The sequence below is a fragment of the Mustela putorius genome, unplaced genomic scaffold (assembly GCF_011764305.1).
Source record: "Mustela putorius furo isolate JIRA1106 unplaced genomic scaffold, ASM1176430v1.1 tig00000876_pilon_pilon_pilon, whole genome shotgun sequence".
Classification (NCBI taxonomy): domain Eukaryota; kingdom Metazoa; phylum Chordata; class Mammalia; order Carnivora; family Mustelidae; genus Mustela; species Mustela putorius.
Genome location: NW_025421506.1, coordinates 780,975 through 1,069,332, shown reverse-complemented (window position 1 = coordinate 1,069,332; position 288,358 = coordinate 780,975). Strand labels below are relative to the sequence as shown.

Genomic DNA, 288,358 nt, shown 5'->3' with positions numbered 1-288,358 from the left:
TAATACTACCACATCAAAGCTCAAAGTTCTCTCTCCCCTGTGACACTGAATCAGACTTTTCCTCTTTCAAAAGAATATTTATCAGTACTGGGTCACCAGTCAGTAAACAACTTTATTAAGGAGTTGAAAATTGAATGCCTTATTACTGTCACTCACATTAAGATGTAAAGGCATTTTAATAGAACAACTTCTTAAGTCTGCAGAATGGCGGAGGAGAGAGAAGGATTGCTTTTTGTTTTTGTTTTGTTTTGTTTTTGTTTTGTTTTGTTTTTGTCACATACATGATGGTGGGGTAAGATGAAGATAGCCCGGAGCTTCCTTCTTGGTGCCCCAACAGGGAAATGGTACCCATTTCTATTCCATCACAGGAAGAGAGGAGTCAGGAACTCGTTCTCCCTTCAGAAAGTCTTTGAACTCCAAGAATAAAGCCAAAACAGAAACACTCAATACACTTCTTTCCCATTCTCTTTCCACCTTCTACTCCTACTTCCCCTACCTCCATTCATAGTTAAGTGTTAAAATATTTAAAAGCTCTTGAGTAAATAGCTTGATTACATTTAGTGATGCTGATAATGTAAAATTACCAGGGGCCATCTGACAATGTGTATTTCCTGGAAATATAACCTAATGAAAACATCTTAGCTCTGTGCGCGCGAGCACAGACACACACACACACACACACAGAGATTAAATAAATCTGGCTTCTGCAACTCAGCTTCACTTCATTAGCATCCAGGTTCCATAAAGAGCCAGGCCATTATGGAAAAATAAAAATGGCAAAATACATCTTTAAACTTGATTTGTGTTGTATCTTTTAAATATACTGACTCTGATGCCCTGAATTTCAAAGTTACAATGAATACCAACAGCATGAATTCTCAGATACATAAAGAAAGATATACCAAATTTATTGAATTTACTTCTCATAATCACCTGTCTTTCACTTCTAATTCTTAGAGTATGCTCTAAAAACTTGGTGTCCTATCGTTCATGCCAGTGTTTGAAAACTATTTAAGACCATAATCATGAAAGACAGTTCAGGAAAGATGTATTTTTTCTTTTGATCAGATTGATCAGCAAAGACTTTCGTTAATGGGAGTAACTTATGTAAGCATAACCTCTCATAGAGGTTGAGAAGCCACAAACTCTTAAACACTCCAGGTAGGAACATGAACTGGAAAAACTTTTCTTTTTCCAGTAGTAGCTGTTTTAAAATAATATATTTCACATTATCTCCATCTAATGGATGACGAAACTGGTGTTCAAACAGTGTAAGTAACATGCCTAAGAAACAAAGTTGGTAAAACAAACAAACAAACAAAAAAGAGCTAGAAGGCGATTTGGCAACAAGTATCAAAAGTCTTTAAAACTTAGTTTTTTTTAAGAGCCAGCAATTTTCCTTGGAGTTTATCATAAAGAAATAACTAGAGAAATGTGTAATGATACTAGAACAATAATGTCCACTGTACTATTAATCATAAAAAGCAAAAGTGGAAACCACCTAAAGCTAAATGGCCAGTTTCAGTGTATTGTGCATTGATGCAACAGAATACTATATAGCTGTCTAAAATAATGGTATAACTCTATACTTACTAAAACAAAAAGTCCCATGTTAAGTGGTAAAGGCAAAATATACTACATATAGTATAACTTTTATTTAAAACAGTATAGGTATAAAAAAGGCAAGAAGAATACTCTTCAAATGTTCACAACAAAAATTAATGAAATCTCAATATATGTCTGGATAAAGAACATGGATAAACCTCCAAACTATTATGCTGAGTAAAAGAAGCCAGACACAAAAAAGAGAACACATTATGATGCCATTTACATAAAATGCAAGAGAATGCACACTACTATATAGTGACGTAAAACAGACCAGTGATTACCTGAAGCCAGGAGCAGGAGGGATAGACCACACAGAGGCATGAGGAAATTTAAGGGGAAGGGTGATGATGTAAATGTTCAGTATCTTAATTATGTGGTGTTTTCACAGGTATATATAACTATATAAACTCAACAAATTATTCTTTAAAAGAATGCAACTTACTGTACATATTCTGTACATAATAATGTACATATACCATACATTATTCTTCAATAAAATTAAGTTTTTAAAAAGTTTACAAGAGCTTAAGTCATATATTTTATTTATTTGTTTGTTTCAGTAATTTTTTCCTCAAGTTCTGTATATAGGAATTCCAGGTCACCAGATTAGTTTTAAACTTAATAATAGTAACAATGACAGTAATAATTGCAGTTAACATTTATAATATTCCAGGAACTGTTCTATTAAAATCCCAATGGCGTTTTTGTGGAAAGAGAAAAATCCATCCTAAAATTCATTTTGAATTTCAAAAGACCCCAAATAGCCAAAACAATCTTGAAAAAGAATAACAAAATCAGAGGTTTCACAGTTCCTGATTTCAAAATTTATTACCAAGCTGCAGTAACCAAAACAGAGTGGTATGGTCATAAAGATAGACATGTAGAACAATGGCACAGAATAAACAGCTCAGAAACAACCCCTTGCAGGGGCACCTGGGTGGCTCAGTGGGTTAAGCCGCTGCCTTCGGCTCAGGTCATGATCTCGGGGTCCTGGGATCGAGTCCTGCATCGGGCTCTCTCTGCTCAGTGGGGAGCCTGCTTCTTCCTCTCTCTCTCTCTGCCTCTCTGCCCACTTGTGATTTCTCTCTGTCAAATAAATAAATAAAATCTTAGGGCGCCTGTGTGGCTCAGTGGGTTAAGCCGCTGCCTTCGGCTCAGGTCATGATCTCAGGGTCCTGGGATCGAGTCCCGCATCGGGCTCTCTGCTCGGCAGGGAGCCTGCTTCCTCCTCTCTCTCTCTCTGCCTGCCTCTCTGCCTACTTGTGATCTCTCTCTGTCAAATAAATAAATAAAATCTAAAAAAAAAAAAAAAAAAATTAAATAAATAAATAAATAAATAAATAAATAAAATCTTAAAAAAAAAAAAAAAGAAACAACCCCTTACATACATAGTCAAATGATTTTTGACAAGAGTGCCAAAGACCATTCAGCACTGTTCCAATAAATGGTGTTGAGAAAACCAGGTGGGGTGCCTCAGTGGCTCAGTTGGTGAAGAGTCTATCTCTTGGCCTCTGCTCAGGTCCTGATCTCAGGGTCCTGGGAGTGAGCCCCACCTGGTGCTCTGAGCTCAGCACAGAGTTTGTTTGTCTCTTTCCCTCCCCCTATACCTCTCCCTCCCACTTGTGCTCTCTCTAAAATAAATAAATAAAATCTTAAAAGAAAGAAAACAGATATTCACATGCAAAAGAATGAAGTTGGACCCTCATATACCATACATACATACCATATGGAAAAATTTAGATCAAAGACCTAAATGTAACATCTTAAAAGAAAACATTATTGGAGTTCAAGAATGATTTCTTAGATATGACACCAGAAACACGGGCAACAGAAGAAAAAAATAAATGGGACTACATCAAAATTAAAAACTTCAGGGCATCAAAGGACACAACCAATAAAGTGAAAAGGCAACCCACAAAAAGGGAGAAAGTACTTAGAAATCACATATCTAATAAGAGATTAATATCCAGGATATATAAAGAACTCAGCAATTCAACGACAACAACGAAACCCAAATTAAAATCAACAAAGGACTTGAATAGACATTTCTCTGAAGAAGATGTACAAATGGCCAACAGGCACAAGAAAAGATGCTCAACATAACTAATCATCACAGGTTAAAAGAAATACCCAACAATTACTGTTTACTATTGTTAGGCTCAGAACTTAATATCATAGTTTGTGTGGAATCCCCACAGATAAATTGTGTCCATCTTGAAAATGTAAAATATTCTCAACATTAGTTCAACGGAATGTCTGGCATATTTCAGCAAACAATTTGGGAACCATGGATATAGCTAATCATTAAGAATAGGGAAGAAATGTAAAGTGAGGGTGAATGTAACAACTCATACTAAATTATATCAAGGTTTAGGGCTTGTCTAAAAACTGTGAGGCTTTTAGAAGCTATAGTCACAGTTTTAATGTTGCTACTACAATATGGGATATCTTCTGACTATAATGTTAAATTGTGCTTCCAGTCTTTGGCTTGGCCTTCCAACTCATGAACTGAAGTATTCTATTTTCTTCTTCGAAATTCAGCAAAACTATACCTGGTTCACTATTCTACAAGACAGCTTCAGTAAGGAACTATTGGTTGAGCTAGTATTAAATGTACTCATGATTTTAGTTTATAATTTAAATTTAAATTTAGTTGATAATTTAAATTCAAAAGTCCATGGGGTCTAATTGCAGTTGTAAACAGAAATGATTTGTGTCACTTCTAGGCAAAGTTAGTTAAAAAGAGGAATGCTTTCACCACTCTTTCTTGCTGTGGTGGACAGTTGCAGAGAACTCTGGTGTCTTAAAGGCTAGCAGAGCCACAATATGGAAAAAGACCTCAATGTGAGACAGGAATCCATCAGAATCCTAGAGGAGAAATAGGCAGTAATCTCTTCGATATCAGCCACAGCAACTTCTTTCAAGATATGTCTCCAAAGGCAAAGGAAACAAAAGCGAAAATGAACTTTTGGGACTTCATCAAAATCAAAAGCTTCTGCACAGCCAAGGAAACAGTCAAGAAAACAAAGAGGCAACCCACGGAATGGGAGAAGATATTTGCAAAGGACAGTACAGACAAAAGGTTGATATCCAGGATCTATAAAGAACTCCTCAAACTCAACACATACAAAACAGACAATCATATCAAAAAATGGGCAGAAGATATGGACAGACACTTCTCCAATGAAGACATACAAATGGCTATCAGACACATGAAAAAACGTTCATCATCACTAGCCATCAGGGAGATTCAAATTAAAACCACATTGAGATATCACCTTATACCAGTTAGAATGGCCAAAATTAGCAAGACAGGAAACAACATGTGTTGGAGAGGATGTAGAGAAAGGGGAACCCTCTTACACTGTTGGTGGGAATGCAAGTTGGTGCAGCCTCTTTGGAGAACAGTGTGGAGATTCCTCAAGAAATTAAAAATAGAACTTCCCTATGACCCTGCCATTGCACTCCTGGGTATTTACCCCAAAGATACAGATGTAGTGCAAAGAAGGGCCATCTGTACCCCAATGTTTATAGCAGCAATGGCCACGGTCGCCAAACTGTGGAAAGAACCAAGATGCCCTTCAACGGACAAATGGATAAGGAAGATGTGGTCCATATACACTATGGAGTATTATGCCTCCATCAGAAAGGACGAATACCCAACTTTTGTAGCAACATGGACGGGACTGGAAGAGATTATGCTGAGTGAAATAAGTCAAGCAGAGAGAGTCAATTATCATATGGTTTCATTTATTTGTGGAGCATAACAAATAGCATGGAGGACATGGGGAGTTGGAGAGGAGAAGGAAGTTGGGGGAAATTGGAAGGGGAGTTGAACCATGAGAGACCATGGACTCTGAAAAACAATCTGAGGGTTTTGAAGGGGAGGGGGGTGGGAGGTCGGGGTACCAGGTGGTGGGTATTATAGAGGCCATGGATTGCATGGAGCACTGGGAGTGGTGCAAAAATAATGAATACTGTTATGCTGAAAATTAAAAAAAATAAAAGAATAATTGTGAAGGGGCATCTCAGTGGCACAGTTGGTTAAGCATCTGCCTTCAGGTCATGATTCCAGGGTCCTGGGATTGAGTCCCTATCTTCTCCTTCTGCCATCCCCTTTTTCTGCTTGTTCTCTCTCTCTCTCTCCCTCTCTCTCTCTCTGGTAATAAATAAAACCTAAAAAAAATGAAGAAAAAAAAAAAAAAAAGCCTGGGTCTCTGAATGAGCTCCAGAACAGCACCCTGCTAATAAGGAATATCCACATTATACTGTTCTATTAGCAAGAAATAAAATTCTATTTTGTTAAGTCACTGAAATTTTGAGTTTGGTTTCTTACAGCCATGAATGTAATTCAAACTAAGGCCCACCCCTGACATAAATGAGAATGCTTTTCAAGTTTTTACTAGTCAGTGTTAATGCTTACCAAAGTCCTCTGGCACATCCTTTTTATCACTTTGGGTAAATTCCTTCCGTTCCTAGATTGCTAAGAGATTTTATAAACAATCATAGATGCTTCTTGAGTGTCATTTTTGTCAAGATCTGTGAAGGGTCTACTTGCAGCAGAATACTGCTCAGCAATAAAAAGGAATGCTGCTCCAATATCCACTGGAATAGTATCCACTGTTGACACACACATGGATACATCTCAAAACCATTACATTGGTAAAAAGCAGTCATATACAAAAGTGTGTGTGAGTACTTCTTTCCTTTTTATGGACAAAGAGTATTCCATTCTACAGATCTACTATATGTCATCTATCTATTCATCAGTTAATAGACATTTAAGTTTCCTCTACTTTTTAACTATTATGAATAATGCTGCTATGAATATTCATGTACTTTGATGCATAAGTTGTATATACTGTTTGAATCCATTTCTATTAAGTTCAAGAACAGCCAAAACTAATCTATGGCAGTAGAAGTCAAAAGCGTGGTTACTTAGGGACAGACAACTGCTGTTTACTGAAAAAAGGTGCAAAAACACTTTCAGGGACAATGAAAATGTCAGATATCTTTATCTGGGTGGAGGTCACAAAGGTATAGATGTGTAAAAAATCACTGAACAGCAGCAGGGTGGCACAGTTGGTTGAGTGTCTCACTCTTGGTTTCAGCTCAGGTTGTGATTTCAGGGGTGTGAGGTCGAGCCCTGTGTTGAGCTCTCCGCTAGATGCAGAGTCTGCTGGAGTTCCTCTCTCCCTTTTTCCCGTCCAGCTGTGCGTGCTCTCTCACTCTCTCTCAAATAAAGAAAGAAATCTTTTAAAAAATCATCAAACAATGAGATGCCACTTCACACATAATAGGAAAGCTATAACCAAAATACAAAAAAAAATGTTAGCAAAGATGTAGAGAAATGGAAACCTTTAAACATTGCTGATGGAAATGTAAAATGTTAAAACCACTTTGGAAAATAATTTGGCAAGGCCTCAAAATGTTAAGCAAATCTACCATATGACCCTGCAATCATAGGTATCTAATCAAGAAAAATATATGTCCACATAAGTGTTCATGGCAGCATGATTCATAACTTAAAAGTGGAATCAGCCTAAATTCCCATCAACTAATGAATGGGTAAAGTAAAAACGTAATATACACATAAAATGGAACACTATTTGGCAACAAAAAAGAACAACGTAACAGTACTTTTTTTTTTTTGAAGATTTATTTATTTATTTGAGGGAGAAAGAGAACATACACATGGAAGTGGGGACAGGAGCAGATGGAGAGAACCTTCAAGCAGACTCCCAGAACCCAACTCAGCTCAGAACCGAACTCAGAACTCAGTCCCACAACCATGAGATCATGACCTGGGCCAAAACCAAGAGTCGGATACTTAACTGAATGAGCCACCCAGGCACCCTTGGGTACGTTCTATAACATGTCTGTACCTTAAAAACATTACACTAAATGAAAAAAGCCAGTCACCCAAGATCAAGAGTCACATGTACCATAGCAGTGGTAGTCACAAAAAACTACATATTATGAGATTTCATTTATATAAAAGATCCAGAATAAACAAATACATAAAGATAGAAAATAGATTAGAGGTTGTCAAGGACTGAGAGGGAAGGAGGGAGGAAAAGAACCGGGAGTGGCTGCTAATGGGTACAAGTTTTCTTTTTTGTGGAGATGGAGTTTTTCTAAATTTGATTATGGTAAAAGTTACAAACAGAATAGAAACCACTGAACTGTACACATTAACAGGTGAATCTCATCATATGTTAGTTATATCTCAAGAAAGCTGGGTTGTCATCAAGGAATATATTTAAAATTTGTGTATTTAACCATATGTAAATCAGATACCTATAAAATAATGATCAAAAGACATATTAAGAACTATTGAAAATAAAATAGGAAGGGCTGGATGATAGAACCAAAACTTGTTGGAAGGATAAGGTCTTAAAGATGATCTGGTCTGGCCTCTTCACTGTAGAAATGAGGAAACTGAGGTTCTGAGGAATATGACTTGTTCATTCTCAATGGCAAAACTGGACAGAAAATCAAGGACTTTACTCAATGGTCAGTTGACAGGATATATGCTGAATATTCAAAATCAGGTTTCTGGTTTTTAATATATAGATTACAATATTCAAACATACAGGTCTCAGCTAAGAGTTTACAAAGAAGTATTTGCTGGAAAAGTGTTAACCAGCTATCAGCATGGCCATCTTATTCATTCCATTTATAGAAGTCCCTTAAGAATAATTCTTCAGGGGATGTCTGGGTGGCTCAGTAGGTTAATGGGCTTTCCTTTGGTTCAGGTCATCATCCCAAGGTCCTGGGATTGAGCCCCACCTAGGGCTCCCAGCTCAGCAGGGAACCTGTTTCTCCTTCTCCCTCTGCCACCCCCAACACCTGCTCTCTCTGTCACATTTAAGAAAAAAAAAAAAAAAAGAATAACCCTTTGAGGGAAAAGGATGAAAGAACAAACATTTTACGATGCCACATTAAATCACCTCACTTTCCTATTACTGTTTATTTCTCCAAATGATATTGTTCTTTTTCATTGCACTTCTCTGAAAAAACATTTTTAGTGGCACCGGGGTGGTTCAGTTGATTAAGCCTCCAATTCTTAGTTTCAGCTCAGGTCATGATCTCATGGTCTTGAGATTAAGCCCAGCGATGGGCTTGTGCTCAGTGCAGAGTCTGCTTGAGATTCTTTTCCCCTCCCTGTCTTTCCCCTCTGCTCCTTCCCCCACTCAAGCTCTCTCTCTCACTCTCTCTAAAATAAATAAATAAATAAATAGTCTTTTTTTAAAAAAACCCAAAACAGGGACGCCTGGGTGGCTCAGTTGGTTAAGCAGCTGCCTTCGGCTCAGGTCATGATCCCAGTGTCCTGGGATCGAGTCCCACATCGGGCTCCTTGCTCAGCAGGGAGCCTGCTTCTCCCTCTGCCTCTGCCTGCCTCTCTGTCTGCCTGTGCTCGCTCGCTCTCTCTCCCTCTATCCCTGACAAATAAATAAATAAAATCTTAAAAAAAAAAAAACCAAAACAGATAAAACAGATCCTAAATAAGTCAAATAATACATAGTAATTAATGATTGAATAAGACGATGCAAAGTGGAATAATCCAGACCAGAAATAACCTGATACATTTCAGAATCATCTGCCAAACTAGTTAATTAGCAGCCATGTACTTAACCAGATATCTTCTGGGTCTTTTAAATGAAATAGTCCAAAATACAATATTTCTGTTATCTCCTAGGATGTTCCTAAATGCCTTAGGATTTCACTGTAGTGAATTTAAAGAGAAAACAAGAGCAGGAAGCTTTGGAGTGGATTTCCTGGGATTTAATCCCCACTCCATTGTTAAATAGGTTATTTGCTTGTGCCAGTGTTTCTAAAACTGTAAAATAGAGGCATAGGGTTGTTCTAAGATTTAAATGAGATTATTTTTTCCTCTCCAAGATGATGAGCTGTATGCTTTTTATTAGTCTCTCCTAAGACCTTATTTAAATAACAGTAAGATTTATGTTTGGGGTAAAAATCCAGAACATTGAAGAGAAAGGAAGGAAACCCACCAGCAAACAAGTGATTTTAACAAATTTCTAGGAAAGGGAAAGAGGATGGAGGATTAATAACTGATGAGGAGAGCAGGAGGAACCACTACTTAGAATATATTTTGACCAGAAAAAAATGATCATGAAAGAGAGCATCAACTTTATCTAGAGAAACCCAAAATGTTTAGAACTAGGAAATTCTAGTTAGGAAGGACACAGGAGAAAGAGTGGGGTCTGAAAGCAGGGGTATTACGTAAAGCCAGCATATAGAAAGCACCTACTCTCCTCTCAAAATCCAGAGAGCAAAATATTTATCAGGCAGGTGATTATCTTCTAGGCAAAAAATAATAATAATAATAAATTAAAAAGCTGTTTTCTATGAAGAAATTTATCGGACCACCTAAGAAGAACTAGGGCAGATGAACTGGGCACTGTAGTCCTAGAAGTCCACCCAGGTATACAAAGTTCAAAGTCAATCTTTGTACTGCCTCATTCTTAAAAAAGTAAGTGGATACAAGGATTGCTAGACTTAAGGAAAATCTGTAATGTAAAGGAAATAATCAATAAAACTAGAAGGCAGCCTAAAGAATGGGAGAAGATATTTGCTAATTACTTATCTGGTAAAGGGTTAGTATCTAAAATCTATAAAGAACTTATCAAACTCAACACCCAAAATACATATACTCCAGTTAAGAAATGGGCAGAAGCTCGCTCAGCAGGGAACCTGCTTCTCCCTCTGTCTGCCACTCCCCCTGCTTGTGCTATCTTTCTCTCTCTGACAACTAAATAAGTAAAATCTTGGAAGGAAGGAAGGAAAGCAGGCAGGAAGGAAGGGGAAGATATGAATAGACACTTTTCCAAAGAAGACATGCAGATGGCTAACAGACATGAAAAGATGTTCAGCATCACTCATCATCCAGGAAATACAAATCAAAACCCCAATAAGCTACAACCTCACGCTAGTCAGAATGGCTAAAATTAACAACACCAGGAAACAAGAGGTGTTGGTGAGGATGCAGAGAAAGGGGAACTCTCTTAGACCGTTGGTGGGAATGCAAACTGAGGCAGCCACTCTGGAAAATGCTATAGTGGTCCCTCAAAAAGTTAAAAATAGAACTACCTTACAATCCAGCGGTTGCACTACTAGGTATTTTCCCAAAGGATAAAAAATATAGAGTCAAAGAGTACAAGTACCCCAATGTTTATAGTGGCATTTTTGACAGGAGCCAAATTATAGAAATAGCCAAACTATGGAAAGAGTCCATTGACTAATAAATGGATAAAGAAGATGTGGTATGTGTGTGTGTGTGTGTGTGTGTGTGTGTGTGTGTACATATATATATGTATATATATGGAATGGACTACCACTCAGCCATCAAAAAGAATGAAATCTTGCCATTTGCAGTGACGTGAAGGGAGCTAGAGTATATATCATGCTAAGTGAAATAAGTCAGTCAGAGAAAGACAAATACCATATGATTTCACTCATATGTGAAATTTAGGAAATAAAACAGATGAACATGTGGGAAGAGGAAAAAAAGAGAAGGAGAGAGAGAGAGGGGAAACCATAAGAGACCCTTAATGACAGAGAACTGAGGGTTGATGGAGGGAGTTGGGTGGGGATGAGTTAAATGGGCAATGGGTATTAAGGAAGGCACTTGTGATCATGAGCGCTGGGTGTTATATGTAAGTGAACACTCACTAAATTCTATTCCTGAAATCAGTATTTCACTATATGTTAACTAACTAGAATTTAAATAAAAATTTGGAAGGAGAAAAAAGAATAAGTGTAGATAGAATATGAAGTTTTAAAATATGCCAGACTTAGAAAATTTACCTCAAATACCTCATTTTTAGAAAGCTACTTGAGGATGTACTCCCACGAACATTAGAGCATATAAAATCAGATCTCGGAAAGAATAGATACAAGTCAGGAGATAAATGGGAGATAATCTAGGATGAAAGCTGAAAGGCAGGCTTAGAAAATACTGAATAGATTCAAGCAATGACACTGAAAAGAGGTACCTAACACCCAGTGTCTCAATCTTTACTCCTAATACCACTCTCTAATAAAAAGAAACAGAGCTTTTTGAGAAACGGCTGATCCTAGGTCAAGAGCAAGAACTATATGAGTTTAGAGCAACTCATAGTATCAGAAAGTACAGAAGTATTTTTTTTTTAAGTTGGGATTTGTCAAAGGGACACAGGAGCTAAGAGAAAGAGCTCCCAATAGCCAAAGCTGGAACAATTTGAACAACAAAATAAAGTAATACTGAATTATAACCCATGGTATAAAATGAATATCCATAAGTTTGTACTGATATGGTTGAATAAATTAATGAGAGAGAAGAGATAAATCTCCATTCAGAAGAATTTTGAATAATTTATACAGATACTCTGCTCTCAAGAAAGAGATCATAAATCCCCACTTCTCACATGTAGGTTACACATAGTGGACTTCTTTCCAAAGCATACAGTATGGGATGTTGTGGGAAGAGAGAAAGAATACCTCTATAGTGGAGAAATTGACAAACACTATCTCCACCGGATGATCAAGGTGAATGTGAGCAAGGATGAATCATGCTGGTAGTAGGCATCCTTAATATGGTGTGATGAAAATGACACTTTGTGGTCTTTTTCCCCAACTCCTCTAGGCTCAGTATAATCAGGAAAAAAAAAACATTACAAAAACTCCACTGGAAGAGTATCTGACAAAACACTTGACCAGCACTCTTCAGAACTGTCAATGTTATCAAAAACAAGGAAAGTGGTAGAAACTGTTACAGCCAAGAAAAGCCTAAGGAGACATGACAACTAAACATAAAGTGGCATCCTGGAGGAGCAAAAGACATTCAGTAAAGCTAAAAAATCTGAATAAAATATGGACTCATAGTTAGGAAAAATGTAGCAGTGTTGGTTCATTAATTGTAACAAATGTACCATCCTAATAATGTAAGAGGTTAATAGGAAAACTAAGCGTAGGATGTTTAACACTGTGCTATCTTTTCAATTTTTCTGTGAATGTAAATGTCTAATATTGGGATGCCTAGGTGGCTCAGTTGGTTAAGCAGCTGCCTTCAGCCCAGGTCATGACCCCAGGGTCCTGAAATTGAGCTCCTCATCTACTCCCTGCTCAGCAGGGGGCCTGCTTCTCCCTCTCCCTCTGCCCCTCCCCCTGCTTGTGCACACTTGCCCTCTCTCTCTCTCTGACAACTAAATAAAATCTTTAACTTAATAAATGCCTATTTAAAAAAAAAAAAAAGAGGTATTTAGGAAAAGGGAATATTCAAAAGATTTGATACTGTCCCTAATAAGTTGAAAGAATGTAATAATGAGATAAAGGTGAAAAACTTCCCTAAAAATGGAAAGACAATTAAATTCCCCAACTCTAGGGGCGCCTGGGTGGCTCAGTGGTTTGGGCTGCTGCCTTCGGCTCGGGTCATGATCTCAGGGTCCTGGGATCGAGCCCGGCATCGGGCTCCCTGCTCCGCAGGAAGCCTGCTTCCCTCTCTCTCTCTCTCTCTCTCTCTGCCTGCCTCTCTGCCTACTTGTGATCTCTGTCTGTCAAATAAATAAATAAAATCTTTAAAAAAATAAAAATAAAAAAATAAACTCCCCAACTCTATAAAAAGAGTGGCAATTCCAATATAGTACATATACCCATGCAATGATATACCATACTTACATAGCTATAATAATGTGATTACTGCTTAATGATTTTTTTAAGATTTTTTTTTTAATTTGACAGAGAGAGAGATCACAAGCAGGCAGAGAGACAGGCAGAGATGGGATGGGGTTGGGGGGAGCAGGCTCCCTGCTGAGCTGAGAGCCCGATGCAAGGCTTGATCCCAGGACCCTGGGATCATGACCTGAGCCAAAGGCAGAGGCTTAACCCACTGACCCACTCAGGTGCCCCTGCTTAATGATTTTTAAGTTTTATAGTAAGTTTCTAGACAAAAACAGATATCATAAATCTGATTAATCAACAGAATACAAATGCTATCAGTCTCATAATGGTAAGTAGAGGTATAACTGCCCAAAGCTGAGAGGTGGAATGGGGAAATATGAAATGGAAGGGAAAGTTGTAAGTACAAATGAACCTACTGTGTAATGAGGAGTTAGAAGAAATGGTCTATAGTTGAAAGAAGAAATCAAGGAGTAAGTCCATCATTTCATGTTTTAAAAGATAATGAAGGAATTCAGAACTTGCTACCCAAAAATATGCCACTTTGGCATACTGATTATTTTGACCTGAAGGTATGTGAGAAACCACAGATACAGGAAAGACTCCCTAACTCCCCTTTTCTACTTAGCAGGTCTTGAAATTTCCCACAAGAGAAGTGCCCTCCCTGTCCCAGGAAGAGAAGTTTGTTGTCACCATGAGAGTCGACACCAAAATGGACCTGTACAAACAAACCTACTAAAATGACTCTTATCTCCCACTAGTTTCCCAGATGTATTTCCTAGTCACTGTTCCACAATTTCCTAGCTCCTAGCCTAAGCCCCTATCTTGTCCCTAACCCACAAATTATTGTTTTTTGTTTTAAAAGGTATATAAGGAATCCATCAGAATCCTAGAGGAGAACACAGACAGTAATCTCTTCGATATCAGCCAAAGCAATTTCTTTCAAGATATGTCTCCAAAGGCAAAGGAAACAAAAGCGAAAATGAACTTTTGGGACTTCATCAAAATCAAAAGCTTCTGCACAGCCAAGGAAACAGTCAAGAAAACAAAGAGGCAACCCACGGAATGGGAGAAGATATTTGCAAAGGACAGTACAGACAAAAGGTTGATATCCAGGATCTATAAAGAACTCCTCAAACTCAACACATACAAAACAGACAATCATATCAAAAAATGGGCAGAAGATATGGACAGACACTTCTCCAATGAAGACATACAAATGGCTATCAGACACATGAAAAAACGTTCATCATCACTAGCCATCAGGGAGATTCAAATTAAAACCACATTGAGATATCACCTTACACCAGTTAGAATGGCCAAAATTAGCAAGACAGGAAACAACATGTGTTGGAGAGGATGTAGAGAAAGGGGAACCCTCTTACACTGTTGGTGGGAATGCAAGTTGGTGCAGCCTCTTTGGAGAACAGTGTGGAGATTCCTCAAGAAATTAAAAATAGAACTTCCCTATGACCCTGCCATTGCACTCCTGGGTATTTACCCCAAAGACACAGATGTAGTGCAAAGAAGGGCCATCTGTACCCCAATGTTTATAGCAGCAATGGCCACGGTCGCCAAACTGTGGAAAGAAACAAGATGCCCTTCAACGGACAAATGGATAGGAAAGATGTGGTCCATATACACTATGGAGTATTATGCCTCCATCAGAAAGGACGAATACCCAACTTTTGTAGCAACATGGACGGGACTGGAAGAGATTATGCTGAGTGAAATAAGTCAAGCAGAGAGAGTCAATTATCATATGGTTTCACTTATTTGTGGAGCATAACAAATAGCATGGAGGACATGGGGAGATGGAGAGGAGAAGGGAGTTGAGGGAAATTGGAAGGGGAGGTGAACCATGAGAGACTATGGACTCTGAAAAATAATCTGAGCGTTTTGAAGGCGGGGGGTGGGAGGTCGGGGTATCAGGTGGTGGGTATTATAGAGGCCATGGATTGCATGGAACACTGGGTGTGGTGCAAAAATAATGAATACTGTTATGCTGAAAATAAAAAATAAATTTTTTTTAAAAAAGGTATATAAGCTTTGCAGCCTAACAGCTTCTTCAGGTCTTCATTTTCCTTTAGAAAATTCCTGGGTACACATTAAAAATATTAAACAAAATTTGTATGGTTTTCTCCTGTTAATCTGTCTAATGTCAGTTTAATTCTGAGCCCCAGCCACATTACCTAGGAGGGGAGAAGTTTTTCCTCCCCGACAATAACCAACTGAGAAACTAATAGTGATAGATAAGTTATACGGAGGGAGGGAGGGGGAGATTGGGAACTCAAATAAGTTAAAACTTCATCAGAGTTGGAATATCCTAGATAGATGTCTAAATGGTGGAAAATCTCATATTATTTATGGAGTAGGGAAAAATCAACAGATATACTAAAAACAGAGTTTAGGAGTGAGGAAATTGAAGGGAGTGGGGGTGGAAAAGAATGAAAATTAGGATTGTTGCTTTTCATTATGGGTCTTTCTACACCATGTAATTTTGTTAAATATGTTTATGTACTACCTTAGTAAAAGGATTGGTAATGTTCTGAAAAGCTTTTAATGTAATAATCTTTGTAAAGCATTCAGCACAGTGCCGGGCATTCAGCAAGGAGCTTTCAGCCTGGGCAAATTTTCTTGTATGTATTCTTCATACATACAGTGCAGCACAAAATCTTCAAATCCTACCTACCTCTACGTTGGAGCAATAGAGTATATTCTGTTAACCAACTCTTCCAAATATTCTGCTCAAAGTAAGACCTCTCAGGACCTTTCGCTGGGGCTCAGTAAGAAATGAAAATGCAGGAGAAAAAGTGCTGGTCATACTTTTAAATACTGTCAATGGTACTAAAATACAAAGCTGTTTCCTTTCAACTTCTCTTACTTTTTTTAGTAAAGATTTTATTTATTAGAGAGAGAGAGCACAAGCAGGGTGGAGAGGGGAATGACAGGAGCAGGGGGAAGCAGCAGAGGGAAAGGGAGAATCGATTTCTCACTGGGCAACAGGCCCCATGTGGGGCCCCATCCCAGGACCCCAGGATCATGACCTGAGCCGAAGGCAGACGCTTAACCAGTTGAACAACACGGGTGTCCTCAAGGACAGTTTTAAATGCAAATATAAGAACATGCAACTCATCTGTGGAATCACCAAAATTACTGAGTCCTTATTTTGTAGCTCATTGATGTATATGTACTTTATTCTTACCAGAACAGTGGAAACACTGCAAATGGTTTTTATTTCATTCAATATGCACACATTCTATCAATACTTTACCCTCAGTTTACTGCTTGAATAAGGAAGAACTGATAGAAAAAAAAATTACGGTTGCCCTATCTTTCCCTCTCCTTCTGTACCATCTTTCTCAGGGTAAGTGGTTTTAGGGAATTGTCACTTCCCTATTTTAGGGAAGTGACACAAGTAAGAAAGGATGATAGCATTCCTAGGTTATTTGTGTTTACTATGTCTTCTTTCTGCCAAGGAAGTACTGGTTCAAAAAGAAAGCATGGGCTCTAGAACTGTCAGCCACCCCACCTCACCTCTGACTCAGCGAGACCAAACACTCTTTGTACTCCTTTGAGACTTGCTGACTCATGCATTGTGTGTCCAATGGAATTCACGGGCACCTCAATGCACACAAATGCTATGTGCCAACAGGGCAGCAAGGAACAGCATCAGATACGTGTATTGTGCCTATCCCCTCTGTTCCAGCACACACTCTGCAGTCCTGTTGGATTCAGTTACAAAGCACAAGTCCAAAGATAAAATTATCACGAATTTCAAGACCGCAACAGCAGAGCACTGAACCAAGTGTGGAGGGAGCCCTGCTCGGTAGTCACACACTCATGTAGTTGACTTTGCTAGGTTCACAGTCAAAATTTAATTTGATTTCAACAACACACAAAAATGTGACATCTCACACACTCACGTTTGTAGAGTAAGATTCATACCTGCAACAAGTGGGAGTTTTGTCCAAAATTATATTAATACAAAACTAGAACTTGGGTTGTCTCTTTAAAAAATGACAAATTGGGGGCACCTGGGTGGCTCAGTGGGTTAAGCCTCTGCCTTTGGCTCAGGTCATGATCTCAGGGTCCTGGGATCGAGGCCCACATCGGCTCTCTACTCAGCAGGGAGCCTGCTTCCCCCTCTCTCTCTGCCTGCCTCTCTGCCTACTTGTGATCTCTGTCTGTCAAATAAATAAATAAAATCTTTTTTAAAAAAATGACAAACTGGTCTTAGGAATTAGGTTTGAACTTATTTATAACCTACCCAGATAGGAGAGATTCTGTGATATAAACGGACTTTGTCACGTTTGTAATTATACTTTTAACTCTTAAACAGCTAAATTTCCTTACAATGATCTTACTGTATGTCTATTTTAAAATATTGCATTGTCACTTTGATTACTCCTTTGACTATCTCCCAGACTATAAGATCCCTAGATGAAGCATTCATTATAATTCCAGCAGCTAATACAGGAAATGTTCAATAAATGCTAAATGTTTGAGTGAATAAATGAGGATATATGGTAGAAAGATACTCTTGTTAAAGAATTTTTAAAATGAAATAATAATTTTATTTTGTTTTCTGCATTTTTCCTCTTTTTGATCCCCTGAGTAACCAGGAAAGCTTTCCCTTGCTTCAGCTTCCCTTCCTAGTTTTTGTTAAGTGTGTGCCTGGAATCATTCAGAGAATTCGGTTAGAGGGAAGTTGAGGAGAGCAACGAGAAATTGGAAAGGGGAGGAGGAGAATCCCCGGAGACTGGAAAGCAGGTGGTGGGCTACGGAACCCCAGATAATGAGACAATGTGCCCCTTCCTGCCCTAAGAGGTGATAGGACTCAAGAACAATGACTGCTTGGACCACCTAGGAAAGTTGGACTTGACAGTGGGCTCAAACACCTAAAGAAACCAGAGTACAGGATCAAACAGCATAATGGCCAATCTGTGGGGAAGCTGAAAAAAAGCAAGACTTTAAAAATTCTGGTGAAAACAAAAACCACTACATTCTCCTTCATCTTCCTGCACCAGTGATATGTCCTAAGCTATTGCTGGAGCTTCTATCCTTGGCAAACCCGGATGTAACTCACAGAGCACAAAAGGAATCATTTGGATTTACCATAAATATATCAGCAGTAAACAGTATAAGGGCCTAGGAGGGTCTCACCAAGCATTCAGCTCTTTCTAAAGCCATCTGGAAATGCCACATGAATTAAAGGAATGGAAATCCAACTATTATCTGTGTTTGAGTCTTCTACCAGCTCAAGGACAGGGGCTTAAACTCAAATTAAAGATATAGGAGAAATGTGTGCAACAATAGAAAATTGACTTGTTTGGAGAACACCCCTCCTTGTTATGATAATGATCATTTTGTAGAAGCTATTTTACAAGCCTATAAGTTGTAGATAACTTGATAACAATGTTATCAATCTATAAGTTGTAGATAACATTGATAGCAATGCAAAATAATTCTTGTCTACAGACCTGCCAAATTCTGTCCTCCCTGAAAGAAGTTCAGATGCATTCCCCCTCCTCCTGCACTGTGGGAAGATCAGTGTTGCTTCCATTTGTACCTTAATTCCACCATTCTTTAACTACATATAAATCTGTGCTTTTTTTCTAACTTTTCCTCTCAACCAGTTATACCATCTGCCTGGTTCCTTCATTGCTTGAGTTAAATAATCTATAAAGTGTCCAATTTTATATCTGAGGGAGCCTGAATTTACTTTTTAAAAAATTATCTTTTCACAGAAAGTAGTAAGTGTAAGATTTCTTGTATCTCTGAGTTTATAAAGATTTATATCAGCAACATATGTAAATATGTTGATGTAAAAAATAAGTCCTAGAAAGAGCTAATTGAAAATGACTTAAGGTAATCAACACTAGAGAATAGAATCACAGGTTGTTCTTACTAGTTCTGTTATCCCTTTAGGATATAGTTCAGTCTGTATTCTACTTTAATTTCTTCTCTGAGCTACAACTGATCTTGGAAATAAACTGATATTATAGTTCATACTCATTAAATAATTAAAACGCACCATTCGTCAACATAGTCAAAAAGAATTTTAATCTATTATATAAAGACAGGTCTGTACCAGTAACTGAATTAAATGAAGCATATCCAACACAGAATATTTAAAATTCTATACCTCTCTCCAAACCCTTCCACGTTACTTGGCATCATTGTACTGGCTGAGAAAGAACAGACTAGCAAAGGACAAGGTGAAGAGAACATCTGTTAGAAGACCATTACCTGAGCATCTCTGATCAAGAGATAATGATGGTTTAGGATTAGAATGATTCAAACGTGGAGAACAGTAAATATATTAGAGCTGTGTTCTAGAGGTAAAACTTAAAAGAATATTGCCTATTATCAAACCACTACTAGAGATATGCAGATAATACTATTCCTCCCTCCCTTCCCCACTTTTAAACTTTTAATTGTGGTAAGAGAATAGCAATTTTTTTTTTTTTTGAGAGAGAGAGAGTGAGAGCACAAACAGGGGTGGGGGTATAGTTAGGGGTGGCAGAGGGAGAGAGAGAAAATCTTAAGCAAGCTCCACACCCAGCACAGAGCCCAAAACAGGGCTTGATCTCACAACTCTGAGATCATGACCTAAGCCAAAAATCAAGAGTTGGGTGCTCAACTGACTGACCACCCAGGCACCCCAAGAGAATAGCAATTCTAACCACAGGTATTAGTCAAAACTGATCAAGAAAACAAAATTCAAGGCAGGTAATTCATCAGAAAAACTCAAATACGGAAAACTTTGTTACAAAGGAGTTAAAAATGCTGACAAGCCTGAGGGAATCGTGAGGCAACCCAGAGATGAGCAAAGAAAGCAGGAAGCTTTAACCTTGGGGCTAGAGGGACCAAGACAGGAAGTAATGACCCAATTAAAATCTGGGTGCCTGGCTGGCTAAATTGGAAAAGCATGACTCTTGATCTTGGGGTTCTAAATTCGACCCCCATGTTGGGTGTAGAGATTACTAAAATAAATAAACTTTAAAAACAACACTAAAATCAATTGGAAAGAGATAAGTATTAATTTTCTATTCTGTAACAAATTAACACTTAAACTTAGTGACTTAAAAAAACACATTTATTATCCCACCATCTCTATGGGTGAAGAGTAAAGCACAGATTAGCTGTGTTCTATGCTTGGAGTCATAAGACTGCAATCAAGATGCTGGTCAGGGCTTGTTGCATTTGAGGCTTAACTAGGGAAGGATCTATATGCTACAAAAAAAAAAAAAAAAAAAAAAAAAAAAACCTCAAAAAACAAAAATCCCATTATTGAAACATCTAGCAAAACTGGAATGATGTCTGGAGCACCTGGGTGACTCAGTCGGTTAAGTGTCTGCCTTAAACTAGGATCATGATCCCAGAGTCCTGGGATTGAGCCCTGCAACAATCCTGGTAGAGCAAGGAGCCTGCTTCTTCCTCTTGCTCTGCCTCTCCCCAGCCTCCCACCCTGCTCATGTTCTTGCTCACTTTGCTCTAATAAATGAAAAAAAAAAAAAATCTTAAAAAAAAACTGGAAAGAAGTCTGAGAGTTAAATGGCAATAACAGTATTTCCTGATTTTGATGGTGCTATTCTGATTATGTACATTATAACTGAAGCGCCTGCTAAACAATTTGAAGGTAACATAACTTGAGTTTACATTTCCATATAAATTTTAGAATCAGTTTGATATACACTAAAACCTCCTGCTGAGAATTTGATATTGCTTTGAATCTATACATCAATTTGGGGAGAACTGACATCTTTAAAATATTAAGTATTCCAATTGAGTATTCAGTGCATAACTGAATTTACTCAGATTGTTAGTGCTTTTCAGTGTTTGGTAGTTTTTCGTGTATAAGCCTTGAATATCTTTCACTATACCTATTCCAAAGCTTGATTTTTTTTAATGAGGCTATAAATAGTAGTTTCTCTTTTCATTTTTGTTGTTGGTATATAAAAACACAACTTTCCTAAAAAAAATTTTTAAGATTTATTTGTGATAGAGAAAGCAAGCAAGCATGAGCAGGGAGAGGGGTAGAGGAAGAACCAGATTCCCTGCTAAGCAGGGAGCCTTACTCTGTTGGGGCTTGATCCCAGGACCCTGTGATCATGACCTGAGCCGGAGGAAGACACTTAAGGACTAAGCCACCCAGATGCACCACTTTTTTAAGCACAACTCTTTCTATATTATTCTATATATAGGAACCTTGCCAAGTACACCGAATACTTCTAATAGTTTATAGATTTTAATTTTCTACATACACACTCTTGTCATTTACAAATAAGGAGGTTTTTTTCTTCCTCAACAATGCTTGTTTTTTGTTTTTTCTTGCCATTCCCTATGGCTAGGACCTTCAGAAGAGTATCGAATAGAAAGAGTAATAGCAGACATCCTGATCTTATTCCCAATCTCAAGTCTGATGTCCGCTGCAGGTTTTATGTAGACACTCTTAATTAGAATAAATTATCCTTTATAATTTTACAAAAAATAAATTTTACAAAATGTTTTTTCTGTACCTATTGGTATGACCATACAGCTTTTTTCTTTTGATGTGAATTACATTGATTGGTTAAACTATCCCTGCCTTCCTGACAAAAACCCCACTTTGTCATGTATTCACATTTTCATATTTTTGTATTTAATTTACTAATGTTGTATTTAGGTTAAACTTGTATTTTGAAATTATATTCATGAAAGGGTTGGTCTGTAATTCTTTTAATTTTTTTTTAAGATTTTATTTATTCATTTGACAGAGATCACAAGTAGGCAGAGAGCCAGGCAGAGAGAGAGGAACAGCAGAAGCAGCTCCTTGCTGAGCAGAGAGCCCCATGTGGGACTCGATCCTAGGACCCTGAGATCATGACCTGAGCCAAAGAAAGAGGCTTAACCAACTGAGCCACCCAGGCACCCCTGTAATTCTTTCTTTTAATCTCCAATGTATGTTCAAAGTTATGTCAGCCTGGTAAAGTTAGGAAATGTTCTCTCACTGTCTAATCTCCAGAAGAATTTATGTAGACTTCGTACATTTTAAGAAGAATTCAGTGGGGATGCCATCAAGGCCTGGAATTAGTGGGAAGATTTTAAATAACAGATTTGATTACTTTTTTAGATATTTTCACATACTATAAAATTCACCCTTTTAAAATGTAAAATTGTGTGGCACTTGGTATATTTATTAAATTATACAATCGCCACTAAGTCTAGAACAGTTAAATCATCCCAAAAAGAAACTCTATATCCATTAGCAGTTACTCACCAAATATCTTCCTTCCTACCCCTGCTAACCACCAGTTACTTTCGGTCTCTATGGATTTAACTATTACGGATTATTCCATGTAAGTGGGACCATAAACTATGTGGTCTTTTGCGTTGCTTCTTTCACTCAGAATAAGGTTTTTCAAGATTCATCCACATTGTTGAATGTATCAGAACTTTATTCCTTGTTATGGATGAACAACATTCCATTATATGTTTTACATACATATGTGATACATATGTATATAATACACACACACACACACACACATTTTGTTTATCCATTCATCAGTTGATAGACATTTGGGATGTTTCGATTTGGGGGTTATTATGACTAACATTGTTATGTTCCTGTACAAACATGTGCGTGAACACATATGCTTTCAATTTCTTGGATATGAATGGAATTGCCAAGTCATATGGTAACTATGTTTAACTTTTTAAGGAACTGCCAGACTGTTTGCCAAAGTGGCTGTACCATTTTACAGTCCCATCAGTAACACGAGGGTTCCAATTTCCCTACACCCTTGCCAACAACTGCCATTGTCTGTCTTTTCAATTACAGTCATCCTAGTGGGTATGAAATAGTATCATATTGTGGTTTCACTTGTATTTCCCTAATGACTAATGATGTTGAGCATCATCTCATGTATTTATTGGCAATTTGTATATCTCCTTTGGAAAGATATCTTTATCTACTCAGATATTTTGCCTGTTTTTACATTGTCTTTTTACTGTTGAGCTGAAGACGTGTTTATATATTCCAGATACTAGTTTCTTACATATATGTGACTTGCTCCCATTGCTCCATTCTTTCAGTCTCCCATTCTGAAGGCTGTCTTTTCACTTTCTTGTCTTTTGAAGCACAACTTTTTAAAATTTTGATAAAATCCAATTTATCTATTTTTTATTTGGTTGCTTGTACTTCACATGACATATCTAGATGACTGCCTCACCCAGGGTCACAAAGACTACTTACAACAGTTTTCTTCCAGAGTTTTATGGTTATAGCTCTTACACTTAGGTATTTGATCCATTTTGAGTAAATTTTTGGATAAAGTGTGAGGTAGGGGTTCAAGTTCATTCTTTGGCATGTGGCTATGCAGTTGTCCCAACCCCATTTATTAAAAAGACTATTATTTCTGCTCATCAAACAGATGCGACTACTTTAACAAATATGGAACTATTCAGATTTCTATTCTCTTCCCCTTCATCTTCCCCCTTTTTTTCCCTTAAGTAATCCCTACACCCAACCTGGAGGCTCAAACTCACAACCCTAGATCAAGAGTCACATGCTCTTCTGACTGAGCCAGATAGGTACCCCAGGATTTTTTTCTTCTTATAGCTGCATTTCTTCAGGTATTTGACCACTTCACCTAAAAAAAAAATTTTTTTTTAAGATTTTGTTTATTTGACAGCACAAGCAAGGAGAGCAGAAGACAGAGGGAGAGGGAAAAGCAGGCTCCACAATGAGCAGGGAGTCCCATGCAGGGCTCAATCCCACATCTCCAGATCATGACCTGAGCAGAAGACAGATGATTAACCAAATGAGCCACCTAGGCACCCCACTTCATCTAAAACTTCAAATGCATTAGCATGAAGTTATTCATAATACCTTCTTGAAAGATTTTTAACAAATGCATAAGGTCTCCATTTCATTTGTAGTATTTGTGCCTGCACACTTTCTTCTTCATTTGTCTTACTGGAGATTTGTTTTCTCAAAGAAGCAATTCTTTGTTAATCCTATCATGTTTGCTTTCTATTCCAATAAATTAAGCTCTTTATTTTTTTGTCTTGGTTTTTATAACTTGAGATAAATTCATTTTTAGCCTTATTCTTTTCTAATAAATTAAAATATTAAGTCCCCTCTACCACAGCTTCATCTATTCCTCGCAACATTTGATGTCCTATTTTCATAATAAAATTTTTTCTAACTTCCACTGTGATTTCTTCCTTAACCCAAAGTTACTTTGGAGTATGTTTTGTAGTTTCTAAACATGAGGGTTTTTTAAAAAACTTTTTTTCCTAGCTTATTTTCCTTTTTTTTTTTCTTAAAGTAAGCTTTATGCCCAACATGGAACTTAAACTTACAACCCTGAGATAGTGAATCCCATGCTCTACTGATGGATCCAGGCAACCCCTCCCCTACCATTTATTTATGGTCACAGAATATACTCTGTATGGTTAATAATTTTTTGACACTTTAGATTTGCTTTCTATTAAGCATGTGGCCAACTTTTGAAATATCCAACATGTACATGAGAAAAACATGTATTATGTATTGATTGAGTACAGTAACCTCTATTTTTTTTAAAGATTTTATTTATTTATTTGACAGAGAGATCACAAGGAGGCAGAGAGGCAGGCAGAGAGAGAGAGAGAGAGAGAGGGAGGGAGAGAAGGAAGCAGGCTCCCTGCTGAGCAGAGAGCCCGACGCGGGACTCGATCCCAGGACCCCGAGATCATGACCCGAGCCGAAGGCAGCGGCTTAACCCACTGAGCCACCCAGGCGCCCCAAGTACAGTAGCCTCTACATAGTGGTTAGATCTATTGTATTTTCTATAACTCTACCAACTACGTTTTTTACTGTAATTGTCTATGATTGTGCATTTCTCTATTTCTCCTTGTTTTCTTATAAATTTAGAAGCTACTGACTTCTATAAAATTTAAAATTGCTAAACGTTACTGGTGAATTAGACCTTTTCTCATTATCAACTGTCTCTCTTTACTACTAGTTTTTTTTGCCTCAAACTGATGTTATTAATATAGCCACATTCAGTATCTTTCACTTACTGTTTATGTATCTTTCTACGTCCTTTCACTTTTTACCTTTCTGTATCCTTACATTTTGTCTCTCTTGTATATAACTGCATTGTATCACTATCTGAAAATGTCTTTTATTGGAGGATCTTACCCTATTTACACTTACTGCAATTTCTGATCCATTTGAATTTAAAATGTACCACCTTGCCAATTGTTTTCCCTGTCACTTTTCCCTTTTTTCTGTCCTTTCTTTTAGGTTGAATACCTTTTTTTTCCTGTTGTTCCATTTTACACCATTAGTATATAGTAATACACTTTTACAAATCTTTTAGTGTGGTAACCCCCTAAATATTACAACATACAACTCTGAATATTCAAGTTTAATATAAAGTGACAGCTTAACCTTTCCTTAGGCATAAAGGCCTTAAAACACTTTCCCATTTATCCCCCTCTCAACTTACATGCAATTGCTTTCATGTACTTTAGTCCTCGACTTTTTAAAAAATTTTTGTTTCAAAATCACTATTACCTTAAATCCCGGTATTTATCCTGTTGTTCATTTCTTCTCACATCTCCAAGCTTCTACCTAGTTATCATTTGCCTTCTGCTTAATGACTTCATTCTTGTGTAGTTTTTTGGGAAACAATTATTTTTGTGTGACATTTCTTAATTTTACTTTTCCAACTCTTATTAAGGACATTTTTGCTTTGTTAAGAATTCTAGATTAGCAGTTATTTTATTCCATCACTTTGAAGAGCCCATTCTATTGTCTTCTGATTGCCATTGTTTTTTACTGAGCAGTTAGCTGCCAAATATTTAGTCTTTTGAAACATGCTTTCTTCCTTTCACTGCTCTAGACTTTTTTCTTTTTCTAGTTTTCAATAATAGTAATATTTGCATAAGTATGATTTTCTGAATATATTTTGTTTGAGGTTTGTGGGACTTCCAAAACCTGCAGCTTGATGATTTTCAAAAATTTTAGCTATTTCTTAAGCAGTAACTCCACAAATATTCTTTCTTCTCTTTCTGGGACTACAGTTACATTAATAGCCCATCTCTCTGTTATATTCTTTTCTGGTTCTTTTCCATCCTTTGGATTCTCTATCATTCTGAATTTTTTTCTTCTGACCAAACTCAATTCACTATTCCTACAGTTATAGTTGACCTGATGTTAAACTCATTCACTAAATTCTTAATTTTAGCATTTTTTTTATTTTTAAATTCCTAATTTCCTACTGAATTTTTTTAATTTTTTTAAAGATTTTATTTATTTATTTGACAGAGAGAAATCACAAGTAGATGGAAAGGCAGGCAGAGAGAGAGGAGGAAGCAGGCTCCCTGCTGAGCAGAGAGCCCGATGCGGGACTTGATCCCAGGACCCTGAGATCATGACCTGAGCCGAAGGCAGCGGCTTAACCCACTGAGCCACCCAGGTGCCCCTTCCTACTGAATTTTGTTCAAAAATTTAACAGAATGAGAGAAGCAAATACGTACAGCAAAACATACATAATATTATTCTGTACAATGTATAAAACAGCATGAAAGTAAACAGGGAAATATTTTAATGGGCAACTAAAGCTTACATTGAGCTCGAAATCCGTATGAATGAATCTGGGAGGGAGGGGGATCACTATGAGCTTCAGTATGAAAACATAACATAAGATATATTCCCCCGTGTTTGGGGAATTTCGAATTGATATGACTAAAATTTCAGGACAGACTAGGTAGGTGCAGAGTAACGGAGCAAGATGAAGCCGAAAAATAAGGCAAGAGCCAGATCACAAAAGACCTTACACACTAGATGAAGAGTTTGTACTTCACTTTGTAAGTAGGGGGAAGGAGGAGGTTAATTTAAAGATTAACAAAGAGAGGGCGCCTGGGTGGCTCAGTGGGTTAAGCCTCTGCCTTCGGCTCAGGTTCCTGGAATCAAGGGTCCTGGAATCAAGGCCCTCCTCGGGCTCTCTGCTCGGCGGGAACCCTGCTTCCCCTTCTCTCTCTGCCTACCTCTCTGGCTACTTGTGATCTCTGTCAAATAAATAAATAAAATCTTAAAAAAAAAATTTAACAAAGAGAAAACAATAAATTCATTCTAGAAAGACCATTCAGGCAGAATTATGGGCAAAAGTTTCAGGACAAAATAAGTCACAGATCAATAAGTAAACCTACTGGAATAATCGAGGCCAAAGAAGACCAGAGCCAGAATCACAGCACCAATATAGAAGGATATACCCAGTCTTCAGTGACTGAATATGAAGAGAAAATAAGGTCCAATCCCAGCTTTCAATCACTAGTCACAGAGGTAAAGAACATTTAAAAGATCACAAAAGATAATGCCATCTCACCTAGATCTCTTGTAGTAAAAGAATTATGCAAGTATACAGAAGTAAAATCTGTGTTGTACCTTGAATTCTGATCATCATCCTTCAAACACAATGGCAAAGATTTTTAAAATATTTTTTACATCTATAATTGTAAATATGTATTTCTCGTCCAGATATTTTCCTGTTGTTACTTTAACTCAAAGAAAACACCATGTCTTCTCTTACTTAAGTATTTTTGTAATGGTTTAAAAACTTAAGATACTTTAGGGCACGTGTCTGGCTCAGTCCATAGAGCATACAACTCCTGATCTCATGGGTCAGGAGTCCAAGCCCCACATTGGCTGTAGAAGTTACATTAAAAAAAAAAAAATGGGGTGCCTGGGTGGCTCAGTGAAAACCTCTGCCTTCGGCTCAGGTCATGATCCCAGGGTCCTGGGATGGAGCCCCACATCGGGCTCTCTGCTCAGCAGGGAGCCTGCTTCCCTCTCTCTCTGTCTCTGCCTGCCTCTCTGCCTACTTGTGATCTCTGTCTGTCAAATAAATAAATAAAATCTTTAAAAAAAAAATTAAGACACTCTAAATTTCTAAAGGCAAAAGATTAATAAAAGTAACTTTACCTTTCAAATGTGACTTTTTAACAGCAAAGCGGAAAAGTGGTAAACAGTCTCCATTAAAAAAAAAAATCAGTACTCCCAACAAAACTAAAGGTAGGTCTACATGTAGAACTAATTCAGAAGGGGATAGGGTCACCTGGATGTCTCAGTCAAGTAAGTATCTGCCTTCAGCTCAGGTCATGATACCAGGGCTGGGACTGAGCCCCCATCAGGCTTCCTGCTCAGCAGGGAGCCTGCTCCTCCCTCTCCTTATGCCTGTTGCTCCCCCTGTTTGTGCTGTCATAAATAAATAAAATCTTTTTTAGAAGGGGGGAAGGGGGACATAATACCTAAGATATGAACAAAACTTCTTTATTGATCCAAAAAAAAGTATTTACTGAATTTTATATTCAAGTTTTCAATATGCTATTTGAAATAAACTATCCTTGAAAATAATTAAACCATTCAATATAATCTCTGAAACATATCAGGATGACATTATATGTGCCTTAAGTATACCAAACAACATTGGGGAGGGTATGTGCTTTGGTGAGTGCTGTGAAGTGTGTAAACCTGGAGATTCACAGACCTGTACCCCTGGGGATAAAAATATATGTTTATAAAAAATAAAAAATTTTAAAAAAAAGTATACCAAATATTTACTATCAGTAAAATAAAAACTGAAAGCATTTTTGCATCTGAAAGCCTGACATTCTGATCCACTGGATTTAGATTTTTTCCTAAGTATAATAATATAAAAAAAAATCCTTCTGAGTAACTCAACATATGAGAAGTACAACTACCTATTTATAATTGCTAACTTCCAACAATATGACTCATCAGTAAACACCAACACAATACTTTAGCAATAGTCTTATGTGGAATGACAAACAGAAAACAAAATTCTCGATAACAATGGGTCACCAAATTCTTTCGTCTAACCGTTACAATAAAAAATTTTATTAGAAAAACCTAAATATACAAACATAGTTAAACAGTTTAAAATTAAACCAAAATAAGGTATAAGACTTCCTTTTTCCTTTTTACAAAAAAGTTTCAAACATAAAAGGTTAAATTTAATTCTAAATATTTTCTTGGTTAATTGTTTTCTAATACAATTTTGGTAAATTATTTATTCAGTCGCTTCTTCAGGTTCTCAAGGTGCTCCATTTCAACATCTTGTAATGCCAGTAAAGTTGCTTTAGACAAGGAGGGATTAAATGAAATAGTCATTAGACAGCACAAATCTATTAAATCTCTCTGACACTTCTGCAAACCATCCAGGAACTTTTGGTACTGAAGAGGATCCTTTTTTAACTGTTTCATTTCTGGTACTGAAAACCCTATCAAACTAGTAAGTATTTCATCCACAAAGTCTACATCTAGATATGCAGTGCCATCGGAAATCTTTGCTGTTATACTCCAAATGCCACCAGAACTTGAAAGATTTCCAGTTAAAGTTACAATAAATGCTTTGACCTTCACTATTGTAACTTCCTTTGGTTTGCTGGCCATTAAAACAGACAAATAGATAAAGGGTGGAGAATATAAATCCATGGCAATAGAAAGGTTGGTGCTGTTCTCTGATGATCTTAAAGAACAAGTCTGTAAATGGTGATCATTTTCATTAGAAATGTGTGAACTCCTTTTTGGTAAATAATTTACCAGCTCTCCATTTGATATTGACATTTTATTATTTAAGGAATGTCCATCGGCACTACTGAAGGTTTGTTCTGTTTTATTATCTGTCTCTGAGTCTTTATTTGTAAAGTCATGGGGAAGGGGTACATTATGAACTGAAAAAATACTACTGTCTTGGTCTCCGGCAGATGGACAAGATTTGCCTTCATTAGTCATTTGTTCAGATAAATTGTTCTCATTCCAAATATTGTTTCCATTTTTGCATATCAAAGAAAAATTATCCTTAGCATTAGGTTTATGTGAAAATCTCTCTATACTTTCATCTGGGGTTCTGTTCAAAGTCAATGGCTGCAATTCTTTAGGCTTTATTTGTTCTTTCTGGACAGTTTCTTCTAAAAGCAAAGCCTCCTCCAGTGAAAAGTCATCTAATTCCCCATCACTGAAATACATAGATTGATCTGGTGCTTCCTCCTTTGGTTTTGGAGAAATAATTTGTTGTGGTTCAAAACTTGACTGCTTTGTGGGAATAGTATTTGAGGAACTACCTGTATTGAAACATCTTCTTTCTAAGGAGGTGTCACTATTTGCTATAAGTTCAACATTTTCATCAAGACTTGCCAAGAGTTCTTCATCAGAAGGTCCTAATGCAGAATCTAGAACATCTGTAATTCCAGGGATGCTCTGATTAGAATTATTTGGTATTACTGAAACTATAGGATCAGGTTCCCCAATTAATCTTGCAAGTACTTTCTCTTGGGCATATTCCTCTAAGAGAGCATCTACTTCCCCTCCCAACACCTTTACATTTTCTGGTTTCAGTAAGAGAACACCAAGACGGAAAGAAATGTTTCCATAAATCAAAATTTTTGTACCTGGGGGAAGATCACTATGAAGAGCTGGAATAGACTGATATTCCATTCCCTGCATTTGTACAATTCCATCAGTTAGCTGCAGCATCAACATTCGTGAAGGCTTTGCTTCCCAAGGTTTTGGGGTTACTTGTGTTTCAGCTGTAATTAACTCATTTGTTGTATTCTTTCCTCTCAACTTCTGTATCTGGGAATACGCAGGTTGACTGACATCAACCAATGAATTAATCTGCAGAGCAAAAAATCCATTCAGTTCTCCTTTTGGAACTTCTAAAATGCCATCAGGTAAAAGAGGATGTTCCAAATCTCTCAAATCAGTAAGAAGCCATTGCTCAAACACTTGTTTATTCATTTGTGCCTGACTCAAATTAACATTACCATTTTCTTCTTGGATCCAGTTAATACAAGCTTCCAGCCACATTAGAGGTACTTTAACATGCCATGTAGCTAAAAGCCAGGTTTCAACTCTTAATGCAATATTAGTTACACTCATTTCTTTTAAAATAAAAGAAATAATATGCATGTATTACCTGAAAACAAAAAAAAAATTATAATAGTTCAGTACATTTAAATATAGTTTCTACAATTTTCTACAATCCACAGGCATAACCACACCCATTAGATTTTTCTCTCTTTAGCATCTTAAAATTCTTTGACTTTCTACATGGCCAAAATTCAAATACCACAAGTCATCAGATACAATGAGAAAAGCAAAAGGTTTGAGACAGATATATTCAGGTTTGAAAGCGAACTGTCAAATTACAAGCTCTGTGACCTAATATAAATTTCTTAACCTCTCTAACCCAGTTTTTTCAACTGTAAAGTGTCAATACCACTAATATACATTCAAGGGTTATTTTCAAGATTATATGATTAACATTCGTGAAGCTTAATGTCAAACCTATGAAAGACAGTTGGTATATGACAGCTATTGTTTAATTAATAATCAGATTAAGTCACTTAAAAGTTAGTCCAAAAAAAGTAGTCAATAAGATTCTCTTCATATCATAATTCATATTCTATTAAAACTTTTACAACTGTGTTTGTCTGTCTAGCACTTAAATATGTGGCCCTGGGCACCTGGGTGGCTCAGTGGGTTAAGCCTCTGCCTTCAGCTCAGGTCATGACCTCAGGGCTCTCTGCTTGGCAGGGTGCCTGCTTCCTCCTCACTCTGCCTACCTCTCTGCCTACTTGTGATCTCTCTCTGTCAAATAAATAAAATCTTTAATAAATAAATAAATACATGGCCTATGATAAAAATATACAAATAACAATAGAATCTGAGCTGATGTACAGTATCTTTTTTGTTTGGCTAAATAAATCTCAACAGTCCTATACCTCTGATTCCCTCCATATAAAAGTGGTCTCAAAACACTAAATACTAATTAACCCTGTGTTCATAAGTTTATTTTTTCCTCCCACAGATGAAAATATCTAAAGTTAAAATACATAAAAGTTTTAATATGACCACAAGAAAACTTACCATTTGGAACAGGAACATAGATTTGATGACAGGATTTGGAACTGGTTGTTCAGTGGAGTCACTGTTACCTCTACTGTTCAGAAATGGCCCTGGGACAAGAAGCGGTAAGGGTTACAAGGCAAAGCTGCAGAAAGACTCACTGGTCTACTTGCATGAGTGTTAAGAGTTTGGTGGTATGGTTTTGGGAGTTCCTATTATCAATCAGGGTAGAGTGGAGGTAAAATAATAAAAACTTGAGGTTTGGAGTGAGCTAAACAGAAGCAAGGGACCATGAGAAATTTATACAGTCCCTCTTAAGTGTGTTTCCTTGTCTATATGCTTAACCTCATAGGATTACTGGTCAAAGTTTAAAAATATAGGAGAGAGGATGGCCCACAAGACACTAGCACAGGCACATATCTTGGGCAGCTGGGTCAGGTGACCCAAGGGGGTGATCCAGCTAGCCTCAGCAACCCCACCACCATGGCCAGTCAGTCACAGGGTTTACAGCAGCTTCTGTAGACTAAGAAGTGGGTACCCAGAAAGTGTCCAAGGTCCACATGCAAAAAGAAATGGAAGCTGAAGCAGGCCATAGCAGCTCAAGCAGAAATAGAATAGTACAATCTACAAAGTGAAAAAAGTGTCCAAGCTTGATGAAACTGCAGCCCTGAGATCCCATGGCAGGGGCAGTACTGAAATGGAGGAGACTCGAGAGATAATGACCATCCTTCAGACCTAATTCCAGTAAACAGGGATTAAGTCCTAGATAACCTCTTGGACTTTGAGACATCAACCAGAAATCCATAAAAAGTACCACATAAATGGACACGGGAAGAAGAAAGAAGTGCCTGTTCCAAGGCTTAGAATTTTAGATGCCTTCATGGAATATGAAATTTTAGTAAAGCTTGAATTATATCCTTGTGAAAAGGCAGTAAATTATTTCTGTATTATACAGTAGGTCCTTTCACTTTTTGGAGAATAACAAATCTACCTTCTTTGTCTGAACTTAAAACTTATCCTAGGGGTACCTGGGTGGCTCAGTGGGTTAAGCCTGTCAGGTCATTGTCTCAGGGTCCTAGGATCGAGCCCCACATTGGGCTCTTAGCTCAGCAGGGAGCCTGCTTCCCCTTCTCTCTCTGCCTGCCTCTCTGCCTACCTGTGATCTCTCACTCTTGTCAAATAAACAAATAAAATCTTTAAAAAAAAAAAAACTTATCCTCATGTACATGCAGTCTATAGCTAATAATACTGTACTTCTTACTTGAAAACTGCTACAAGAGCAAATCTTAAAAGTTCTTATCACAAGAAAAAAAATTCTGTGACTATATATGGTGATGAATGTTAACTAGACTTCTTGTGGTCATCATTCCACAATGTATACAAATATCAAATCACTATGTTGAACCACTGAAACTATTAGAATGCTATATATCAATTATACCTCAATTTTTTAATAACACCAAAAAAAAAGAACCTACCTAAAGATTTCATTTTTTTACCTTGTATTTCTTAGAAATTTAATGGGTTCCCCATCTTTTAACTCTACAACATATATATCAAGAGTGACTTTTTATTTATTAGATGTAAAATAAATGTTCTGAAAAAAGAGGGATTAAATGGGTTTTATTCCCCCTAAAGCTTTCTTGAGGTTCTGTGGCTTTATCTATGAGAAAGTAGTAAATAAATATTTGTAAACTGTGTTAAGCAGCAGACAGCCTTAAAATAGTCTTTTCTGGCTGTGGGTTAGAACAATAAGGGCATCTGGGTGGCTCAGTCAGTTGAGGACCTGACTCTTGATTTTGGCTCAGGTGGTGATCTTGTGGTCACGGGACTGAGCCCGCCTTGGGCTCCATAATGTGTGTGTAGCGCCTGCTTGGGATTCTCTCTCTCCCTCTCCCCTTGCACACATGCATGCGCGCTCTCTCTCTCTCTCTCTCTCTAAAATGCATACATACATACATACATACTAGTATAATTGTTTGGGCTGCTTTAAGTTCCTCTTAATAAAAATTACTAGATGACAGAATTCAAGAACTGGTTACATGTTATTACATGTTATTACTGGGTATACTGATAATCATTTAAAAGTTAAGACTATCATGCACAAAAATAAAACAAAACAAACAAAACAAAACAGGAGGGCCAGTATATAATCTAGTGGAGTTCAGAGTATAACTGCCAAACTGTCTCACACTTAATAAACTTTGTGACCCTAAACAAGTGATCACAATATTAATTTAACAAATGGTTACAATTTAAAGAAGTTATAGTTGTGAGTTTTACATGAATAACATTTTAAAGGAGGGGCTAAGAAGGTCATTATAATTACAGAACTCCTGAATTTTCAGAGTGAAAAAAATAAGAATACAGATATATGGTTTTTTGATTATATACAAAAAACAATATAAAATTTCAAAGGTAGGAAAGGTCCCTGGCCCATTGTGATGAAAACTGGACCCATAAAGATTGATCAAAAGACTCTTTAAGACATTTAAGACTATGGCACCCCTATTGCATCTCAGAGAGACTGCTTCTAGAGAAGGCAAAAAAAAATCTCTGGACTGAGGGATACCAGAGTACAGCTGAAATGGAGATAACATACTGAAAATAGGGGGAACATATAAATTCTTAATTCCTAAATGCTGAACAAATACTATTCTCTTCCCCTATAAAGCACCCAGAAATACCAACAACTAGGCCTATACTCTCCCAGAAAGAAGACTAGAAAATCTTTCTCTGAGAAATCTTACTACCTTAACAGAAAAGACCTAAAGATATTATTAACCCAAGAGTTTCTCCAATTAAACTGCCCATTTGAGACTGCAGACAGAGACTCAGAGTTTCAACCAGCTTTCTAGTTCTATTTCCCCTCTCTTTACTATAACAAGATACATGAGAAAAGCTTCTAACAATAAGGCACAGCAAGCAAACAAACAAAAAAAAAATGCAATGAAGCAACTATGGAGAAAGACAAGAACTTCAAAAAAGCTATCATTATTATCGTAAAAAGATAATATCTGTGTAGTAAGAAAAGGATTCTATAACAAGAAATATTTATAGGATAAAAAACAACTCTTAGAAATTTAAAAATGATAGTAAAAAACGAAAGACAGCAAAGGAAACAAAAGAGTGAAAAAGCAACCTAGAATATGGGAGAAACATTTGCAAACCATTATCTGATAAGGGATTAATATTCAGAATATATGAACTCAACTCAATAATAAAAGAAATTTTAATGGGCAAAAAACACATGTTTTTCTAAAGATAAACCAATGGCAAATAAGCATATGAAAAGATGCCCACCACTGGGGTGCCTGGGTGGGGTGCCTGGGTGGCTCAGCAGGTTAAAGCCTCTGCGTTCACCTCAGGTCATGATCCCAGAGTCCTGGGATTGAGCCCTACATGGGGCTCTCTGCATGGCAGGGAGCCTGCTTCCGCCCCACCCCACTGCCTGCCTCTCTGCTTACTTGTGATCTCTGTTAAATAAACAAATAAAATCTTTAAAAAAAAGAAAAAGAAAAAAAGAAAAGATGCCCACCATCATCATCATGACAAATGCAAATCAAAACTGCAATGAGGGGGGCGTCTGGGTGGCTCAGTGGGTTAAGCCGCTTGCTGCCTTCAGGTCAGGTCATGATCTCAGGGTCCTGGGATCAAGTCACACATCGGGCTCTCTGCTAAGGAGGGAGCCTGCTTCCCTCTCTCTCTCTCTCTCTCTGCCTGCCTCTCCGTCTACTTGTGATTTCTCTCTGTCAAATAAATAAATTAAATATTTAAAAAACAAAACAAAACTGCAATGAGGGGGCACCTGGGTGTCTCAGGGGGTTAAGCCTCTGCCTTCGGCTCAGGTCATGATCTCAGGGTCCTTGGATTGAGCCCCGCATCAGGCTCTCTGCTCAGCAGGAAGCCTGCTTCCCCCCTCTCTCTGCCGGCCTCTCTGCCTACTTGTGATCTCTCTCCCTCTCTGTCAAAGAAATAAGTAAAACCTTTAAAAACAAAAACAAAAACAAAAAAGACCTATAATGAGATACCACTTCAGACCCCTTACAATGGGCAAAACCAAAACCAAAGAAAATAACAAGTATTGGTGAGGTGTCGAGAAATTGGAACACCTACCCACTGTTGGTGGGATTATAAAATGATGCAGCAGCTACGGAAAACAGTACGGAGGTACCTCAAAAAAATGAAAAATAGAACTACTATATGATCCAGCAAACCAAGTTCTAGGTATATACCCCAAAGAATTGAAAATGGAATCTCCAAGAGGTATTTACAAACCCATATTCATTGTGGCATTATTTACAATTGACAAGATAGAGAAGCAACCTAGTTGTTCAACAACAGATGAAAAGATAAAGAAAATGTGGTACATAAGTAGGAAGGAATATTAATTGGCCTAATAAAGGGGGGGATCACATGATATGCTATAACATGCATGAACTTTAAGTACATTATGCTCAGTGAAACAAGCTAATCACAAAAGACAAACACTGCGAGTCTGCATCTCCATCTCCGCAGTGCCTGTACTTCTTGAACTATGATGGTTTCTGGGGTGGGGATAGTACACATGCTTTGTTTCTTTGCAGGGCTAGCGTCCTCCTCCTAGCAGCAGCAGGAGCTGCGGTGGCCATGCTGCTGGCACTGCAGCTGTGGGTAGTGCTCCTGGTGCTTCTTGGGTCCTGGTACTCCCATCAGTCTCTCAGTCTCTTGGTGTTGGCTGGGTCCCGTGGGCACACCACTGAGATCCTGAGGCTACTTGAGAACCTGTCCATTGCTTACTCTCCTAGACATTATCATTGCTGATACTGATGAAATGAGTGCCCATAAAATAAATTCTTTTGAACTAAATCGAGCTGACAGAGACCCCAGTACTACATTCACTGCATTCCCAGAAGCCAGAAGGTTCAGCAGTCCTTGCTCTCCACAGTGCTTGCCACCCTGTACTCCATGTGGCTCTCCTTTCCGCTGACTCACAGAATGAAGCTGGATTTGGTGTTGTGTAATGAACCAGGAACATGTGCTCCTAACTGCATATCTGCCCTTCTCTTTGGGATAGTAGGAATAAAGAAAGTAATCACTATCTATGTTGAAAGCATGAAAAGTAGAACATTTATCCCTATCCAGAAAGATTCTGTTTTACGTCTCCGATTACTTCATTTTTCAGTGGCTGGCTCTTAAAGAGAAGCATCCCAAGTTGGTGTACCTCAGGCAAATTGGTTGATGAATTTCAACTTATTCTCTAGAATTTTGCAGTCAACCATATTTAGTAGAAAAAACTACATGTTTATTCCAAAGGCTTCTGCAGATCCTCAGAATTATTGGTGGTGAAGAGTAAAAAAATGTGTAAATAATCCAGTAAGGAAAATAAAGGTGCTCTTGTAAAACAAACATTAAAGGGTACCTGGGTGGCTCAGTTGGTTAAGAGTCAGACTCAGAGGGGCGCCTGGGTGGCTCAGTGGGTTAAGCCTCTGCCTTCGGCTCAAGTCATGAACCCAGGGTCCTGGGATCGAGCCCCGCATCAGGCTCTCTGCTCAGCAGGGAGCCTGCTTCCCTTCCTCTCTCTTTGCCTGCCTCTCTGCCTACTTGTGATCTCTGTCTATCAAATAAATAAATAAAAATCTTTAAAAAAAAAAAAAGTCAGACTCAGAAATCAAAGATGACTGAAACAAATGAAGAGGGGAAAAAAAAAAAAAGAAGAGACCTGCTGTGTTGAAGACTCTTAAGGTTTCAGTTCTCCCCAGCTGATATATAGATTTAATGCAATTCCATTCAAAATCCCAGCAATCTGTTTCTCATAAAAAATGACAAGATGATTAAAAATAATTTATAAGGAAAAAATTATAAAGTAACAATAAAATTTATAAGGAAAGGCAAAGGAACTGGAATAGTCACAGTAATTTCGAAAGCAAAATACAAAGTTAAAGGACTCACACTATCTGACTTCAAGACTTGGTATAGGGCGCCTGGGTAGCTCAATGGGTTGGGCCGCTGCCTTCGGCTCAGGTCATGATCTCAGGGTCCTGGGATCGAGTCCCGCATCGGGCTCTCAGCTCAGCGGGGAGCCTGCTTCCTCCTCTCTCTCTGCCTGCCTCTCTGCCTACTTGTGATCTCTCTCTGTCAAATAAATAAATAAAATCTTTAAAAAAAAAAAAAAAGACTTGGTATAAAATTTCACAATCAAGAGCACCTGAGTGGCTCAGTGGGTTAAGCCTCTTTGGCTCAGGTTATGATCTCAGGGTCCTGGGATAGGGCTCTCTGCTCAGCCGGGAGCCTGCTTCTCCCATCACTCTACCTGCCTCTCTACCTACTTGTGATCTCTCCCTCTGTCAAATAAATAAAATATTTTTTAAAAATAAAATAAAATAAAAATAAAATTTCACAATCAGGAGAATGAGGTATTGGCAAAAGGATTAACATATAAGGGGTGCCTGGGTAGCTCAGTGGGTTAAAGCCTCTGCCTTCAGCTCGGATCATGGTCTTAGGGTCCTGGGATCGAGCTCCACATTGGGCTCTCTGCTCAGCAGGGAAACTGCTCCCCCCCCCCCACCGCCTGTCTCTCTGCCTACTTGTGATCTCTGTCAAATAAATCATATCTTTAAAAAAACAAAATAAACGGATTATCATGTAAATCAATGGAAAGAGAAGACAGCTTAGAAATAGACCCACACATAATATAACCAACTGACTTTCTACAAAGTTGCAGATTCAACTTATACAAAGTTGCAATTCAATGGAAACAGGACAGTCTTGAACAAATGGTGCTGAAACAACTGGACATTCTTTTGCAAAACATGAACCTGAACCAATACCTCATACCTTTTATAAAAATTAACTCTAAATGAATCATAGACCTAAATGTGAAAACTGCAACTATATTAAAGCTGTAAGAAAAGTTAAGAGAAAAATCTTTGTAACCTTGGTTTCTTAAAAGTTTTCCTAGGAACAACATCAAAACTATAATCAAGGGGCGCCTGGGTGGCTCAGTGGGTTGAGCCTCTGCTTCAGCTCAGGTCATGATCCCAGGGTCCTGGCATCAAGCCCCGCATCGGGTTCTCTGCTCTGCGGGGAGCCTGCTTCCTCCTCTCTCTCTCTCTGCCTTACTCTCTGCCTACTTGTGATGTCTCTCTCTCTCTCTCTCTGTCAAATAAATAAATAAATACATAAATAAAATCTTTAAAAAAAACTATAATCAAAAAAACTATCAAAAAGAAAGAAATAAACTGGACTTAAACAAATTTTTTAATTCTGCACTGTTAAAGACACTATAAAGAATATAAAGACGCGCATGCACGCACACAGACATACCACAGACTGAGAGAAATTGATAAAAGACTTCTATCCAGAATACACAAAGAATCTATACTTAAAATTCAATAAGAAAACAAACTTATTATAACATGAATAAAACATCTGAATAGGCACTTCACCAAATAAGATATGCAGATGGCAAATAAATACATTAAAAGATGCTCAATATTATCAGACCTTAAGGAAATGCATAATTAAAATCACAGTGTGGCACTACACATCTATTAGCATAGCTAAAATAAAAAATAGCTGAGAACACCAAATATCAGAATTTTCATACATTGCTGGTAGGAATACAAAATGGCACAGCCACTTTGGAAAACAGATACACAGTTTCTTAGAAAGAAAAACATAAACTTAACAACCCAACAATTGCATTACCAAGCAATTACTCCAGAGAAATGAAAACCTACACTAATTAAAAACCTTTTCTATGAATGCTTATAGTAGCTTTACTCATAATCGCCAAAAACAAGCCAGATGTCCTTCAACTGGTGAATGGATAAATAAATTATGGTACTTCATTATAATGGAACAGCATTTAGTAATAAAAATGAATGAACTACTAACAGAAACAAAAACCTGGGTGAATGCTACTAGAATATAACTCTCCCAAAATTCATATGTTGAAATCCTAATGCCCAATGTGATGGTGTTAGGAGTAGGACTTTTGGGATATGCTTAGATGATGAGGTGGGAACTCTGATGAAAGAGATTATGGCTTTTATAAGAAACCCCACCACCATCATCACCACCAACTCAGAGCTACCTTGGGAGATTACAGTGAAAAGATGGCCATCCACGAACACAGAAATAGGTCCTCCTCACCAAACACTGAAACTGCTGACATCCTGATCTTGGACTTACCAGCCTCTATGAAGTAAATTTCTGTTGTTTCTAAGCCACCCAAGGTATTTTGTTACGGCAGCTTGAACTAGACTAAGACAAATGTCAATTGTAGTATTTGAAGTGAAAGAGGCCAGACAAGACAAAGACTGCAAAATTCCATTTACATGACATTCTAGAAAAAGCAAAATTAGCAATGAAAACCAGTTCAATGGTTGCCAATATAAGAGGGACTGACTACAGGAGCATAAGGAAATTGGGGAGGAGGGGATGATGAAACTCTTCTATATCATGATGGTGGTGGTAATAGTGACACAGCTGTGTTTGCTAAAACACAAAGAGCTATACACCAAGAAAACCATGAATGTTACTGTATATAAATTATATCTCAATAAAAAAACTGAAGGTTAACATCAAAAGAACAGATATGTCATAATTTCCAAACTAGCTAAGGAAAACAAATAAAGAAAACAACCCAAAAGAAGGCACAAAGCAACGGCCAACTACTATAAATAGAAACAATAAAATGGTAGAAACATGTCTAAATAGATCAGCAATCATAATGAATATAGATTAACTCACCTGTTAAGAGATAGATACTCTCAAAATGAATAAACCAAACCCAGCTGTATGGTTAAAAGATAGACCTAAAACAAAAATAACATCAAATATGAAATTAATTAAAAGCATGTTAAAACTTCCAAGCAAGATTCCAAGAAACCATAGTTTAGTGACATTTTATCCTCAAGACTAAAAGATCTGTACAGTTGACTCCTAAACACAGGTTTGAACTGCACAGGCCCACTTTTATGCAGATTTTTTTTCAATAATTATAGTACTGTAAATGTACTTCTCTTATGATTTTCTTAGTATTTTTACCGTCTTCCTTTATTGTAAGAATACAATATATATGGGAGCCTGGGTGGCTCTGTCAGTTAAGTGTCTGCCTTTGGCTAAGGTCAAGATCTCAGGGTCCTGGGATCTGGCCCCATGACAGGCTCCCTACTCAGTGAGGTGCCTGCTTCTCCCGCTCCCTCTTCTCCACCTCACCTACACCTCTCCTCATGCTCTCTCTCTCCATCTCAGATAAAGAAAATGTAAAAAAAAAAAAAAAAAAAATACAGTATGTAGTACATGTAACACAAAATATGTGCTAATTGCCTACTTATGTTATCAGCAAAGCTTCTGATCAATAGTAAGCTATTATTAGTTACATGAGTCAAAAGTTATAAGGGGGGCGCCTGGGTGGCTCAGTGGGTTAAGCCGCTGCCTTCGGCTCAGGTCATGATCTCAGGGTCCTGGGATCGAGTCCCGCATCGGGCTCTCTGCTCGGCGGGGAGCCTGCTTCCTCCTCTCTCTCTCTCTGCCTGCCTCTCTGCCTACTTGTGATCTCTCTCTGTCAAATGAATAAATAAAATCTTTAAAAAAAAAAAAAGTTATAAGGGGATTTTCAACAACGTGGGGTCAGCATCCCTAACCCCAGCTCTGTTCAAGGGTCAATTGTACTTACATAACCTAAGATTACAAAGTGCTGTTTTACTGCATCTGTTGTCATTTTTTTAATCTCAAAAATTAAGCCAGATCCATGGCTCCTAGGTGTGTTCATTCAGTAAGTTACCTATATTCTTTACTAAAATGTAAATCCATTAGCAGATGGACCTAGTATAATTTGCAAAGGTGTGGTAGGAATATAATGACAGTCATTAAGTAAACGGAAATTAGGACAAAGCGTACTTTCAGTTGAATTATAAACTGTTTAAGTAAATTATCAAGTGTAAATGCCACAATTACAATTAAGTTGTTGCAGAATGTTCTGTACTATAAATCACTCTGGATACAGTATATATACCTAAAATTATGACATGCAGCCACATAAATACAAATGTTACTTTCTAGCTGTATCTGTTAAATACTAGGAGACAACACCATGGATACTTCTAGGAGGAGAAAGGAACAAATGAGAAAGGAAGAAAGATCAACTGTGAATTGAAAAGGTCAAGGCTAGACAGAAAATGAAATAAACGAGGATGAGTTTCAGAGATACCCATCCTATATCCCAGCAGGTACAGCTGTATAAACAGAGATGGAGATAAGGGTTTGCTGAAAATAAAAACAAAACTTTTTATCTGTAAGATTTTTAGCTTTTTTCAAAATACTTGTACATCTGTAAATTACACCTAAACCTCAAAATAGTAACATGAAAGAATAAGTATTGTCATCTATTTAAGATAATAAAACTAAGGTTTGAAGATTAAAACATAAAGATCATATGTAGTAACAGACCCAGGACTGGAACGTAAGTTCTTCTAATATCCATTCCTAGGCCTTCGGCTAGATCCTGCAGACTTCTCTGAAAAGAGGAAGTATAGCCAGTCCCTCATTTGCATACAAAACCCACTTACATACAAAAGGCAATCATAAAAAGTCATTCTACAAGAGCACTACACTGCTATTATAATGAACAGACTTTTCTCAGATCTCATTTAAATAAGCTCATCTAGTGCATTCTAAATTATTTCATTTGCAATGTCAAGTGAAAGAAAAACTTAACATCACCCACTGCATCTATCTGTAACAGCTTCAAAACAACAGTGCCACGTTAATTACTACTTTTCCTCTGCTATAACTCTGCAAAAATACCACATAAAACAATTTCAAATTTTTTAAAAATTACAAACAAATATTTTAAAACATTTATCCTTTTTTTTTTCCTTTACTTCAAACATGCACTTCCTTATTATTGCTGTTAACATGACAAGTAACAACTCCTTTCCAATGACAGTTGGGACAAATTCTGAGAAACACTGCTCAGTGAAGCACAACTAAATTGTTTCTATTAATGTTTGGCAGTCCTAATTAGTAATTCTCTCCAAGTGCTATCTTCTAGGATTTAAATCTCCACTTCTCAAGCTAACTGAGATAGTATAATTTTATGATGTTACCATAAGTAGGCAAAGGAAAAAACTCTGACTAAAACCCCAAAAGATAACCAAGACATATTTAAAACACAAGTAAATGTGATAAAAGATACTTAACATTGGGCCAAGCACTCAAATATAGCTAATTTCAAATATTTTACCAAAACAGTCAAGAACTTTGGGGGAGGGGCATCTGGGTGGCTCAGGTCATGATCCCAGGGTCCTGGGATTGAGCCCTGCATAAGGCTCTCTGCTCAGCAGGGAGCCTGCTTCCTTCTCTATCTGCCTGCCTCTCTGACTACCTGTGATCTCTGTCAAATAAATAAATAAAATCTTAAAAAAAAAAAAGAACTTTGGGGGAAAAAAATGACTACTAAATGAACATTGTTACACAAAATTCTTCATTTAAAAGCAAATTAAGTGTAGGGTTATACTGATCAGAGTATACTGCAGAGTATACCCCCCACAACTGCATGTTATAACAAATAGAATAAAAAGATGATTCTATATATATAAAATGGGTTTTCTTCTGCAGGTTAGAAAGAAAATTTTATTTTAAAATTTAACCAAATGGAGGGACACCTGGGTGGTGTCAGTGCTAACAGTCGGTTAAGCATCTGCCTTCAGTTCTGGTCATAATCCCAGGGTCCTGAGATCTAGTCCCACATCAGGCTCCTTGCTCAACAGGGAACCTGCTTCGCCCTCTGCCTGCCATTCCCCATGCTTGTGCACTCTCTCTTTCTCTCTCTGACAAATAAATAAATAAAATATTTTTTAAAAATAAATAAACATTTGATTAAATGGAAAAGGTATTATCACATGAGATCTGTATTTATTATGAAGTTCAAGACTGGGTTTCAATAACCAAGTCCCTTAATAATTTAATAAACTGTATTACCTGCATCTACTCCTGAGAATTCTTAAGGTTTTCCTTCCTCTCTTTCTGGAGAAATTGAGCAATCACAGTCACTGCAGGCAGAAATAACTTACAGGGGAGGTGTGAGCTGGAGAGCACTATTTCCCAACTGCTCATACAAAATGAACAGCCCGATTCTCATGAACATCACTGCCCAAGAAAAGAAAAAAAATATAGAAATGTTTTTTAAATTGAACATTAAGAAATGTTCGTACCATCACTTCTTTTACTCTCCAAAATGAATCTTAAGAAAACAAGGAGGACAAAGATCTATGCACCCAAAGTGTTTATCACTGCTTGTATGTATAGTATGGAAAAAAAAGAGAAACAAACTAAATGTTCAACAACGGTGGCGGGGGTAGATTACACTACATTGGATCCATGAAATGAAAGGTTATGGTCTTTAAAAAAAATTCCTAAAACCCTATTTAATAACATGAAAATATGTTCACATTTTACTTTGTTAGGAAAAAGGCCAGATACAAAATTACACACATCTTAATCCCCATTAATTTCATAATCATGAAAAAAATGTTTTCTAAAAAACTGATTTTATACACACAAAAATTAACAAGATAATCTACACTTAAATTTCTTGACTGCAGGAACCGACCAGGAAAGAATTAAGTAGGAAAATCCTATCATTCACCACAAAGACACACAGACATGGTGGATTTGTAAGTTAGTTTTCAATAAGCCTTACCTATTCCATTTCTAAAAAACTGAACAAATGGTAAAAGTACCATCCTTTTGGACATTGTATGTGGCATTCAACAAACAGCTGAGATTTAAAAGCATTAACAAATATTGAAATCATAATCATTCCATGTTCACACTAGCTTTATCTAAAAGTGTGTCGTAACTCATTGAGAATAACTTCAAAATTCTGAGACAGAATTCTCTGAAAATTAGAGGGGAAAGTTATATTTAATGACTGAAATTAGAACAAAGTTATCAGTAGGGCTGTTTATGGATCCCCCATAACCTATTATAAGGAAAAAACAGAAAAAGGTTTAGGAGCTTGAATCCCACCTCTGCTATGTAACTTCAGACACATTCTTTAACTTCTCAATCTTAATTTTCTTATCCATAAAACAAAGATAACCATAACTTACTCACAGAACTATAATAAGCATTAAACTGCCAGTACAAGGTAGGACACATAGTTTGGAACTCAGGAAATAGTAGTTATATTTTGAAACATCCAGCTGGCTAGTGTGCAATCTCAATTACGTTAGCTTATCTAAAGTTAAGTAAATACTAGCTCTAAATTCACTGAGAGTTCAAAATGACCATAAAATTAATTATACAAGACAGGAGCCACTAAATGTATTCATCAGGTTGGCAAGTCCTTGAATAAGCAAAAGTGCAATTTGATAGTTTAGCTGAAAACAACAGATGAAAAATATGTTGAAAAGATAGACTTTCCTGTTATTTAAAGAGTAACCCTAAAAAAGTAAATTAAAGGAAGAAACACATGGAAAAAGGAAAAAGAAAAATAAAAAACCACCCTATCAGCCCTGGCATCTAAAAAAAGGTCATAACTGCTTTCACCAGTTAAGGTCCAGTCAGAAGAATGCAAAACTGGAAGGAGGAAGTTCTTAGATAGGGCTGTTTACTTTGTATTCCTTCTCTACCCTTTAACAAGGTAGAAAGCGATGGCTATACCAGAAGTACTAGCTTGAAAGAAAGCAGTAGCAGTACAATATCCCATATGTGCCTGTTAGTGTTAGTAAAATGTCTCATGTTTTAAACAGCAATTAAATGTTCCAAATCCGGACTTGCATATTAAATCTCTATAATCCAAGTATTCCCTCTTACCTACAGGCATCAATTCTTGGTTGAATATTTAATAAAGACCTCAACCATGTAACACAGAACCAAAACATAAACTAAGCTTTACCTCCTAACAAGACTCTTGATGAGATACACTCTTCATGGAGGGGGACATTCGCCAAAAATTACATTATCACTTAAAGGCACCTACAAACTCCACAATCCCAGGTGCTATGCTCTACGAGTATTTAACTCTCCTAGGCAGTAAATGTTCACGCTTCCTGAAGTCTTCAGTTCCCTCGAACAAGAGTTTCTTCCTAATTAGGCAAGTAAAATATAATGGATGAACGCAATCATACAATAAACGATGCTGGTTACATCCATTTTCTGAATTATTCAAGTTGCAATAGGATGAATCAGCACAAATTCATCACTACAAGATATATTATGTGTGTGTGTTGTGCTAATGGTGGACTTCGCTTTCTATGTAAATTGTAACATCTTTATGCTTCAAACACGTTTCTAGGGGTGTGAGCGCAGGCTAGAGGGTCGAAGAGGAAGGACCTGGATACGGGCTACTACCAGGCCAGGCGCTTTCCCAGGGTCGTCACCGATTCGAAGCGACCTTAAGGGCCTTAACAAAAGAAATCATCAAAGCTTGGCACAAGGGCCTCTGAAGGAACCGAACGCAAAGCAAGTACAAACTTGATCGCGCTACAGCAGTAAGGTATTTGAGGACGAGGTTTGGGGTCTGTTTTCAGCACTGCCGAATACCGACTCACTCGGTCGGAGCTTCAGACAGCTGAATGAACAGAACGCGGACGTCTACAACTTGTGCGATTTGCATTCATTTGAGGAGACTGAATGCAACACTTTCGGAAAATTTTTCACAGATAAAATGCAGCGACAACACTACAAGGCACTCTTCTCCTAGGCCCCATTAACAAAAATGGGGGTGAGGAGGGGGGAGAAGAAGAAAAAGAGACCAAAAAAAAAAGAGTAGTCTCCTCAGAACGCCGGTGAAGACGCTTGGGATCTCCAGGAAGCGCCGGCTGAGGGTCGGAAACAAGGGGTACAGTTCTCTAGGCTCCGAGACGGACCCGCCACAGGCCAGCGGACCGGCCCGCGTTTCCCGGGATCCTGCCCGAGCCGACGGAGGATGGCGGGCTGCAAATTGCCAGCTGCGCCCCGAACGCGGGCCGCGCCTGATGGGCGCCGCCACCCGTTACAAACAGCGGGTTTCCCCGCCGGGCTGCACTCACCGACGCGCAGCTCGCCCCGTAGGCCCGGCGGGAAGCGAGGTGGGGCGAGAGGGAGACGCGAGTTGTGGACTGAGGAAACGGGGTATTCCTTTGGACCTAGCACCAACCTGGGCGTCCCGCCTTCCCTCGCGCAACAGCGGTTCCTGGGCCACGCGACTGTAAGAACGGGAACCGCCCCGCTGCGCGCCCTAATCCTTTTTTTTTTTTTTTTTTTTGCCTCTTCCCGCCCGATTTCCCGCGCGCTGACGCCCCTCCTCCAAACCTAACCTAAAAGACTCTCTCGGCCCTGAAAACGCCCCTTCCCCGCCCCCTCCCCGTGCGCGTGAACGGGGTAGCCTTCAGTTCTCGCGAGAGGTTTTTCCCCTCCCTCCCCTCTGCCGCTAGTGAGTGCGCGAACGAGAAAGGAGGAAGGCGCTTCAGGCGAAAGAGCTGCAGACGCCATTATCCTCTGTTTCTCTGCTGCTGCAACCTCGACGTCTTACCTACGTCCCGCTTTCTTGCGGCCTATAGGTAATTGGGGTTTTCGGCGCTAGGATACTATAGATTCAGGCATGGGTTTGGCCTCCCTAAAGGCTGCCTTGACTTCTATCAAGCCCGGCTTTTCTCAGGCCCTTAGCGGCCTCACAATCTGAAGGGAGGCGCCGGCGCGAGGCGTGGCGTCGCCTCCTTCGGCGCTTTGATTGACGCGGCCTTGGGCCAATCGCTTTGCCCTCGCGCCACCGCTAAACCCCGGGCAACCAATTGGGCTCGGCGGCGGGGTAGGAGAGTGCGGGGAGGCGGGGGAAGGCGGCGGGGGCCTGCGCTCGTTCTCTGTCTAGCTGTGACCGGCTGAGGCGGCGCGGCGGCACGGAGACGGCGGATTCGCGGGGTGAGGAGTGGGGCTGGATGAACGGCGCGTGGGGGCGAGGGTCAGAGACGAAGTTTGCCGCTTGAGGGAGGCGTTTGGGGGCTGCTTGGTGGTTGGCGGATTCTCAGGGAACGTTGCCCGGTTTCCCCTCCCCCCACCTCCGCCATTTCCCTGAGCGTATATCCGCAGTCCGCGTTGTGGTGCTAGAGGCTTCGGGTAATTGCGAGGTGTGGGACTGTAGGATGATCAGTAGTTCTGTAGTCTTCAGAACTAGACGTCTGGTGTACGAAGGAGAAGCGGCCGGCGGGCGGGACCCGAGGGCAGCGGAGAACGCCGCCGCTCTCTTTGTTTGGGTCCCGCTGCACTTGGGGCCTCCCGGCCCGGGAGCGGAGGTAGAGCGGAGCAGATGGAATGGTCGAGGCTGCCTCCGTTGCTTTGTCTCTCCCGCGGTGGGGGGAGGGTGCGGGGGATGAGATCTCGGGACCGCGTGGTGGGTGGGGGAGGGGGGGTCCGCGCTCGGCTCCGCCTAGTAGCACGTAGTCGCCATTACGCGGGCCGCCATTTCCTGTCGGGTCCGGGTGAGGAGCGGCGCGGCGCTTCTGCTCTCTCCTTCGGCTTTTCCGCTCTTGTTATTCGGCTGTTGCTGATCCCTGGTACCGTGGCGGGGGGGGGGGGAGGCATGTGTGCGTTCCGCTGCTCTCCCATATTTAGCGATTTGAGGAATGGTGACCAAAGGACCTGAACGGGGAACCGCGGCAACGTTTTCCTTAAAAGCCGAGCCCGCTGTCTTCAAGTTATTTACCTGAATCGTTTAGCTGAGTGATGGGCGGTGAGGTAGCGTTTCAGTTAGTCGTTAAAAGGTTTATCGACAGACGTTACGGAAGAACGGGGGCCATAAAGGTAGCTCTGGGCTGTGTAGCTCTCCCGTCATCTGCCTACCAAAGGCCACTTGTCTGCTCTTTCTGCTAGACCTGTAAGGGCTGGTGAAAGGCTGTTTGCAGTCCCATTACTCCGGCGTTAAAGGTATAATTGTTAGGTTATAGACTTCTAGCTTAAAATATTCTTTTGGTGGCAGTATTAGCATTCTAGGGCTTCATTAGCTCTGTTGGAATAATCGGGTATGTTTGGCAGTTGGGGTCTGCTCCTGTATGAGGTTTTACGATTTAATCTTAAGTACATTGACCTTATTGTTGGATATAGCTTGAATTTGCCTTCATGTTTGTGAACTTTCTAGAGATTTCAGAGAATGGCATTTCAAGTCCAACGGCAGGAAGCCCACACGCAATTTAGAAATCAGTATAATTTTATACATCTATAAATGTGTACCTTTAAGGACAAAATTGAAGGCTTTGGGGCATATGTATGTTTTACAGACCTTTGGTCTGTATTGTATTGTAGAAAACAATTAATTATCATGGTGGGCACTCCGTCCAGTGGCTAAAAACTGCATGGTTTTCTTTTTGCAAAAAATCAGATAGGTCCTTTCGTTTTTTGTTTTTCCTAAAGCAGTCGTTTGAGAGTGTAAGACCCAGTTTTAGAGATGTTTAGTTTGTATTTACATCACTGTTAAATTACTATTCAGTAATAAGCAACCAAAAAACAAAAACTCAATTTATGTTGGTTTTTATAGGCTACTGCAACACTAGGGTGTCAGTTGGTCCCGCCCAGAACTTCAGTTCTGCTCTGCAAGGATATATAATACCTGGTACGTTCTAGAAGCAGAGTCATTTTCCTTGACTTTTCTTTTCTTTTTTCTTTTTCTTTTTTTTTTTTTTATTAGCAAGACACAAAGCTTACTTTCCAGTAAACCAAATGTACTAGTCTCTTTATCTTTCAACAGATTGGTGTGTCTATTTAATACAAGAAAATGGAAACTGAACAGCCAGAGGAAACCTTCCCCAACACCGAAACCAATGGTGAATTTGGTGAGAAGACATTTTAATTTTAACAATTTCTGGATTTTCTGTTTTGTTACTTTCGTTGTTTGGAACTGTTTAGTCTGACATCCTTGTCAGCTTTCTCTACTTTCATTTATGAACTAGAGATAACTAATTTGCATTGGTGACTCTAAACTTAAGATATCTTGACAGTAAATATATTGTTTCTTTGCATTTTAATAAGTTCAATCCTTGCAAGCATCTTGTCACATTGTTTTGTGTTTAGAAAGTATTATTAGAAGGGAACATGCTCTAATTGACTTAGCAACAAATCTCCAAACAACAGTTAACTTCCTCTGACCTAAGGGTTGAAACTAAAATGTAATTTAATTAAAGGTGTTTTTTCTTGTTAATGGGTGCTTGCTCAGAAATCTGAACTGTTAATTTCTAGGTAAACGCCCTGCAGAAGATATGGAAGAGGAACAAGCTTTTAAAAGATCTAGAAACACTGATGAGATGGTTGAATTGCGCATTTTGCTTCAGAGCAAGGTATAAATTTTATTCTTGAAAATTTTAAAGGGGTTCTTAACTAAGGTAGAAATTAAAGTGAGTTCTGATTTGGCCCTCTGGGAAGCATTCTAAGTCTTACAGATTGAAGAGTTTAAAAAGGTTTGTGTGGCTCTTTCAAAACAGATTTGTAGGCCAGGTTGTTTTGATCAAATGAAAGTACTTAATACAGTGAGTCATTGCAGGTCAAAGTAGCAGAGAGGGTGTAGGTAATGTTTAAAGCATTGATGGATAAAAGTTTATACCTTGATTGCATTGTGGGGAAAACATCTAGTTGGCTGCTTACTTGATGGATCCCATCACATGTCACCTTGTAAAGATAACTGATAGGTTTTAAGTTGTTTCTCAGAAGGAAACTATAAATTTAATCAGTGCTTAACTTTCATGCTCCATGCACTTCTTCCCATGCTGAATATCCCAGAGTTATCTTAAATGTTTAATCCCCAAAGCACAAATTCCCTGGTTTTTCGGTTTTTTTTTTTTTTTGACCTGATGGTTTTTTGAGTTTATCATTTCTGATCTTTAGCTTTATGACCCAAAAAAGAGAGGTTAGGGGTTTTTGTTTTTGTTTTGCGTAGGAAGACATTTAACGTAGGGAAAGGGGAAGGTAAGCTTATTGTCTTTTTCTGTCCTCCAGAATGCTGGGGCAGTGATTGGAAAAGGAGGCAAGAATATTAAGGCTCTCCGTACAGACGTAAGTATTAACGAGTTTAAACTACTACTGGAGCAGCTTCAGTTTATGTGTGTGTAGAAATTTAAAGATTTTGTGTCATAGAAATCATTTAATAGCCTAGATACGAGCCATTTGTAATATTCGATTACATAGATGATTTCAAGGTTTGCCATTCTGATTTAACAAAGCCCAGATTGAGTTTGGGGAGGGAAGGGTCTATATTAAACCTCTTCACTTTCTGATAACTTTCCACCAAATTGTTCACTTCAAGATAACATTTTAATTAGAAAATAACAGTGTAAAAACCCTTAATAGCACCATTTACTGTGTGTGAGTCAATTACAGTATATCAAAAACATTGCAGGTGGCTGATTAAACTCAAATTTTTATTTTCTTTTTTTAATCCGTCCATCTGTTTAACAGCTTGCACATGGAACACAGATTAATGTTGAGGTTGCATGATTTAAATATGGGTAAAGAATAGAGTAGACATGGGAAACCATTTGTCAATGCCAATGATTTGTTTGAGTCTTCATATTTTATAGTGGGTTGACTCTTGTGATTAGACACACTAAATGTTGGTATCACCAGAAGTGAGCATATTTCTAGGACTTGGCTACACCCAAATTCCTAAATTTTTTTTTCTCATAGTGTACACTCTTTTAATGTTTCCTTGCTGAAGTTGAGGCAAATAATAACTTTGTGTTGAATACTTATTTGATAGTATTTCATTTCTCTCTTGGTCGCAGATCTTTGTATGTTCCTCTTGTAAACTGAACTTGAAATTTTGTTTAAAATTTTACTTGCCTTGCTAGGATCTAGGAATGCGTTTTAAACCTCCAGGAAACCAAACTGGTCTTTTTTAAGAGTTAGGGTTTTTGGTGGTGTGGGAATTTTTGTTTTGTCTTTTATAAACCTCTCTCCTCTTAATCCAGATGTTTTATATAATTATCTGGGTTATTAATTTCCCCATTTCCTCAAGAATTTCAGTAAACTGAGTCATGACAGGTTTTGTGTCTACCCTCATGAGCCAGCCTGCTACTGAAACATCGTTTGTTTAAAAAAAAAAAATAGCTAGTACCATCATTTTAAGGTCCTTAAATGTTAAGCCACAGTCAGATATAGAGAAGTCCATTATTGTGTTAGTCTTCAGAACAACTTAAGCTTGTTTCATTAATTGAGAGTATGAGTATAGTTTGTATTAAATTAAAATTTATTGCTTTTCCCCCTTTTCCCTCTCCTTGTTTTTTTGGCCATATATCTCCGTTGCCCATGTACTGGATCGACTTACCCCTGCGTTGCCCACCATGACGTTGGCCCATCCGCCCCTGAACGCCCATGTGAAAACCCTGGTTGGCTATGCCCAAAAATGTGCTCGTTGCCAAACGGGTACCATACTTGACAACTTCTGATTGAATGCCCATGCCCAATGCCAACATCCACGAACGCCAATGACCAATGCAGTACAATGCCAGTGTTTCAGTCCCAGACAGCAGTGGCCCCGAGCGGTATGTCCCAACAGTTTATGCCTCACTGCCTGATTAGAAAGAGAGAAATGTATTTTATTACCTGCCTTTTATATAATTAAATAGTATCCCCTTTAGACGGTGTATTGTTTTTCAAGTTTCTGTCTTATTTTCCCCATTAAGTCTTTTTGTCACTGAACTTTTACCGTGAGTTGCCCACCCAAACGATCCACTAATTTTATTTCGATGGAAGGAGCACAGCTTCAAGTGTTGCATATTTGCTGCATTGTAAATCAGATTGTTACCAAAATAGTCTCTCGCTCTGTCTTTGTGGCCCACCTTGCTTCCCAACATTGCCTGTTCATAATTTTTTCTGATGAAATGCTAACTCTGGTTCACTTTCTTTCACTTCTCATTTGTGTTGTCTTTGTTTTGTCTCGCATTTGTATTTGTTTTCTTGCAGAGCCCATTAGTGATCTAATTTCTAACTGGTATCCATAACCTTACTCCAGATATAATGTTCACCACTTGCATATTCCCCCACTTTTGCCTAAGAGAAGGTGTGCCAGTTTTACCAATGTAACAGCGAGGGTATCCTTAATTAACTTAGTGGTGGCGGGGAACATAAATATTCAACTCTGCTTCAGTTCTGGTCAATTTATTGCCCACTTAATCTGAGCCCTTCCAAGAGCCCATTCTCTCTGTCTCTCTGCAAGTCTCCTAATACTGTTACCATGTCTGTATTGGGCATAAAACAAAATGCATGTGAAAAATCTATAAATAGGCTACTTTAAATGGGGAGATTAAATAATTGTATGTTACTTCTCTGTAAAAGTTTGTATGACTAATGATGAACACAAAACTCATTTTTCTTTTCCACCTTTTTTGTACTATCTGGTATTTGTGATGTTTGACAGCATATTGAGTATCAGTGCTGATATTGAAACAATTGGAGAAATTCTGAAGAAAATCATCCCTACCTTGGAAGAGGTAGGCTCTCTTTTTGTTCTTAATGTATTTGGCAATTGAGGGGGATGGTTGGAAGTGTTTTATTGGGCTTAATATGGGTGGAGAGACAGTGACTGTAACAGTTTGTAGCAGCAACATCTTGCACTACATAATGTGCATGGTTACAATTCCATCATTTGTTTTAAAACATATTTTTTTTAAAAAGTTTTTTAATGTAGCCTGGCCACTCCAGAGTAAATCTGAACTATCTCTGTGGTCATGCACATGGGTTTAGCAGGTATTTTATGGGCTGTGGTTACAGGGGAGGGTTTGGGGTTTTTTTTGTTTTTCTGTTTTGGGGGGGTGTGGGGTTTTTTTTATTATTAGAATATTGGTTGTGGGGCTGTGTTGGAGAGGACTATGATCTAGTTCAAGGATTGTTTTAATTCTGTGTAATCCTGTATTTACTGGGTATATAGGAAAAGGTTACGTGTTGATTCTTAAGAGTAGATAAGTAGTTTTCCATTTTATGGTATAGATATAGATAAATATGTTGTAGTAGCTTTACCAATATATGCGACAATAGCCTGATCACACTAGACACTTAACCTATTACTCTTATTTTTCTACTTTCAGGGCCTGCAGTTGCCATCACCCACTGCAACCAGCCAGCTCCCGCTCGAATCTGATGCTGTGGAATGCTTAAATGTATGTCATAGTGCCATTGAACCCCACTGAAGTATGGAGCCTGGCCCATAGGATCAATTTTATTTTTAACATAGTGTACTTTTCCCGTCTCTATAGAAAAAGGCTTAAAAACATGATAAGTGAATGGTCTTACAACTCACTGTTGACCCTGCTCCATGCTGCAGTGGGAATTAACTACATTTGCAAAGTGCTTTGCAGTCATTTTTATTATGGTGTTATTTGAATGTTATTAATAATTTTGTGGTAACAGCGACATGCTAAATGGCTGCAGTGTGGGTATGGTGTTGCAGGACCTGAAAATAAAATAGTTTTTTAAGGTGGTGCAGAATGTCCTTTTTGGGCCTGGCTATTGAGGATAATAAGCACATAACTGGTAAAGTTATTGAAATATAAATTCAGGTTGCTCACTGCAACAGTATTTGTCATGCTTATAGCAGATAAGTGTATTATTGGGGATTCCTTGATACGGAACTAAAATTTTATAATTCTCCCTCTGCAGTACCAACACTATAAAGGAAGTGACTTTGACTGCGAGTTGAGACTGCTGATTCATCAGAGTCTGGCAGGAGGAATTATTGGGGTCAAAGGTGCTAAAATCAAAGAACTTCGAGAGGTAAAGGCAGTTTTTTGTTTTGTTTTGTTTGCCATATTACTAGACAGTAGTGTTTCCTATAGAGCTGGGTCAGTGGTGTTCTCATTCCCCCTTTTTGAGTTCTTTCCCTAAAATCTTAATCACTTATATTTATCTAGTTCACTTTTAAAATATAACAGAAAGGCCTGGGCATGTTAGGACAAGTTCGATCTTGTCCTAACCTACCATGGTAAAGTCCTGGAGTTCCTAATAGGGTTTTTATGTTGGGAGTGGGGGCAGGTTTCTGAATGTGAACCAGGAAACTTTGTTTTTTCCCCTCTGATTAATGCTTCTCTTTTTCATAACTTACCACAGAACACACAGACAACAATCAAGCTTTTCCAGGAATGCTGTCCTCATTCCACTGACAGAGTCGTGCTTATTGGAGGAAAACCTGATAGGGTTGTAGAGTGCATCAAGATCATCCTTGATCTTATATCAGAGGTACCTTTGGAATATTATACTTATTATTTTAATTCCATGAAACAGACAAATATTTTATTTTAACTTAGTTTCACGATGTTGAGACGTGGTTTTTATTTGTCCTTAGCTAGTTGTTTAGTTATCACTGTAATTTAAAAATTCTTTGGGAGAGTGGTCATTTGATCATTGGTGAGGATTTTTAATAGCCTTTGATCCTTCAAATGAAGTTTTGTGTAGTTTTGTAGTTTTTCTAGAAGTACCACATTGCACAGCTTCCCAACCGATATGCTTCAGTATGAGTTATATGCTTAAATAAGTTAGTGATAGCTCCAGTCCTTGAGATGGGGAAAAGTTCTTTATAGACCCCATTGTGAAATGTGTGAACGGCGTTTCTAGTCTCTTGAGATGGATCAGTAAAAGCAGGCTGCTAAAACTTTGTTTGGGACTCAGCAAAAATAATGAATTTTTTAAAATTTCTTTTCTTCCTACTATTAACCTTTGCCTGCATTCCTTTTCCTGACATAAGTACCTCCCAGGAGAAATACAGGACTTGAAATGTTTGGCTTGTTATCATTTGATATGAAACAAGGCTCTTTTCCTTCAGTCTGTAACATTGTTATATTTTTTTTTTAGTCTCCCATCAAAGGACGTGCGCAGCCTTATGATCCCAATTTTTACGATGAAACCTACGATTATGGTGGTTTTACAATGATGTTTGATGACCGCCGTGGGCGCCCTGTGGGATTTCCCATGCGGGGAAGAGGTGGTTTTGACAGAATGCCTCCTGGCCGGGGTGGGCGTCCTATGCCTCCATCTAGAAGAGATTATGACGATATGAGCCCTCGTCGGGGACCTCCACCACCTCCTCCTGGACGAGGTGGCCGGGGTGGTAGCAGAGCTCGGAATCTTCCTCTTCCTCCACCACCACCACCTAGAGGAGGGTAAGTTTGTTCCATTGACACACATTGCTGATCTGTAAGAGGCTTCACTTTATGGGTAGTTAGAGTAGGTTTTTATTAGGTGTGTGTGACGTGTAAGCAAACTGAGATTACAACAAGTACTATGCTTGCAGAGATCTAATGGCCTATGACAGAAGAGGAAGACCCGGAGACCGCTACGACGGCATGGTAAGAACATTTCATTTATCAGTGTATACATGAAAGCTTCTAGGAGTCTAATGTCACATAGCTGACATTTTGTTGAAGATGATTATTAATTGGAATGTTTGCTTTACAAATGAATTTCATAGACAGCTACTTAAGTCATTTCAGTTGTTAGCTGGAATATTAAGACTTCATTTAGCCCTTTTTTTGTTTGTTTTTGGAGAGTATTTGATTTCTGCCAATATTTTAATGATGGAAAGTAGAAATCAGACAGAAAAATTGGTAGCTCAGTGGCCAAAACAGTGCGGGTTATGTTGATAGTTCTATCTTTGACACAGGTTGGTTTCAGTGCGGATGAAACTTGGGACTCTGCAATAGATACATGGAGCCCATCAGAATGGCAGATGGCTTATGAACCACAGGTTGAGTATCACAGGTGTTTTTGTATTCATATCAGTAACAAATGCTTCCCTACTTGCCAGTAAGTGTTGACTTCCCTTCATGTAATGTTCTTGCTTCTGTGCTATGTACCTGAAGGGTTTTCTTCCCCTAAGGATTGTCTTCCAGAACGTACTAGGGAGAATGTGGGAGGACTTTAGTTTCTTAAACTAAGACTTTAGGAATATTAAAAGACCTAGAGAATAGTTTTGAAGGCAAAGTAATTTTTTATTTTTTCTTTGTTTTTAGGGTGGCTCTGGATATGGTAAGTTTTTTCCTTTGTAAAATGAAAACATTATTTCATGCTTTCTAAATGAACTTAATGCTCATTATTTAAATCAGATTATTCCTATGCAGGGGGTCGTGGCTCATATGGTGATCTTGGTGGACCTATTATTACTACACAAGTAACTATTCCCAAAGATGTAAGTATTCTTTAAATTTTTACATTCTTGCAATGTTACAAGGAATGTTTAATGAATCATTTTCTTTAAATTCCCTGACACTTAACTAAAAGGTCTTAAAATTTTATGTTAGGATTAAAATTGTGTTTTACAGACTTCAGTGAGGTGTCTTTCTCTGGTTTGACTCTTGTACTATTTTTGAAGCAGAGGGTTCTGAGCCCCTGATTTGCTTATGAAAGGAAACGTGGATGTGCAGCATAAATTATTGAATTATTTTAATTCAATCCTTGATGGGTTGGAGGTCTTTAATCCTAGAATGGACTGTGTATTGTTAATACTTGATATTCACTGAAAATACCAGTAATACGGTTATTTTTAAAGTATATCATAAACACTTGTTTTTAAAAATCTTTCAGTTGGCTGGATCTATTATTGGCAAAGGTGGTCAGCGGATTAAACAAATCCGTCATGAGTCAGGAGCTTCGATCAAAATTGATGAACCTCTAGAAGGGTCTGAAGATCGGATCATTACCATTACAGGAACACAGGACCAGATACAGAATGCACAGTATTTGCTGCAGAACAGGTCAGTTTGAGTTTAGCTTTATGTTAGCATACCCATACTAAAACTTTAAAAAGCTTTTCTTCTCAATTGATTTTTCTTTTAGAAGCCATGGTGTCTCAACCTTTTGGGGACCTAACTTCTAAACATCCTAATAGCTTTGCTTTAATTTTCTTCTGCTTTCTTACTAAAAATGAAGACATTCAATACTAATCTTGCTGGAAGAAGCCTTAACCAAGCAAACTTCTCATTTCTCTGGTGAAAACTGCTGCCAAAACCACTTGTTATAAATTATACAGAGCCTGTAGAAAATATAGAAGATTCAGTGGATGTTGGTCTAGTTCTGTGTGGAAGACTAGTGATTTTGTTGTTTTTAGATAACTAAATCGACAACAAATCACAGTCTGCCATATGGCACAGGCCATGCCTCTACAGGACAAATGATTGGTGCTGTAAAATGCAGCATTTCACACCTTACTGGCATTTCTTTGTCTTTTCTACCAAGTATTAACAACTTTTAATTTCATTTTCCTAATTCTGCTCTACTAATGTCTGATTTACTATTAATCATTTTTCTGGAATTTTACATTGCTCTAATTTTTTAATTGCTAATGTTTTAATTCTTATTTCTAATTGTAATGGACATGTTTATCATTTGAATTTAGCATTGAAATTGTCTTAATGTTGATTAAAATGTTACGAACAAAAATTCTAATTCGTACTTTTTTTTCTTTTCTTTTATAGTGTGAAGCAGTATGCAGATGTTGAAGGATTCTAATGCAAGATATTTTTTCTTTTTTATAGTGTGAAGCAGTATTCTGGAAAGTTTTTCTAAGACTAGTGAAGAACTGAAGGAGTCCTGCATCTTTTTTTTTTTATCTGCTTCTGTTTAAAAAGCCAACATTCCTCTGCTTCATAGGTGTTCTGCATTTGAGGTGTAGTGAAATCTTTGCTGTTCACCAGATGTAATGTTTTAGTTCCTTAAAAACAGGGTGGGGGGGGGAAGGGCGTGCAAAAACTAACATTGAAATTTTGAAACAGCAGCAGAGTGAGTGAATTTTAATTTTTGTTCATTGTTGGTGGTTTAAAAGAAAAAATTCCCCCCATGTAATTATTGTGAACACTTTGCTTTGTGGTCACTGTAACATTTTGGGGGGTGGGACAGGGAGGAAAAGTAACAATAGTCCATTTGTCCCTGGCATCTATTCAGAGCAGTGTGCAGAATGTAATGCTCTTTTGTAAGAAACGTTTTATGATTTTTAAAATAAATTTAGTGAACCTATTTTTGGTGGTCTTTTTTTTTTTTTTTTTTTTAAGACGGTCATTTTTCAAATGGCTGGATCCTCAACCCACCCCAAACTAAACACTAAGTTTGATTTTCAGCTCCTCTGTTGGATATAAATAAATGTATCTCTTGGAAATAGGCATAATATCTTGGCTAATTCCATTCTGGTGATTTCTTGATTTGAAAGTCCATTGCTTGGGAAGAAATTCCGTCATACACATTTATGCTTATAATAAGCTGGGGATTTTTTGTTTGTTTGTTTGCAAATGCTTGCCCCTACTCTGCAGCAGTTTTCTATGTTAGTAATTATAAAGGAGAACCAAGGTGGGGAGCAATACTATAAATTGAGTAATGGTATAAGTATATGCCAGAAGCCTAATGGCAGCAAGTTTTATTAATCAGAATAATACTTGGTTATGGAAGTGACTGATGCTAAATAAATTCTTATTATTTTTTATTAGATGATTTCTCACCTATAGACAAACTGTCAGCCTGCTAGTGTCTATTAGTTAAACTTTGTAATATATATATATATTCTTGTTTTTTTCCATTGTATGCAAATTGAAGGAAAAAGATGTACCATTTCTCTGTTGTATGTTGGATTATGTAGGAAATGTTTGTGAACAATTCAAAAAACGATGAAAAAAAGTTCCTGTGGATGTTTTGTGTAGTATTTTGGCATTTGTATTGATAGTTAAAAGTTCACTTCCAAATAAATAAAACTCCCATAATGCTAGATTTGATGTGTGCCCAATGTGAACAAGAGTTAACTACCTGTAAAATTCGTTTAAACGTTCCTCTTAGAAGGAAATAGAGTAATCTTAAATTACTCCTCTCCCCTCCCCCCCTGTGTGAACTGTGTTTCTAGAATTTATAAGTCTGGTAAGGGTGGTAAATATAAAATCCCAATCACTAAGCTCTTTATTTGTTAAAGGGGGAGTCTAGAATGATGAGAGCTGGAGTCATTATCCAAATCTTTAATAACATAATTACCTAAGAGAAATTGTGGGTTTCTTAGGTTTTTATCTTTAGGATAGTCCTAGTTTGATGTTTGAAAAAGTAATGACTGATAAATAAAACAACTGCAGAGTAGGTTCCTGGCTCATAAGTTCCTAAAATTTCTACCTATTAATCTCCAGCTGTCTAGTAAGCATGAGAACAGCTCAGTTGTATGGAAAACACTTAATGCAATTCTCCTTTTTTAAGTTTAGAAAAAAGACTTGGATGTAGTAGAAGATGAAGTAGGTGGTTTTTTGGGAGTATACGTAAGTAACACATGCAGGGAAACCTGATTTAAAGGCAGGATTTTGGTGAAACTCCCCTTTTAGTTTGGGGAGAAAGTTCTTCAAAATGAAAAATTGCCACAATAGGATTTAAAACTTTGAATGATACCTGTGGTATAGTTTCCCAGAGGGGGAAATAGTGGTGTGGTATAGTTTCCCAGAAGGAGGAATTAGGCTGTGTTGCATAGATTTATTAGCTGGAAGGGTTTTTATTTTTGCCTTGAATGTAACCTACTAGAAATTAGACTCGAGAATATCTGGCACTGAAAAATTGGGTGTACCACTTGTGAAGGGAGAGGCCTTTTGTGTTGCCACTATTGGTGAATGGTGTTAGACTATGAGCTGGAAATTTTCAGTAAAACGTACTCAAAATTCACTATATGGAACATTGAACCAATTTTATAAGAAGCAACTGATACATGTCCTCATCTATGGAAGCCTCAAATTTAAACAAATGTGCAGTTCTAAAAGGTTTTAAGCTTCACTTTGAAATGCCAACAGATGTGCTAAAAACCAGGTTGCACCAGGTTTTTTTTTAGGAATGAAAATTTTAAAACCTGAGCTATTCAAAATTTTTTAATTTGGCTTTAAAATGAGACTACAGGGGGGGCGCCTGGGTGGCTCAGTGGGTTAAAGCCTCTGCCTTCGGCTCAGGTCACGATCCCAGGGTCCTGGGATCGAGCCCCGCGTCGGGCTCTCTGCTCCGCGGGGAGCCTGCTTCCTCCTCTCTCTCACTCTCTTCTGCCTACTTGTGATCTCTGTCTGTCAAATAAATAAAATCTTTAAAAAATAAAATGAGACTACAGGGGTCCCTGAGTGGCCTCAGTTGGTTAAGCGTCCGAGCTATTTTGGCTCAGCTCATGATCTCAGGGTCTGGAGTTTGAGTTCCATGTCAGGCTCTGCTCAGCACAGAAGCTGCTTAAGATTCTCCCTCCTCGCCCACTTATGCTCACTCACTTCTACTCTAAAAAGAATCTACAAAATATTTTTATTGAACAATGCAGTAGTTTACCCCTAGATCTAATCCCTGATTCTAATGGAATGCATGGAGATTGAAGAGGTTAGTTTTTCTCAAAAATCCTTTTAATGGCTTATTTATAATGTCTTCTGTTAGTACTCAGAATGGAATTACTGGAAGGTAATTTGTTTAAGATTGCTGCTGGCTAAAGAGATATTTTACTTTTACTCTTGGCCAGTGAAAATGTTTTTGTTTGCAAAGTTGGGTTGGCTTGTGTTTTTTTCAAGTGTTTAATGCCATCAGTTTTTTGGAAAGGGATTCAGTCTTGATTGCAGCTAAATGTAAACTAAAATATACACTATGCATCTCCCGTTTATTACCAAGGGTTGCTCATTGCTGACAAGTTCCAGGTGAAATGGACTCGGTTTATGGAGCACTGAACGTAATGGAGAACTTAGCACTGTTTTCTCAAAACTATCCTAGGACCACATTTAAAATCAGTGGTGCTGGTTAAACACGAAAATATCAACCATACCTGTTTGAACCACAATCTCTAGGAGGTACCAAGAATCTGCATATTGTACAAACTTGAGTTAATGGTGGTGTCTAAGATTTTATTTGAGAGGGGGCACATGAGCAGTGGGAGGAACAGTTGTAGAGGGACAAACAGACTCGGTTAAGCAAGGAGCCCCATCACAGGGCTTGGTCTCCTTTCATGACCCAAGCCGAAATCAAGGGGTGGGTGCTCTACCGACTGAGTTACCCAGGTACCCCAAATTCAATAGTCTAAACACTAATTCAGTACAGCAATATGTAGTAAAAAACAGGTATGGGGATGCCTTGGTGGCTCAGCAAGTTGAGAGTCTGCTGCCTTTGGCTCAGGTCATGACCATGGGGTCCTGGGATTGAGCCTGGTGTTGGGCTCCCTGCTGAGCGGGAAGTCTGCTTCTCACTCTCCCCTGACCCTCACCCCCTACTCATGTGCTCACTTGCTCTCTCAAATAAATAACCCTAAAACAAGTATGTTACCATACCTTTTCGTTAATTCATCCATACTTCGTTCCCCTGGTGTACAGGTGCAGTGGTAGGCCCTAAGGATGCAGGGTTAGGAATCTCATTTGGAGAGACAATCCAGTAACAATGAGAAAAGAAGCCAGTGTTGGGAGATGTGTTTAGGAAAGAAGAAACCAATGTGGGTGTACCTACAGGTACACACATTCACAAGCACGTTTAAAACATTGTAGAGTAAAACTCAGAAAATCTTCATTTTGACCCAAAAGTCTGTCCCCTGCTCCTCTTAGCAGATGAAAAAAATAAAGACAGCTTGTGTACACAGGTAGCCATCATTTGCCCCAACCAGGGGAGAAATCTGACCTGAGGGGAAAAAGTAATACCTAGAAAATAAAGAACTTTACATTCGTCTATATTTAAAATGGGGAGTTACTCTGAGTCGAGAACATTGGAAAATCTAAAAGGCAAATAATCTATAGGCTTGGGTTCCTGTTTGCCAACTGAGCAGCAGAGCACTGGCAACAGGGTTGTGGTTAATGGAAACACCAGCTATCCTGTGACCTCAAACTTTCCTAGCCTTCCTAGCCACCTCATTTTCTGCCCAGAATGTGTCCCCCACTCAATACCTCTACACCCATTCCACCCACTCCCCCAAACTTAGACATGTAATGCCCAGCCCTGTAATTGTGAGAGATGTAGCAGAACTTCAAACCTTAGAATCCTTTCAGAAGTATTTTACCCTTTGATCATCCTATCCCCCTTGCCCCTTTTATCCCTGAATTCCTACTATCTTTAAGGATAGGCTTCATGGAAGGGAAGGGTCAATTCACCTAAAACAGTCTGGGGGCATAGGGGGGCACATATGACTGCTGCTTGTTTGAGTAAATGGGAAGAAGTCATTTTGACACCAAGAAATTAGGAACAGAGTAGAATAGAAGGTACCAGCTAGGTCCCTCAGAGACCTCCCTAGGGTTCAACCTGAGGCTGGACAAGTAGAGGATGATAAGTGAGAGCAGGAACTCCAAGTAAGTTAAAAGCAGAGAAGGCTTAAGCCTCACTTCGATTTGGAACCCTGCAAAGCATACCTATGACCACATGGGCTAGTAAAGCACAGCAGAAATTGAGGCATATCATGTTTTGAAATAGAAAGACCCTGAGATTTTATGCACACACATCCCACAGGATTTCCTTGATCCTATATGGCATAAGAGGGACACCAATTGAGTGCTAATGAGCTCGCCATGGCAAAGGGGAAGGTTACTGCTCGCTCCACGGTTGTAGGGTAGATAGCCCAGCAATGTAGTAACCTTGCTGGTCTCAGAAAGGTGGAAGTGAAAGGCCTTTTTGAAAAAACAGCCCTAATAAGGGGTCTGACCTTTTCTTTCTTTTTTTTTTTTTTTTTTTAAAGAGACGAGAGAGAGTGAGAGCATGAGAGGGGAGAAGGTCAGAGGGAGAAGCAGACACCCCACAGAGCTGGGAGCCTAACGCGGGACTCGATCCCAAGACTCCAGCACCATGACCTGAGCCAAAGGCAATGGTTTAACCAACTGAGCAACCCAGGTGCCCAAGGGGGCTGAATAATTAATTCCCTTAAATTAGACCATTTAAAAATGGAAAAGACCAACTTGGTTTTACTTGGCAAGTGTATGTGTTTTTTTCTACCACCACTGGATTGGGAACTTAAGGAGAAAGAGAAAGATATATGGGTATCTGAGAGCTCTAGAATTCCCCATAAAGGCAAGAAAGTTGAGGCAAATACAACCATATCATAAGTTCTAGGTGGAGGCGGCCCCAGTTGGCTTGGGGTCTTCATTTGGTAGATCAGGTAGCTTTTTTAATCTAGATCGTTTATTCGTATCTGTGTTTCAGATTGGCATCAATTCTTTGTACAGTTCAGACTCCAGAACTCTGTGCTATCAGGCTAACACTAATCTCCAGTTGTGACCAAATCATGGCTTCACTCACTGCCTGCCTATCCTGCTTCCTTGGCTTCCTTTCACTTGAGACCATTCCTCTAGTGAATCACTTGCACAAGAATCCCTGGCTGTGACTCTGCTTTTAGGGACACGATCTAAGACAATTGAGCTGCAGCTAGAACAGAGATTTACATCACCCAGACATTCTTGACTTAGATTTTGATGAAGTAACAAGACATAGAGTTATCTCCTTCTGAGGAAGGGGTGAGAGTTTTTCATTTTATGGATATAAAATTTTATAGCTGCATTCTGTTAGGCAGTATTTTTTTTTAAGATTTTATTTATTTATTTGACAGAGAGAGAGAGAGAGAGAGAGATCAGAAGTAGGCAGAGAGGCAGGCAGAGAGAGAGGGGGAACCAGGCTCCCCGCCGAGCAGAGAGCCCGATGTGGGGCTCGATCCCAGGACCCTGAGATCATGACCTGAGCCAAAGGCAGAGGCTTTAACCCACTGAGCCACCCAGGTGCCCCTAGGCAGTATTTTTTAAAGTATATGTTATGTCGGGGCACCTGGGTGGCTCAGTGATTAAGTGTCTGCCTTCAGCTCAGGTCCTGATGCTGGGGTCCTGGGATCGAGCCCCACGTCCAGCTCCCTGCTCAGTGGGAAGCCTGCTTCTCCCTCTCCCACTCCACCTGCTTCTGTTCCCTCTCTTGCTATGTGTCTGTCAAATAAATAAAATCTTTAAAAAAATAAAGTATATGTATGTGAACAAAATAGCCAGGGGGTGGGTTATAATTGTCTCTTTTGTTAAACAACACAGCTTTACTTTGCCCTTTCTAATAGTACCTTTTGTTAAACAACACAGCTTTACTTTGCCCTTTCTAATAGTACCTTGGCTTCTGCAATTTTTCTTTCTCAGCTGTATGTAGACTTGCTAAGATAGAAATCCTAGTCCTGGGAGAGTCCTCCTCACACCAAGAGAGTAGGCATTTACCCCAGGCTTGCCTTACCTACAACTTTGTCCCAGGAATTTGAATCTTTTTTTTTTTTTTTAAAGATTTATTTATTTATTTGACAGAGATCGCAAGTAGGCAGAGAGGCAGGCAGAGAGAGAGGAGGAAGCAGGCTCCCTGCTGAGCAGAGAGCCCAATGCGGGGCTCCATCCCAGCACCCTGGGATCATAACCTGAGCTGAAGGCAGAGACTTTAACCCACTGAGCCACCCAGGCGCCCCAGGAATTTGAATCTTGAGCAGAATGATTGCAGGCAAGTTACAATGATCACAGTTAAGTTTTTGTTTTTTGTTATTATTGTTTTTAGCAGCACTAGTAGAAGAAAACTTTGGGCAGTTTCTAGAACTGCCCAATTGCTGTTTAGTAGAAGTCTTGTTCCGAGCCTTTCCTTCTATCCAGAGAGCTTTCTCATAACTTTTCAAAAAGTTCTTTCTGCTTAAACTAATTAGCCAGTCCCTTGCTGTTCTCCGCAGTCCTTTAATCCGAGCCCTCTCTGGGCCAATCGGCATTTCTGATTTCAGGGCGGACGACAGTCTGGGTGGCAGCTGCTCGCTCCACGTCAGCTGCCATTGCTGCCAACCAGTGTCACTTGGACCTTCACAGTTAGGCCATCTGGGGCATAAATCATTTTCTGGGGGACTGCCAGGCCCTATCTCAAGGCTGCCACTGAGCATCAAAGGCAACCAGCAACATGCCTCAAGTTTCTGGCTTTTGCCTCCACTTTGACTTGAATAAAATGCCACACCTCACAGAGAAGAGGACTGACTTCTGGAGCAGCTACCAAAGGGGCTGGATGATGCCATTTGGAAGGAAAGAGGAGTCAGTTCTGGATGGGAAAACTTTGACCGAAGGGAAATAAAAAAGCAGGGGGAGAGACATGCCGCTGGGTGAGCAGTCCCCTCCCGCCAACTAGCCCGGCCTGCCCTGGATGCCTGGGCAGGCTGTTGGTTTGGCCAAGGCCACCACGCTGTCTAAAAATGCTTGGTGTTTTTAAGAGATACAGAAAGAATTATTAGATTACAATAAGACTTGGCAGTAATGTTCTTGAAATGAACCACAGGCTGTCAGCTTTTGCTAAGATGATTGACAACATAGACAATCTTGGGCAGAAATTGCCAGCTGTTCCAGACAACTACAAGGTGACTTTTGTGCACAGAGAATGTGTCAAGGCCAGTACCCTGTTGTCCTCTTAAACCTGATTGGCCTAAAAGCAAGAAGGTGTGCTACATGCAAGATGACAGGAGCTTGGTTAGTCAAGGCAACAGGAGCGTTGACGTTTGGGAATGTGAATATCGTCTACCCTAAACTTGGGAGTCATGCAAAAATTCCAGATTCAAGGGGCGCCTGGGTGGCTCAGTGGGTTAAGCCACTGCCTTCGGCTCAGGTCATGATCTCAGGGTCCTGAGATCGAGTCCCACATTGGGCTCTCTGCTCAGCAGGGAGCCTGCTTCTCTCTCTCTCTCTCTCTCTGCCTGCCTCTCCATCTACTTGTGATTTCTCTCTGTCAAATAAATAAATAAAATCTTTAAAAAAAAAAAAAAAAAATTCCAGATTCAAGCGCCTGGAAGCTCAGCCCAGACACCTCCCATGTGCATTACTGGGCCAATGAAACTGGGCACAGAGCAGATTTCACCTTTATTTCTTTTTTTTAATAAAGATTTATTGTTTATTTGTTTGACAGAGATCACAAGTAGGCAGAGAAAGAGGAAGAAGCAGGCTCCCTGCTGAGCAGAGAGCCCGATGTGGGGCTCAATCCCAGGACCCTCAGATCATGACCTGAGCTGAAGGCAGAGGCTTTAACCCACTGAGCCACCCAGGCGCCCCTTCACCTTTATTTCTGACGTTATGGAAGCAGTGATGGTTTGCCCCATGCCCTCCAACTTCCTATCCAAGCCAATGGATGTTTCCTAGGTTGGTGTGATTTTTGCTGGTGCTTGGAAGAATGCTGGCTCTGCAGGGATCACATTCATGATCATTGGTGATGACCTCCTGGGGTTTGCTCTCAGAGAGTACCCCCTCAATCCCGGAATACAAAGTATAAGCCCCAAACTACTCCTCGAACAACACACCTCCGTATTTCAGCATCTATGACATGGGCTCGATCCCAAAATGGATTAAGAACAAGGCAGTACGGCCACTGGAGAAGCTCAACTCTATCAAAGCACAAATAATTTATGATTTATGATAATTCTCAAGGGTTCGACGTATATCCAGTGGATCCCAGAATAGAAGCAAGACGAATATCCCATTCTTTTTTTTTTTTTTTTTTTTTAATTTATTGACAGAGAGAAATCACAAGTAGATGGAGAGGCAGGCAGAGAGAGAGAGAGAGGGAAGCAGGCTCCCTGCTGAGCAGAGAGCCCGATGCGGGACTCGATCCCGGGACCCCGAGATCATGACCTGAGCCGAAGGCAGCGGCTTAACCCACTGAGCCACCCAGGCGCCCCGAATATCCCATTCTTCAATGGCAGTGCCAAAGCAGATGATGCTTTAGGAAAAAAGATTACTTGCTAAAGCTCTTGAACTCAATATGATCTCCTTGAAAGGGAGTAGGTCTGTGGGAGTCATCTGGCTTCTCTGTGTAATGCTGATGGGATAGAAGATGTTTGGAATCTAGCAGCATCTATGAAAAACTCTTTGGAGATGCATCAGCTATGAATGCACCTCAACCAATATGTATTCTGCCCCTGAACAATGTACAAAACTTAAATAACTTGGGAATGGCTACAGAACAACAAACACGGTATTCTTGAATGAACACTTAATTATAGATTCTTCTTTTTTCAAAGAACAACAGCAAAACATTCACAACTCTGCAAAGGTGGTGAGACTTTAATAGACACCTTAATTCCTTTATTTTTTTGAGATTTTTAATTAAGTGGGGTTTTTTGTGTGTTTTGTTTGTTTGTTTGTTTGGTCGGTTGGTTGGTTTTTTAAAAAAGAAGAGAACTGGGCAGAGAGGGTTCGAAAGGGAGGGAGAAAAAAAAATCTTAAACAGGCTCCACACCCAGCACAGAGCTATCACAGGGCTTGATCCCATGACCCTGAGATCACAACCTGAGCAGAAATCAGGAGTCAGACACAACCCACTGAGCCACCAAGGCACCCCTAAATTTTTATATTTTTAATCTCTACACCCAACATGGGGCTCAAGTTCACAACCCCGATATCAAGTCACATGTTCTTTTGACTGAGCCAACCAGGCATCCGAACAGATACCTTAATTCTGACTTGAACTGGAAATATTTTTTAAAAGTCTTCCTTTTGCTTTCCTAACAAATTCTAGCTTATGGCGTCTTTCCTTTTTTTTTTTTTTAAAATGTCTTTTTTGCTACTTTTTCTAGCTAGATCTCAGTATTCAAACTTGTCTGTGAACTTAATTATGCAAATTGTAGCTAATTGCTTCTGGAGATACACAAACACACAGCATGGAGGGCAAATGGGGTCCTCTGAATGCTGAATCTTGATCCTTTCCAAAATGACAGCATTAGGTTCTCCTGGGTCCTACATCTGCTAATTCAAGTCCACACTGCCTGTGTGGTGTTTAGGGGTTCCAGGCTCAAGGGTATGCTGGGGGATCTTTCTTTTTCTTTTTTGGCAAGATTTTATTTGACACAGAGCGAGATCACAAGTAGGCAGAGAGGCAGGCAGAGAGAGAGGGAAGCAGACTCTCCACTAAGCAAAGAGCCCCATTTGGGGCTCGATCCCAGGACACTGAGACCATGACCCGAGCTGAAGGCAGAGGCTCAATCCTCTGAGCCATCCAGGTGCCCCAGATCCTGTTATTTTCATAAAGAGATAAAAGTGACATACTACGTGTTTATATAGCAATGTCTGTTTTAAATACCAGTTTATGTCTTTATGCCTTTATATTTCTAGTAATGCAGTTCTCAGAATCCTTGACTTTGTGCATTATAACATTAGCAACAGCTGTGTTCCCCATCCCACCTTCCCGCCCCTCTTTTAAGCTGTTTCACAAAAAAGATATAGTTCTAATTCACTTTTGCTTTCTTTCCAACAGGTAGAAAAGAGAAGGCTGTATGTTTGGTTCTTTCTTTCTTTTTTTTTTTTGGTAAGCTGTTGAACTAAAATTCTCTGTCAAATTTCCTTATCCTTTGTTCATTTGACGGTTCTCTTTATAGTGTTTGACCAATTGATGCTATGAGCTCTGGAAGATCTTTGCTGAAGATTCTTTTCTCCTGTTGTTTATCCACTGTCGGTGTGTTATGTTGGATATGTGAAGGACATTAAAAACCTAAAATATCTAAAAAGAGAGAGAGAGAGAGACAGAAACAGACAGAAAGAGAAGAGAATTTCCTCTCAAACTGCTCTAAGGCAGCTTCTCTGTATAGTTTGTCCAGTGTAACTCCTACCCTGTGACTAGCTATGTCTCTTCAAGGCTTGCTAGGAAGCAGTGGCTAGCACAGTATCACATCCCCTTGTATTACTTTCCATCTGAACCTTCTTTTTCCCTTTCCTTCACTGTCCATGTCCTCAGAAGGCACCTCACAGATAAAACATCAGCACTTAACCCCCGCCTCAAATAAATCCCTGCCCCTCTTCAAGGTAAATATTCCTCTTTATCTGTTTACTTTTTGTACTTTTTTTAAAAAAGATTTTGTTTATTTGACAGAGCACAAGTAGGCAGAGGGAGAGGGAGAAACAGATTCCCCACTGAGCAGGAAGCCCATGCGGGACTTGATCTCAAGACTCTGGGATCATGACCTGAGCCAATGGCAGATGCTTAACCAACTGAGCCACCTGGGCACCCCTGTACTTTTTTTTAAGATCTTATTTTTAAAGTAATCTCTACACCCAGCATGGGGCTTGAACTCACAACCCTGAGATCATGAGTCATGTGCTCTACTGACAGACAGGCAGGCACCCCCGTACTTTTTTTTTTCAAGCAGGTTTTTCCATTTACTATTGTTGTGTCCCCCTCCCTCACTTTTTGCACTACAGTCTAGCTGGGTGATCTATTGCCAGCTGGCACCAATTCTCCAAATCAAAGTATGCAAGGGAAATACACTTGTATGATCCTCTTTAATAGAAGATACACGGGGCATTCTGTCCAGTTCTGCCTCCCAGAAGTAAAATAAAATAAACAGAAGGCCTGCCCCTCTTCTACATATTTGAATTTCAGTTCTGGAAATTTCTTCAGCCTGTCTGTACAAGAACCCCTTGCTTGATAATTTCTAGGATTCATTCCACAAACAGCTCAGCCTCAGCTTCTAGCAACCACGAGCGAAAGAAGGTAGTTACCACATCAGTATTTTTGCATTATATCCTGAAGTGGTGAGTTCAAGGTTGTTCAAAGAGATCCCATTTGGAAAGCAATGCATGCACCAAGTCTGCATTGTGGTGAAAAGAATCTGTCAGGCAGGCACTGAGGAGTTTCAACATCACCTCTTCAATGACATTTACTTAAATGCATGACCTACAAAGGAACATTAATGGGACTCAGAGAACCTCTCAAGGACTGTGTAGTTTGTTCCACAACTCTGTTGTGTTTTTTAGATAGCAAGGAAAACAAATAGATTACTGGTTTATTATAAAAGGATATAACTCAGGAACAACCAGATAGAGAGAGGATAGGGTAAGTTACCTGGGAAGGGGCATGCTCCGATGCTGAGCATGTCATTCTCCCCAAATCTCTAAGTGTTCATCAAACTGGAAACTCTGCTCTGGTTTTTATGATATTTAGTTCTTTCTCCCAAGTAGGAAATATTAATTTCACTAAAGGTAAACTATTGTTCAAAAATTCCAATTGATTTTGAATGTAGTAATAATGTTAATGAAATATAATGGAGATAATATATTTATTCTGTTATAACTAAGTATTTTAAAACAGAAATTATTTTAAGACTGGGAGTTTTCACCAGAAAGAAAGAGTCCATTCTATCCTTAAGCCAAACCCTGTAGATGGAACATTTTACACACAGTAAGATGAGAGGAGGAAGAGAAAGAGCTTCCAAAGGTACTAATAAAACCAGGATAATATAATACCCCAAAAGCCAAGAGTGAATTTCAAGGAAGTTGTCAATTTTAAATGCTATAAATGGATAAATCAAGGAGAAAAGGAACAGAGGAAAATTGCTAATTGTTAAGCCTTCTTGGGGCTTTAGTCCCTTGATCACTTGAGGAGAGTTGGGGGATGAAAATAACTGAGAGGTCCTATCTTCAAAAATCCATTTTACTTCTCTGCTTTCCTCCTTCCGCATATATGAAAAATGACAGCCGTCTCTCTAGCAATGTTTACTGTCCAACCATTGCTCTTGCCAACTTTAAGAATACCTCTTAACCCACTCTTTCTTTAAGTTTCTGCCATAGCCCATCATGACAGAAAACAGCAGATGTAGCAGTGATCGTTGCCAATGCTTGACATTTAATTTAGCTATTCAGAATGATGGGTTTCTTGATGACTGGAATAATCTAAGTTGGATACTGTGTAGGAGGGGGAAAAGTGATAGGGACACAACATCATTTATTATGCCCCTTCCCTTTGTTAACCCTGAAAATACAAGTTTAGGGACTATATAGAGGTCATCTTGATCTCTTCAAAAGCCTATGTCTGCAGGGCAGAGCTTCCGGCAAAGATTTTCAAAAGAAAAAAAACTCATCAGGCATGTTCCTTTGGCTCTTTGCCCCTTTTAATTTCATCCTTCTTTCTGTGAACACAATGCCCATAAGGGTAGAGCCATCCTACAATCATATCGACCAAAAAAACAAAAAACAAAAAGGTATCTCTAGGTATCCCTAGTGATACAGAAAGCAAGGAGCCTAGTTTCTTGCTGGCATTTTCACACAGGCACACCGACTATGGACTTATTATATGAGAAAAACAATCCCCTTTGTATTTAGTCACTATAATGTAGTTTTCTGTTGCTTGAAGTATAATACTACCCATTCGACTGTCTGCCTTCCTCACTAGATCACAAGGTGTCAGGGACCATGTCTGTATTTGCCACCTGTGCAAGATAGGTAGCTTTCATAGCAAGTTACAGAAAACCCAACTCAAAATTGCTTTAAATTATAAGGAAGTTTATTAACTCACATAATGAGATCCAAAAGTGGGACAGACTTAAGAGCTGACATAATCCCATTATTCTAGCTCCATTTCTCTGCTATTCTTTTGGCTTCCCCCATGTGTTGACCTTGTACACAGGTTGCCGTCAAAAGGATGGTAACAATTTCACACCTCATATCCATGCTCAATCATGTCTAGAGAGAACATGAATCTCTTCTGGAAGTTCTTCTGAAAAGCATCTCTTTCTGGAAGTATCCTACAAACCTATCTTTGCGATTCACTGAGGTGAATGGGGAACATAAATGATCCTAACCCTGTCCCTTGCAAGAGGGTGATATTACCTTAAGAAAGTCCAGACCACTCCTGGAGCTCAAGATGCTGAGCTATACCACCTGTGGATAAGAGGGATTCCTGAACAACATCAGGATTCTGTCGGGAAGGAAGGAGGGAAAGGATATTGAGTAGGTAAAGAACTCCCTTTTTGTATTCCTAACATCTTGACCACATATTAAAAAAATAAGCCCACCTATGATGCAAAATTTATGCTTATCTCAACAATAAGTTGAGAGAAGGAAGCTTTTCTTATTTATCCTACTACTAGTGTCTGACTCAATATCCTGCACACACTAGGATCTAAGTTGTTGGTTTTCCTTCTCTGTCAGTAAGTCTCCGTGAGAGAAAAATGGCCTAAATTATATAACCTCCTGAATTCTTTTGTAGATTGCCAGATTTTCTTGCTAATCAATTTTTTTAAGAAGCTTTTATTTATTTGAGAGATGAGAGCGAGAGAGAAAGCAAGCATGAGTGGGGTTGGCGGTCACGGAGCAAAAGGGCAGACCGAGAGGAAGAAGCAGACTTCCTGTTGAGCAGGTAGCCCCATAGGGGGATCAGGATTCCAGGACATGGAGATCATGACTTGACCCAAAGGCGGATGCTTAATCAGCTATCACCCAGGCACCCCTTTTACTAATGACTTTGACTCCCAAAGCTTAGAGATGCTGGGGTAGACAGAAAAATCCCAAGTCAACAATCCCAATTGTAATCCCAAATTACAATAGCAGTAATGTATTAATGTACTAGTGACTTCTTCTGGGAAAGCAAATTATAATGAAATTCCTTTTTTTTTTCTTTAAAGATTTTATTTATTTATTTGACAGAGAGAGATCACAAGTAAGCAGAGAGAGGGGAAGGTAAGCAGGCTTCCTGCTGAGCAGAGAGCCTGATGTAGGACTTGATCCCAGGACCCTGAGATCATGACCTGAGCCGAAAGCAGTGGCTCAACCCACTGAGCCACCCAGGCGCCCCTATAATGAAATTCTTTTTTTTTTTAAGGTTTTATTTATTTATTTGACAGAGAGAAATCACAAGTAGATGGAGAGGCAGGCAGAGAGAGAGAGGGAAGCAGGCTCCCCGCTGAGCAGAGAGCCCAATGTGGGGCTTGATCCCAGGACCCTGAGATCGTGACCTGAGCCAAAGACAGCGGCTTAACCCACTGAGCCACCCAGGCGCCCCTATAATGAAATTCTTAAAAATTTCTTTTTCTTACCAAAATGAAGAGACTGTAGAGATGAAGATGATGTTCTGCTTCTCTGGGGGCACAGTTGTCAAACTTAAAAAAAATTCCAAATCCTCCAAAAATTCTCTTAATTCCAAGATTCTTTACTGTCAATAATGAGGGATGACTACTGTTACTTTTAATAGTGGGTTTTTAGAAAGGCACGAACATTTCCTATTATCCATGGAGATTTAAGTCTCTGACAGAGAGCAAGTACATTGCTTCTATACTAAAATTTCAGTAGGCAAATTTGTATCATCAGTAATTGACTAGGGTACCTCTCTCCTCATCCCATTAAAAAATACTTTTTTTTGAAGTTTGGGGAGTTTGAAGTTTGGGGAGTTTGAAGTTTGGGTATACAGAGATTACTTAAAAACAACAAAAATAGTTTGGGGCTGTAAGGTGATGCTTATTTCCTCTAGGGCCACTAATTTAGTCACTACTTACCAGAATGGCTGGCATGGGTGAGTTTGGTTCACAGAAAGTGCCCCAGACTTGAGGACTGATAAACAAGGGTTTGAATCCCAACCCAGACCACTGCTGTGACCAGGGCTAACCGCTGAAACCATACAGGTTGTCTTGCAAAACCGGGAGTACAACCGCCGGCTGTTGCCACAGCCGGGCCTATATGAGATTCAGCACGAAAAGCACAATTCCAGGCACACAATGTTAATTTAACAATTCAATACATTTGTTTCTTCATCCGAACGTCTCAGTTAATCTTAAACGTCCATACGCCCTCCGAATAGGTCAGTAATTTAGCACAAGAGACCTGCCTGGGAGATGGGGTTGTGGAGGACCGTCCAACCCGTGCCACAGCCTGGGGGCCAATGAGCTCCCCATCACCGGAACGGGCGCTTTCGGGCTCGTCGCGGCCCAGGAACCCGGAAGCGGGCGTCGCCGAGGCCAAATTGCCCACATTTTGCCCCCTAGGGGAAGGGGAGGGGCGGGAACCAAGGGAGGGCAGCGCCGCACACCGCTTGGAGTCGTCGCGATTCCGGCCACCGCGGCGCGCCACAGAACCACGTGCCCGAAGGGGGGCGTGGGTGGAAACGTGCACAAAATGGTGGAGCTCCACGCCTGGGCCGGAGGGAGCGCAATTGCCGGCAGGCTCTCGTCGGACTCTCCGGCCAGTTTCCGTACTTTCGGAACCGGAAATGGGTGCTAATCGCGCTCCCGGGCAGGAGTGGGCGGGGCTGCTCTCCCGGAAGTGCCTCAGGTCTTGGCCAGGCGGAAGATCCCGCGGCTTCGGTCGCTCCCTAGGAGTGCCCGGTGGAGGGAGGGAACCCGGAAGTTGGCCGCGCTGTGGGGTTTCAGTGCGGTCCCGGGAGGGCGGTGATCCCAAGGTGGCTAGGGAGGGAGAGCTGCAGGACCCGTACTGTTGCGCCTCTCAGAGAGGGAAGCTGGTTTGGCCAGCCCGCTAGTGAAAGCGCGGTTCTCCAGCCCTAAAGGGAAGGGTGAGATGGACGGGCCCCTAACTCCCAGAGAGTCCGCAAAATTCATTGCAGAGAATAGTCGGGATGTGTTCATCGACGGCGGAGGCGTGCGGAGGGTGGCCGAACTCTTGTTCGCCAAGGTCTCGGGCCCCGAGCTGGACCTGGGGAGCTGGAAGGCACTTCACGAGCTGAATCCCAGGGCCGCCGACGAGGCCGCAGTCAACTGGGTGTTCGTGACAGACACGCTCAACTTCTCTTTCTGGTCGGAGCACGAAGAGCACAAATGTCTGGTGGGCTATAGGGGGAAAACGTACAGCGGGTACTGGTCCCTGTGCGCCGCGGTCAACAGAGCCCTCGATGAAGGTTGGTGCCCTTCTCCAGGTCAGACCCCACAAACTGAGGTTTCGGTTTACCGGGAGGGTCCCGAGGAAGGAGTCGGGAAATGGCATATGTTAATAAGGCGAACTTGAAGTTCTTCATTGCTTCAAGTAGCAGCTCTTACGTGCTTACAATACAAATGTGAGAAGAGGCAGGAGTTAAGTCCTTAGTGAGAAATGATCCTAATACTTGTCATCATGGCAGCTAAGCATACAAGATTTCTAAAGAATGCCACTTTGATGACATCTGAAGAACAAAGGGACAAATACAACGCATTTTATGCAGTCAAAATATATTTGATGTAATATAACAATTGCTAGAAACGGATGAGTAAGTACAGACGAGTCAATAGAAAATGAAGGGTATGCTTCTGATCTTGGAATTCTTCATCCCCTTTTAGTGCATTCCTGTAACACTCATTTGCTTTCTCATGTTGTAAAAGTAAGGATCTGATGAATATAAAAGTATGATATTGTTCTTTTTTCCCTAAGGGATACCTATAACCAGTGCCTCCTACTATGCCACAGTGACCCTAGAACAGGTTCAGCATATATTCCGTTCTGACACGGACGTTCCGATGCCTTTGATCGAAGAGAGGCATCGGATTCTTAATGAAACCGGGAAAATTCTGCTTGAGAAGTTTGAAGGCTCTTTTCTTAATTGTGTTCGAAAAAGTGAAAAAAGTGCACAGAAGTTAATGCACCTGGTAGTTGAAAGCTTTCCTTCTTACAGAGATGTGACTCAGTTTGAGGTGAGCTGATTCTGTTGGGGATTTAGAATTAATGGTCCTCTCGTAGTTGACTTTTTTACTTCCGGAATTCCTTTTGAGAATAAAAACTTAAGGTTTGAAGTTCCTTCCTTGTGGACAAGGAACAGTAACAAGATTGTTAAGTAGGGTTTCAAAGACGTTACTTTTCTTAGTTTTCTTTTTAATGTGTTTCCTTTATTCTTTCTTCTTTGTCCTTTTAAAATGTTTCAGACCTACAAAACACTGAACCTTCAGTATGATGCAACTCAGGGACATTGAGGTCCTTGAACAACTTCAAAATATTTACTTCATTGAATGAAAATCAGAATGTGTTTCTAAATTCTCTAATAAGTATTTTTTGAGGCTCTAACGTGTATATATGTATTTTTCACACATGGAATACTTGAACAATGTTATTTTCTTTTTCTTTAAACAGATGTACTTATAAAGTGGTAAACATTTGGTATACCTTCCCACTGTATAACTGGGTTCTGTTTTTATAAAATTCTTTGAGAATTCGTTATCATTGTGTATTTTAACTGTGACAAAAAATTGAAAGCACCTTCAGAGGAATCACAATATAAATCTATTGAATAGGTGCTTAAATCATATTGAAATTTTTTTTTAAAGATTTTATTTATTTATTTGACAGAGAGAGATCACAAGTAGACAGTGAGGCAGGCAGAGAGAGAGAGGAAAGCAGGTTCCCTGCTGAGCAGAGAGCCCAATGCGGGACTCGATCCCAGGACCCTGAGATTATGACCTGAGCAGAAGGCAGCGGCTTAACCCACTGAGCCACCCAGGTGCCCCCATATTGAAATTTTTAACCTGCGCTTTTGAAATCACAATGCAACAACTAACAGAAATTACCAGTAATATTGTTTAAATCGCTTTTTATTATTTACAAGGTGTTTGCAAGTACATTCTCATTAGATCCACGGAAGAGCTCTGTGGGGCCTAAGGACAAGGATTATTATTGTCCTGTTTGCAGACCAGGATCCAAAGTCTAGAGAGAAAGGTTAACTGGTTTATCATACGTCATTTAGTCAGGAAATAAATAGCTAGCTTTTGAACTCTGTAAAGTGAGAGAGGCCCGATTTTGTATGTTATGGTTATATTTTTAAAAATTTTTAAAATATTAGCAATAAGTGCAGTAAAAAGATGACTAAAACAAAACAAAACTATTGATTACAACGAAAAAGAACTGAAGGGGGTGAGAACTGTCTTGAGGGAACCTGGGCTAGAACCTACCAGATGGAGAGAACAGCTTGTGGAAAGGTCCTGGAGTGGGAATGTGTCTGTCATGTCCACATGGCTCCCCTTCCCATAGTCTCCATCCCTGTGAGATGGAGCAGTCAAATTCTTCATCGCCTACTTGGACTCCTGACTCTGGAATGCCAATTACTTTAACAAGTTGCTCTCTTATATCAATGCCAGGATAAGGGTTGTTTGTAAATACCTCGATGAGGGTGTGTAGTTATGAGAAAGTATAGCTGGAATAGCACCATCTGTCTTCTCCACTTTCAATCTCCTCTTCAGAGTGAACTTGATCTTGGCTTGATTCTAAGTCCTCATCCGGTTCTGTGTTTTTTCTGGCACTGGTGCCTAGCTCTTCAATTCTGAAACCAAGTCTGGATTCTAGACTCATCGGTGTTGACTTCTAAAGCAAGTCTTTGTTGGATAGCGTAACCTTGGGAAGGATTTTGGTAAAATGACTTGATGGGGATTTTCAGTTGATCTGTGAATTTGGTGTGTCTGTGTCTCTTGATTCATCACTATGGTCTTTTTTGGAAAGGTCTCTTAGGCCATGTTGGAACAGAGTTCTGAAATCTAAGGATCAGAAGATTCTTTTCTTTTATCTTTTAAAAGTTTTATTCATTTGAGAGCGAGAGCGAGCATGAGCATGGGGGAGAGGCAGAGGGAGAAACAGATTCCCCGCTGAGCAGGGAGCCTAATGTGGGGCTCTGTCCAGGACCTGGAGATCATGACTTGAACCAAAGGCAGATGCTTAACCATCTGAGCCACCTAGGGACCCCTGTTAAGATTCTTTTAATTGTGGGGCACCTGGGTGGCTCAGTGGGTTACAGCCTCTGCCTTCAGCTCAGGTCATGATCCCAGGGTCCTGAGATTGAGTCCCACATTGGGCTCTCTGCTCAGCAGGGAGCCTGCTCCCCGCCCCTTGCCCCCCCCCAACCTCTCTAGCCTATTTGTGATCTCTGTCTGTCAAATAAATAAATAAAATCTTAAAAAAAAATTCTTTTAATTGCAAGTGACAGACACAAAACTAGAAAAACCTTAAGCAAAATGAAGAATTTGGGGGATAGGAACATCTAGGATCAAGGACTCAGTGCCATCAGGATTCAGTGTCTCCTTGTCTCCTCTTTGCTTCTGTTGGCTCTGTATTTCTCATGACTGCAGACTAGCTTTCTCCCTGAAGTAGAAGGTGTTGATGAATTTTGCATCTTATTGCTTCAACCACTGTGGGGGTTTGGGGAGAGAGGTAGACGTCCTCTCAGGTACCATTATAAAATTCCTGGCTGATTCTGATCATCTGGATGGGGCAAAGGCATTCCTAGAAAAGAGGCCCTAGGCCGGTGCCAAATTTCATTTTGTTCTGATTAACTGTTTTGCTAATACAGAGGTTACTTTGAGATTTATCTTTGTTTTATTTTGTTTTTAAGATTTTATTTATTAGAGAGTGTGTGAGATGAGGTGGGGTGGGGTAGGGGCTGGAGAGCACGAAGAGGGGGAGTGGCTGAGGGAGAAGCCAACTCCCCATTGAGCAGGGAGCCTGATATGGGGCTCCATCCCAGGAATCGGGACCTGAGCCCACTGAGCCACCCAGATGCCTCTATCTTTGTCTTTAAAGTATGTCATTACGGCCTTTTTAAAGGAAATTCTGGATTATGTTCCTTGGTTCATCATTCAGGCCATCAGTGTATTAGTGTATGAAAAACTCAGATTGTCATTCATGAGGCTAAGAATCCATGTATTCCAGAATCAGCATTGGTTATAGCAGAAGAAGGACTGAGAGTAAATTTAGGATGACTTCAGGATGGAATAAATTCATGACGCTGTGTGGTTTGTTTGCTTAGAAGTAGTCCAGAGTTTTTGTTTTTGTGGAAGAAAGAATGAACTTCTTCTTTTGTAGATGATAATACCAATTTAGTAAGTAATTTGCTGAGTTTCTGTTTTATTATAGCACAGTGCTTTTGATTTGCTTTGTTGAAAAATTCAATTTTTTAAAAAGATTTTATTTATTTGACAGAGAGAGAGATCATAAGTAGGCAGAGAGGCAGGCAGAGAAAGGAGGGGCAGGCTCCCTGCTGAGCAGAGAGCTCGATGCCGGGCTCGATCCCAGGACCCAGAGATCATGACCTGAGCCGAAGGCAGAGGCTTTAACCCACTGAGCCACTCAGGTGCCCCTCAATTTTTTTTTTAAGATTTTATTTATTTGAGAGAGAGAGAGAACGCAAGCAGGAGGAGCAGCAGAGGGAGAGAGAGAAGCAGGCTTCCACTGAGCAGGGAACCCGATGTGGGAAAAAGAAAGTCTTTTTTTTTTTTTTTAAAGATTTTCTTTATTTATTTGACAGAGAGAGATCACAAGTAGTCAGAGAGGCAGGCAGAGAGAGAGGGGGAAGCAGACTCACCACTGAGCAGAGAGCCCGATGTGGGGCTCGATCCCAGGACCCAGAGATCATGACCTGAGCCGAAGGCAGAGGCTTTAACCCACTGAGCCACTCAGGTGCCCCTCAATTTTTTTTTTAAGATTTTATTTATTTGAGAGAGAGAGAGAACGCAAGCAGGAGGAGCAGCAGAGGGAGAGAGAGAAGCAGGCTTCCACTGAGCAGGGAACCCGATGTGGGAAAAAGAAAATCTTTTTTTTTTTTTTTTTAAAGATTTTCTTTATTTATTTGACAGAGAGAGATCACAAGTAGTCAGAGAGGCAGGCAGAGAGACAGGGGGAAGCAGACTCACCACTGAGCAGAGAGCCCGATGTGGGGCTCGATCCCAGGACTCTGGGATCATGACCTGAGCCGAAGGCAGAGGCTTTAACCCACTGAGCCACCCAGGCACCCCTAAATAAAGAAAATCTTAAAAAAAAAAAAAAGGAAAATCCCCAAAATGTAACAAAAATCATACTTATGGATTTTGACACTTTGTTAAAGGAATATTATATTTTTTCACTTATTTTTTCAAAAGATTATCATTGGTGTTAGACAAAAGTGAGATAGTTCCCATGATTCCTAAACATCCTAACATAGCACTGACCACAGAGTGGTTGCTTTGTTAGTCAATTTACAGTTATCTTTGCATACTCCTTTAAAATATATGTAAATAAGGAAGGGTGGCCTGGCTAGTTTATTCTGTACAGCAAGTGACTCATAATCTTGGGGTTGTAAATTCAAGCCCCATGTTGGGTGTAGAGATTGCTTAAAAATAAAATATTTTTAAATGAAATAAAATATACATAAATTACTTTGGGCAATTAACTCCAAATCAAGAGGAATTCTGAGCCTTTTAGGACTGCTTTTGAAGTTGAGAAGGTGTTAAAATCAAGTGTATGTTTTTTGTTTTTGTTTTTGTTTTTGTTTTAAGATTTCTTTACTTAAATCTTTAAGATTTAAGAAAAAGCATGAAGCAGGATAGGGGCAGACAGGCAACAAGCAGACTCCCCTCTGTACAGGGAGCCCCACCTAGGGATTGATTCCAGGACCCCAAGATCATGACCTGAGTCAAAACCAAGAGTCAGATGCTTAACTGACTGAGCCACCCAGGTGCCCCATTAAAAAGTAATAACTCGGGGCGCCTGGGTGGCTCAGTGGGTTAAGCCGCTGCCTTCGGCTCAGGTCATGATCTCAGGGTCCTGGGATCGAGTCCCGCATCGGGCTCTCTGCTCAGCAGGGAGCCTGCTTCCCCCCCCCCTCTCTCTCTGCCTGCCTCTATGCCTACTTGTGATCTCTCTCTGTCAAATAAATAAACAAAATCTTTAAAAAAAAAAAAAAGTAATAACTCTCTCACAGCACAATTTTTTTTCATAGTACCATTTTTAATGACTTCACAGTATTCCACTATATGGATGTACAGTCCCATAATTATTTGCCCAACTATTTTATTGCAGTAATTATGTTTGATATAGTTTTATTTTTTAAATTGAATTTTATGTCATGTTTTCGGTTTTATGTGATAATAAGCAGTACTGCACAATCGTTCAATACTTGTAATTATTTTCTTAGAATGGAATCATAGTAGTGAAATTGCTGAGTCAGAGCATGGCCTGGATTCTCAGGCTTATAATACAGAAAAGTGCTAACGGTTCTCCAGAAAGGGAACAAAGATAGTCAGCAGCAGCAAAGGAGAGTGCTCTTTTTCCAGCCCCTTCATGACATGGTGATGGTATTGGTTGCTGTATTTTTTAATATTTAACAAGTTGCATAAAATAGTCATAATTGCTTTTTAACATATATCTATTTACTGAGATTATCACCTGTTTTTAAATATTCTAAACAAATTGATAAACTTAGAAAATTTTAATTCAGACAGACTTTAAATCAGTGATTTCCCAACCTGGTGTACTCCAGAATCAGTCAGAAAGCTTTAAAATTCAGATATATTTCTTTTTTTTTTTTTTTTAAGATTTTATTTATTTATTTGTCAGAGACAGAGGGAGAGAGAGCGAGTGAGCACAGGCAGACAGAGAGGCAGGCAGAGGCAGAGGGAGAAGCAGGCTCCCTGCCAAGCAAGGATCCCGACGCGGGACTCGATCCCAGGACCCCGGGATCATGACCTGAGCCGAAGGCAGCTGCTTAACCAACTGAGCCACCCAGGCGTCCCAAAATTCAGATGTATTTCTAAAGCAACTCTGATTTGGAGCATGTAGTAGCAATGCAAAAGTCCTAATGAAGAAATCAGCTTCCCTCAGGCTATTGTCTTTACTCTGACATACTGATAAATGTGCATGTATGGTCTTTTTTGCTACTTTTTTTTTTTTTTTTAAGATTTTTATTAATTTATTTGCTAGAGAGAGAGCACACATGAGAGAGAGAGTGAGCTAGAGTACAAGCAGGGGGAGCAGCAGGCAGAGGGAGAAGCAGGCCCCTCACTGAGTAAGGAGCCCTTGCGAAACTCAATCCTAGGACCCTGGGATCATGACCTGAGCGGAAAGTAGCCATTTAACTGACGGAGCCACCCTGGCAGCCCCTTTTTTGATATTTTAATCAACATTTTATGTTACTTTTAAGCCTTTGTAATTTTTTAAAGATTTTATTTATTTGACAGAGAGAGAGGCAGTGTGAGAGAGAACTCAAGCAGAGGGAGAGGGAGAAGCAGGCCTCCCACTGAGCAGGGAGCCTGACGCTGGGTTCCATCCCAGGACCCTGGGATCATAACCCGAGCCAAAGGCAGACACTAACGACTGAGCCATGCAGGTGCCCCAAGCATTTGTAATTCTTGACCTTTCTTAATTTGTTCATGATAAATGTGTTGAAGATAATCAACTCATGGTCATGGATTTTTTTTCATTGCTAATAATTATTTTATAAAGGTACTCTATTGGGGCACCTTGGTGGCTCAATCATTAAGCGTCTGCCTTTGGCTCAGGTCCTGGGATCAAGGCCCTCATTGGGCTCCCTGCACGACAGGGAGCCTGCTTCTCTTTCTCCCACTCCCCTTGCTTGTGTTCCCTCTCTTGCTGTCTGTCTGATGGCTCTCTCTCTCTCTCTGTCAAATAAATAAATAAATAAAAATCTTTGAAGGTACTCCTTTGAAAATATTTTATTCACCAAGCAATATTATGGGACATGTAGGGAATTGTTATTTTGGAATTTGCTGGTATTTTCAGTGATATCAGTTAATATTTTAGAGATGAAGAATTTGATTACTAAAATCATTTGATTACTAAAACCATGTCAACTTGTGAAGAAAATGTTTTATAGATGACTTGAATTTATTTTTAGAGTCCTCACTTAAATCTTATTTTTTGTTTTGTGTTTTTCAAGGGTATTATCTAATCTTTGAGATATACTCATTGGCTACCATGGAAACGGTGGTCATGATGTGACAATTTATGTTTTGTTAGATGCTAGCACTGATTTTGTTACATAAGTCTGGTTCCTGTATTTTTCCAGTTTGATCTTTGGATCTTATTAAAAACAGGAGATAATACCTTCTATGTATTACATTAACATGATAGAATAATACAATTTTATTTTTTATATTAAGTTTTATATCTTGCCTTTAATACATTAGACTTGAATATAAACCTAGTTTATATTGAATATAAACCTAGTTACCAGGTTTATACCAGGAAACTACCATGTAGTTTCCAGTCCAACAATTGCCAGGTTAGCATATTTTATTAGGTTTGGAACTATGGACTATTCCCAGATGATGTAGGGTTACTTTTTTTTATGGTTTTATTTATGTGAGAGGGAGAGAAAGAGAAAGCGAGCCTGCAGGAGTGGGGGGAGGGGCAGAGGGACTAGCAGACTCCCTGCTGAATATAAAGCCTGAGATCATGACCTGAGGCAAAGTCAGACACTTAAGTTGACTGAGTCACCCAGGAGCCCCTAGGGATACTTAATGGTGATTTGTTCCTGCCAACCCCCACTCTAATTTATAGACATTACATCATGTCAGAAAATGAGCGTGTGTGTTTACTCTTGAAAACAAGATACTGAATTTCTTAAAGGTGATCTTAGGCAATTTACTTAGTAAAAGTAGTTCTGGATTGATTGCAATAGGTACATCTTAAGGTTAGGCAATATTAGGTTGTTTCTCATTAGGACAGAGTATCATTGGAGTTTTTTTAGTAAATAAAGGAATCTATGTTATCATCTTAAGGAATTTTCACATGGAACCTTTCCTTGAAGGATTTAATTTCATTTTTTATTTAATTACTTATGTCATTTACTTATTAAAACATTCTCCAAGGTGGTCAGGATAAATTTGAGGAGCCAGTAATAATGATGATTCTCTTTTAGCATGGTTGCAGACAAGCAGCTATAAACAATGATTTGAGATTATTACCTTTAGAATTAGGATTAGATTGTAACTATCCTATCTTTCCAGAGTTTATGCTGATCTGCATTCATAGTTTTGTAGAGAATTTTTGAGTTAAATTATACCCACTATCCTATAATGCCTGGTTAAATTTGCTGCTTTGTTGTATAAATATAATTAAAGTGTATTTTGTTATGTGGGTTTACATATTGATTTTGACCGTTTCCAAAAAGGTAAAGTTGATAAATTCTGGCTATTGATCAGTTATGTCTTCATCTCTGGAATATGTTTATCATATTATCTGAATGGCAGCAGTTAAAAATTGAATATTGTGATTCTCTTCAGAAATGAATTTAAGAATTTTTGTTTTCTTCTTTATATTCTTCTGTATTTTATACAATTAACATGAATTATGTTGCAGTCAGAAAAATTTAAGAAGCTTTCTAAAGAAATACTGAGTCATTAAAAAGAATATGCAGGTGGGTTATAATGACACAGGAATATATATATGAGGTAATGTCATTAAAAAAGAACATTCAATAATAACCACAATTACCACAGTTGTATTTGATGTGCCTTAAAAAATACAGGAAGTAAATTTGGAGTGAAAAAGATAATTTAATATTTATTAGACTCCCTTTTTTTTTCCTGTAAAAGGTCCATAAATTCTTACCAACACTAAAATTATCGCACCCTTGAGAAATGTTTTCAATGTGTGCCCTTTTTTAATAGCGTACATAAAAGCTAGCAGATACCCAGGTGACATTTATGTTCTCTTCACTCATCAGGGGAAAAGAATTTCTTTTTACAAGCGGGCCCAAATCCTTGTGGCGGATACGTGGAGTGTATTAGAGGGGAAAGGAGACGGCTGCTTTAAAGACATCTCCAGTATCACCATGTTTGCCGACTATAGATTACCTCAGGTTCTTGTTCACCTGGGAGCCCTGAAGTACTCCAAGGAACTACTGGAAAAGCTACTCAAAGGTTTGCCAGCTTAATTAAGACATTCTTTGTAATACTATGAATTGTGGTTGAGTCTCTGTCTGGTTTCTTTCACATGAGTTGTCCTTTCCTAAAAAAAAAAAAAAAAAGTACTGTTTATTGTTAAAAGCACATGTAAAGAAAAATGCAGGGGCAATTGAAATAAGAGAAAATTGCTTTTTGTTGTTGTTTACACTGTAGAATATAGGAAATTACACTATTTGGTCATTATAGTTTCAGAACCTCATAATAAAATGAAACCGAAGTCTCTGTTACCTGAAGGTGTGTGATGGACGCTAGGTCCTTCTGGTGTAGTGTTAGAAGAGTATTAATTAAGCAGTGAAGAGCACACTACCCTATGAAGTAAAAGGTGGCCTGAGATATGGGTAACATGCAGTGCGTTTCAAGTCAGGAGGCTCTAAGGTCTGCTACTGGGTTACCTTGCAGGAGTCACTTTCTTTTCTTTTTTTTTTAGGGGTTTGTTTATTTGACAGACAGAGATCACAAGTAGGCAGAGAGGCAGGCAGAGAGAGAGGAGGAAGCAGGGTCCTTGCCGAGCAGAGAGCCCAATGCCGGGCTGGATCCCAAGACCTTGGGACCATGACCAGAGCCGAAGGCAGAGGCTTTAACCCACTGAGCCACCCAGGCACCCAAGTCACTTGATTTTCTAGGCTCATTTATTTACCATTATTGGATTCAGTTATTGATTCTCAAGAGCAGGAGCCTTGGTTAATAGATGAGCATAGAAAATTCTGTTTGTGTGAAAATTAGCTTTTTTTTAAAAGTTTTAATTTAAATTCTAATGAGTTAATTTAGAGTGTAATATTGGTGTCAGGAGTAGGATTTAATATTTAGCTTTTTCTTTTTTAAACATGTCTGTATGAGAAAAATAATTGCATAATTTTCATGTTAATTTCTCTCTTGGGTGCAGTATTTTCAGCCTTTTTTTTTTTTTTTACTTTTAGAAACAAGTAGTTTTTTTTTCTTTTAGGATTTTATTTATCTATTTGAGGAAGAGAGAGCGAGAGAGTGAGTGTGCACACGAGCAGGGTAAGGGGCAGAGGAAGAGGGAGAAGCAGACTCCCTGCTGAGCCAGGAACCCGATGTGGGGCTCAATCCCAGAACCCTCAGATCAAAAACATATGCTTAACTAATTGAGCCACCCAGGTGCCCCAAAGCAAGTAGTTTTTATGACTGAATAACTTTCTGTTGTGAAATAGGTTTCAATCACCCAAAATAAGAATAACACAGAATATGAAGATACCATTAGCTGTGGTTGCTTCTAACTCGTTTTTATGCTGCCTTGGGCAATTCTTTTGTCCCTCTGTTTCTTCAGTTGAAAAATAACAAGCTGTCTTATGTTGTAATGCTCATGTGGTGGGTCATTAATTGTTGGATACCTTAAATATTTAAGCATTCCGGGCTTCTTTCCCATGTAGCCACGTGCAACTGATCTTTTTTTGGCCCGTGTATACACTGCTTGTTCCTACCCGTAAACATTCCCTTTCCTGGTTTCCCTCACCCCAAATTTTTTTTTTTCCAGTTCAAATCCTACACATCCACAAGGCCTTAGCTCAGATGCTACCTCCCCCACATAGCTTTTCGCAGCTTTTCATGATTTGTGCATCTTCTCCTTCTGAATGTTTGTAGCACGCAGTTGTTTCTGCTACTGTGAGGAAAACCCTGCTGAGAAGGGATCATGCACCATAGCGTACAAAGTGGTTTGCATTTTCTTATTTTTTTTTTTAAGATTTTATTTATTTGGCACAGAGAGAGAGAGAGATCACAAGTAGGCAGAGAAGCATGCAGAGAGAGGAGGAAGGAAGGCAGGCTGAGCAGAGAGCCTTGATGTGGGACTCGATTCCAGGACCCTGAGATCATGACCTGATCTGAAAGCAGAGGCTTAATCAACTGAGCCACCCAGGTGCCCCTGGTCTGCATTTTCTTCTGCCATCTATTGCAACTGCAGAGGCCCTTGTCCAGCTGTCCAGCTGTAGCTGTTGTGACTGCCTCTGTTATGTCCAGAGTGTGAACTGATTGCTTTGCTTCTTAGTTTATTTAAGCAAAGTTGGACTTTTTTCAAAAAGTGCTTCACTAGCAAACTAGAGGAGAAACAAAAACTGTAAACGTAAAGTAGTACACACAAGTCTAGCACACTAGGTTTTGAAAACTATCTTAAGTGGGATCTAGAACCAGGTAGCTTGACTAGATGAGATAGAACCTTCCTTAACTGGCCTTCAGTGATACATCTTTCAAATTTGATGATGAGCTGCACTTAGTGTATTTTTCCCTCTCTTCTCTTCTGAATTATCTCCAGGCCAGCCCTTGGAAGACTACCCAGATTTCTGTCCATTTTATCTTTTTTTTTTGGAGGGGGGGAGTAAATACAGTTCTTTCACTTTATTTTAGTATGAAGTCAGATGTTTTTTCTGTTTTATCTTTAACCCATCTCTTCACCAAAGGCGTATTTTTAGCCAATTATATATACTGCCCATCCAGTTTGGCTAAATTTAGATTCTTCACTGGGATTCTAGGACGGACACCAACCATGGTATTGAAGGCCCACCCTAATCCAGTATTACCTTATTTTAACTTGATTGTATCTGCAAAGATCCTAGTTATAAGTAAGGCCACAGTGCACCTGTACCAGGAGTTAGGACTTGAATGTGACTTCTTGGAGGACACAGTATAGTACTACAGTTACTTATTGGATGGAGGGAATGTAAGTAATGCTATTTAAGATCCCTGCATCTGGCTGTGGCGTTCACTTACTCTGTCTCCTTGATCCTATAGGCAGCAGAGTTGATGAGCCCAGTTCTAGTCTCAGTGGCAAAGCGTAGCCAGTGCCCATCTTGCAGGATCAGCTCACTCTGGAGGTGGGCACCGAAGACATCAGGGCCTGTGGAGCTCACAGCTACATACTCAGGGAGGGCTTGTCTGGAGGATCCTGAACCCAAAGAGCAATCAGGGTCTTCCTTGCTCAGGTGAACAACTTTGATTTCCTAGGTTCTCCTTGGTGCACTTAGGATGTACCTAAGACGATGTTCAGTTTTTTCAAATGCGAAAAGAAGGTATTCCTTCTTTGGCCCCCTTGGTGTCCTCCAAGTTTTGCAATGTTTCTCCCCCCCCACCCCCCGGCATCAGATCCAGTTTTTATTTTTTTTATTTTATTTTTTTATTTTTATTTATTAATTTTTTAAAAGATTTTATTTATTTATTTGTCAGAGAGAAAGCGAGCGAGATCGAGCACAGGCAGACAGAGTGGAAGGCAGAGTCAGAGGGAGAAGCAGGCTCCCTGCGGAGCAAGGAGCCCGATGTGGGACTCGATCCCAGGACGCTGGGATCATGACCTAAGCTGAAGGCAGCTGCTTAACCAACTGAGCCACCCAGGCATCCCCAGATCCAGTTTTTAAATCCTTTGTTTTCAAGAATTTGATAATCTTGCTGTCATATTTTTAAGTTTCTGGTGAGCCCATGTGCACTTAGCAACTGTTTATTGGGGAGCTGTATGTGCAAGGTACTCTGCTCTTTGTGGGAATATGGACGCAACCCTCTCCTTGTGGAATGTGTGATTTTAAATTAATGCCTGAGTTTAGAAGTGGTTTAAATGACCCCAAATCAGGTCTGTGTAGATTTTATGTCATTAATGTACTTCTTGCTCTGTTTTTTTCCCCGCTTGCAGGAGAAATGCTCTCATATGGAGATAGGCAAGAGGTAGAAATCAGAGGCTGCTCGCTTTGGTGTGTTGAGCTGATCCGGGATTGTCTTCTGGAGCTGATTGAAAAAAAGGGTGAAAAAACTAGCAGAGAGATCAATTCTGTTCTTCTGGATTATTACTTGTGGGACTATGCCCGTGACCACAGGGCAGATATGAAGGGAATTCCCTTTCATCACACACGCTGCATCTATTATTGACCCAAAGTACAAACAGATCCAAAGAAAACTTGGCATTTTTGTATCACATAATCATTTCTACAGTTTTGCCTTGATATTAAGAGAAGGTAGTAGGCGTGAGAGCAACAAGAAATGTGATTACCCAGTCTCACTTAAAAAATGTTTCCTGACCTGTTACTCTGCATGCCCAACTTTTGTCTGCTTGTTGAGTTTTGATCACATTTTCCCTTTCTGTGGGCACATGACAGGAATAATGAAGGAACTGTAATGCTTTCTTTAAATCTCACATCTCTTAAAATTAATCATGCCTTATAATGTGATTAGTCATCAGTGATAATATTTTATCCACTCAATTGGAATCTTTTCTTAAGGTGTACCAGTTTCTTATATACCTTAATCCTTTGATATGCGGGGTAGGGTCTTTGCTATATGAATGCTGCGGCTTTTGTACAAATCAATCTTGATGCTTATTTTAAGCTTCTCATTGGTATGGACAATGGTTTTTGTACATAGTGATTTTCAGTTTAGGAAAGCTATCTAATATTCTTTTTTTTTCTTCAGTGTAACTATATTGAAATTGAATAAAGGTTTTAAAATTTTTTCTTAAACCTGGATTGGATTTTTTCATTAAAATAGAATTTACCACATTTAATTTTAAAAGGCTTACAGTGAGGGGTGCCTGGGTGGCTCAGTCAGTTAAGCATCCTAACTCTTGATCTCAGCTTAGGTCTGATCTCAGTGTTGTGAGTTTAAGCCCTGCTGTTGGGCCCCACACTGAGCATAGAGCCTACTTTAAAAAAAACAAGGTTTAACAAAATTTCATTATTTGCTTTATGTTGTCAAAATTTCGTTACCTACCAAGCACTCATTTCCCACCGTCGCCCCCACCTTCCTTCTAACATAATCTTGATTTTTGTTAGCTACCAACCTTGTCAGCTCACTGTGACTGTGTGAATGGGAAAGGCATCATTTCCCTAAGCACTTTACTGCCATCTGCTGAAAATTTATCATACTAACCTTACAAATGACAATGACTAATAGTGAACACATCTACCCACTCCTCTGCTCCCCCCCGGCACCCATGCGTACTGCGCAGCTAGCACCACCACCACCTAAGTAGCTTTGTCTTTATCCCTCCCGTATATGACTCAGGGAAGGTGATCCCATCTTCATCTCAAAAGGCAGACTGACTCAATATGAAAGGTTTATTGATGATAATTCTATCCTTCTGCCTGTGATTACTTTAGTAAGGGGTACGTATATAATCTCCTGGCCAATGACATTGGAGAGGAAGTCTGCGGGGGAAGCTTCTGGGAAAAGGTTTCTTCATTTTGGGGGCTCTGTACTATTCCTGAATAAACTTTGCTTTGCTGCCCACCACTCTTCACGTGGTCTACCTCTTCATTCTTTGTAGCCACGTGACCAAGAACTTCTGGCACTAAGAAAAAAGAAATCATGCAACATTTGTTCTTATTTCTTTGTGACTCAATTTCCTTTAATAAAGCTTTTGCTCTGTAACGAGTTCAAAAACTTTTTGGCTTTTTTTTTTTTTTTTCCATACTTCCTAAGTTCTTCAGCAGCTCCCTGATGATTTGTCTCTCTATAAACCCAAGTAAGGTGGCCATGGGACCAAGTCAGTTCCCTCCAACGGAAGCAAACAGGTTGGGCTAATGACTTGTGTGTGTGTGTATGAGGTCGCTCAGTAAGAGGACGGTTTCGGGGAGAGTTTAAAGATGCAGCTCTCTCTATATTGGATGCCGTCAGAAGACAGGGGCAGTTGGACCTTTGGCTATGAAGAGGGTGGTTTAGAGTAAGGATGAAGTGGAAGCCCTTCAGCAGTTGCCACCCAGTTTAGCCAAGATAGAAGGATGTTTGATACTGTGTGTGCGGCACAATGGCCTTGTTTTTGTCTGTGCCTGGACAACAAGCAGCCTTACTTCAACTCACTTTATCGTGGTCTTGATATTGGTGTTCTGTGAGACTCTCTTCAGCCGAAGCCTACCACGCAGTGCTGTGTGTGTGTGTGTGTGTGTGTGTGTGTGTGTGTAGGGGTGTGTGTGTCTGTGTGGACAGCTTTCCCACAGGTTGCGTTTGTTCCTTTCACAACCTCTAACTTCCCCCTGCCTAGCACTAAAGAAAGGAATAGATATCATTTGATATAATTAGGAACTCATTTATTGAGGTCCTTCACCGCCCTCCCTCCCCTGAAGCTCAATGGGTCATGGTTTAATAATCTGGTTGAGGAGGTAAAGGTTGAATGAACCCCTGCAGCCTTGAGGCAACTTCACCTTCTTTTTCCTTGTGAGTCTGTGACCTGTCTCTCTCAGTGTACTTAGATAACTGTTTCCTTTTTTTTTTTTTAATTTGGTTTTTGACTCTTAGCTGTTCAGTGGATATCACTGTCAAGACAAAACCTGCTCAAGTAAGGAGGTTATCTTGTTCAGCATATTGTACCATGAAAAACACCCCAGATCCAAAGAATGGAGTCTCTTGGTAGGGCGGTGTTGCCTTAGCCTTTTCTAGGGAGGAGTAGACACATGACAGGTGGTGGGGTTTTATAGGTGGGGTGTTTTGCAGTTGGAAGGCTCACTGCATTGAACAGGATTTGCAAGTGCTTATCTCCCTGTCTAGCTGATTTCAGGGAGACAGAGGGTTCTAATCCCAGCTAATCATTAACAACACAAAGAATGAGGGATTGGACAGGCAGGGCTGTGTTAGCAGGTTTAGGCAAAAAGGGAAAGATCTGTGTTTGGCCTTGTGAACAAGGGAGACATGAGAAAGAGTCAAAAGCTGTCTAACTCAAAAATATTGACTATAAAATAAAAAACTAATAAACGCATGGGGGGACTAAAGCATTTGCAAGATTCCTTTCACACATAAAATTCACTGACTCGGGCTGCCTGAGTGGCTCAGTGGGTTAAGCCTCTGCCTTCAGCTCAGGTCATGATCTCAGGGTCCTGGGATAGAACCCAGCGTCGGGCTCTCTGCTCAGCAAGGAGCCTGCTTCCTCCTCCCTCTCTCTGCCTGCCTCTCTTGTCTACTTATAATCTCTGTCTGTCAAATAAATAAATCTTAAAAAAAAATTCACTGACTCAAGCCATTGGAAGTCTGAAGAAACACATTATTGTGGCATTCATCTAAGCTTCTCTTTTTCCTATAAACCACATTCCTTCTTTTCCTTTTCCTTTCCGCTTTGATTTATCCCAATGGGTTTAGTATATTTTAGTTTCAAGTGAAAGAAACCAAACTGAAACTAGCTTAGTGAAAATAGAAATATAATGATTAAAAAACAAAACAAAACAAAGACAAAACCCAGGTAAGTCCAGGGAAAGAGCTGGTCTTCACCACACCCAATTATGGGCCAGGGTTTAAAATGCACAAAGACCACATCTTGTATTTCTTTTTCCTCTGTTTTAAACTGAAGACTATAACATCAATTCTTTTTTTTTTTTTTTAAGATTTTATTTGTTTATTTGACAGAGAGAGAGAGATTTTATTTATTTATTTATTTATTAGGCAGAGAGAGAGGAGGAAGCAGTGTCCCTGCTGAGCAGAGAGCCCAATGCGGGGCTTGATCCCAGCACCCTGGGATCACAACCTGAGCCGAAGGCAGAGGCTTTACCCCTCTGAGCCACCCAGGGGCCCCTATAACATCAGTTCTTAATTGAGTATCCAGTTTGCTAGCTTGCCCACCAGATTTTGGACTTGCCAGCTTCCAGCCAATTCCTTAAAATAAATCTCACTTTTTCTCTCTTTAGATGAATTGATGGATGGATAAATGATACAGATTATATATCTATGCCTATCTTTATCTCTGTATATTCTATTGGTACTGTTTCTCTGGAGAATCCTAATACAGGTATGAATAAGTAATGTGCCAAAATAACTTTTGTCTAACTCAGGGATATTAAATATAAAATAAAAAATTAATAAATGCATGGTGGGACTAAATCATTTGCAAGAGTTCTTTCATGTATAAAATTCACTGACTCAAGCCATTGGAAGTCTGAAGAAACACATTATTGTGGCATTCCTCTGTTTCTGTTTTTCCTATAAACTACATACTTTCTTATCCTTTTCCTTTCCGATTTGATTTATCCCACTGGGTTTAGTATATTTTAGTTTCAAGTGAAAGAAACTAGACTGAAACTAGCTTAGTGAAAAAGGAAATATAATGATTAAAGAAAAAAAAAAAAACCAGGTAAGTCCAGGGAAAGAGCTGGCCTTCGCCACGCCCAGTTATGGTCCAGGAATTAAAATGCACAAAGACCACATCTTGTATTTCTTTTTGCTCTGTTGTAAGAGATCACTCTAATAGCTAGTGATTCTGGACCACAGAGTGCAAATCTTCGCCAATAGCACAAGCAAAAATCCGGGGCTTGGCTGAGGAGCCTGGCTTGAGTCCAGGTTCCTGAGGCCTGGGGCAAAGGCCAGTTGATTGGCTGGCCTACCGGGTGGAACCGTGCAGTTCCTGAAGAAATAAGAGAGGAGGTCTGCTTATAGGAAGGAAGACGAAGGGTGGGCAGCTCAAAACCTTGCTTTCTAAACTGTTGTTTGTTCAGAATTCTTTGGCAGATGAGGATCATTTCAAGTTGGGAACTGCTGAGGAAGAGCTAGGAAAAGGGTAGGGCTGCATTCTGAATGGATCCAAGGAAAGAACTAGTCCAATTTCCTCTCTGGAGGTGGGAAACTCCCTTCCTTCGCTATTCTGATTTTAATATTCTCAGGACAGACTGAGGATTGGTTGGCAGATGAATTAGTTAGTATTCTTTGGTTATGGGGAAATGAAATTCAATTGTTAAGGCTCAATAACCTCGACAAAGCCTTAGTTAAAATGAAAAGAAACAATAGCTCCCAATGGTGTTTAATAAGAAGTCTAGAAATACCTTGAGGAGTGGTGAAAATGGTCTTTGGACAGCAAGTACAAAATATGAAAACCTATGAGTTCATAATCACCCTGCCCCCACTTCAGAAAAGAAACCCAGTTGGTTGACTTGAGATCAACTATTCATTGTTCTCAAGATCAATTAATGAAAGGTAAAGGAAAAAAATCAAATATGTATCCTGTCATTCCTAACTGCCTTACTATTTTCAGGATAACCTGATAGAAGGAAAGCTCTTCTTCATAAAATAATTCCAGCTAATAAATGCAGAAAAGAATATTAGAATTATAACATTACCATTTTGGAAGCCCTAATAAAATACTACATCCAGAAAATGATCATCAATGTCTGTTAAATCCATTAGGTAAAATGTTAATGGGAAACTTTTTTTAAAGAGATGGATCACGCTGGAGGCATCTAAACTCGTAATTTTTTTTTTTAAGATTTTATTTATTTATTTATTAGAGAGAGAGAGGGAGAGAGAGAGAGAGAGCACGAGCACAGGCAGACAGAGGCAGAGGGAGAGGCAGGCTCCCTGCTAAGCAAGGAGCCCGATGTGGGACTCGATCCCAGGACGCTGGGATCATGACGTGAGCCGAAGGCAGCTGCTTAACCAACTGAGCCACCCAGGCGTCCCTAAACTTGTAATTTTAACAACACTAAAAGTGGGATATGCAGACACTATGTTCCTCCTGGTGTGTTGCAATAGGAAGTACACAGTCCTGTGTATGAATTATTCTTGCCAGAAAAATTGAACCTGAATCTAATCAGGAATCTAGATCTAAATACTAGTTTTTATGAAATGTAGGAAATACAGGAACAAGGTAAAATGAAGTGAAAACACAAAGATGCAATTGTGGCATTCATCTTTGTGGACCATGTTTGGATCCTATTTGAGCAGATAAACTCTTTGAGAGTGAGCAAGGGAGAGCGGAGAGCGATGCATTATGTAGAAAACCACAAGAATATTTGTTCTAAAGGACAAATAAGAACTGTTTCTTAAATAGATCCTTTTGTTTGTTTGTTTGTTTGTTTTTTAAAGGCGGGAATTGGCAAAGATGTGTAGCAAAGGGAACCCTTGTTCACTGTTTGTCAGAATGTAAATGGGCGCAGCCACTCTGGAAACAGTATGGCAGTCCGACAAAAAATTAAAAATAAGATTACTAAATGAGGCAACAATGACACTTGGAGTATATATCCAAAAAACTTGAAAGAGGGATCTTGAAAAAATATGTACACACTCTTGTTCATAGCAACATTACTCACAATAGGCAAAAGTTGGGAACAACCTAAGTGTCCAGTGGGAGATGGATAGACAAACAAAATGTGGCCTATCCATACACTAGACTATTACTCAGCCTTAAAAAGGAAGCATGTTCTGACACTTGCTACAACATGGATGAATCTTGAGAACCTTGAGTTGTTGTTTAATGGGAATAGAGTTCTGGAGATTGGTTGCACAACAACATGAATGTACTCAGCACTACTGAACCATACACTTAAATGGTAATGGTAATGTGTATTTTTTAAAAGATTTTATTTATTTATTTGACAGAGAGGTAGAGAGAGAGAGAGATCACAAGTAGGCAGAGAGGCAGGCAGAGAGAGAAAGGGAGAAGCACGCTTGCCACTGAGCAGAGAGCCAGACATGGGGCTCAATCCCAGGACCCTGAGATCAGGACCTGAGCTGAAAGCAGAGGCTTAACCCACGGAGCCACCCAGGCACCCTGTAATGTATATTTTACCACAATTATGAAAAAGGCAGAAGGTAATTGTTACTGATTCTGAGAGAATCAAGGGCCATATCAACCAAATGCTACATGTGGACCATGTTTGGATCCTGATTTGCGCAGATAAACACTTTGAGAGTGAGCAAGGGAGAGTGAGGCATTATGCAGAAAACCACAGCTCGGCTCAGTTTGGGGGGAGGCAGGCTTGACTTTGTCATCTGACACACATTGACTGCAGTCTTGACTTTGCCACTTACCAACAATGTAGCATTGAGCAAATTACTTGTTTTCTGTTTTTAATTTTTTAAGTTCTGTAATTACTTGCTGAATCTGGGCAATGAACTTAATATTTACTATTATTAAACACTGACTATGCTCAACAATGTGGACATAAACATAAGTTAAAAAAGCATGGTCTCTTCTGATGCTGGAGAATTGGTCAATGTAAGAGAATAAAGAACCCCTCAAATAAGCCTATGAATATGTGGGAATTTGTCCTATTTCATTGATTCTAAGACAATTTTTTTCACATTTCACTTCAACTTGTATGAACTGCATGAACTTATATGAAATATATTTTCTTATTCAAGATAATCTAAACTTGAGGTTTCTATTACTTATAATATAAAGCACACTAATGGTAAACTTTTCTTTCTTTCTTTTTTTTTTAAAGATTTTATTTATTTATTTGACACAGAGAGAGATATCACAAGTAGGCAGAGAGGCAGGCAGAGAGAGGGGGAAACAGGCTCCCTGCTGAGCAGAGAGCCTGATACAGGGCTCCATCCCAAGACTCTGGGATCATGACCTGAGCCAAAGGCAGAGGGTTTAACCCACTGAGCCACCCAGGTGCCCCTAATGGTAAACTTTTCAACCAAGTTTTTTTTTTTTTTTTAAAGATTTCATTTATTTATTTATTTAACAGAGAGAAATCACAAGTAGATGGAGAGGCAGACAGAGAGAGACAGAGGGAAGCAGGCTCCCCGCTGAGCAGAGAGCCCGATGCGGGACTCGATCCCAGCACCCTGAGATCATGACCCGAGCTGAAGGCAGTGGCTTAAACCACTGAGCCACCCAGGCGCCCCTCAACCAAGTTTTTTCTTAAGTAACCCAGAGTTGGTTTCTGTGCCATGGAACCAAGACCATTGATTCAACCATAAAAATGACCTTTAACCCAGTATTGCTGATGGTTATCATTTTGGTGAATTTTGTTGAGTATTTTTAATATCTTGTGTTTTTCTGTGAATTTCTCCCCTGAACAAAATTGAAAAACTTGTTGTTGTTCTAACTACCTAACAATTTTTGAATAATTATTCCTACTTTCAAACCTCACAACAACCCTATGAAGTAGGGATGAGTTTTATTCCAGTTCTTCAGGTGAAAAAACTTGATGTTATTTTGTATCCTTATTTGTAAACATTTTCCTATACAAAAATTTTTTTTTTTTAAGATTTTATTTATTTGACAGAGATCACAAGTAGGCAGAGAGGCAAGTAGAGAGAGAGAAGAAGGGAAGCAGGCTCCCTGCTGAGCGGAGAGCCCAATATGGGGCTCGAACCTAGGACCCTAAGATCATGACCTGAGCCAAAGGCAGAGGCTTTAATCCACTGAGCCACCCAGGCACCCCCCAACTTTTTGTAAACATGAGTTTCAGTGAGTTGATAATATTATTTTATAAATGTACCATTAATTTATCAATCCCTTCCATTGAACTTTTATGTCATTTCCAAGTTTTTGCTATTATAAATAGTATAATAAATAAATAGTATAATAAACATTCTTGCACATGATTCTTATTTTTTTTAAAAGATTTTATTTATTTGAGAGAGAGAATGAGTGACAGAGGGGAGGGGTGGGAGGAGAGGGAAAAGCAGACTCCCTGCTGAGCAGGGAGCATCATGTGAGCTCAATTCCAGGACCCTGAGATTATTACGACCTGAGACAAAGTCAGTTGCTTAACCAACTGAGCCACCTAGGCACCCCCAGCATGTGATTCTTTATCCATGTATCTATTTATCCACAAAATAAATCAAGATATTCACAGACACATTGAAAACTATGGGGGTTTGAAGCCCAGGTGCTGAGTCTAGTTCCCTGAAGGGGGTTGTTGGGGCCACTCTCCTCCCCTTATGTGCCCACTGCCTCTGTAAGGGTTGGAGGCAAAACAAATACTGAATCTTAATTGGGCTTTTAACTTTTATCATAGAAGTGAAAATTCTCTTTGGATTTCTTCCAGTTAGGAAAAAGTAATGTAGGTCTTTCAACCAAGAGGCAGAGTGTGAACTTTGAAAAGCAGGCGATACTTGTAATTCAGTTAATAACTAAGGAGTTTCCCCCCCATCTTCATTTCTAAGTTTCATGAGAGAAGAGATGCTTTTTGAAAGTTACTTAAAAAAAAAAAAAGAGGGGTGCCTGGCTGGATCCGAGGGTTAAGCCTCTGCCTTGGCTCTGGTCATGAGCTCAGGGTCCTGGAATCCAGCCCCTCATTGGGCATTCTGCTCAGCAGGGAGTGGGAATCCCCCTCCTCTCTCCCTGCTGCTCTGCCTACTTGTGATCTCTCTCTGTCAAATAAATAAATAAAATCTTTTTTTTTTTTTAAGGAAAAAAAAATCTCTTGGAAGAAAATGCTTGGATGGTACTATTAAAAATGGAAGGCATTAAGGCATTTCAAACTAAATTGGAAAAGTTAAACACAGAATTACCATATAATCTGGCAATCCCATTCCTAAATCTGTAGCAAAAGAACTGAAAGCAGATACTAAACAAATACTCGTACATGAAAATTCCTAACAGCATCATTCACATTAGTCAAAAAGTGGAAACGGCCTCCATGTCCATCAAATGATGAATTCATAAATAACACATGGTATGCCCACACAAGGGGATATTATTCAGCATAAAAAGGAATGCAATTACTGATATATGCTACAACATGGATGGACGAAGAAAAACCCTGTTTAGCAAAAGAAGCCAGACACAAAAGGTCACAAACAGTATGACTGGGTGAATCCAAAATGCCCCAAATAGGTAAATGGATACAGAGAAAGCAGACTGGTGGTTGCCAGGGTCTGTGGAAGAGGGCAAGGGGAGTGACTGCTCACCGACAAGGGAATTTCCTTTCGGGGTGGGCAAAATATTTTGGAAGCAGAGGTGATGGTTGCATAACTTTGTGGATGCCTAATATACACCTTAAAACGGTTTGATGTATGTTATACGAACTTTACTTCAATATAAAGAAATGGAATTGGCAGCTAAATACTGAAACAACGTGAGTCTTTCTCACATTCATTTTGCACACCGGTTAGTTACTCTGGTTCAGCCTTCTGAGAGGTCCGGGAGAGCTGGCTCCGTAGCCACGCCGGGAGCGGGCCTCCGTCCATGGGGCGGGGCTCGTGGGGCGGGGCTTGCCGGGACGGGCCTGGTCGGGGGCGGGGTCTGGGGCGCGGCAGAGCGCCCGGCCAGGAGGGGGCGCGTCCCGGACTGGCTTCGCCGGTTGCCCGGAGAACCCGCGACAACAAAAGGCCGGAGCGGCGGTGGGGGCGGCGGCGGCCTGGAGGAGCGAAGCTGGGTAGTCCTGCGCTGTGCTCGCCGCCGGAGACCGGGGCTTTCTCGAGCTGGTCAGTGAATGGAGGGCCGGCCTGGCGGGGCCGGGTGCGGTGTGGCGCCCGCGCTCCGGCTCGCTGTTGAGGGGAGGGGGCGCCTCCTAGGGGTGAGGGGTTCGGGGGCCGCTGCGAGATGGCTCGCGGGTGGAGGGCGGTTGGGGCGCCTGCAAAGCCGAGGACGGCGCCGGAGGGGGCTGGGGTCGGTGCTGGGAACTCCGCCGAACGGCCGGGGGGAAGTGGGGTCCCCCTGGAGGTAGAAGGGCCGGGGAATTAGGGACGCGCGGGAACGCCAGACGGAACCCCACTAAGTCAGATCCTGTTTCTGGCGCTGGTGCTTGCAGCTGCGGGAGCCGAAGGGGATGGGAAGGCCCATCCTCGTGGGCGTTTCGTTTTGTCGCCCGGCGGATGTTGAAACTTGGGTGCAACTCGAGCGCTGTAGGAGTCTCAAAGCCTCCTCCCTCAGAGGCAGGTTTCGTTGAGAAAGAACAGTGCCCAAGTTCTTTATTTGAAACACCTTTTAAATAACACCCTCGCTCCCTCCAAGTTTGCAGATCTTTGTTTTTCTACTTTACTTTCTCTATTCTCTTAGTTATTATGCATTTGGGACCTTTTCTGAGATACTTGGGATTCATTGTTCATTTGCTGGGATGTTTCTTACGGAAATATTAGCAAACCAAAATATTTAGACAACCACTACTTCTGAAAAACCACGGGCACTGGATGGCAACAGTATTTGGAGACACTTCTTTTTAGTCAGTGACATGGCGTCAGTGATCAAAGATTCTCTTGCCTTTCTCTGATTTCAAAACTCCATGGAGTATGCCTAAATATCACTAGCCAATCAGATTTCACCTTTCATTACATCTATTAGTGACATGATACATATGGTTCTGATGACTGCAATTGATCAGAATCTAAACTTTAAGTGCTGATTTAAGTACTGAATTTTTTAATACTTAAATTCTTGGATATTAATCTTTGGCAAGCCATAGATTTAGGGCCCTTATTTATTAAAATAAAGAGATAGAATTTCTTTTGTGCTTGTAGCAAAACTTTCCCATTGTAAAAACCTAGACAGTGAAAATATCCCAATTACACTGCACCTTTTATTAGCAGTTTTTTTGGAAATACTTAGGTTTGGCTTAACACAGACCATGACTTCTGTTTTAATGTGATGGTATAAATTTTAAAAAAGTCTATATAATAAAAACTTCAAATGTAGATATTTAGAGACATTTGGAAGAAACATCTCATACAGCATCCTTATGGTTTATTTGGAAAGTTTTCCAGTACCAAGTAATCATGGAGTCCTTTAGGATCCAAGAAAAGATATATTGTACATATGAGTATTTTTTCACAACTGATTTTAACTAGAATGGTTAAAAACTGCCAAGGTAGGTACATCTTTTTATTGTGGCCATTAAATATAGCATGTTGACTCTCTTTTGGGGTTTTGCAGCCCAAGGGAGCTGATATTTTTTTACTCTCAGTGGGCTTTTAGTAGAGTGATGTATTTGTTATTGTGATCCTTTTCAGACTATCCACTCACAGAATTATAATGCACAGTACTGCTGCAGAGTTTTTTAAAGGCTAGTGAATATTAAATATGTCTTTATTAACATTTCCATAGCAAGTAGAGCTGAAGATGTCATTTTAGTCTATTAATAGTCTACTAGGTTAATAGTCTGCTACTAGTTAATAGTCTACTACTAGTAGTCTACTAGGTTACTTAATGAGAGTTGTTGGGTCAAATGATAAGTATGTTTTAACTTTCTGAGGAACTGCCAGACTCTTTTCCAAAGTTGAGTGCATCATTTTATGTTTCCCTCTGGAGTATGTGAAGGTTCCTTCCATATTCTGTATGTTCTCACTGACACTTGTTTTTGTCATTTAAAAAAAAATTATTTTTGGCGGTGCCTGGGTGGCTCAGAGGGTTAAAGCCTCTGCCTTCAGCTCAGGTCATGGTTCCAGGATCCTGGGATCAAATCCCACATCAGGCTCTCTGCTCAACAGGAGCCTGCTTCTTCCTCTCCCTCTGCCTGCCATTTCCTCTGTTTGTGCTCTCTCTCTGTCAAATAAATAAATAAAATCCTTTTAAAAATTAATTATTTGGGGCCCCTGGGTGGCTCAGTGGGTTAAGCCGCTGCCTTCAGCTCAGGTCATGATCTCAGGGACCTGGGATCAAGCCCCGCATCGGGCTCTCTGCTCAGCGGGGAGCCTGCTTCCCTCTCTCTCTCTGTTTGCCTCTCTGTCTACTTGTGATCTCTCTCTGTCAAATAAATAAATAAAATATTTTTTAAAAATTTATTTATTTATTTATTTGAAAGAGTGTGGGAGAGGGAGAGCACAAGCATGAGGGAGGAACAGAGGGAGAGGGAGAAGCAGGCTCCCTGCTGAGCAGGGAGGCCTATGAGGGGCTGGATCCTGGGACTCCAGGATTGTGACCTAAACTGAACGCAGATGCCCAAGCAGTTGAGCCACCCAGGTGCCCCTCACCAACATGTATTTTGATCTGTTCAAAAATTTTTTGATACATTAATATCCATTTTTTAAAATATTGAAGTGCATTAGACATAACACCGTTCTGTTAGTTTCTGGTGTACAGACAAGTGTATGTGGTATACTATGCTCACCACAATGCAGCTATCATCTGTCACCATTCAGTGCTATTACAATACCATTGACTCTATGCTATAATTTTTATCCCTTGACTCATTCATTTCATAACTGGAAGGCTGTACTCCCACTCTCCTTCACCCATCTTGCCCATTTCTCCAACCTGCTACCGTCTGGCCACCATCAGATCTCTGTATTTATGTGTCTGATTCTGCTTTTTATTAGTTTGTTTTGTTTTGTAGATTCCACATATAAGGGAAGTTATATGGGGCACACCTGGCTGGCTCAGTCCATTGAGTATATAATCCTTAGTCTCATATGTGAGATTTGAGCCCCACATTGGGTGCAGAGATTACTTAAAAATAAATACATAAATAAATATTAAACAGAAAGGAAAAAATTATATGGTATTTGTCTCTCTCTGTCTGACTTGTTTCACTTAGCATAATACCCTCTAGGTCCATCCATGTTTTGCAAATGGCAAGATTTCATTCATTTTTATGGCTGAGTAATATTCCATTGCATATATATATATACACCACATCTTCTTTATCCATTCACTTATTGATGGATGCTTGGGTTGCCTCCATATCTAGGCTCTTGTAAATAATGATAGTAAACATAGTGGTACATACATCTTTTTGAATTAGTGTTTTTGTATTCGTTGGTAAAATACCCAGTAGTACAATTAGAGAATCATAGGTTAGTTCTGTTTTTAATGTTTTGAGGAAGCTCCATACCGTTTTCCAGAGTGGCTGCACTAGTTCACATTCCCACCGATCATGGTTGAGGGTTCCTTTTTTTCCATTCTTGCAAACACTTGTTATTTCTTGTCTTTTTTTTTTTTATAATTTTTAAAAATTTTTTATAAACATATAATGTATTATTAGCCCCAGGGGTACAGGTCTGTGAATCGCCAGGTTTACACACTTCACAGCACTCACCATAGCACATACCCTCCCCAGTGTCCATAACCCTACCCCCCTTCTCCCAACCCCCCTCCCCCCAGCAACCCTCAGTTTGTTTTGTGAGATTAAGAGTCTCTTATGGTTTGTCTTCCTCCTGATCCCATCTTGTGTCATTTATTCTTTTCCTACCCCCCAAATCCCCCAAATTGCAACTCCATTTCCTCATATCAGGGAGAGCATATGATAGTTGTCTTTCTCTGATTGACTTATGTCACTAAGCATGATACCCTCTAGTTCCATCCACATCGTCACAAATGGCAAGATTTCCTTTCTTTTGATGGCTGCATAGTATTCCATTCTGTATATATACCACATCTTCTTTATCCATCCATCTGTTGATGGACATCTAGGTTCTTTCCATAGTTTGGCTATTGTGGACATTGCTGCTATAAACATTTGGGTGCATGTGCCCCTTCAGATCACTATGTTTGTATCTTTAGGGTAAATACCCATTGGTGCAATTGCTGGGTCATAGGGTAGCTCTATTTTCAACTTTTTGAGGAACCTCCATGCTGTTTTCCAGAGGCTGCACCAGCTTGCATTCCCACCAACATTGTAGGAGGGTTCCCCTTTCTCCACATCCTTGCCAACATCTGTCATTTCCTGACTTGTTAATTTTAGCCATTCTGACTGGTGTGTGGTTTTGATTTGTATTTCCCTGATGCCGAGTGATGTGGAGCACTTTTTCATGTGTCTGTTGGCCATCTGGATGTCTTCTTTGCTATTTCTTGTCTTTTTGATTCTAGCCATTCTGACAGGTGTGAAGTGATACCTCATTGTAGGTTTGATTCTATTTCCCTGCTGGCTGATGATGTTGAGTATCTTTGACTGTGCTTATTAGCCATTTTTCATATCTTTGAGGAACAAAACTTTTAAATTTGATTAAATCCATTTCATCTGTTCATCTTTGTAAAGCTTATTGCTTTTGCTTTTGGTGTTTTACTTGAGAAACCATTGCCAAACCCAAGGTTATCAAGAGTTACCCCTATATTTTCTTCTAAGAATATTATGAGTTTTAGCTCTTATGGTTAGGCGAACGATTTTGAATCAACTTTTGTATATGATGTGAAGCAGGAGTCCAATTTCATTCTTATGCATGTGGATATCCAGTTGTGTTAACCATTTGTTGAAGAGTCTGTTCTTTCCCCATTGAATTGTCTTGGCACTCTTGTCAAGAATCATTTGCCCATAAATATATGAGGATTTATTGGGACACCTGGGTGGTTTATTTGGTTAAGCATCTGCTTTCGGCTCAGGTCACAGTCCTGCATCGGGCTTCTTGCTTGACAGGGAGTCTGCTTCTCCCTCTGCCTGCCACTCCCCCTGCTTGTAATCTCTCCTTTTCTCTCTCTCTCTGACAAATAAATAAAATCTTTCAAAAAAGTATGAGGATTTATTTCTGGATTCTCAGTTCTTTTCCATTGATCTTTAAGTTTGTCTTATACCAGTACCACACTGTCTTGATTTCTGTTGTTTAGTTTTGGAACTGGGGAAGTGTGTCCTCTGACTTTGTTCTTTTTCAATATTATTTTAGCTCTTCTGTGTCCCTTGAATTTCCACACAAATTTTAGGATCAGTCAATAAATAAAATCTTTAAAAAAAAGAATTTTAAGATCAGCTTGTCAATTTCTGCGAAGAATTCAGCTGGGATTTTGATAGGGGTTGCATTGAATCTGTAAATAAATTTGGGGAATATCATGATCTTTTTTTATGATTTTTTAAAAAAAGATTTTATTTATTTGACAGAGATCACAAGTAGGCAGAAAGACAGGCAGAGAGAGAGGGAAACAGACTCCCCGCTGAGCAGAGAGCCCGATGGAGGGCTCTATCCACAGGGCCCTGACATCATGATCTGAGCCAAAGGCAGAGGCTTAACCCACTGAGCCACCCAGGTGCCCCATGGAATATTGTGATCTTAACAGTGTTAAGTCTTTCAACCCATAAACATGAGGTGTTTCTCCATGTATTTAGATCTTTACTTTCTTTAACAATATTTTATAGTCTTCAGAGTATGTTTTATATGTCTTTTATTTAATTTCTTTCTAAGTATTTTATCCTTTCTGATGCTACTATAATGGAATTGTTTTCTTAATTTATTTTACAGGTTCATTGTAAGTATTGACACCAATTTAATTTTTTTAAAGATTTTATTTATTTGTGACAGAGAGAGATAGTGAGAGGGAATACAAACACTGGGGAGCCGAAGAGGGAGAAGCAGACTCCCGGCTGAGCAGGGAGCCCATGTGGGACTCAGTCCCAGGACACTGGGGTCATGATCTGAACTGAAGGCAGATGCTCAACGATTGAGCCACCCAGGCGCCCTGACACCAATTTAATTTTTTTTTTAACCAATTTAATTTTTAATGTATTAATTCTACCAGCGATTTTCAGAAACGAGTGCAACATAAGTAGGAGTGGAAAAGCCATTTTTCGGTTAGTTTTGATTATTTTTGAAAAGAAATTATTTAAAGTTATATTATAGAAACTCTTAAAACTATTTTCCTGGATTTATTTCTAATATTTGTGGCAAAGAGATATAGCTGTAAAATCTAATAAAGGGTTTGCTTTCAACGCAAGTGTACAGTTACTCAGTAATTTCCTTGCCTTAATTTTTTTTTTTAAAGATTTTATTTATTTATTTGTCAGAGAGAGAGAGCAAGAGCAAGCACAGGCAGAGTGGCAGGCAGAGTCAGAGGGAGAAGCAGGCTCCCTGCGGAGCAAGGAGCCCGATGTGGGACTCGATCCCAGGACGCTGGGATCATGACCTGAGCCGAAGGCAGCTGCTTAACCAACTGAGCCACCCAGGCGTCCCGTTGCCTTAATTTTTTTAAGTCCCTGGTTATTCAATATTTAGATTAGTGAACTGGGAAACATATTACTGCTACAGAAAGAATGGCATGATGGAATCCCATGCTTCATCATTTACCAACTCATGGACCTTACCCTTTAGACTGTTTTGCAGCAAATCCAGACATTTCATTATCATTTCATCTGTGAATTATAGGTATATTTTTGTTAAGACATGTTTACTTGTTTTAATTACCTCATATTGGAATAAAACGTGCTTTAATTGACTTTGTTTTGGAAGATGGTTAGTTTATTAGGATAGAGAAGTCCATAATTGAATTTTGTTTTTATTTTGATACACAGGAGTCCAGATCTTACATAAAATGGATAATTCTCACAGTAGATACTGAATATTAAGTAGAAAGTTATTTAGTAAAATCTAAGCTGCTATGGAAGAAATACCAGTAAAAGTTGCTGTAAGAATCCGACCTCTGCTGTGCAAAGAAGTTCTTCATAATCATCAAGCTTGTGTGAGAGTTATTCCAAACACCCAGCAAATTATCATTGGGAGAGATAGAGTCTTTACTTTTGATTTTGTTTTTGGCAAAAATTCCACTCAAGATGAAGTTTATAATACATGTATAAAGCCACTAGTATTGTCTCTCATTGAGGGCTATAATGCAACTGTTTTTGCCTACGGACAAACTGGATCTGGGAAGACCTACACCATTGGAGGAGGCCATGTTGGTAAGATTCTCATATTCTTTGACTTTTGTTTGAGATGCTGGAACAAACCTAAAATATGACTATTTGAAACATAGAAGGTGCTCAGCATATTAATTGAATGAAATAATATATAATCCTATATTATATCCTGTATATATCCTGTATAATCTTTGAATCAAGTATAAGATCATCATCTTTGAAAGATGTATTTTTAAATGTTGAAGTTTCATTCAACAATTTAATTTGTGATTATATTTGATTAAGGAAACAAGTTTAATACAGTGTTTGTTGTTCAGCCCTTTGCCATTTTCCCCCCAGTTTTATTGAGATACAGTTGACGTGCGACTTTGTATTAGTCCAAGGTGTACATATAATGATTTGGTATACGTAGATATTACAAAATGATTACCACAGTAGGTTTAGTTAATACCAGTCACATCACAGTTACAAATCTTTTCTTGTGATAAGAACTTCTAAAAAAGATTTATTTATTATTTATTTGGGGGAGAGAGAGCACAAGCAGGGTGAAGGGCAGAGGGAGAAATAGGGTTCCCACCAAGCAGGGAGCTTGATGCAAGGGCCTGATCCCTGGACCCTACAATCATGTCCGCGGATGCTTAACCGGCTGAGCCACCCAGGTGCCCAAGAACTTTTAAGATCTAATCTTTTAACAGCTTTCAAGTACACAATACAGTATTAGTAACTACAGTCACCATGCTGTACATTACATCCTCAGAGCGTACTTATAACTGTTTTTATGTTTTGACTACCTTCACCCATTTCCCCCACTCCCTGCCTCTGACAGCCCTTTGTAAAGTAGAAATAAATGAGTTAACATGACCAGATTTTGATCTTTTAACATAGTCCACGTGTAAATATCAAGAGTCCTGCAACCAGAACTTCCAAGAATTTATTCAATAAGAAGAATTTATTATGTGGTTTAAGGGTCTTTCTTCCCCATTTTTTTTTTTAAGATTTTATTTATTTATTTGACAGAGATCACAAGTAGGCAGAGAGGCAGGCAGAGAGAGAGGGAGGAAAGCAGGCTCCCCGCCGAGCAGAGAACCCGATATGGGGCTCGATCCCAGGACCCTAAGATCATGACTTGAGCCGAAGGCAGAGGCTTAACCCACTGAGCCACCCAGGCGCCCTTTTTTCCCCATTTTTAAGTCAAATTTTTATTTTGCTTTTTCCGCTTTATCGAGGTACAATTGGTAAATAAAATGGTACAATATTTAAAGTGTACATCGTCATGATTTGATGAATGTATATGTTGTCAAAGGATTCCTCCAATCTAGTTAACACATCCATCACCTCACGTGTAAATACAGATTTCTATTTATTTTTAAAGATTTTATTTATTTGAGAGAGAGAAGCACAGGTCGGGTGAGGGGCAGAGGGAGAAGCAGACTCCCTGCTGAGCAGGGAGCCCAACGTGGAGCTCCATCCCAGAACCCTGGGATCGTGACCTGAGCTGAAGGCAGACGCACCACCGAATGAGCCACCCCGGCACCCCTGGATTTCTATTTTAAATACTAAATATTTTAGGCTATAGTTTCTCCTGCTTAGGATTTCCTGTAGAGCTGGAAGGAAACTTGAGAATCATTTTTCTTTGTTTATAACTGTGGAGCTCCGGCTATGGCGTGATCAGTGAAGGACTTATTCAGTTAGAGGGCTAGTGACAGCTGGGATTGAAAGCTGGGTCCTCTGTTGAGGTTGCTTACTGTATTGGTATTTTTCTACTAAAGACAAACTTCTGAGTATTATACATATATATGTATTATTATCTAACATTATGGCTAGTATTCTGTATATGTGTAATGACTCTCAATGTATTTTCTACTTTCATGCTCTTCAAATATGGAATATGTGATTTTCAGAAACATTTCTCATTGCATGTAGGGATTGGATGGGAGAGTTGGAGGCTGGCTGTGTGGTTTGAGGAGGCCCTGATTGCAAAGACTAAATGGAAGGTCCATAAGTACCCAATATCCCCCATGCCCCTCACGACCATTTTTTAGAATCAGCGTTATGAAGGATTTGGGATATTAAAGATACTAGATTATTTTAGGGTCTCAAAATAAAAATTCAATTTTTCTACTAGAAGTTGTGTGTTTTTTTTTTAGGATCATAGCTTCTTTTTTTTTAATTAATTAATTTTTTTTAAAAGATTTTATTTATTTATTTGACAGAGAAAGATCACAAGCAGGCAGAGAGAGAGGAAGGGAAGCAGGCCCCCTGCTGAGCAGAGAGCCCCATGCGGGACTCCATCCCAGGACCCCGAGATCATGACCCGAGCCGAAGGCAGTGGCTTAACCCACTGAGCCACCCAGGCGCCCCCATAGCTTCTTTTTTTAATGGAAAAATGTTTTATGATCCTTAAGACTCAGTATGTTCTTTTACTAGTGAGAGTTATAAAATGCTTAGAGCTTGGTTACTTAATTATAGCTATATTGCTTTTATTAAGAAACCATACATACAATTTTAATACCTTAAGGGAAAAAGTTATTGTTTACCTATTATCCTAGAATATTTTAACTGCTCTAAAATACTTTATACTTGAGAACACCATGAGAAGCAATTTTTTACTTTTTTCCTCTAGCTTTTTATTCTTTTTTAAAAAATCATTTTATGGGGCGCCTGGGTGGTTCAGTGGTTTGGGCTGCTGCCTTCGGCTCGGGTCATGATCTCAGGGTCCTGGGATTGAGCCCCGCGTCGGGCTCCCTGCTCCGCGGGAGGCCTGCTTCCCTCCCTCTCTCTCTCTCTCTGCCTGCCTCTCTGCCTACTTGTGATCTCTGTCTGTCAAATAAATAAATAAATAAATAATCATTTTATATTTTTTCATCATGATAACTTTGCTCTTTAATCCCCATCCCCTATTTCCCCATTACCGCATTCACCTTCCATCCATTAACCATCCATTTATTCTCCTTAGTTAAGAGCCTGTTTCATTTGTCTCTTTCTTTCTTTTTCTTTTTTTCCTTTGCTTGTTTGTTTTGTTCCTTAAATTCTGCATATGAGTGAAATCATATGGTATCTGCCATTCTATGACTGACTTATCCTGCTCAGCATTATATTCTGTAGCTCTGTCCGTGTCTTTGCAAATGGAAAGATTTCATTCTTTTTTATGGCTGAGTAATTCTGTCGTGTGTGTGTGTGTGTGTGTGTGCGCGCGCGCGCTACATCTTCTTTATCCATTTATCTATTGATGGACACTTCGGTTGCTCTCATAGTTTGGGTAAATATCCAGTAGTGCAATTACTAGATCAGAGGGTAGTTCTCTTTTTAAAGTTTTGAAGAACCTCCATATTCTTCCTTCGTGCCTACACCGTATGCATTCCCACCAATAGTGCAAGAAGGTTCCTTTTTCTCCATATCTTTGCCAATACCTGCTGTTTTTTGTGTTGTTGATGTTAGCCATTCTGACAGGTGTGAGGTGGTATCTCATTGTAGTCTTGATTTGGTTTTCCATGATGAAGACGTTGAGCATCTTTTCTTGGGTCTGTTGGCCACCTGAATATCTCCTTTGGAGAAATGTCTGTTCATGTCTTCTGCCCATTTTTGGATTGGATTATTTGTCTTTGGGTGTTGAGTTGTATCAGTTCTTTATATATTTTGGATACTAACCCTTTATTGGTGTTATTTGCAAATAGTTTTTCCTATTCAGTAGGCTGCCTTTTAGTTTTGTTGATTATTTCCTCAGCTGTGCAGAAGCTTTTTATTACTTTGGCTTTTGTTTCCTTAGCCTCAGGAGACATATCTAAAAAATGTTGCTACAGCTGATGTCAGAGAGATTATTGCCTGTGCTCTTTTCAAGGGTTTTTATGATTTCAGGTCTCACATTTAGGTCTTCAATCCATTTTTAATTTATTTTTGTGTATTGTAGAAGAGGGTGTTCCGGTTTCATTCTTTTGCATGCAGCTGTCTGATTTTCCCAACGCCATTTGTTGAAGAGATTGTCTTTTTCACATTGTGTAATCATTCTTCCTTTGTCTAAGATTAATTGACCATATAATTATGGGTTTATTTCTGGGTTTTCTGTTCTGTTCTATTTGTGTGTCTGTGTCTGTGTCTGTTTTTATGCCAGTGCCATACTGTTTTGATTACTGCAGTTTTTTTACATTTAAATTCAATTAATTAACATATGATGTATTATTTGTTTCTGGGGTACAGGTCTGTGATTCATCAGTCTTATACCCAGTGCTCATTACAACACGTACCCTCCCCAATGTCCATCACCCCATCATCCCAGCCCTCCACCCCCACCCCTCCAGCAACCCTCAGTTTGTTTCCTATAATTAAGAGTCCTATGGTTTGTCTCCCTCTCTGGTTTCATCTTGTTTTGTTTTTTCCTCTCTTCCTGTATGATCCTCTGCCCCGTTTCTTAAATGGCAAGATTTCATTTTTTGAAGGCTGCAATATATATATATATATATTGCATGATATATATATATATATAATGTCTTCTTGATCCATCCATCTGTTGGTGGACATCTGGGGTTTTCCCAAAGTTTGTCTCTTGTGGACATTGCTGCTATAAATATTGGGGTGCAGGTGAGCCTTCAGATCACTATATTTGTATCTTTGGGGTAAATTCCCAGTAGTGCAATTGCTGGGTCGTAGGTTAGCTCAATTTTCAACTTTGGAGGAACCGCCATACTGTTTTCCAGAGTGGCTGCACCAGCTTGCATTCCCACCAACAGTGTAGGAGGGTTCCCCTTTCTCCACATCCTAGCCAGCATCTGTCCTTTCCTGACTTGTTAATTTTAGCCATTAGTGTAAGGGGATATCATCTCATTGTGGCTTTGATTTGTATTTCCCTGATGCTGACTGATGTTGAGCATCTTTTCATGGGTCTGTTGGCCACCTGGATACCTTCTTTGGAGAAATGTCTGTTCATGTTCTTCTGCCTATTTTTTTTTTTAAAGATTTTATTTATTTATTTGACAGAGATCACAAGCAGGCAGAGAGGCAGGCAGAGAGCCCGATGCGGGGCTCGATCCCAGGACTCTGAGATCATGACCTGAGCCGAAGGCAGCGGCTTAACCCACTGAGCCACCCAGGCACCCCGCTTCTGCCTATTTTTTGATTGGGTTATTTGTTCTTTGGGTATTGCGTTTGGGAAGTTCTTTTCTTTTTTATAAGGTTTTATTTATTTGAGAGAGAGAGAGAGAATAAGAGAAAGCATGAGAGGAGAGAGGTCAGAGTCTGGAGAAGCAGACTCCCTGCTGAGCGAAGATCCAGATATGGAACTCAATCCCAGGACTCCAGGATCATGACCTGAGCCGAAGGCAGTCGCTTAACCAACTGAGCCACCCAGGCGCCCTGTTAAGTTCTTTATAGATTTTGGATACTAGCCCTTTATCTGATATGTCATTTGCAAATATCTTTTCCCATTCTGTCAGTTGTTTTTTGGTTTTGTTGACTGTTTTCCTTTGCTGTGCAAAAACTTTTTATCTTTCTTCCCCCTCTCCCCAAAAGCTTTTGATCTTGATGAAGTTCCAATAGATCATTTTTGCCTTTGTTTCCCTTGCCTTTGGAAACATGTCTAGTAAGAAGCTGCTCTGACTAAGGTCAAAGAGGTTGATGCCTGTGTTCTCCTCTAGGATTTTGATCGATTCCTCTCTCACATTCAGGTCTTTCATCCATTTTGAGTCATTTTTCTGTATGGTGTAAGGAAGTGATCCAGTTTTGTTCTTCTGCATGTGATTATCCAGTTTTCCCAACAGTGTTTGTTGTTGAAGACACTGTTTTTTTTGTTTGTTTGTTTTTTAAGATTTTATTTATTCATTTGACAGAGATCACAAGTAGACAGAGAGGCAGACAGGGAGGTGGGGGGAAACAGTCTTCCTGCTGAGCAGAGAGCCTGATGTGGGTCTCGATCCCAGGAACCTGAGATCATGACCTGAGTGGAAGGCAGAGACTTAACCCACTGGGCCACCCAGGCTTCCCGAAGAGACTGTCTTTTTTCCATCAGATATTCTTTCCTGCTTTGTCGAAGATTAGTTGACCATAAAGTTGAGGGTCCATTTCTGGGTTCTTTATTCTGTTCCATTGATCTATGTGTGTGTTTTTGTGCCAGTACCACACTGTCTTGATGGTGACAGCTTCGTAATAGAGCTTGAAGTCCGAAACTGTGATGCTACCAGCTTTGGTTTTCTTTTGCAACATTTCTGTGGCTATTCAGGGTCTTTTCTGGTTCCATATAAATTTTAGGATTATTTGTTCTAGTTCTGTGAAAAAAGTTGATGGTATTTTGATCAGGGATTGTATTAAATGTGTAGGTTGCTTTAGGTAGCATAGACATTTTCACAATATTTGTTCTTCCAATCCATAAGCCTGGAACTTTTTCCATTTCTTTGTGTCTTCCTCAATTTCTTTCATGAGTCTCTATAGTTTTCTGAGTACAGATTCTTTGCCTCTTTGGTTAGGTTTATTCCTAGGTATCTTACGGTTTTGGGTGCAACTGTAAATGGAACTGACTCCTTAATTTCTCTTCTGTCTTGTTATTGGTGTATAGAAATGCAGCTGATTTCGGTGCATTGATTTTATATCCTGACATGTCACTGAATTTCTTTATGAGTTCTGGCAGTTTGGGGTGGAGTCTTTTCGGTTTTCCATGTAAAACGTCATATCATTTGCAAAGAGTGGGAGTTTGACTTCTTTGCTGATTCAGATGCCTTTAATTCTTTTTGTTGTCTCACTCCTGAGGCTAAGACTTTTAGTACTATGTTGGACAGTATTGGTGGTAGTGGACAGCTCTGCTGTCTTCCTTACCTAAGAGGAAAAGCTCTCAGTTTTTCCCCAGATTGCTGAAATTTTTTAATATAACTTGAATATAACTGGAATTGTGATACCCTAGAGTTTTGTTTTTCTTTCTCAAGACTGCTTTGGCTCTTCAGGGTCTTTTGTGGTTCCATACAAATTTTAGAATTGTTTTTTCTAGTTCCGTGAAAAATGCTGGTGGTATTTTGATAGTATTGCATTGAATGTGTAGATTGCTTTTGGTAATGTGGGTATTTTAACAGTATTTCTTCTTTCAGTCCATAAGCATGGAGTGTCTTTCCATTTCTTTGTGTCATCTTCAGTTTCTTTCATCAGTGTTTTATAATTTTCAGAGTATAGGTCTTTCCCCTCTTTGGTTAAGTTTATTCTTAGATATTTTATTGGTTTTGGTGGGATTTTAAATGGGATTTTTAAATGGGATTATTTAATTTTCTTCCTGCTGCTTCATAATTAGTGCATAGGAATGCAACAGATTTCTGAACATTGATTTTGTATCCTGAGGCTTTACTGAATTCATTTATCTGTTTTAGTAATTTTTTTGTACAATCTTTAGGGTTTTCTATATATGGTATCATGTTGTCTGCAAATAGTGAGAGTTTTACTTTTTCCTTATCAGTTTGGATGCCCTTTTTTTCTTTATGTTGTCTAATTGCTGAGGCTAGGACTTGTAGTACTATGTTGAAAAAAGTAGTGAGAATGGACATCCTTGTTTTATTCCTGACCCTAGGGGGAAAACTCTCAGTTTTTCACTGTTGACTATGATGTTGGCTGTGGGCTTTTCATAGATGGCCTTTATTATGTTGACATATATTCCTTCTGGACCTACTTTGCAGAAGGTTTTTTTTTTTTTTTTTTTAATCATGAATGGATGTTACACTTTGTCAAATGCTTTTTCTGCATTTATTGAATGAGCCTGTGGTTTTATCCTTACTGTTATTTATTTATTTATTTATTTAAAAGATTTTATTTATTTATTTGACAGAAATCACAAGTAGGCAGAGAGGCAGGCAGAGAGAAAGGAAGGGAAGCAGGCCCCTTGCGGAGCAGAGACCCCGAAGCGGGGCTCGATCCCAGGATCCTGAGATCATGACCTGAGCCGAAGGCAGTGGCTTAACCCACTGAGCCACCCAGGTGCCCCTGTTATTTTTTTTTTTTAAAGATTTTATTTGCTTATTTGTCAGAGAGAAAGAGAGCACGCAAGCACAAGCAAGGAGAGAGGCAGGCAGAGGGAGAAGCAGGATCCCAGGATCCTAGAATTATGAGCTGAGCCGAAGGCAGTTGCTTAACCAACAGAGCCACTCAGGTGTCCCTATCCTTTCTGTTATTGATATGATGTATGACATTGATAGTTTTGCAAATATTAAAGAACACTGGGATTGTGGGATAAATCCCACTTGATGGTGGTATGATTTTTTAAATTTTATCATTGGATTCAATTGACTAGTCTTTTGTTGAGGATTTTTTGCATCTATATTCATGAGAGATATTGGCCTTTAGTTCTCTTTTTGGGGGGTGTCTTTATCTGGTTTTGCTATCAGGGTGATACTGGCTTTAAAGCTTGAATTTGGAAGTTTTCTTTCCTCTTGTATTTTGGTTTTTTTGAATGGTTTGGGAAGAGTGGGTATTAACTTTTTTCCGAAGATTTCTTTATTCATTTTAGAGAGAGAATGAGAGCGAGAGAGAGAGGGAGACAAGCAGACTCTGTTGGGTAGAGAGCCTGATACCCTAAGATCATGACCTGAGCTGAAATTAAGAGCCAGATGCTTAACCAACTGAGCCACCCAGGTGCCCTGAGAAGAATGGGTATTAACTCTTGAAATGTTTGGTCGAATTCTTCTGTGAAGCCGTTTAGTCCTGCATTTTTGTTTTTTGTGAGTTTTTGGCTTACTGATTCAATTTCATTGCTAGTGATTGGTCTGTTCAAATTTTCTATTGCTTCCTGTTTTGGTTTTGGTAGGTTATATGTTTCTAGGAATTTATCCATTCCTTCTAAGTTGTCCAGTTTGTTGTCATACAGGTTTTCATAGTATTCTGTTATGTTTGTTTGTCTATCTGTGGTGTTGTTTCTTATTTCTCCCTTTCCATTAGAAATTTTATATGGGTCTCTCTCTAGATGTTTTTCTAGGCATTTTAGAAATACACATGTAGTTTTTTTTCTTGTTTTATTTGTTTAATGAATTATTATACCTCTGATTCTATAACTTTATTTTTGCATTTGACAATATAAAATATTCCATTACTTCCTGTATAGGTCATAGAATTTCATCTCATTTTTTGGACTATATAATATTCCATAGTTTGAATGGATCATAGTTCCTCCATTCCAGTATTAATAGACATTTATTTAGGTTATTTATGATTTATACTATCATAAAAAGTTGCAGTATATATCTTTGTATATTTAACTTTGCACCATGTGTTAGTATTTGTATAAAACAGATAAAAGAAGTGGATTTTTTTAGTTAAAGTGAATGCACATTTAAAGGGAAATAGATACTGACAAATCAGCTTCCAAATTCCTGTAATTCCTACCACCAATATATGAAAGCCATTTGCTTGTATCCTTGTCACTTATTGGATATTATAAATCCAAAATATTTTTTTGGTCATCTGATAGGTGAAAAATTATACTTTGTTGTTTGAAGTTACATTTCTTGGTATATTGGTGAAATCGTTAAGCATTTTTTAATTTCCCAGGCTTTTAAGGACTCCCAGTTCTTGATCAATCATCTGCTGTTTGATTTTTTAATAATTCTGGTTTTTTTTCTCCAATAAATAATTTGTCAAGCATTTGTAGTGTGTCTGGGGTACCATGCTAGGCACTGTGGCAGAATAATAATCTCTTATTTTTCAATATGGTGCTTATTTACTAATATTCATTTTCCTACTTCTCAGAACCTTGGATTTACTGACTTGTACCAGGCATACATTCTCTAGAAACACTTGTGTGTTCTATAAATAACATAATAGCTAAATAATGGCTGTTGAGATATGAAACTTTACAAGTTCTCTCTCTTGAAACAGTCTGTCTCAGGAATGTAAGTATAACATTGAAAAGTGTGATATTTAGCTTACTGAAATACATATTGAAACTTTATTATATTATTTGAAAATCAGCATTCTGGTAAGTTTTTTTAAATTACTGTGCTTTGTTATCTGTTGACATAGGGAATGAATGAGCTATTTCAAATCAGCCTGACATTCTGGCTAATCTACAAAACATGTTTTGCACTGTAATTTATACATAATGCTGTTGGCTAGTTCTTGGAAACTCTCAAAAAGGGATCTTTAGGGTTGCCTGGGGGGCTCAGTGGGTGAAGTGACCAACTCTTGATTTCTGCTCAGATCATGATCTCAGGGTCCTGGGATCCTCTTGGATCCACACTCAGGTGGGAGTCTCTCCCCACTTGCACATACACACGGATTCTCTTTAAAACAATTTTTGGGGGGTATGATTCCATTTTATTTATTCTTTTTTATGACATGTTAGTCACCATACAGTACATCATTAGTTTTTGATGTAGTGTTCTATGATTCAGTGTTTGTGTATGACACACACTGTCTCTAAAATAAGTAAAATAAATCTTTTAAAAAAGGAAAGAATCTTCAATCTTCATTTTTTCCTTTGTATTAGAAAAACCTGTAGCTTCCTTTACTTGCCACATGATGGCAGTCTTGCATCTTAAATTAGGTGAAAGGCAGTCCAAGTTAATAGAGAGGTTCAGATTTTCAGGATGCTGCCCAAGATCTAAACATTGGTAATTTTCAACCTGGAAGCTGTTTTTAAGGTTCATTTGAAAGCCAGCTTTTTGTATCTTGGAATGTATTTCCCATGGAACGATGCTACAAATGGTGGGTAGGTTTCTAAATTGGCTTAACATATTTAACCTTAAGTCTCAATTTATTTTTCTGTTTATTTAAAATTTTTAAAACTGCTTAAAAAATTGTGGAAACTTTTACACATGAATTTTGAAGTTATGGTTTTAAAAATTTATAATATAGTTATATAAAAATATGTTGTAAATGTAGGGTTTTAGCCTTTTTTTTTTTTTAAAGATTTTATTTATTTATTTTACAGAGAGAAATCACAAGTAGATGGAGAGGCAGGCAGAGAGAGAGAGAGAGAGGGAAGCAGACTCCCTGCTGAGCAGAGAGCCCGATGTGGGACTCGATCCCAGGACCCTGAGATCATGACCTCAGCCGAAGGCAGCGGCTTAACCCACTGAGCCACCCAGGCGCCCTAGTCTTTCTTATATTTTAATTTTCACATGTCCTTTCTTTAAATTTTTAGCTTCAGTTGTGGAAGGACAAAAGGGTATCATTCCTCGAGCTATCCAAGAAATATTTCAAAACATCTCTGAGAACCCTAGCATTGATTTTAGTATTAAAGTGTCTTATATCGAAGTATATAAGGAAGACCTAAGAGATCTTCTAGAATTGGAAACATCAATGAAGGATCTTCATATTCGAGAAGACGAAAAAGGAAACACAGGTAAAGTAGCCTACTTAACTGATAGCCTTCATTAGCAAATAGATGTGATTGAATTGAGTTTCGGGATGTATTCCAAAGAATCTTTAAAACAGACATCGAAGCAAAATGCATTTGTTTTTACTTTAAAATTGGGTAACTTTTTGATTACCAATATCTATTAAATCACCCAGGTGAAACATAGTTCACTAAGTTAATAAGATGTAATTCAAGGTACTTATTTTCTATAATTGCCCCTGCTCTGAGTTGATCTCCAGCAAGACTTTGAAATAGGCTAAATTAGTTTTCGTGCTTTTTTTTTTTTTTTTTCCTCCCAGAGTTTTCCCCAGAGTGGGGATGGCTTCTTCCTTTGGTGTTTGTCCAAGTTGTTCCAAAATTCTCCTTTCTTCCTCTTTGATTTTGTCCCACCACCTCTGTCGCCTCCTCCCTCTTTCTCTCTCTCTTTTTAAAATTTGCACTGTTTACATGTTTTCTTCTCCATATTGACACTGTCCATCGTTGTGCTTCTTCTGGTCTGAATTTCTATGCTAACAACCTGTTAATTTCATTAAATATCCATTTGTCTGGAAATAGGAGAAGGTTAGTTGGGTCCAAATATAAGTATTTTAAAGAATAACACTTTCTGCTTTTCTGATTTAAAGGGTAATATGTTCAGCATAGAACACTTTGAAAACATAGGAAAGTTTAAGGAAGAAAGTTGAAGATCATCTTTAATCCCAGAACCCAGAAAGAACAACTTCTGTTTTTGGTGTGTTTCCTTCTAGATTTCTTTTTCTGTGCACATATAAATTTTTTAAAAATATACTTAGAGGGCGCCTGGGTGGCTCAGTGGGTTAAGCCGCTGCCTTCGGCTCAGGTCATGATCTCAGAGTCCTGGGATCGAGTCCCGCATCGGGCTCTCTGCTCAGCGGAGAGCCTGCTTCCCTCTCTCTCTCTGCCTGCCTCTCCATCTACTTGTGATTTCTCTCTGTCAAATAAATAAATAAAATCTTAAAAAAAAATATATATATACTTAGAACCTGATGTGTAACATTGTTCCTTATTTTTTCACTTAATATTTATATTGTGGGCATTTTCACACACCGTTTCAAACTTATGACTCTTCGTGGTCATGTGGTAATTTTGTCTTTGGAACGTATTATGCTTTTTAAAATTATTGTTTCATTCTTGGACATTTAAGCTGTTTCTAGATTTTCACTATTATTAATAATACTGACTTGGCTGTGTTTCTGTCTTAGAAAAGATACTTAGGTAGAACCCTTCTTGGAGATAAAGGATCCCACCTGAGGAGTCACTGACTCCTTGAGGAAATTTCCTAGCAGTTAGGAAAGTAAGATCATTCAGAGTGCCTGCAGGGGGCAGTGATCTCTTAATTAATTAATTAATCTCTTAATTGGCCTTGTCTTGGCAGCCCTGGCATTCCTCGATGTTTGGAGAGAATGGTTTTTGTTTTATTATTTTTAGAAAGAAAGCAGACATAGTAGTTTATGGTCTTAGTAGATAATTCAGTATAGTTTCTCTTTTCTGGACAGACTTCAGACCAACATTTTGAGCTTCTGTATCATATAAAATAGAATTATTGAGTGTTTTTATCTTCTCTTAAGAAGATAACAGATATGACACATGTTTATTGTAGAAGAGTCAAATAATGCAGAAGTATACACTATCCCTCCTGATAAGCTTAATAGCTAATAGCAGTTCTGCAAAAGTTTGGGGAAGATGCAACAAATTGTCTTAAGACCAAAGGGCATCTGTCTTATGTAATGTTCCATTCACTACCAAAGTGTATTTGTTTGACATATTTATTTACTTCCTGTGTGTGAAGCAATGTTTCGTATCCAGCCTGGGATGCTGCACCATCAGTATCATCGTGGAAGCTTTTTAAGAAATACTGTCTTTCGGGCCCCACTTTTCAGAAATTCTCATGAATTTGTTTGGAATGGGGCCTGAGCCTTGCTACTTTCTCTTTTATAAAACTTCCAGGTGATTTGCAGCTGGGTTTGAGGACCAGAGATAGTGCTAAGCTGTAGCCTAACGGGAAAAATTTATGAAAGTTACTTTTTGCTTTACAGTTACATTGTCATATTTTATAATTGCTGATCTTTTAGCATTCCCCATTTGTAGTATAGGTACTAGAACTTTAAATGTTCTCAGTTGTTAAGGTATCATGTTAGAAATAATGAAAGCAAAATGATCATTTTTTTTTAAGATTTTATTTATTTATTTGACATATATATAGAGAGAGATCACAAGTAGGCAGAGAGAGAGGGGGAAGCAGGCTCCCTGCCGAGCAGAGAGCCCGATGTGGGGCTCGATCCCAGGACCCTGAGATCATGACCCGAGCCGAAGGCAGAGGCTTAACCCACTGAGCCACTCAGGCGCCCCCAAAATGATCATTTTTCAAGAAGACAGTGACATGACAGGGTCTGTATAAAGAGGAAACGAGACACTGATTCAAGCACAGAATCAGGAGCTTTACTGCTCTGATTCAAATCCCAAATCTGCCTGCTGCTTTTTGAAATATGTTTGAACATAAACAAATAATGTGGGCAGTAAGCTTTGGCTTATTTGCAGCTCTTATTCCGCTGTTCTTGAAATAGAAACTTTTTTTTTTAATTGCCATCACATTTGTTTACGTTGTACTCTGCTATTAAATAGGGCATACCTATTTTTAAGATGAATAACCAATTTTGTTTACACTGAAGTTGTCATTTATCATTGGTCATGACCACACAATACCAAAAACCATAAGCCTAAGGATGACTTGAATATTAACAAAACTCAAAAGACATGAATTTCTCTTCATTAATCTACTACTGATTAATTCTTTTGAGTTTTCTGTTTGATCTATTTTTTTTTTTAGTAAGTCCATTAGACTCTACAAGTCAAAATACTGGAATAAAGAGTTTTTCTTTAGTCAGCCATCTTAAAGAATTGAGTGTGACTCCAAAGAAACCAGATTGTTTAAAATATATGTATATATTACTTCTTTTAGAATGTAAGCATCAAAGTGAGTGCTATTAAAATCATTCCTTTGGGAGATTATCTAAAATTACTTAATGAAGTTGCTGATGTCACTATTGTTTGAAGTGCTATTGATTTTTTTATTTTTAAGAGCTTTTCTTAGCCTGGGCAGTTCAGGCAATATTAACTGTTATAATTGGGTTTTGATTAAAATTTGGTTTAAAAACTTGCTGTTGCTGTTTTAAGTGATTGTTGGGGCCAAAGAATGCCAGGTGGAGAGCGCAGATGAGGTGATGAGTCTCCTGGAGATGGGGAATGCAGCCAGGCGTACAGGGACCACGCAAATGAACGAGCACTCCAGTAGATCACATGCGATTTTTACAATCAGCATCTGTCAAGTGGAGAAAAACATAGAGGCAGGTGAAGACGGATCGTGGTACTCCCATCGGCAGATTGTCTCAAAGTTCCACTTTGTGGACTTGGCTGGCTCTGAAAGAGTAACCAAAACAGGGAATACTGGCGAACGGTTCAAAGAATCCATTCAGATCAACAGCGGGTTGCTGGCTTTAGGCAATGTCATCAGCGCTCTCGGGGACCCCCGCAGGAAGAGTTCACATATTCCATATAGGGACGCGAAAATTACCCGGCTTCTGAAAGATTCCCTGGGAGGCAGCGCCAAGACTGTCATGATCACTTGTGTCAGCCCATCCTCCTCAGATTTTGATGAGTCCTTAAATTCCCTCAAATATGCCAACCGAGCCCGCAACATTAGAAACAAGCCCACCTTAAACTTCAGCCCCGAGTCAGACCGAATGGACGAAATGGAGTTTGAAATCAAGTTGCTTCGAGAAGCTTTGCAAAGCCAACAGGCTAGCATCAGCCAAACCAGCCAGATCCATCCAGAGGAGACTCCCGAGAGAAACAGGATCCATTCTCTGGAGGAGCAGGTGGCCCAGCTGCAAGGCGAATGTCTGAGTTACCAGAACTGCGTGGAGGAGGCCGTTACCTTCCTGGTGGACCTAAAGGAGGCCGTCCGACTGAACCCAAAGCAGCTGCACAAACTGCAGGAGTGGCTGAACATGACTCAGGAGGTCAAGAAGGCGGTGTTCACCTCCTTCAGAGGGAGCCACGGCCTCGGCAGCCTGGGAGAAGGGCCTCAGCACGTTACGGTCCTCCAGCTGAAGCGAGAGCTGAAGAAATGCCAGGTACGTGGATGCCTTTTGTTGGTGGCTTGTTGGACGACTCCTTTTACTGGGGCAAGGGTCATTTTGGAACCTCAGAAGTTTTTCGAAAGGATTATGTGTGAAATCTCATTTGCCTTTGCTCAGTTACTTCCCTTTTCCTACCGCTTTGTCCTCTTACTTCACACCTTCTCAGCTCCTTCTCATTTCTCTTTTAATATCTTCACTTGGTATATTTATGAAGCAGAATCTTGTGGACCTGCTCATTGATTTAGAGGATGAAGAGAAACACAATTTCAGAAAACAAAGTGAAGTTGTACGTTAGTGAGTCTTTATTCCTCTTTGGGTCAGTGGTTCTAGAAGGAAAAAAATACTTCATCCCTTGAGTGTGGAAGGCTGGGTTTTTTGAACAAGCAAAGAAATCATCTTATTTGACAGTATTTAAGGGAGGTAGGTATACGTATTCATATTATATAAACGTACGTTGAGTTCAGAGTTACGCTTCTCACCTTCCATTCAGACACAGTATGGGAAGATTTTAAGTCACTGGGGAAATCATGGGAAACAAGATACATCCAGTCGTCCTTATATGGGGGTCTGGTACACAAATGGATATTCTGCCAGTTTTTGAAAATAGGAAAATGTATAGTTAAAAACATAGTTTTCTGGTTAGAAATCTTTCCTCAAGACCTTTTTATATGTATTAGAAAGAAACCTCTTTTATAGCAGCTCTTGAACTTTTTGGTCACAAGATTTTTTTTTTTTCTTTTTAAAGATTTTATTTATTTGACAGAGAAAGAGAGCACAAACATGGGGAGCAGGAGAGGGAGAAGCAGGCTCCCGTTGAGCAGGGAGCCTGATGCGGAACTCGATCCCAGGGCCTGGGATCCTGACCTGAGCTGAAAACAGGGCATCTGAGCCACCCAGGAGCCCTGTTCACAAGATTTCTTTACAATTTTAAAATGAGGTCCTCTAGGGGCGCCTGGGTGGCTCAGTGGGTTAAAGCCTCTGCCTTTGGCTCAGGTCATGATCCCAGCGTCCTGGGATGGAGCTTCGCATAGGGCTCTATGCTCTGCGGGTAGCCTGCTTCCCCCCACCCCTCTGCCTACTTGTGATCTCTTGCTGTCAAATAAATAAATAAAATCTTTAAAAAAAAATAAGATAAAGTAAAATGAGGTCCTCTAAAGAGCTTTTGTTTATGAGGACTGTATCTATTAATATTTACCACATTAGAATTAAAACACAAAAATGTAAACAATTAACTTGCTCAAAACTAACAATAATAGCCTGATTATATGTTAAATAAATAACCTTTTTTCATGAAGGATAACTATTTTCCAAAACAAAAGAAGTTAGTAAGAGTGGAATTGTTTCACACTTTACATGTCTGGCTTAATAGAAGGCAGGCAGATTTTCATATCTGCTTCAGCTTTCGGTTCACTGCAATATGTTGTTTTAGTTGAAGTACATGAAGAAAAACCAGCCTCATATAGATTTGTAGTTGGAAGCGAGGACTCTTTTAATGGCTTTTTCAGATAATTTATGGATATTTTGACTTTGCTATTACATCGAAACTCAACCAGTAGAGATTTCCTAATGGTTACTGGCCATGTGGAATTTGAAACTGTCTTTGTTACATTAATATTTATACCTTAAAATTCACTGTATCTTGTACTTTGGATCTTTTATCACATGATTCTAAATTGTCACTTATTGGTCATGTGGAAAATATTTGTTTACTAAATTATGCAGATCTTCCAAATGTTGATGCCTATCATTAGACAGTATCAAGTAATTACATTCACTAATCTTACCTACTGATCTTACCAGCAGGGTCTTTAAGTATTGGAACTTGTCAGACTTGCAGCGGAAATGTATTCCAAAATTCTAATTTTTGCATGAAACTTCAATTTTATCATTTGCAGCAAATATTGTTATTTCCCTTGAAATGATGGTTTTCTTTCTTTTTTAAAAAGGATTATTTATTTATTTATTTGACAGAGAGACACACAGTGAGAGAGGGAACACAAGCAGGGCAAGTGGGAGAGGGAGAAGCAGGCTTCCCACTAAGCAGGGAGCCTGATGCAGGGCTCAAACCCAGGACCCTGGGATCATGACTTGAGCCAAAGGCAGACACTTAAGGACTGAGCCACCCAGGTGTCCCAAATGATGGTTTTCCTTTTTTTTTTTTTTAATAGATTTTATTTATTTATTTGACAGAGATCACAAGTAGGCAGAGAAGCAGGCAGAGAGAGAGGAGGAAGCAGGCTCCCTGCTGAGCAGAGAGCCCAATGTGGGGCTCGATCCCAGGACCCTGGGATCATGACCTGAGCCGAAGGCAGAGGCTTTAACCCACTGAGCCACCCAGGTGACCCCATCAAGATATTCTTAAGTGAGGCTGGCATTTGTTTGTATTGTGAGTGCATGACAGCGAGGAAGACAGTGACTCCTGGTTACAGTCTAGTGACATGTCCCCTATTCACGCTAGGAGTCAGCAGTTTTACCCACCCTTATGTACCTTCAGTGCAAATGTCAGCATGGTAAAGGGAAAATATTGCCTTAATATTATTAGGAAAATAGTTTTGATCTCTTGGATGCCCTGAAAGCACCTAAAGGACACGCCAAAAGGGTCTTTGCTGAATATCCTATGAGGACTGCTGGTTCTATCTCAGAGCTTCTGATATTTAAATATAAGCATTTAAAGTAATACCTCTAAAATTATGGATTTTTTTTTTTTAAAGTAGTGACTCTGCCCTTCCTTCCTTGTAGATAGGGTAGGCCTGGCCCTTCCTCCTTGCTATAAGACACTGGCAGAACGGGAAGTATGGTTGATGGGAAGCTTGAACTTTGGGTCACCGTAGGAGTTAGCAGTAGGAAGTGTTTTTCCTTCCTGCTACTAAGGTGCCTGAAAGTGGAAACCCATAAAACCCCTTGGTTGAGGTTGGGGTGGGTACTAACTTTTTCTCTCCATCTGTTAGAAATCCTGAATTACACTTGCTCGAGATGATGCGTTCAAGATTAAGACTTTCCAAAGATATTAACAGTCTTGGTGAAAAAGGGGATCAGGAACAAATGATTTTCGGGAATGCTAGCTAGATTAGAGAGAACCCAAGACTTCTCAGGACCTTGAGAGTGCTAGTGGATGCTATTAATCTTCAAGTGAGAGACAGAATGTTCAGTATTTCCCAATTTTATTTTTTTGTTTTTATTATTTTTAAGATTTTATTTATTTATTTATTTTTAATATTTTATTTGTTTATTTGACAGAGAGGGAGATCACAAGGTGGCAGAGAGGCAGGCAGAGAGAGAGGGGGAAGCAGGCTCCCTACTGAGCAGAGGGCCCAGGACCCTGAGATCACGACCTGAGCTGAAGGCAGAGGCATAACCCACTGAGCCACCCAGGCACCCCAGTTACAGCTTATTTTATGAAAGAAGTCACATAGGTCCTATACACATGTGGAGTCATAAGGACTAACAGGGTCATGTGTCCTTTCCTTGTTTGGTCATTTGAGGTTCCTAAGCAGAGCAAAGAAGGGCCTTACGCTAAGTGCTACCATGAGGCTCTGGCAAAATCAAGGCAGGCCTCAGGCTGTGGGTTCTCACTGCGGGGGTCCATCTACCCTGATGCCATTGCTTGAGAAGTCACATACATAGCTTGTTTCTGTGAATGAAATCTTATGTAAAGTGAATACTCATTTTTACAAATCAGCTACTTGTTGTTGTCTTTTCCTATAGCTTAGAAGAAAGGGCATGGGCTTTGGATCCAGATAGGCCCTGGACTAGAAGATCAGGCGTTTAGTTTATCTACTGTGTCATCTTGGGGGAGAGGCCTTAATCTCTTAATTTCTTCATGAAAAAGGAACCCTGTCTATTCAGTGAGATATTTTTATAATGTCAAGTCATTATCTAGCATAGAATAGATTCTTGACAAATGTTACGTTTCTTTCTGTTTATTTAATTTAAAAATTGTTTTAAACTATTATTTGCATATCCCAGGTTTATTTGAAAACAGGCATAATTCACTCGAAATTAAGAAAACCCTTTGTTTAACCATATTTTTAGACCTCTTCAAAATATCTCTTCATAGGGAAAGTGCATAAAATTAGCAATATGGGGTGCCTGGGTGGCTCAGTGGGTTAAAGCCTCTGCCTTCGGCTCAGGTCGTGATCCCAGGGTCCTGGGATCGAGCCCCGCATTGGGCTCTCTGCTCAGCAGGGGGCCTGCTTCCTCCTCTCTCTCTCTCTGCCTTCCTCTCTGCCTACTTGTGATCTCTCTGTCAAATAAATAAATGAAATCTTTAAAAAAAAAAGAAAAGAAAAGAAAACACTACTGGCCAAATGTGGATTTTCTTTTTTTTTTTTAAAGATTTTATTTATTTATTTGACAGAGAGATCACAAGTAGGCAGAGAGGCAGGCAGAGAGAGAGAGGAGGAAGCAGGCTCCCTGCTGAGCAGATAGCCCAATGTGGGACTCGATCCCAGGACCCTGAGATCATGACCTGAGCCGAAGGCAGCAGCTTAAGCCACTGAGCCACCCAGGCGCCCTGGATTTTCTTTAAAAAAATAAAAATAAAAATAAAAATCAGGAACTAAAACCAGGAAAAATTTTCTATCATTACAGTAATTAATTCTTAGGTTATAGTCATGCTAGGTCCTCGACACTGTTTCTTTCTCCTAACGAGGAGAGAAAAATGTTGAAAGTGAATAGGATAAAAAAAATTTCAAGAAACGTCAAATCGTTAATAAATCCCCAGTTGTTGTTGTTTTTTAAATATTATTTATTTATTTATTTGACAGACACAGATCACAAGCAGGCAGAGAGGCAGGCAGAGAGAGAGGGGGAAGCAGGCTCCCTGCTGAGCAGAGAGCCTGATGCGGGGCTCAATCCCAGAACCCCAGGATCATGACTCCAGCCGAAGGCAGAGGCCTTAACCCACTGAGCCACCCAGGCCCCCCATATCCCCAGTTTCTGAATATTTTCCATGGTGAATCTCTTGTGCTCTCTTTCCCTCCTCCCAGTGTGCGCTGGCTGCTGATGAAGTTGTGTTTCATCAGAGAGAACTGGAGGTGAAGGAACTAAAGAACCAAGTGCAAATGATGGTCCAGGAAAACAAAGGCCACGTGGTATCTTTGAAAGAAGCACAGAAAGTGAATAGATTACAGGTAGAGTTTCTTAACCTATCTAAAGCAGTAGATTTAGTTGAACTAGTACTTCACTAAACAGGAGCATTTTATTTATTTATTAAAAAAATTTTTTTTAATTTATTTATTTTCAGTGTAACAATTCATTGTTTTTTGTTTTTGTTTTTGTTTATTTTGACAAAACCTTTATTTATTTTTAAGTGAATAATAAGACACAAAACATTTTTTGTAGCCACTATATATGAGATACAATATTCAAAGATGATGCAAAGAACACAGAAAAGTAAAATAAATAATCTATTAAATGGTATTTTCTTTTTTTTAAATTTCTTTTCAGCATAACAGAATTCATTGTTTTTGCACCACACCCAGTGCTCCATGCAATCCGTGCCCTCCTCCATACTCACCTCCTGGCTCCTCCAACCTCCCACCCCCCTCCCCTTCAAAACCCTCAGATTGTTTTTCAGAGTCCAAAGTCTCTCATGATTCACCTCCCCTTCCAATTTACTCCAACCCCCTTCTCTCTAACTCCCCATGTCCTCCATGCTTTTTGTTATGCTTCACAAATAAGTGAAACCATATGATAATTGACTCTCTCTGCTTGACTTATTTCACTCAGTATAATCTCTTCCAGTCCCGTCCATGTTGCTACAAAAGTTGGGTATTCGTCCTTTCTGATGGAGACATAATACTCCATAGTGTATATGGACCACATCTTCCTTATCCGTTCGTCCGTTGAAGGGCATCTTGGTTCTTTCCACAGTTTGGCGACTGCGGCCATTGCTGTTATAAACATTGGGGTACAGATGGCCCTTCTTTTCACTACATCTGTATCTTTGGGGTAAATACCCAGTAGTGCAATTGCAGGGTCATAGGGAAGCTCTGTTTTTAATTTCTTAAGGAATCTCCACACTGTTCTCCAAAGTGGCTGCACCAACTTGCATTCCCACCAACAGTGTAAGAGTGTTCCCCTTTCTCCACATCCTCTCCAATGCACGTTGTTTCCTGTCTTGCTAATTTTGGCCATTCTGACTGGTGTAAGGTGTGGTATCTCAACATGGTTTTAATTTGAATCTCCCTGATGGCTAGTGAACATTTTTTCATGTGTCTGATAACCATTTGTATGTCTTCATTGGAGAAGTGTCTTTTCATATCTTCTGCCCATTTTTTTATATGATTATCTGTTTTGTGTGTGTTGAGTTTTAGAAGTTCTTTATAGATCCTGGATATCAACCTTTTGTCTGTACTGTCATTTGCAAATATCTTCTCCCATCCCGTGGGTTGCCTCTTTGTTTTGTTGACTGTTTCCTTTGCTGTGCAGAAGCTTTTGATCTTGATGAAGTCCCAAAAGTACATTTTCACTTTTGTTTCCTTTGCCTTTGGAGGCATATCTTGAAAGAAGTTGCTGTGGCTGATATCGAAGAGATTACTGCCAATGTTCTCTAAGATTCTGATGGATTCCCGTCTCACATTGAGGTCTTTTATCCATTTCGAGTTTATCTTTGTGTATGGTGTAAGAGAATGGTCGAGTTTCATTCTTCGACATATAGCTGTCCAATTTTCCCAGCACCATTTATTGAAGAGACTGTCTTTTTCCCACTGTTTATATTTTTTCCTGCTTTGTCGAAGATTATTTGACCATAGAGTTGAGGGCCCATATCTGGGCTCTCTACTCTGTAACAGGAGCATTTTAAATGATAATTGGGAGTGTTTACAAAAATAGGTTTCAGTTGCAGTTTCAGGCAACTAAAAGTGTTATGAGTTTTCGCCGTAAATCGGTGTAAGGGGAAAACATTTTTATTGTTACCCTGATTTATCCTTCACAAATAGGAAGATGATATCCAGGAACTTAATTTGCACACTGTATGATAGTTGCACTTTCTCTGTGTCTTTCTATTCTCTTGTTTGCCAACGTAACAGGCAATGTGATGGTGATAAGAGCTGGAAGGTAGACACAAACTTTAAAATTTATTAGATCATCCCTTCCTGCTCCCATTAGTGATTTGCTCTTTAACTTTGGTTAAATCTGTCAACTTTTCTGTCTTAGCCTCCTATTTAGGAAACAAAACAAATAAGCATAGGGGAAAAAAGAGTGAGAGAGGCAAACCAAGAAACAGACTGTTAATTATAGAGAACAAACTGATGGTTACCAGCGAGGAGGTGGGGGGGGAACGGAGGAAACAGGTGATGGGGATTAAGGTATGCACCTGTTGTGATGAGCTCCGGCTATTGTATGCAGGTGTTGAGTCACTCTGTTGTACACCTGAAACTAATATTACCCTGTATGTTAACTAACCGGAATTTAAATAAAAACTTAAAAACATAAATTAAAAAAAAATAGTAAACTGTCAGCCCCTCAGAAGTCCTTAGTTCGTCCTGCTCAGAGAGTCACGTTCCTTACTTCAGAGTAATGCTTTCTTTGCTTTGCTTTGTGGTTTTACTATGTATCCCTAAACACTACAGTTTGGAATTTTTATAAATTTAATCATTCAGTATGTATATTCTTTAGTATCTAGTTGCTTTTATTGAATATCTTTTTGTTCTGATTCATCCACAAAGTAACTATAGCTTGTTACAGTTTATAGCTATACAGGATTTCATTGTATAAATATATTGCAATTTATATTTCTATTCTACTATTTTTAAAATATTTTATTTTATTTTTTCAGTGTTCAAGATTCATTGTTTATGCACCACACCCAGTGCTCCCATGCAATATGTACCCTCCTTAATATCCACCACCAATCTCACCCATCCCCCACCCCCTCCTCTCCAAAACTCTCAGTTTGTTTCGCAGAGTCTACAGTCTCTCACAATCTCCCCTAGGATTTCCCCCAACTCACTTCTCCCCATCTCCCCATGTCCTTTGTGTTATTCCTTGTGCTCTACAAGTAAGTGAAACCATATGATAATTGACTCTGCTTGACTCTGTTCTACTATTGATGGACTTTTTTGGTGATGGACATTTTCTCCTTTTTTTTCTTAAAGATTTTATTTATTTATTTGAGAGAGAGTGCATGCATGAGTGGGGGCAGGGGGCTGAGGGAGCAGAGAGAGAATCTTTTTTTTTTTTTTTTTTTGCCTCATAATGGAGAGAGAGGATCTTAGTCAGATTCCGCACTGAGTGCAGAGCCTCACGCAGGGCTGGATCTCATGACCTTGAGATCGTGACCTGAGTCAAAAATCAAGAGTTGGATCATATGATCTCCCTGATATGAGGAAGTTGTGATGCAACATGGGGGCTTAAGTGGGTACGAGAAGAATAAATGAAACAAGATGGGATTGGGAGGGAGACAAACCATAAGTGACTCTTAATCTCACAAAACAAACTGAGGGTTGCTGGGGGGAGGGGGTTTGGGAGAAGGGGGTGGGATTATGGACATTGGGGAGGGTATGTGCTTTGGTGAGTGCTGTGAAGTGTGTAAACCTGGTGATTCACAGACCTGTACCCCTGGGGATAAAAATATATGTTTATAAAAAAAATAAAAAATTAAAATCATAAAAAAAAAAATCAAGAGTTGGATGCTTAACCAACTGAGCCATCCAGGTGCCCCTTCACATCTAAATTTTTACTAATTCTTGGGGTCTTTTTGTTATAGTTCTGACAGTTTTTGCATTCTACATATTGAAGATATGTTATTAAGTACATAGAAATGCATGATTGTTACATCATCCTGGTGAATTCAACTTTTTAATATTCTTTTAAAGATTTTATTTATTTATTTGACAGAGAGAGAGATCACAAGTAGGCAAAGAGGCAGATGGGGGGGCGGAGCAGGCTCCCTGCTGAGCAGGGAGCCCTATGCAGGGTTGGATCCCAGGACCCTCGGATCATGATCTGGGCCAAAGGCAGAGGCTTTAAACCACAGAGCCACCCAGTCCCCCTTTTTAATATTTTTTACCTTTTCCAGTGGTTTTTGCCTTAAAATCCTACTTGGGTATTCACATAGCCCTACTAGCTTTCTTTTGATTAATATTACATAATGTGTCTTTCTCCATCTTATTTTTCATCTTTGTGTGTCTATTTTAGTGGTGTTTCTTAGTAAGCAGCAAGTTATATAATTTTATAATCCTCTCTGATGAATTATAATATTTTAATTGGATTACTTAGTTCACTTATGAATTTAATGACTCATATTTTGGTTGTAATTCCATCATTGTCCCTTTACTTATCCTGCTCTATGTTCTTTTTTTCTCTTTTCTTATCTTCTTTTGGATTCATTGTACGTTTTTAATTTTTCTGTTTTTACTTCATGAGCTCAGGTTTTACACTTGTATTCTTTATGGTTTTGGTGGTTTTCCTGGAGTGTATACCATACGTTCTTGATTGAATGAAGTCTAATATAATTGGTATTTTACCCTTTCCTGGAAAATACAAACACTCCAATATATGCCATTGGCATATACTTTAATTATCTGAATGCGTGAATTTTTTATAAGGTCGACTTTTTATAGCTTAGCATTAGCACTGTGAAACTTTTAGGTTATCCCCCCCGCATTTGAACATTGTAGTACATGTGAAGTATTAAGATGAATGGCAATTTCTTATTTACATAACTTTGTACTGATAAAACAAAAATTGATGTTAAAGCTTGCTGGGCTGGTTATACCTGAAAAAAAGTTTCTTTAGAGGACACATAGAGAGCTAAGCCATACATGCGTGTGCATGTGCACGCGCGCACACACACACACACACACACACACATTCCTGATACACAATTTGTTCAGCTTTTGATTTCCAAGTTCTTTTTTCTCCCAGGACTATCAGTTACCTATCTTTTATCTCTTTGTGCTTGGGCTTTCTTTGGCACTGAGGGAAGGCTTTCAAAAGTTCACCCTACCTGTCACCAGCTCGTCTCCTTTGCTGCCACCTCAGCCATTTGCAATTCTTTGTCCACTTGCAACTTTCTTCTCTCTTGTTACCACTTGGATTTCCCTCAGAAAGGCCAACCGTTTATAAAGACCAACAAATCAGAGTGCTTCAGGATGACAAACCAACCAATCACAGTGTGTGGGGCATTTTCTTTGAGTAGTTATCTCTTCAGGCTCTCTGTCTCTTGTTGCTTCCTTTTCAAAAGTTTTTAGCCTTCAGAACGGCCCTGGATGCTGATGAGCATCGCGTCAGAAGACTCACCAGTGGAGAAATGAGAGTTTTTGGTACTGTTAAGGTAGTTGTGGTTTGGGGCAATGTACAATTTATTTTTAACCATTACACACATACAGAGGTTCTCTGTTTTTAAAATGTGCATCTCTTTTCTACAAAGAATGAAAAAATAATAGAACAACAACTTCTTGTGGATCAACTGAGCGAAGAACTATCAAAACTTAACCTGTCAATGACCTCTTCAGCTACGGAACCTTGTGGAGATGGACCAGACACCAGGACAGCCACGAAGAGGCCATGCACTGTACCCTTTGATTCTCGTCTGGGACATTACATTTATATTCCAGCCAGACCAGGTTCCAGGAAGGTAATGTCGAGACATTGATCTCTTTCTGATTTTGAGATTTAAAAAATATTCTTTATGATATCACAGTGTATTTGCATGATCTCAGCAGGGTTTTTTTTCTGTTTGATTTCATGGACTTTTATGCATATTCTTTCTTTTTTCATCAGGCTTCTTTTAAATAATAAATTAATAAATAGGAGAATCTATAGTTATATTTGGAAGAAATAGTTGAAGATGATGTCTTTATTCACCAAGGAGAAAAAGCTATCCTTTGCCATCATATTTTCTGACACGCTTTAGTCTGATAGCTTCATGAATTTTTTTTTTCTTTAGCCACACCAAGGTTGTGGGAAGATTGGAGGGTATTTATTTTGATTTATTTGGCCTGTTTTATTATTTTTAAAGTGACATTTATCTGTTATTTGGACTTGCCAAGCTAACATAATCAAGTCTCTGAGGATTAGTATGAAGTTTCATTTTAATTTTTGTTTATAAATATTTGCATGGGTGGTAAATACATGCACACAGATTTTTCTTGAAAAGCAAGGAATCTCAGGACGCCTGGGTGGCTCAGTTGGTTAAACACCCTGCCTTCAGTTCAGGTCATGATCTCAGGGTCCTGGGATTGAGTCCCGCAGTGCTCAGTGAAGAATCTGCCTCTCCCTCTGCCTGCTGTTCCCGCTGCTTGTGCTCTTTTTCTCTGACAAATAAATAAATAAAATCTTAAACAAGAAAAAAGGAAAACAAATCTCTAGGGCAATAGAAATCTCTAATGGAAAAAGATTAAGTAGCAGATTCATGAATTTTGGTTTCTATTGATTAGTTTTATGAAGGGAAATGACTTGTTTGGGTCTCTGAGGGTTACAGTTAAAGGGATGAGTAGTAGGAGAGGTGTCAGAGGCTGTGCCCTCAGGCAGGCTGGGGTGTGAGCAGCTCTGTGCATAGGCCTGCAGTACATATGTCTAAACCTGTGTGAGCCCCAGGGTCCTTTTCTGTCAGACTGGGGGAGATTTAAGGAGGGTGTAGAGGATTTACATGAGATAGTGAATTGGAAACTGGCACACTGCGTCTCTGGCACATGCACTCAGGTTGCATCCCTTGTGTCCCAGGCTCGGGCCTCAGAGCAAGCAGGACAGATGCTCCTCTTACCTGAGAATACTCACCTATTCTGAGTGATTGGGTTTTAACATTTAAATCACTATTATTATTTTTTAAGATTTTATTTATTTGACAGAGAGAGACACAGCAAGAGAGGGAACACAGCAGAGGGAGTGGGTGAGGGAGAAGCAGGCTTCCCACAGAGTAGGGAGCCTGATGTGGGACTTGACCCTAGTACCCTGCGATCGTGACCTGAGGCAAAAGACGCTTAACCAACTGAGCCACCCAGGCGCCCGAAGTCACTGTTATTATTAATCTCAGCTTTACTTTGTAGAGTTATTGACATGTTCTTTATGGCTAAATACATGATAAATTTTCGTGGAACATGACAAAGGGCACATTCTTTGCAGGATACAAATTTGATAACTTAATTCAACTTTAAAATTATATATCTTCTGGGGCACCTGGGTGGCTCAGTGGGTTAAGCCTCTGCCTTCGGCTCAGGTCATGATCTCAGGGTCCTGGGATCGAGCCCCACATAGGGCTCTCTGCTCAGCGGGGAGCCTGCTTCCCCTTCTCTCTCTGCCTGCTGCTCTGCTTACTTCTGATCTCTGTCAAATAAATAAGATCTTTAAAAAAATTATATATCTTCTGTAATTAATTAACTATTGGCAAGTAATGGGAAAGAATTTTCCGTTTCTTCTATTCTTTTGTTTTTTAAAAATAACATTTGGGTGTTCTTCCCCCTGATTACAAAAGTCATACATACTTAAGCTTTCTCAGTCTTTTTCTTTTTTTTTTTTTTTTTATAAACATATATTTTTATCCCCAGGGGTACAGGTCTGTGAATCACCAGGTTTACACACTTCACAGCACTCACCAAATCACATACCCTCCCCAATGTCCATAATCCCACCCCCTTCTCCCAAACCCCCTCCCGCCCGGCAACCCTCAGTTTGTTTTGTGAGATTAAGAGTCACTTATGGTTTGTCTCCCTCCCAATCCCATCTTGTTTCATTTATTCTTCTACCCACTTAAGCCTCCATGTTGCATCACCACTTCCTCATATCAGGGAGATCATATGATAGTTGTCTTTCTCTGCTTGACTTATTTCGCTAAGCATGATACGCTCTAGTTCCATCCATGTTGTTGCAAATGGCAAGATTTCATTTCTTTTGATGGCTGCATAGTATTCCATTGTGTATATATACCACATCTTCTTGATCCATTCATCTGTTGATGGACATCTAGGTTCTTTCCATAGTTTGGCTATTGTGGACATTGCTGCTATAAACATTCGGGTGCATGTGTCCCTTTGGATCACTACATTTGTATCTTTAGGGTAAATACCCAATAGTGCAATTGCTGGGTCATAGGGCAGTTCTATTTTCAACATTTTGAGGAACCTCCATGCTGTTTTCCAGAGTGGCTGCACCAGCTTGCATTCCCACCAACAGTGTAGGAGGGTTCCCCTTTCTCCGCATCCTCGCCAGCATCTGTCATTTCCTGACTTGTTGATTTTAGCCATTCTGACTGGTGTGAGGTGATATCTCATTGTGGTTTTGATTTGTATTTCCCTGATGCCGAGTGATATGGAGCACTTTTTCATGTGTCTGTTCGCCATCTGGATGTCTTCTTTGCAGAAATGTCTGTTCATGTCTTCTGCCCATTTCTTGATTGGATTATTTGTTCTTTGGGTATTGAGTTTGCTAAGTTCTTTATAGATTCTGGACACTAGTCCTTTATCTGATATGTCGTTTGCAAATATCTTCTCCCATTCTGTCAGTTGTCTTTTGATTTTGTTAACTGTTTCCTTTGCTGTGCAAAAGCTTTTGATCTTGATGAAATCCCAGTAGTTCATTTTTTCCCTTGCTTCCCTTGCCTTTTGCGTTGTTCCTAGGAAGATGTTGCTGCGGCAGAGGTCGAAGAGGTTGCTGCCCGTGTTCTCCTCAAGGATTTTGATGGATTCCTTTCGTACATTGAGGTCCTTCATCCATTTTGAGTCTATTTTTGTGTGTGGTGTAAGGAAATGGTCCAATTTCATTTTTCTGCATGTGGCTGTCCAATTTTCCCAGCACCATTTATTGAAAAGGCTGTCTTTTTTCCATTGGACATTCTTTCCTGCTTTGTCGAAGATTAGTTGACCATAGATTTGAGGGTCTATTTCTGGGCTCTCTATTCTGTTCCATTGATCTATGTGTCTGTTTTTGTGCCAGTACCATGCTGTCTTGATGATGACAGCTTTGTAATAGAGCTTGAAGTCCGGAATTGTGATGCCACCAAAGTTGGCTTTCTTTTTCAATATCCCTTTGGCTATTCGAGGTCTTTTCTGGTTCCATATAAATTTTAGAATTATTTGTTCCATTTCTTTGAAAAAGATGGATGGTACTTTGATAGGAATTGCATTAAATGTGTAGATTGCTTTAGGTAGCATAGACATTTTCACAATATTTATTCTTCCAATCCAGGAGCATGGAACATTTTTCCATTTCTTTGTGTCTTCCTCAATTTCTTTCATGAGTACTTTATAGTTTTCTGAGTATAGATTCTGTGTCTCTTTGGTTAGGTTTATTCCTAGGTATCTTATGGTTTTGGATGCAATTGTAAATGGGATTGACTCCTTAATATCTCTTTCTTCTGTCTTGCTGTTGGTGTAGAGAAATGCAACTGATTTCTGTGCATTGATTTTATATCCTGACACTTTACTGAATTCCTGTATAAGTTCTAGCAGTTTTGGAGTGGAGTCTTTTGGGTTTTCCACATATAGTATCATATCATCTGCGAAGAGTGATAATTTGACTTCTTCTTTGCCGATTTGGATGCCTTTAATTTCCTTTTGTTGTCTGATTGCTGAGGCTAGGACCTCTAGTACTATGTTGAATAGCAGTGGTGATAATGGACATCCCTGCCGTGTTTCCTGACCTTAGCGGAAAAGCTTTCAGTTTTTCTCCATTGAGAATGATATTTGCGGTGGGTTTTTCATAGATGGCTTTGATGATATTGAGGTATGTGCCCTCTATCCCTACACTTTGAAGAGTTTTGATCAGGAAGGGATGTTGTACTTTGTCAAATGCTTTTTCAGCATCTATTGAGAGTATCATATGGTTCTTGTTCTTTCTTTTATTGATGTGTTGTATCACATTGACTGATTTGCGGATGTTGAACCAACCTTGCAGCCCTGGAATAAATCCCACCTGGTCGTGGTGAATAATCTTTTTAATGTACTGTTGAATCCTATTGGCTAGTATTTTGTTGAGTATTTTCGCATCTGTGTTCATCAAGGATATCGGTCTATAGCTCTCTTTTTTTGGTGGGATCCTTGTCTGGTTTTGGGATCAAGGTGATGCTGGCCTCATAAAATGAGTTTGGAAGTTTTCCTTCCATTTCTATTTTTTGGAACAGTTTCAGGAGAATAGGAATTAGTTCTTCTTTAAATGTTTGGTAGAATTCCCCCGGGAAGCCGTCTGGCCCTGGGCTTTTGTTTGTTTGGAGATTTTTAATGACTGTTTCTATCTCCTTACTGGTTATGGGTCTGTTCAGGCTTTCTATTTCTTCCTGGTTCAGTTGTGGTAGTTTATATGTTTCTAGGAATGCATCCATTTCTTCCAGATTGTCAAATTTATTGCCGTAGAGTTGCTCATAGTATGTTCTTATAATAGTTTGTATTTCTTTGGTGTTAGTTGTGATCTCTCCTCTTTCATTCATGATTTTATTTATTTGGGTCCTTTCTCTTCTCTTTTTGATAAGTCGGGCCAGGGGTTTATCAATCTTATTAATTCTTTCAAAGAACCAGCTCCTAGTTTCGTTGATTTGTTCTATTGTTTTTTTGGTTTCTATTTCATTGATTTCTGCTCTGATCTTTATGATTTCTCTTCTCCTGCTGGGCTTAGGGTTTCTTTCTTGTTCTTTCTCCAGCTCCTTTAGGTGTAGGGTTAGGTTGTGTACCTGAGACCTTTCTTGTTTCTTGAGAAAGGCTTGTACCGCTATATATTTTCCTCTCGGGACTGCCTTTGTTGTGTCCCACAGATTTTGAACCGTTGTATTTTCATTATCATTTGTTTCCATGATTTTTTTCAATTCTTCTTTAATTTCCCGGTTGACCCATTCATTCTTTAGAAGGATACTGTTTAGTCTCCATGTATTTGGGTTCTTTCCAAACTTCCTTTTGTGGTTGAGTTCTAGCTTTAGAGCATTGTGGTCTGAAAATATGCAGGGAATGATCCCAATCTTTTGATACCGGTTGAGTCCTGATTTAGGACCGAGGATGTGATCTATTCTGGAGAATGTTCCATGTGCACTAGAGAAGAATGTGTATTCTGTTGCTTTGGGATGAAATATTCTGAATATATCTGTGATGTCCATCTGGTCCAGTGTGTCGTTTAAGGCCTTTATTTCCTTGCTGATCTTTTGCTTGGATGACCTGTCCATTTCAGTGAGGGGAGTGTTAAAGTCCCCTACTATCATTGTATTATTGTTGATGTGTTTCTTTGATTTTGTTATTAATTGGTTTATATAGTTGGCTGCTCCCACATTGGGGGCATAGATATTTAAAATTGTTAAATCTTCTTGTTGGACAGACCCTTTGAGTATGATATAGTGTCCTTCCTCATCTCTTATTATAGTCTTTGGCTTAAAATCTAATTGATCTGATATAAGGATTGCCACTCCTGCTTTCTTCTGATGTCCATTAGCATGGTAAATTCTTTTCCACCCCCTCACTTTAAATCTGGAGGTGTCTTCGGGCTTAAAATGTGTTTTTGGAGGCAACATATAGATGGGTTTTGTTTTTTTATCCATTCTGATACCCTGTGTCTTTTGACAGGGGCATTTAGCCCATTCACATTCAGGGTAACTATTGAGAGATATGAATTTAGTGCCATTGTATTGCCTGTAAGGTGACTGTTACTGTATATGGTCTCTGTTCCTTTCTGATCTACCCACTTGTAGGCTCTCTCTTTGCTTAGAGGACCCCTTTCAATATTTCCTGTAGAGCTGGTTTGGTATTTGCAAAATTCTTTCAGTTGTTGTTTGTCCTGGAAGCTTTTAATCTCTCCTTCTATTTTCAATGATAGCCTAGCTGGATATAGTATTCTTGGCTGCATGTTTTTTCTCGTTTAGTGCTCTGAAAATATCATGCCAGCTCTTTCTGGCCTGCCAGGTCTCTGTGGATAAGTCAGCTGCCAATCTAATATTTTTACCATTGTATGTTACAGACTTCTTTTCCCGGGCTGCTTTCAGGATTTTCTCTTTGTCATTGAGACTTGTAAATTTTACTATTAGGTGACGGGGTGTGGGTCCTATTCTTATTGATTTTGAGGGGCATTCTCTGAACCTCCTGAATTTTGATGCTCGTTCCCTTTGCCATATTGGGGAAATTCTCCCCAATAATTCTCTCCAGTATACCTTCTGCTCCCCTCTCACTTTCTTCTTCTTCTGGAATCCCAATTATTCTAATGTTGTTTCGTCTTATGGTGTCACTTATCTCTCGAATTCTCCCCTCGTGGTCCAGTAGCTGTTTGTCCCTCTTTTGCTCAGCTTCTTTATTCTCTGTCATTTGGTCTTCTATATCACTAATTCTTTCTTCTGCCTCATTTATCCTAGCAGTTAGAGCCTCCATTTTTGATTGCACCTCATTAATAGCTTTTTTGATTTCACCTTGGTTAGATTTTAGTTCTTTTATTTCTCCAGAAAGGGCTTTTATATCTCTCGAGAGGGTTTCTCTAATATCTTCCATGCCTTTTTCGAGCCCGGCTAGAACCTTGAGAATTGTCATTCTGAACTCTAGATCTGACATATTACCGATGTCTGTATTGATTAGGTCCCTAGCCTTCGGTACTGCCTCTTGTTCTTTTTTTTGTGTTTGAATTTTTACGTCTTGTCATTTTGTCCAGATAAGAGTAAATGAAGGGGCAAGTAAAATACTAAAAGGGTGGCAACAACCCCAGGAAAATATGCTTTAAACCAAATTAGAGGAGATCCAAAATCGTGAGTGGGGAGAAAGGGGATAAAAAGAGGTTCAAAAAGGAAGAAAGAAAAAAAAAAAGAAAAAAAAAAGAAAGAAAAAAAAAAAAAAAAAAAAAAAAAAAAAAAAAAAAAAAATTTTTTAAAAAAGAAAACACCACCTAAGAAAAATGTAAAAAAGAAAAAAAATATATATATTAGATAAACTAGTATAAAATCGTTAAAAAAAGAAAAAGGTAACAGTTAAAAAAAAAATTTTACCCGAAGGCGAGAAAAAAAAAAAAAGAAAAAGAAAAAATTAAATTAACTGCAAGACTAAAAAAAATCACAGGAAAAAAGCCATGAGTTCCGTGCTTGGCTTTCTCCTCCTCTGGAATTCTGCTGCTCTCCTTGGTATTGAAACCGCACTCCTTGGTAGGTGAACTTGGTCTTGGCTGGATTTCTTGTTGATCTTCTGGGGGAGGGGCCTGTTTTAGTGATTCTCAAGTGTCTTTGCCCCAGGCGGAATTACACCGCCCTTACCCGGGCCGGGGTGAGTAATCCACTCGGGTTTGCTTTCAGGAGCTTTTGTTCCCTGAGCGCTTTCCGTAGAGTTCCAGAGGACGGGAATACAAATGGCGGCCTCCTGGTCTCCGGCCCGGAGGAGCCGAGAGCCCAGGGCCCCACTCCTCAGTGCGCCCTCAGAGAACAGCGCCCAGTTACTCCCGTCTGCCTGACCTCCGGCCGCGCTCCGAGCTCACCGAGCCTGCGACCGGTTCAAGGTAACACGGAGCTGTGAGCTTACTGTCGGCTCTGTCTCTGTAGCCGGCTTTCCCGTTCCAATACCCGCAAGCTCTGCGACACTCAGACACCCCCGATCCTTCTGTGACCCTGCGGGACCTGAGGCCACGCTGACCCCGCGTGGGCTTCGCCCCGGTTTAGCCTCTGGAGCGATGTCCCTCAGCGGAACAGACTTTTAAAAGTCCTGATTTTGTGCGCGGTTGCTCCGCCGCTTGCCGGGAGCCGGCCCCTCCCCCCCGGGGTCTATCTTCCCGTCGCTTTGGATTCACTTCCCTGCCGGTCCTACCTTTCAGAAAGTGGTTGTTTTTCTGTTTCCAGAATTGCTGTTCTTCTTCTCTTCGATCTGCCGATGGATTTTCAGGTGTTTGCAATCTTTAGATAAGGTATCTAGCTGATCTCCGGCTAGCTGAAGCAGTCTCAGCTTGCTACTTCTCCGCCATCTTGACTCCAAGTCTCTTTTTCTTTTTTTACGACATTCATACATACACATGTACACGCGCATATAGTCTTTGAGGAGATAGACCTCTGTGGGCTTTTGAAAAAGGTTAGGCCCTTAGGGGTTCTTACCTCCAGCTGTTTGAATAGACTTGAAACAGACATGACTGGAGTAACGAGTTCCATGGTTATAGTTTCAGAAGAGCAAAATCCTTAGTTTTGTTTTGTTTTTCTAAAATTTTCTTTCCACCCCGAAAGAGCCCTGTTAGCCACTAAAAGGTGGGGAAAGGAAGAAAATACAAAAGTTATAGGATCAGCAGCTTGGGGGATGGGGGTGGTTCTCTTTCTCCTGGCGTGTGTCCAGGAATCCAGGCCACCTCTCTTCTTTGGGCTGGTTGCTGCAGCAGAGAGAGAAGGCAGGGTTGCATGGGAAGACACATTGTATGGCCAGCCCTGTCCTGCTTACTATTCCATTGTTCTAAGAGTGAGGCGAGGGTTTCGTACTGATTACCAGAACTAACTGAATTACAGTGAAGAGGACATCTGAAATGCCACTTTATTTTCTCCCTGGAGTTTTGCTTCCTTGGTAGAAGTCTAGCTAATATTTTCTAGCTCTGCTAATTTCTTTTAGAGTTCATTAGCTCTGATATTTTCTTGAAGTGCAAGTAGTCCTCATATGAGGAAATATTTCTTTTGTTCTGTTCTTCATTGGAAATGTATTTTTTTTTTAAGATTTTATTTATTTATTTGACAGAGATCACAAGTAGGGAGAGAGACAGGCAGAAAGAGAGAGAGGGAAGCGGCTCCCCGGTAAGCAGAGAGCCCCATGCGGGGCTCAATCCCAGGACCCTGAGATGGTGCATGACCTAAGCCGAGGGCAGAGGCTTAACCTACTGAGCCACCCAGATGCCCCAGAAATGTATTTTTTTAAAGGAAATATTTCTTCTATGCTTGTTTACTCATATTGGAGGGAAAGAGCAAAAAGCTCTTATTTAATTTTAAAAGTATTATTTGTTATATTTATGGATATACTTTCATTACTGGCTTTTCTCAACATATCATGAACATTTGACAGTCATTAAGTATTCTCTTATGACATCATGATTTTTAGTAGCTGAATAATAGTTATCCTAGGGGCATACAGTTGTGTACCTTTTCCTATCATTACACATTTGTTTTCAATTATTTCCTAATCTGAAAATGGAATTATAGGATATATCTACTTATGCAGAATTCCTAATGAAATCTGTTTGCAGATTTACCAGTTTACAGGTAAATAAAAGAAAAAGTTTCCAAATTATTTATCAAATTAACAGGAAAAAAGAGAAAAAACACCTCTGTCTCAGTAGTACCAAAAACTTATCTATTGAATCTTGACTTAAGCTTAAAGAAAAAAATACAACAGGTTTCTACTTTCTTTTTCTTTTTTTATTTTATTTATTTATTTATTTGACAGAGAGAGATCATAAGTAGGCAGAGAGGCAGGCAGAGAGAGAGGGAGAAGCAAGCTCTCTTGCCGAGCAGAGAGCCCAATGTGGGGCTCAATCCCAGGACCCTGAGATCATGACCTGGGCCAAAGGCAGAGGATTAACCCACTGAGCCACCCAGGCGCCCCAGGTTTCTACTTTCTTAACATGATAAATATGATACACTTGAAACCAAGAGCCAGTATTATACATATGCAGGGCACTTTGGAAAGAAAAAATTAGAGGTGGTCCCAATCAGTGCTTAGGTATAATATAATATCACAAATGCTGATGAAAACCTGGCTTGTTTCACTGATCGTAATACATACATTTTTTTCACAGTTTATCATCTTTGATGGCAGGGTATGTTTTATAATTGATGGCATGTCATGGTTTGACGGCGTTTTTTCCTTTCTCGATAGAATAAAAATAATGGTGTGTCTTACAATTGATAGCATTTCAGATTTGATAAAATATGATATAAACCAGAAATAAAAGCATTGGATATTGGGGGAGCCAGGTGGTGGGTACTATGGAGGGCACTCATTGCCTGGAGCACTGGGTGTGGTGCAGAAACAGTGAATTCTGTTACGCTGAAAAGAAAAAAGAAAAAAGCAATGGGTAAACTAATACACTTTTTAAAAAAAAAAGATTTTATTTATTTGTCAGAGAAAGAGATCACAAGCAGGAGGAACGGTGGGTAGCGGGAGAAGCAGGCTCCCCACTGAGCAGGGAGACCAATGAGGGACCCGATCCCAGGATCCTGGGATCATGACCTGAGCTGAAGGCAGAGGCTTAACCAACTGAGCCACTCAGGCATCCCTAATATCACTTTTGGTACTTCACTTAATTGTATGCTAAGAAAACCAACCAAAGTACTCTTTTTAAAAGATTGTATTTATTTGACAGAGAGAGAGTAAGCACAGGCAGGGGGAGGGGTGGACAAAGGGAAAGGGAGAAGCAGGCTCCTTGTAGAGGAAGGAACCTGATGTGGAACTCGATCCCAGGACCCTGGGATCATGACCTGAGCCAAAGACAGACACTTAACCCACTGAGCCACCCAGGCACCCCAACCAAAGTATTCTTGACGTATATATTTTAAAAATCTTCTGCAATCTCCAACTTCACAAAAGTGGAAATATCTGTAAAATCTTGCTTTTTCCTGAATGAATTACATTCTTTTTTTTTTTTTTTTTAAGATTTTATTTATTTATTTGTCAGAGAGAGAGCGAGCGAGAGCAAGCACAGGCAGACAGAGTGGAAGGCAGAGTCAGAGGGAGAAGCAGGCTCCCTGCGGAGCAAGGAGCCCAATGTGGGACTCGATCCCAGGACGCTGGGATCATGACCTGAGCCGAAGGCAGCTGCTTAACCAACTGAGCCACCCAGGCGTCCCAATGAATTACATTCTTGTGTCACAAAGTTCCTGTGCATAACCCCACACTACATGTTAACAGTTTCACTAAGATTTTACCTCACAGGAAGGCTTGTGATATTTCATTTTTGTTTTGCTTTCCTTTTTAATTCGTTGCATACATAGTTGCTCAGGGTGAAGAATGAACACAGCAGAACACAGAGAAGATGTGTCTGCCTAGCTTAGACTAGGTTCCTTTGCTGTGCAGCTCGTTCCAGCAGGATACACCAGCGTCACAGTAGCAAAGTGACAAATTATATGTCATAAACCTTTGTGGAATTGTTGATTGAAATTTTGTACAAAATTTGTACAGTGTATGGTGAATGACTTGAGCAATGTTGTAGCGTATCTGATGAATCCAAATCGAATGCATCACTAGTAGGAGATTATCTTTCTGTATGATGATGTGAAACATCAAGTTCAGGTCTGGGTACAACATTTTAAGTCAAATTAGATTATTTTCAGAGAACCAGGTAGTTTAAGGACCTTGGTGAACATCTGAAGTAACTCTGGACTTACTCTGATTCAGAGGGGACATGATGCCTGTTTTCAAATATTTGAAGGCTTTGGGCGCTGGGGTGGCTTAGTCAGTTAAGCATATGCCTTTGGCTCAGGTCATGATCTCAGGGAGCTGGGATCGAGCCCTGTGTCAGCCTCTAAGCTCAGCGGGGAGTCTGTTCTCTCTCTCCCTGCTCATGCTCTCTCTCCCCTCAAATAAATAAATAAAAATTTAAAAAAAATTGAAGGCTTATCGTTATTGTTATATTTGTCTCTACAAGTAGGACTACAGAGAAGTCTATGGGAATGTAAAGAAAGCTTAATCAGTGAAAACTGCCAGAGATGATTTTTGAGGCCCCAGGGCTTGTGAGGGCCCCTGCAACCAATGTTTCAGCAGAAGTTACGTTATAGATGAGAGTCAGATATGGGGTGAATAGTTGAACTCTCAGTAAGCTTTAAAGTTCTCTCTAGCCTTGTGGCTGTATAATTCTAGGAAAAAATGATTAGAATAAAATATTGGCTTCTAGTTGTAGACACCTCAGTTATCTAAGTTATTAGCTTATTTGAGTACTTACGTAGTGATCAGTACTATTTGGGGTTATGGTTGAAAGTGCTCAAGTGGGGAGCTATGGAATACAGAAGCAATTCAGGGGAAGCAGGACCCAGTACTTAGGTGGGATGGGCCCAGGTTATAAAACCCTTTATGGGGGTGCCTGGTGGCTCAGTGGATTAAGGCCTTTGCCTTCAGTTGGGGTCATGGTCTCGGGGTCCTGGGATCGAGCCCCACATTGGGCTCTCTGCTCAGCAGGGAGCCTGCCTCCTCCTCTCTCTGCCTGCCTCTCTGCCTACTTGTGATCTCTTGTCTGTCAAATAAATAAGTAAAGACTTTAAAAAAAATCATTTAAAACCCTTTATGAGCCTGCAAGAGGCAAAGAATACCTTGTCTTGGGTGGGATGACTGTTAAGGAATTAATTTGCTAAATATCATTAATTATTGTGGGATTTATTTGGTCTTCATTATAAAGCTGGATCATTTGGTTTTCTTTGTAGACAGAAATTTTAAAAGCAAGTTAGAATTCTAGAGAACAAAATTTGATTCTGAATAAAAGATTTTATTTGCTCCTGAAATTAATTCCTATTCCTGTGACAAAGAGAAACCCCTATGCCTGTTTGTTGTGGGGGCAAAATGAACCTGTGCTTGTTAAATAAATACTTCTGAGTTGGTTCTTCTGTAAGTAATTCCCCTCCCTACTCCCTCACACGCCAGGATGGGAAATCCACCTAGAAACTTTATTCTGCATCCGTCATGGTACCAGTATGACAGATGGTCTTATTAGGTGGCCAACAGCAGAGCTACAAAAGTCAGATAGCAAGGAATCTTTAGCATTAGGAAGGCTTTTCTGGGAGGGATTATGTAAGAGACTTAAATCACTTGAATCTGTGTTATACATATTCTACTCTAAGTTAAAATTTTAATAGCTTATAATTATTTCTGGTAATAAATCGAATGTTTCCTCTAATATTTCATTTGGCTTTTTTGAGAAAAACTCTGAGGTCTGGTTACAAAGAGGTGGTGAAAAAGGAAATATCTGGTGACTTAAACTAGAATAAACAAATAAAGGCAGTTTCTAATTTTTGTTGTTTTTTCCAAGGTCATTTAAAAAAATTTTATTTACGGGGCGCCTGGGTGGCTCAGTGGTTAAGCCGCTGCCTTCGGCTCAGGTCATGATCTCGGGGTCCTGGGATCGAGTCCCGCATCGGGCTCTCTGCTCGGCAGGGAGCCTGCTTCCTCTCTCTCTCTCTGTCTGCCTCTCTGCCTACTTGTGATTTCTCTCTGTCAAATAAATAAAATCTTAAAAAAAAATTTTATTTATTATTTTTGGGGGGGCAAGTATGTGAGCAAGCATGGGGTGGGGACAGAGGGAGAGAAAGAATCTCCAGCAGACTCCCTGCTGAGCGTAGAGCCTGATGTAGGGCTTGATCCCACAACCCTGAGATCATGACCTGAGCCAATATCCAGAGTCAGATGCTGGGGCACCTGGGTGGCTCAGTGGGTTAAAGCCTCTGCCTTCAGCTCAGGTCATGATCCCAGGATCCTGGGATGGAGCCCCGAGTCGGGCTCTCTGCTCAGCAGGGAGCCTGCTTCCTCCTTTCTCTCTCTGCCAGTTTCTCTGCCTGCTTGTGATCTCTGTCTGTCGAATAAATAAATAAAATCTTAAAAAAGGAAAAAAAAAAAAAGAATCAGATGCTTAACTGACCACACCACTCAGGCGCCCCTCCAAGGTCGTTTTTTGAGAGTTTAAGGTGCATTGCTAGTAGAAGCATGTTATAATATAGAAAGTTCCCAGGCTGGGCCATGAAAATCTATTTATCCATGATACATGTTAACTGTGTCACTTAGAGCATTAAGTTGGCTATCCCTCACCACCACATGTAAAGTATGAGTAAATCCATTTGGATTTCCTGCAGCGTAGTACACAACGTGTCATTGCCTCTTATCACACTGTATATGGCTTTTACATGGTTGGGGAGTGCCTGTGCTGTGTTTAAGAGCTGTGATGTTTTCAGTCCTGCCTCTCTTTGGTTTCATTTTTGAATTGATAGGGAGCTTTCTAGAAGGAAGAGCTGTGTAGATTCTAAAAGATGTATGTGTCCATGGGGCACAACGGTACTGTGAAATTTATTTTGACTTTTGTATATTTCCAGTAATTGGCCATTTTAAGCACAAGTATCTAAAAACCTCTTCAAAAACATCTTGAGTGATAAGAGAAAAATAAACATTTTTTAAAAATCCCTTTTTTTATTGGCTGGGGTACTTGTAAGGTCTACACAAGCGCTTCTGTGTACTCTCTGGATCGAGTAGTTGCCGGATTTCGAACACGGAGTCAGATGCTACTGGGTCACTTAGAAGAACAAGATGAAGTCCTCCACTGCCAATTTTCTGACAACAGTGATGATGAAGAATCCGAAGGCCAAGAGAAATCTGAAATTAGGTATGTTAAAAAAAGTCGATTAATTTAATAAACGTATGATGCAATCAATATAGGTGTAGGTCTTTTTTTCATTAACATGTAACTTTACCATTTAATATAAGAGTAGGTAGTTTTTGCTAAATGTGTTGTCTCCTAATGTGTTATGAAACCAGTGTTTGAACACAAGTTATCCGTCTTAAAATTGAAAAATAATTTTGCATGTAGGGCTTTTGTAGTTGTTGGATTTTAATTTTCAGAGAGAGTATTTTTGGATTTCTTGATTTTGCTGCCACGGTGGCAACAAACATAATACGTTTCCCACTGAATTCAGCTTGGGGGAGATAGCCTTTTGTTTTGAGGAATACTAGTAAAATTCTGTTTATATAATTAATAATTTTTAAATATTACTGTCAGTTTTGGGGAAACCAGTTTGAGGGCAGATGAGAAGACACTAACAAACAAGTTACCTTTGATCCTGATCTTTTTTTTTTAGATGTAGAAGTCACTCATGGATTCAAAAGCCAGACTCTGTTTGTTCTCTTGTTGAATCGAATGACATTCAGGATCAAACACAGAAGTCAAGTTTGGGGAATGAAGGTACACAGACTTTCTCAAGTTATTTAGATTTAATGTTTACAACACTTCTCTTTTTCTTTAGTCATTAATATAAGAAGTATCTAGGAGTTCTGAAAGATGGGAACTTGGTAAGTGTGCTTTCCTGGTTGGTGGAACTTCCTTTATGTTCTCTGTTCTATCTCTAATTTTTCACTCTGTACTGCTTAATAAAAAAATTTTCCCAAAAATCAATTCTGACTAGAGTTATAGACTAAATGTCTCAGAATGGGGAACTTATATCCAAACTTGAGTTGATATTTGCATTGTACTCTGGACTACTTTAAAATACAGTTTAAGTAATTTACTAGGGTGCCTGGGTGGCTTAGTGGGTTAAGTGTCTGCCTTTGGCTCAGGTCATGATCCCAGGGTCCTGGGATCAGCCCACATTGGGCTCCCTGCTTGGTGGGGAGCCTGCATCTCCCTCTGCCCCACCTCCTGCTTGTTCTCTCTCTCTCAAATAAAATCTTAAAAAAGAGAGAAAGTAATGTACTAGTTGTCTACTGCTTCAGTGGTGCACCTGCCTATTGGTAGTGATGCATGCAACATTAGAGCCAAATTAGTCTGCTGAGTGCTCAGAATGTTCCAGTATACAACTGATGAGCATCAAAACGTTTGTGTTGCCAAAACTTATGGTGATTTTTAACTAATTTCTCTTGGCCTATGAGTGGTCAAAACACGAAAAGAAAGAGCATAGGGAATATCAATTATATAATAGATAAGTCCTACACTATGAAAATAGAGTCTCTTAACTTCGAGAGCTTATGTATGTAATATTAACAAAAATGATTATATCACAAACATTTAAAAATGTATATGTAGATAGTGCTACAAATGTTTAAATAGTGCCTACTCAAGTAGTCATCCTTGACCAGTTCGGTACTGGTTTACAATCAGGTAAGAAATTTATTCCAGGATTTAAATTAGTGCACTAGCTTCTTAACTGAGGAAGTCTTTCTGTGGGGAAAAAAAAGAAAGAAAGAAAGAAGGAAGGAAGGAAGGAAGGAAGGAAGGAAGGAAGGAAGGAAGGAAGGAAGAAAAGAAAAGAAGTTAGCTGATTTAAAACAGTAGTGACATAGCTGACTTACATTCCAGTAGCCACAGTGCTGGACTGTGCTTTGAGTAGTCTGGTGTAGACCGCATTCTCCGATTACAATAAAAGTAGAAGTTAATGGGAAAAAATTTCAACCCTCTACCCACCCTGGAGATCTTATACCTTTTTTTTTTTTTTTAAGATTTTATTTATTTATGTGAGAGAGAATGAGAGAGAGCGAGAACATGAGAGGAGAGAAGGTCAGAGGGAGAAGCAGACTCCCCGCTGAGCAGGGAGCCCGATGTAGAACTCGATCCTGTGACTCCAGGATCATGACCTGAGCCGAAGGCAGTCGCTTAACTGAGCCATCCAGGTGCCCCGATCTTACACCTTTTTAAAAATTAACTCAGATTAAAGAAACTTGTAAATCACGTTTCTAAGGGCAATGAAATATTATGTATTAGAACCCACAGGATATGACTGAAGCTCACCATAAGCTAGAATATTAAAGTCCCAATTACATGTGTTTTTTTTTTCCTTTCTTTCCCTTGCTGTTTGTCTCTTCCTATGCTACCTCTAGACTGTTTCTCTGTCTCTCTTATTTAATTCCACTGCTATTGAATAGTTTATGAGCTTGTAGTTTTCTCAGTTTTGCTTCTTTTTCTTTAAAGATTTAAAGATTGAATGTCTTCAGGAGAGTCAAGATATGAATTTGCAAAAGTTAAGGAATTCAGAACTCATACTTACTGAAGCTAAACAAAAAATGAGAGAACTTACAATTAACATCAAGATGAAGGAAGATCTAATTAAAGAATTAATAAAAACAGGTAATACTGTCCTGTGAACAAGCTTATATGAGAAAGAAAATCTTCTAAAATTGCTTCTGATGTTATTTTAGTTTTTTACCCTGAGCTCTGTCCACTGTAGCTTGGAACTTGGCATAACAAGGTATGTTTCATAGCCAATAGGTGGACATTAGTTCTCAGAAGAACATTGTTCCACTGGGATTTCAGCTATGAATGGTTCTACCACTGGGAACTCTGTGTTATGCTGAAACTCTAGGGGTACTTAATGTTTTTTTTGCCACTTTTTAAGAAACATTATACTAGGTATCTAGGAATATGTCAGCTATTTTTCTAACTCACTTTAATATTAAATTACTAGTCCTTATTCTTTTGGATAGTTTGTTTTCAACATTGTTGATTAACATTTCAAATGTAGATCATTTTAATTTCTCTGAAGATGTAAGGATTTATCCTTGAGAGCTATTCCCTTAGTGAGCTGAGCTTTTAGCTCTTCCCCTTAGTTTCAGCTTCTGCCTGCTTGGGTGTATGTACCGCATCCTCTCCTCACCCTTTAGCTACATCATTAGGCTGGTCTTGAAAATCATGTCTCAGTCTTTTGGGGTTTTTGCCCCTAATAGACTCAAAGGGTGAGCTTTGACTACTTTGAAATTCAGTAAGGAAGTGAAAGGATAATAAATAATAAACCACAGCATTTCTTTTTTCAGCTTCAGTGAAACATGGGTCACATTTAAGGGAACTGAAGGAAATGTTACCTTTTTTTCCTTTAAGCCCGAGGCTATAATCATGCTCCCATTACATGAATGATGGTGGCTCCCAGCTCCTCTGCCAGCAAGGGGCAATCTGCCTTCCCACTTCCTTCCTCTTTCTGGCAAGCTTTTTTTCTGGCTGGCTGCCTCTTTTCTCACCCTCCTCTCCCTAACCACTGTCCCAACGCATTTCCCTTCCTCAGTCCTGGTGACGAATGTGCTCTGTGTGCATCATTCTAGCTCCTGGTGTCCCAGATGTTTAACTGAGCTTGACCACGCCGCTCCTTCACAGGCAGGATCAATGCCAGTAAATCTCTCTCAGGAGCGATGAGGAACTGATTTAGGAGTGTAAATAGCTTCTCCACCAGGGTACAGCCTGTGGAAGTTAAGGCTACGTGCCCTTCTGGAACAAATGATTTTCTTTTTGATAGGTGAGGCCGCTGTGGGATCTCTCCCTAAACAAGCACACTTTTGTAGCCCCGGGGTACTCATCCTTGTTGCCTTAAGGTAGAGGATACTTGAACTTGCACAGAGGGGCTCCTCTTCTTACTCATTCGAACCAAGGGCACTTTGGAGCTTTCCTTAGAGATGGTGACTCACAAAAGGGTCACCGTGTCTTCCCCCAAAGAGCAGTGATCTCAGCCAACAATAAGTGATGACCACCTGTATTTCATCATTTCTCATCATTTCTTTTACATTTTCATATCTTTGAAATCAGGATGCACCTTACTCTGCGTGGCATCCGGGCATTTTGTCATGTACCTGGTGTAAATGGCACTCTCCTTTTCTTCTTAGTGACTCACAAAGTACTGGTGTGTTGAACAATATAAGGGGTCTTAAATTCATTCACATATAGTAGCCATGTGTATTTTAAAGTTAGATGTAACCAGAGAGTTCTAGAGCCAGAAGACAACTCACAGTACATTGAGTTCCGTCATTGCTTTTTATTAAAAAATGGAGATTTTTCAGTACAGCATTAGAACACACTTCCCCTGGGGATAAGTCATCCCACAAGCTTTGGACTCTTCCATTGCCACGAGTTTGCTAGTTTAGTTCAGGGCTAAGTTGGCTGTTCAGAACAAATCAAAACCAAGTTCTTAGGGTCAGTAGCTGAGTTTAGGATGAAAAGAGATGCAGAAATATTTGTATTTCTGTTTTTCTCTATGCTCCAAATACTAGAAAATGATCGAAAAAATTCATCTTTGACAAGTTCAACCGAATGGAAAAAGAGGGGATGAATGAAAGATTTGTAAGAGACAAAATCGGTGTATTCTAGGGCTTTTTTGGATGGTGATTACAATAAACCAATTGTAAAAGACATTTTGAGACAATTGGGCAGGTGTGAATAGGGTCAGGTAGGGATTAATGTTGTGAGGTGTAACAGAATTTTTGGCTATGTCCATATTTGGAATAGATGTTTATTGCAGTGTTGTAGGTCGCCATGACAGGACATCTGATTGCTTTATAGTTCTTCAGCAAATTAAGGGAAGACAGGCATAGATGAAGCCAACTATGGCAAAATCTTGTGAACTCTCGAATCTCAGTGATGGGGGTTCATCAGATTATTTTTTTACTTTTGCTATGTTGGGAATTTTTCATAGTAGAGAAGACAAGATTACAGGTACCGAGAAGCCAAAGTGTAGTAAGCAAAAAGCCAAAGAATCACCCCAAGTATTTTTCTTACCTGGAGTCTGATGCCAGCAAAGCTAATACCCCAAATTCAGAAAATCAGAAACATTCAAAGATGAGCCTGTGAGAGGCTGGACTGGCACTAGGTGCGAACAGTCAGTAAGCAGCTGATTATTAAGAGCCCAGGTGGCAAGTTGTATTTGATGGGGGTGAGCGAGGACAGCTGGGCTCATGCTGCTGGGTCTTAAAGAGCGACACGCCCAACCAGATTTTGCAGAATAGAGCATTTTTGAGGTTTTGATATTTTACTTCGTTTATTTTTTTAAACGTAATTTATAATTGTTACTATTATTACTGTGGTGAAGGTAACGATGCCAAGTCGGTAAGCAAACAGTATTCTCTGAAAGTAACCAAACTTGAGCACGAAGCAGAACGGGCGAAGGTGGAATTAACTGAAACAGAGAAGCAGCTGCAAGAGCTAGAAAACAAAGATCTTTCTGATGTTGCTTTGAAGGTAAAATTACAGAAGGAGTTCCGTAAAAAGATGGATGCCGCAAAGCTAAGAGTCCAGGTAATTTTCAAAATGTAATTGTGTGCAAACTTACTTAAGGCTTACTGCTTTTGTAGCTGGTTAGGAAAGAAGTAGGATTCGGTTTTCACCAGCAAGAGAAATGCGATGGCAGCTCTTCTTTCCTGGTATGCTGGCAAGTTTGCCTCCTTTCAATCTGGGACCTATATTCTTCATTTGAGAAGTATATTAAAGTTTTTATCAAAAACCAATGGTGAGAAAAAGATAATCACAGAACTGTGTTCTTTTCTGAGGGATAAAAGATTGATGATTTAGTCATACATAGAGAACATCTGGTAGGCATAGGGCATTTTGTGCACACACTCAGCAAATGCTATTATTTCAGACCGTTTTCTGAAGCTGTCACTGATTGCTTTAGGAAAGGTTCGTAACTGACATCTCATTCTTGATTTCCTAGCACTGGATTTAGCTATGACCTCAGAAATAGCTACCATTAACAATGTCATTATCTATGAGAAACTATACACAAAAATCTCCCTGTAATGGAGTGTTTTTGTGTATAATGAAGCCATTTTCAAATGGTTTGGGGGATGATCAGAGTGCTTTGTCAGTCCGATTCTAATGAATTTGCTAGAATGCTATCTCCATTTTTTTCATTCATGACCTATTACTTTCCTGTTGTTTCCACTGTGGGGAGAGTGGAATTGTAGTTCACCTGTTCAGAACATGATCAGTTTATTTTTGGAACTGTGCCACAATTATTTTCTCTCAGCAAGGTCAGTGTCCACTGCACATGAGCAGACCAAACACCAAGTTCCACCTCAAACATCTGGCCCTTCCCCCCCAATTTTTTTTTTTTTTTTTTTTTACCTAAGTAGCCTGTCAACACAGAGCTAGCATAGTAGGACTTAATATATGAACTGCTTAGAGAAGGACATGGTAGTGGTATATGTCACCTGTCCTACTTTCTTTCATAATACTTATTTCAGGAATACATGTTTTCGTTTAGCACTTCACCTCAGAGAGTCTTGGGATCAGTTCTTTTTCACTTTTCAGTCCTTAAAATTGGGACTACAGTGTCTAACAAAGTGCTCATATTAACAGAACATTAGTAGAACAAAAAAATTAAGCTCTTTCCTTTGTGTTTATTATGAAATTTTACTTATAATTTCATAGTTTTCAAACTTTAGTTCTGATTGTAATTTTTATTTTCAGTATTAATCAAAATGATTATTTTTCTAAGGAGGTTGTTGATCATATATACACACCTGTGGTTTAAGCCTTATTTGTGGATTTAGCAAAGATTTTTTCCCCAAGTTTTTATTTAAATTCAAGTTAGTTAACATATAGAATTGTATTGCTTTCAGGAGTAGAATTTAGTCATTCATCACTTATAGCACCCAGGGGTCACATGACGAGTGCCCTCCTTAATACCCAACACGCATTTAGCCCTTCCCCTCCACCCCCCCACCTCTCCATCAACCCTTAGTTTGTTCTCTCTAGTTAAGAGTCTCTTACGGTTTGCCTCTCTCTCTCCTTATCTTATTTTTCCTTCCCTTCCCGTATGATCATCTGTTTTGTTTCTTAAATTCAACATATGAGTGAAACCATATGGTATTTTTCTTTTTCTAACTGATTTATTTCGCTTAGCATAATACCCTCTAGTTTCATCCACATTGTTGCAAATGGGAAGATTGCATTTTTTTTGATGGCTGAGTCATATTTTGTTTTATATACATATATCTCTCACATCTTCATTATCCATTCATCAGTTGATGGACAGTTAGGCTCTTTCCATAGTTTGGCTCTGGTTGATAATGCTGCTATAAACATCAGGGTGCATGTGCCCCTTGAATCTGTATTTTTGTAGCCTTTAGGTAAATACCTAGTAGTGCAGTTGCTGGGTTGTAGGGTAGTTCTAATTTTAACTTTGAGGAACCTCCATACTGTTTTCAAGAGTGACTATACAAGCTTGCATTCCCACCAACAGTAAGAGGGTTCCCCTTTCTCTGTACCCCAGCCACATCTGTTTCCTGTGTGAATTTTAGCCATTCTGACAGGTGTGAGGTGGTACCTCATCGTGGTTTTGATTTGTATTTCCTTGATGCCAAGTGATGTTGAGTGGTTTTATTTATTTATTTATTTTGGATAGCTAATTTTTTAAAAATAAACATATAATGTATTTTTAGCCCCAGGGGTACAGGTCTGTGAATTGCCAGGTTTACACACTTCACAGCATTGAGTGTCTTTTCATGTGTCTATTAGCCATCTGGATGTCTTTCTTGGGAAAATGTTTGTTCATGTCTTCTACCCATTTCTTAATCGAATTATTTATTTTGGGGGTATTGAGTTTGGTAAGTTCTGTATAGATTTGTTTTGTTGAAAGGATGCTAACTAAGTTCTGTTAGAAAGGATACTAACCCTTTATCAGATATGTCATTTGCAAATATCTTCTCCCATTCTGTTGGCTGTCTTTTGGTTTTGTCGACTGTTGCCTTTGCTGTGCAGAAGTTTTTATCTTGATGAAGTCCCAGTAGTTCATTTTTGCTTTCGTTTCTCTTGCCTCTGGTGATGTATCTAGGAAGAAGTTGCTATGGCTGAGGTCAAAGAGGTTGCTACTTGTGTTCTCCTCTAGGATTATGTTGGTTCCCTGTCTCACATTTAGGTTTTTCATCTATTTTGAATTTATTTTTTTGTATGGCATAAGAAAGTGGTCCAGTTTCATTCCTCTACATGTTGTTGTCTAGTTTTCCCAACACCATTTGTTGAAGGGACTCTCTTTTTGTCAATGAGTATTCTTTCCTGCTTTGTCAAAGATTAATTGGCCATACAGTTGTGGGTCCATCTCTGGGCTCTCTATTCTGTTCCATTGGTCTCTGTGTCTGTTTTTGTGCCAGTACCATACTGTCTTGATGATGACAGCTTTGTAACAGAGCTTGAAGTCCGGAAATCATGATGCCTCCTGCTTTGCTTTTCTTTTTCCACATTGCTTTGGCTATTTAGGGTCTTTTCTGGTTTCATACAAATTTTAGGACTGTTTGTTCTAGCTGTGTGAAAAATGCTTGTGGTCTTTTGATAGGCATTGTATTGAATGTTTAGATTGCTTTGGGTAATACAGACATTTGAGCAATATTTGCTTTTCTCATCCATGAGCATGGAATGTTTTTCCACTTGTTCGTCTCTTCTTCAATTTCATAAGTGTTGTATAGGTTTCTGAAGGAAAACTTTCCTTTCTTTTACCTCTTTGGTTAGGTTTATTCCTAGGTATCTAATGTTTTTTGGTGGAATTGTAAATTGAATCAATTCCTTGATTTCTCTTTCTGCTTCATTATTGGTGCATAGAAATGCAACAAATTTCTATATGTTGATTTTATATCCTGCAGCTTTGCTGAATTCACGTTTCGGATCTAGCAATTTTTTGGTAGAGTCTTCTGAGTTTTCTACATAGAGTATCATGTCATCTGGAAGAGTGAAAGTTTGACTTCTTCCTTGCCAATTTGAATGCCCTTTATTTCTTTTTGTTGTTTGCTGAGGCTAGGACTTCAAGTTTGTTTGATCTACTTTTTTTTTTTTAATTTCTGTATCATTTATTTCTTCTCTTATCTTTATTATTTCCCTTCTTCTGCTGGTTTTAGGCTTTATTTGCTCTTCTCTTCCCAGATCCTTTAGGTAAGTTTAGGTTGTATATTTGAGAATTTTCTTGCTTTGAGGAAGACCTGAATTAGCAAAAGTTTTTATATGTTCTATATTTAACACAGCTACAATGATTAACTAAAAGATTAAAAAAAGCTTACTATTAGGGTTTGAGAATTATCATGGTTTTTTGTTTACTATGTTTCTTGTTGCATATCCTTTTCTGCTAAGGGGATTGATAAGGAAAGAAGACACAGAACATAATTAAGCTCAAAAGAAACATTCCACACAGCATGGGACTGACACAGGATTCCCGTATAGTTTTAGAAATGGCTGTGCCTTTGACCTATTCATGCACACCCAGCGGGGAAGTGGATGGTGGCAGGGCTGGGGAGGAGGATGGTAGTTACCCGTTAAGCGTCTACATACCAGATGTTTCATATGTATTATTTAATCATTATTTAACCCTTTAGAGAGTATTTTTACTGTGTTTTACAAAGGAGAAAACTGAGGTTTAGAAAGGTAAAGTAACTCATTCAGAGTCACATAATTGAAGTGACTAATACTTTTCAGTACTCTAACATCTCATGCCATTTTACAATATTGAAATACTAGTGTTTTTATTGGTACAATAAAGTTTTTTTTAAGTTTTGAAAACTTAAATTCTTTTATTTAAAAAATCTAAAATCTGTATTCTTTATGTCTACATATATGCAGAGAGTATATAGTGTGTTAATGCTTTAAAGCTGCTTACTATCAAAAGTAAGTTACAAAGCCAGTGTCCAAATCTAGGGATGGGAAACTACAGAGTCCTGTGGCCTTCAGGCTAGTGGTGCTCAAAGTCACCTGCAGATCATTCGTTATCCATCTATGATGAGAGAAAGGCACATAGGGGCACAGCTCCCTGTATCAAAAAGGTCTCAATGCAGACAATGTCAGGTGAACCCAACAGTATGCAAGCTGAGAACAATCTGTGACCAGTACTGGTGCTGCTCTAAGCGACAAAGCCTCTGTGAATGCCTAGTTAAATGAAAACAAAAGCTGTTTTTGCCAACAATTTATTGCGAAGATAAGGGAAATAACTGTAGTCTGCATAATTTACAAATGATTTCACCCTTTTTATGTCATATGAGAGGTACTTAGTGCAATGTTAAAGCACATAGTACAGGTTTAAAATATATGTTTGTTTGATGAGGATTAAATTGGAACACTGATATTTTCTATTAGTAGTATAAACTCTGCAAACATTCACACATATTTTATGCTACTCATCAATAATTTTAGCAAGATGAGGAGAAGCTTTAAGAGAGTTAAAATGGTAATTGTAACGGTTAGTCACTGTAAGGCAAATGGTATCAGTTCTGATTATCTTAACTCAGGGATTAATTATTCAGGTATAGCTGGATAAAAAAGAGGAGCCCAGTGGACTACTTTTGCAATCACATGGAACAAATTTCTGTGAAAAGATCTCTAAGATGAATAGAGAAAAAGTGAGGTGAAAAAATAGTCTATTTAGAATATATATGAAGTTATTTGCATGCATATTAATTATTTCTGGAAGGATAATTAAGAAATTGGTAATTTGGTGTTGGGAAACAGAACAGTAGATTTGAGGTCTGAGATAAGTCTTTTAAAATAGAAGTACGGTTTTATATTTTAATTTTTATCATTTTTAAAAAAACAATAAAAAAGCAAAGATACCAGTTTTGTTCTGTTTGGCTGATAAGTATCAGGGAGGCTCATCATTCATGAAATCTGGTGAAGATTACGATGGTGACCCAATTGTCAAAGTAGACCTGTAGGAAACAATTAAGAGCCTGTCAGAAATAATGAAAATCTAGGCAAAATGCTTACCTTTGTCATAGAATGAAAAGTTTAAGTTTACTGGAGGTTTGATGCAATTTTTCATTTTGAAATATTCCATATGATCCGCAGGTCTTACAGAAGAAGCAACAAAACAGTAAGAAATTGGCATCACTGTCGATCCAAAATGAGAAACGTGCTACTGAACTAGAGCAGAATGTAGATCACATGAAATATCAAAAGGTACAGCTGCAAAAAAGACTTCGAGAAGAAAATGAAAAAAGGAAGCAACTGGATGCAGATATCAAGCGGGATCAACAAAAAATCAAAGTAATACTGTCATACTTTCCTGCTAAGCCTAATAGGAAATGTTAAATGGCTCAGGGCTGACGAAGCCAAGGTCTCCATTTACTTGGCTTCTGAGGGATCTCACCTTGGCCTGACCTCAGCTGCTGTCCTCATTCACTTAAAACTTTGTTCATCTACATAGTAAAACCTATTTATTGAATTCTGAGTACTGTCTTGAAGGCTTTGACTTCATAAAAGAAGGTACAGTGATGACCGTTTCTCTAACAAGGACCTTTACTTGAGACTGTCAAAAACATATAAAGCTGACTTTCGAAAAAAATATCTAACATTTGGTAGGATTTCCCATTTCCAAAGTGTTTCGACATGGACTGTCCATGTGACAGCGTGGGGAAAAGCACGAGGTAAAAATGGTACCATTTCATTCCTAATGAGCAGAAGAATGATCAGACCTCTCTGTCCAGCAGTTCTGTAGACTGGATTAGTCTGGGGAGGAACTAAGGTTATCTGCCTGAGCTCTGGGGCCAGACTACCATGGGTTCAGATCCTAGCCTTCTCAGGTCATTTACTGAGAAAATCGCTTACCCTCTCTGAGTCTGTTTATTGTCCTCGAAAATGGCCTTAATCATGCCTACCTCACAGGGCTCTTTTGAAAAGAGGACGACGATAATGGTCATGACAACAGCAATAAGAAACGCTTACCTGGCAGTAGCTTCCAGGCTCTTTTCTGTTGAAATGTTAAGCTGAACATTGGGACATAATTGATTTCAAGATTTTTAACTTTGGAATATAATCTATTCTTAGACCTTAAAAAAAACACACACACACACACAATTTAGTGATGCAACAAAAGGTTAAATAACATTTAAGCCTAGTTACTGATTCTTTTTTTTAACAGCTGTATTGAGATATCCTTCCTATGCCATACAGTTCACTCACGTAAAATATACAGTTCAGTGGGTTTGGGCATATTACATTACTTTTGTAAATTTTGGTAAAATAAATACAAAATTTTCCATTTTAATCAAGTGTAAATGTACAGTTCCATGACATTGGTTACATTTACAGTGTTGGACAACTGAGACCACTAGCTATCTTCAAAACTTTTTCATCACTCAAAACAGACACTCAGAACAAAACGTTAAGCAGTAATTTCCCATTTCCCCCTTCCCCTCCAGCCTCTGGTAACTTCTAATCTAATTCTGTCTCTCCGAATTTTCCTATTCTAGCTATTTCAAAAAGTGGAATCTTAAAATATTTATCCTGTGCCTGGCTTCTTTCACTTCGTATAATATTTCAGTGTTCATCCGTGTTGTAGCATGTATCAGAATTTCATTATTTTTTGTGGCCAAGTAATACTCCGTTGTGTGTCTAGACCACATTTGGTCCATCCATTCATCTGTTGGTAGACACACAGGTTGCTTCCAACTTTTAGTTACTATAAGTAATATTGTGGTAAAAATTGGCTACAGGTTAACTATTCAAGTCCTAGGAGTGGAATCTCTGGGACATATAATTCTATGTTTCATTTTTTCAGGAATCACCAACTGTTTTTTGGTAGAGAACAGAGCCATTTTACATTCCGACCAACAATGTATGAGGGTTTTAATTTCTCTATATTTTTGCCAACACACATTATTTTCTTTCCATTACAGTCGTCCAAGCATGTGTGAAGTGGTATCTCATTGTGGTTCTGATTTGCATTTCCCTAATGACTAATGATGTTGAACATCATTATAGGCCATTTGAATATCTTCTATGGAGAAATGTCTTTCAAGTTCTTTGTCTGCTTTTCAAATGGATTATCTTTTTAATTAACTCATAGGTGTTCTTTATGTACTCCAGACATTAAACTCTCATATACATTACTTCCATATATTTTTCCCATTTCTGTAGGTTGTCTTTAAACTTTTTTTTTTTTTAGGGGGTTTATGGGCAGAAAGAGAGGGAGAAAGAATCTTTTTTTTTTTTTTTAATGATTTATTTGCTTTAGAAAGAGTGAGCATTTGAGTGGGGGGGTGCAGAAGGAGAGGGAGAGAGGAAATCTTCAGCACAGTCTCGGATCAGTATAGCGCCTGACGTGGGGCTCAATCTCACAACCCTGATACCATGACCTGAGCCGAAATCAAGAGTTAGATACTTAACCGACTGAGCCACCCAGGTGCCCCAAGAGAATCTTAAGCAGGCTCCGCTCCCAGTATGGAACCTGACAGAGAGCTCGATCTCACAACCGTGAAATCATGATCTGAGCCAAAATCAAGAGTCAGATGCTTAATCAACTCAGTCACCCAGGTGTCCCTTTAAAGTTTCTTGATAATATTCTTTGATGGAGCAAGATTGTTATGATTTATCTATTTTTTCTTTGGTTGTCTGTGCTTTTGGTGCCTTTCAAAGATTCACTGCCAAATGTGAATTCACAAAGATTTACCCCTTTGTTTTCTTCTAAGAGTTTTATGGTTCTAGCTCATGTTTAGGTTGTTGATTGATGTTGAGGTCAAACTTCATTCTTTCGCATGTGGAAATCTAGTTGTGCCAGTGCCATCTGTTAAAGAGATTATTCTTTCCCTGTAGAATGGACTTGGTACCCTTGTTAAAGATCAGTTGGCTGTAGCCTTATGGATTTATGTCTAAACTCAGTTCTGTTCCATTTGTCTGTGTGTCTGTCCTTATGCTAGCACCACACTGTTTTGATTATTGGCTTTGCAGTTAGTTTTGAAATGGACATAAGTCCTTAAACTTTGTTGTTGTTCTTTTTCAAGATGGTTTTGATCATTTGAGACCCCTTGCAATTTCGTATGAATTAAAGAATCAGCCTTTCCATTTATGCAAAGAAGGCCATTGGAATTTTGATATGTATTGCACTGAATCCCAGAGTTCTTAGGGTGTATTGACATCATGACAATATTAGGTCTTCCTACTCATGAGCATGGGCTGTCTTTTATTTAGGTCTTCTTTAATCTCTTTCAGCAATCTTTTATAATTTTCAGTGCACAGACTTTTACCTCCTTGCTTAAATTTATTTCCAGATATTTTATTCTTTTAGATGTTATTATAAATATAATTATTATCTTAATTTTCTTGAGCTACTCATTCTTAATAATGTAATAGTTATTATACCAGTAGTTAACATTTATCTTCAGTCAGTACTATTCTAAGCACTTATGTGTTTTGTATCTCATTTAATTCTTTTTTTCCTCCAGTATTTTCAAATTTTTTTCCTCCTAGATTCTTTCTTAACATCTTAGATTTTTCTCATTTTAAAATTATCCTCGTTAGGGGCACCCGAGTGGCTCAGTGGGTTAAGCCTCTGACTTTTGCTCAGGCCATGATCCCAGGGTCCTGAGATCCAGCCCCACATCAGGCTCTCTGCTCAGGAGGGAGCCTGTTTCTGCCTCTCTCTCTCTCTGCCTGCCTCTCTGCCTCTCTTTCTCTCTCCGTCAAACAAATAAATAAAAATTTTAAAAAAATAAATAAAATTATTCTCTTTAAACCTAATACTTTTCTCTTTCTTATCCCCTTAATGACCAAACTTGTTGATTAGAAAGTTGACTGGACCTGTTTCTAGCTCTTGTGCTTCCATTCATTTTCTCATCCTCTGCAGTCTGGCATCTGGCTCCTGGCTCTACCATCCACTCCAAAGCTCTGGAGAAATTCACTAGTGCTCTCTCTGTCACTGAAGTCCTTATAAAACCTCAGCTGTATCCAGCATAGTTCACCACTCCATCTTGAAATATTTCCCCCTTGTCCTTCCCCTTGGTTTTTCTCTGTCTTTGCTAATTCACCCTACACTATCAGCCCTTCACATAAAAGAATTCCTCAGAGTTCTAGCTTTATGCCTCTTCTGTACTCTGTCTTAGGTACTTCATCTTTTTCCATCGCTACAGTTCAACTCTGACAACTTCCAAATTTAATCCTTAATCCCGGATTTGCCTTTGACCTCTGGATTCCTGTGTCTGGCCACTGACCTCTTCATGAGGTTGTTTTATAGATGAATTCATGACCTTCCTTACATCTCTCCCCACAATTCCCCCTCCCTGTTCCATCAGGGAAGAATACGAAGTTTTCCATGTGCTTTTCCAGACATTTCGATCCATTCAGATAGGTGAACTAACAGTCATCCTTGCCTCGGTCTTCTTCCTTATAACCCATGAACCACTAAGGCCTGTAGATGCTGTTTCTGAATATCTTGGGTCTGTTCGTTTCTCATAATTACTGCCAACAACCTAGTTTCTGTGTTATGGTCGTTCCTCCATTGTGAAGATTAGGCCTGCCTGTCAGTCACGTGATCTTTGGTCTCAGCTTCTCCTCTCTCCTAGACCATAGTTTAAACCAACAAAACACAGCAGTCTCTAAATCTCAAAATAAGAGGTGTTTTTTTTTTCTTTTCCCTAAGCAGTGTATAGTGCATAGTGTGCTGAAATGCAAATCTGCCTGTAACTTAAACTTTTTACATTTTTATCTAGGGCAGTTTCGCTTCTTTTGGCCATATCTCTCATTCCAGGGAAACGACCCTATTTAAAGGTAGAATGAGTATCCAGGAAAAGGAACGGTCTGCCCCAAAGATCTATTGAAGTTTCCACTACTTCACGCAAAAATAGAAAACCTGCTCACAGTCCTCTGTCGGGAGCTAACTTTGCTCAGAGACCTCTGTTTATAGCTATTTGACTAAATAGCTTCCAGAGAATACTAGGATTTCTGCACAGGTTCTCGTTAGAGCAGCAGTTCTTACCGGAAATCTGTGGAGGAACAATAAAGAAAAGGCATGGGAACCCCTGAAACTGTGGACCATCGTGTGATCTTGAGCTTTTTACTTCTCTAAGTACCAGTTTCCCCTTCTACACCATGGAGTTTTCGATAGTCTCTGTCTCGTAAGATGACTGTGAGGATTAAGTGGCATAATTAAGTAGCTGTGAGAAGCCTAGCATCATAACCAGTGCACAGCTACTTTAGTATTACAACAGGGATTAGATTATAAGATAAAGGCAGTAATATCCAGAGCAACATGTAGCAGAGAGGGTAGGACCTACTGCAGTTACTTTTAAAGCGTTGATGGAGGGAGACGCATAGCAGACAGTTTGCTCCCAGTGCCCATAAGGTGTCTTTATTTCTACATCTTGGAGTTGTTGTGACTGTGACTGGGGCTAAGTTATAACTACGGACCAGAGCCTGGGCTAGAAAACTAGTGGGTCAATATAATGGGGTCAAATTCACTTGTAATACAGTGCAGATGAACAGACCAAGTAGAAATGTGTTATTTAGTCAATAGAAGCCCTCTGTTCTTTATAATACCTGCACCCCTCTTGTTCTGCCCAGCCCTTATCATGATAATTGCTGGAAATACAGGAACTAACCACATGTCAACCTGTTCAGACTTTGTTCTGGTAATTTGGCCATTTTCTTTAAATTCCCAGCTCTCTTGAATGAGAATATGCAGTTTCTTAGTCTCTCCCATCGTCCACCCTGTGCTTCTCTCCCTGAAGAGAGTGCAGTTTATGTGGTGGTTGGGTATATAGCTTTCACTGCATCGCATGGCGTGGAAGGGAATTTCAACCAACTGAATTTCAGTTGGTCCCTGGGAGTGACTGTGACCGCTGTCCCTTGTCTGCCTTTCTTTGCCCTGATGATGAAGCCCAGAGCTGGTGTAACATGTAGTCTGGTCTTGCTTTCAATTTAGAGCTCCTAGGCACTTTGGCTTCATTTCATCTCCTAATGGCATTGTAAGTCCCCGTGGAGGCAGCTGGGTCTTCTGTCTAGCTTCCTAGCCCAGTCCTCATCTTCAGTGTTGGGGTCAGGGCCCCATGACAACTGACTCCCATTGGCTGTCAGGTTCCATGTCACTTGAGGCCATGGAATCTATCATCAGTCTGTCTTTGCTGACTCTACTTCCCACTCCGTCAGCGAGCCTGGGCAGGCCCACGTGGGTGTGGGACCTCTGCGCTGCGGTCTGCCTTCTCTCCCTCTGCCCTCAGTGATACCTTATTCTCCCCCTTTCGGGGCCAAAACGCACGAGGCCAGGGACACACATCTTTATTACCACCTCTTTTCTCCTTTCTGCCCTTCCCAAGGCTGGAAAATGAAAGAGTTTCCTTCTACTTTCTTTATATCAGTACTTCTGAAATTATCTGTGGAGAAGGTGCAGTTTTCCTGTTGTTGTTAGTTCGTCACAGCCCAGTACTTTTGTAAAACATGAACTGGTCATAAAATGAAATAAAAAATTAAAATACAAATAAAAGTCTATCTTTTCATTATTATAGCTATTAATATTCAACATACATAAAATTACTCTGTACCATTGTTTTAAAGGTTTCTAAACACTTTCAGTTTCTATACTTACCCATCAGGGACCAGTAGGAGACGGTAATGTGGACCAACCCACTTTGGTTCCTGGCCTCCTTCCTTATTCCTGCTAAGCGTTAGTGGTGGGTAGTAGCATCTTCTCTAAACCCCAGGAGAGCATCCAGGGCCTATTAAGATGTGGATGAAAATGGAAGAAATTTTGAAAATACTCTTCATAGGACCATGATCTATCTTGGAAGGCTGTTCACATGCTGCAAAATCCTGTTTCTGAATGCCATAAATGGAATACTTTTCATATTTCTACTGTCATAAATTCTAATATCCCTATGGCAGATAGGTACCTTGGATAGCCCAACTAAAGGACATGAGTTCAGAAAGGCAGAATAGAAAAGCACCTTTGGGGGCGCCTGGGTGGCTCAGTGGGTTAAGCCGCTGCCTTCGGCTCAGGTCATGATCTCAGAGTCCTGGGATCGAGTCCCGCATCGGGCTGTCTGCTCAGCGGAGAGCCTGCTTCCCTCTCTCTCTCTCTGCCTGCCTCTCCATCTACTTGTGATTTCTCTCTGTCAAATAAATAAATAAAATCTAGAAGAAAAAAAAAAGAAAAGCACCTTTGTAATTTTCAGACTCTTATCCCTGTTACACTGATTTGTGACATTGGTAAACCATGGGGAAAAAAACCCTAGTTTTGTTAATATCTCCTGGTTTTTGCTTTGGTGAGGGGCTGACATTGTTTTCTTCTCAAATAGCTCCAGCTTTCATCTACTCATTCTCTTTCTTTTTACAAAAATATTTAATAAAGTATTAGATAAATATTCAATGATAGCCAGGTAGTAAAAGCAATAAGATGTTTTCAATTTCTGTTCTCTGCAGGAACTAAAGTTAAAATCGGAACAGGAAGAAGCTCTGAAACTGAGAGCTGAGGAGCTTGATGCATTTAAGATGAAAAAGAGAAAAGGTTCGTTTGGAAGAACAGACCAGCTCCAGGTTTGTCTGTCCTATTCAGTGTTTCCTGCTTTCTGTTTGCTCCGATGATGGTCTAAATGGAGGTATAAAATGGTGGACTCTGAATAAAATCTGCAAACACTAGACCTTGCCACTTGAATACAAATTTTCTGGTATTTCTCTGAAATGTGTCTCTCATTAAAAAATTACTCTCTCATCCAGAAATGTGCTGTGTTCTTATTTCAGTAGAAATGGATTTATTTGAATGTTGTAGAATGTAAACATGAAATCCATGTTCACTAGATTGTTTCCAAGGGACTAAACCAGTCTTGATATTCAAATAAAGCCTGGCTTATTCCCACGGAAACAATATATGTCTAAGGATCAGAGCCCTCCCTCCGATTCCTATGTAACTAAATTACATATGTACCACATATGATGAATTAAAAAGTTTTTGTTTTAGTGCCACATTTAAAAAATGAAATCCAGGGGCACCTGGGTGGCTCAGTCAGTTAAACATCTGACTCTTCATTTCCACTCAAGTCATGATTTCAGGGTCAAGAGATTGAGCCCCATGTTGGGCTCTGTGCTGAGTATGGGAGCCTGCTTGGGATTCATTCTCTCTCCCTCCCCCTCTGCCCCTCCTCAGCTCTCTCTCTCTCTCTCTCTCTTTAAAAAAGAAAGAAAGAAAGAAAACCGTAAACTAATCTCAAAGTTCAAAGAAACAACATCTTTGTTTTATGTAAATTCAAAATGGCAATTCTAAAAATGTTACTGAAAAAAATAATGCACTGAAAACTGTAATTATGCTTAAATGCTAATATGTCACCTTAATGCTGAAAAATTTGTTTTTTTAAATTTTATGTATCTTAATAATAAGATTTAGTACCTGAATGTATTTCCAATTTATTTGTTCATTTTTAAAAGATTTTATGTATTTATGAGAGGAGAGAGGAGAGTGAGCACCAGAGGAGGGAGAACTGAGGGAGAGGGAGAAGCAGGCTTCCCACTGAGCAGAGAGCCCAACGTGGGACTTGATCCCAGGACCCCCGGATCATGACCCGAGCCACAGGCAGATGAGACACTTAACCGACTGAGCCACCCAGGCACCCCTCCAGTTATTTATTTTACTGGTGTGTGTTAGACACTGGTTAAAGTGCTATCACCCTGACATTCCATGCTGCTTGGTAATAGTATGTCTGGGCAGACAGGGTATGCTGGGAGTAGGAGAGATAGGAATGCAAAGAATAGTGAGACCTGTTTTTCAAAATGTTAAGGATCTAAATTTTAAATGAATACGATAACCAGAAGATTCCCACAGCTTGCACTCTGTAGATTAAATATATTAATAAAACAAAAATGAAACTTCATGTTTTTTTAATATTGTAAAACAAAAATGCACTTTCTAGGATTGGACTGTAAACAAGAACAAGATTATAAGGTAATCCATACGAGTATCCAAAGAGCTTAGAGTAGGACATTGATTTGTAATGAAGCTCCTTTATAAGAAAGCATTTAAAATTGGGACTGTGTGATAGGAACCTTTGCTATAAAAAGAGAAAAACAAATCAAGAAATTTTCAGAAAACTTACTAAGATACAGTGAATTATACAAATCATAACCTTTATTCAAATGCAGAAAAATCTATTCATTTATTATTGTTTCCCTAAAAAACTTGTATTACGTGGACTCCTACCTATTTTTCAAAGCACTATTAAAATATTACTTACTCTGTGAGGCCAGCACTGACATTTCTTCCATTTCCCAGGCAGAGCCAATCTCTGCCTCCATTTTTGCTGACACGGTACCTAGGAGTTAGGTGTATATAGAATTTATTATCAATAATCAGAGTTTTTCAGGTCTCCCTCCTGTTGGAATGGACCTTACAAAAGACCTGTTATTCATCTTTCAAACTCCACATACAGTCAAGGAGTGTTTATAGAGCATTTTATCTAATTGGTAGACTTCATAGGGTCTCATATACAGAGTTTCTAAGGTAGAACCAGATATAACAAAACTAAAGTATTTCTGTAGCTGCTCTGGGATAGCCTTCCTGTTTCTTATGGTTGTTTCTTATGAATGAGCTACTATTTTAGGCTTCAGTTATATTTGGATGTGATAGCGCTTGTAAAACCTGCTAGGTAGGTCTGGATGGAGGTCTACATAGCTCTGGATCTTCTTTGCTTTGGCCATCTTGCTCTCTTTTTCTTATGCGTATTCACTATCTCATTTTTTTTCAACCCTTTTTTTTAAAATAAAGATTTTTATTTATTTGGGAGGAAGAGTGAGCCAGTGAGGGGAGGAGCAGAGGGAGAAGCAGAAGCAGACTCATGATCTAAGCTGAAGGCAGACACTCAACCAACTGTATCTCATTGTTTTAATATAGATTTCTAGGCACCATTTTTAAGCTGGAGAAGAACTGGAAAATAGTGCTGTATTGATTTGTTTTCCCATTATTTGTTGTTTAGCTTGGTGTTGCTATGTCTGCAGTACAGATGGGCACTTGGTAGAGTTCATCTTGGGTAGGCATATTCCATTCATATTTCTGTTCTCTTTGTTTCTGGGTGTCCTCGATTCAAGAGAATACTAAGATGCTTGTTTCAGGAATCTTTTCAGCTCTGTTTATTTTATAACTACTTGATGTTGACAGGCTACCGTGCAGAGTGCATTCCCGTGCTCCACCATATGTGTCTTCCACGGGGTGGGTTCATTTATTCACTTCGTTGACTGATGGAATCAGGCATTCATTCAATCAGTCATTTGACATTTTCCTGAAGCCAGTCATGGGCTGGAAGTATACCAGGCATGGGGGATAGAGAGGCAGAAAAGACAGTCTCTGCAGTCCATCGAGGAACTCAAGAAGAGGAGAGAGACTGTAGAGCAGCTGGCAGCCTAAGTGCTACGAGGAAGGTGCGCTCCTCTGTGACCGAGAAGATCCCAGGATGTTCTCACAACTGACCCTTCATATCTATGGGGAAAACTGTCAGCCCTTTCTTTGTCAGCCTAGACAACCCCAGACTTGAACATATTTGGGGAAGACACCTTAATTCCTTATAAGACACAGCAAGATGTTAACTGGAGCCATTCTTGATGGGTTTAGACAGGAACAGTTTTACTATCCTCGCTGGGAGTTTTTAAGTGTTCACTTAAGGTGTTTCAGGTAGTTTAGAAATGTTCATTTAGGGTGTTTTAGGCAATCAGAAGTTCTGTTATTACCCTATACATCTTATGGCAGAAGAAAAACAAGTGATGTAACTTTTCTTTGGAATTTTAATGTAGAAAATGGATGAGCGAAAGAAATGGCTAGATGAAGAAGTAGAGAAAGTCCTGAACCAACGTCAAGAACTGGAGCAGCTGGAAGAAGACTTAAAGAAGCGAGAGGCCATCGTTTGTAAGAAGGAGGCCCTGTTACAGGAGAAGAGCCACCTAGAAAATAAGAAACTGAGATCAAGTCAGGTATTCTCTCTGTTATGCTCTTTGACTGTGGTTGTAAGCCAGTGAAGGAGGATTTTTTTCCTAGGAAGTAAGGCAGACCACTGTGAAATTCGAAACTGCAAGAAAATCTGTTCTGGTTTTCAGTGTATTTTGCATGTTAGTGCTTATTTAATGACCACTAAAATCTATCGCAATTTTAACATCAAATGTTCCATGTTCTGCCAAGTATGATTAACTTTTTTTGGCATTGAAAAATTATGGTAAAATATACATAGCATAAAATTTGCCATTTTTAAGTGTATGATTCAACGGCATTAATCACATGTACAAGGTTATACTACCATCACCCTATTTCCAAAACATTTTATTACCTCAAATAGAAAGTCTGTAACCATGAAGCCACAACTCTTCATTTCCCCTGGCAACCTCTATTTAAGAAATAAATTGTACCGTTTGATGCTGTAGAGAGAACACTGGTAATTTGGAAAAATAGTCTTAAAAATGATCTAAACTACCCAAAGTTAGGGGTTTGCAGGGTTCCTTTAGAAGAAAGACTTTATGTAATGAAGATATGTTCATTTTTCAGATTATAATGACGTGGGGGCCTTTACAAGAACTTTTGCTGGAGAACTCGGGTTTTATAAGCCCAAAAAAGGGATTTTTATGAAGGAGTTTGCCTCAATTTCAAGTTCTGCAAAAGGAATGATTGTGGTGGGAGTAGGAGAACCAGGCAATAGCTTTTTTGGATGTAGCTGTAGATATTTTCAACAGTAGCACCAATGGCTTCTGAAAATGAAGCTGTCTTGCCCCAGACTTGAAAAGGACTTTTTACCCAGCAGGCCGAGGACACAGAGTAATGGAACAGAGAGAATCAGTGACCTCCCTCTATTAGATCTGCCTTTCAGCCAGTGTCTAGACCAGTCGGATCTGAGATGGTGGTGGCGTGTTCTCAACCTCCCCTCCTCAGGATGTCAGGTAGACAAGCATGGAGACCTGCACTTACCTCTTCCCCGTCCTCCATTCCTCAGTCCTGTTCAATAGCTAGTAGCACCAGGCTGTGGGACACAGGGGTAGGGACAGCCCCTCCAACCAGCTTAGTTGCTGGTGCTGTATCCAGGTAGCTTGCTCACGCTGGCTGTCAGGGTCAAGTTTTAAGAGCTAGCCCTCAAAACATGTCAACAATAGCAAAGGAGATGAGCAAATCAAAATATCCACGTGAGTAAATAGAAGAAAATAAACTGGGACTTTTATGATATGTTATGTATCACAAAAGAAATAAAAATGAAAAAATAAAAAGGAATAAGGAGGAAAATATTTTTTCTGAAATAAGTTTACTTCATGATCCAAGGGAATAAAACGGGAAGTTTTCCCCTTTCAACCACAATGTAAAATTTAAGAGCAAGAACATACTGAGATAGGTAGAGACATACAAATAAATGAAACCCCCAGCAGAGCAAAGTGAAATGGATTCTTTGAAGATTGTTTTAATGAAACAGAAGAAAAATTGGAAACTGTTACATTGCTGGGTTCTTTTCTGAACAAAATGTAAATAGATTACATCTTTTTTCAGTGTTTAAGAAATACAAGATTCAATCCTATGCATTTCGGACAAGGAGTGTGATACTAAAAAATATTTTCATACCATATACAATTTCAACTCAAAATAAGTTAAAGACCTAAATGTAAAATAAAACTATAAAACTCTTAGAAGAAAACCAAGGTGTAAATCTTTGTGACCTTGGGTTAAGCAGTGGTTTCTTTGATATTACACCTGAAACACAAGCAATAAATAAATATTAGATAAATTGGTCTTAGTCATAATTAAAAACATTTGTTATGCAAAGGCCACCATCAAGAAAGTGGGTGTTGAAAAGACAACCCACAGAATGGGTGAAAATATTTGCATATCATGTACCTGATAAAGGTCTTGTATCTAGAATATATAAAGAAGTATTAAAAATAAAAAGACAACTGAGTTTAAAAATGGACTAAGGATCTAATAGACATTTCTCGAAAAAGAGATTCAAATGGCCAATAAACATGAAAGGATGCTCAACATCACTAGCCATCAGGGAAATGCAAATCAAAACGTAGATGTGCTCCTACTTTACACTTAGAGGACAGCTGTGGGGACGCCTGGGTGGCTCAGTGGGTTAAAGCCTCTGCCTTTGGCTCAGGTCATGATCTCAGGGTCCTGGGATCGAGTCCCGCATCGGGCTTTCTGCTCAGCGGGGAGCCTGCTTCCCCCATGTCTCTCTCTCTGCCTGCCTCTCTGCCTACTTGTGATCTCTCTCTGTCAAATGAATAAATAAAAATCTTTAAAAAATTTTTAAAAATTAAAAAAAAATAGGACGGCTGTGGTCAGAAAACTAGATGAGAAGTGTTGGTGATGATATGAAGGAATTGGACTTTTCCTATGCTATCTGTGGGATTGGTGCAGTTGCCTGGGATGACCATTTGCAGTTCCTCAAAAGGTTAAACATAGAGTTACTGCACCACCCAGTGGTGCCACTCCTAGTATCCATCCAAGAGAAGTGAAAACACGTGTCCACACAATAACCTGTGCATGAAAGTGCATTACAGCATTACTCATAATAGACCCCAATGGAAAAAACTCAAATGTCCATCAGCTGATGAATGGATAAACAGAAAGTGATATATCCGTACCATTGGATATTACTCAGCAAGAGAAAGGAGTGAAGTTCTGATCCATGCTACCACATGGATGAACCCCAAAATGTTGTGTTAAGGGAAAGGGGCCAGCCACAAAAGAACACGGATTTATGACTCCATTTATATCAATGTGCAGATGAGGCAATTCCATAGAGACAGAAAGTAGAGTAGTGGTTATTTAGGGCTGGGCTGTGGGTTGGGAAGAAAGGAATGACTGCAAATGGGCATGGGGTTTCATTTTTGGGGAGGGTGAAAACGTTCTAAAATTGATTGTGGTGATGGTTGTGCAATGCTGAATATACTAAAAACCATTGAATTATACACTTTAAATAGGTGAGTTAGGGGCTCCTGGCTGGCTCCATTGGTGGAGTATATGACTCTTGATCTTGGTCTTGTGAGTTTGAGCCCCACATTGGGTATAGAGATTGCTTAAAAAATAAAATCTTGATCAATAAAATAAGTAGTTGAACTCTATGATATGTGAATTATCTCTCAATAAAGCTATTATGCAAAAACTATATATCCATAAAGGGAAAAAAAAGATAAGACAACAGAAGACAAAAGATTACCAAGAAATATAAAATGGAAAGCAACAAATAAGTAGTTTTTTGAAAAAAAAAATTATCAAAGGGATTATCAAAGATAATAAAAAAAAAAAAGAGGCTGCAATCCAAGCGCCTTGAGAGGGACATCAGTAAGAGCCATAGCTATAGCATTAGTCTTTTTTTTTTTTTAAGATAATAACATCTTTATAAAATAGAATTCACATAGATAAAATTTAAAAAGACTCAGAGATGCACCTGGTGGCTCAGTTCATTAAGCTTCTGACTCTGATTTCTGCTCAGGTCGTGATCTCAGTCGTGAGATTGAGCCCCATGTGGGGCCTGGAATTCACTCTCCCTCTCCCACTCCCTCTGCCCCCCACCTTCACCACCTCCACTCATGCACATGTTCTCTTCATCTAAATAAATGAATAAGTAAAATCTTAAAAAAAAAAAAAGACTCAGAAATGAAGGTACCGAGATTTTCAGAAGGCAGGAGTGAGGCATAAGGATAAAAACAGAGAATCATGAGGAAGTCATTCTTTCCCACTCTGAATCTAGACAGTTTATCTTCTGAATGTTGAACCAGGTACAATAGAGGTTTGGGTAAATCAGAATACTCAGCAGGGAACGAATGAAAGGCCAGTCTACATATGAATCCTGAGACAGCCATTTCTTAACCCTGCTTGGATCCCAGAATGCTGGCACCCAGATTTATACCTCCCAAGCGGGACATTGGTGGATTTTCTGAAACAGTCCATGAAAAGAAGGCCTACAAACACCAAACACCCTAGGACACCCCCAGCTAAGTGGCCAGACCCCAGATATACACTATGGTAACAAAGCATACCCACCACACAGGATATCAGCATTTTCATACCTGACTCTTACATGGGGCAACCATTTCAGGAATGTTACTAACATGGAAGACAGAGACTGAGAATAAAAAAAAAAAGCTCAGAGACATTAGAGATAGGCGAAGGAGCTGAAAAAGCTTCCAACAAATCCTTAATATTCGTCAAGGTGGTGAAAGGTGATGCTCTATCTATTAAATGGGAACTGCTGGAAAAAAAAATGGGAACTGCTGGAAATTTTACATACAGAAAATGGGGGAAAAATTTAGTTGGCAGATAAATCTGGAAAGTCCAACATCCAAGAAATAGGAATTTTGGAAAGATATAACAGAGAAAATGGGAGAGGGGATTATCAAAGATAATATAAAAATTTTTCCCAACTCCGAGGACATGAGACTCTAGATTGAAATAGGTTATCGAGGGCCTGACAAAATGAGTGCCAAAGGTCTATCATTGTGAAGTGTTGAGTACACTAAGGAAAAGATCCCAAAAGCTACCAAATGGAAGAGATGAGTCACTTGCAAATCTCAACAATCAGAATGGCACTGGATTTCTTTACCTTCTTCAGTAGAAACTAAGGGACTTACAGCCGTCTTCAAACTGCAGAATGAAAGTGATTTCCAATCAAGGCTTCTCTCTTGAGCCTAATTCTGAATCAAGTATGAAGGCAGAATAAGGACATTTTTAGGTGAAAAAATGATTTCCGACTTAGTCTTTCTGGAAAATACTAGAGGATGTGCTCCACAAACGTGAGGGCATCAGTTGTGAAGAAAGAAGACTCAGGGTCCTGAAAGTGTGATCCAACATGGAAATTCCCAGGGTAACACCGAAAGGAGGTCCTGGAACAACCAGTTTGGACCAGGAGGATGGAGACTTCAGACTAAATGCTTCCAGAAAAGTGTGAAACAGACAGACTCCCTGATTTAAGTTTGGTCAAGTGAAAAAAAACAGTATTGGAGGAAATGTATTTTCTTTTAGGGGAAGAATCAGTAAATGGTACCAAAAGTTGTATCCTATGGAAAAGGGTCATTTTATACTAGATAGTTCAGATGTGAGTAATATTCACAAAGCCATGTAAACTGAGTATTGATTTATTTTTAAAGATTCTACTCATTTATTTGAGAGAGTCAGTGAGCGAGATAGAGCACAAGTTGGGGGAGGGGTAGAGGGAGAGAGAGAGAGAAGCAGTCTCCCTGCTGAGCGGGGAGCCCGATGCGGGGCTCCATCCCAGGACCCTGGGATCATGACCTGAGCCAAAGGCAGATACTTAATCTATTGAACCAACCGGGTGTCCCAACAGAGTATTGATTTAACGTAAAATTGCAATATACCTTATTTTGGGAGACTAGAGGAGTGGGAAGTAGAGGAAGCATAATGGTGCCAAGACTTTGTCTTCCATAATAGTCAGTCAATAGACAATATCTGAAATGGGTCATGTTATTTAGGAACATGGACATTAACACCAGGAGAAACGACTAGAAAGGTTGAAGATGATTGCTTCTGGGGAGTGGGACTCAGGTAAAAGGGTGAGGTAAGGGGCTGCTTTAAAAAAAATAATAGTAAACTTGTGGTATCGGATGGGGAGACAAACCATGAGAGACTGTGGACTCTGAGAGACAAACTGAGGGTTTGGGAGGGGAGAGAGTGGAAGCTGGGTGAGCCTGGTGGTGGGTATTAAGGGGGGCACGTATTGCATGGAGCACTGGGTATGGTGCATAAACAATGAATTTTGGAACACTGAAAAAAATTAAATTAAAAAAATTTATAATTTTTAATTATATGTACATATAATTACTTAGATGCAAAGCTATTTTTAAAATCCTCTTAGGTTAGACCATAATGAGAATCTCCATTACTGTAACTGACCATATTTTCTGACCAGAATGAAATAAGAATAGAAACAAAATACATATTTAAGCAGCGACAAACCAAATCTCAACCTTTAGGGGAATTATAATATAGTTATAAGCCATAAAACCATGTAACAGACCAAGGAAGGAAAGTTTAATTTAGGAGATAATAAAAAAGAAAAATACTACCTCTCAAAACCAATATTCTGTAGTCTGGTGCAGCCAAGCAATGCCTGACAATAAATTCAACATTTAAATCTCCTTTTTTTTTTGGGTTGGGGGGGGGGCAAGAGAATATGAATGGAGTGCAGGAGGAAGGAGAGAGGCAGAGAGAATTTCAAGCAGACTTCACACCCACGCAGAACCTAACATGGGACTTGATCTTACTACCTTGAGATCATGACCTGAGCTGAAATCAAGAGTCACACACTTAACTGATTATGCCATCCAGGTGCCCCTTGAATCTCTCTATTTTTTTAAGGTGTGTTTATTTTTATTTTTATTTTTGTTTTTTTTTTGTTTTGTTTTGTTTTTTTTTTTTTGGTCAGAGAGAGAGCTCACACAAGCAGTAGGAGCTGCAGGCAGAGGGAGAAGCAGGCTCCCCTCTGAGCAGAGAGCCTGATGTGGGACTCGATACTAGAACCCTGGGACCGTAACCTGAGCTGAAGGCAGATGCTGAACCAACTGTGCCACCCAGGCATTCCGAATCTCCATTTTTAAAAAAAAAGACATTCAACTTAAGATTTTAGAAAATGAACCCTGCCCCTCAACAAAAACCCCACGGAAAAACAACACTGTGGGAGCTAAAAATATACTCAGTTAATAATTTTCTCTATTTTTCTAGTTTGTATGCCACCTGAATTTCAAATAACTGTTTGGGGGGTGTTTGGTGATTGTGTCTTTTAGGTCTTAAGCACAGATAGTTTGAAAATATCAACTCGCCTGAACTTGTTGGACCAAGAGTTGTCTGAAAAGAATGTAGAGCTTCAACACAGCACAGCTGAGGAGAAAATAAAGATTTCAGAACGAGTTCAAGCCCTCCAGAAAGAAAAGGATCAGCTACAGAGACGAAGGAACAGTGTGGATGAGAAACTTAAAAATGGTAGTGTGTTATCACCTGAAGTAAGTCAGTATGCTTTAGAACTGGAAGTGCTCTATGATGGGTCACTTGAATGATTTCCTTTGTCTCTGTTAACTTAAACATAAAAATGAGAAATCTGATAAACTTTGTTTCCTTGAGACTTTGTCAGATGTAACCAGTTTACGGGGTTCCTATTCCATGCCATAAACCATGCTTGACTAGAGACTGTGATACCCTCACAAACAGGTCCATGACGTGGCTCCTTTCCGGCATTGCCAGGGACTGGGACACTAATGCTTCCCTTCGAGTAGGGCCTTTCTCAGCTGGGGTTTGTCATCGACATCACAGAATATAGAAGATGATTCGAAGGGAATCTTTTCCTCAGTTCTTTCAAAGAGAGCACCTACCATCTCTCTATGCTTCTTTCTCGAACAATCCTCAGTAACCCGTCTCGTACTATGGATGGCTAGGGCACTAATGGTTAATTCTTCCAGAAAGTCCCAACCTTTGAGAGCATGTTCCAGCCAGTAGATGCATGGAATTCAAATCCCAGTAAAAATAGCTTTGATAATTTATCAGTTACAGTTAGATTATTGAACACTACATCTGAAATAAATGATGTACTATAAGTTGGCTAATTGAATTTAGATTTTAAAAAAAGAAAAAATATAAAAACAACATAAAAATCTAAAACCTCTGAGTGTGAATCTTCGTTTATGAGGAGCATATGGCTCCTCTCACCTTTCTTTTTTTAAACTATGTAAAAATATATTTATGGTTGTGAAATTCCCCCAGACTGCCTATTTTCAAAATTTTACATCAATTGGCAGTCCCGTTCCTTACTTTATCAGGCCAAGTATGAATTTTTGAGCCTGAATTTTCTCTGCAAATGTTTATTGTTGATGTCCTGTCATGATCAAAGCAAGAAAAAATTGCTAAGAGAAAGTGAGTAGTTGGGAACCCCATACCTTGCTGAATCTTGTATAGTGTTAGAATGGAGCAAGCCAAAGAGACTGTTAAGGGGGCTGGTTAAGAAGGAACAGGAGCAGGGCACCTGGGTGGCTCAGTGGGTTAGCCCTCTGCCTTTGGCTTGGGTCCTGATCTCAGGGTCCTGGGATCGAACCCCACATGGGGCTCTCTGCTCAGGGGGAGCCTGCTTCCCGCTCTCTCTCTGCCTACTTGTGATCTCTCTTTCTGTCAAATAAATAAAATCTTCAAAAAAAAGAAGGAACAGGAGCAAGGGTTTCATAAAAAGATTGTTGTTCACTGCATGGATGAAAGGAATTGAAGACTGGATCGGGGGTAAGGTGGCATCATAAACCTCATTGCCCTGTTTCATAGTCTGAGTTTGTGCATAGGATCACAGAAGCAGACTGTCCTCCTGAGGGTGTTAAATTAGAGCCTGGCCTTGTAGATTTGAGGGTTGTAAGATCCTTAAATAGCGCAAAGTAGGAATATTTAAGGATTTCTTGCCTGCCCAGGACTGTTACTGGGCCCTATGAAAGAAACCAAAGAAACTATAAAATGCATTATGCTTCCTTTGAGAAATTCATACTCTATCTGGGGAAAGTGACAGATACAAGAAAACTCTATACCCTGAAGAACATTTAAAAAAGCAAGTGATAACAATATACTAAAACTATACTTGTTACATTATTTATACAAAACGATGCAGTGGTCATTTACAGGGGAAGATTCATTGAGGCAGCTTTGGTGGGTTGGACTCTCGACCTGTATTATGAAAACCATGATACTGGTGGATATAAGAAAGAAGGACTTTGTAGCTAGAACACCATTAAGTAAGGCATGGAGAAGGGAATGAGCAAATGATGTTTGCAGAAGGGTTGAGGGCCCGTTGTCTTCAAGAAACATTGACTTTTCTGTTTCACATGGAATTCTGTGACTACAAATCTTGATGTAGAGTTTGTGGTGAAAACCATGAGTAATATCTGTTTAGCATCTCATCTGGGATTGGTTTGAGGGAATGATGAGCCCCCTGCCACCGTGGGGTTCCAGTAGCCATGTGAGCTTCTGAGCAGCCTCCTTCCACAGGGCTGGTTCTTCTGAGCACCACTCTGAGGTGGGCTCTGCTCTCACCACTGTTTCCTTAAAGCCAAGATTACTCTTACTGGATAGATCTGCCAGTGACAGATGATCGGCCACGTGAGATTCTGATGCAGCACAAGACATCAGTAACATCTGGGTAGAACAGTCTGCTGCTTCTAACTCTTTTAACTAGTTTAGGATTATATTTTCTTTCCACAATAAATTAAATTATTTTCATAATCGTACTGCTTAATGAGAAGGGACGGATTTTAAATCACTATACTAGTACAGGATTACCCAACAATTTAATAAAAACAAATACTTTTTTGGGAAAACTCCATAAAGAAATTAAAAAAAAAAAAAAGTGGCTCCATTTTTCTAATGCACAGCATTAGAAAGTGGTTCTAATTGCTCAGTAAGTGGGATATAGGAAGAAAACATAAGAACTATTATATCTATGTTTATTTCATCTAATACACTTTCAATATCATGTTTTAACATTAGAACATGCATATAATTTATGGAGAAATATGCAAATATGCAGGGCTTTCTTAAAAGGTTTTGCTCTGTTTGCTTGCTTGTTTGTTTGTTTTACTGATGGGGGTGTGTGACCTAAACTGTTGGGAAACCTGAGTTAGGTCCTTGTTGCTCACAGTGTGAGGTCTCTATCAACAGCAGGAGCCTCAGTGTGGGAGGGGGGCTGGGGGGTGAGCCCCTCTAGAACTGCTGAATGAGAAATCTGCATTTTAACAAGATCCCTGGTGCCTGTGTGTAAAGCAGTGCTCTCTCATAAAGCATAGTCAACCCCATAATCTGTTGTTTGTCATGGGGCAAATTTTTTATCCTGGGCCAGTTTCTCATTGCCATTCATAGTACTTCCCTAACTTAGGTCCAAAACTATAGAAACTAAATTTCTGCTAAGTTGTTCTCAGACATATATAAAGGCAAACTCTTTCCACATTTGTTTTTGGCAAAATATCATAGTATGCATTATTCAGAAGTCAAATATGTTCTTTGGATAACCCACTTTTATTTTCTGGTTCCTCTTACCCATTCACTGATGTAACTTTCAGGGCTTAAGTTTGTTTTTCTTAAAAAGTTGAATATTATTTTCTTCCAGATGGAGTGATGATCAAATCATCAAATTCTTGATGATTAGTGATTTCCCAGAGAAGCAAAATAGCCGTTAAATATATTTTTTCAAAAAGGCTCTTTCAGAAGATTTTTATAAAGTGGCTTTTATTTTATTTTATTTTTTTAAGATTTTACTTATTTATCTGACAGAGAGAGATCACAAGTAGGCAGAGAGGCAGGCAGAGAGAGGGGGGAAGCCGACTCCCCGCCAAGCAGAGAGCCCGATGCGGGACTCAATCCTAGGACCCTGAGATCACAACCTGAGCCAAAGGCAGAGCCTTAACCCACTGAGCCACCCAGGCACCCCAGAAAGTAGCTTTTAAAAATAAGTATTATTCAACCTCCCACTGGAATAGGTTATTACATACCTTTCCCCTGAATTCCAAAATAGGAGTTCTGGAAGTCACATTAACTATTCTTTAGATAGATTGGAAATTTAACCTCCTTTTCCTTTGAAGTGCTGGAGGAAGGAGTGGAGAGAAATATTTGGGTCATCTAATCAGACATATGAAAATATTTTTTTCTCCTTTTCCCTCATAAACCCATTCAGCAGATAACTTAATTGAGTTTAAACTGTGTGATATATACTGTACTAGGCAGTAAGGACATGAGTATGGACAAGATGGTCAAGGAACCTAAAGTCGTGATAGCCTCCACCACACATATAGGTAATACAGAAATATCTACCCAAGTCTCACTTGGTCTGAAATAATTTCTTACCAGAAATTTGAATACCCTCAAATAAGATGTTTGGATAGTTCAAAGAACTGCTGGTCTTTCTGACAGGGATTCATCACGGTTTTTTTGGTTGTTTTTGTTTGTTTGTTTGGTTGGTTGTTTTTGGTCCCCTACAAAGGAAATCTTCTCTAGCTTATGAAAAAAGTGTTCCATCATCCACATTTTTAATGCCTTTGTTTGCCCTTTAATGGCATCTCATAGGAATTTCATGAAATGTTTCATGTCCTTAGATCCTCCCTACTTTTTTTTAATGTCATACTCTTTTTTCCCTAGAGACCCTCTTTGATGACTCATTCTTAATAATTTATTCTAAGTCTATTTCTTCTTTCCCTCCCGGCAGTCTATCGTTTCGATAGATCCCTGAGGGGACACCGGGAGTCTCCAGATCTAACACATACTGTGCACTTGTGGAGCTGTGGAGGGGAGATACATGGCTCTAGTCCTGGTCCTGGGGGCTGAGGCTTTGTTCCAGTGTGTTCCTTGGTTATCCGCATTTGCTGTGTGACCAGGATCTTTCATACATGAGGTTTAGTACGAGGATTCAGTGACTGTATGTTTTATATATGTGTGTGTACACAATAAACATTTTCTTCAGATTTAGTAGACAAATGGTAAGTCCGTTAGACTCAGATAGCAGAGTGAGATCTTAGTGTATGACATGAAGTCCAAGTTAATTATTTCCTTTACACTGAGCAATTTCTATTTTATCTAGGAAGAACATGTTCTTTTCCAACTTGAAGAAGGGATTGAAGCTTTGGAAGCTGCAATTGAATACAAGAATGAAAGTATTCAGAGTCGCCAGAACTCACTCAGAGCCTCACTCCAAAACCTCTCTCATAGTGAAGCAAATGTCTTGGAAAAACTCATTTGCCTGAGTCCTGTAGAGATGAGAGCTATTCTTTTCAGATATTTCAATAAGGTTTGTTTCGGAAGGACAGAGGATTTTCTTGTATGGGGGCAAGGTGGATGGTTACACGTCAGGTTCCAGAAATTGAAAGGCATAAAGCTTTGGTGGTGTAACTACAGATTTAAGCGTGATTTCTCCTGGCACTACTGAATGTGGTCGTCTGAAAGCTGTGTGCTTATCCAAGTATGCGTGCCTCACTTTGGGAGGTTCTTAACGTGGGATGGGCCTTTTGAAAGAAGGGCTTTTTCAAATAGGCTTAAAAACCCAAGAATTCAAGTTGTATTCCTCAATCACTATTTCTTGGATATTTTCAAGATTTGGTTGTTACTACTCAGCATTCATGAAAAATCAAGGGCCCTCCAAAATCAGGCTTCCTTTCTTTTATTGCTATAGGGTCGGGTTACGTGTACTTTATCATCATACCTATGAACTGAAATGAAAATGAAGTGGTGCATCAGTGGCAAAGATAATAATAGATTTTCACATTAACTTGAATAATGTCTTCTCTCAAGGCATATATTATGAAGTGTTAAGCAAATAATAGCTCTTTTCTCTGAAAGGTATCTTCCGTTTAAGGGAGTATCAGACCATTAATGAAAAATAAAACATTGGAGTTTGAAAATAAAGTTCCAGTTCTGTTAGACAAGTGAAATAAAGATGAAGAAATGAATGGAAATGATAGGCACAGCCCTCCTCTTGGGTAATGACTGTCAGTAGTGAGCTACTATTACTGATAAGAGCGCATCCCATCACATGTGTGGAGGGCAGAAAAAATGGTGCGGTGCTGTTGGAAGCTTTGATAGAATTCTTTTCTGGTGCTCTTATAGAGAAAAGGTTCTTAATCCAAACCACGCAGGCCAAGGTCAGTGGATTTTCTGACCCTGGGTACCCTTTGTAGAAATTAGTATTTTTCTAGAGAGAAGGTCATTACATTAGCAAGTGACACATACATTGAAGTATATTCACTCCATAGCCATGCAGAGAAGAACCCATTGCACTAAATGCACAATCTGAGACTGAACTCCATATAGTTTTTAAAAGTCTGTTACTTATTTATAACATGCATTTTGGAGTTAACACTGGGCAGTATCTAGATGTTACAAGAGTCTCTAAGTTCCCATTCTCTCCCCCCCCCATTCTCTTCTTAAGACCAAAGAAATGGATTTAGATGATTGTCACTGTAAATTGCAATGACCATGACTGAGAGATGATGGAGGGGTGATAGTTAGAGCCACATGATATTAAAAGTAAAGTTGTTACCAGTTCAGAATCCCAGCAAACTCAATGGGCTCTTAGGTTATTTTGTTGAGTATGTTACAGAGCATTTGCTTAGTTACACCACAGTGGCTAAGGAAGTTGTTCATGTAGCCTAAGAGAAGTAGGCTATTACAAGGCTATGGAAGACACACTTAGAAGGTCAAAAAATGTCTTTGCTAGGTGGTCCATTTGCGAGAAACCGAACGGAAGCTCCAGTTACAGAATGAAGAAATGAAAATGAAGGTTCTGGAACGGGATAATATGGTTCGTGAACTGGAGTCTGCCCTTGAGCATTTGAAACTACAGTGTGACCGGAGACTGACCCTTCAGCAGAAGGAGCATGAGCAAAAGATGCAGCTGCTGTTACAGCATTTCCAAGGTACTGCCCCTTCTGGTCCGCTGCTATGGAAGACACACTTAGAAGGTCAAAAAATGTCTTTGCTAGGTGGTCCATTTGCGAGAAACCGAACGGAAGGCTGTGTGTCGGAGGGGCTCGGAGGGGAAGCCAGGAACAGAAGCTTGTCACATAATAAATAGTTCCTACTTATATTTGGTTTTGAGCTTCACATGTCTGGGTTCCTGCACATGGGGAGAGGGGACTGGGATGTAGGGCTCTTGGTGCTTGAAAAGCCCTCCCTCTGTCTGTCCCAGGGCCACACATAAGAACTCCCACCCATCTGTTGTTGGTCTTTTTTTTATGTACAACTGCGGCAATCCTGGCTTCCGGTGTACAGTTGAAAAGTGTCGGTGTACAGTTGAAAAGTGTCGCTCTCTCAAGGAGGGAGTACTTTGATATTTAAATTACTTTCCCTTTACATAATTAACGTGATAGGCACCCCGTCAGATTTCTAGTTATGTTTCTTGTTATAATTTTCAGTTGATTGTAAATTTTATGCATAAAGGTTATATCTTAGGTCAAAATTAGCCTACCACCATTGGACACGTATTGTTATCAGTGCACAGTAGTTCAGCCGTCAACTCTGGTGTGGAAAGAGCTGTCACAGCAGTTGGTCCTCATGTTACCTGGGCATTTGGCCAGTACACAAAGAGTTGCTATGGCAACAAAATCACTGCCTGGCAGCACTGGTAATGCTTCAGTCCAGGCTGCTTAGCTGCTTAGCCTTGATTCTTGTGAATCTATAGCTGGAAATGGGTTAGAAAGGATCTGGAGAAACAATCTGAGTAAGCAGAAAATTGGAAAATATATAAATTTGAGTATTGAGGCAATTTGCCCCTAAGTTAATTCAATAACCAGTCGATTAACAACCAGGTGCCTGATGACAGGATCCTACATGTTGCTTCATTCAAACATGCTCTCCTTTCCTTATTTTTAGTTCTATCTTAACGTCTCTATAAAGTGATATTTTCATAGACTTTTTAATGTATTTTTCAAGTGATTGGCATTGCACCACAAAAGCTCATGCTATAGCCAAATGAGGACATTTTAAAAATCATTCATTTCTATACCTGGGATTAGTTTTTCTAACAAAGTTGTAGCTAAAAATGATAATTTATGAACTTTCTAATTTCAACTGACTATGTTGTATAAAATTCAGTTGACATAGATGATATTCTTTTTTTTTTAAGATTTTATTTATTTATTTGACAGAGAGACACATCACAAGTAGGCAGAGAGAGAGGGGGAAGCAGGCTCCCTGCTGATCAGAGAGCCGGAAGCGGGGCTCAGTCCCAGGACCCTGAGATCATGACCTGAGCTGAAGGTAGAGGCTTAACCACTGAGCAACCCAGGCACCCTGAAATAGATTATATTCTTTATAGGGATTCTGAGTTTTGGTGTTATTAAAGTATTTATTTATTTTTTAAAGATTTATTTATTTTAGAGAGAAGAGACAGAGTTGGTGGGGAGGGGCAGAATAAGAGGGAGAAAACTCAGGGAAACACACCACTGAGCGCAGAGCCCAACACAGGGCTTGATCCCACAACCCTAGCCAAAATCATGACCTAGCCAAAATCAAGAGCCTGATGCTTAACTGATTGAGCCACTCATGCACCCCTTAAAGTTTTATTTTTAAATACAAGATAATGGGGGGCACCTAGGTGGCTCAGTGGGTTAAGCCTCTGCCTTTAGCTCAAGTCATGATCTTAGGGTCCTGGGATCGAGCCCCACATTGGGCTCTCTGCTCAGCAGGGATCCTGCTTCTCCTCTCTCTCTGCCTGCCTCTCTGTCTACTTGTGATCTCTCTCTGTGTCAAGTAAATAAATAAAATATTTTAAAAAAACAGATAATGGGTTAATTTAGAATATCCAATATACTTAGATCAAATTTTTCAAAACAGCCAGTTACAAAAAAAAAAAAACATTTAAAACCAGTAGGATCATGTTATATGCAATTAATGAATCATTAAGCTACATAAAAACTAATGATGTACTATAGATTGGCTAACTGAATTTAAATAAACAAAAAATAAAAAATTAAAAAGAAAAAACCCAGTAGGATCATCTTATAAATATACCACTAGGAAAGAATAGGTCCAAGAGTATGTATTTGCAGAAGGTCAATAAACTAGGTTTTACCGGTTCTAAAACATACCCAATAGGGACAGTTTTATAGATTCATAAATATTAAGTAGAAGCTTTAAGTTATATTGTAGCATAAGCTACAACTTATTTCTGTTTCCCCTCTTTTTTGTATGGGTGTTTTCTTTTGTAATTTAATCTCTCTAGCCTCTTTTGGCAGGTTTTTGGTTTTGGGGTTTTTTTTTGTTTATAGATTTCTTAGGCTTATAAACCTAGGCCTCTGATTTTCCATATATCCACAGTTCCTGATATGAACTTTATTTTTTTATTTTTTAACTTTTAAGATTTTATTTATTTGACAGAGAAAGAGTGTGTGAGCACAAAGAGGGGGAGCTGCAGAGGGAGAGGGAGAAGCAGGCTCCCCCTGAGCAGGAAGCCTGATTTGGGACTTGATTTCCGGGACCCTTGGATCATGACCTGAGCTGAAGGCAGATGCGTAATCGATTGAGCCACCCAGGCGCCCCCTGATATGAACTTTAAATAAAATATTGATGCAACTGATAGAGTTCCAGATGTGAATTTTTTATAGGGAACACCTTATTTCTGCTGTTTCAAGGATAAATCTAGTTAATGTTACTCAAAAAGTGCTTATGAATCATGAAGATGCGGTAGTTGGTAGGGGGTTGGACGGAGACGGTGACTAAGGGCAGAAGAATCCAAACTGTATCTGAAAGCAAATCCATTCAGGTAACAAATACATGTAACATAATTCTGACCCTTTAAATACAGTCTGGAGACTGTGTTAGAATATAATTTTTAGTCATTTAGTTTAAACTGATTTTAAATATAAATCTCTGTTTCATAGAGCAAGATGGTGAAGGCCTCATGGAAATGTTAAAAACATATGAAGATAAAATCCAACAGCTGGAAAAAGATCTTTATTTCTATAAGAAAACCAGCAGAGATCTTAAGAAGAAACTTAAGGAACTGGTAGGGGAAGCAGTTCGGCGGCAGCTAGCAGCATCTGAACGTAAGACTTTTCATGTCACTTGTCATGCTAACGGTATGTGATGTATCTAATATTCAGTGAAGTTGTGCCTGCCTTAACAGTTTAGCCTTTCCCAATTGATTTGGTTATTTAGAATTAGATATTGAACTTGTATTTGTCTCTGTAAACAAAAATAGTTTTCTAGTCCTAATCACCAGGGAAATGCAAATCAAAACCACAATGTGATATCACCTTCCACCTGTCAAAATGGCTGAAACCAACAACACAGGAAAAAACAAGTGTTGGCGAGGATGTGGAGAAAAAGGAGCACTCGTGCACTGTCGGTGGGAGTGCAAACTGGTGTAGCCACTCTGGAAAACAGTATGGAGGATCCTCAGATTAAAAACAGAATTACTGTTGGGGCGCCTGGGTGGCTCAGTGGGTTGAGCCTCTGCCTTCGGCTCAGGTCATGATCCCAGGGTCCTGGGATCGAGCCCCCCGTCGGGCTCTCTGCTCGGTGGGGAGCCTGCTTCCTCCTCTCTCTCTCTACCTGCCTCTCTGCCTGTTTGTGATCTCTGTCAAATAAATAAATAAAATCTTAAAAAAAAACAACAACAACAGAATTACTGTATGGTTCAGTAATTCCACTAGTGGGGGTTTACCCAAAGAATATGAAAACACTAATTTGAAAAGATATGAGCATCCCTATGTTTATTGTAGCATTATTTATAATAACCAAATTATGGAACAACTCAAATGTCTGATAGATGAATGGGTAAAGAAAATGTGGTGTATACACACAATGGAATATTAATTCAGCCATAAAGAGAATGAAACCTTGCCATTTGCAAGGACAGGGATGGATCTAGAGGGTATAATGCTAAGTGAAGTGAGTCAGAGAGAGACAAATACCATATGATCTCACTCCTAAGTGGAATATAAGAAACAAAACAAATTTGGTTTGATTTGGTTGTTTAGAATTAGAGATTGAACTTGTGTTTTTCTCTATAAACCAAAAAAAAAAATACTTGTCTGCCTGACCCTCACCCTAAAACATGACATAACTAAACGAGAAAGTGCCATGATTAAAATACACCCTTTTGAAGTCTCCCAATTAGAGAAGAATCAATATTTCTAGAATAACATATTTTACATTTTTTCAAAGATTTTACTTATTTATTTGAGAGAGAGAGAGGGAGAAAGAGACTACAAGCAGGGAGGAGGGGTGGAGAGATGAGCAGCAGGCTCTCTGCTGAGCAGGGAGCACAAAGCAGGGCTTCATCCCAGGACCCTGCGATCGTAACCTGACCGGAAGGCAGACGCATAACAAACTGAGACACCCAGGAGTCCTAATATATTTTACATTTTATAAAAGAATGAGCCTGCCTTTAGAGAAGTTATTCTACTAAGTCAAGTATGCATAGTTGACTTGACAACATTTTAGGAACACAGACCTGTTCTGTATCTGTAAAGAAGACCACTTAAAGATGGGTACAACAAGACTGTAAAGAGACCAGTGGAAACTATATCTACGCATAAGGAAAAGATACATGCTGAATATATAATGTAAGAAGAATTAACATAGCTTTAAAGTTTAAAACAGTAATATCTTAGAAAAGTAGTTCTTTTTTTTTTTTTTTGAAGATTTTATTTATTTATTTTTTTGATAGGGAGAGACACAGCAAGAGAGGGAACACAGCAGGGGGAGTGGGAGAGGGAGAAGCAGGCTTCCAGCAGAGCAGGGAGCCCGATGCGGAGCTTGATCCCAGGACCTTGGGATCATGACCTGAGCTGAAGGCAGAAGCTTGATGACTGAGCCACCCAGGCGGCCCTAGAAAAGTAGTTCTAATGCTACCTTATGGTTATGATATTTGTAATTTATAGTTATTTTCACAAGTAGTTAGGTGGGTCAGTGTCAGCTAATGCCATTTTCAAAAAAAAGAATCGAAACCTAGGTCAAGTAACTTAAAAACACAACAGTAATTAGAACATGGTCTCAGGTCCTTCATCTTATGATTCCTGGTTTAACATTCTACAATAAAAGTTGTCTTAGGACAGAGATGTGACACAGACAGACAGATCCTGCCAGAGAGACTACGTTTTCTGATTTTCAATGTAGTAATGCAGAGGTGCTAATGTAACTAGAATATTTACTTGAAATACTGCCTGCATTATATAGCTGCACCTTTTACTTGAAACACGCCATAGGGGCACCTGGGTGGCTCAGTGGTTGGGCCGCTGCCTTCGGCTCAGGTCATGATCTCAGGGTCCTGGGATCGAGTCCCACATCAGGCTCTCTGCTCAGCAGGGAGCCTGCTTCCTCCTCTCTCTCTGCCTGCCTCTCTGCCTGCTTGTGATCTCTCTCTGTCAAATAAATAAATAAAATCTTTAAAAAAAAAAAAAAGAAACGCCATAAAAAATTAAAAAGTAAACAAACGTTAAGTAGCAAACAGAACAATCAGCATAAGACCATTTTAGCTTTGGGACACCTGGTTAAGCCTCTGCCTTCGACTCAGGTCATGGTGTCAGGGTCTTGGGATTGAGCCCCGCATTGGGTTCTCTGTGCAGCGGGGAATCTGCTCGCCTCTCTCTCTCTGCCTGCCTCTCTGCCTACTTGTGATCTCTCTCTCTCTGTCAAATAAATAAAAATCTTTATTAAAAAAAGAGACTGTTCTAGCTTTAAAAAATCCACTTTCAAACTTGAGACATCTAACATTAGATACCTAGTTTGTTTTTTTTTTAAGTTTTTGGGTTTTTTTTTTTAAGATTTTATTTATTTATTTGACAGGCAGAGATCACAAGTAGGCAGAGAGGCAGGCAGGGGAGGGGGGAAGCAGGCTCCCTGCTGAGTGGAGAACCCAATGCAGGGCTCCATCCCAGGACCCTGAGATCATGACCTAAGCCGAAGGCAGAGGCTTTAACCCACTGAGCCACCCAGGCACCCAATACCTAGTGTTTAAATGGTCCATGTTTATATTGCGAGTCAACAAGACATCTTTTAAAATGCTAGTGTGGTGTGGGGATATAGAGGTTTCACCCTCGTTCTGCACCTTCATCCTGCTCTTTAATGACACAAATGCAGAAAATTGAACAAGTTAAGTAATCTTGGAGTTATCATAAAGCTCTGAATCTGTCTGACTAACTTACTTGGGAATCTAGTTTTTTTTTTTTTTTTTTGGTCTTGTTTGTTTTTAAGTAAACTTTACCACCAACATGGGACTCGAACTCACAACCCTGAGATCAAGAGTTTCATGCTCTACCGACTAAACCAGCCAGGGACCCCAGGAAATCTAGTCTCGATACTAATGTTGAAGAAACTACTTCAGCTAGCTTGCTATTCCACCTAGATACATCTATAAAAAGTAAGAAAAGTAATAGTCATCGTAGGAAAATTTGAAAATATAGAAAAAGAGCTGGAAAAAAATCATAATTCTACCCACAACTATTAACATTTAGCATAATTCTTTTCAGTATTGTCCCCATGCTTTAAAAAAATTAGTCAGAATCATATTAGAGATAAAGCTTGTACTATATCTATATACAAAATGCTATTCTAATATAATATTAAACAAAATTTGTTTGAATTATAAATATAGCAGTTTATATATATCAAATTCTGAGTTCCCTAAAAATTATTAGGCACTTCACAATCAGTGATCTTAATACTTAACTGTCTTGGTATTCAGTTCATTAGTTTGTTTATTTGTTTGCTTTCTGAATTTTTTCTATTAACATATAATGTATTATTTGCCCCAGGGGTACAGGTCTGTGACTCATTAGGCTTACACATTTCACAGCACTCACCAAAGCGCATACCCTCCCCGATGTCTATCACCCTATCCCTACCCCGCCACCACCCAGCAACCCTCAGTTTGTTTCGTGAGTCATTGTTTTTTGATAGTAGTCTTTTCAGTGTCTGCATACAACACTTACATTTATCTTGTAAATGGCATTTTTAGCATTTTCAAGTGCAGAAAAATTAATCTTGGTCTAAAATATCTTGGTTACCTCTTAGTCATGCCTCTGTTACAGTGCATCTGTTTTCTAACAAATATATTAGGGTATGAGGATAAAATCTGTAAGAATATGATCAGTTTATATGGACATGCAGTTGATGTACTTATTTAAGTATTTAAAACTCTATCCTTGTATCAGTTTAAATCACTATAAAACTCTGTGTGAGGATACTGGAGTCAGAAGAGTTGGGCTGGAACCTAACTTGTTTTCCTCACTCTGTGACCTCAGGTGAACTAATCTTTTTCTGGTTTGTTCCCTACTGGTAAAATTCTGGAAGAGGGAAACTTTCCACTGTGAAATATCCAAGTTGGGCAAGAAGTGAGCTTCTCCAGCAAGCCCATCTCTGCTCTTTCACATATGCTTTTTCAAAAATAAGATGCCTGGCTCCCTTTCCCAGACATCGGGACCTGAGCATCATTTTTTTTTTAAAGCTTCCAGTGACTGACATGTGGCAAAGTTTGGGAGCCACTGTCTACCGTTATCTTGGTGAATATCTGCTAGTTCCATGTGCGAATCTGTGTCATTTGTTAGTTCAGCTGGTTTGTTTGTGATATTATTTTATTTTTATTTTTATTTTTTTAATTTTTTATTTTTTATAAACATATTATTTTAAAAGTTAGAAAAACAACTATGTTTTCAACCAGGGGTAAAAAACTGAAATGCCTTCAGGATGCAGGGAGCCAAAGGGAGCAGCAGGGAAGGTAGCAGCTGTCTCAACAGGCAGGGCCAGCTCTGCTCCAGCTTCTGTGGCCAGGCAGAAATCAGTAGTTCTCATTTTTTTCTAGAAAAGACGGAATCTCTATTTTCATATGAAAGTTCCCAATTAAAAAATTGGGTGTCCCAAAAAAACTGGGATCCCGTGTTATTTCATAGGCAAGTAAAATGTGTCTATGGGCCAGATTTGGCTAGGGACTGCCAGTGTGCAACTTCTGTTTTTAAACTTGGTATTCGTAGGATTAGAAGTGTACTAATCATGTGTCAATATATGTTAACATTGGCATTCTTTATTGTATTAGGTCTCGGGCCTAGATGGGCTTTTCTCAAGTACATTTTTGTCTTTGATATTAGATAATTCTAGGATTTGAAGACTTCAAGCTTTGATCTTTCCACTCAGTCCTTCACTCATTCCAGGAGGGTAACCCACTGAGCGGGTGTGCTGTCCTCTCCACTTTTTTTTTTTTTTTTTTTTTTTTTTTTAAAGATTTTATTTATTTATTTGACAGAGAGAGATTACAAGTAGGCAGAGAGGCAGGCAGAGAGAGAGAGGAGGAAGCAGGCTCCCTGCTGAGCAGAGAGCCCGATGCGGGACTCGATCCCAGGACCCTGAGATCATGACCTGAGCTGAAGGCAGCGGCTTAACCCACTGAGCCACCCAGGCGCCCCTGTCCTCTCCACTTTAATGGTGGATCCCCAGAATATTTTTAAGGAGCTCAGCCCTGCTATCATGCTGGGAGTTCTAACCAAGACTAGACTTTCACATACACGATGCCACATCCCAAAAGCTCCCCCAGACATACAGCCAGTATTCTCCGGTGCTGCTTCACTTAGCCAAGGTGTGGACTGTGGTTCACCAGTGGCAAGGCAGTGGAGGACAGGTGTAGGAGACCAGAGAGGCCCAAAGCATTCTTGTGTTTCCAGGGAAAAACAGAATCACTAGATGACTATTTTCCCAACTTTGTTCTATGAATTAAAAGTTATCAGTTATTCACATATAGAATGCCTGCAGGTGAAACTTCTGTTTGTCTAAGTCACCTAACAAAGAAAAAAAGCTGAAAGATATCTTTATATTGAGTGATAATAATATAATTATGTTAGGATATCGTGATCAAAATACTTGTTTTTGAAGAAATCTCTAATTTTTTTGCTTTTTGTATTATTTTAAGATCATGATGCTGGGGATAGAGTTCTGAACCCTGATGAAGCAGGCATGGTTCCAGAAGAATTAAAGTGGGCATCCAGAACTGAAAATATGAGATTAAGTGGAAGAGAAAGAGAACTGGACAATTCAACAAGCAGTTTAAGAACACAACCAAATCCTCTGAAACTCTGGGAAGAGGGCCCAGAATTGCCTTTGATCTGTAGCTCTTTAGCACCCACTAGTGGACATTTGTTAAACAATGAGGATAAAATAGAAGGAGATGAAAATCATTTCACAAAATCTCATAGCCGACCATCACCCCAAATCCAGCTGGTGGGTAATGTGGGACAGCTTCATGGTGTCACATCTGTAAAACTGTGTCGTAAAGAGTTACGTCAGATTTCTGCCTTGGAACTATCATTACGACGTTCCACTCTTGGAGCTGGGGTTGGATCTATGACTGCTGATTCCATTGAAGTAGCTAGGAAACCGAGTGACTTAAAAACTTAGGCCTTTAGTAACAGAACTTTTAACTTTCAAGAGGAGGTATTAGATTCCTTTGTCTAACCTGTTAGAAATTAAAGCTCTTCCTTCAGGATATAGGAAGAAGGGGAGGAAGGAATCATCTTGTATACTATAGATGTATGTATCTTCTATGGTATGTTTGGGAAGTTTTAATTATTTGCAGACAATTAGCAATAATTGTAATTAGCAAACGAACATGTTCTCTAATACTGTCAAGTAATGGAAAATTTAAATTTTTTACATATTTAAATATTTATTTATTTGAATTTAATTAACTATTCAAATTTAATTTAAATAATTAAATATTTAAATTTATTTCCACTTAAAAATTTGCTTAAAATCCAAGCTTATATAAAGAAGAAAAAGACTGGAATAGTAATATTGCTGTATAATATAAAAGTATGTTATAATACATGAATTACACTTTATAAGTTTATAATATTGTTATTCTCAAATGTATTTGTTATTTTGAAGAGTTACAGTTAAATATTGCTTGTATGAGAGAGGGAGTTACATACAGCCTATCTTTTGGCACAGCTGAAAAATCTGTGCCAAAATACAGTCTGTGGGTTTAAGGCAACTTGACTAGGTTGATGGGTTGAAGTTAATTTATGATCCTCCGAGTTCACAGAGCTTGAGTGATCAATCTTGACTTTCTAAAGACAGTTCTCTGCTCTTTTTCTGGAATTGTCTTTAGAATGTCATATTGCTATTTTGCTTATATTATGAAATCTAAGTTTTATCTTGCTCCTACCCTGTATACTCAACATGTCTGTCCCTAGGCTATAAGATTGGGGGAAAAGGATTCAGTCCTATGCCACAGGGAAACAGACAGAATAACGGTAAAGCATTTTAGCATTTCCAGGAAAAGTTATTTGGTCACACGAGTGTGCCTGTAAAGCTTGAAGTCTCACCAGAGGCTCTTCAGCTAAGAAGCTGATGGGCCTCATCAGAGACTTTCCTCTACAGCCTGCTTACTCGGGTCTTGCACACAGGCAGGCCAGACTGCACTGGGGCTGTAAATATGTAAATGAAATTTTTCATCAAGATTTTTTCAGTCTAAATCTTATTATATAATATAAACTTCAGTTTGGAATTAAGAATGAAAATACTGATTTTCCCAACAAATACTTTGTACCTTTTCATCATACTTTTTAATCACAGAAAACATTATAATGACCAGAGGTATTTTGTTGTTATTTTTGTTACTTTTCGAAATTTCCATTTGTAAAATAAAGTTGTTTCTTAAACTAACTACTGTTTGGGTGGGACAGTGGTCAAGCTGCCCTGACTTATGGATGTCTACTCAGTTCTTGCTGACTCCAGTGTTTCTAAGGTGATGCTGCTACTGATATTTTTTTGGTCCTTTTCCTTTGTTGTTATGACCCTGCCCATCTTACCAAAGACCCCAACTGTCACTCTGTGCTCACATACTTATGGTTTCCTTTTCTGATTTCTAGTGCCTAGGGAGTAGGGCTCCTTGTTCTCATTGCTAAAAACCAGTTCCTAGAGAAGAAAACCCAAACAAAACAAACTTCTAAATCGGCGAATAGTTCTGTATCTCTTAAGCATGGTACTGAAATTCATTTAAATTGTGGGTGAGATAGACTGCCATGCACTTAGCTGGGAATTGAACCACATTACACAGCATTGGCCCAGTGAGAAACTGCTTTCAACAGGGAATTACGAACTAATTTGGAAAATACCTTTTTAGCAGAGACTATTTCAAGTCAGATTCTGGTTTTAAGCTAGTCTCTTCTTTTTGCCTCAGTTTATATGATATATACTTAATATATATCATATGCAATGTGTGTATATACTATCTATAGATATGACAAAGGTCAGTACCTTAACCAAGTATAATGATATATCTATTAATGAAGGTCCTAAGTGTAAATTCCTTATAAGATTAAGTAATAATTTAGAATAAGAATATATTCTAACCCTGGAATCTTAGTTTGCCTCAGAAATTGGCCCATACTTGTTTTACCTGTGGAAATAGAAACATACTTTCTAAAAGCCAAAGCGCTCGCACTCACAAAGCAAGAAAATTTATATCAAATCAACAGTGATTAGATTTAATAATGCAAATGTGAATGGACTCCTAAATAAGAAAGGTACAATTTTTTTCTTCCTTTTGGTTACACATATATCCATATACAATGATAGATTTCATGTACATACAGTAACACATACATATAAATACAAATAATGTCCTGAATAACAAATACATTCTGGAAGTGAACCTCTCATCTTTCTAGTTTAGTGCCCTCACAAAGGAAAGAAAAATTAAGGCACCCTGCCCAAGTCAAGTAAAAAATTTTTTTTTACTTATACTAGTAATAAATTTTACTCTGCTTCACATGCTTTCCTTAGTCTAATCATTTTGTCATCATGTTTGCCTTTTTGTATGCAAATGATATATGTCTGTGGTTTTCTTTTTTTTGTGGTTCATTATGGGTTTTTTTCCCCCCACTTACAAAAGAGCATTTGGAAGGAAACATATTTGCCTCTGTGAAGTACTAGTTCCTTCCCTAAATTCAGAGTGTTGAAGATAACAGGGTGGGAAAATTATATAAATATGGGAACTATGGGTGGGAAGAGTATCAGTGAAGGTGATTTGGGGCTTTAATGTTTGTTTTCTTCTCCTAATAGGTATTTTTTTAGGTCAACAGCATGGTGAGTGCTCATTTAAGAACTGATGTCTTAAATGGAAGAGGTTAATAAAGGTCTTACACTAAGTCTAAGGGAGTCAGATGCTGAGTGGGAGTTTGAGTCTATAGTTACCATAAATTCTCATGCATCAAATGCAAGAATGGCGTGTTTGGGTCTCAGTTATTTCCTTAGGGACATATCTGTGACTGTTTAAAACACTGGAGTATCTTTCAGTATCTGAAAGTTCATTATCCACTTGTTCACCATTCTTCTCTCAACTTCGCTGGAATATTAAAGAGTATTAATTATGTATATTTTACATCTAAATTTATAACAGGCCTCAGGCTGCCTTCATTGGTACTAACACATTCATCTACGTTTATATTTTCGACAGATGGAAATGAAGGTAGAAAGGAGATCCTTCCACAATAACCATCTCAAGTGCATTGATTTTGTGATATTTCTGAGCTTGTATGGCAATAGTGTTTGCAGAGTAGTAGGAACATCTTCCCAAGGGGGAGGAATATTTTGTTACTCTCATTGTTTACCTTGATGCTGACAATAAAAAGCAGACTTTTGATAAGTTTTGGTGTTTTAAGTCTTCCACAAACAATGCATCCCTTTACCTCCTGCAGCAGGAGTGACTGCTTCCATTCCTTGCTCTTAAATTGTGGGGAATGCACAGCACCAAATACGACAAGAATGGTGTTTGATTTTTATAACTATTCCAACAATACCCCAACATGGAGGTAATTAGAATGAGAAAAATTATGAAAAGAAAGCTCAGAAAAACTTGACTTTTGATATTTTCCATACTTATTTGTCCCTTTAAATATTTTTTCCCTAGGAATTTCCACAGTGAATCAAGAGGATAGCCAGTATGTGAAATGCTAGTGGTACAATATGATTAAACCTAAATGTATTGACTTAAGTCTTAGGTTCTACAGGTAAATTATTACACACACTTCTACTAAATTATCTCTACATTACTTCAAAAGAAAAATACAACAATCTCATAGACTTACAATGAGCAAGATCCTTAGATGACCAAGGAACAGATCATTCACACAGAAGAGTAGAAAACTAAATATTTTTTAAAAATTCATACTTAAGGTTGCTGGAAATTTAAAGTTCCAATTTTTAGTTAATACTTGTGTAATTAAAGTAACACCAAAGAAATATATTTTAAAAACAACTATACTGTATTGTGTTTTCAAGTTTACTACAGTATATACAAAAAGAGGTATAATTTTTGAAGTCCAAATTGGTAAGACAGGTCTTTTAAAAGAACACTTCTTGGACCCTACCCACTCCTCCCCAATTACCAACAACAAATTACATGACAATTATGGCTTACTTACCCCCTCATTCCCCACAAAGTTCCAGGATTCAAATAGCTCTGATAAGAACAGGAGATAAAAAAGGGTTATTTTAAAGCATTCTATAAACCGGCCAAGAATTTTCAAAAATACTTTGAGGGAATATGTTTTATTTCTCTGGCAACAACACTAAAACTTAACTTCAATCTTTGGCTATCTCTAAACCCGGAAGAACACTCCTAGTTACTCCTGAATTTGCCATTTGAAAATACACATCCCAGTTTTAATACCGGTCCTTTTTCTAGGATTGCTAAATTCACAATTCTATGAAAAGAAGCCACCCTAGATAGAATTAGAATGGAAATTGAGGAGCTATTCAATAGAGACTTACAAGAAACAGTAGTTTTGGATAGATTCCAACAACCAAGACATAAACCAAAGAAAATAAAACAAGAGATTTTACCATTGAAGAGCCATGAATAGTATGCCCAAACAAACACTGTAGGCAAAATTGCCAGGATTTATCTTTATATAATACATAACCATTTTGCTTAATTTTTCTCTCTGCTAAAATACCCACCCCCAAGTTTTCTACTGAAAAACCCCTGGATGAAAGACTTCCATACATGATTACAAACCAGCAGCAACTGGCCTGCCTGAGAGACTGAACTGATGCTATTCATTTTTGTGTGTGGCCTGCAGTGCCGTTTCACTGTCCACCGTAAAAAGGAGTGAGGAGTTAATCTGAATTTGGCAGATTCATGTAATAATGCTTAAGTATTAAAATGGTCAAAGTTTTGTTTTTACTTTCTAGCATGATTTCTCTTTTTTCCCTAGATGGGAAGAACAGGAACAGGGCAACATATTTGTGTAACGAGAGGCCAATCTCCTTTTGAAATGCCCCTCACCTAGGGTGTGGGCAGCATCTGAATTGTTACAGGTGAAGCCTGGAATGGAACTAAGCCGATCTGTTTCACTGGACATTTTCCCAGCGGGCACCAGGTGTCACCAGTTGTAACACATGATCACAACATGACCAGAATGAGCCAGGGTATAATCTTAATGGGAGTACATTAAATAATGCTATTTTTCAAAACAACAGCCTTTCCTTTCAAAAAGAAAAAAAAGCAATTTATGAATCATTCCCTTGCACTTTATATGATTTTTTTTTTAATTTAGGGGAAGGGGGAGAGACAGAGAGAATTTTTTTTTTAAGATTTTATTTATTTATTTGACAGAGATCACAAGTAGGCAGAGAGGCAGGCAGAGGGAGAGGAGGAAGCAGGCTCTCCTCGGAGCAGAGCATCTGATGTGGGGCTTGATCTCAGGACCCTGGGATCATGACCCAAGCCGAAGGCAGAGGCTTAACCCACTGAGCCACCCAGGCACCCCAGAAGAGAGAGAGTCTTAAGCATGCTCCATGTCCAGCCCAGAGCCCCACATGGGTCTCCATCTTACACCCTGAGATCATGACCTGAGCAGAGATCAAGAGTCAGATGCTTAACTGACTGAGCCACCCAGGCGCTCCCCTCCAATTTTCTTTTAAAATTGGTTCTATGCTGGGCACGGCAGGGCTTAAATTCACAACCCTGAGATCAAGACCTGAACTGAGATCCAGAGTTGGACGCTGGGATGCCTGAGTGGCACAGTCTGTTAAGGGTCTGCTTTTGGCTCAGGTCATGATCCCAGGGTCCTGGGCTTCTTGCTCAGTGGGTGCCTGCTTCTCCCTTTGCCCCTCCCCCTGCTTGTACTTGCTTATGCTCACGCTGGCTCTCTCTCTCTCTCTCATTCTCTCAAATAAATCTTAAAAAAAAAAAAAAAAAGAGTTGGATGCTTAACCAACTCAGCCACCCGGGTGTCCCCACTTCCTTACGTTTTAAATAAAAATCTTATCTTTCAAATGCAACTAAAAGTAATTATTTAATAAATTAATTGGGAGGGAAATTGCTAATTTTTCTATAAGGCAAATAGTCTGTTACTTTACCAAATGAATGCATCATATATGTTTATGATGGAATTTTAAGTAGATTTTCCATAGAGTCGGCTGTCAAAATGGGATAATATTTTAGCACAAATGTGGTTGCTTATTTTATACATATATCCTAAAACATTTTTAAACAAATTCTGAGTTTTAGTTATATTTGTTAGCAACAGTGGGAATAACAGTACTCTCTGGAGAAGTTTCATGTGAAATTTAAGAAAATAAAGACTTGGCTGAGTGTTTTATAAGCATAAGAAGTGCTTCATGACTATTTGAGTTGTGAATTAAAGAGTATGTTTTACTGGGTTTTTAACCACCAGTTTTTGCCTATTTGTTCCTTATTTCTTTAGCAACAATTACATTTGTGAGTTATTGATGAATTCTGGTAGAAAATAACTTCTTAAGGCTGAGAGGAATGGTTTCCATGTGCTAGTCACAAAGATGTTTTAAACTTAATTTTTCTCTCTCAAGGAAGCTGTAAAATAGTTAATTTGGGGGACATGTATAAACATGTGATCAAAGTAACAGCAAAGCCTTTCATTCTTCAGCATTTGATACTCTTAGCAACTATATACAAGAAGTGTATTAGAATGAAATCTGACATTACCATGGTGGTCTTTCCTTTATAAGCATTTTGAGGGAAGCTCATTCCCCTCACTTTACAAGCATCTTGTCAATGTTACAGAATATTTTGTCTCTGTTTAGATCAGAGCACCCATGACCTGCCCAGCCAAATAACCAAAGAACAGGCCAAGACTTAAAGAGTAATGGAACCTCCAATCAGAAGTATTCTAGTGGATTGTGACAAATATATCAGAAAGGAAGAATACTAATGGATACTCTTCCCGGACGAGTTACCTTCGGGGGTACTGAGGTATTCTCAGTAAGGTTTTTTGTTTTTTGTTTTTGTTTGTTTGTTTGTTTTACAAAGTTTACTATCTCCCAGTAAAGAGAAGGGAAACTAGACATAAGGACCAGCTTGTGTGAGTTTACTTGGCAAGGCCACAGCAAACCAAAACACCCTTTGTAGTCAGGGCCAGTGGGTTGGGACTTAGCTCTTGTGAGGGGAAGAATATATGCCTCTTCCAAAGGGTGAGCTGGCAACTTAAATTACTTGCATTCTGAGAACATAACAAAAAGGGCATCTATACACAATGGATTGAAAATTTCGATATTTATTTTATAAATAAAGCTTTCTTTCTGCTTTATGTTGTCTATTAACCGTTTATTACTGAGGATGGAGCCGAGAACTAAATGCCCTGTCACCGGGATGTCTGGGTGGCTCAGTCGATTAAGCATCTGCCTTTGGCTCAGATCATGATCTCCAGGTCCTTCTCTAAGCCCCAACTCGTCAGGCTCCCAGCTCAGCAGGGAGTCTGCTTCTCCCTCTCCCTCTGCCTGTGCTCTCTATCTCGGTCTCAAATAAGTATATAAAGTCTTTAAAAAAAATAAAGAAAAGCCCTGTCATCTAAGGAACTACATTTCAATGGTAAGCATTATGGGGAAAATAAAGCAGATTAAAGGAGTAGGGAATCAAGGAGGCTTTTTTAGATGGAAATGGTCCTGAGTCAGGCATACCATAAAGCTGTAAAAACTAAGTTGTGACTCACTGTCTTAACAATATTGTCTTCCAATCCATGAACATCGGCTGACTTTCCATTTCTTTAGGTCTTATTTAATTTCTTTCAACTATGTTTCATAGTTTTCAGTGCATAAGTCCTATGTTTCTTTGGTTAAATTTGATTCTTAATATTTTATTCCTTTTGATGCTATCATATGTGGACTTTTTTCTTTTTTTAAATTTAATTTTTTCAGTGTTCCAAGATTCATTGTTTATTCCGGACTCGTTCTCTTAATTTCATTTTCGGATTGTTCGTTGCCAGTGGATAGAAATACAACTGATTTTTGTATATTGATAATAATTTGGCTTTGATTGATAGTAAATTGGGTTAGAAATATGCCATACCGCGAACCAAGAAATGCAGACAATGTTTACTCATACAAACTGACTAAATGAGTAGAAATTCCAACTCATTGTTGCTGTTGTTGATACACTTTTGGCTGGTTATTTTAAGATTATCCCTTTAAGAATTATTTATCTAGAGTACAGGTGGTAAGATCATACAGCACAGCTGGGTCATTTGGCATTTGGGGTTTCAGTCTTGGGTCTTTCACATGTACTGTACTTTTCCTATTTAAGTAAAATATAAACGGCTTAATCCTCATCACCTGATCACTCTGATCATGAGGATACTTTTTACTTTCTATATATTCCTCAATGCATACATATATTTTTAAGTATTTTATTTTTTGAGACAGAGAGCACACACAAGCATGGGTAGGGGCAGAGAGAGGGAGAAACAGGACCCCTGCTGAGCAGGGAGCAGGCTGAGGAGCTCAATCCCAGGATACTGAGTTCATGACCTGAGCTGGAGGCAGACACTTAACAATTGAGCTACCTCCCTCAATGCATATATTTTAAAGATTAACGATAATGCAGAGAGAGCTAATTTATCTAACAAATTTTTAACAAATTTCTGGGTGCTAGGTCTTGTGCCAAGTGCTAAAGGCTAAAAGAAACAAAGGTGAATAAATCACAGACCCATCCATCCAGGAGTATATGGTCTGTTGAGGACAAACAGACAATAACATTTTGCCCATTCTAATATATACAGTGAGCCTGGCACAGCAGTGACATACCAGTGAGTAAAACCAGCGAGGTTCTTGCTTTAATGGGGCTCAAGATATAAAGGAGAATATAATGGCTCTAGGAAAAATACAGAGGGTGCTATGGGAGTAGGGAGGAAGGGCTTTTAACTTTTAGGATTAAGGGAAGGCTTCCCCAGGAAGGTGCCCCTTGTGTCTTAATGGACAGATTGGCTTTTTGAAGGTATAGGAATGGGGGGAAATAACATTTTAGATCAGGAAACTCCTCTGCAAAGATTAAGAAATGGGATCTGGGGCGCCTGGGTGGCTCAGTGGCCTCTGCCTTCAGCTCGGGTCATGATCCCAGGGTCCTAAGATTGAGTCCCGCATCAGGCTCTCTGCTCAGCGGGATGTCTGCTTCCCCCACCCCTCTCTCTGCCTGCCTCTCTGCCGACTTGTGATCTCTGTCTGTCAAATAAATAAATAAATCTTAAAAAAAAATAAAAGAAGTGAGAGACAACATCATATACTCTGGGAACTGCATAGCAGTACACTGGAGACCCCAAATAAGTATCTATTGGGTGACTGAATTAGTGCTGGCTATAGGGGATGGCTAGGAATGAGGATAGGAAGAGAGTTTATGGGGCACCTGGGCGGCTCAGTCGTTAAGTGTCTGCCTTCAGCTCTGGTCATGCATGATTCCAAGGTTCTGGGATCCACTCTACATCAGGCTCCTTGCTCGGCAGAAAGCCTGCTTTTCCTGCTTGTGCTTCTCTCTCTTGCTATCTCTCTCTGTCAAATAAATAAATAAAATCTTAAAAAAAAAAAAAAGAAAAGAAAAAGAAGGAAGAGAGCTCATATCAGAAAGGGGCTACACTAAAGTGTCCAAAGGCTATGGAAAGCCTGCTACATTTATTCTGTCCAAATTATATGGCAGTTGGACTAGTCTACTTTTGCTGCTCCAGATCCTTTAGGCATAGACAAAATGGCGTACAAAATACCATACAAACGAAGCACCATAACATCTGAGGAAAAAAATGTTCTGGTCTCATGTAAGAGGATATTTTTTAAAATAATCATTTTTTAGGGGCACCTGAGTGGCTCAGTCATTAAGCATCTGCTCCAGCTTGGGTCCTAATCCTGGGATCCAACCCTGTACTGGGCTCCCTGCTCGGTGGGAGGCCTGCTTCTACTTTTCTCACTCCCTCTGCTTGTGTTCCCTCTCTGGATGTCTCTCTCTCTGTGTCAAATAAATAAAATCTTTGAAAAAATAATCATTTTTTAAAGTATAAAATAGTTTTTCACAAGATAATTCCATATACATGAAGGTAATTTTTCAAATTCAAGTTAGTGACATTAGACTTCATATAGGTAGTATACTGTAAATAACACCACTGTAAGGGCAAGGGAAGGAGGTAGCTGAGTCAAAATACTAGGAAAGCAGCATGAACATTTCTATTTGCAGAGGACAGTGTGATGGTAGAATGAAAAAGTTTAGCTTTTGGTGATTCAATTTATTCAGTATTCATGGGAAAAAAAAGTTATTTTTAAAGTACTATCAAGAATTAGGTTCTGATTACAATCCTATTATTACTGTTGGGATGATTAATGGTCAGTTTATTAAACTGGCTGAGTCAAAGACAATAATACAACCTTCCTCTCCTTTGACTTACCATCCAGTTTAAAAAATAAATGTATTTTTAATTTTTTCCCCAAGTGTCAATACATATGGTTCAAAAGTCAAATGACTACAAACAGAAGTCCCTGCTCCAACTGTCACTCTGATGCCTGCTTCCCCCGCAAAAAAGTTGTCTTGCTACTTTATTCCACATTTCTAAAGATCTTATTTCTACGGCCACATCTTAGTTTTTCAGTTTTAGACACCTTGTGCCATTTACTAATTGCCTAATACGTTTCTATCATATTGTTGGGTGTTTATCATATATATTGTAATGCCTATTATATGTTGCCACATTGCTCTGTGTGGTGTCGGGAGTGGTTAATTATGCTGCGTTAACAAACTACCACCAAACCCTCAGTGGCCTACAACAATAAAGGTTGGCTTCTCACTGATGCTGCCCAGCCAATGGCAGGTCATTTGGAGTTTGGGGCCATGCGTCTTCACTCAGGACTTAGATGGCCAGAGGCAGCCTCTGAACAGTGCCTGTCTTGTGGCAGAGGCAGAGACATGGCTCCTGAAGCTTCGGGCTGGCAGTGACATATTCACTTGTACCCCTACTTCAGTGGTCACTGCAATTCATGGTGGGGCAGGGAAGTATAATTCTCCTCCAGGGAGAATTATATTGAATATTTTTTTAAAAGATTTTATTTATTTATTTGACAGACAGAGATCACAAGTAGGCAGAGGCAGAGACAGAGAGAAGGAAGCAGGATCCCTGCCAAGCAGAGAGAGTTATATTGAATATTTTTTTTAAAAGATTTTATTTATTTATTCGACAGACAGAGATCACAAGTAGGCAGAGGCAGAGACAGAGAGAGGGAAGCAGGGTCCCCGCCAAGCAGAGAGCCCAATGTGGGGCTCAATCCCAGGACCCTGGGATCATGACCTGAGCCGAAGGCAGAGGCTTAACCCACTGAGCCACCCAGGCGCCCCAACATCAAAAATTCTTAAACCACTACACAGTCCACCACAAATCTTTGGTTTCCCCTGGAGTTTATATTCCCCTCTTCCTGGGGTTGCTTACGGTTCTCCATCCTTGTCACCATTTCATCTCTCTATGTTCCATCTGAACTTTGAGATTTTGTTCATAAGGCTTGAACACATTAGGTAATGGATCGGTTCCGTGTTTTTGTTTTTGTGCTTTTTGGTGACATCCCCTCTAAAGCCCTCCATCCTCCCGTGTTGAAATGGACTGGTTGCTCCCCAGGCTGCCACACAGGTGTCAACCTGGACCTTCTCTTCACCTTCATCTTAGGAATTCTCTGTTTTCTCCTTTTGTCAGAGCTCTTGTTTTATCAGGTCCTCTGTGTTTCTGTGTCTTGGTTTATACCCTGACTTTGGTGAGGTACCTCCCTTCAGTAGCCACCTGAGCATATGTGAGTTAGAATTTCTGAGTTAGAACATTTTTTCTAAAGATTTTATTTATTTATTTGACAGAGAGCTCACAAGTACGCAAAGAGGCAGGCAGAGAAAGGGGGAAATGGGTTCCCTGCTGAGCAGAGCCCGAGGCAGAGCTCATTTCCAAGACCCTGAGATCATGACCTGAGCCGAAGGCAGAGGCTTAAACCACTGAGCCACCCAGGTGCCCCGAGTTAGAACTTTTGAGATTTTTTTTTTTCATTTTGACATCCTTTTCTGTTCCCTGCATTAGCTCTATTTCCTCTATTTCTTCTTTTTTCCCTCCCTCCTCCCTCCTCCCTCCCACCTCCCTCTCTCTCCTCTCTCTTTCTTTTCTTAGTTCATTTGAGGCACTTTCCTGCGAGGTTTCTTCAAATAGCTAGAACCTGAATTGGGGAATAAATCAGGAAGGATATGTCTTGTGATTCAACATGCAAAACTTCATTGAATTCTGCTTTTCTGTGGAATGAGTCACCCCTATCCTCAGCCCTGCCTGGTGTCCAGGGGAGCTCTGACTCAACCTCTTCGGAAAGTAAACATCCCATCTTCTACTGAGGTAGGGCAGCATGGAAGGGGTAGGGATTCAGGGGAAGGAAGTATCCCACTATTCTTTATACAACTTCATAATGAATTCCAGTTTCTAGTCCTATTTCACCTCTGCTTTCAGAGTTATAGCAGCTCTAGTTTCAGAGCCTGCCCATATAGAGTCTGTGTTGTGAATGGATCCACTCTGGCTGGCTCTACCCCTCCCAAAGGCATAACTTTCTGGGTTTTGGTAAGTCACTTGTCACTCATTCATCTGCTTTCCATGTTCCTAAGGTTTGCTGACATCCTTCTTTAGCAGGGATATTTTCCTCTTTGCTTCACGTTATGGTTTTATACCTTTTTTATTGCTTCACTATCATTTCATTTTATTTTATTATTTTAAAAATTTTATTTATTTATTTGACATGGAGAGAGACAGCAAGAGAGGGACTACAAGCAGGAGGAGTGGGAGAGGGAGAAGCAGGCTTCAGAGGGAACTCTGAGCAGGGAGCCCGAAGTGGGGCTTGATCCCAGGACCCCAGGATCACGACCCAAGCCAAAGGCAGATGTCTAACGACTGAGCCACCCAGGTGCCCCAATTATTACTGTTTTCTTAAATGGGCTCCACGCTGGGTGTGCTGGCCATGAAGCTCAATAGGGGCCCAAACTCATAAACATAAGATCAAGATCTGAGACAAAACTGAGTTAGATGCTCAACCGACTGAACCACCCAGGTGCCCCTCTCACTTTATTTTTTTATTTTTAAAGATTTTATTTTTAAGTAATCTCTATATCCAATGTGGGGCTCCAACTTACAACCCTGAAATCCAGAGTTGCACGTTGTACTGACTGAGCCAGCTGTCCTTTTAATGGGTATTTGGAGTAAGTGGAGAAAAAGGTGTGTTTGATGCACCACATTTAACCAGAAATCTCCCTATTAATAGGTCTTAACATGGATAGATGTAATGAACATATTTTCTAAGTAGAAAAGGCTAAAATATTGTTATAGGCAATTCTATAAGAATTATGGTACAGTAATAGAATAGCTATAACTTTTATCATGGGCTTATATGTGCTAAGTAGTCTTTTAAATGCTCATCTTTATTGTATATATTACATATCTCATCCTCACAATAACCCCTTAGACGGGTGTTATGTTCAACCCCCAGCAATCTGACTCCAGAGTCCCTATGTATACAACGTGGTAGATGATTTTCTAAATTATAAGCAATCTTTTCATTTTCAATTTGTCAGGTCTCTAGTCAATCCCTATTTATGGTTGACTTAAGTTATACTTAAGGTTTTTCACACAGATTTTGAACATTACAGCCCATTATTTGACATAGCATAGCGAGCATCACATTGGATGGATCTCCTTGAGGATACATGTTGGAGGTAGAACAGAGTAGTTTATGATAAATTTTAAAGCACAGTCATTTAAATTGGGAAGCCTGGCATGTGTTTGTTTTATAATACAGACAGATGGGCATTTCCTCTTAAAGAAAGCAGTTACCATCTGTAATCGGAGAGGTCAAAGAGAAGCAATTACAAATCCCACATTAGTAACACAATACTTAAAAGCGCCTGTTTAAATGAAACATGATCTCAGTAAGAGTTTAACACAGAGAGGCACTGATGGCCTTGAAACACTAATTCAGAGAATTCAACCCCTCAGTCTTTGAAGACTTTAGTACCAGGCTCATTACCACGGTCTCCAAGGCTACTTGCCACTCCAACATTATTAACAGTCCTTTGGTAATTCTCTGTGAGACGGAGACATATATATCATATCTTTCAAACACTCTCAATTCCCTGACCAGTCCTCTTCAAATGATCTTATACCCGCAGCTATCTCAACACTCCACTCTCGTGATCATTCCCTACACTTTGACATCACTACCAACTATAGTCCCACTTTTCATTTTGCTTTCAAGCCTCCTACTCTCCAACCTACCTCTTATCTTTCCAAGTAACTCTTTATAGTAACAAAACTCCAACTCTTCTTCAACCTGCTCAGAATCACCAATCTATTTGCCCTACCATCTTTGCCCTATTCCCCACCCCTCTCACAGCCTTACCTCTTACCTCCTCTGAAATTATGGTGCCTCCTTTGTTTCTACCCTCAGCCACTTTGCCCCTTGCTCCCCATTCTATTCAGTCCTGGTTAATCCCAAACCACCTACTCAGTGTTTGCACATAAACAACGGAATATGGCTAGGGGAAAATGCACAAACATATTGACTGGTCTGACTGTAAGTTCATGACCGCTCCCTTAGGCAGGCCCTTCCTAGTGCCTGGAAACCCTGCTATGCTTCCCTAGTCAGTCTCTCTCCCACAGTCAGAATGTTTTTTCACCTCTCCTCCCTTCTCCCTCTCCCAAGGCCCCCATCAGTCACTGATTACATTAAATAGAGTAAGGCTAATATAGACCCCAAAACGTTAAAGCTCCAACCTAACAGAGAAATTTAGGATCTTGCTCACATAATAATTGACGGTAGGGGTTCCAGATCAGCGGGCAACTCTCCATCTGGACACCTTCTTTTTTGTGGCTCTATCAACACCAGGGCCTTGTAGTCATCTTGATAATCCACCTGGCAAGAAGGAAAAGTGCATGGAGACACACTGGCCTGGCCGTGGCAGACATCATTTGTGCTCACATTCCACTAGCAGTAACTTAATACTTGACCATACTAACTGGAAGAAAAGCTGAGAAAAATAGTCCGTGTGCCCAAGAGGAAGGGAAGAAGAGATTGTGATGGACAACTAGCAGTCTGCCAAAATGATCTTGCTTCTTAGTTCACTGAGAAAATAGAAGCAACTAGAAAAGAATTTCTATCAAATCCACAAGCCTACTTCCATATGTCCCATATACATGGGGGTAGGGGAGTAGGGGGGGATTATATTTCTAGGTTGTCCCCATCACAAAGGAGTAGTTGCCAAGTTTTCAATTAAAACATGGTCGTGTAATCATACCACCCTATTACAAAATTCAAACACACTCTTTTTCTTTGCGCTCCTTAACCTTTGTGATATTAGATAGTGACGATAAACACTCTTTCCTGCTCCTGCTTTTGTGAAACTCCAATTTACCTTGCTTTGGTGATTTTGCATTACCCTGGTTCTCCTCTTACTTCCTCTTCCCTCTTTCTTTCCTGGTTTCCCTCATCTAGATTAGATCCCTTCTTTATTTGTTGGCTTCTCTTATCTAGGTCAGAGTTTCTCAAACTATGATGTAATACAAATCACTTAGAGTTCTTGTTAAATTGAGGGTGCTGATTTAGCATGTTTCAGGGTTGAGGGGCCTGAAATTCTACCATTCTAACACCCTGGCAAGGCTGCTGGGTCATTGGCCACACTTCTAAGTAGCAAAGTTCTAAAGAAGATGTTCTCCAAGGTTCTGACCTTTGTTTTCTTCTTTTCTCTCACAGTAATACCACCATTAGGCTGTTAACTTACTAATCTATTTTCCAGCTCAACCATCTTTCCTATATTTCAAATTTTTTATTTCTAACTTCTTAATATCCACCTCTAGCTGGATGTCTCAATGATCTTTCAAATTCTTAGTGTCCAAATCTAAACTGAACTCCCCAAAAGCAGTTCCTACTTCTGTCTCTTCTATAATTACCTACACACTCAGAACCTCCACTATCTTCAGTTCTTTGCTTCCACCTTCATATATATTCTCATGTTATCCCTTCTTCTTGTAAAACCAATCTATTGCCAAATTTTGTAGATTTCGCTTCCACATCATCTTCCTGCCCTACCTTTAGCTTAGACTCATCAATACCTCTCATCTGGCCTATTGCAGGTCTGTCTGGAGTTTTTCTCACCTCTGATTTCCGTATCCATTCACAGAGAGGCCCAAAACTTTTAAACCAGGAAAACTCAAAGTACTGTGTTAAATACAAATTCTCCCTCTTGGCATAGGAACCCATTCCCTTTTGTCTCCGCTACTTCTCGACACGCCCTGGAATTTAACCATTTACTTTTTCCTGACCATGACTTTCATTGATTGATCTTCATAAATGTTCTCATGCTACCCCTTCTTGCTATAAAAACGTCCCCATCTCCTTCAGGGTCCATTTCAAATGGCTCCTCCTCCGTGCCGCCTTTCTTTCCAGATCCCCCAGATAGATATGAGCAGTTTTTTGATCTTCAGTACTTTGTGTTTTTCAAACGGCACCGAGCACGGTTTGTCTTTTATTAGAACGGTTTTATCTTTATTCCTTACTCTCCGAAGACAAGGTTAACGTCTTTACCGTCCGTACCCCTGCCGGCGTTACCTATGGGAGCTTATGTCTATGAGTTAAATCGAAGTGTTTTAGGGAGATGCTGTGATCAGTGGTAAGCAGTACAGAATGTGAAGTGAGTACAGCTGGGTTCTGGTTCTGACATTTATTAGCGGTGAGGCTTTGGGTGAGTTACTTGGCTCGTGAAATGAGAATCCTACTCCCTGACGGAGCACCTAGGGAGATAACCGTGATGGACCGTGTAACTCTACGGAGAACGGAGCAACGCTGATTATTTATCTTACGAAGAGCTGATGCAGTCTTGACTTTCAGGACTATCCCTACTTCACTAACTGGAGGTCGAACCCAGGCCACCAGACCCCACGGCCCTCTTCCACTCCACAGTCCCCAGACTGCTCTCGGCGACGCAGGTGAGACCGCCGAACTGAGGGGGGGATGGCCGGGCGCCCTATTCTCTCGGGAGGCCTCCCTCCTTCCACACGCCCAGGGAAAGCCCTTCTCTTCCCGGTAACCCGAAGGACCGCAGCGCCGCCGCCTACGCGAGCCGTTTGGACCCTGCCCGGCCCCCGTAGCTCCCCTTCTCCAGCAGGTGGTTCTGGTCCTCTCCCCCAACTCCGGGTGCTCACGTCATCCGCAAACCTCTACCCACGCGCCAGCGCCGCAACCAACCGAGAAAATAAACAAACCTCCGCGCGCGGCGGCGGGCGCGCCTGGCCCCGCCCCCGCTCCGCCCCGCGGCTCTCACGCCGCCCCCTCCGCCGGGACTTCCCTCCCGCCCTCGCCTCGCAGCCGCGCTCTCCCCGCCCCTCACCGCAGCCTGCAGCCGCGCTCCCCGCCGCGGGCCGCCCAGCCCTTCCAGCCCTCCCAGCCCGGCGCCCGCTCGCGGGGCCCGTTAGTGCCCGGCGCCCGCTCGCGGGGCCGCCGCGCGACCCCTGCCCGGCGCGAGCCCGCCCCCGCCCCTTGACCCAGCCTAGTCCCAACGCCCAGTGCGGCCGCCCCGGGAGCCGCGGGAGCGGCGGCGGCGGGGGGAGGAGGGAGAGGAGGGCCGAGCCGGCGGCCGGGGAGGCCCGGTGAGTACGCGGAGGGCGGGCCCGCCTCGCGGGGGGCCCGCTCCGGCGCCCCTGAGGCGGAGGCTGCACCTCGGCCGCGCCGCTCCGTGCGCCTCGGGCTCGGCGGTTGAGGACTCGGCCTGAGGCGACGGGCCCCGCTGGCCGGAGCCGCTGGGCAGAGGGCGCGGGAGGGCCGCTCCTCGGGAAGGGCCGCGGCCCCGCCGCTCGGCGCAGGGCTCGGGGCGGAGGAGAGGGACCCGCGCCTCCCCAGGCCCCGGCGCCCGGGCCGTGGCTGAGCCTCCCGAGACTCCGCGGGGCCCGGGCCCGTGGGGGGGCTACGGTGGTGGCGGGGCCGCCGAGTGACAGGTGCCGTCGCCCCCTCCCCGCCGCGGGCAGCGCGCTCCTTCGCCCGGAGCCGGAGCCGGGCGCTCAGAAATTTCTGGAGCCACGACCTGACTCGCTGTTTTCTCCCTTTCAGGTTTGGAAGCCGCTTCTCTGCCCGAGTTAGGGTTCGCCCAGCCCTATTTCTTTCTCCGTATACTTTGTGCGAGTAAGTTTTGGAGCATCGGTTGACAGCCTATGGGTGAAATTTGGCTTTCATTCATGAATGAGGTATGGTGGATTACTTTTTGAATAAAGTGCTCCTCCTCCTCCCCGCTAGCTGTTGAAAAGTAAATGAGAGGGGTTTTGAATGTTGTTACTTGCCGTTATTCTTGGGAACAGCAGTCTTTGAGAATTTTTGTCAGATCTCTAGCATGTAGGGGGCTTAGTAGATACGGAACAGTAATGACAAAAATGGCTTATTACATTGTCTTTTCTCTCCAGCTTCTTTTAGATTTTTCATTCTTACCTTAGATTTTACGGTTGAGTGGGTGCTACGGCTTTCACCAGAGGCACTAATGAAAGCTCACTTTTTTTTTTTTTTTAAACGGAAAAGCCCATGAATTTTTTTCTACATCGTTCAGTATTATTTATTTCTTTATGTAGTAACTGTGCTTGTGATTGTAGCCTGAATCATCAGCTTAATTCATTTGACCTGGAGCCATGAGAATATTAGAGAAACTTCATGGGAAATTGAAAAATTAAAAATGCTCAGTCTATGGAACTTTAGATTTTGTTTCTCGACAGGTTTGTGACTATACTTGGTGTTAGTCAAATCCTCATTAATGGGAGATATTCTTAATTGTCATAAAGGGTTACAACAGACTTATCTGTACAATACCAATCTAGTAGCTTCACCCTGTGGACTAAGAGCAAAAACCTGGAATTGACCAAAAGAACATTGGGGCAAATGAAAATACACGTATTTTATCTGTGGGAGAATCCTTTAGATCCTCACTCAATACCTGCTTGTACTTTTTGATTTTTCAGCCTCCAGAAATTAAGTGCAGAAGGATTAGGGCAGCAGTACTTAACTGTGAAGAAAAAAATGTAATTTAGGACATAAGTGTGTTGGGAGTGTGGTTTTGGTCTGCACTTGGCAGTTGTTGGTTGTGAACTTTATAAAAAGCCAAAGTGAAAGATATTGTTTAGTTGTGTTATTTGAGGAACACGAAACATGAAATAATATATTTGTTAAAGTTTCACCAGGTACTAAATAACTGATACTCAGTGCCATTTCATTTTATGCTCAATCTGTCTTTTTAAATCTAAGTTACATTTCTAGGAGGCCACACTAATTATATCTACATCATATTAATTTATTGTTTGATTAGGCCAAACTGGTTGATGGTTAATGGAAGATGACTATCATTTTACTAAAGGAATATATCTGGTTGCTCTAGACTGAGGTATGGCTACTGCTGCCATTTTTCTTGACCCTAGAGAGGTCATAGTCTGGCAGGATGAGGTCATAGTGGCAGTGGTCCTCAGAATCTTGGTGGGGGAGTCCAAGAATACCAGCCATTTAGAAATCCTGCCCTTCACCATTTAGGCCATTTGTTTTTAGAGTTCACCTGATGTATCCTAATTTTTTTTAAATCAACACTTTAAAACCAGTTATGTTTCTTAAGCAAATATGTCTCCTAAACAAAATTATCTGTGGTGATCACTTAGTAGCATGGCACTTCTAATGAAACAAACGTGAACTGCTAATAACCATTGTTAACTCGCATTTACATTATGGGAATTGAGGATTATCTGTAGTGTACTTTTACATTTTCTTTTGCTGTACATTCCATATTAAAGTATGTATGTCAATGCATAGATAGCTGTGTACTTGAGGAATACAAGTATATTTTTAAACTTCAGTAAATTTATCTTTTGGGTGCTTAGTCCTGTGGTTTTGTTAGGGATTGACTTTCAGAATGTTGAATTCCTGATTGTAGGTGGCTAGGCACAAGAACAAACATAATTTTAATGGAATCCACTTAATAATAAATATAAAAGTACAGACATATTACAGAGAAGGGAATGATTAAGTTGAGGGGCAGGTCAGAGAAAGCTTCATAGAGATGCTAGCCCCTGAGCAGAATTTTGAAGAGTGAATAGAAGTTTTATGTCGAAAAGAAGGAGGGCATTTTAGCCAGAGGCAACAGAAAAAAAGATATGAACAAGTAAAACTAAATGCATGGTCAGGAAATTTTACGTAGTTTATTTTGCTATAGTACAACATCTAAGGAAGGACAGTTACTGTAGGAAGCCCTAAGATGTGCTATAATATTTGATAAGTCAAATAATTGGATTTTTTTAGTATTGAGTATATATTAAAATGGAGATTCACTATAATTTGATATTACTGTGATCTCAGAGATTTTAGAGATTTGATTATAGAGAAATTAATAGTTTTTACTTATGGTAGTCATTAATAAATTATAGAATATTGTACTTCAGTGTTATGAGCTGCCTGCATATTTATATTTGTGAACTTCTTTTTAATTCTTGTGCATTTTGACCTGAAACAATTGTCTTTACATTTAAAACTTTTTTTTTTTTAGAAAGAGTGAGAGAGGGAGAGAGAAAACGCAAGTGGGGGTTGAAGGAAAGGGGGAGAGAGAATCTCCAGGAGACTCCCCACGGAATGTGGAGCCTGACATGGGGCTTCATTCCACAATCCTGAGATCATGACCTTAGCTGAAACCAAGAGTTGGACGCTTAACCAACTGAGCCACCATGTGCCCCTAAAACAGTTGTTTTAAAATTATCTTTGGGAATTTTCTTCTGTCCTTCTCTAAGTACTTCTAAGTTATTTTTATTTTGTTATGAAGTAAAATTGGTATATAACATTAGTTTTAGGTGTACAGCATAATAATTTTATATTTATATATACTACAAAGTGATCATCATCGTAAGTCTAGTTATCTGCTATCTGTTACAATACAATTGACCCCCTTTACCCTTTTCACCTATCTCCCAACCCCTTTCCCTTCTGATAACCACCAGTCTGTTCTCTGTATCTGTGAGTTTTATTTGTTCTTTTGTTTTGCTTTTTAGATTTCACATATATGGTGGAATCTTTCTCTCTGTGAATTATTTCATTTTGCATTATGCCCTCAAGGTCCATTCCTTTTTGTCACAAATGGCAAGATTTCCTTATGTGGCTGAGTAGTAGTCTATTATGTATATATACCGCATTTTCTTTATCTATTCAGACATCAGTGGATACTTAGATTGTTTCCTTGTTTTGGCTGTTATAAACAATACTGCAGTGAAGATAGGGGTGCTTATATTTTTTCAAATTAGTGTTTTTGTTTTCTTTGGGTAAATACCTACTAGTGGAATTGCTGGATCATATAGTAGTTCTGTTTTTAATTTTTTGAGGACTCTCCATACTGTTTTTTCATAGTGGCCTGCCAACAGTATGAAAGGGTTCCCTTTTCTCCACAACCACTCCAACACTTGTTATTTCTTCTCTTATTTGATAATGGGCATTCTGATAGGTGTGTGATGACATCTCATTATGGTTTTGACTTTACTTTCCCTGATGATTAGTGATGTTGAGCATTTTTTTCATATGCCTTTTGGCCATCTGTATGTCTTTGGATAAGCATCATTCAGATCTTATGCCCATTTCTAATTGAATTTTTTGGTCACTGAGTTGTGTGAGTTCTTTATATATTTTGGATAGTAGCTCCTTATCAGATATGTGATTTGCAAATATCTTCTGTTCAGTAGGGTGTCTTTTTGTCTTGATGATTTTTTTTTTCTGTACAAAAGTGTTTTAATTTGATGTAGTCTTGTTTATTTTTGCTTTTGTTGCCATTGCCTTTGGCATCAGATCCAAAAATATTAGCAAGAGTGACGTCAAGTAGCTTACTGCCTGTTTCCTTTTCTTTTTCTTTTTTTCTTTCTTTTTTTTTTTTTTTTTAAAGATTTTACTTCTTTGTCAGAGAGAAAGAGGGAGAACGCACACAAGCAAAGGAGTGGCAGGCTCCCTGCTGAGCAGGGAGCCCAATGTGGGACTCTATCCCAGGACCCTGGGAGCATGACCTGAGCCAAAGGCAGTCACTTAAATGATTGAGCCACCCAGTTGTCCCAGCCTGTTTTCCCATAGGAGTTTTATGGTTTCTGGTCTCACATTTAGGTGTTTAATCCATTTTGAGTTAATTTTTGTATATAATATAATGTGGTACAGTTTCATTGTTTTGCATAAAACCATGGTTTTCCCAGCACCATTTATTGAAGAGAGTGTCCTTTTCTCATTGTGTATTTTTTCTTCCTCTGTTGTAAATTAAATAACCTTGTTTGGGATCAGTTTTCTGGGCTCTATTCTGTTCTATTGGTTTATGTGTCTATCTTTATAGCAGTACCATTCAGTTTCGATTACTATGGCTTTGTAATATAGCTTGAAATTAGAAGCGTGTTATCTCCAGCTTTGTTCTTTGCCTTTAACTTATGTTTAAAAAGGGACTCAAAGGGAAGAGGAGAAGCTTAAAGAGTAATCATTATATTTCTGGACTAAAAACCTGATTTGTATAGAATCTTAGTAATATGTAAAGGCCTATTTAATTTATAGCACTAGCCACCACATTCATACACTGACCAATGTTGGTAGCTTACAAGATGTCTGCTATGTAGTTTTTGTATATCTTAATTATGTCTATATCACGTAAGGGTATATAAACATCTGAGTATTTGAGTATTTGTATTTTAAAGACCACATGAGACAGAAAGAAAAGGAAAATGGTAAGGAGGATGAGAAGTGCTCTATATAAACCTACTCATGCTAATATCTCTTAGCTATGACGGTAGGTGGAGATGCAGAAGTTTAGGACAAGACTGAAGGAGTAGTATTCTGAAGGTATATTAACCCTAGCCATTCCCTGAAATAGTGTCTTTAAAAATAAAAAAGCCTGGTGTTTTCATGGTCTGCCTTTGTATCCCCTTTTCTCTCCAGCGTTTACCAAAAAAGTTTCAAATAAATCCCTGGATTGTATAAGATAACCATCTTTTTGCAAATTCTGAACAATTTATTAATGAAGGTAATGTTCTCTTAAAGGCATGCACCAAGCAGTCTTTCATAATTGTTCTCTGTCTTTTGTGCATCATTAACAGGAAAGACCAGAGCATCAAGGACAGAGAAGTCAATATTGCATTGAGTACATTATGTTTATCTTTTTGAATTTAGGTATAGATAGCCATTTGCCCTTTCCAAAATGACTTTTTTTCTTATAGAAGAAATATGGTTATTATAGAATATTTGGGGAAAGAGTGAAAACTACTGAAAAGGAAATAAGCATAATGCACAGTCCTGTGCATTTCCTTCTTTTTGGTATGTATGAAAGCTATATACATACTTACAAATTTGGGATTTTTTAATATTTTTATTTCCTCCTTTCAGTTAAAATTTACCCCCCCCCACCTCGCCACACTTCTGAAGTACTGGTTAGTGTGCCTTTTACTTGCTGCATCAATTTCTTTCTTGGCTGTTAAGGTGGATGATGTGTTAGCTATTATATATATATATTTTTTAAGATTTTTATTTATTTGAGAGAGAGCATGTGGCCACATGTGTGCATGTGAATGGGGGGAAGACAGAAGGAGACAATCTTTCAAGCAGACCCAGTGCTGAGCATGGAGCCAGTCCAGGACCCATGACACCTGAGCCAAAACCAAGAGTCGTACACTTAACCCACTGAATCACCCAGGCACCCCCCTACCCCCTGCCTTTTAAAGTATAGTATGTAGCATAGATGATGAAGCTCTTCCAGTTGTCCCATTTCCTTACTCCCTCAGTTGTTATGTGTAGTGCAAGGGGTGGCCACTATTCTGTTCTGTTATGTAGCCCTGCCCCAGACCAAACAAGGGATCATTATAGGTGAACATTTCCTTCTTTCTGTCTACCATTTCTTGAGTTAAAGTATTTTGACACTCAGGTTGCTGAGGTGTATCATAGGTAGCTGCCTCCTCAGAAAAATGTTTTTTGTTTTTTACTGTTTCTCATTTAATACTCTTTGTTCTCATGCTTTCTTTTCAGTTTATCATTCTTTTATTACTTCTTTTCATTCATTCAGGAATTGTTTATTGTCTGTCTGCTGTGTGTCTACTGTTTAAAACATAGTCCCTTCTGTGATTTTGGGGTTTCAGGTAGATTGGTGTTTCCCTCTGCCATTTGTTAGGTATAATCTTCTCTTTTCAGTGGTTGACTGCTTGATCCCTACTTCTCAGGGCCTAAACACTTTTTCCCTTCATTTCATAGGTTAAAATCTTAACTTTGAGAATGGCTAGATGTTGATTTAAGTTTCCAATCACTTTTTGCACTCAAGTCAGACATGCTTAGCCAAATTTTTAAATAGCTTGTGCCAGTTCTCCTGTGCCTCATAGGACCTCAAGTCACGCTTTGGTTAGTAATTGTATTAAGAACACCAGCAGCCATCTACATTTGAGTGCTTCTGCTGTTCTGGCAACTGTTCTAAGCACATCACATAGATTATTTAATCTTTACAGCATCACAGTGAAATATGCATTCTTGTCCCCATTTCACAGATGAGGAAACTGAGAGATCAGATGGGTTGCTCGGGAGCTCTCAATAAGCAGCAGGTTGACCAGGTTTGACTAGGGATTCTTGTTCCAGGTTGCCATCATAGGCTAGTGCTTTCCTGCCGTTTGATTTCTGCATTACAACCATGAAAGACCAGAGCATCTCACTGCCCCCAAACTGGGAAGGGATCCTCAGTGTCTATGTGGAATGGGCTGGAAAAAACGTGTTACGTTTGCTTTATAGGATATGATTAGGATAAGTAAAACAAAATATAAAGTATTAGGAAAGATACTAAATGCTGAGTTTGTGTAAAACTTTAGAATCTTTTCAGGGTTACGCATGAGAAAATTGTTGCTTGCTTCCATGAACAGAAGTTTTTAAATAACAGATTTGTGGGTGCCTGGGTAGCTCAGTGGGTTAAAGCCTCTGCCTTTGGCTTGGGTCATGATCCCAAGGTCCTGGAATTGAGCCCCACATTGGGCTCTCTGCTCAGCGGGGAGCCTGCTTCCCTTCCTCTCTCTCTGTCTGCCTCTCTGCCTGCTTGTGATCTCTGTCAAATAAATAAAATCTTAAATAGAATAAATAAATAACAGTTTTGTCCCTGAAATAAGAACATACAATTCCTGATCCAGACTTTCCCACTGAAATTTTATTTGGATGAGTAGGTAATAAAAATAAATCATTTTTAATAAGTATTCAATCATTTATAACAGTTGAAATTATTTTTAAAGAATCCAAAAGTTTTTCTCATAGAAAATGTAGTAAAGAATTTCTTAAATTTTTTTGTAGTAAGAATTTCTTGTGATAAAATGAAAGGAGTTCAGATTCAATTGGACTTTCTAACTTCAAGTGTTTAAAATAACCGAGCTCTTATTTTCAGAAAGCATATGCATTGTTTGAGCAGTCACCTTGCAGCTACACTTTATGCCATTAAAAAGGCGTACCACTGACAAGTGAGAGGAAGTATCTGCGCCTTGTGAATGGAGAGCTTTCAGGCCATTGCTTGGAACCTTGCTTACTAGGAGATGTTGTACTTTCCCACTCCTGACAGCAGCTGCTGTTCCCTGTACTGCATGTGTTGCATTTGGGGTAGCTAGAGCACAAACTTTCCCAACGGTTTCCTGGGCCTGCCTACCCTGACAGGCATAAGTGCATCCTGTGCTGGTCTGATGAAACAGATTTCCAGGGCCTCACGTACTTCCCTCTTCACAGCTGACGGGTAACCACAGCGCAGCATGTGCAGGCACTGCCCCCTTCGGGGCACCTGATGAGGCTGCTTGCATCTGGTGGTGGCCTGCCCAGCATCTCTGAATGCTCCAGAGTTTTCTTAGGTGCCCAAAGGTCTAAGGGAAACTTTATTGGAGGATACATTGGTAAGGAAGCTGTGCCACAGAAAGAAAATTCTGTGAGCTTTGTGGAGATGTGTTTGACATATGCAAACGTTTAACACAAGTAGAGCAGTCTAAATGTGACATTCATGGTTTTGATATCAGTCCTAGAATGGAAAAGAAATTTGTGTAAGATATCAGTCATGATAAAGCTAGTTATACTGTAACAACATCCCCAAAATTTCTGCATCTTAAAGCAGCAAAGTTGCTGTCTTGCTTAAGCTGTGTATCCATTTCAGGTGAATAAGAGACTTTATTCATTATAATTTCAGACCCAACAGACCTGACCAGTGGAGACTCCCATCTCAACCTATATTTCAACAATCACAGAAGCAGGAACCGTATTCTGACTTTTAAAGGTTTTGAAGCTTATATTTCACTGGCCAAAGTAACTCACATGGTCATGTCTCCATTCAGTAGGAGAGTGGTGCATAATTCTCCTTCAGGGAGGGTCAGTGAATATTTGTGAATGTCTAACCCATGCAGGTTATAGTCCCAATAGTTAAAATTAAATGTACTAATAGTTGTTGAGCAACTGTGTAGGATCATTGTATTTAAAGGACTCAAAGCAGCTAAAACTTAAAGGAATTTTTCACGTGGCATGTTGAAGTAGAGTTAATACTTTACATAATTTTTTTTAAGTGAATTTTCTTTTTTAAGATTATTTATTTATTTGACAGAAGGAGAGATGACAAGTGGGCAGAGAGGAGAGAGAGTGGAAGCAGGCTCCCTGCTGAGCAGAGAGCCTGATGTGGGGCTCGATCCCAGGACCCTGAGATCATGACCTGAGCTGAAGGCAGAGGCTTAACCCACTGAGCCACCCAGGCGCCCCTCCATAATGCTTTTGAGTCTTGAACTTTTTTATTTTTTCATGTCTTCTCCCTTGTAGGAACTTATAAACTCTTAATTCTCATGCTTGCAGCAAAGATTTAAGCCTAAAAATATGTCATAATTTGTCAGTATGAAGTCATTTCTATATGTTATGGTATTTATCTTGTTTTGTGTATTTTTGAACATAGGCGCAATAGGTCTTAACAGGATATTTATAATAAAAATACTTTAATAACTACTAGGTGGTATCTTCAAATATCAGCTCTTATTTTCTTTAATTTTAACAGGAAACTCAAGGATTTCCAAATAATTTTCTGGATTTTTTTTCAGTTAAAATGGAAGATTCCTTTTCTTCTTTGTTCCCTCCTAAAAACAAACAAACTGTAGTATGTGGTTAGCTTTCAGAATGGACCCCAATGATTCTCATTTCTAGCATTTTTACTTTTGCATAGTCCCATATCACATTGAATGGTGTAATCTGTGTAAACGAGGATATTTTAGAAGTGACAGTAGTTAGTTTGGATAGGGGTGCTGTGGCTTGAGATAGATATGTTAAAACTATAGAGAAAAGGAAATGATTAACACAAAAATCAGGGTAATAGTTATCTCTGGCCAGGGCAGTTGGGACGCTGTTGGTGAGAGGCACAGGGTGGGTTAAATTTTTCTTTTATTTTTTTAAATTTAATTTTATTTTTTCAGTGTTCCAAGATTCATTGTTTATGCACCACACCCAGTGCTCCATACAATATGTGCCCTCCTTAATAACCACCACCAGGCCCTCCCAACATCCCCCCCTCCAAAATGGTTAAAATTTTCTTAATTTTAGTGCTGGGATCTTGGAGTGTTCATTTATTTACAAACAATTTTTATTCGGTTGTGTACTCAATACATTTCAAAATAAAATGAACCAATTTCTGAGTTTCACAATCTGTTTCTTTTTGAATGGAAAGAGCACAGAGTCTTCTAGTAGTTATAGGGCCTCTTACTTTGAACTTGGAGAGCAGAGTTCAACAAACCTAGGTTTAGGTCATGACTCTGCCTCTAACTTGCAGAATGACCTTAAGCAAGTCACTTATCCAGTCCAAGCACCAGTTGCCTCCTCTGTAAAACTAAATTAATGATTTGGGTGAGATATTACTGTAGGACCTTTAATACCCTGAGTCTAAAAGGTCTCTCAGGGTACACTGAAACTAATGAAGCAGAAGATAATGTGGAACGTGATTTTGATAAGTATCCTTTGGTTGAGGAAATAGAGGTTCTCTGTTCTGCTGTCAGTTCTGTGACTTAGTAGTAGTTTCCAGAATCAAACTTAAGGCAATATTTTGTGTATGATAAGAGTGTTCTTCCTTTTCTATTCCTTTTTCCCCCTCTTGAAAGTTAGAGATGAACATGGAGTTGGACTAAGGGCCTCTGTGTGCAGTGAAAAATATTCCTACCGCTCCATATTGATTTAGGGTGTTCTCTGTAAATATGTATATATTATTAGCAGTATATTTAAAAGAAGAAAATAATGAGTTTTAAAAAACCATATTTGGAAAAATGAATACATTTTATTGTGGTAGTCTTGCAATAGTCTGTGAAATCTCAGTCTCCTTTTTTCTATTTTATATTATACAATTTTATATTGTTTACTCAATAAAGAATGTTATTGCCAGTAGGTGGGTATGAATCCAAATATGACTAAATCCAGTGTCAGGGGAAGTGTGTGTGTGTGTGTGTGTGTGTGTGTGCGTGTGTGTGTTTAACACTGTTCTAGAATCTAGAACATATTTTACTGATTATGTTTACTCATCTGGCCCTTCTTTTCCCTCCCCACAGGAATTATTCTTGATAGAAATATCTTAAAATAGAAATCTTTACAATGGCCTCAGCAGTACTTAGTTCTGTTCCCACTACTGCTTCTCGTTTTGCCCTATTGCAAGTAGATAGTGGCAGTGGTTCTGATTCTGAGCCTGGAAAAGGCAAAGGTCGGAATACTGGAAAGTCTCAAGCAAGCAAATCAACTACAAATGAGAAAAAGAGAGAAAAAAGAAGAAAAAAGAAGGAACAGCAACAGAGTGAAGCAAATGAGGTAAAAATTATAACTTTATGTCTACTTTCCCGCTGTAAGCAGAAGTCCAAACCAAGGAGTCTGCAAGGACCAGGCTGTCTGTGAGACTGTGTGGTCTTCCTGGGCTCTTCCTACTCCTTGTGGCTGTCAGTCCTTGGCATTCCTTGGCTCATGGCTGTGTCACTTCAGTCTTTACCTTTGCTTTTACTTGGCGTTGTTTGTGTATCTCTGTCTTCACCTCTTCTTATAGGGACAACTGTTGTATTGGATTAGGCCCACTCTCATTCAGTGTAACCCCTCATGAGGTACCTTGATGACATCTGTGAGATCTCATTTTCCAAATAATGTCACATTCACAGAAACCCTGCTTTTTTCAGGCCTAAGATAAATCTTTTGGGGGATTACAATGCAATCCATAATAACCTCTCACCGTTCGAACTACTGCATCTCAGATGATGATGGTGATGATGATGACACTTTGTTGGGAGTGGTGCTGGTCCAGTTTTAGCTCATTATGTTACTTTGTGAACTAGGCCCTGTATTTTTAAGGACTACCAAAGTACTTTCTCTCACTATTTAAACTGTAAAATTTGTAAGCCATTAAACTTGAATCTTTTTTAATCCATGATATTGCCTTTTTTTTAAGTAGAGTTGATATATGTTGTATATATATATATATATATATATATATATATCTTAAATTTATAATGTTAATTATAAGAAAGGCATATTTTAAGCACTCTGCCTTTATTGAGTCCTTTATTCCTCACAACAATCCTTTAAGGTAATTGGTGCATTAAATTATATTATCATTATCCCATTAAAATTTTTTTTCTTTTATTTGAGGGTAGTTGACACAATGCTATGTTAATTTCAAGTGTGTAATATAGTGATTCAACAAATTTATCCATTATACTATGCTTACCACAAATCTTACAATGCCATATTAGTTTCAGGTGTACTGCATAGTCAAAAGCACACTTGTTATACTGTTTTCTACTCCTATAAACTTCTTAAGTAAATCAGAATCATTAAAATGATGGTATAATAGAATACAATCCATTTTCAAACCCACCAATGTTATCTAAATACGATGAAATTAATATTCTACAAAGATTAAGAACACAGTGATTCTGAGAACATAATGAATGGAATAGTATTTGGAATATAAAAATTTTTTTAACTTACCAAAAAAATCATTAGTATTCCAGAATTGGTAGACTGACTTTAATATGCTTTTTGTTTGTTTCGTAGCTCAGGAATCTTGCTTTTAAGAAAATTCCCCAGAAATCCTCCCATGCCATTTGTAATGCTCAACATGAGCTTTCATTACCAAACCCAGTGCAGAAGGATTCACGAGAAGAAAATTGGCAAGAGTGGAGGCAAAGAGATGAGCAGGTACAGTTAAGTAAATCGAATTATTTTGCTTTGTATTTCAGTGAATTTATGAATTTTTAAAATGTTAGTGCATCTGAGTCCATGACACCACTGTTCTGAGGAGCATTTTATATTGGATTAATTCACACATCTTTGTACTTTTAATAAGAGGTTCTGTTTTTCATCCACTAAGAAAAAATTGATACATTTATTATTTTGTTACCTTTGGTAATTCAAAGCGGTTATTTTGTGAGTTTTCACTTCATCTGCCTTTTTACAAATGGGGGAGAGATTGGGAAGGTCAAATAACAGGATTAAATTATTTCAGGTAAAAAAAAATCAGTATTTGTAGGGTCCAAGGTCTCTTGTTAAAAATACTCAGTTAAAATTTTGCTTCAAAAAGGAAGACTTTAAAGGGGAAGATTTCCTTTTCAACTTTTTTGGGAAAAATTTATTTATTTGTTTATTTGAGAGAAAGAAAGCATGAGCAGAGGAGAGGAGCAGAGGGAGAGGGAGAAGGAAACTCCCCGCTGAGCAGGGAGCCCGATGCAGGGCTTTATCCCTGGACCCTGGGATCATAAAGACAGATGTTTAAGCTGCTGAACCACCGAGGCCGCCCCCTTGTTTTCAACTTTGATGTACAATAGTTTATGGCATTTGTTAGTTTCTTTAACCTATTTACATGACACATTGTGCTTCTGTTAAATAAATATTATTAATAACAAAACAAAATAGATGATTTTTAAGATCAATCAGTTCTGGTGTGTGTGCTGTTCAGGAAAATAACATATTAACCCTGGAATGTACTCTAGGAGAGGCTGTATGTATGGGAAATGAATAGTAATTTATTTGCTTACCTGTGAAACTGGCAGTTGATATGTTGGGAATAGGTATTGTTCTAGCAGATGTTTGGTTTAGTAGAGTACTATACCCATCATGCTTTGGTTACCAGTTTTGAAAGAATTAGAACATACTAAACTGCACTCTTAAGACAAAAACTATATTAGTTATAACATTTTTGTTAGGGTTTTGTAATGCCTTAGGTGCATCATCAATAGTGTCAATTATTACACGAGACCTGTGCAAAAATGCTGCTTAAAAGATATTTCCAGACAGTGGTATACTGGATAAATCATCTTGTGTTAAAACCTCTAGTTTTTTTTTTTTTTTAAAGATTTTATTTATTTATTTATTTGACAGAGAGAGATCACAAGTAGACAGAGAGGCAGGCAGAGAGAGAGGGAAGCAGGATCCCTGCTGAGCAGAGAGCTCGATGCGGGACTTGATCCCAGGACCCGGGGATCATGACCTGAGCCGAAGGCAGCGGCTAAACCCACTGAGCCACCAGGCACCCAGAACCTCTAGTTTTTATTTGATTATTTCTTTTTTCCTTCTGTAGCATTCATTATGACAGATTATTCTGGTTTATAAGTATAAATGTAATGATCTACTTGTTTAGACAGTAATAGAATTGACCAGTATCTTCACCAGAGAGAATTTCTCTCACTTTGGGCACTGGAAAATTAATGAAGGAAAACTACTCAAATTTGCACCAAAATAAATTTCATGTAATGTGGGAACTTGAGCACAGATATTTGATTGCCCTTCTTCCTGCCCCCTCTGAATGCTGCCAAAATGACCAGGTAATTATGAAAAGGAAATAGTTGACTTGGCTCTTACCCTGTATAAGAATGTTATCCCAGGCTCAGGAACTTCAGAGGATTTCTGCTGGGTATACTCTTGATGGGTCACTTAGGAAAACTTGATGCCATATTTGGAATTCTCACTTGCAGGAAAATAATCAAGGTCTTGGGAGATAGAGTAGATCCTCAGATAATTATATTGGTAAGTAAAGAATAGATAAGGGCAGGCTTTGGAACAGATGGATAGTAAACCATTTGGAATCTATTTTACTATGTGGCATAACAGATTTTAAAAGTAGGAACCAGGGAGTGACTAGACTAGGCAGAAAGCACATAGTATGGTGGGTGTTCTCCCTGACACAGTAAAGGAATAACACAATGAGAAATTACAGTATTGAGGGAGATAAGACAGAGAGATGGCTGTAGAAAGCTTGTTTGTTATGTGACTACTTATTTCAAACACAAAAGAGAAATTTTGCTAAGACAAACTTTCCTACTCTTAAATCATCAAGGCAATAAGGTAAGTTGACATCATTTAAGCTTGAGCATAAAATCTGAGAGTTGGTGTTAAATAGCAGCTAGGTGGACAGTAATGAAGCATCCATTCCTTCTCCATGTAAGCAAACACTGGATCTTAGTTGATCTCACATCAACTGAAGCAGTTTGTGCCCCACGAAAGGAAAAGAACATTGTACTTAGTGTCCAAAGTGAAAGTATACTTTGAAAAAAATTTATTACAGGAAGCGAAAGTTGATTGTAGACACTACCTGTTCTTTTGCCTTAATAAAAACCCAGGGGCTAGAACATCTTGTAAAAGTCAAGGAGGTTAGTAATGTTATAAAGCAAGGTGAGGTGATAGACCGAGATGAAAAGTGGACAAGAGAAATTGAAAGGGAGGGAAGTGGGTGAAATAAAAAATTAGGGAAATAAAATCATAGCAGAATTAAAAGTTTCATTAGAACATTCATTAGAACAGACTATACACTGAAGAAGATTGAGTCAGTTGTATGGAGGAAATTTGAGCTATATTTTGCCAATATAATCAGCATGATAGATTGGAACACAGAAGTGAAATCCAACAGAGGCATAATTAGTGTCCCCACAACAATCAGAATAGAGGCAGTCATTAAAGATAATATTGATACTGGGTGATGGACATTGGGGAGGGTATGTGCTATGGATTGTGCTATGGATATGGAGTGCTGTGAATTGTGTTAAGACTGACGAGTCACAGACCTGTATCCCTGGAACAAATAATACATTATATGTTAATAAACTAAAAATAAATAATTTAAAAAAAAACCAAAGATAATACTGATAGAAATTTTCCTAAGCTAAGTAAAGTTCTCCAGTCTGAGCTTGAAAGAATTTAAGCCTTTTTAAAAGACTTTTTTGGGAAAACTTTAAAAAAGACTTTTAAAAAGATTCTAATTTCAAGAATGAGAGACAAAATAGTATTCTGTGTATATATATATGTGTGTGTACATATGTGTGTGTATATACATACATATATATACTCCGTATGTATATATACCTACACATGGGAGAAAACAAGATGAAAAATCAGGCTGGTTACTTTAAATGCCAGAATTGAAATGCTAGGACCAAAAGTTCCATATCTGGCCAAGGTGTCATTTTTGTGAAGGCTAAAGAAATACATTTCTAGATATGAAAGGGCTAAGGAGGCATACCGCCAGTATCCTTTCTGCAGACTCTTCTGAAATATGCTCCTGCCAATTAAAAGGCAAATCTAAATAACGAGCACAACAATTGGAAAACACCAGTGGCAAGCATTGAAACCAATTTAGTGCAGAATTAACTCTAAGTTATGATTGTAAATGCTTGTTAAAGAGAAATCGACTCACGTGAAAAATTTGTCTAAAGTGAATACGAAAATTAGGAAGGAAATTGGTTGGAGAAGCCAGTGGGTATTTAAAATTTTTCAAAATGGGTACAAAATAGATAGTTCCAAGTGTGATTTTTTTTTTTTATATTTTAAAGAGAACAATTTTTCATTCTATGAGCTTAAAGTCAGTTGAAGAAAAAAAGCTAAACCTTGTCCATATAAGCAAAGTGACAAAGCCCAGGAATATGCAAGGAAGCCTTTGAAATAAGGTATAAAAACAATAATAGACATTTCATTTAATAAATGTAAATAGTTGAATTTACTCATTAAAAGACCAATGTAGACCAACTGCCTGGACCACATTTTGATCTTAATTTTTATGTTTTCCTTAACATTAAAAATTGTGACGGGCGCCTGGGTGGCTCAGTGGGTTAAGCCGCTGCCTTCGGCTCAGGTCATGATCTCAGGGTCCTGGGATCGAGTCCCGCGTCGGGCTCTCTGCTCAGCAGGGAGTCTGCTTCCTCCTCTCTCTCTCTCTGCCTGCCTCTCTGCCTACTTGTGATCTCTCTCTGTCAAATAAATAAATAAAATCTTTAAAAAAAAATTAAAAAAAAATTGTGACACATTAACCCTGAAAGGATAGATTCAGGCTATTCAGGATACTGTGTGTTTTGCTGAGGTATGCTATGAAACTGCTGGAAATTGTAGAGATAATCTTTAAAGCACTATTAGTGTTTAAAGAACTGTTTCTATCTCATTTTCCCTCTCACAGACTTGTATGTGTCCCAGTGTACTTCAGCATGGAAAGATAGTCTTATATTTCCTTTTTCTTTGCAGAGTTGTATGCATCAAAAGTGGTACTTGCTTCACACTTGAAATGGGTGAATTTTATGTGATATATGAAATACGTTAATTATATCTCAGTAAAGCCATTTTTTAAAAAGATGAATAGTTCGTGGCTTTGATTTAGTTATATTTATAATTTTTGCTTCTTCTTTTAATACTCAGTTAAGGGACATCTGACACCTGAGTGGCTCAGTGGGTTAAAGTGTCTTTGGCTGAGGTCATGATCCCAGGGTTGTGGGATCAAGCCCCATGTCAGGTTCTCTGCTCAGCAGGGAGCCTGCTTCCTCCAATCTCTCTCTCCGCCTGCCTCTCTCCCTACTTGTGATCTCTGTCAAATAAATAAATCTTTAAAAAAAATCAATTAAGATCAAGAAATGTCCTCTTCACCAGTATCTGTTGCCTGGGAATAAACCTCTGTGTAGATGTTGTTTTCCTTTATTCATGATACATTGGTATTGCTGATTCTGGTGTACTTTATGTTAAGTCCGCATCATGGCTCAAAAGCAAATTAACTGAATAGAAAAATTTCTACTCACGGATTTTTTAGTGATAAACTGATAAAATATCATTGTATATTTCATCCTCTTATTGATTCAATATCCTATTGAAACTGGTTTTGTTCAGCTCTAAAGTGAAGTATCAGCTAGCATGTGCACAATCGTAATTGTTCTTGTACAGTGAAACCTCCGGTCCATCTGATAAAGGTGTTTTGCCAATAGCTTGTTATGTTTTTTGTTTGTTTGTGATTTGTGATATTTGTCATTAACCTCATGGCTGGTATAAGAAGTCCCTTGGCAATTTGTTAACTTGCGCTTGTTTCCCTATAAGGAGTGCAAGTTCATAAATCCTCTGTATTTTTTGGCTCTTTCTTTAGCAAAAAAGTCCATCACCTTTGTTCTGGAAAAAGCATTATGTGGTGCTTGTTCTGGAAAGACTTATACAAGTTATTGTGCTTCGAAAGTGAAACAAGAATATGGTGTCTTCAGGCCACTGGTCTGACCATGTTTCATAGCAGGCAGCTAGGAACAAATATATTGACTCAATAAATCAAAATTTCAAATGCTCACTATCATAATTTCAAATGCTCACTATCATAAATTTCTACTTATAATGTATAGTCTGACACATACAGATTTATGTTCTATATTCACTGTGTTAGAGTTCTGTTCACTTAACAATTCATGGTGTTTCTATAAGTAGCATTATTTACAGTTCTGTTTTCCTTCCTACTTTTAATCCTTCAGTAAATCATTAAACCATTTTTGTTACTTGGGTGGCGTAATAAAGCATACAACAAATATGCAGATTTAAAAATTGTGAACAACACTTAGAAGACATGAAGATACTTTATCAAAATAAGCTGAACCTAATAATTAGTGTGTACACGCAGATCCAGTTTTTGTAGAATGTTGACAGCCTTTAAAATTGTAATGTTCAATAAGAATATTAGAAGATTTTTGGGAAAATAATTCTGCCTTCCCAATTAGTGAAAGATATGTGGTCCACACTCTGAAGCTCATGGAGTTAGAGGACCACAGGGCAGTGCTGCTGTTGTGGCTAAAGAAGCAATTGGCTGTAAGCATTAGATTGTCTTCAGAATGGTGTCTGTGTTGTGTTACAAAATCCTGTTCCCATGATGCCTGTGGGAAATGAGGAGTAACTCTTCATTTGGAATTTGTTTTGCTTGGATGTAAAATGGGTAAAATTGTTATGGAACTTAGACTTACAAATTAATTTTTTTAGATCTAGTTCCAAAAGACTTGCTGGCCTTCCCATTTTTCATTGGTTCTTCATATTAACTGATCATAAGCCCTTGAGCTATAGGTTTGTTTAAATAGAAAAAACATGTTTTACTGCTAGATGGGGAGTGGGAGTAGGCAATGAAGGAAGCCAACTGCAGAAGGATCTGAAGTGCTCCTTCTTGGGCACTTCTCTTCTTCAGTCTTGTAGGCATTGCAGTGCCTACTATTTCTTCTTTGTCTTCCTTTCCTCCTCCCCGCAAGTGCTGCGGAAATCTCAATCTGCAGACTTAATAGAAGATACCTTTTAAAAAATCATGGTGGTTTTGCATTTTCTTGCCCTGGTATTTGTCTTTTAGGCTCAGACTGTCCCCCCTCTCAATTCTGTCTGTACATGTACTGATGAATTAGGTTGACAACTATATTTATAGTAGTCTTATGATTAACACTGTGAGATATGTTTAGAGAATTTAGAATCATGTTTTCTTTCTCTTATTGTTTTGTGTTGTGCTATCATTTTCTTATCTAGGATCACAAATCTTATCTTTGATTCTTTTTTCATATTTCATATTCAGTCAGTGTTCTAAAACTTGGTCATTCTTTTCTAGGATATAGCTTTCTTTATTTTCTGCACTTTTGTGTTCTGGTTCAAGTTTCTGTATGCTGAGATTACAGATGTTTAGCCAAACACATTGATTCTAAGCCTTTGTTTTTCTGATGTTCCAGTTTAATTCTTTAAAATTACTTTCATCAGCAATTCTCTTTCATCTGTCCTGAGTCCCTACTTTTTAGGGAGTGCCAGAGTCTAATTCTGCCCTACCTAAGCAACCTCATTTTCCACTATTCTCCATTGTAGAGGAGGGGAATTCCAATGTACTGTATGTGCGTCTTGTGACAGGCAGGCACTGGGTTAGGCACTTAACATGTATTAATAGCTTTAAATCTTTAAAACTGCCCTGTACGTTGATATTTCTATTTCCTTTTTATATATGAAGAAACTCATATTTATAGAAATCATGTAATTTGCCCAAGGTCAGTTAACATACATGGAATTGGAATTTAAATGATCTACCTAAGTGTTCTCCCAAAGCCTAGGTTTTGTCTACATTTCTCTCTATTGAATTCACACTTTATCAGGTATCCCCTTTCTTTGGTGTATCCCATAATGCATCTATTTTTAATATCATATTTTTAATAATAGTATCATTTGGCTCTTCTGAAATTCTTCTATTCCTATTTCTACCTCTCCAAATTATATCTACCATTTATGGATAAACAGTGTATTTTCTGTATGCCTCTCTGAATTTTATTTGTCATGTATGTTTTTTTTCCTCCACTTTTGTAGCATTTTCAATATTTTATTCTATTTCCTGTGCTTCTTATGTGTTAGTGTTCTGTCCACAACTGGAGCAGAAACTCTTTGAGGGCAGAAGTTGCTTTAAAGCCCTACAAGCAAGGCATGTAGAAGGTTGTCTATTATCTTATTAGTTGATTGATCATATGGACATTTTTGGAAAATTTGTTCTAGCTTTTAAAGATTTAATTGAAACTTAAATCATTTTTGCCTACTTGTGTTTCCTTGTATACTAGTTTGTGTTAAAAATTAAAAGCTCTGAACTGCTGCATTTGGAACCAAATGTTAAGGAGACTTTTAACTTTAAAAGTTTCATTCAGTTTTTTTCATGCTATTACAATCAGCTACTTTAATATTTAAGTTCCTGAGTTAATAGGAAAAAGAATACTGATATCTTCTAGTTGACTCCCAACTCTTTAATCTGTTCTCCTGCTTATTAACTAATTTTTGGAATATCAGTCAGAATATCTAACATATTGGAAATAATATTAAATTCCCTTTCTATAAATGTAAAATGTCATTAATATGGATTAAAAGTTCAGTGGTAAATTGAACTGGCTTTGATCAGAATAAACAAATAGTTTTGTTACTTTATCTGTGTTGGGATGACTTCTTGACTTTACTTACAAAGAAATATTTTATACTCTGTTTGCTTTAAGTTTAGGAGAAATTAATGTCAACTTTACTTTTTTTTAAAGATTTATTTATTTAGAGAGAGAGTGTGCAGGGGTCGGGGGAGGACCTGAGGGAAAGGGAGAGAATCCTAAGCAGACTCTGCGCTGATTGTGGAGTCTGATGAGGGCCCAGTGCCATGACCCTGAGATCACAACCTGAGCTGAAACCCAAGAGTCTGATGCTCAGTGGACTGCACCACTCAGGCACCCCTGATGTAAAATTTTTTGTATAATGCTAAGATGAATCCAATTCTTTTTTACTTTATAACATACTGTTTTTGAATATCTCTTGTATTATAAATATTTGGAAGGTTACTACTTTTTCTTGATGATTACTAACTTGGATTAATTCTTCAATTCATTTTAGTTTTATAGAAATATGTACAGTTTACTCTGGGTTTAACCGTATTTTCTAAGTGCTATATAGCCTATATAGCCTTATTTACCATTTTAATTCTAATTGCATTTTTAGATTAGTTTTTTCTGTGATAAATGTAATCTTTCCCCTTTCTTTTTGTTGTCTTAGTGTAGGTTTAGATGAGATGCTTTCAAAGAGATAACTTAGGAATAAAAACTTTAGTTCAGGTGCACCTGAGTGGCTCAGTGGGTTAAAGCCTCTGCCTTCGGCTCAGGTCATGATTCCGGGGTCCTGGGATCGAGCCCTGCACTGGGCTGTCTGCTCAGCGGGGAGCCTGCTTCCCCCTCGCTTTCTGCCTGCCTCTCTGCCTACTTGTGATCTCCCTCTGCCAAGTAAATAAATAAAATCTTAAAAAAACAAAACAAAACTTTAGTTCATGGTATCCAGTGTTTACATTTTTCTAATTTTTAAGTTATTCCTTGGAAATAAATCATTCCTTTTTGGAGTCAATTTCTGTTTTAGTTTAGATTTTTTTGTCATTAAGCAATAGAAATAATTCCGATTACTGTTGGCTGAAGTAATTTGTTGAAAGGATTCACCGATTTGAATTAAGAACTAAAGTGTGCCTTGGGGGAGATGGAAGCTTAAACATTCTGGAGTGCTTAGAGATGTGAACCAGTAGAACTAGTATGCTCACTTATAGAGGCTGTCACATCAGATAATCAAACACCACTTGCTTTGTATTTGTTCTCAAAATTTAATTCCTAGTACATCAAAAAAGTGTTGAATTCCTTGCCACCACCCTGTCCTTGATGATGGTAGTTTGGATGTTTGTGTGGGTTTGGTGATGGGTGGTATACAGGGTTATGTGGTTGGCTGTCCTACTAGAATCACAGGGCATTGGGGTGAAGTATAGCTATTCACAGGAAAAAAGGAAGGGATTCTGGACAAACACTAGACATGTCCACTAAATTTTTGCCTTTAGTATTTAGTCCACGTAGGTTGACACATCCATGTACACAAATCTAGGAAGTTTACTCCTGTCATGTGGCAACTCTCCTGTAGTCAGCTGCAGTTATAACCTTGTCTCCAATGGTAGAAACCAAAATTTCATTCAGCTACCATAGCGATTCTGTCTCGTAATTTTGGAGAGTAATTTGATCAGTTGATAGTAGGAGCTAGATTGTAAGAAATTAAGATGATTTTGAGTAGTGGGAAAGAGGAACCAAAAGATCACAAATTAAAGAATTATTTTTTATTGTATTAGATGACCTTAAAGTTTGGACAATCATATAAAAGGATGGAGGTAGAAAGGCACACTATAAATTATTCTGTAACATCAGAGATCTACCAGAACATTTGGTCACCTTATTTAAAGTTTCTGTACCTCTGTGGATTACTTATACTAAGGGAATGGTATGTTTTATAATGTTTATTATTTTTCAGTTACATTTTTGAGTGGAGGTCACTAATATAATTTTCTGTGTCCTAAACTGGACACCATCATTGACCTCTAATATAGTGTCAATTTCTTTGTAAAATTTTTTTTACTAAAGAAAAAAATAATGTGATGTGTAATATATCATTGACAGTGAATAGGGAAATAGAAACCTCAAAATTGGAAGTTTGCTTTTGTATCTTCTGAAAACTACAAGGTTCTCTACTTTGGCGTGGACAGATAAATTTGGAGAACCCAGATTGTTTTTTAATGTGTTTGTTTCCCTTTCCTGTATATATTGTCATGGTTATTTGGCTAGTGTGGCATAATCGTGAAACTTTCTTTTTTGTTCTAGCTGACATCTGAAATGTTTGAAGCAGATCTTGAGAAGGCATTGTTGCTAAGTAAATTAGAATATGAAGAACACAAAAAGGTATTTACACATTTATTAATTTAGATATTTTAGAAGTTTAAGTGTTCAGAGGTTAGGACCAACCTTTCTAAAGATTGTATAAGAGTTCTCCACTAAAGTTTATCCTAAAAATTCACCACTGTAACAAATTATTATTAAGAAGTTTTTTAAAAATAATTTTTTAAAAGATTTATTTAGAGGTGGTTGGTGGCTTAGTGGGTTAAAGCCTATGCCTTCAGCTCAGGTTATGATCCTGTGATTTGAGTGGGGAGCCAGCTTCCCTCCTCTCTCTCTGCCTACTTGTGATATCTGTCAAATAAATAAATAAAATCTTTTTAAAAAAAGAAGTATCTATTTATTTGAGAGAGAGCAGGGGTGGGGAGGAGGAGACTAGGGAGAAAGAGTCCCAACCAGACTCTGTGCTGAGCATGGAGCCCAACATGGGACTTGATCCCATGACACCAAGACCATGACCCACATGGAAACCAAGAGTTGGGTGCTCAACTGACTGCACTGCCCAGGTGCCCTGTTACAGTTTTCCCCCCCACCAAGATTCATTGTTTATGTACAATACCCAGTGGATTGGAGCCTTTTTATTTTTTATTTTTTTAAACATCTTTATTTTATTTTATTATTTTCAGTGTTCCAAGATTTTTTTGTAATAAGACTATTCCCTAGATTTTGAGAGGCAACAAACTGAACTTTGGTGATTTGAAATATTTCCTTAAATTCATCCACCCAAGATGAAGAGAAGAGGGGAAATGAAATTAATAGCAGATGATTTATTTTAATTTATTTTTTAAAACACAGGAAATAAGTAGATTTAAAAATCCAAGTAAGTATAAGTACATGGGCATCCACTAAGAGACTCTCTGCCGGAGATAACCTGATAATTAAATGGGAGGCCATTCCTGATGTTTTGACTTTGTGAACTCTGAATTTTATCTAAACTGTAATATTGGGCTGTGTGCTGAAGTGCATTGTACAGCTCAAAACTATAGGAATGTTTAAGTAGAAGGTAGTGTTGGCTTCCAGTTTCTATATTTAAATTGAGCATTTATTATTTTCATATAATTTGACATTTTAGTTCTTTATATGCATTGGAAATTGTTTTGGTTTGTAAAATATATTCAGTTTGTGATTGTAGTCATAAGTGACCCTGGTCATGCTTAAAGGCCTTTACACTAGCTCCTTCACTTAAGATGAAGGGAAGAGAGGAATTAAAATTTATAGCAGGTGCTTTTGCTTTTTATTTGTATTTCAAGGGAAAAGGATGAAAGACTTTGTATATAATATGTGTTCATTTCATTTTCAGTGTCCCTATTCGTGTTATCCTGAATAATCAAGAGTAACTATGATCCTTATTGTTAGTTGCCCATTTAAACACAAAACTGGCAATTAGAAAAATGAATACAGCGAGCTTTTATATTATTTAATTATTAAAATGGACTTTCAGGGCGCCTGGGTGGCTCAGTAGGTTAAGCTTCTGCCTTTGGCTCAGGTCATGATCTTAGGGTCCTAGGATCAAGTCCCGCATTGGGCTCTCTGCTCAGCGGGGAGCCTGCTTCCCCCTTTCTCCTTCTCTGCCCACTTGTGATCTCTGTCTATCAAATAAATAAAATCTTTTTTAAAAATGGACTTTCAAGTTACACTGGAAAAGTATAAAAAAAAAGTTCTTCTGACTTGCTTAATTCAGAGATAAAATTTATCAAATAGAGCACTATCACATAATAATTTATTGTTATGAGATATATGTCTAGATTCTAAAGCTAAAAGAACTAACTATATCTTTAGATCTATATTGCTTTATGTAGATGGTGCTGATAAAATATGCTCCCAGCCAGTTTTCTTAGCATGGTCATAGGTCTGTTACCCAAAAGCATTGGTTCTATCAGACATTAATGACTTTCAGAAAAGGGAGGAACTCTTATTGTATGCAGTGGTTAGTTTGATGTGATTGCATTAATGTAGTAATTGAATTTTAAGTCAGTATTCCAACAAAATAACTATAATTCTTTCAGTGCATTTTTTTTTTAGGAACTAAAGTTTGGGATGGAATTTTCTTTCATTTTTTAAAAAAGATTTTATTTATTTATTTGACAGAGACCACAAGGAGGCAGAGAGAGAGGGGGAAGCAGGCTCCCTGCCAAGTAGAGAGCCTGATGCGGGACTCGATCCCAGGACCCTGAGATCATGACCTGAGTCGAAGGCAGAGGCTTAACCCACTGAGCCACCCAGGCACCCCATCTTTCTTTCTTTTTTTCTTTGCTTACTTTAGAATAGAGAGTGCACATGGAGAGGAGGAACAGAGGAAAAGAATCTCAAGCACACTCCTCACTGAGTGTGGAGCCCAATGTGGGGCTGAGCCTCATGACCCTGAGATTATGGACCTGTGTCAGAAATTAAGAGTTGGATGCTTAACCTGATGAGCCACCCAGGCACCCCTGTGATGGCATATTTGTTTTCTGTTCTATTACTCATTTGCTAAATATTTTTTTGAATAGCCAAAATGTGCAAAGCACGTCATAGAAAGATAAAGACATGGTCCCAGTGCAGTGTGAATTCAGAAATATGGAAGACTTTTCTTTGCCTTTGATGGGGATGGGTTTTAGAGAAGGATTATTAAAGAGGAGTCTTAACTAGGTTTATTAAAAGGTCAAGTGTAGGCCAGAGAAAGTAGGCATTGTCAGGGATACGTACAGGATACGTGCATGTGAAGAGTATAGCATCTTTGATTTGAAGTTGCTAAAGACACTTTCTGAAGGATAGGATATAAAGAATCTCATGCCCCAGGCTAAGGAGATTGGGCTTTATAAATCTGTTGGCTGAGAACTATTGAATATTTTTAACTTTTAGATTGATTTCAGGTTTTCGTTTTAGAAACTTATGCTGTAGCCGTGAAGATGAATTGAGGGGCTAAAATTAGAGGGTGTTGCAGTGTCCAGCAAAAGAAGATAAGGAAATGACAGAAGGGCTGAAGAGAACAGAACAGATATAAGAGATCTTTAGGAGATAAACTCCACAAGAGCTTGTGACTGATTTGTATATAAAGTCTGCAGGAAGCAGACACAGGTGACTTAGGTTTCTAGTCTACACAGTTGTATAGATGATGGTGGCATTAAACAAGGTACTTACTGGAGGATCCAGGAGGGCAGGCAGAGTGAACATATTTAGTTGGACTGTGCTTACTGAACAGTGCAGCTGAGTTGTCTGTACATACAAAAATCAGTGTATAGGTAGAACTTTAAACTTCAAGGAACAATGGGTATAAAGCAAAAGAATATCTTAAGAATGGAATAATGTTGAGAAGAGTTAGGAAATGAGAAGCCAGTGAAGGAGACTAAGGAGTATTCAGAGTGTATTGAGAAAACCAAGAGGTGTTTGAAAAAATAACGTCTTTGGATCTGGCATTGTGGGGGAGGTTGACCTTAATTTTAGTGGCAGAGAACCGGGGGAGCCAGATTTGGCGGAGGTGGTGAGAAAGGAAAATGAATATAAATGATTGTCTTAAGTTTGGTCCTGAAATAAAGAAGAGGTGGCAACTAGGAGAAGTCATAAGCCACAAAGTATAGCTTTTTGTTTTTATTTTAATGTTTAAGAGGCAAGAGATTGAGTATATAAATAAAAAAGAGCTATCCCTGGGGCTGGTGCCTGGGTGGTTCTGTCAGTTAAGTGTCTGACTCTTGATTTCAGCTCAGGTCATCGTTTCAGGGTCATGAGATCCAGCCTTGCGTCGGACTCTGTGTTGAGAGTGGCACCTGCTTAAGATCCTCTCTTTCCCTTTCCCTTTGCCCTTCCCCACTGGCATGTGTGCTTTCTCTCTTAAAAAAAAAAAAAAGAACTATCCTTTTATACAATTTGGCTAGCTTCATGTATTGATTTTTTAAATTTGCAGTTTATCTTTAAAAAAAATAAAACTTTAATATATTACCTATAATGGTATATTGATTTTTTACCAGTGGTAATTATCATTGGTAATTCTTATTTATCATTGGTAATTCTTTTTAGGAGTATGAAAATGCTGAAAATGCTTCAACTCAGTCAAAGGTTATGAATAAAAAAGATAAAAGAAAGACTCATCAGGGAAAAGACAAACCTCTCACAGTATCACTAAAAGATTTTCAATCTGAAGGTAATTTATGTACAAAATCTATTATGCTAGAGAGACTATTTTAAGTTTGTATACTTAAGTTTTAAGTTCCTTGCTAATTTTTAAAATAAGTAAAAATTGTTTTGGTGATGTGTTACTGAGATTGTGAAAAATGTAGACCTGTTTAGAAAGAAAGAATGTGGGGGGGTATTTTAAAAACAGTCATTAAATCCCCATAAAATTTCAGTACAAATTTATCTTTTTGTATCTGAATTTGTCCATTTTCTAAAATTCACTGAAAGTAAAAATTGTAGTTTTTGAGTCATCTTGAAACATGATTATTGCCCTTATAAAGTAAATGGACTTGCACTAGACCAAGAATAGTATTTCACCCATTTTTGGTCAACCTCTTCAAATTATCTGGAACTACACCTTAGAAAATTAAAATGCAAATTTTGTAACTTTATAATCTCATTTGTATTTTTTTATTGAACAGAGAAGACAAGGAAACTACACCATCCTCCAAACTTTTGAAGACAGACCATAAAGTACATTGTTTTTGATGTGAGGAATCATGAAAACCCTGTCTGTGCTGTAAAATATGGTAGCCACTATTCATGTGTGGCAATTTAAATATAAATTAATTAAGATGAACTAAAATAAAAAAAATTCATTAGTTACATTAGCCACATTTCAAATGCTCAGCTACGTGTGGCTGGTAGCTTCTACATTAGACAGCACAGGTATGGAACATACCTTACAGAAAATTTTTTTGGACAGCATTGTGCTTACGCCAGTCAGAATAGTTGCTGACAAAATTAACTGTTGTTTGTTCATTGACAGATTGATCTATTTGACTCATATGAATTTAGCCTTAATACACTGGGCATTTATTCTGTGAGAATTAATAATACTGTAGCAATAATTAAAAAAAAACCCACAGTGAAATACTTTACTCTTTTCAGAAGCAAGCCTATCTGTGAAATTAGGAATAAATTTAGAGCATTATGTTGCTTTGGTTTAAGGATCAGGATTGTTTTTCCTCTAGTCTGCCTCTCTTACTAAGTTTCTTATTTGAGGTTAAAAGGTCAGATGTATATTAGCGTTTTCAATTTTGGCAAGAAAAATTTTATATAAAATATAATTAAAAACTAGGCAGAAACATGAAAAGAATGCTTTTAAAAACTTCTTTATTTCTCATATGTTTGATTATACGTGCTATGTAAATTTATTAGAATAAGAAGGACATCAGTATAGTACTGTTAAAAGGAAGGTAGACGACTATTTCAAGATATGGTTAAAGCAGTCGTGATTCTCAGGTTCTGGCATCACGTTGTATGCTAAGTAAAACACACTAGAAGAATGGCTATGATGTTAGGAATAAAGAGGAAATTAGGAATAAATAGGATTTTGTAGTTTGAGCTGAAACCTGTGATTTGGACATTTATTATACTTATAGATCCTATTCTGATCAATAGATGGTTTAGAGAGCTGTTTTAAATTCTCAGTCATAAGATTGCTATTCTATTAAATTATTGTTAGTCCTTGAGAATATAAATTTTCTTCTATATACAAGAAGCAATGTTAAATATTAGATATCCCAGTCATCTCTAATTTAAGTAAGAACACTTGCTCCCTCTGTGTAGTTTAGTTTCAACTTGAATCTGTGTGGATTCCCTTGTCTTAGTTTTCCTCATTCTGTAATCCCTTTCCAGAAATGCTGTGTTGTTACAGAATCAATGATTTGCTTAATCTGGGTATATTTCATATTACCTTCTTTCTTTTATTCATTTTATAAATATACATCAATTTTTAAGATTTTTTTACAGTATTATCAAAACACTATGATGTATATTTTTAAAATAAACTAAGAGGTTTAAATGACAATACTGTTCTGCTTTTTTTTCCCCACAAAGGTAGTGTTCTATACAATTTTGCAGTTGTATTACCTTGAGATTTCATCTTAGACATATTTGATTCCCTTTTCGTCCCCCCAAAATTATGTGAAGCCAAAGACCAAATTATTTGGAGTTCAAATGTTTAAAATTTAATAATACCCTGTGGTATGGGTGGCATTTAACTGAGTTACAAGATACGGTCCCTAAGCTGAGCAAATTAGTAATTATATGTTGAAATTTAACATCTTATACCTAGAGAGGGAAATCTGATATCTTAGACAACCCCCAAGGGACTTTTGTAACTCTTACTATGATTTTTAAATTCTTCTCAATTACTTTAAATATTTTTACCTATTGGGTATTAATAATTATTAATACTAATAAAATATTAATGGTAATTTTCTTCAATGAACTTTCATCATTTTTTTTCATTTACAGATCCCATTAGTAAAAAGACTGAGGTAAGTGTTATTGTAACTATCTTTATTCTAGAAAACATTTGATGATTTTAAGAATAATACTTCACTATTTGGCCGTAAGTCTGAGACTTAGCCGTATAAAGGATAGCCCATAGATTTGTTGTGGATGAATTCAGTCATGTTGATCTGGCCATTATAAAGTTATAAAATACGTTACAGTAGAATAAAAATATTATTCACATGAAGGAGGTATAATATTATTTGGCTTTAGTACCCTAATTTGTGAGTGTGTACACACCCACCCACACCAAAAGGTTACACATGTAAGCTTAAAATTTTAGGGAAAAGTGACGTAACACTCCAGTCTTTATTAAAAATATCCTGATATCCTGAAACAATGTCTCAGGATATTTTGGAATTATGGAAATTGTGTGAGGTAAGATGTGATTCTGTAGTTTATAACTATGGATCATTTACTACTTTTAACATTCACCATTAGAGGGTAGTGCAGCCTACACATAACTTCCTAGGGCTATTGATCACTTTTATTTTTAAGACTCCAGTACCAGATCCTACAAACCTTTTAGAATTGGGAGCTACTATAATATCTTCTAATATTGAGGAAGATATAAAAAAATGTTGGGAGTTATTTTGACTACTAATCTGAAAATTTCACTGTTCTGTTACATATGTATTCTTGTTAGTAATTCCATCAGTTGATTTTTTGAATGGTCAGAGATGTTTCTTGTTTTTACTTTATAATACATGTATGATTTTTGGCCATTTTTGAATCTGTTTCAAGTATTTACTTGACAGGTTAGGGAAATGAAATCATCTCTAGAAAACCACATCTAAATAATTGTCACTATGTTAAAATTACAGTCCTTAACTATGAACAGAAGCACAAAATCAATATGTTAAAATGGATGGTGGAAATTCTTTTTATTTGAAAACCACTGTCACCATTTTTTAGATTAAAATTTAAATGACCACAAATAGAGTCTGAGTATTCATTTTATGTTTGAAAGTGAAAAACATGTACTTTTGGACTGATTCCATTTTTTTGAATCCATTGACTTATTTGGAGGATAGCTTTGTGTAAACAAGAAAGCATATTCAAATGGTACACCTATTTCTAAGAGACTGCCAGCAACTGTTTGTGGAGGGAAAAATAATTTTTATAAACTGTGCCATGGTTTTTCTTCTTTCCTGATTTGAAAGAGGAAAAAAAATCGAACTGACAGGAGCTCATGTATTTAATGTATTCAGTCTGTGTTGTATTTAAACAAGCATAGATAGGTATTACAGCATATATTTTGTCTTTCATTGTAGTTTTAGAGCTGTGTTCTGATTGTCTTCTGTTGATAAATAATTTGATATGTAATAAAATTCACTCTGAATAATCCTAATGATTAAGACATTTTCTACTTTTGTAAATGCTATCTAATTCTAATTTATTTCCTATGTTAACTATTTTAAGAAATTGGTCAAAAGAACATGTAATGCACATTCTCCTTGATACTTGTTAAAAATATACCAAACTTCTATTCCATTTCATTAGAGTTATTACTCACTTTCTTGGGACTTGAATATTTAGGCTTTGTAGCATTTATGCCATGAATCTAGGAATCTAGAAGAATTTTTTCAGAGTTCAAAAATAAATCTGAAAAATGTCTGATTTCAAGTCTAAAATGAGATCTGCTTTCTACTCCTAAAAATATACAAGTCTTTGTTATATGTATGCTCAATAATTGACTTATTCTTTCCATCTGTAATTTGTTACATATGCCAAGAGGTTCCACCCCTCCATGGGAACTTTAAAATTCCTAACCTCTGTTGAGAACAGTGTGCATCTCATCCATTTCTTCTTAAATCAGATGTTTACTGGATAAAATTCAAAAGAGAAAAGGGTTTTTTTTTACTTTATTGCTTGGTGATGAGGAGTACTTGAACTTCTGTATATTCCTCTAACTGCTGACTAAACTTGTTCTCCGGTTGATTTCATCATTCTCCTTTTTCTTTCTCCATCCATCTTGATGACGTTCTTAATCTCAGTGCTTTCTTTGTAATCTTTCTCACCTTGAAATGATTAGAAAATGGGCATTTGTAGGAGTAGAGGATGGGAAAAATTAATTTTTCTTCCTTAAATGACCAGGAAATGCTGGTTGCCACTGCTACACCACTCCTCTATCCGTTCTTCAGTATAGTCAAGAACATCCCATAAGAATTCTAGACAAGCAGAATAAATAAAAAATAGGTGCTTGTATATACCTCTTAGAAGCCTTAAGGAATCATGCTTTTTGAGGAGCATTATTTGATCCTTAAAGGTGTTTTTAATTTTCACATGTTGCCTTTTTAAATACTGGTGCTGCAGGGCTTCTCTTTAGCTCCCCTCTTATCTTGCTTTCCCAGCCCCAGTCCTTCTAGTACCATTTAGTAGCTTTAAATTTTTTAGTGGCCATCATCTGTCTTAAGGTCTTAAAGGTCAAGTCTTCAATATGCTCGAATAGACTATCTCTAGAAGAGTATCCAAGAAGTTGTAACAGTGGTTGTCAAAGGGTTGGGGAAGGAGGGCTTATTGGGATAGGAGAAAGGCTTTTCACAATGTAAATTTTGTTTTCTTTTTTTTTTTTTTTTTTATTTGACAGAGAGAAATCACAAGTAGATGGAGAGGCAGGCAGAGAGAGAGAGAGAGGGAAGCAGGCTCTCTGCTGAGCAGAGAGCCCGATGCGGGACTCGATCCCAGGACTCTGAGATCATGACCTGAGCCGAAGGCAGCGGCTTAACCCACTGAGCCACCCAGGCGCCCCTAAATTTTGTTTTCTAGTCTGTCTGTGTATTTAAAAATTACATCAAAAATAAAAAGCACTGGGTGAGAGAGGGAATAGGGAACAAACCTGGTCTTATCTGGCTCCATACCCTATTTCCTTTTTGTTGCACAGTGCTTCCTGCATGTCTATCTTAGATATATGAGCTTGGATGAATAATTTATTCATTTTAGGTCCTAACTATATTAGCTGAAAAGTACAGTTGACTCTGTTGGTTTCTAAAATTATGATAAGTGATCAATGTGTGATTAAATATTAGATGCTAAAAATTGAACCCTACAGTTAACACTACCGAAACACAGGAGAACAGCAATAATAGCCCATTAAAATTTAAAAGCAAATAAATTCTACATAGTTTTTAAAAATTTCACCTAAAATCTGGCTTTATCTAAGCAACTCAACCTGTTTCCTACTCTTCAATGTCCTGAACTCATTCTTGTTCCCACGCCTTCCCTTATTTGTCTTGATTATACTTCCCTTATTTGTGTTGTTAACCCTGGCTTCATAGCTCAGGGGTTAGAGCACTGGTCTTGTATACTTATTAACCCTCTCTCTTTTGTTGTAAGTAAGAGAAACCCTACTCAATCCAGCATAAGCAAGAAAAAGATGCTTATTTGGTTGGCATAACAAACCAGGAAGGAGGATAGGGCAAGAGCCTCTTTATTTGAAATAAAGCATACAGTGTGTTATTATTTGGTCTGGCTCTTTCCCTCCCAGAATGTTGAAGGCTCACTGATGTTGTTGTGCGTACCTTTTCATTGTTAAATTGTATTCCATGATATCATAATGTGTTTGTTTATTTTCCTGTTGATAGACATTTCATGGGTTTTTTGTTTGTTTGTTTGTTTGTTTTTGGTTTTTTGCCATTTTGAGTAAGGCTATTAGAAGATTTTTTTAAAAAACAGCTTTATTTAGGGGCACCTGGCTGGCTTAATTGATAGAGCATGTGACTCTTGAACTTGGGGTCATGAGTTTGAGTCCCATGTTGGGTGTAAAGATGACTTAAACAAATAAAATATTTTAAAAACACAGCTTTATTTAGATGTAGTTTATATACTTCAAAGTTATCCATTAAAGTGTATAGTTCAGCTGATTTTAGTATATTTACAGAATTGTACAGCCATTACTGTAATCTAGTTTTAGAATAATTCTGTCATTCCCATAACAAACCTCATACTTCTTTTTTTTTTTTTTTAAGAATTTATTTATTTATTTGACAGAGAGAGATCACAAGTAGGCAGAGAGGCAGGCAGAGAGAGAGAGGAGGAAGCAGGCTCCCCGCTGAGTAGAGAGCCCGATCCGGGACTCGATCCCAGGACCCTGGGATCATGACCTGAGCCGAAGGCAGTGGCTTAACCCACTGAGCCACCCAGGCGCCCCCAAACCTCATACTTCTTATCAGTTATTGCCCATACCTCTTCTGTCCTAACCCCCTCCCCCAACTTAGGTAACCGCTTTATCATCTGTATTGATTTGCCTGTTCTGGACATTTAATATAATGAAATCATAAGGGGCGCCTGGGTGACTCAGTGGGTTAAGCTGTTGCCTTTGGCTCAGGTCATGATCTTAGGGTCCTGGGATCGAGTCCCACATTGGGCTCTCTGCTCAGCAGGGAGCCTGCTTCCCTCTCACACTCTCTGCCTGCTTCTATGCCTACTTGTGATCTCTCTCTGTCAAATAAATAAATAAAATATTTTAAAAAAATAATGGAATCACAAGAATGTGGTTTTTGAGATTTCTTACATTAAGCCTGATTTTTTTTTTAAGTTCATTCATATTGTAACATCTATCGGTACTTCATTCCTTTTTTTTTTTTTTAAAGATTTTATTTATTTGACAGAGAGAAATGACAAGTAGGCACAGAGAGAGAGAAAGTAGAGAGAGAGAGAGAGAGAGGAGGAAGCAGGCTCCCTGCCGAGCAGGTCCCAGAACTCGGAGACCATGACCTGAGCCGAAGGCAGAGGCTTAACTCACTGAGCCACCCAGGCGCCCCCTTTTTATCACTAATAGTATTCCATTGTATTTGATTTTATTTACACATTAATCACTTGGATATTTGGGGTGTTTCCACTTCAGTCCAAAGCCTATGAGATGCAGCAAAGGCGGTCCACCTTTTTTTTTTTTTTTAAACTACCCTCCTTGCACAGTGTTAGAGCCCAATGCAGGGCTTGTACTCACAACCCTGAGATCAAGACCTGAGCTGAAATCAGGAGTCAGATGCTTAACCGACTGAGCCACCCGGGTGCCCCGGTTGTTTCCACTTTTTAAATTATGAATAATGCTGCTATGAACATCCATGTACAAGTCTTTACATGTTTAATTTCTCTTAGGTAGAAACTTAAGAATGAAATTGTTATGTCATGGGGTAGATGTATGTTTGCTTATTTGTTTTTCTTTCATTTTTAAAAATTTGAATATAGTCGACACACAATGTTACATTAGTTTCGGTTATATAGTGATTTGACAAGGTATATGTAATATGTTCACCACAAGTGTAAGCTACTATCTGTCACCATACAATGCTGTTACAGTATCATTGGCTATATTCCTTATGCTGTGTCTTTTATTCTCTGGATCTATGTTTAACTGTAAGGAACTACTGAAGAATTTTCCAAAGTGGATATACCATTTTAGACTTGTTAGAGGTATAAGAGTTTGTGAAACAAGAGAAGTTATTTTTGCATTCCTGGTACAAAGGTTGACAAAAGGTTTTTTATTATCCTAGCTTTAGTTCCTTTCTCTATAGATGAAGAAACAGTTTCAGTAATTATTTGTATTTTTGTATGCCACTAACTGTAATTAAAATCAAAATGCTTTTTATAGTAATATAATGATACCTAGGAATAAACTTCATAAAAATGTGTAAGACCTATATTGGGAAAATTACAAAACTTTATTGCAAGCAGGTAGAGGAATATACCTTGACTTATTATTATAAAGGTATCACTTTTTCTCAAATTAATCTGTAAAATCAGTGCAGTTTTAACCAGTGAAGTTCACCTGCAAGATTATATTAGTTTTATATTAGTACAAGATAATATATAATGATATATTAATATATTATATATAAGATGTATACAATATATCTATATAGATATAAGATATATAAGATAATACATATTTTATTTTAGTATAAGATGATTCAATATTTGTACACATTACAAAATGCTTACTACAATAAGTAAAGTTACAATCTGTCACTATACAAAGTTATTATAATATTATTGAAAATGTTCGCTATGCTGTAATTTAAATCCCCATGACTTATTTTATAACTGGTAGCTTGTACATCTTAATCTCCTTAATGTATTTTATGCACCCACCCCCTCACAACCACCAGTTCTCTGTATTTGAGTCTGTTTCTGTTTCATTTTGACAATTTAGGTTTTTTTTTTTTTTAATTTTTAATTTTTTATATACATATATTTTTATCCCCAGGGGTACAGGTCTGTGAATCACCAGGTTTATACACTTCACAGCACTCACCAAAGCACATACCCTCCCCAATGTCCATAATCCCACCCCCTTCTCCCAAACCCCCTCCCCCCAGCAACCCTCAGATTGTTTTGTGAGATTAAGAGTCACTTATGGTTTGTCTCCCTCCCAATCCCATCTTGTTTCATTTATTCTTCTCCTACCCACTTAAGCCCCCATGTTGCATCACCACTTCCTCATATCAGGGAGATCATATGATAGTTGTCTTTCTCTGCTTGACTTATTTCGCTAAGCATGATATGCTCTAGTTCCATCCATGTTGTCGCAAATGGCAAGATTTCATTTCTTTTGATGGCTGCATAGTATTCCATTGTGTATATATACCACATCTTCTTGATCCATCCATCTGTTGATGGACATCTAGGTTCTTTCCATAGTTTGGCTATTGTGGACATTGCTGCTATAAACATTCAGGTGCACGTGCCCCTTTGGATCACTACGTTTGTATCTTTAGGGTAAATACCCAATAGTGCAATTGCTGGGTCATAGGGCAGCTACTCTGGAAAACAGCATGGAAGTTCCTCAAAATGTTGAAAATAGAACTGCCCTATGACCCAGTAGTTTTTTTTTTAAAAGATTTTATTTATTTATTTGACAGAGAGAGATCACAAGTAGGCAGAGTGTTAGGCAGAGAGAGAAGGGGAAGCAGGCTCCCCGCTGAGCAGAGAGCCCGATGCGGGGCTCAATCCCAGGACACTGGGATCATGACCTGAGCCGAAGGCAGCGGCTTAATCCACTGAGCCACACCCAGGCGCCCCGACAATTTAGTTTTTAAACTAAAAAAAAATTAATGTGCAAGTGCAAAGGACCAAAAATAATCAAAACATTCATGACGAAAAAGGAGAATTTGCCCAATCATATATCAAGATTTTCTTAGAAAATTAATAATTAATACACTAAGGTATAGGCATAATGATAGATAAATAGACCATTTATCTGCTTTGGGTAGTATGGACATTTTAACAATATTAATTCTTCCACTCCATAAGCATGGGATATTTTTCCATTTATTTGTGTTTTCCTCAACTTCTTTCATCAATGTCTTATAGTTTTGAGTCTACATGTCTTTCAACTCCTCTGTTAAACTTATGCCTAGGTATTTTATTCTTTTTGATGCAACTGTGAAAGAATTGCTCTCTTAATTTCTCTGATAGGTTGTTATTATTAGTATATAGAAATGCAACAGATTTTTGTATATTGCTTTCATATTCTGCAAGTTAATGAATTAATTTATTAGTTCTAATGGTATTTTGGTAGAGTCTTTATTGGGCCTTTTCTAAACCCAATATCATGCCATCTACAAATAGTGACAGTTTTACTTTCTGATTTGGATGCCTTTTATTTCTTTTTCTCACCTAATTGCCCTGGCTAGGACTTCCAATACTATGTCGAACAAAACTGTTTGTAACAAGTTACCTCTTCATAACACACACAAGTCATCAGATGCTTGGATTTTGGCTAAACTGGAGGTTAAGTAATATTCTCTTTGTGGTTTTAATTTGCGTTTCCATGATTACTAATGAGGTTGAACATCTTTTTATATATTTTTAAGCCATATAAATATCCTCTTTTCTGAGTACTTGCTTTTCTATAGATTCTTCAATGACTTATTTTAGAAAAAAATCTTTTCCTACTCTGAAGATCATCCTTTCATTTATCTAATATATTCTGATGGAAAGAAGTCAATTTATAAATTTAAAGCTAGTGGGTTTTGTGTCTTTCCTACCCTAAAGTCATAAAAATATTCCTGTATTAGCACCTATAAGCTTTGTTAACAGAGCCTTTGACTTTTAGGGCTTTAATCCACTGTGAGTGAATTTTTATGTATGATATGAAGAAATAATCTAATCTTTTTTCCATAAAAATACTCAATTGCCCAAAACCATGTATTTTAAAAAAGTTCATCCTTTACCCAGTACTATTCCACATCACTTTCTTATAGATCAAGGTTACACTCGTGGTTGGGTGGTTGGCCTGTTTCTGGGCTATTTTGTTCTAATCGTCAGTGAATTTATGACAAAGGAAGCAAGAATATACAATCGGGAAAGGACAGTCTCTTCAATAAATGGTACTGGGAAAAGTGGACCACTATCTTATACAATACACAAAAATTAACTTAAAATGGATTAAATACTTGAATCTAAGACCCCAAACCCTAAAACTCCTAGAAGAGTTAGCAAAAAACAAACAAAAACCACAGTGAAATCTTGCCAAGTGTGGTAACATGATGAACTTAGTGGGTGTTATGCTAAGTAAAATAAGTCAGACAAAGGAAGACAAATACCATATGATTTAACTTATATGTGAAATCTAAAAATATGAGCAAATAAAACTCATAAATAGAAGATTCATAACAGAGAACAACTTAGCAGTTGCCAGATGGGAGGGTGGTAGAAAAATGGGCCAAACTGAAGTACAAACTTCCGGTTATAAAATAAGTAAGTTACAGGAATGAAAAGTACAGCATAGGGGATATAGTCAATAATATAACACTGAATGGTGACTGCACTTTTGTGGTGAACATTGTGAAACACATAGAACTGTTGAATCACTGTGTTGTACACCTGAAACAAATGTAGCACTGTATGTCAGCTACAACTTAAAAAAAAATTCCAATGAGAAAACATAGGTGGTAAACTTTACATTGCCGTTGGCAATGAGTTTTTGGATTTGACCCCAAAAGCAGAGGCAATAAATGCAAAAATAAACAACTGGGGCGCCATCAAACTAAGAACTTCTGCATGCCAAAGGAAACCATCATCAAAATGAAAAGGTAATCTACTGAATGGAAGAAAATATTTGCAAATCATAGATCTAATAAGGAGTTAATGTTCAAAAAAAATACAAAGAAGTTGTACAACTCAGTAGCAAAAAACCCAAACAATTCACCAAGAAATGGGCAGAGGATATGAGTAGATATTTTTCCAAAGAAGACATACAAATGGCCAACAGGTATATGAAAAGATGCTCAACATTACTGATCATCAGGAAAATGCAAATCAAAACCACAATAAGACATCACCTCACACCTGTTAGAAGAGCTATCATCAAAAGGACAAGAGATGACAAATGTGGGTGAGGGTGTGGAGAAAAGGGAACCCTCAGGCGTCATTGATGGGAATATCAATTGGTACAGCCACTATAGAACACAGTATGGAGGTTCCCCCAAAAATTAAAAGTAGAACTACCATATGATCCAGCAATTCCATTTGTGTTTATTTATCTGAAGAGAACAAAACACTAATTGGAGAAGGTATATGCACCCACATGTTCAGTGCAGCATTATTTATAAGAGCCAGGATGTAGAAACAAGTTTTACCAATGGATGAGTGGATAAAATGGATAAAGAAATTGTAGTATATGTATGTACAATGAAATATTCAGTCATAGAAAAGAATGAAATCTTGCCATTTATGAGAACATGGATGGACTTTGGCATTGTGCTAAGTGAGATAAGTCAAAGACAAATAATGTATGATCTCACTTACATGCAGAATCTAAAAAAAAAAACAAAACACAAAAACCTTAACACCAAGCTCATAGTTACAGAGCCCTTAAAACCAGCTCATAGTTACGGATGAAGGAGTAGGCAAAATGGGTGGAGGGAATCAAAAGGTATAGATATCCAGTTGCAGAATAAATCATGGAGATGTAATATAGCATAGTTACTACAGTTAATACTGTATTGCATGTTTGAAATGTTAAATATTCCCATCACTGAAAAAAAATTGTGTAACTGTATGGTGACAGATGTTAATTAGAGTTACTGTGGTGATCATTTTGCAGTATTTACAATGAATTGTTAGACACCTGAAACTAATATGCTCTATGTCAATTACACCATGATAAAAAAATAATTAAAAATTAAATTTTAAAAATTTTAATGAAACATTAGTTTTCCAAACCATATAAAATTGAAGATGCCCATAACCCATAACCTGGTATTTTTACTCCTGAGTACATGCTCTGTGGTAATATGTGCTTATGTGGACCACTGTACATATATAAGACTTTGAAACATCATTGTTCATTAAGATCAAAACATATAAAGAATCTAAATGTCCATCAACCATGAAATGAACAACAAACTATGGCAAATTTAGTCAATGGAATACTAATCAGCATTGAAAGTGACTGATTTACTGTTATCAGGAACAACATGATTCCATATAAATTTCAAAAACAAGCAATATTAAATGCATTTAGAGATACATGCATACCTTGACAGGCAATAAAATCAAAGAGATTATCACAAAAAGTTCAAATAATCACATCTCTAATGAAGAAAAGAAAAGCATGGAATCCTCGGGTGCTAGCAGAGTTCTGTTACCTTGATAGTAACTTATAAGCATGTCATTTCATAATTATTCTTCAGGCTGTATATATGCTTTGTATGTTCTCAACATGGATAGATCTAAGGATATTATGTTAAGTGAAATAAGTCAGACTGGGAAAGACAAATATGATTTCACTCGTATGTGGAACTTAATAAAACAAATGAATAAAGAAACAAACAAAAAGCAGAATCAGACCTGCAAATACAGAGAACAAACTGATAGTTGCCAGAGGAGAGTGGGGTGGAGAGATGGGCAAAGTGGGTGAAGGGCAGTGGGAGATACAGGCTTCTACTTATGGAATGAATAAGTCACAGGAATAAAAGGCACAGCATAGGGAATATAGCCAATGATACACTAATAGTAATGTATGTTGACAGATGGTAGCTACACTTGTAAGCATAGCATTACACGTAGAGAAGTTGAATCACTATGTTGTACACCTGAATCAATAGTTGCGTGTCAAATATACTCAATTTAAAAATTCAAACAACAAAAACTTAGAATTGGGCTTTCTTTATGCAAGTTGAAAGAAAAGTTATTTCTTAAAAGGGTGCTATTTACAGAAGCAACAAAATATTATAAGGTACCTAAAGATCTAACAGAAGTTATGCAGAAACTTAATGGAACAGATTGTAAAATTTTATTGAAAGACAAAGATGACCTACATAGATACAAAGACATGCTGTTTGTATGGATAAGAAGCTTTATTATAATGAAAGTAACAGTTTTCCCCAAATTGTTTTTGCATTTCCAATGAAAATCCTAAAAGCTTCCCCCCGCCAAGAACTCAGCAAATTACTAATATAGAAGAACAAAGGCTAAAAAATAGTGAAGAGCTCCTAAAGAAGAACCCATATTTAATATGTTACCTGTCATTCATCAAGATTCCTCAATTTCCCTCATTCATCAAGATTCATCAATCTCTCTGTATTTTTCAGTGGCTGATTTGTTCCTGTGATAATTCCATAGTGTGCTTATTACTTAACATCATGTCTTATACGTGGAAAAGCAAGGGACAGTTGTTAGTCATATTGGGAAAAACCAAATTGGATCTCAGTCTTTCATCACACATTCAAATCTGTTCCACTAGATTAAATACTGCTGTGTGAAAGGCAATTGTACAGCCCTTAGAACTAGAAAATACAGAATTTATTTGTAGGTCTAGGTAGGGATTTTTTTTTTCTCAAAAACAGTTTTTTTTTTATTTTTTTTGTGAATTTATTAATTTTTTATTTTTTATAAACATATATTTTTATCCCCAGGGGTACAGGTCTGTGAATCACCAGGGGTAGGGATTTTTTTTAAACGAAAAAATTGTTGGGCAGAATCAAAATATTATGCAATATCAATAAGAATGTAAAAAGAGGCACAATTGAGAGAACATATTTTCAAAACACAACTCATATTATTATTCAAACACAGAAAGAACGCCTATCACATGGTTAAAAAGGAGGGTTCTGGGATTGAGCCCCACATCAGGCTCCTTGCTTGGAGGGAAGCCTGCTTCTCCTTCTCTCACTCCCCCTGCTTGTGTTCCTCTCTTGCTGTGTCTCTATCGAATAAATAAATAAAATCTTTTTTAAAAAAGGTGGTTGTCTGGTTTTCTTGCTGTCTCAAAGGATAGAAAATTTTAAATGTAGTTAAGAGACATCAAGCATTTTACAAAATCAAGCATTTTTCAAAAACCATAAAAATGTCTAACTTCGTAAGTAAAATATTTTTATAAATAATTTTTAAATTTAAAAAAATCTCCAAAACTCATGCGAAATGACTGTTTTTCCACAAGTAAGTGAAACCATATAATAATTAATCTTCTCTGCTTGACTTATTTCACTCAACATAATCTCCCCTAGTCCTGTCTATGTTGATACAAAAGTTGGGTATTCATCCTTCTGAGGGATAGAAGGAAAGGAAGAGTGAATTGAGGGAAATTGGAGGGGGAGACGAACTATGAGAGACTGTGGACTCTGAGAAACAAACAGCGTTTTGGAGGAGAAGGGGTTGGGGGTTTGCGTGAGCCTGGTGGTAGGTATTAAGGAGGGCACATATTGCATGCAGCACTGGGTATGGTGCATAAACAATGAATCTTGGAACACTGAAAAAATTAAATTAAAATAAAAATGTATATTGTTTAGTGACATCTAATAAAACCAATAAAATATGGAAATAGTAAACACTAAATTCATGTTAACAGTTACTCTTACAGTAGGGCACAAGGTCCTAGTAATGTTCTAGTTTTTAAGTAAAATGGTGCTATCATGGATGTTCTTTTAAAAAAAAGTCTTATTGAGTTATAACTTACATACTATAAAATTCACCCTTTGTTAAGTGTATAATTCAATATAGTAGCTTATAATGAATTTGAAAAACTGCAACCATAACCATAGTCCATTTTTAAGATTTGTCCATGTTACATTATAGTATGTGTCAGTAGTCCATCTCACTTCATTGCTGAATAGCATTTCATTGTGTGAATGTTAATTCAATAAGTGGTGGGATTTGCTGTGAATATTTCATACATGTCTTTGTGTAGATACTTGTTTCATTTCTCTTAGGTGGATACTTAGTGAAATTGCTGCATTGTATGGTCAAGCTGTTTTCCAGAGTGTACCATTTTTCATTCCCACAAGTGATGTATGAGGGTTCCAGTTTCTCCACATCCCTGCTAACACTTGATATTGTTTCTTGTTTTGATTATAGTCATACTAGTGGGTACGTAGTGTATCTCGTTTTAATTTGCATTTTCCTATGACTAGTGATTTTGAGCCATCTTTTCATGCACTCATCAGCCAGTCTTTATGTCTTCTTTGGTGAAATGTCTATTCACATATTTTGTCCCATTTTTAAAGTGTGTCATCTTTTTTTTTTTTTTTTTTTTTGAGATTCCTTTACACATTCTGGATACAAGTTCTTTTTTTTTTTTTTAATTTTATTTATTTATTTTGACAGAGAAAGATCACAAGTAGGCAGAGAGGCAGGCAGAGAGAGAAGGGGAAGCAGGCTCCCTGCTGAGCAGAGAGCCCAATGTGGGGCCCGATCCCAGGACCTTGAGACCATGACCTGAGCTGAAGGCAGTCTTTTAACACACTGAGCCACCCAGGCGCCCCTGGATACATGTTCTTTACCAAATATATGAGTTGTAAATATTCTTTCACAGGGTGGGATCTGCCTTTTTTTTTTTTTTAAAGATTTTATTTATTTATTTGTCAGAGAGAGAGCGAGAGCGAGCGCAGGCAGACAGAGTGGAAGGCAGAGTCAGAGGGAGAAGCAGGCTCCCTGCGGAGCAAGAAGCCCGATGCGGGACTCGATCCCAGGACGCTGGGATCATGACCTGAGCCGAAGGCAGCTGCTTAACCAACTGAGCCACCCAGGCGTCCCTGCCTTTTTTTTTTTTTTTTTAAGATTTTATTTATTTGAGAGTACGTGCTCACACAGGTGAGGGGGGAGGGGCAGAGGGAGACTGAGAAGCAGAATTCCCACTGAGCCGGGAGCCCAATGTGGGGCTTGATGCTAGGACCCCAAGATGATGACCTGAGCCAAAGGCAGACGCTTAACCCACTGAGCCACCCAGGTGCCCTGCCTTTTTATTTTCTTAATGTTGTCTTTTGAAACATAAAAGTTTCCAATTCTGATGAAGTCTAGATTATCATTTTTTTTTCTTTTAGGGATTGTGCTTTTGGTATTCGTTTAATAGCACTTGCCTTACCCAGGTCCACAATGATTTATCCTAGAAATTTTATAGTTTTAGTTATTCCTTTAAAGTCTATGATCCATTTTTTTTTATTGTGGCAAAATACTCCTAACATAAAGCTTACCATCTTGACCATTTTTAAGTGTATAGTTCAGTGGTATTAACTGCATTCATACTGTTGTGCAGCAGCATCACCATCCATCCCTGTAACTCTTTGCATCTTATAAATAAGAAAATCTATACTTACTAAATAATAACTCCCCATTCTTCTATCTCCACAGCCCATGACAACCACCATTCTATTCTGTCTCTATGACTAACTACTCTAAGTACCTCATATAAGTAGAATCATATACAGTATTTGTCTTTTTGTGACTGACTTATTTCACTTAGTATAACATCTTCAAGTTTCTCCCATGTTACACATTATTGCAGAATTTCCTTTTTAAGGCTGAATAATATTCCATTGTATACTTTTGCTTATCCATTCATCTGTTAGTGGTCACTTGGGTTGCTTCCATGTTCTAGCTCGTGAATGGTGCTGTGTGAACATGGCTGTACAAATATCTCTGTAACCCTGCTTCCAGTTGTCTTGGGAATACACCCAGAAGTGGAGTTGCTGGATCATGTGGTAATTCTACTTTTAATTTTTTGAGGAATAGTCATGCTGTTTTACACAGTGGCTGTACTATATTCCCAGGAACAGTGTGCAAAAGTTCAGATTTCTCCACATCCTTGCCTGCACTTGTTTTCTGAACAGCACCATTCTAATGCATATGACGTGGTAACTTATTATAGTGGGTTTTTGTTGTTGTTGTTGTTGTTGTTTGTTTTTTTGAGAGAAAGTGCACGTGCATATTCAGGCCCGGGATAGGGCAGAGGGAGGGAGGGAGAGAATCTTAAGTGGGCTCTGTATATGAGGCTCAATTTTAGGGCCCTGAGGTCATGATCTGAGCTGAATCAAGAGATGGATGCTTAATTCATTGAGCCACCCATGTGCCCCTCGTTGTAATTTTGGTTTGCATTTCCCTAATCATTAGTGATGTTAAACATTTTTTCATGTGCTTATTGGCATTCATATATCTCCTTAGAAGGAATGTATATTTGAGTCCTTTGCCCTTTTAAAAATTGGGTTATTATTACTTTTTTGTTGTTGTTACTGGGGTTTTTTTTTTAAGACTTTATTTATTTGACAGAGAATGAGCAAGAGAGCAAGAGCATGGGGGAGGGGCAGAGGGAGAGGGAGAAGCAGACTCCCTGCTGAATAGAGAGCCTGATATAGGACTTGAGCCCAGGACCCTGAGATCATGAACTGAGCCAGAGCGGACACTTAACTGATGGAGCCACACAAGTGCCCCTTTGTTGTTATTATTATTGAATTTTAGGTGTTCTCTATAAATTCTGAATACTAATCCCTTATCAGATATATGGTTTGCAATTTTTTTTTTCTTTCCATGGGTTGACTTGGTCATGGTGTGTAATTCAATTAGCTGTTGAATTCTGTTTGCTAGTATTTGATTGAGGATTTTTGCATTTATATTTTTAGGAGACATTGGTCTATAGTTTTCATGTAGTGTCATTATCTAGCTTGGGTATCAGGGTTATGCTGCCTTTAAAAATGAGTTAGGAAATGTTTTCTTCATTTTTGGGGGAAGAGTTTAAGAAGCATTGATACTAGCTCTTTAAATATTTGGTAGAATTCACCAGTGAAATAGTCGGGTCCAGGGCTCTTTGTTAGGAGAGTTTTGATTACTGATAAAATCTCTTTAGTAGTTATAGGCCTATTCAGATTTTCTATTTTCATGATTTAGTCTTGGTAGGTTTTTGTTTCTAGGTATTTGTCTGTTTCATCTAGGTTATCCAGTTTATTTGGCATGCAGTTGTTTATAGTACTTTATTATCCTATTTCTGTAGAACCAGTGGTAATGATCCCATTTTCATTTGTGACTTTAGTAATTTGAGTCTTTTCTTCATGCTTCTAGCTCAAGATTTGTCAATTTTGTTAACCTCTTTGAAGAACCAACTTTTGGTTTCTTTAATTTTCTCTGATATTTTTCTATTCTCTGTCTTGTGTACCTGTTCTAATTTTTATCATTTCCTTTCTTCTGCTAGCTTTGGGTTTAGTTTTTTCTTCTTTTTCTAGTTCCTTAAGTTGTAAAGTTGAGTTGTTGCTTTGATTTCCCTTAGCACTGCTTTTGCTGCATTCTGTAAGTTTTAGTGTGGTGTCTTTGGGTTTTCATTTGTCCCTAAGTATTTTTCTAATTTCCCTTGTGATTTTGTTCTTGATCCATTGGTTGTTTAAAACTATGTTGTTTAATTTCTGTAATTTTGTAAATTATCTACCTAATGTTGTTGGTTTCTAACTCTTTCCCATTGTCAGAGAATATACTTTGTATAATACCTTCTAAAATCTATGGAGACTTCATGTGTGGTCCTATATGTGGGCTCTTCTGGAAAATATCCCAAGTGCCCTTGAAAAGAATGTGTATATTATTATGGTTGAGAAGTGTTCTGTATGTATTTGATAGATCTCATTGATTTACTGTATTAAATTCTTTATTTCCTTACTTCTGCCCAGTTATTCTCTTCATTATTTTGAGTGGGGTATTAAAGTTTCTACTACTATTGAACTGCCTATTTCTCCAATTCTGTCAGGTTTTTCTTAATGTATCTTTATGGTCTGTCATTGCATATGTAAATATTAATAATTGTTATATTTTCTTGCTGTGTTAAACCCTTTATTAAAATGTAATGTCTGTCTTTGTCTCTTGTAACCTTTTTTGATTTTAAAGTCTCTCTTGACTAATATTAGTATAGTCACTCCAGCTTTCTTTTGGTTAATATTTGCACAGAATATCTTTTTCCACTCCTCACTTTCAACCTGTTTGTGTCTTTTGATCCCACGTAAGTCTCTGGTAGAGACCATATAGTTGGATGTTTGTTTTTATTCATTCTGCCAATCTATGTCTTTTGATTAGGGAGTTTAATCCATTTTACATTTAAAGTAATTATGGCTAATGAGGAACATCTATCAGTGTGCTGTTTGCTTTTTAAATGCCCTATAGCTTTGTTATCCCTCATTTCCTGCATTACTGTTTTCTTTTGTGTGTAGTTGATTTTTTGTAGTGAAATGTTTAAATTCCTTTCTTGTTTCCTTTTGTGTATATTCTTTGGTTATTTTCTTTGTGATTACCATGAGGATTAAATTTAATATCCTGAATTATAACACTCTAATTTGAATTTACAGCAGCATAACTTCATTAACATACAAAACTCTGCTCCTTTACACTGCCATTCCTAGCCCTTTCAGTTGTTGATGTTACAAAATAACATCTTCATACATTGTATGCCCCAAAACATAAACTAATGATTATTTTAAGTGCATTAGTCTCCTAAATTATATAGGAAACAAGATTTGGAGTTACAAGCCAAAGTTATAGTAATACTACCTTTTACACTAATTTTTTTCATTAAATGTATTAATCTTTTAAATCATGTCAAAAACAAAAAATATGATTAAATGTCATTGTTGTGGTAATATCAACTTTTATAACTGCCCATATATTTACCTTTATATAGATGTATATTTCTCTCTATGGCTCTGAGTTACTGTCTAATGTCTGTCCTTCCCACTTTGCCAGGACTCCCTTGGCCATTTCTTGCAGAGCAATTCTGGTGTTCACAATATCAGTTTTTATTTATCTGGGAATGTCTCAATTTCTCCTTCAATTTTTTTAAAGATTATATTTTTTTATTAGAGAGAGCATGAGCAGGGGCGGGGCAAGGGTAAAAGAGAGAGAGAATTTCAAGCAGACTCCGCACTGAGTGTGGAGCCAGGTGCAGGGCTCCATCCTAAGACCACAAGATCATGACCTTAGGGAAGTCAAACATTTAACTGACTGAGCCACACAGGCACCCCTCCATTTTTGAAGGACAGTTTTCCCACGTATAAAATAATTGGTTCAAAGGTTTTTATCTTTTAGCATTCAAATATATTGGCCCATGTCTTCTGGGAGCCAAAGTTTCTGAAGAGAAATCTGCTAATGGTCTTAGTAAATATCCCTTGTATGTGATAATTCACTTCTTTTCACTGATTTTTTTCTTTGTGTTTGTCTTTTGAAAAGTTGTCTTGTTTTTTGAGAGTTACTTATTAGAGAGAGGGGGGAGAGCTGGGAAGGGACAGAGGGAGAGAATCTCAAGCAGACTCCCTGCTGATCTCAGAGCTCAATGCAGGGCTCAGTCCCACAGCCCATGAGATCATGATCTGAGCTGAAACCAAGAGTCTGACACTCAACTGACTGAGCCACCAAGGTGGCCCTTGCAGGTTTGTTTATAATGGGTCTTGGCATGGCTTTCTCTCAGTTCATCTTAATGTGGAAGCTTCTTTGAGCTTCTTAAATGTTTATACTCATGTGTTTCATCAAATTTGGGAAGTTTTCTGCTACATTTTTCCCATTTCATTTAAATTCAAATTAGTTAACATATTGTGTAGTATTGGTTTCAGGAGCAAAATTTAGTTATTCATCACTTACATGTAACACCCAGTGGTCATCACAAGTGCCCTCCTTAATGCCCATTGACCATTTAGCCCATCCCCCCACCTGCCTCATTTCCAGCAACCCTCAGTTTGTTCTCTATAATTAAGAGTCTATTTTATTTTATTATTTTATTTGAGGGGGGTGTACATGAGCAGGGGGAGGGGCAGAGGGAGAAGCAGACTCCCCACTGATCAGGGAACCCAACATAGGGCTCAATCCCAGGCCGCTGAGATCATGACCTGAGCCAAAGGCAGAAACTTAACCTAAGCCACCCAGGTGCCCCAGTCAAGAGTCTTTTATGGTTTGCCTCCCTGTCTGTTTTTATCTTTTTTTTTTTTAAGATTTTATTTATTGACAAAAAGGGTGAGTAGGGGGAGGGGCAAAGGGAGAGGGAGGGAGAAAATCTCAAGCAGACTCCACATTGAGTGCAGAGCCCAATGTGGGGCTCAATCCCTTGACCCTGAGATTAGGACCTGAGCCAAAACCAGGAATCTGACACTTAACCACAGACCCACCCAGGGGCCCCTCGATTTTTATCTTATTTTATTTTTCTTCCCTTCTGTATTCATCTGTTTTGTTTCTAAAATATCATATATGAGTGAAATCATATGGTATTTGTCTTTCTCTAATTGACTTATTTTGCTTAGCATGATATACTCTAGTTCCATCCATGTTGTTGCAAATGGCAAGATTTCATTCTTTTTTTTTTTTTTTTAAGATTTCATTTATTTATTTGACAGACAGATTACAAGTAGACAGGCAGGCAGAGAGAGGAAGGGAAGCAGGCTCCCCGCTGAGCAGAGAGCCCAATGTGGGGCTTGATCCCCGGACCCTGGAATCATGACCTGAGCCGAAGGCCGAGGCTTTAACCCACTGAGCCACCCAGGTGCCCCAAGATTTCATTCTTTTTGATGGCCAAGTAATATCCATACACATACACACATATACATTCATATATACACACACGCACACATACACACCACATATTCTTTTCTTTATTGATTCATCAGTTGTTGGGCATTTGGGCTCTTTCCATAATTTGGCTATTGATGATAGTGCTGCTGTAAACACTGGGGTGCATGTGCCCATTCGAATTAGCACTTTTGTATTTAGATAAATACCTCATAGTGCAATTGCTGGGTTGCAGTGCAGTTCTATATTTCACTTTTTGAGGAACCTCCATACTGTTCTCTACAGTGGCTGCACCAGTTTGCATTCCCACCAATAGTGTAAAACTTTCTTACTAAGACTTTTCTTCTCTTTCTCCACATCCTTGCCAACCTCTGTTGCTTTCCCGAGTTGTTAATTTTAGCCATTCTGACAGGTATGAGATGGTATCTTACCATGGTTTTGATTTGTATTTCCTTGATGAGTGACACTGAGCATTTTTATATGGTCTGTTAGCCATTTTTATGTATTCTTTGGAGAAATGTTAGTTCATGCCTTCTGCCCATTTTCATAACTGGATTATTTATTTTTTCATTTTTTATTTTATGATTTTTTAAGATTTTATTTATTTGACACAGAGAGAGAGAGAGAGAGAGATCACAAGTAGGCAGAGCAGCAGGCAGAGAGAGAGGGGGGAGCAGGCTCCCTGCTGAGCAGAGAGCCCGATGCAGGGCTCGATCCCAGGACCCTCAGGACCATGCCTAACCCACTAAGCCACCCAGGCGCCTGAGCCACTATTTCTTAAAATATTCTCTATGCTCTTTTCTCTCATCTCCTTCTGAGATCCCCTCACTGTGCATGTTGGTCTCCTTGATGGTATCCTAGACTCTGTTTGCTTTTCTTCATTTATTTTTCTGCCTACATAATTTTCATTGTCCTGTCTTTAGGTTCACTGATTCTTTCTTCTGCTTACTCAACTCTGCCTTTGTGATTTTAGTAGTTGTACTTTTCAAATCCAGGATTTTTAAAAAAATCTTTTTAGGTTTTCTGTCTCTTGATATTTCCATTTTGTTCACACATTATTTTGTTTGTTTTTCTCCACAACTTCCTTTTGTTCTTTGAGCATCTTTATGACAGTTGTTTTAAAGCCTTTGTCTCACATAACTGCAGAAGTCTTTTTCAGGGACAGTTTCTGTTGATTTATTTTATGCCTCTCAATGGGCCATACTTCTCTATTTCTTTGAGTACATTGTGATTTTTTTTTTTGTCAAATGCTAGATATTTTAACCTAATAATGTGGAAACTCTGGAGATCAAAGTCTCCTCCTTCCTCAGGGAGTGGTGTTTTTAAATTATTTTTGTTTTTATGATTGTTATAGGTGGTCTGTGTTCCAGGTATGAAGATAAGGTGTATACTTAATTTCTTAGGTCTTTTCTGAGCCCTTTTCCATGGACATGCACAGTTACTTTCTAATTATCCCCTTACAGGCATTCATTTTCAGATGACCTAGTTTTTGTTTTTTAAAAGATTTTATTTATTTATTTGACAGTGAGAGAGGAAACACAAAGCAGAGCCAAGTGGGAGAGGGAGACGCAGGCTTCCCACCAAGCAGAGAGCCTGATGCAGAGCTCGATCCCAGAACCCTGGGGTTGTGACCTGGGCCCAAGACAGACACTCAACGACTGAGCTACCCAGGCACCCCACGATGACCTAGTTTTTAATGTCTGGGTCCCTAAAGTGAAAATGTAAAAAATGAAGGTAGGAAAAAAGGGCACTAATGCTCTAAATCCAGTAGAAGTCAATTCAGCTGGAGGGAGTCAGGCTTGCTACTATTTGAAGAGGTATGATTACAATGGTTGCCTGCCTCTTTGTCTCTTCGCACTTCTGCGGTCAGAGCGCAATCAGTAATGAGAGCACCTTCCCTTTGTTTGGAGGACAGGGTCCTTTTTGAATACCCTAGTTCCCATAAACTGTGCAAGCTGCTCTACAAACATTCACATAGTGGCCTGCCATGTGGCTGAGTTTGGGGAATGAGTAGCTGCTACTGTGCTAAAAGCTAAAATTAACCAACGTTAACCAAAATTAACGTTCGTTTACCATTCCCATCTTGTCCTGAAAGTCGCAAGCCTTCCAACAGATTTCAAAGTTCTAAAGCAGTCACATCTCAGAGATTCTGCCAGTGCAATTGTTGTCTAGATGAGGAGACAGATTCCTGGTGCTTCTTTCTCAATCTTCTCAGAATCTTCTTTGATTCTTTTTTGAGTTAATTTTTGTGTATGGTGTGAAAAAAGAGGCCACATTCACTTTTTGAAATGTGTATATCCAGTTCTCCTAGCACAACTTGTTGAAAACACTCTTGTTTCCTTAATGAAGTACCTTATTCATTTGTAAAAAGTAAACTGAGCAGGGGCACCTGGGTGGCTTAGTCAGTTAAATGTCTGCCTTCGGCTCAGGTCATGGACTAAGGGTCCTGCAATCAGGCCCCATGTTGAATGGGGAGCCTGCTTTTCCCTCTCCCTCTGTCCTTTTCCCCTGCTCATGCTCTCTCTTTCTCAAATAAATAAGTACAATCTTTGGGGGGAAAAAACTGACCATAGATGTGCAGGCTTATGTCTAAACTCTCAATTATGTTCCAGTAATCTGTAAGGCTATACTTAAACAAATACCATACTGTCTTTTTTGCTGTTTACTTGGCACATAATAGATGTTCAGTATTTGAATTATATTGAAATTGAATTGGCCCAACTTTTTAAAGAACATGTGTTCTTACATTTGCCACTTTTTTGTCTTTTTGGGGGTGGGTGTTTTAGGGGGAATTGTGGGTAATTTGTTTTTGCTGCTTTTCTCCCTAGTTTCTCATCAAACTGTCTTTTGAAAAATTCTGTTCTTACTCTATAAAGAAATTTTCTGCCTCGCTGAAAAATACCCAAGGGCGGAGTACCTTTGGGATGAGCATGCTGGTGATGGTAGTGTCAATCACATAACAGAGGACACTGGCCAGAATTGCACTCTTTAAAGAAGTGAAATCCAGAGGCCAGTTAGTTGCCATCCTTTTATTCCTTCCATAGAAGCTTAGCACTGTGGTTTTTTTTTTTAATTTATTTTTTATTTATTTTCAGCATAACAGTATTCATTATTTTTTCACCACACCCAGTGCTCCGTGCAATCCGTGCCCTCTATAATAAGAATCACCTGGTACCCCGACCTCCCACCCCCCCACCCCTTCAAACCCCTCAGATTGTTTTTCAGAGTCCATAGTCTCTCATGATTCACCTCCCCTTCCAATGTCCCCCAACTCCCTTCTCCTCTCTAGCTCCCCATGTCCTCCATGCTATTTGTTATGCTCCACAAATAAGTGAAACCATATGATAATTGAGTCTCTCTGCTTGACTTATTTCACTCAGCACAATCTCCTCCAGTCCCATCCATGTTGCTACAAAAGTTGGGTATCTGATGGAGGCATAATACTCCATAGCGTATATGGACCACATCTTCCTTATCCATTCGTCCGTTGAAGGGCATCTTGGTTCTTTCCACAGTTTGGTGACCGTGGCCATTGCTGCTATAAACATTGGGGTACAGATGGCCCTTCTTTTCACTACATCTGTATCTTTGGGGTAAATACCCAGGAGTAGAAGCTTAGCACTGTTTTAAGCATTGTTGTAGTTATTATTTAAAGTGAAATCTTACTAGAATGTACTGGCTATATTTTATGAGCAGTAGACTTTGAGTTGTATGTGTAGCACTTAGCAATGGATTAACTCATGGGCAAGTTATTTAACTTTAGTGAATAATAATAATTCTTGCACTATCAATCTCTTATGATGTTAGTGAGAGTCAAAGTGATGCTTTACATGAGTGCTTTGTAAAATACAATGTGCTGCACAAATATTTTTAATATTTGTTTATTAAGTGATCCACATTTTTGTTTCTTTCAAATACTTTCTAAGATAATATATAGGGAAAGGAATTTGAACTTTTGGGTTATTTGCTTACAAATACAGTTAAAATGGGTAAAGTTTGAGTGTTATAGTTCAAGACTATTGGACATATATGAAACTAATGAGAGTAAGAAGAGTATTTTCTTCAGTCTCTCTATTTTTTTTAAAAGATTTATTTGAGAGAGAGAATGGATATGGGGGAGAGGGAGAGAGACTATCTCAAGCAGACTCTGCTAAGCACAGAGCCCAGCACTGGGCTCAGTCTTAAAACTCTGAGATCATGACCTGAGCTGAAACCAAGAGTCAGACACTTAACTGACTGCACCCAGGCACCCCTTTCATTCTCTCTATGGTAAAAAGTTGGAGAAGAAATACTACCTTAATTGAGAACATGTACAATATCTAATTTAATGTAATTGAGTAGATTGTAATAAAATCTTATCTCTTTATAATGAATATATAGAATTTATGTAGAAAATATTTTTTAAATGTAATGTGCAAGATGGAGCAATACAGAACTACATTAGTCAAGGCAGTGTGGTATGGCATAAGAGTAGACCTGTAGGTTGACAGAACCGAATTGAATCCAGAAAGAAACTCTTAAATTTATGGTCAGTTGATCTTGTACAAGAATGCCAAGACAACTTGGTGGGGAAGAAATAATCTTCTCTACAAATAATGCTGGATATCCACATGCCGAAGAATAAGTTTGGATCCTTTGTTCACCCCAAACACACAAAAAAATTACTCAAAGTGGATTATAGACCTGAATGTCTAAAAGAGCTAAAATGATAAAGCTCTTAGAAGAAATTATAAGAGTAAATTTTCAGAACTTTGAGTAAAGTAGTAGTTTCTTGCATAAATTGGACATTGTCAACATTCAGAAATTTTGTAATACAAAGGACACTACCAAGAATGTGAAAGGATGGGGCACCTGGGTGGGTCAGTCGGTTAAGTGCCTGCCTTTGGCTCAGGTCGTGATCCCAGAGTCCACATCAGGCTTCCTGCTCAGTGGGGCGTCTATTTCTCCTTCTCCCTCTCTCTCTCCCTCCCCTGCTCATGCTGGAACTCTCTCTCTCCCTCAAATAAATAGATAAAATCTTTAAAAAAAAAAAAAAAAGAACATGAAAGGAAAACCCACAGAGTGGGAGAAAATATTTCCCAATCATATATTTGATAAGAGACTTGTATCTAGAATATATAAAGCACTCTTAAAACTAAAAAGTAGAAAACAAATCCAGTTAAAAAGTGGGCAAAGGATCTCAGTAGACATTTCCCAAAAAGATATAAAAATATCCAATAAGCACATGAAAAGATGCTCAGCACCATTAGCCATAGGGAAATGCAGCTAAAAGCCACAGTGAGATACCACTTGACCCTCACTTGGATGGCTGTGATCAATAAAGATAGATAAAGGCAAGTGTTGGTGAGAATGTGAAGAAATTAGAACCTTCATATGCTACTGATAGGACTGTAAAATGGTGCAGCCACTTTGGAAAACTATCTGGCAATTCCTCAAAAAATTAAACACAGAGTTACCATATGTTCCAGCAGTTGTACTTATACATATATACCCAAGAGAACTGAAAACATAGCCACACAAAAACTTGTTCTTGAATGTTTATAGTAGCATTATTCATAGTAGTCCAAAAGTGGAAACCACCCAAATGTCCATCAACCAATGAATGGAGATGTAAAATATCATGTATCCATCATTGAGATATTATTTGCAGAACTGAAGTACTGATACATGCTATAATATAGGTGAACTTTGAAAACATTGTACTAAGTAAAAGAAACTAGTCACAAAAGACCACATATTATATGGTTTCATTTATATCAGATGTCCAGAAAAGGCAGATCTATACAGACAGACTGTAGATTAGTGTTGTGCAGGGGAAACTGAGGGGGTAGGTATTAGGAAGAAATGGAGAATGACTGCTAAAAGTTCAGGGCTTGTTTTGGGGGCTGATAAAAGGTTGCACAACTCTGGATATATTAAAAGCCATGGAAATGTGCTTGTTAAATGGGCAAATTATACAGTAGATGGATAAAAAAAATTTTTTTAAATCAAGCAATACCCAACCTAAAAAAAAAAAAAAAGAATAAGAAGAAAAGGACATTTAAGAATGTGTCTCTAATGTTTTTCTTCTGGAGATAGAGAAGAATCAGATGGTTGATTGTCTCCTAGTTACCATTTTTCTTTCATTCTCCAACCTTCTGGTGGCTGACTAGGTTTATTAAATGAATATACTTTTGTGTTGAATCATAGTAAATCATAATTCATTTTTGACAGGAATTGAGTTCTCAGACTTTATCACATGATGGAGGATTCTTCAATAGACTGGAAGATGATGTTCATAAAATTCTTATTAGAGAAAAAAGAAGAGAACAGCTTACAGAATATAATGGAACAGATAATTGCGCAGCTCATGAACACAACCAGGCATGTAAAATAGAAAATTCTCTTAAAATCATAGTGAAATTAAAATGCAATTTTCCTTTTTTAAAAAAACTTAAAACAGTAGAATCCAATTATGATGATATGATGCTACAGTTTTAGGATATTAGTCATTATCATGCATAGATACTTCTACTACAAGTATGAGGTACCCCATTCATTGAATATTTATCAAGTGTGTGCTGTGTACTGTTAGGCACCAGTATAGGGGAGTGGGAAAACTGAGATGGGTGAGACTGTCCTTCACTTAGATACTCAGAGCAGTGGGGATAAGAGGAGGCAGTCCTATAGAGATATCATTCAGCATGATGAAGGCTGGAGAGAGAGATTAACAATACAAATGAGGTTTTGAATAGAGAAGGTACTAGCTCCCTCCTAGTTGTGAATTGTGAAAGGTGTCTGAAGAATTGACATTTGGGATAGACATTGAATAATGAATAAACTGTAAGCAGAGAAATGGAGGGACTCTATGGGAAGTGCAAGAGCAGAGGTCAAGAGCTGCACAAGCCTTAGACTGAATATTCAGGAAATAGAACGTTCTGCACTGAGATGCACAGAGTGTGAGGCTGGGGTGACAGGGCCAGGGAAATAGCTTGGGTTTAGATTATGAAGGTCTTTTTAAGGGGAACAAAGAAGTTGGAATTTTAATCTGTAGACCAGGGGTTGTAAGCTCTTGTCCGCAAGCTAAAAATGGTATTCACATTTTAAATACATTACTCAAAAACTAAAAAGAAAGAAAAGATCTCATCAAAAGAGACCTATAAGTCTGCATTTATTTTTCTCACCACAACTGCTAGTCTTCTGTTTTATTTAACCCCCCTCTTTGGGTCTAACTTATTCTTAAGCTTGTACGTTTTCTTTACCATGTATTGACCTCCAATCCATCAATAACTTCTCAGCCTGAAATTTGTAGTGAGCAGTTTCAGTGGTGTTCAGCAGTAGTGCTTTCCCTTTACCTCCTTGGTTTTCTCTTCTTCCCCTGTAGGTGCACAGCACTGGCTTTCGCAGTATTGCCCACTTTCCCTATTCTGATTTAATTCCTGGGCTGCCAGGTGTTGCTGGAAAATACATACATATTTTAAGACAATGCTACTATTCTGTTCCAAAAATCAGTGCAATGTAACTTTTGCCAGGTCTTCATTTCCACATAACAGTCCTTTGGCTCACCTTTCTTTTCTTTTCTTTTCTTTTTTTTTTTTTAAATCAAACTATAATAAACCTACAGTTTCAGGTGTACAATATAAATGATTCAGCAATTCTGTACAATTTGACTTTGACAGATTCCTAGAGTGGCTGTTCCAAAATCTAAAAGCCCATTTCCCATCCTCCTATTCTCCAGTGGACATGAGCTCTTTGTTTCATTAAGATTGATAAATTCAGTCACTCAACGAATTAAACACCCAACTGTGTTGTGTTATATAGGACACAAAAGAAGTCAGACCCTTTTTATTCTAATGCAACAGTAAGATGGGTTTATAAATAACACTAACATAATTCTGCATGGAAATCTATTTTCAACTTAGTGGCAGGAAATCCTTGCCTGTACAAGAAGTACTTGTGAACTTTTTCCTTTCTAACATTGAATTAAATTTAATGTTTTGAAGTTTTGCCTTGACTGTCAAATTTTATGTATGATCCATGCAACAAGGTTAGCATTTATGGTTAGGATATGTGCTGCTTCTTTTTTCATCGACTATGATTCTTCTCTTTGTGATCCATATCTTTTTTATTTTTTTAAACCACCTCAGATTATTTTTGGATAGAAAGAATTATATTTGGGGACGCCTGGGTGGCTCAGTTGGTTAAGCAGCTGCCTTCGGTCATGATCCCGGCGTCCTGGGATCGAGTCCCGCATCGGGCTCCTTGCTCAGCAGGGAGCCTGCTTCTCCCTCTGTCTCTGCCTGCCATTCTGTCTGCCTATGCTCGCTCTCTCTCCATCTCTCTCTCTGACAAATAAATAAAATCTTAAAAAAAAAAAGAAGAAAGAATTATATTTGTGTATTTCAGCAAATAGGTGTCTCAAATCCTTCGTAGGACAAATCTGGGCATATAAAAATTCAGTCAAGTAATGTTAATGATCTAATAAAACCAAAGCAAAACCAAAAACAAAGACTTTGAAATCAATCAAACCTAATAACACAAAATACAGCTTCAGTAGCTTATCAGTTCTTTTCTATTGGGAAGAAATTACTTGCCTCTCATGTACTATTGTTAGGAGTTGCAATTAATTAGTAGTTAAGATTTTAAATTTTTATCAGAGTATGTTGTACATAGTACTCAATATATCATTGTTTTTGTACACGGTAGAAAATGTTGTGTCTCAAGAAAGATATATTGGTAAAGTGCCATGGTAATTCACAGGAATGAGATCAGAGATGGCTTTCTTAGGAAAAAAATGGCTTTTGAATTGGAATGTACAGAACAGTAGAATTTGAATATGCACAGGTGAGGGAGAAGAAACTAGAATGCTGTGAGTATGGAGGCAGTGAAGTATAAGCCAACCTAATTAAAACAGAAGGACCTTTGAGGAGAATAGTGTGTTTGGCAAGTTAAATTGGAAAAGATTGTGGAGGATCAAAGGCCTGATTTATGGTTTAGTTAGTAGACACTAAAGAATTTTTGAAGGTTTTAAAGCAGAGAACAAAGTTTTTATGATGATAATTTCATTGCAGTGCCTAGGAAAAACTGAATGAAGTTGAAGACTAGTGTTAAGAATTTGACAGTGCTCGGTATTGTTAAAGGTATAGAACAACAGTAGCATACTGCCGCTGGTATAGTGTAAATTAGTATAACCATTTTGGAAAACAGTTTGGTATAAAGTTTTTATTTTTTGTGTGTGTAAAGGTGCAACAGTTTTTTCTCAGCTTTATTGAGGTATAATTGAGATATAAAATAGTAAGATATTTAAAATATACATCATAAAAAATAAAATGCGTGTCATGATGATTTGATATACATAAACATTGTGAAACGTTTCCTCCCATCTATTTAAACACATTTACCATCTCACATATTTATCTTTTTTTTTTTAAGAATGTTTAAGTTCTAGCCTCTTAAAACATCAATTATGCAATGCAGTGTTATCAACCATAGTCACTATGGCGTACATTAGTTCTCCGACCTGATTCATCTTATAGCTGAAAGTTTGGACCATTTTACTGGCCTCTCCCTTGTTGTCCGCCAGAATCTAGCAACTGGTATTAACTTTTCAAGTTGAAGATGATGGGAAGACCATATGTTCTAGAAATTCTACCCTAGATTAACCCACTGAGCCACCCAGGTGCCCCGTAATGTTCAAATTCTTAATCTACCTATTGGGTTATTTTCTTTTTACCTTCATGTGTCATTATATATTTCTATTGTGTATGCAAAATCTTTCATAATTAAACAGTTAGGATTTTCCCAGTATCATTGAGTGTAATGGGGAAAAGGAAAAGATTGAGACCATTTAGGAAAATATTTCTCTCTTTCTTTATCTCCTTCCTTTCTCCATTATACTCCTTTTTTCAAAGAAATCAAGCTCTTCTTTCTGCCATGGTTAAATCCTTTTTCTTTTTTAAGATTTTATTTATTTGTTTGAGAGAGAGAGAGAATGAGAGAGAGAGAGCATGAGAGGAGGGAGGTCAGCTGGAGAAGCAGGCTCCCTGCAGAGCAGGGAGCCCAGTATGGGACTCAATCCTGGGACTCCAGGATCATGACCTGAGCCAAAGGCAGTTGCTTAACCAACTGAGCCACCCAGACACCCGTAAATCCTCTTTTACTATACATTAATATACTCAGGAATTGTTAAAGGTACAAAATAAATCAACTCTAATTCACCCATTCTTAACATATGGTTTCATTTTTGAATGCTGATTTTAAAGGAAAATGTCACATGCATAGGTATTTTGAAAATAATTATAATAATAAGCAATTAGTTTTATAGCCCCTTTTATAAACCATGCATTATATTGTCAAGTCAATATTATAATTCACTTGGTCATTCATTGCCCTATTATTGAATATTTAGGTTGTATGGAATTGGTCACTTGATATTCATTGAACATCTTCCTATGTTTAATTTTTCTATGAATTATTTTCTTGAAACAAATTCATTTTTTTCTTAAAGATTTATTTATTTGTCAGAGAGAGAGAGAGAGAGAGCACGAGCAGGGGCAGAGGGATAAGATTCCTCACTGAACAAGGAGCCTGATGTGGGACTTGATCCCACGACCTTGAGATCATAACCTGAGCTGAAGGCGAACACTTAATTGACTGAGCCACTCAGACATCCCCAATTTAAGATTTTATATTTTTAATTAAAAAAAAAATTTTATATTTTTAAGTGATTTTTACCCAGTGTAGAGCTTAAACCCATAACCCCAAGATAAAGAGTTACATGCTCTACCCACTGAGCCAGCTAGGTACGTCTCCTTAAAATAAAATTTTTTAAAAGATTTATTTATTTTGTGGGGGGAGTGTGCATGAGTGGGGGGGAGGGGCAGAGGGACAGGGGAAAGAGAATCTCAAGCAAACTCCCCACTGAGTGTAGAGCCTGACATGGGGCTCAGTCCCATGACCCAAGATCATGACCCTAGCAAACATCAGACACTTAACTGACTGAGCTACCCAGGTGCTCCTTGAAAAAATTCTTAAAAGATAGTAATTGAGGGTTTTGGAGGGGAAGGGGGTGGGAAGTTGAGTGAGCATGATGGTGGGTGTTATGGAAGGCACGTATGCATGGAGTGCTGGGTGTGGTGGATAAACAATGAATTCTGGACCACTGGAAAGAAATTTTTAAAAAATTTTTTTTAAGAAAACAAAAAAGAAAAGAAAAAGGAAAAGGAAAAAAAGATAGTAATTGAATCAAAGGATATAAACATCTTCTTATCAACATTGTCTTCTAGAAGTAGGCTATGAGCTTACTACATTGTCCACGACTTTACCAGCATTGGGTAGATCATCCACTGCTCATCTTATGGACTTCAGAGCTGTTTTATTCATTGTCTTTGTGTATCTTGCTCTTTTGCTCTGTTGATACCTATACTCACTGTGTCCAAACTCATGTCCATAGTTTACTCCAAACTAAGCATTTGGCTTGACTTACATCATTTTTGTTTTTTGTTTCTGTCATTTTATCCAGATACATAGGCTCTAAACTTCCTTTTTCACTTTTCTGTTTTTGAAGGTCTGGGAGTTTTTAATCGATGACATATTTTTCAAATCTATCTTCTCTTCCATTTTCATGAGCACGTTTCTATTTTAGGTTCTCTCTCTCTTACTGGTATTATTTCAGTAAGTTTTAACAACTCTTTCTGCCTCCTGCCTTCTAACGCTAGGAGTAATTTCTCTTCTACACTGCGACCAAATGACTTTTTAAAAAGCATGACTTCTGCCATGCCACACCAAGTCCTTAAACTTCAGTGTCTTCTGAATCAAGTATAGTATCCTTGCCCTGATATGTAAAGTTCTCAGGCTGTGCTTTTCAAACTGAGACTTCCCCCTCATTTAACCCATCCAGAAATCAATTTAGTAGGTTTATAGATAGGTAGTAGAAAAATACAGTAGATAATAGGGAAAAAAAGAAAAATACCAAGAATATATGATATCTATTCGTATTTTACAAAATTTGTTTCTGTGTGTCTACGTATACATACACAGCATACACACTTAAGTACATATTCATGCACCGACCCGTGTGTATCCTGGGTCATGATCTAAAACATTCCTTAATGTGGATCACTGTCAAATAAGTATAAAATCATTGTTCTATGGTATAGTTTCAACCTAATTAAACTTCAGCCATATTCTTTCCCAGATTTTCTCCTAGCCAGAGCAAAGCACACCTATTACAGAATGCTCTATCCTCCCTGGCTTTGCTCAAGATTCATGTCGCTTGTCATCTCCCTGAAGCTTTCTCTCACTGCTCTACCCCACACACCAAAAACAGAAAATCTGGATGTGATCTTTCCTTCCTTTTTTACCTCACAGCATTTTGTTTTTCTTATGGCACATTTCACAAGTACATTTTTATTATCATTCTTAACAGATTACACATCCTTTGTGGACATGAACTTTATCTTGTACATCCTTGTATCCTCATTTTAGTGTATAACATTTTCTACTTAGAAAATATTTCTAAAATTTATTAATTGAAATATAAGACTTAATAGCAATGAATGCACATGAAAAAGGATGGGACCAGGGAGGGAGACAAACCAGAAGAGACTCAATCTCAGGAAACAAACTAGGGGCTGCTGGGGCGGGGGATAGGGTGGCTGGGTGATAGATATTGAGGAGGGTATGTGCTATGGTGAGTGCTGTGAAGTATGTAGGACTGATGATTCACAGACCTGTACCCCTGAAACAAATAATAAATTATATGTTAATAAAAATATGAATGCACATTTAAACAGTATGGTTTTGTTTTTCAAAAAGTGATCTTTAGGGGCTCCTGGGTGGCTCAGTGGGTTAAGCCGCTGCCTTCGGCTCAGGTCATGATCTCAGCGTCCTGGGATCGAGTCCCGCATCCGGCTCTCTGCTCCACAGGGAGCCTGCTTCCCTTTCTCTCTCTCTCTCTGCCTGCCTCTCTGCCTACTTGTGATCTCTGTCTGTCAAATAAATAAATAAAATCTTTTTTAAAAAAAGTGATCTTTATTTTTTTAAGATTTATTTATTTTTAAGAGAGAGAGTGTGCAAGCAGTGGTGAGGGACAGAGGGAGAGGGAAAGAAAAAAATCTCCAGCAGACTCTCCACTGCGCACAGACCCTGACGCAGGGCTCAATCCCAGAACCCTGAGATCATGACCTGAGCCGAAACCAAGAATTGGATGCTTAACCAACTTAGCCACCCAGGCGCCCCTGGAAAGCCATCTCTTTTTTTCTTTTAAATTTTATTTATTTGTCAGAGCACAAGCAGGGGGAGCAGGAGGCAGAGGGAGAAGCAGGCTCCCTACTGAACAAGGAGCCCCAGGCAGGACTCAATCCCAGGATTCTGGGATCATGACCTCAGCTGAACACAGAAACTTAACCAACTGAGCCACCCAGGCATCCCAGAAAGTAATCTTTGTTAAAGAAATTTTGGGAACTACTGATATGTAGAGAAATGATAATGGCAAAAATTAATCTTTGAGGGTTTTACTATATATTTGCCAGATACTATATTAAGTACTTAAAATGGTTATTTCATTTAATTTGCACAGTTAGCTATGAAGTTGGTAGATACTGTCCCCAGTTTGTAGATGCAGTGGGAAAAAGGACCTTAAATTTATTCACTTGGAGAAAACTATTGAAGTTTGTTTTGCTCCTACTTTTCTTTAGATATATACTTCTTTCCCCCCAAATAATGTAGAAACTGTTAAATGGACCACTTTTTAGTTAAAGATTGTGAGCATTTTGAGTAATAATTCTTACAACATGAAGTAATTGAGTTTTTTAATAACTAAATTGCTTTCCAGTACCCCAAAATGAGAGAAAAATATTTTATTTTTATCTTTTTAAAGGTTTGGTTTTTTTTTAATTTTTTATTTGACAGTGATCACAAGTAGGCAAAGAGGGAGAGGGAAGCAGGCTCCCTGCTGAGCCAAGAGCCTGATGTGGGACTCGATCCCAGGACCCTGAGATCATGACCCGAGCTGAAGGTAGCAGCTTAACCCACTGAGCCACACAGGCGCCCCGAGAAAAAAATATTTTAAATGTACCAGTTTGTTGTAACATTTCTTTGTATACTACTGAGATTGTATATTTCATGTTTATTGGTTATATGCCTTTCATATGGTTGTGGCTGTTTTTTCCAGTTTAAATAAAATAAGATAAAAACAGAGAGGGAGGCAAACCATAAGGGTTTCATTTATCTTTAGATTTTGTTTTAGTACTTTGTAAGTACTAAATAATAATAATAAGGAGATTATTCATCAAGTTAAATATATTGGCTTTTCCTTTTAGTTTCCTCCATTTGGTATTATGTTCAGAAGGGCTTTCCTATTATGTTCAGAAGGGCTTTCCTACTCAAAGATGATATTCTTATTCACGTAGATTTTATTTTAATACTTATGTGTTTCTGTTTTTTCAAAATTAGAATAATATTTTATATTACTCAGTGATTCTATACTCAGTATAAAACAATTTTGATCAAAGGAATTTTTTAAACAATAAGGTGAAATTTCCATAATCTCACAAAAATAAATCTCCTAAGAGTTAGTAAATTTTTAATGTATGTCCTTCCAGAATTTTTTCTTTGCATATAGTGTCATAATATTGAGACCATGTGAATATATTTATAGTTCTATATCATTTTTAGTGATTTCAGAGTTTTCAGTTTTATAAATTTACCATATGTTTAGTATATATCCTATTGTTAGCCATTTAAATTGATGCCTAGTTTTTTGTAATACATCTGCAGTGAACACAAATAGATATCCGCCCCCACCTCACTTATCTATTTAAGGTAAATTCCTAGTAGTGAAATTCTTGGGCCTAATATTATATGTGTTTCTAATCTGGATCCACCCCCTCCTTATCCCTTAAACTAGAATCTTGAAGTGATCATCCTCACCTGCCACATTCAACTGCTAATAAAATACTGTAGATTCTGCTCTCAAATAATTTATCGCAAGATACATTTCTTTCCATCTAAACTGCTTCTGATCTCGGCATAATCTTCACTGACGTGGGCTTGCAGTAGCAATGAAAGGTGTTTTCCACCTCTTTTATGAACTCTGATGCATTTCCCACGGCAACCAAAGTGATCCCTTAAAAACATAAATGTAGCATGAATAGAAAGCTGATAGTCTGCTCAAATTCCTTCATGGTTTCACAAGACCCTCCAAGATGAGTCCTCTGTCCTACCCTATCTACCCCCGCCCTAAACTCCAACCATATTGGCCTCTTTTTCTTCCAATTCTCTAGGCTCCTTCCTGCCTTGGAGCTTTAAACATATGGTTCTTTTTACTTGGAAATCTCTTTTTGCTTAGCCAGGTTTTGCTTAGCCAGTTCCTTCCCATCACTCAGAGTCCATTTTAAATGTCACTACATCAGAGAGAGCTCACTTTTCTTCATGCTTCTTTTCTTCATAGCTTAAACCTCGCTTTCTAATTGCAGCATTTATGTTTATATCTGCTTCCCCTCCAGGACAAGTCCCATGAGAGCGAGTGTCTTTTCAGTTCTCTTCACCATAGTACATGCAATACCTAGTAGCTAGTGCTCAGAGAGTATCTTTAGAATAAGTTAATGTTGCCACATCACTCATTAGATAAATAGAACCAATTTATATTCTCATTTGACTTTGGAATGATTTTTTTTGCATTTAAAATTATCTGGGTGTGTAGTACAAGATGTCAAGGATTTATTTAACCTGATTTTTTTTCCCTGTTAGCCATTTATCCTATAACCTACATTTATTCTGTAATTCAGCCTTTTCTCGTGTCTTTAAAATACCATAATTATATTACAATAAATTCTTGTATCTTAAATCTCTTTCTGGACTTTGTTTTCTGGTACACTGCTCTGTCAACTCAAGTGCCCTGACCATACTATTGTAGCTATTTTTGCTGTTTGGTGTACAGTTATTTGGTAGGCAAATTCTCCTTCATTGCTTTAACTTTTTGTTTCTATCCTGCATTCTTCCAGATGAAGTTTTGACTGGAATTTCAATTGAAATTTTATTAAATTTACAAAGTAACAATTAGTCTTCCCATCTACAAACATAATTTGTTCCATGTCCTTTTCAGTATTTTACAAATTTCTTTATAGATCCTAAAACTTTCTGAATTATATTTTTAGGGATTTTTTTATAGCAACTTGGGGGGAATGGTTTTTCTAGTTGTATTTTCTGTCTGCTAATTGCTGATTTAGAGAAAAGTTCTTAATTTTGCGGTTTGTTTTTTGTTATTTACTTTTTATAATTATAATTATAAAAACTTGCTGTTTATTTTTTCTCATAAGTTTTAAATTCTTTTGGGTTCTAAAGATAGACTAAGAACAACTTCTAACAGTACTTTTAATGTTTATTCCAGTATAGAAATATTTTGAAGCTTTTGGGCGCCTGGGTGGCTCAGTGGGTTAAAGCCTCTACCTTTGGCTTAGGTCATGATCCCAGGGTCCTGGGATCGAGCCCCGCATCGGGCTCTCTGCTCAGCAGGGAGCCTGCTTCCTCCTCTCTCTCTGCCTGTTTCTCTGCCTACTTGTGATCTCTCTCTCTCTGTCAAATGAATAAATAAAAATCTTTAAAAAAATAAAAAAATATTTTGAAGCTTTGATATTATGCTGTTATGTTTGTAGTTTGAGATTAATCATAAATATCTTATTTGCTATTGCTGTAGTAATTACAATTATATATTTGAGTAGAAGTAGAAATGTAGTCAGTAGTTTAAGGTTGCTCTAGAAAATGAACTGAAATCAGGAAAATCAGAATTGTTTTCCTGTTAAACTTTCCACAGAGGAGGAATATTGTAAACCAGAATTGGTTTTCCAAAACTATTCCAAAAACTAATTTCAAAAACTATCTTTTTTTTTTCCTTAAGATACTATTTTTTTAAGTAATCTCTATACCAAAAGTGAGGCTCAAACTGAAAACCCTGAGATCAAGAGTCACATGCTATACTGACTGAGCCAGCCAGGTGCCCCAGAACTATCTTAATTCTAAAATAGTGTTTTTCTCCCATAGGAAGTAGTTCTGAAAGATGGAAGAATTGAAAGACTAAAGTTGGAACTTGAAAGGAAGGATGCTGAAATCCAGAAGCTGAAAAATGTGATCACTCAATGGGAGGTTTGTAATTATTTACTGCTGTGAATTAATTCTATAAAATCACACTTTTCTGTTTTTCCTATATGTCAATATATATATAATATTTGATTAATAGAAATATTTCTGCAGTTTAGGTTTTTAAACTCTCACTAATATAAAATATGAATTGCAATATGATTTTTTAATCATGTGAATATGCGTATAACATTAAACTTGCCATTTCAACCATTTTTAGGTGTATAATTCATTGGCATTAATTATCTTCACAGTGTTGTGTAGTTATCACCACTATTTATTTCCCGAACTTTTTCATCAACCCAAATTCTGTACCATTAAATAGCTCCCCATTTTCCTTTTCTTTCACCCCCCCCGTGACCTCTAATCCCAATGAATTTGCTTTATTCTGGATCCCTCATGTAAGTGGAATCATGTATTTGTCATTGTGTGTCTGAATTATTTCACTTAGTGTAACGTTTTCAAGTTTCATCCATGTTTTTGCATGTATCAGAATTCCATTCTTTTTATAGTCCGTTGTATATATATGCTACAATTTGTTTGTTCTGTTTATGGACACTTGCATTGTTTCCACCATTTCACTATTTTGAACAATTCCTGCCATGAACATTAGTATACCAGTATCTGAGTTCCTGCTTTCAGTTCTTTTGGGTATATACCTAAAAGTGGGATTTCTGGATCATAAAGTACTTCTGTATTTAACTTTTAGAAAAATTGTCAGACTGTTTTCCATAGCACATGCACCATTTCACATTCCCATGATCAATGCACAAAGGTTCCAATTTCTCTACATCCTCGCCAACACTTGTTATTTATAAAATTTTTTAAAACCAAAACCTACATGTTACTCTTCTACGCACTTCTTAGGCTTTTCAAAAAATCACTTATTCATCTTTTTTGTCATTCTTTTTTGATTAATATTTATTCACCCAACAGTTATTTATTGAGTGCCTATAATATGTCAAGTACTTTTCTGGGCCCCACACAATGTAGTAGTGAAAAAAATGATAAATCAAGTCCCAGCTCTGATGATATTTTCCTTTCTCTGCTACACATGCCTTTAAGTATCATCCCTGCTAAAGCCTTTTTGGACTATATCCACCCATCTCCCTTGGCTTTTTCTTTGTGATTTATATTTCCCTTTTCTTTTGTTGGGCACAACAAAGATGATGAAGATGCAGCCTGTGTGTGTGTGTGTGTGTGTGTGTGTGAGAGAGAGAGAGAGAGAGAGAGATGGAATATTATTCAGCCATAAAAAGAATGAAATCTTGCCATTTGCAACAATGATGGATCTAGAGCATATAACGCTAAGTGAAATAAGTTAGAGAAAGACAAACACCATATGATCTCACTCATATGTGGAATTTGAGAAATGAAACAAAACAAAAGGGGAGAAAAAGAGAGACAAACCAAGACACAGACTCTTAACTATAGAGAACAAACTGATGGTTACCAGAGGGGAGGTGTGGGGAGAGATGGGGAGAAATAGGTGATGGGGATTAAAGAGTACTCTTATCATGATGAAGAAAATAGAATTAAATAAATAAACCTAAAGCTTCATAAATTGTAGGCAGAAAAAAAAGAACCACAACGAGAACCATTGGACTGGTGCTAAATGAATATATACTTCAATTCTTATCTAAAAATTTGGCTGAAATATAAGATGTATATAGATATATTTATAAGATGTATATAAGATATATATACATATATGCATGAGGCCTGAAGTGAAGACACTGTAGTAAAGCAATGAATAGGTGTGGAGTGTGAGAGGAAAAGCACATTTCGAACAGGTTTGGGCAGAGGGGACCTGTATCTCATTTTGTATATGCCAAGTTTGAAAGGGCAATAGATGTAGGCATAGATGTTCAGAATGTAGCTAAAGTCACAATGTATCATTTAATTTAAGTGCTCTCTTTTTCATGAAGTTAAAAATACTATTAAGGGTCTTGTATATTTCATTTATGTTCTTATAAAATGCATGACATTAGTATGTTTTGTTTTTATAGATACATTTGCTATTCTGGTTGTATATACAAAACTATATATGCTATTTTTATGGACAGCCTAGGATTTTTCATAGGTGATTTTCCTCATTTGCAATTTTTGCTTTATGGGCTGATTTTAGACCTGAAGTCTGCTATGAGAGGTCTCTGGGGACACTGATGTGTACCTTGGACAAAAGGCTTGAGCTGGATATAGAGTTTGGCAAGATATTAACATTGATTGAGGCCCTGTTAGAGAATTTCTTAGAAAGTTTCATATTCACAGTGGATAAATTTTCATAGTGAATATACTTGTAGTTAACTATGTATATTTTCCCTTTCATATTTTTATGTGTCTGTCTGACTTACCTCCCTCATTCATTCCTAAGCTTCTCAGAAGTTCTGCTCCCTTTGTATTTACTGTGGTGTTTATTTCTGTTCAGGGTATTGTCTGCAACATTATGAATGTCATTACTGGTTTATTATTAGCAGTTTACTGGATAGTGTTTAGTAAAAGCCATCTTAACTGGCATTTGATGTAAAATACATTAAATACATTTTACAAGAAAGATTTTGAAATCAGTAACTTCTGACTTATGTACATATGTGTTAAGAGAAGAAATGACAAGTTCTTATACTCATCTGCTTTCTTTCTCTGATCTTTTGTTTTTCCACAATGTAGTTAATGTATTGTTTTCTCCCAATGTATTAATATATTAAATATTTATAAATAAATCTGTTTAAGATATGTTGAATGAGGATATTGTAGGGGGAAAATTCCTTGGAAAAAAGATGTTAATGTGAGAAGGTATTTCCTCTTGTTTGTAAGCGTATAGTTATGTCATCTATGTATGAGAAGAAGCTAAATCATTTGGATAAAGAAATTGAAAGATATTCCAGTAAATTATTAATTCATATCAGCGAAAAGTTACTTTAACAACATATAGTTAATGAAATAATGAGAGATTAATAAAGCCTTATATGAGGAGACATAGTACTGTGCTGTACAGTTCTGTAAGTACTGCGTGTGTGCGCCTAGGCACTCTCAGTAGTTAGTAGCCACATATTGGAAAATGGCAGATATAGAACAGATGCAGAAAGTTCTAACATAGAACTGGACTGTCTTGATTTAGAGCTATGAATCATCATTCTTTGTTTTCATCTAATTATATTTTATGGGTTTTTGTTTAAGGGAAAAAAAAGAACTTCAAGAAAATTTAGTATTATCCTGAATTTTCTCCAGTTTTATATCTTCCTTCTTTATTTTTCAACCACTTATAGTATTAATTTCTATTATTATACCATGGAATTAATTTAGAAGGAGATAGTACTGAATACATTTTCCTCCATCCTATTTCTTTCAAAAGTAGTTTCTGTCTTTCAGCAAGCCTAAATTCATAGCTCCATAAATTCAGAGTAAGTCATTAATTATACCATTTACTTTAAAAAATTTAATCTTTTTTCTTTGACTATTAGGCAAAGTATAAAGAAGTAAAAGCAAGAAATGCACAGTTATTGAAAATGCTTCAGGAAGGTGAAAGTAAGTGATTTGTCTGTTTTTGGAATTAAAAGTAACCTTAAAAAATTTGAAGATGATTTTTCAAGATATATAATTAACTCAATAAAAAAATATTTCCTAGAGGGATTCAGATTGAATTGTTGCTGATAATTTTACTATTACAACTTGGTCTTACAGCACCTTAGTGTTACAGCACCTTAGTATAACACAAGTTTCCAACTAGTCAGGTAAGAGAAAGCTTGAAATTTCAATTCTTATAAAGTATTGGAATACATTCAGCAGGAAAACAAGAATAGAACTTGCTTAAGATTCTCTTAATTATTAGAAGGAGAATGCCTATCATTTTAAATTTTCCTTCTTCCCTTCTTCCCAGTCTTTTTAAAAAAAATTTATTTATTTATTATAGAGTGGGAGAGAGAGTGTGTATGTGTGTGTGCACATGAGCAGGGGGAAGAGCAGAGGGGGAGGGACAAGCAGATTCTGTGCTGAGCACAGAGCCTAATATAGGGCTCAATCTCACAATCCTGAGATCATGACCTGAGCCAAAACCAAGAGTTGGACACTTAACCGAGCTAAGCCACCCAGGTGCCCCTTCCCAACTATACTTTTGCAGACACTCTAAACTTTGGCAATATTTCACCAGCAGGAAGTCGAGGAAATCAATAAAAAATGATTAGAGATAATCACATTTAGTAAAGTATATGTTGTATGAAGCCCCTGTTAATAAGTATCAGTGATATCCCAGATAGATCTCTTGTTAGTACTGTATAGTGTTCAAGAAATTGTGAAACTCATCTTGAATCAGAATAAACAAGATACCAAAAATTGAAGATACTGGAGTGGAATTGTTCATAAAAATTTTAACCATATTAAAAAACAGTTATCAAAACATATGAGTAAAAACCAAGAATCATGTTCAGCTGAAAAGAATATATGGTGTTGAAATAGATTTAAACTTACTGTTTAATAACTTTACTATTAACATATAGCTTAACTATGATAAAATAGAAGTTAAAGAGTAATGGGGAAAGGTATTATTTGGACAATTTAGATATCAACATTCTGAGATTGATTTAGATCTGTGCATGTTTCAGATTTCCATGTGGATCATTTAATGAACAAAATTATGAAAAAAATTGTTTACAAGCTCTATTTCTAATTGAAGAAATTAGGGGTTCATTGGACATTGGATGCATGATTTTTTTAAATATGTAAAAACAAAGTAATATTCTATTTAGGGAAACATTTGTGAAATGTTAGAAAGTTAACTGATAAAAGCTTTCTGTCAAATATACATTAAAATGGCTACCAGTAAATAACATCAGTGTTGTCCATACTGTATACTATTAAAAAAATCCAAATAGGGATTCCAGGCTGGCTCAGTTGGTAAAGCATGCAACTCTTGATTTTGGGGTCATGAGTTCCCATGTTGGGTGTAGAGATTACTTAAAAATATATATATACAAATAGATCAGTGATGGGCATTTAGGAGGACATGTGGTGTGATGATCACTGGATGTTACACACAACAAATGGGTCATTGAACACTACATCAAAAACTAATGATGTACTACATGTTGGCTAATTAAATTTAAATTTAAAAAAATCCAAGTGGAAGAATTTTCTGTAGAACCATTACATGAAAAATACAGTACATTAGAGCACACATATGCTAGCATTGATAACGTGAATGTGAATACAGTCCGCTCCCTTATAACGCAACACATACATCACCCATCTCTGCAAAAGCACACAGTTAAAACCACACAGTTTATGGGGAAAAGGGTTAGGAGGGTGCAACACTCAAAGGAAAAGAAAAGTCATCAGAGACACATTTAAAAAAAAGTTGGGAACCTAATAAAAACAGTAACACAGTTTTATACATGTTAAAGTGATTAAACACAAATACTATTAATAAATATGGCACTTTACCTGAAAGGCTGCCTTTAGTTTGCTTGTGGAAATAGGCCTCAGATGGTCCACAAACTGTGTGTTACTGTGAAGCAATGGAAGAGTGGAAAGTTGGTGTGGTTTAGTAACAGTGGACAGAGATAGCTGGTCGATATTTGAGGTGTGTGCATGGGTGCTGTTTTCTGTATTTGTGAAATTATGCTCAAGCAAATGCAAAATTCATGTTCTGTTCAGGTTTTTCCATAATACAGCAATCTCAATGAAACACATTTGTGTTTTCAAAACAAGCGTGTTACTAGAAAATTGACTATAATTGAAATGTTACATAATTATTAAAAATCACTTGTTCTCAGTGAGTATGCCTAATTCTGGGGAGAGGGGATGTACAAGTTACCAAGTTGAATCTTGAGAGACTGATTTGATTCTTGATGCACTGTCTCACCTTACTGCATTAAACTATGACAGATAAATTTGAATTACAGTGTTATATTGGTAGAGCTGTGGTGGTAACAGTACTCATATATTTGATCTTTTCCTCCTTCACTAATTATAGTTTTACCTCTTCAGTCTCTCCCTAGTTTTTTCAAAACTGAGGAGTTACTTTGTCATACATTATAACTATTACCATGGATTAAAGAAGTTGATAGCCATGTAGAGATCTTTGAAACCTAGGAAACCTAGGGGTTGAAATGTAGATAGATCTCTTGCTTCCCCAAAGAGGGAAAATCTCTAGACAAAGGACCATGGGTGTATGTAATCAGTTATATCATATGAGCTACATTTACTTGACAGTGCTTTATTGGTATGAACAGTCAGTTAAAAATCATTTTTTGTGGGCCTTACAGTACTGCTCACCCTGACAATTTAACAAAATGAAACAAAAACATCCTACCTTGTTTTTAAAATCTTGTTTTAAGATAAGTCAAGATATTTGCTTCATCCCTATGGGAAATTGGTTATGTCCTTGTCCTCTTTAGAATAGCTGGAAAAAATTTATCTTTCAAGATATCTATACAATTAATATTTTAACACCACAAAAAATGTAAAATTTTCAAGAAAAACTGCTGTAGTAATAATGATGATCAGAATTTACCAGTGGAAAAAAATAAGAGCTATATAGAATTAAGAAATACATCCATTCTCTATAAGGACAGTTAGTCTTCACCCAACTGCACTGCTATCTTGGTTCACTAAAGTATTGTTCAAATATTTGAGTGATTGAAAAGATAATACTGCTGTTTTTCCTTTCTTGTCAGTGAAAGATAAAGCAGAAATACTTCTGCAAGTTGATGAATCACAAAGTATCAAGAACGAGCTAACTATACAGGTAAGAAAAACTCTGAAATATACAGGACTGGTTTTCTTAAGCTATTTCTCTTTAGTCCTAAATTATGAAACTCGATTAAACAAAAATATAGCCCATCAGCACTGTGATAAAGTAAAACAAATTATACTTTTTATTATCATGTAATAGCAAATGAATTAAGGTTCTCTTTACTGTGCTGAGGGAGGTAGGAATGTCCGAAAGCCTAAGGGAAGATAAGGTTGTATATTAGTTGAAGCTGACTAATATAGAAATAAAAAGGGCAAATAGAACTTACCCTATTCATGGATGTGACTTTCTTCCCTTCCCATCCTTACTCTGCATTTTCTCTTAGAATAGCGAGTTTGATGAATACCCAACTTTTGTAGCAACATGGACAGGACTGGAAGAGATTATGCTGAGTGAAATAAGTCAAGCAGAAAGAGTCAATTATCATATGGTTTCACTTATTAGTGGAGCATAACAAATAGCATGGAGGACATGGGGAGTTAGAGAGGAGAAGGGAGTTGGGGTAAATTGGAAGGGGAGGTGAACCATGAGAGACTATGGACTCTGAAAAACAATCTGAGGGTTTTGAAGGGGCGGGGGGTGGGAGGTTGGGGGAACCAGGTGGTGGGTATTATGGAGGGCACGTATTGCATGGAGCACTGGGTGTGGTGCAAAAACAGTGAATACTGTTACGCTGAAAAAAATAAATAAATTTTTTAAAAATAGTTTTTCATATCTGTCTTTTATATATAAATGAGTAAAATGCTTAACTGAAATTGTGTGTGTGCTTGGTGGGTGGGAGGTGGTTCTCTGAGTCAAATTCACCATTGTGAGTAAATGTTAAGAATTAAGAGTATTTGCCTAAAGAGACAAAGTCTTTTAAATTCAATATTTGGTTTTTAGGTGACTTCACTTCATGCTGCATTAGAACAAGAAAGATCTAAAGTGAAAGTATTACAAGCAGAGCTAGCCAAATACCAGGTATGCTTTTATAATTTTGAAAGTGTTCTCATCACAAGTAATACCTTTAGAATAGATACTATGTGAGAATAAAGCACTATTTTATTCAATCCAAAATCTGTTTGCCAAACATGTTAATAATTTTGTTATTATTGGTCATATAATTTACACTTTAGAAAATGTTAGAGTTTTTCTAAATATTGGTAAATACAGCAATAACTAAAGTAAAATCCTTGGTATGATGTGGTATATGTGTCAGTGAATCGTAGTGAGGGAAGGTACATAAATGACATTTGTCCTACTATATAAATTTGATCACGTGGGTACAGCAGTTGATATCTCCATTGTAAAGATATCTTTTCTCCTTTATAATTAATAAATATATGAAGTGATACTTTGAGTTTGTGTGAATATCCTTTTCTTTTTACCCAGTGGTTTTAGCATCCATTGATGATATTTGTATCAGTCATTATTTTGGTTGTTGCAAAACAGAAACTTCTTCTATTATTTCTTCTGCATTTACAAGCTGGCATTCAGCATTTTTTTCTGGACAAAGCAGTAAAAAAAAAAAAATCAGTCATTTTTTTCAGTATACACACACACATATATTTGTATGTATGTATGTGTGTCTAAGTCATGATATAAAAATGTGTTAATTAATGTGGGGAGTCGTAATCAAAAAGGTTTGAAAGCTACCACTGTTGGCCTGGAGAACATAGAAGTTTGAACAGTCTGAGGTTTGACCTTTTACCAGTCTAGGAAGGAGAATTCTCTTTGCTTGGGAGACTTCAAAAAGGATCCTTAAATTTCATGCAGGGTTTTTGTTCTGTTTTGTTTTTGTTTTTAATCTTGTTGAAAAACAAGGCATGAGTTTTAAGCTGTGTAACACTGGTCCTTCGCATAGTGGATATCTACTTTGTAGAAGAGTTTTTAGTAAATATATTTGTTTTCCTGCTACGGGAAATAAATTTTGTTTTCAATACATTGCATTACACATCTTAGATCCCATATACACTCTTCTGCTTTTTTTTTTCTCCCTCTGAATGAACCTGTGCAAAACTTTAATGTGGTGAGGAATGAATAAGGCCATTCTTACACTTGATTTTTTTTTTAATAAAAAATGTTGGTGTAGAATTGTTTGTGACCACCAAGAAGGAAGTTATAAGCAGAACAAAGATGAAAGCAACAAAGAGTAGCTGCCCACACTAGTAAGTGGGTCTGGATTCATGTGCCCCTGACAGAACCACCAACCACTTTAAGAAATGCACGTCCACAGACAAGTACTAGTTCCCAGACTTGGCTGACCACGAAAGTGACCAAGAATCACTTGGGAACTTTTTGAATTACAGATTGTTCAGCTCAACTCTGGTAATTATAAATAAATAGATCTGGGACAAAATCTAGACATCAGAATTTGAAAAATACTACCATTAAGGTGATTCTATTGATTAACTAAGTTTGGGTATTGTTGCCATAATTTATAAAAATAGAGGAGAAAACTATAAAGTTATTATAAGGAAAAATACATCAAACCATTACTTACGGTTAAAATGGGGGGTAGAGTGGGTAAGGATGATTTTAATTTCTTTTTTGTACCATACTTTCTGTATTTCTATAATGAGTATTTGCTTTTTAAATCAGTCAGAAAATGTTATGTTAAATGTAATAAATGTAAAATGCTTCTTATCTTTTATGCTCCTACCTCATAGGTTAGAGTTTCATTTGGAGCAAATTAAATACAGATTCATAAATGTCACTGAGCAATATGAAGAGTATAACCCACTTTTCAACCCACTGATGAACAAAATCAGATTTCTAATCCTATCTAATATGAATAAGACTAACTTGAATTAGAAATTGAGTTATTCTTAAAGGTAATGAACTGAATTAGCAAATTTGCTGATTAAATGAAGCAAATTATTTATTTTAGTATTGATAAAAAATTACGTATTTTTAAAAACCTGAGACAGTCCAAATGAGCTCTAAAAAATAAAATATTGGTGATCTTACTAAGTCTAAACTAATTCAAGTAGAAGTAACTGCTTCATACAACATGCTTTAACCATTTGTAGAAAGGAGGACATGTGTTGTGGTGAGCACTGGGTGTTATATACAACTAATGAATAGTTGAACACTATATCAAAAACTAGTGATGTACTATACAGTGACTAACTGAACATAATAAAAAAAAAACCTTGTAAAAATAATTCAGTGGTATGCACATTCAAATTTGCAGCAAACTCAAAAAATTGCTTCTTTCTCGTACTCAAAATGCCTTTGGTCTCATTTATTCTTAAAATGAAAATGCCCTAAAATGATACTTCCTAAATAATTTGCCCTATTTTTCTTTACAGGGTGGCAGAAAAGGGAAAAGAAACTCTGAATCCGACCAGTGTAGGTGATTCCATTAGCCTTTGAGGTCAACACAAAAATTAAAACTTTCAGGGTTTTGCAAAGTGTATATATTTAATGCTGTGCAACTGCTAAACTATGCAGTTTTTGTTGAAGAAACTTTAAAATGATTAGCTCACTAACAGACAGTCTATAATTTTATGTCTTTTTGGCTTAAAGTGAAAAAGAAGAAAAATAGAATTCCAGCAGAACTCAATGATTACTGTTTATTATCCATACTTCTTATCACTTTAGTTTTTCATCAGTCAATAAAATTAATTTACTCTTCCATTAATATGTTTGGTTTTTTAAATTTCAGAAACAATGTGAAAGTATTATTAATTAATTGGATGGATTGTTTAAGTAGCTTATGCTCAGGAGATGTAGAAGTGGGGGAGGTGTAAAGACAACAGCAAAAATAATTACCATACATATTAGAGTATGATAGCATATTGTTTGGAAATTGAGAAAACTTGCATGAGGTAGTTTTAGGGGGGTAGATAACTTTGCTATAAATTTGTTGAGAGGCATTCCAGGCAGAAGGAGCAAAATCTGTACCGAAACACTCGTTTAAAGAACAGTCTGTCTTGTGGACAGAAACATGACACACTGAGAAAAGAAAGAATGTTAAAGTGGGGGAGGAATGAATGAGAGATTTGTCATGGTTTTCATCAATAGCTAAAATAAATAGTGGTATATGGGATTGACTTTGTTTTTACTATAATCAGTGAAATACAAATATGATTCATTAAAATACAAAGGGTTTTTTGGTTTTACAACAAAAATGAATATATAAATACTGACCTTGGCCTCCAAAACCAGCATTATATGAAAAATTCCACTTCATGTAAGTGTTTGAAAGAAAAAAATACTTAATGTCATCATTGCTTTTATGTCTGGGTTCTTTCATGAGGTTACATGAACCTTGGAAAGATTTGTGACTTCTTATTTTCCATATATACCCAGCACTTAATCCTTTGTGTGGTACAGAATAGATGGTGAATAATTGTTCAATAAAGTGGTAAAGCTTTTTTAGATAGTTTTTTTTCCTGATATTACCTTTAAGAATAAGTGCTATTAGAACCTAATTAATTCATTAAATATATATGTTTGTATTCCATGGTGCCATAGTTTTCAACTCTGGTGAACAAAATCAAATTTCTAATGTTGTCCTATACAAACAAGCTAGACAGAACTTGAATGGTTTCATTTATAACTGATTTACCCAAGTAGTTTAGGAACTGAATTACTGAAGCACACTGTATCATCTGCTTTTGATGCCTGCAAATCATCCATTTAGTACGTTATCTAGCATCTAGCACAGTGCCTGGCACGTAGTAAACGCTGAACAGGTATGCCATTTTCTACTGGGATATCCTGATTTAAAATCACGTGGGCACATAGTAAACATCATTGATCATCCTCTTTTGAGTTGGATAGTCTCTGGGATACTGTAAGCATTGCTCTGTTTTTCTCTCTGAATTCTTTTTCTTTGACTGATACATCGACTTCTATGGCTTAATCTATCACCTCTAGTCTGATACTTTAGTTTCATCCAGGAAAGCTTTATCTAGTAAGGGAGAGAAAACACAATCAGTGATCATTGGGGTTTCTTTTCCATTAAATTGATTTCTTGGCCATTCTCTTTTAGTAAATATTATTTAGATTCTTTTCCATTTCCTGAATGTTCATTGAAATTATTGATAGCTTATCATGTGCTAGATGTTGTGCTAAGTACAAGAGATGCAAATATATCCATGGTCAATTGGAAGAAAACAGAAATGTAAAGAAATACTCATAAAATATTCCAATAAATAATAGTCATATATTCAGATTGCTGTTGGAGCACAGAAAAAAAATGCATCATAACCATTTTTTTAAAGATTTTATTTATTTATTTGACAGAGAGAAATCACAAGTAGATGGAGAGGCAGGCAGAGAGAGAGGAAGGGAAGCAGGCTCCCCGCTGAGCAGAGAGCCCGACGCGGGACTCGATCCCAGGACCCTGAGATCATGACCTGAGCCGAAAGCAGCGGCTTAACCCACTGAGCCACCCAGGCGCCCTGCATCATAACCATTTTAAAGGGTTATCTTAGGCAATTTATTTTAATTATTTCAAACTCCATTAATAAGTTCTTTCTTAAAATATGATTATGGCAATATAGCTGGTTAATTAAATACAGCAAATATTTCTTGCCTCTGTGGGATTTTTGACATTTTCTGTAGTGTGTTAGTAAAGCCAGAGGAACTAGAACTATGTTGAAGTCCCACTTCTATTATTAGTTGTATGACCTTGACTCATAGTGAATATTCCATAAATGACTGAACAGAGTGAAATTGGGTGTCAAATGAGAACAGCTAGTGAAAGTATTGGGTTAAAAAAACTAAGATGCAATCTCTTCCTTCAAATTATTTTCAGACTAATAGGAATAAAAAAAAACAGCACATAAGTAACTAAAATTCAAGATAGAATACAGTGGATTCCATAAGGAGAGTGTATTTGATAGGAAAGTCAGATGTTATTTGTAGAAAAAATAATGTTTTTTAACTGCTTC

At 38.4% G+C, this 288,358-nt stretch overlaps 5 protein-coding genes, 1 long non-coding RNA gene and 2 pseudogenes across 29 annotated transcripts; 6 read left to right on the top strand and 2 right to left on the bottom strand.

Annotated features, from left to right (window-relative positions):
* Positions 1-29,159: 29,159 nt before the first annotated feature.
* RMI1 (RecQ mediated genome instability 1) lies at positions 29,160-47,505 on the bottom strand. 9 transcript variants are annotated; one of them, XM_045086073.1, is made up of 6 exons: positions 47,230-47,505; positions 44,174-44,341; positions 42,641-42,707; positions 40,940-41,004; positions 32,225-32,313; positions 29,160-31,271 (listed from the first exon to the last, which is right to left on the bottom strand). In XM_045086073.1, exon 6 carries the CDS (start codon positions 31,262-31,264, stop codon positions 29,360-29,362), a length of 1,905 nt encoding a protein of 634 aa, XP_044942008.1. In that variant the 5' UTR covers positions 31,265-31,271; positions 32,225-32,313; positions 40,940-41,004; positions 42,641-42,707; positions 44,174-44,341; positions 47,230-47,505; the 3' UTR covers positions 29,160-29,359. The 9 variants fall into 9 exon arrangements, with proteins under 9 accessions (XP_044942008.1, XP_004774154.1, XP_004774149.1 ...); XM_004774097.3 differs by lacking the exon at positions 42,641-42,707 and having other exon boundaries at positions 29,160-30,534; positions 30,745-31,271; XM_004774092.3 differs by lacking the exon at positions 42,641-42,707.
* LOC101684226 lies at positions 36,342-37,424 on the top strand (annotated as a pseudogene).
* Positions 47,506-47,600: 95 nt separating the features above from the next.
* On the top strand, positions 47,601-59,158 carry HNRNPK (heterogeneous nuclear ribonucleoprotein K). 8 transcript variants are annotated; one of them, XM_004774090.3, is made up of 17 exons: positions 47,602-47,739; positions 49,707-49,781; positions 49,917-50,001; positions 50,405-50,502; positions 51,158-51,214; positions 52,658-52,701; positions 53,577-53,649; positions 54,244-54,315; positions 54,815-54,928; positions 55,262-55,390; positions 56,003-56,310; positions 56,442-56,496; positions 56,811-56,894; positions 57,160-57,175; positions 57,253-57,335; positions 57,731-57,900; positions 58,681-59,158. In XM_004774090.3, exons 3-17 carry the CDS (start codon positions 49,944-49,946, stop codon positions 58,709-58,711), a joined length of 1,392 nt encoding a protein of 463 aa, XP_004774147.1. In that variant the 5' UTR covers positions 47,602-47,739; positions 49,707-49,781; positions 49,917-49,943; the 3' UTR covers positions 58,712-59,158. The 8 variants fall into 8 exon arrangements, with proteins under 8 accessions (XP_004774146.1, XP_012902097.1, XP_004774147.1 ...); XM_004774088.2 differs by having other exon boundaries at positions 47,603-47,739; positions 58,621-59,158; XM_004774087.3 differs by lacking the exon at positions 47,602-47,739 and adding an exon at positions 47,989-48,097 and having other exon boundaries at positions 58,621-59,158.
* Positions 59,159-67,115: 7,957 nt separating this feature from the next.
* Positions 67,116-68,133, top strand: LOC123393597 (annotated as a pseudogene).
* A 6,991-nt stretch (positions 68,134-75,124) lies between these two features.
* Positions 75,125-89,968, top strand: CUNH9orf64 (chromosome unknown C9orf64 homolog). 2 transcript variants are annotated; one of them, XM_013046652.2, is made up of 4 exons: positions 75,125-75,739; positions 76,228-76,487; positions 85,274-85,469; positions 89,149-89,968. In XM_013046652.2, the coding sequence occupies exons 1-4, from the start codon at positions 75,385-75,387 to the stop codon at positions 89,379-89,381; spliced, it is 1,044 nt and encodes a 347-aa protein (XP_012902106.1). In that variant the 5' UTR covers positions 75,125-75,384; the 3' UTR covers positions 89,382-89,968. The 2 variants fall into 2 exon arrangements, with proteins under 2 accessions (XP_012902106.1, XP_004774142.1); XM_004774085.3 differs by having other exon boundaries at positions 75,136-75,721.
* A 9,485-nt stretch (positions 89,969-99,453) lies between these two features.
* Positions 99,454-195,261, top strand: KIF27 (kinesin family member 27). 2 transcript variants are annotated; one of them, XM_045086068.1, is made up of 18 exons: positions 99,454-99,590; positions 106,310-106,693; positions 117,750-117,950; positions 121,158-122,116; positions 127,111-127,254; positions 132,498-132,704; positions 147,156-147,325; positions 147,798-147,901; positions 149,621-149,776; positions 152,496-152,701; positions 158,228-158,425; positions 165,569-165,682; positions 168,920-169,096; positions 175,901-176,116; positions 180,706-180,912; positions 182,338-182,536; positions 185,501-185,665; positions 191,524-195,261. In XM_045086068.1, the coding sequence occupies exons 2-18, from the start codon at positions 106,396-106,398 to the stop codon at positions 192,006-192,008; spliced, it is 4,206 nt and encodes a 1,401-aa protein (XP_044942003.1). In that variant the 5' UTR covers positions 99,454-99,590; positions 106,310-106,395; the 3' UTR covers positions 192,009-195,261. The 2 variants fall into 2 exon arrangements, with proteins under 2 accessions (XP_044942003.1, XP_044942002.1); XM_045086067.1 differs by having other exon boundaries at positions 185,501-185,698.
* Positions 147,229-207,649, bottom strand: LOC123393585. Of its 4 annotated transcripts, XR_006608413.1 has the most exons (9): positions 207,319-207,649; positions 206,710-206,819; positions 196,040-196,077; positions 179,624-179,715; positions 167,371-167,448; positions 164,736-164,865; positions 159,104-159,207; positions 157,994-158,088; positions 147,229-147,315 (listed from the first exon to the last, which is right to left on the bottom strand). It is a non-coding gene; the product is annotated as an uncharacterized LOC123393585 (long non-coding RNA). The 4 variants fall into 4 exon arrangements; XR_006608415.1 differs by lacking the exon at positions 179,624-179,715 and having other exon boundaries at positions 207,319-207,646; XR_006608414.1 differs by lacking the exons at positions 206,710-206,819; positions 207,319-207,649 and adding an exon at positions 198,586-198,729.
* An 846-nt stretch (positions 207,650-208,495) lies between these two features.
* GKAP1 (G kinase anchoring protein 1) lies at positions 208,496-286,094 on the top strand. Of its 4 annotated transcripts, none has more exons than XM_004774081.3 (13): positions 208,496-208,888; positions 210,006-210,139; positions 220,484-220,736; positions 221,970-222,113; positions 232,346-232,423; positions 236,411-236,534; positions 238,829-238,851; positions 264,824-264,973; positions 275,630-275,731; positions 279,187-279,250; positions 282,397-282,467; positions 283,356-283,433; positions 285,767-286,094. In XM_004774081.3, the coding sequence occupies exons 3-13, from the start codon at positions 220,527-220,529 to the stop codon at positions 285,812-285,814; spliced, it is 1,092 nt and encodes a 363-aa protein (XP_004774138.1). In that variant the 5' UTR covers positions 208,496-208,888; positions 210,006-210,139; positions 220,484-220,526; the 3' UTR covers positions 285,815-286,094. The 4 variants fall into 4 exon arrangements, with proteins under 4 accessions (XP_004774138.1, XP_044942005.1, XP_044942006.1 ...); XM_045086070.1 differs by lacking the exon at positions 208,496-208,888 and adding an exon at positions 209,297-209,548; XM_004774080.3 differs by lacking the exon at positions 208,496-208,888 and adding an exon at positions 209,603-209,893.
* Positions 286,095-288,358: the final 2,264 nt, after the last annotated feature.

Excerpts from the sequence above, each read along its gene's own strand:
- CUNH9orf64 (XM_013046652.2), top strand. The coding sequence starts at position 75,385 with ATGGACGGGCCCCTAACTCCCAGAGAGTCCGCAAAATTCATTGCAGAG. Across the intron at positions 75,740-76,227 it reads AGGTTGGTGCCCTTCTCCAG|GGATACCTATAACCAGTGCC; the intron begins GTCAGACCCCAC and ends TTTTTCCCTAAG. Across the intron at positions 76,488-85,273 it reads GAGATGTGACTCAGTTTGAG|GGGAAAAGAATTTCTTTTTA; the intron begins GTGAGCTGATTC and ends TTCACTCATCAG.
- KIF27 (XM_045086067.1), top strand. The coding sequence starts at position 106,396 with ATGGAAGAAATACCAGTAAAAGTTGCTGTAAGAATCCGACCTCTGCTG. Across the intron at positions 147,326-147,797 it reads CAAGAGAAATCTGAAATTAG|ATGTAGAAGTCACTCATGGA; the intron begins GTATGTTAAAAA and ends TTTTTTTTTTAG. Across the intron at positions 147,902-149,620 it reads GTCAAGTTTGGGGAATGAAG|ATTTAAAGATTGAATGTCTT; the intron begins GTACACAGACTT and ends TTTTCTTTAAAG.
- HNRNPK (XM_004774089.2), top strand. The coding sequence starts at position 49,944 with ATGGAAACTGAACAGCCAGAGGAAACCTTCCCCAACACCGAAACCAAT. Across the intron at positions 54,929-55,261 it reads AAATCAAAGAACTTCGAGAG|AACACACAGACAACAATCAA; the intron begins GTAAAGGCAGTT and ends AACTTACCACAG. Across the intron at positions 56,497-56,810 it reads GAGACCGCTACGACGGCATG|GTTGGTTTCAGTGCGGATGA; the intron begins GTAAGAACATTT and ends TCTTTGACACAG.
- GKAP1 (XM_004774081.3), top strand. The coding sequence starts at position 220,527 with ATGGCCTCAGCAGTACTTAGTTCTGTTCCCACTACTGCTTCTCGTTTT. Across the intron at positions 232,424-236,410 it reads AATATGAAGAACACAAAAAG|GAGTATGAAAATGCTGAAAA; the intron begins GTATTTACACAT and ends AATTCTTTTTAG. Across the intron at positions 279,251-282,396 it reads AATGCTTCAGGAAGGTGAAA|TGAAAGATAAAGCAGAAATA; the intron begins GTAAGTGATTTG and ends CTTTCTTGTCAG.
- RMI1 (XM_045086073.1), bottom strand. The coding sequence starts at position 31,264 with ATGCATATTATTTCTTTTATTTTAAAAGAAATGAGTGTAACTAATATT.